This window comes from Thalassophryne amazonica, chromosome 15, assembly GCF_902500255.1.
Source record: "Thalassophryne amazonica chromosome 15, fThaAma1.1, whole genome shotgun sequence".
In the NCBI taxonomy this organism is placed as follows: Eukaryota; Metazoa; Chordata; class Actinopteri; order Batrachoidiformes; family Batrachoididae; genus Thalassophryne; species Thalassophryne amazonica.
This window is the reverse complement of record NC_047117.1, coordinates 96,604,413-96,829,782: the sequence shown is the minus strand read 5'-3', so window position 1 is coordinate 96,829,782 and position 225,370 is coordinate 96,604,413. Positions and strand designations below refer to the sequence as shown.

The window sequence follows — 225,370 nt, the reverse complement described above, 5'->3', positions numbered from 1 at the left end:
AACACTAATGATAAAACAGGGAAAACAAATAAGTCTTTAGACGTGACTTAAAAGTCTCCACAGTATCCGACTGCCGTATGTGTGCCGGGAGATCGTTCCACAGAGCTGGGGCACGGTAGGAGAAAGCTCTGTGACCGGCAGACTTTTTATTCACTCTGGGAACACACAGAAGTCCTGCACCCTGAGAACGCAGGGCCCGAGCCGGTACATAAGGGCTTACCAGGTCAGCCAGATAGGGAGGTGCAAGTCCATGAACAATTTTATAAACTAATAACAGTATTTTAAAATCCGATCTTGCAGGAACAGGAAGCCAGTGAAGAGACGCCAAAACGGGCGTAATATGGTCAAACTTTCTGCTTTGTGTCAAAAGTCTGGCAGCAGCATTTTGAACCAGTTGAAGAACCCTAATCCTGGACTGCGGTAAGCCAGAAAATAGAGCATTACAATAGTCCAATCTAGAGGAGACAAATGCATGAATCAAAGTCTCAGCATCAACCAAAGACAGGATGGGACGAATCTTTGCTATATTTCACAAATGGAAGAAAGCAGTCCTCATAATGTCTCTAATGTGGAGCTCAAAGGACAACATAGGATCAAAAATTACTCCAAGGTTCCTCACTTTATCCGTATGATGTATAACACACAGACCTAAGCTAAGCGCTAGCTGATCAAATTGATGCCGATACCTCGCTGGACCAAAAACCATCACTTCAGTCTTATCAGAATTTAAAAGTAGGAAGTTATTAGACATCCAACTTCTTACTGATGCAAGGCAATCTTCCAAAGATTTTATGTGAATGAGATTACGATTAGAATGAGATTAAGATTAGTCTTAAAACTTTCCTTTTTGAAAAAGCTTATAGTTAGGGCTGGATCAGGTGACCCTGAACCATCCCTTAGTTATGCTGCTATAGACTTAGACTGCTGGGGAGTTCCCATGATGCACTGAGTGTTTCTTTCTCTTTTTGCTCTGTATGCACCACTCTGCATTTAATCATTAGTGATTGATCTCTGCTCTCTTCCACAGCATGTCTTTTTCCTGATTCTCTCCCCTCAGCCCCAACCAGTCCCAGCAGAGGACTGCCCCTTCCTGAGCCTGGTTCTGCTGGAGGTTTCTTCCTGTTAAAAGGGAGTTTTTCCTTCCCACTGTCGCCAAGTGCTTGCTCACAGGGGGTCGTTTTGACCGTTTTCCTGTAATTATTGTATGGCTTTTGCCTTACAATATAAAGCGCCTTGGGGCGACTGTTTGTTGTGATTTGGCGCTATATAAATAAAATTGATTTGATTTTGATTTGATTACCAGCAGTTATCGGCATGTACAATTGGGTGTCATCAGCATAGCAATGAAGGGCAATCCCAAAACGTCACAGTATATTCCCAAGGGGTGCTACATAAAGAGAAAAAAGCAGAGGGCCTAAAACGGATCCCTGCGGAACCTCAAACGTCATATCCCTAAGATCAGAAGAAGTGCCATTGCGCAACACACAGTAAGAATGACTAGACAGGTATGACGTCAACCATGCAAGAGCAGTTCCCATAATCCCAAATTGATTCTCCAGTGTGTTGAGTAAAATATGATGATCCACAGTATCAAACGCAGCACTAAGATCCAGCAGCACCAAGACTGTAGTGGTATCCGAGTCGATTGCTGACAAAAGGTCATTCACAACTTTAGTAAGTGCTGTCTCTGTGGAGTGATATTTTCTAAAAGCAGACCGCAATGGCTCAAAAAGATTATTCTCAGTGAGGTAGTCCACGAACTGTCGCAAAACCACTTTTTCCAGGATTTTAGAACAAAATGATAGATGTGATATTGGTCTATAATTTTTCAATACACTAGGGTCGAGATTGGATTTCTTCAGGACTACAAGTCACATCAGGACTACAAGTCCCAGAAGCTGCAGCGGTCTGATGACGTGAGCGCCGATGTGCTCAGCTGACCAGATAACCGGCACAGACAACCCAGTCCAATGGAATCCAAACTTTCTCCAGGAGCCTCTGTGGACGCAACGAGATCGGCGGAGCAAACCAAGTTCTCTGATGGCGAGAATGTCCCGAGGGACATTATTGTTGTTCATGCTCCGTAGCTCAGCTGCAGAGTAGCTTAGCATCGCGCTAGCCGAGGGAGTGAAGTGCAGCGTCATGCAGTGCAAAAAAGGCACTAAACAATCAAAAATAGTTAAAAATGCACACTGAAGCACCAAGAACCACATCAAGTACATACCCAAAGAGAAAAAAAATTATACTCAAGCCACTAAAAAACAAGTTAAAAAGCAGAAAACAAGAAAACCAGAGGAGTGGCGAACACACAATGCCAGTCTCCTGCTCTGCTCTATATGTTTTATATTTATATGTTTAAATATCTTGAGGTCTTGTATACGATTGGGGGTAAATTGGAGCGTGAGATCAATAGATGGATTGGGGCCGCATCTGAAGGTCAGACTCTGAATTTACCAGTGGATTTACTCTCCTGTCCTCACTTATGGTCATGAGCTTTGGGTTATGACTGAAAGAACAAGATCACGGATACAAGGGACAGAAATGAGATTCCACCGCCGGGTAGCTGGGCTTACACTTCTGGACAAGGTGAGAAGCTCGACTATCCAGGAGGGACTCAGAATCAAGTCGCTGCTTCTCCGCACTGAAAGGAACCATTTGAGGAGATTCAGGCATCTGGTGAAGATGTCCGCTGGTCATGTCCCTAGGGAAGACATAGAACACACTGATTATATTCCCAGATGGCTTGGAAACACCTTGGGATCCCCTGGGATGAGTTACAGGACTTAGCTGAGGATAGGGCGGTATGAAATGAGGTGCTTGCTCTGCTGCCACCATGATTCGGCTAAGCGGCTGGAAATGAATGAATGAATGTCAGATAAAGATTGAAGTTCAATGGCTCTAAATGGTTGTCAAATGCCAAACATTAAGACAGACATGAATTTGGATAAAATTCTGCCAAAACATTTAATACAAATTCAGCTATTTTTGATTTTTTTTTTTTTTAAATCACAGCCATACAAGATTGTACAGCAGTAAAGTACATTAACTTTACACTCACAAAATACAGAAATTGCTCAATAAATGTACAGTGAGGCAAGTCAGTATTCGATCCACTGTAGATTTTTCAAGTTTTCCCAACTAGAAAGATTGGAAAGGTCTGTAATCGTAGGTACACTTCAACTGTGAGAGAAAGAATGAAAAAATTAGAAAAAAAAAATCTAAATGACAATGTCTGACTTCAAATCAAAATCAAATCAAATCAATTTTATTTATATAGCGCCAAATCACAACAAACAGTTGCCCCAAGGTGCTTCATATTGTAAGGCAAAGCCATACAGTAATTACAGAAAAACCACAACAGTCAAAACGACCCCCTGTGAGCAAGCACTTGGCGACAGTGGGAAGGAAAAACTCCCTTTTAACAGGAAGAAACCTCCAGCAGAACCAGGCTCAGGGAGGGGCAGTCTTCTGCTGGGACTGGTTGGGGCTGAGGGGAGAGAATCAGGAAAAAGACATGCTGTGGAAGAGAGCAGAGATCAATCACTAATGATTAAATGCAGAGTGGTGCATACAGAGCAAAAAGAGAAAGAAACACTCAGTGCATCATGGGAACCCCCCAGCAGTCTAAGTCTATAGCAGCATAACTAAGGGATGGTTCAGGGTCACCTGATCCAGCCCTAACTATAAGCTTTTGCAAAAAGGAAAGTTTTAAGCCTAATCTTAAAAGTAGAGAGGGTGTCTGTCTCCCTGATCCGAATTGGGAGCTGGTTCCAGCGGAGAGGAGCCTGAAAGCTGAAGGCTCTGCCTCCCATTCTACTCTTACAAACCCTCGGAACTACAAGTAAGCCTGCAGTCTGAGAGCGAAGCGCTCTATTGGGGTGATATGGTACTATGAGGTCCCTAAGATAAGATGGGACCTGATTATTCAAAACCTTATAAGTAAGAAGAACAATTTTAAATTCTATTCTGGAATTAACAGGGAGCCAATGAAGAGAAGCCAATATGGGTGAGATATGCTCTCTCCTTCTAGTCCCTGTTAGTACTCTAGCTGCAGCATTTTGAATTAACTGAAGGCTTTTCAGGGAACTTTTAGGACAACCTGATAATAATGAATTACAATAGTCCAGCCTAGAGAAAATAAATGCATGAATTAGTTTTTCAGCATCACTCTGAGACAAGACCTTTCTAATTTTAGAGATATTGCACAAATGTAAAAAAGCAGTCCTACATATTTGCTTAATATGCGCATTGAATGACATATCCTGATCAAAAATGACTGATCAAAAATTCACTCACTCACTCATCTTCAACCGCTTATCCGAGATCGGGACGTGGGGGCAGTAGCTCTAGCAGGGGACCCCAGACTTCCCTCTCTCGTGCCACATTGACCACTTCTGACTGGGGGATCCAGAGGCATTCCCAGGTGAGTGTGAAGATATAATCTCTCCACCTAGTCCTAGGTCTTCCCCGGGGTCTCCTCCCAGGTGGACGGGAACACATCCCTAGGAAGGCCTAGGAGGCATCCTTACCAGATGCCTGAACCACCTCAGCTGGCTCAGCTTTCAACGCAAAGGAGCATTGGCTCTACTCTGAGCTCCCCACAGATGACTGAACTTCTCATCCTATCTCTAAGGGAGACACGAGCCACCCTCCTAAGGAAACCCATTTTGGCCGCTTGTACCTGCGATCTAGTTCTTTCGGTCATGACCCAACCCTCATGACCATAGGTGAGAGTAGGAACAAAGACTGACCAGTAGATTGAGAGCTTCACCTTTTGGCTCAGCTCTCTTTTTGTCATAACAGTATGGTAGAGCGCAGTGGCGGTCCTAGAGTGATTTACTCCCCGGGCGAAACCCCCTGCGTGCGCCCCTCCCCCCCGCGCACACTAACGTGGCCACCACCACCGCCCCACCACCCATGAAAACGCTAACTTCGTCCAGAACACCCACAATCCCACAAATTAACTCACAACAGCTATTTTCAAGAACAAAACAAACAATGACTACTGCAATAACAAACACAAAGATAAACAATAATTACTTCAATAAAGTTTTTTGAACATAAAAAAACAAAAGACTCAGTGACTTCACATTACAACTATGTACAGTACAGGTATTTAAGAAAGCACAACAGCACAAAGCAACACCCTAATTAAACTGAATCCACCTTAATTACCAATCTGATATTTCATCTGCTGACTCCAATCTGTGCCAGATATTTCATGTCAGTTAACAAAAATGCGCATTTTTTTTGCATTTTTTAAACAGTCCATTGTTGATGGAGGAGACTGAAGCGGTGGCACAAAGCCAGACGCGCACATCCTTACCTTCCACAGCCAGCACCGCGGGCACAATGAGGATGCACACCCACCCACAGCAGGTAATCCATCGTCATAAAACAGGCTGCTTCTGCAACATGAAGGATGAAGGTTCGAGGAGCGCTCAGACGGAGCGTGCCACAGCCGCTCCTCTCCCAGTCGGCATCTCTTCATCGGTCATCCCACCGCATCCACGCTCCTCTTGATGGGTCCGTTCGTCCCTCCTCGTGCCACGGAGCATCACGCTGCACCCCTTTTCTCTCTTCCTTCTCTTTTATCTCACTTTACTGACACCAAACCTCTGCGCGGCACGCGTATTGCGCACCTCTGAGCTGCAAACAGGCGACAAAAAAGATAACAAAAGGTGTTTGTGCGCACTGTGAAAACCGCATAGTTCCTCTTTGTTCCTCTGAAAAGTGCTGTGACTCTTTAAAATAAACGTGCACTCGCTGCATGTCGGTGCGCTCATCAAACTCCATGATCGATCAGTCTGATCAAAGCTGAAAAGAGCTGTGACTCTAAAATAAATGCGCACTCACTGCATAAAAAAAAGAAAATAAATAATAATAATAATGTTAAATGACTCTGTTTTTGAGCCGCACCACACCATGCAGTAGAGAACAGAGCGCACTTCCACAGAGGCAGAAAATAGCACTCAAACTTGTGCAGCATGGCACACGCGACTGTGTGCACACATTAAAACGCGAACACACGCAGCTGCAAGTATGAACGAACACTGTTAAAGGCTGAGTACGCACGTATTTCGGCCGTATTTAAATGAAACACAACACTGCAATGAGCAGCTCTACGAATACGCCACTGTGAAAGCCCCATAACTCTGCGAAAGCTGTTGCTCCTCACACAGGCGCCAGATGCACGCCTCCCACCATGGGATTGGGGGGGGGGGGGGGAGAGAGATGGGGCGCCACTCTGCCGTAACGTAACCACGAATCCCCCCGTCAGGACAACCCCCCCACCCCATTTTTTTTTTTTCTGCACGGTCGTGCCCCCCACCCCCGCGCGATGCCGCCCCGGTCGGCTGCCCAGTCAGCCCGCCTCCAGGACCACCCCTGGTAGAACGAATGCAACACCGCCCCTGCTACGCCAATTCTCCGGCCAATCTCATGCTCCATTGTCCCTTCACTTGTGAACAAGACCCCAAGGAACTCCTTCACTTGGGGCAACACCGTATTCCCTACCCGGAGTAGGCAATCCATCGGTTTCCTGCTGAGAACCATGGCATCAGATTTAGAGGTGCTGATCCTTATCCCAGCCGCTTCACACTCGGCTGCGAACCGATCCAGTGAGTGTTGGAGGTCACTGGCCGGTGAAGCCAACGGGACCACAGCATCTGCAAAAAGCAGTGATGAGACCCTGAGCCCACCAAAGTGGAAACCCTCCTCCCCCCGAATATCACAAACAGGATTGGTGACAAGGCACAGCCCTAGCGGAGGCCAACCCCCACCAGAAATGAGTCCGACTTACTGCCGAGCACCCGAACACAGCTCTCGCTTTGTGAGTACAGAGATTGGATGGCCCTGAGAACGGACCCCCTCACTCCATACTCCCACAGAACCTCCCACAATATTCTCCGGGGTACCCGATCTTACACCTTCTCCAAGCCCACAAAACACATGTAGACTGGATGGGCATACTCCCAGGCACTCTCCAGGATCCTTATTTCACGGCCAGGATGGAACCCGCATTGTTCATCTTCAATCAGAGGTTAGACTATTGGTCGAACCCTCCTTTGCAGCACCCTGGAGTAGACTTTACCAAGGAGGCTAAGTAGTGTGATACCCCCTGTAGTTGGCACACACTCTTTCTTTTTAAATATGGGGATCGCCACCCCAGTTTGCTACTCCTTAGGCACTGTCCCAGACCTCAACGTAATGTTGAAGAGACGTCTCATCCAGGACAATCCCTCCACACCCAGAGCCTTCAGCATTTCTGTATGGATCTCATCAACCCCCGAAGTTGTTTGATGACCTCAGTGACTTCCACCAGGGAAACTGATTAAAATCCTCCATCAGCTTCCAGCTCTGCCCCTACTATAGAGTGCACTCCGGTCTGATGCAGTTACTTCCTCAAAGTGTTCCTTCCAGCGCCGGATTGCCTCCTCAGTTGAGGTCAACAGAGTCCCATTCTTACTGTAGACAGCTTGGATGGTTCCCCTTTTTCCCCTCCTGATGTGCCTCATGGTCTGCCAGAAGCACCTTGGTACCGACCGAAAGTTCTTTGACCGAAAGAACTCCTCCCACATCCGCTGCTTTCCGGAGGTGTGAGTTGAAGATCTGTTGGACAGTGGGCTCCTCCAGACGTTCCCAGCCCGCACTACCCGTTTGGGCTTACCAGATCTGTCCAAAGTCCTCCCCATCCTCTGATCCAACTCACCACCAGATGGTGATCAGTTGACAGCCCTGCCCCTCTCTTCACCCGAGTGTCCAGAACATGCAGCCTCAGATCAGATGATATGATCACAAAATTGATCATCGATCTTCGGCCTAGGGTGCTCTGGTACCATGTACACTTATGAGCATCCTTATGTTCAAACATGGTGTTCGTTATGGACAGTCCATGACTAGCATAGAAGTCCAATAACAAATGACCATTCGGGCTTTGTTCGGCGAGGCCGCTCCTCCCAATCACACTTCTCCAGGTGTCTCTATCATTGCCCATGTGTGCGTTGAAGTCCCCCAGCAGAATAATGGAGTCCCCCCTCCGGCGGGGGGGACTCCATTCAGGGACTCCAAGAAGGTCGAATACTCCAAACTGCTGTTCAGTGCATACACACAAACAACAGTCAGAGTTTTACCCCCGCCACCCAAAGGCACAGGGAGGTGACCCTCTCATCTACCGGTGTAAACTCCAACGTAGCGGCACTCAGTTGGGGATTTGTGAGTATCCCCACACCCACCCGGCGCCTCACACCCTGGGCAGCTCCAGAGAAGAATAAGGTCCAACCCCTATCAAGCAGAGTGGTTCCAGAGTCAAGGCTGTGCGTGGAGGTGAGGCCCACCAGATCTAACAGGTATTGGCTCTACCTCCCGCACAATCTCCGACTCCTTCCCCCACAGCGAGGTGACATTCCACACCCCCAAAGCTAGCCCCTGCCGCCCGGGTCTGGTCTGCCAAGGCCCTTGACTTTCACTGCCACCCATGGGACAGCGCACCCGACACCAGCAGTTCCTCTTGTAGGTGGTGAGCCTACAGGGATGGAAGGTCTACTTTGCCTTTTCGGGCTATGCCCGGCTGGGCTCCGTGGCAAGCCCAGCCACCAGGCGCTTGCTGACGGGCCCTACATCCAGGCCTGGCTCCAGATGGGGGCCCCGGGCTTCCCCCGGCCAGGTCACATTTCCTCTGCCTCGTTTTTTCATGGTGTCTTATGAACCATTCTTACTCTGGAATCTCACCTGAGACCAATTTGCCATTGGAGACCCTACCAGGCACACAATGGCTCCAGACAACACAGCTCTCAGGTCCATAGCGGCACACAAACCTCTCCACCACGATAAGGTGATGGTTCCTGGAGAGGATTGTATGACTTTTAAATCATTAATTTGCATTTACTGCATGACATAGGTATTTGATCACCTACCAACCAGCAATGATTCTGGCAATCACAGACCAGTTCATTTTTCTTTAAGAAGCCCTCCTATTCTGCACTCTTTACCTGTATTAATTTCACCTGTTTCAATTTGTTACCTGTATAAAAGACACCTGTCAATTACACTCCAACCTATCCACCATGGCCAAGACCAAAGAGCTGTCTAAGGACACCAGAGACAAAACAATAGACCTGCACAAGGCTGGGATGGACTACAGGACAATAGGCAAGCAGCTTGGTGCGAAGACAACAACTGTTGGAGTAATTATTAGAAAATGGAAGAAACACAAGATGACTGTCAATCTTCCATGATCTGCAAGATCTCACCTTATGGGGTAAAGATGATTCTGAGAAAGCCCAGTACTACACAGGAGGACCTGGTCAATAACCTGAAGAGACCTGGGACCACAGTTACAAAGATTACATTAGTAACACATGATGCTGTCATGGTTTAAAATCCTGCAGGGCAGCAAGGTCCCCCTGCTCAAGCCAGCACATGTCCAGGCCTGTTTGAAGTTTGCCAGTGACCATCTGGATGATCCAGAGGAGGTATGGGGGAAGGTCATGTGGTCAGATGAGACCATAATAGAGCTTTTTGGTATCAACTCCACTCGCCATGTTTGGAGGATGAGAACAACCCCAAGAACACCGTCCCAACCATGAAGCATGAGCGTGGAAACAATTTTTTGGGGTGCTTTTCTGCAAAGGGGACAGGACGACTGCATCGTATTGACGGGAGGATGAATGGGGTTATGTATCATGAGATTTTGGCAAACAACCTCCTTCCCTCAGTAAGAGCATTGAAGATGGGTCATGGCTGGGTCTTCAGCATGACAATGACCCCAAACACACAGCCAGGACAACTAAGGAGGGGCTCCATAAGAAGCATTTTAAGGTCCTGGAGTGGTCCAGCCAGTCTCCAGACCTGAACTCAATAGAAAATATTTGGAGGGAGCTGAAACTCCAAACCTGAAATATCTGGAGAGGATCTGTATGGAGGAGTGGACCAAAATCCCTGCTGCATTGTGCAAACTTGGTCAAGAACTACAGGAAACATCTCAAATTCAAGGATTCAAAAGAATTTTATTGTCATATGCACAAAGGAACATGTTCCCTGCACAATGAAATGTGTTTACTGCATTTAACCCATCCTAATTGCCAGTTAGGAGCAAAAGTCGCCTTTAGGCGCCCGGGGACCAGCTCCAGATGTATGTTCTGCCTTAGGTCAACAGCAGGGCTGAGCAAACCATGACCAGCCTCATGACGACAGACGACACACACAAACAACACACATAAGCCGGCCCGGTACATGAACACATATAAAAAGCACACACAAGGTAAAACTTGGGAAAGAAAAACCTTCATTGCTGCTGCATTGAATCATGCAGCAGCAATGCAGGAAAAAACCCATCAGCACAATGAACAATGATCACACACAACAACAGGACGAGAGACCACGACCGAGATTTGTAAGAGTCCAGTTATCTTCCTGTTAAAAGGGAGTTTTTCCTTCCCACTGTCACCAAGTGCTTGCTCACAGGGGGTCGTTTTGACCGTTGGGGTTTTTCCATAATTATTCTATGGCTTTGCCTTACAATATAAAGCGCCTTGGGGCAACTGTTTGTTGTGATTTGGCGCTATATAAATAAAATTGATTTGATTTATCAGACAGATCACCCTGAACATCTGATCTCTGGAACTGCAAACAAAGGATTCTGTACCAAATATTAAGGTCTGTTTTTATATTGGATCAAATACTTATTTTATGCAATAAAATGCAACTTAACCCTAACCCTAATTTGATTTTTTTTTAGTACTTATATATGGAATAAAAGGCAAATTTTCATTTTAGTGTTTTGTTTTCAACTATTTACTGGCAGTTTATCAGAGCTGCCGTTCTGCTCTGTGTAAGCCTGATCCCGTCAGATCACAGAAGCTAAGCAGTGTGGGATCTGGTTAGTACTTGGATGGGAGACCTCTTTGGAACACCAGCGGCTGTGTGTGTGTGTTTGCCCTGATAAAACTAGAATTGCGTCAGGAAGGGCATTTGACGTGAAACGTGCCAAATACTAATGCGGATCTGGCTGTGTCCGCTGTGGTGACACTGAACAAGAAAACAGGAGCAGCCAAATGGACAACAACTGGCAGTTCATCAGAGATTGTGAATTTAAGGGGTTAATAGGACCACCATTTTCCTGGCACTAACATGGATTACAAGGTGAGTTCCATCATTATGGCTAAAGTAGCTTCCCATAAGTTAACATATAGATGTCACTACTTCAGGGCCTACATGCAACTGTTTATTGAATGAAGCACTTCTCACTTGAACCCAGGAAGTTGAAAAATCCCTGACACAAGGTCCACAGAATGGGAAATCCATAGTGGAGAACTTTACCAAAGAAAGAATGGAGACCAAGACAATAAATTTCTGGGAGCCAATCAAGAAGACCCACCTTCTGACATTCTCAGTGAAAAATTGTCTCACCTCTGACAAGGACAGGAAATTGCTGATTGATACAGAAGCATTATTTCATGACACATGGGGGGAGGGGGCATGAGCGCTTAAAACAATCCTCTGTGCCGCAAAGCAGTTACCATATCACTGTGTGGTGGGGAATTGGCAAATTGGCACTGCCTGCAGCTGTAGGCAGTCACTCCTGCTTGCTGAAGTGCACAGAACAGAAGCAGTGAGAGTGAGAGGTTCAGCAGTTATCTCCAGCATTGCCCCAGAGGACAGGCACGCTCTGTTCCGCTTTGGCTCTGGATGGAGCATCCTGCTCCCCATTTCCCCACTGCTTAGTTCAGCGGGGTTCTGCCATCTGGCTCCACAATGCCTCCTCTCTGGCAGGGAAAAGTCCACTTAGGACACAGCAAAACCAGAACTTTGCAACACATTTCTCTGTGGATCATCTAGCTAGCATCAAAATGACAGGAAGAACAAGGCAGACAGCCAGTTTACAAAATAAAAGGTGTTTGAAAGCGGACAGATAGGGTATAAGAATGGGTTCCAATCTCACTGGAGAGGACAAACTGCCCACTTGTGGAAAAAAAGTTTGCAGAAAGGACAGCCTGCCTATTTGTAATGCATTCACATTACAAGATGAAGTGACTTGAATCTGACCTTTTTTTGTGTGCCTGCGTGTGATGCAGTGTACACATACAACAAATTACGACATATGTACTTAATGCAGAGGTGATGGCCAAGTGGTTAATGTGCTTGGTTTCAGTGTGGAAGGTTCCTGGTTCAAACCTAACTCCATTTAACATGAAATGAGAGTGTGTTATCCAATTTTTCCAATAATGTTCTAGCAGCTGGAAACTCTCTTTTGTTGTCATGTACACTGACAAAATAATAACAATAATGAAATTTAAAATGAGGCTTATCTTCATAATTAACTGGTTTATTTAAGAAAGAGAAGAGAGAAAAAGAATCACATTTTGTCAGGCCGGGTTGCTATCCGGCAGCTGTAGGAACTGGACCAGCAAAGCAGACTCCCAGACTTGGCGTAGGAGTAAGACAAAACATGGTCTTTATTTCAGGCTTAGGTTCGGTACACAGGTGGTCAAGCAGCAGAGCAGAGGTACAATTGGGGTCGGACAAAAATGCAGTCATGATCAAGCAGGGGTCAAGGCACGAGCAAACAGTAATCAAAGATGAGGCAAAAGGCGTGGTTGAGGTGAACAGAGCAAAAATCGGTACACATCTTGGCAAAAACAGGACTGAGAACAAAAGGCTGGGATGTGTGCAAGAAGTGACAACAAACTGGCGGTGAGCTGTGAGACTGTGATGGTTTAAATAAGGAACAAACAAATTAGGGTGATGTGAAGCAGGTGTTAATTTGGTGCACGTGGAGGAACAATCTAGAAAGGGGTGTGGCTAGTGAACGAAGATTAAACAGTGCAAGATAGGAAGGAAGAGAGTGCACAAAGTGAAGTGATGTAGGATAGAAAGATGCATGAGCAGGTGCCAAGAGTGTGAGTGAAAGAAAACACAGAGCGGACAGAATCAAAGTGTGAGACAAAGATAATAGCAGGTGCAGTGCTGTGGAGTGGGAACTAACTCAGACAGGTGTGAGGGAAACTGAGAACTATGAACAACAGTAAAATAAAAACTGAGGGCAGAAAAGCATAACCAAGAACTGGGCATAAACATGAGAACTGAAAACGGAACATAAATACTCAAGCAAAACTAAAGTAGGAAAACAAGGTGGTAAACAAGCTATACATGAAAACACAAAGCAAAACCTGACATAAAGCATAACTGATAACACAAATAAGAAAACCAAAATAAACAAGTAATAAACAATGATCAATAATGCAAACACAATTTGGCAGAACAAAGCTAAAATGGAACTGGACGATGGCTAAAGTATGGAAAGAAACAAAGTGACAAAGCAAAATGGAACAGAATAAACACATGAAAAACTAGACATTCATCACAAAATGCCCCATGCACAGTATTTTTTTACATGCAAAGTGCAGTAATATGTACTTGTATGGGGAGGGTATTTGGTTGAAGCCTTATGTGTTTGATGAAAACTGGGATATACAATGAAAAAACTGGAGATTGGCATAATATTTATTTAGAGGATGTGACAAACAGTGATCATAAAAGTCAGTCACTGTCACCAGCCTTCAAAACAAATGCAACCACTGGTGACCTTGAAACGGAGGTCAAGGTCACCGGCCTTCGAACCCATGCGAAGTACTCCTCCAAGGCATGTACCCACCAAATATGATGTTTTTGTGAGCAATAGGTGCCGAGCTACGTTGCAGTCGGACAGACGGATTGGAAGGATGGACGGAAGGACAGACGCACGGAGGCACGGACAACCCGGATGCTATATCCCCCACCTTATTATACCCCACCGTGTGGGGTATAATAAGTAATAAAACAAAGCTGGGGCAGATGGTAATAAAAAGAAAGGAGGAAAAACGCAATTAAAGTCCGATAAGGCCCAGACATGACACATTTGATTTCACTGGCATGAGAACATTTCAGTTGAGATTTTCTTTTGACCCACAGATGAAGACCAAAAATTAGGGAGAAAAAAGGCAAAAACTACATGATCAGATTTCTGTCAAACCTAAAACATTAGCAGCTTAATTATTTGCACATTTAGCCTAATATTTACAAACATCAAGCTTAATAAAGGAGCTAATTGTTCCTCCCTGATTAGACAGATTATTAAAGCGTCTAATGACAAACATTCAGCATGTGAGGGCGTATTTGTTCAAATCTGCAGGTCATGGATGATTTGTATCAGAGTTATATTGTAGCCTGTTGTGATTTGGCACTATATAAATGTAATAAATATAAACCTGTGGTCTTTTCAGTTTCAATTTCAGGGGCACTTCTAAAATATTAAAAATAATAATAAATAATAAAATGGCTGGTTGTGTGTGTGTGTGTGGGGGGGGGGGGGGTTGGAGGGTGGGGGAGCGCCCTCAGAGAGGCTCTCACCTGGGGAGTAATTCAGTGTAGAACCACCACTGACAATAGGGACCTAGCATCATGTCAATGGAGCGAGACCGCCGTGGAACCACTGGCGCTGGGCCAACCATACTTATCCAAGGGAACAGAAATGTACCAAATTATAAACACTTCCTCAAGTCAGCTGCAAACAAGGCAAGTCTATTCAATTCTGAATACATTTGCTCAAATGGTGGTGAGCTGTTGTCTGCAGAGAAATTCATCATGTTAGCAGGAGGCTTTAAAAACATAGAGTTAGTGAGAGTCCTGAATGGTGATGGTGTGTCAGCTGTTCACACGAAGAAGCAGATACCCGCCTTCTGTTACATGCAGTACGCCTGTCCGACTGTCATTCAAAAATCATCATTGGATACGATGATACTGATGCCATCGTATTTGCAACTGTACTATTGGATTGAAGACATACTGACTGAGGTATTCATACATTGTGGACATGCAGGACAAGATGTCACATGAGAATGCTACATTCCTGTCCATGAGATAGCAAGCAAGCTTGGTCCAGATGATGCAACATCCTACCAGCTGTGCATATGTTTTCTGGATGTGGCAGCACTAGTGCAATATACCGGATGGGAAAGCACACTGCCTATTCAGTTCTGACAAAACATGCCAAAGTATTGCAATGGTTGGGGATATTCCAGGACGCAGACACATTTTTGGAAGCTGCAAGAGAGATTATTCTAAAAAAAAAAAAATCCAAGAATCTGTCATCAATGAATGAGAATTAGATATAACTTTATTCATCCCTTGGGAAGACTCCCTCTGGGAAATGGAGGTTCCCTTGTATAGCAGCACACAGGTTAAGAAGCACACAGAACATAAAAAATGAAAAACAAAATTGCAAATATAAATGCCAGACATACTGACCATATTGCTTAATCGATAAAATGGAAAACAAATGACATGAAAGAGGAAAAAGGCACAGAAACCCATTATTTATTTTATTGTATTTTTTGGTGTGTGATTGTGCATCTGGTTATTTATTTTATTTTACTGTATTGTATTTTTGGGGAGTGGTGACTGTGTGTCTGGTTATTTATTTTACTCTGTTGTCTTTTTTGGGGAGTGACGGCTGTGCGTCTGGTGATTTATTTTACTCTTGTCATGTATCATGTCTTGTCATATTATTTTGCCATGTTTAGTCTGTCGTTTCATACTGTTCTGATTTTGTGCTATTTCGGGTTTGTGTTTTGGATTGATTGATCTCTCTGGCTGGGTGTTTCCTGCTTTGGTTTTCTTGCCCCCACTTCTCTTGTCTGTTCTTCTTGGAGCTTGGTGGTGGGCGTTACACTCTGTTTGGGCCATGCCCTGTTTCCACATGCATTTCCAATCTGCAGCTTATCATGGGGTGTGTTCAAACACTACTGTTTGCACTGGTTACTTGCCTGATTGTTGTGCCCTGTGCCATCGTTTCTGGCTCTGCTCGTTGTATTTCCTAAGTCCTGCTTCCGCGTTGTGTTTGACCACCTGCCTGTATTACTGACCACACCATTGCCTGATGTTTTTGATCTGTTTGCTTTTCTTGGACTGCCTCTCTGTATACCAGACCCGACTGATCACTTCAGTAAACGCCTCATTGAACCAGAGCTACTGTGTTGAGTCCTGCATTTGTCTCCAGCCATCTCTGTCTGACAGTTCTGATAACTCTATTGTCTTTTTTGGGGAGTGACAGCTGTATGTTTCATTATGTATTTTACTGAATTGTGTTTTTGGGGAGTGACGGCTGTGCATCTGGTTATTTATTTTACTCTGTTGTCTTTTTTGGGGAGTGACTTCTGTGCGTCTGGTGATTTATTTTACTGTATTGTCTTTTTTGGGGAGTGATTGCTGTGCATCTGGTGATTTATTTTACTGTATTGTCTTTTTTGGGGAGTGACGGCTGTGCATCTGGTGAATTATTTTACTGTATTGTCTTTTTTGGGGAGTGATTGCTGTGCGTCTGGTGATTTATTTTACTGTATTGTCTTTTTTGGGGAGTGATTGCTGTGCGTCTGGTGATTTATTTTACTGTATTGTCTTTTTGGGGGAGTGATTGCTCTGCGTCTGGTTATTTATTTCACTCTTGTCTTTTTTGGGAGTGACGGCTGTACATTTGGTTAGTTATTTTACTGAATTGTGTTTTTGGGGAGTGACGGCTGTGCATCTGGTTATTTATTTTACTCTGTTGTCTTTTTTGGGGAGTGACTGCTGTGCATCTGGTGATTTATTTTACTGTATTGTGTTTTTTGGGGAGTGATTGCTGTGCATCTGGTTATTTATTTTACTCTGTTGTCTTTTTTGGGGTGTGACGGCTGTACATTTGGTTAGTTATTTTACTGAATTGTGTTTTTGGGGAGTGATGGCTGTGCATCTGGTTATTTATTTTACTCTGTTGTCTTTTTTGGGGTGTGACGGCTGTGCGGCTGGTTATTTATTTTGCTCTGTTGTCTTTTTTGGGAGTGACGGCTGTACATTTGGTTAGTTATTTTACTGAATTGTGTTTTTGGGGAGTGATGGCTGTGCATCTGGTTATTTATTTTACTCTGTTGTCTTTTTTGGGGAGTGATTGCTGTGCGTCTGATGATTTATTTTACTGTATTGTGTTTTTTGGGGAGTGATGGCTGTGCATCTGGTTATTTATTTTACTCTGTTGTCTTTTTTGGGGTGTGACAGCTGTGCGTCTGGTTATTTATTTTGCTCTGTTGTCTTTTTTGGGGAGTGATTGCTGTGCATCTGGTTATTTATTTTACTCTGTTGTCTTTTTTGGGGAGTGTGTTGTGTGGGCCGCCAGAAGAGGATGTACTGCTGGCCCACCACCAAAGGGCGCCCTGCCTGAAGTGCGGGCTTCAGGCACGAGAGGGCGCTGCCGCCACGGACACAGCCGGGAGTGACAGCTGTCACTCATTAATTCCTGACAGCTGTCACACATTCTTCATCATCGCACTCCATAAAGACCAGACGTCATCTCCACCTCATCGCCGAGATATCATACTTCATTGGAGGTAATACTCTCAGCCTTTTTGTGAGATTTATAAATCTGTTATTGTGAGTGTTTGCAGGAGAACCGGTCGTTTTTGCGGAGGCTGTGCAAGATGGCGCTCCTTTTCATCTGAGATCGCTGCAACGTGTTGAGTGAGAGGTGGAGGTGGCATTCCCACCGTTATTGTTACTGGGTGTACACACACCCACACTTGACTGTCTTTGTTCTTCGCCAGCAGTACCAGATCCGACAGTCGGGGACGGTGATCACCTGGGAATTCGGGACTTGGCGGCTCCAGTATTCACCAGGTTCTGTGGGGGCGGAAATCGTGTGGTTCCGGCTCTTCTCAGGACAGACGTCTTCTATCCTCGAGCCTGCCCACACGTCACCTTTGTAATTTGACTGTAATTATATTCTGAGATTGTCTGTATGTTCGTTGTGCACATTTCACAACATTAAATTGTTACCTTTTGGCTCATCTATTGACCATTCATTTGCGCCCCCTGTTGTGGGTCCGTGTCACTACACTTTCACAACAGAGTGACGGCTGTGCGTCTGGTTATTTATTTTACTCTGTTGTCTTTTTTGGGGAGTGACGGCTGTGCGTCTGGTGATTTATTTTACTCTTGTCATGTATCATGTCTTGTCATATTATTTTGCCATGTTTAGTCTGTCGTTTCATACTGTTCTGATTTTGTGCTATTTCGGGTTTGTGTTTTGGATTCCATTCTGCAGCTTATCACGGGGTGTATTTAAACACTACTGGTTGCACTGGTTACTTGCCTGATTGTTGTGCCCTGTGCCATTGTTTCTGGCTCTGCTCATTGTATTTCCTAAGTCCTGCTTCCGCGTTGTGTTTGACCACCTGCCTGTATTACTGACCACACCATTGCCTGATGTTTTTGATCTGTTTGCTTTTCTTGGACTGCCTCTCTGTATACCGGACCTGACTGATCACTTCAGTAAATGCCTCATTGAACCAGAGCTTCTGTGTTGAGTCCTGCATTTGTCTCCAGCCATCTCTGTCTGACAGTTCTGATAACTCTATTGTCTTTTTTGGGGAGTGACAGCTGTATGTTTCATTATGTATTTTACTGAATTGTGTTTTTGGGGAGTGACGGCTGTGCATCTGGTGAATTATTTTACTGAATTGTCTTTTTTGGGGAGTGATTGCTGTGCATCTGGTGAATTATTTTACTGTATTGTCTTTTTGGGGGAGTGATTGCTGTGCGTCTGGTGATTTATTTTACTGTATTGTCTTTTTGGGGGAGTGATTGTTGTGCGTTTGGTTATTTATTTTACTCTGTTTTCTTTTTTGGGGAGTGACTGCTGTGCGTCTGGTGATTTATTTTACTGTATTGTGTTTTTTGGGGAGTGATTGCTGTGCATCTGGTTATTTATTTTACTCTGTTGTCTTTTTGGGGGTGTGACGGCTGTGCTTCTGGTTATTTTGCTCTGTTGTCTTTTTTCGGGAGTGACGGTTGTGCGTCTGGTTATTTATTTTACTCTGGTGTCTTTTTTGGGAGTGACGGCTGTACATTTGGTTATTTATTTTGCTCTGTTGTCTTTTTTGGGGAGTGATGGCTGTGCATCTGGTTATTTATTTTGCTCTGTTGTCTTTTTTGGGGAGTGACGGCTGTGCGTCTGGTGAATTATTTTACTGTTGTCTTTTTTGGGAGTGACGGCTGTACATTTGGTTAGTTATTTTACTGAATTGTGTTTTTGGGGAGTGACAGCTGTGCATCTGGTTATTTATTTTGCTCTGTTGTCTTTTTTGGGGAGTGATGGCTGTGCATCTGGTTATTTATTTTGCTCTGTTGTCTTTTTTGGGGAGTGACGGCTGTGCGTCTGGTGAATTATTTTACTGTATTGTCTTTTTGGGGGAGTGATTGCTGTGCGTCTGGTTATTTATTTTACTCTGTTGTCTTTTTTGGGGAGTGACGGCTGGTTATTTATTTTACTCTGTTGTCTTTTTTGGGGTGTGACGGCTGTGCGTCTGGTTATTTATTTTGCTCTGTTGTCTTTTTTAGGGAGTGATTGCTGTGCATCTGGTTATTTATTTTACTCTGTTGTCTTTTTTAGGGAGTGATGGCTGTGCATCTGGTTATTTTATTTCACTGTATTGTATTTTTGGCAAGTGGCAACTGTACATCTGGTTATTGATTTTATTTTGATGTATTGTCTTTTTTGGGGAGTGACGGCTGTGCGTCTGGTTATTTATTTTACTCTGTTGTCTTTTTTGGGAGTGACGGCTGTACATTTGGTTAGTTATTTTACTGAATTGTGTTTTTTGGGGAGTGATTGCTGTGCATCTGGTTATTCATTTTACTCTGTTGTCTTTTTTGGGGTGTGATGGCTGTGCGTCTGGTTATTTATTTTAATCTGTTGTCTTTTTTGGGGAGTGACAGCTGTATGTTTGGTTATTTATTTTACTGAATTGTGTTTTGGGGAATGACGGCTGTGCATCTGGTTATTTATTTTACTCTGTTGTGTTTTTTGGGGTGTGATGGCTGTGCGTCTGGTTATTTATTTTACTCTGTTGTGTTTTTTGGGGTGTGATTGCTGTGCGTCTGGTTATTTATTTTAATCTGTTGTCTTTTTTGGGGAGTGATGGCTGTATGTTTGGTTATTTATTTTACTGAATTGTGTTTTGGGGAATGACGGCTGTGCATCTGGTTATTTATTTTACTCTGTTGTGTTTTTTGGGGTGTGACGGCTGTGCGTCTGGTTATTTATTTTACTCTGTTGTGTTTTTTGGGGTGTGATGGCTGTGCGTCTGGTTATTTATTTTAATCTGTTGTCTTTTTTGGGGAGTGACGGCTGTATGTTTGGTTATTTATTTTACTGAATTGTGTTTTGGGGAATGACGGCTGTGCATCTGGTTATTTATTTTACTCTGTTGTGTTTTTTGGGGAGTGACGGCTGTGCATCTGGTTATTTTATTTCACTGTATTGTATTTTTGGCAAGTGGCAACTGTATGTCTGGTTATTGATTTTATTTTGCTGTATTGATTTTATTTTGCTGTAAATGCTATAGACTTAGACTGCTGGGGGGTTCCCATGATGCACCCAGTGTTTCTTTTTATTCACCTCTTTTTGCTCTGTATGCACCACTCTGATTTTAATCATTAGTGATTGATCTCTGCTCCCCTCCACAGCATGTCTTTTTTCTGGTTCTCTCCCTCAGCCCCAACCAGTCCCAGCAGAAGACTGCCCCTCCCTGAGCCTGGTTCTGCTGGAGGTTTCTTCCTGTTAAAAGGGAGTTTTTCCTTCCCACTGTCGCCAAGTGCTTGCTCATAGGGGGTTGTTTTGACCGTTGGGGTTTTTCTGTAATTATTGTATGGCTTTTGCCTTATAATATAAAGCTCCTTGGGGCGACTGTTTGTTGTGATTTGGTGCTATATAAATAAAATTGATTTGATTTATTGATTTTGGGGGATGATGGTTGTGCGTGTGGTTATTGAATTAATTTTGCTGGTTTGTATTTTTTGGGGGGAGTGATGGTTGTGCGTGTGGTTATTGAATTTATTTTTGCTGTATTATATTTTCTGGGGAGTGACAGTTGTGCGTGTGGTTAGTGATTTTATTTTGCTGTATTGTATTTTTTGGGGGGAGTGATGTTTGTGCATTTGGTTATTTATTTTACTCTGTTGTCTTTTTTGGGGAGTGACGGCTGTGCGTCTGGTTATTTATTTTACTCTTGTCTTTTTTGGGAGTGACAGCTGTACATTTGGTTAGTTATTTTACTGAATTGTGTTTTTGGGGAGTGACGGCTGTGCATCTGGTTATTTATTTTACTCTGTTTTCTTTTTTGGGGAGTGACTGCTGTGCGTCTGGTGATTTATTTTACTGTATTGTGTTTTTTGGGGAGTGATTGCTGTGCATCTGGTTATTTATTTTACTCTGTTGTCTTTTTGGGGGTATGACGGCTGTGCGTCTGGTTATTTATTTTGCTCTGTCATTTTTGGGGAGTGACGGCTGTGCTTCTGGTTATTTTGCTCTGTTGTCTTTTTTCGGGAGTGACGGTTGTGCGTCTGGTTATTTATTTTACTCTGGTGTCTTTTTTGGGAGTGACGGCTGTACATTTGGTTAGTTATTTTACTGAATTGTGTTTTTTGGGGTGTGACGGCTGTGCGTCTGGTTATTTATTTTACTCTGTTGTCTTTTTTGGGGAGTGACGGCTGTGCATCTGGTTATTTTATTTCACTGTATTGTATTTTTGGCAAGTGGCAACTGTATGTCTGGTTATTGATTTTATTTTGCTGTATTGATTTTATTTTGCTGTAAATGCTATAGACTTAGACTGCTGGGGGGTTCCCATGATGCACCCAGTGTTTCTTTTTATTCACCTCTTTTTGCTCTGTATGCACCACTCTGATTTTAATCATTAGTGATTGATCGCTGCTCCCCTCCACAGCATGTCTTTTTCCTGGTTCTCTCCCTCAGCCCCAACCAGTCCCAGCAGAAGACTGCCCCTCCCTGAGCCTGGTTCTGCTGGAGGTTTCTTCCTGTTAAAAGGGAGTTTTTCCTTCCCACTGTCGCCAAGTGCTTGCTCATAGGGGATTGTTTTGACCGTTGGGGTTTTTCTGTAATTATTGTATGGCTTTTGCCTTATAATATAAAGCTCCTTGGGGCGACTGTTTGTTGTGATTTGGTGCTATATAAATAAAATTGAATTGATTTATTGATTTTGGGGGATGATGGTTGTGCGTGTGGTTATTGAATTAATTTTGCTGGTTTGTATTTTTTGGGGGGAGTGATGGTTGTGCGTGTGGTTATTGAATTTATTTTTGCTGTATTATATTTTCTGGGGAGTGACAGTTGTGCGTGTGGTTAGTGATTTTATTTTGCTGTATTGTATTTTTTGGGGGGAGTGATGTTTGTGCGTTTGGTTATTTATTTTACTCTGTTGTCTTTTTTGGGGAGTGACGGCTGTGCGTCTGGTTATTTATTTTACTCTTGTCTTTTTTGGGAGTGACAGCTGTACATTTGGTTAGTTATTTTACTGAATTGTGTTTTTGGGGAGTGACGGCTGTGCATCTGGTTATTTATTTTACTCTGTTTTCTTTTTTGGGGAGTGACTGCTGTGCGTCTGGTGATTTATTTTACTGTATTGTGTTTTTTGGGGAGTGATTGCTGTGCATCTGGTTATTTATTTTACTCTGTTGTCTTTTTGGGGGTGTGACGGCTGTGCGTCTGGTTATTTATTTTGCTCTGTCATTTTTGGGGAGTGACGGCTGTGCTTCTGGTTATTTTGCTCTGTTGTCTTTTTTCGGGAGTGACGGTTGTGCGTCTGGTTATTTATTTTACTCTGGTGTCTTTTTTGGGAGTGACGGCTGTACATTTGGTTAGTTATTTTACTGAATTGTGTTTTTGGGGAGTGACAGCTGTGCATCTGGTTATTTATTTTGCTCTGTTGTCTTTTTTGGGGAGTGACGGCTGTGCATCTGGTTATTTATTTTGCTCTGTTGTCTTTTTTGGGGAGTGACGGCTGTGCGTCTGGTGAATTATTTTGCTGTATTGTCTTTTTGGGGGAGTGATTGCTGTGCGTCTGGTTATTTATTTTACTCTGTTGTCTTTTTTGGGGAGTGACAGCTGGTTATTTATTTTACTCTGTTGTCTTTTTTGGGGTGTGACGGCTGTGCGTCTGGTTATTTATTTTGCTCTGTTGTCTTTTTTAGGGAGTGATTGCTGTGCATCTGGTTATTTATTTTACTCTGTTGTCTTTTTTAGGGAGTGATGGCTGTGCATCTGGTTATTTTATTTCACTGTATTGTATTTTTGGCAAGTGGCAACTGTACATCTGGTTATTGATTTTATTTTGATGTATTGTCTTTTTTGGGGAGTGACGGCTGTGCGTCTGGTTATTTATTTTACTCTGTTGTCTTTTTTGGGAGTGACGGCTGTATATTTGGTTAGTTATTTTACTGAATTGTGTTTTTTGGGGAGTGATTGCTGTGCATCTGGTTATTTATTTTACTCTGTTGTCTTTTTTGGGGTGTGATGGCTGTGCGTCTGGTTATTTATTTTAATCTGTTGTCTTTTTGGGGGAGTGACGGCTGTATGTTTGGTTATTTATTTTACTGAATTGTGTTTTGGGGAATGACGGCTGTGCATCTGGTTATTTATTTTACTCTGTTGTGTTTTTTGGGGTGTGACGGCTGTGCGTCTGGTTATTTATTTTACTCTGTTGTCTTTTTTGGGGAGTGACGGCTGTGCATCTGGTTATTTTATTTCACTGTATTGTATTTTTGGCAAGTGGCAACTGTATGTCTGGTTATTGATTTTATTTTGCTGTATTGATTTTATTTTGCTGTAAATGCTATAGACTTAGACTGCTGGGGGGTTCCCATGATGCACCCAGTGTTTCTTTTTATTCACCTCTTTTTGCTCTGTATGCACCACTCTGATTTTAATCATTAGTGATTGATCTCTGCTCCCCTCCACAGCATGTCTTTTTCCTGGTTCTCTCCCTCAGCCCCAACCAGTCCCAGCAGAAGACTGCCCCTCCCTGAGCCTGGTTCTGCTGGAGGTTTCTTCCTGTTAAAAGGGAGTTTTTCCTTCCCACTGTCGCCAAGTGCTTGCTCATAGGGGGTTGTTTTGACCGTTGGGGTTTTTCTGTAATTATTGTATGGCTTTTGCCTTATAATATAAAGCTCCTTGGGGCGACTGTTTGTTGTGATTTGGCGCTATATAAATAAAATTGATTTGATTTATTGATTTTGGGGGATGATGGTTGTGCGTGTGGTTATTGAATTAATTTTGCTGGTTTGTATTTTTTGGGGGGAGTGATGGTTGTGCGTGTGGTTATTGAATTTATTTTTGCTGTATTATATTTTCTGGGGAGTGACAGTTGTGCGTGTGGTTAGTGATTTTATTTTGCTGTATTGTATTTTTTGGGGGGAGCGATGTTTGTGCGTGTGGTTATTGAATTAATTGTGCTGGTTTGTATTTTTGGGGGGAGTGATGGTTGTGCGTGTGGTTATTTAATTAATTTTGCTGGTTTGTATTTTTGGGGGGAGCGATGTTTGTGCATGTGGTTATTGAATTAATTTTGCTGGTTTGTATTTTTGGGGGGAGTGACGGATGTGCGTGTGGTTATTGAATTAATTTTGCTGGTTTGTATTTTTTGGGGGAGTGACGGTTGTGCGTGTGGTTATTTAATTAATTTTGCTTGTTTGTATTTTTGGGGGGAGTGATGTTTGTGCATGTGGTTATTGAATTAATTTTGCTGGTTTGTATTTTTGGGGGAGTGACGGATGTGCGTGTGGTTATTGAATTAATTTTGCTGGTTTGTATTTTTGGGGGGAGTGACAGTTGTGCGTGTGGTTATTGAAATAATTTTGCTGGTTTGTATTTTTTGGGGGGAGTGATGGTTGTGCGTGTGGTTATTGAATTTATTTTTGCTGTATTACATTTTCTGGGGAGTGACAGTTCTGCGTGTGGTTATTGAATTAATTTTGCTGGTTTGTATTTTTTGGGGGAGTGACAGTTGTGCGTGTGGTTATTGAATTAATTTTGCTGGTTTGTATTTTTTGGGGGAGTGACAGTTGTGCGTGTGGTTATTGAATTAATTTTGCTGGTTTGTATTTTTTGGGGGGAGTGATGGTTGTGTGTGTGGTTATTGAATTTATTTTTGCTGTATTACATTTTCTGGGGAGTGATGGTTGTGCGTGTGGTTATTGAATTAATTTTGCTGGTTTGTATTTTTTGGGGGAGTGACAGTTGTGCGTGTGGTTATTGAATTAATTTTGCTGGTTTGTATTTTTTGGGGGAGTGACAGTTGTGCGTGTGGTTATTGAATTAATTTTTGCTGGTTTGTATTTTTTGGGGGGAGTGACGGATGTGCGTGTGGTTATTGAATTAATTTTGCTGGTTTGTATTTTTGGGGGGAGTGATGTTTGTGCGTGTGGTTATTGAATTAATTTTGCTGGTTTGTATTTTTTGGGGGAGTGACGGTTGTGCGTGTGGTTATTGAATTAATTTTGCTGGTTCATATTTTTTGGGGAGAGTGACGGTTGTGCGTGTGGTTATTGAATTTATTTTTGCTGTATTATATTTTCTGGGGAGTGACAGTTGTGCGTGTGGTTATTGAATTAATTTTGCTGCTTTGTATTTTTTGGGGGAGTGACGGTTGTGCGTGTGGTTATTAATAAATTTTGCTGGTTTGTATTTTTTGGGGGAGTGACGGTTGTGCGTGTGGTTATTAAATTAATTTTGCTGGTTTGTATTTTTTGGGGGAGTGACGTTGTGCGTGTGGTTATTTAATTCATTTTGCTGGTTTGTATTTTTGGGGGGAGTGATGTTTGTGCATCTGGTTATTTAATTAATTTTGCTGGTTTGTATTTTTGGGGGGAGTGATGTTTGTGCGTCTGGTTATTGAATTAATTTTGCTGGTTTGTACTTTTTGGGGGAGTGACGGATGTGCGTTTGGTTATTGAATTAATATTGCTGGTTTGTATTTTTTGGGGGAGTGACGGATGTGCGTGTGGTTATTGAATTAATTTTGCTGGTTTGTATTTTCTGGGGAGTGACGGTTGTGCGTGTGGTTATTGAATGAATTTTGCTGGGTTTTTTTGGGGGGGGGAATGACAGTTGTGCGTGTGGTTATTGAATTAATTTTGCTGGTTTGTATTTTTTGGGGGGAGTGATGGTTGTGCGTGTGGTTATTGAATTTATTTTTGCTGTATTATATTTTCTGGGGAGTGACAGTTGTGTGTGTGGTTAGTGATTTTATTTTGCTGTATTGTATTTTTTGGGGGGGGGATGATGGTTGTGCATGTAGTTATTGAATTTATTTTTGCTGTATTATATTTTCTGGGGAGTGATGGTTGTGCGTGTGGTTATTGAATTAATTTTGCTGGTTTGTATTTTTTGGGGGGAGTGATGGTTGTGCATGTGGTTATTGAATTTATTTTTGCTGTATTATATTTTCTGGGGAGTGATGGTTGTGCATGTGGTTATTGAATTTATTTTTGCTGTATTATATTTTCTGGGGAGTGATGGTTGTGCGTGTGGTTACTGAATTTATTTTTGCTGGTTTGTATTTTTTGGGGGAGTGACGTTTGTGCATGTGGTTGTTGAATTAATTTTGCTGGTTTGTATTTTTGGGGGAAGTGACGGTTGTGCGTGTGGTTATTTAATTAATTTTGCTGGTTTGTATTTTTTGGGGAAGTGACGGTTGTGCGTGTGGTTATTTAATTAATTTTGCTGGTTTGTATTTTTGGGGGAAGTGACGGTTGTGCGTGTGGTTATTTAATTAATTTTGCTGGTTTGTATTTTTGGGTGGAGTGATGGTTGTGCGTGTGGTTATTTAATTAATTTTGCTGGTTTGTACTTTTGGGGGGAGTGACGGTTGTGCGTGTGGTTATTTAATTATTTTTGCTAGTTTGTCTTTTTTGGGGGAGTGATGGTTGTGCGTGTGGTTATTGAATTTATTTTTGCTGTATTATATTTTCTGGGGAGTGACGGTTGTGCATGTGGTTATTGAATTTATTTTTGCTGTATTATATTTTCTGGGGAGTGATGGTTGTGCGTGTGGTTATTGAATTTATTTTTGCTGGTTTGTATTTTTTGGGGGAGTGACGGTTGTGCGTGTGGTTATTTAATTAATTTTGCTGGTTTGTATTTTTTGGGGAAGTGACGGTTGTGCGTGTGGTTATTTAATTAATTTTGCTGGTTTGTATTTTTTGGGGAAGTGACGGTTGTGCGTGTGGTTGTTTAATTAATTTTGCTGGTTTGTATTTTTGGGCGGAGTGACGGTTGTGCATGTGGTTGTTTAATTAATTTTGCTGGTTTGTATTTTTTGGGGGAGTGACGGTTGTGCATGTAGTTGTTTAATTAATTTTGCTGGTTTGTATTTTTGGGCGGAGTGACGGTTGTGCATGTGGTTATTGAATTAATTTTGTTGGTTTGTATTTTTTGGGGGGAGTGATGGTTGTGCATGTGGTTATTGAATTTATTTTTGCTGTATTATATTTTCTGGGGAGTGATGGTTGTGCGTGTGGTTATTGAATTCATTTTGCTGGTTTGTATTTTTTGGGGGGAGTGATGGTTGTGCGTGTGGTTATTGAATTAATTTTGCTGGTTTGTATTTTTTGGGGAATGACGGTTGTGCGTGTGGTTATTGAATTAATTTTGCTGGTTTGTATTTTTGGGTGGAGTGACGGTTGTGCGTGTGGTTATTTAATTTATTTTTGCTGTATTATATTTTCTGGGGAGTGACGGTTGTGCGTGTGGTTATTGAATTTATTTTGCTGGTTTGTCTTTTTTGGGGGAGTGATGGTTGTGCGTGTGGTTATTGAATTTATTTTTGCTGTATTATATTTTCTGGGGAGTGATGGTTGTGCGTGTGGTTATTGAATTTATTTTTGCTGTATTATATTTTCTGGGGAGTGACGGTTGTGTGTGTGGTTATTGAATTAATTTTGCTGGTTTGTATTTTTGGGGCGAATGACAGTTGTGCATGTGGTTATTGAATTAATTTTGCTGGTTTGTATTTTTTGGGGGGAGTGATGGTTGTGCATGTGGTTATTGAATTTATTTTGCTGGTTTGTATTTTTGGGGCGAATGACAGTTGTGCATGTGGTTATTGAATTAATTTTGCTGGTTTGTATTTTTTGGGGGGAGTGATGGTTGTGCATGTGGTTATTGAATTTATTTTTGCTGTATTATATTTTCTGGGGAGTGACAGTTGTGCGTGTGGTTAGTGATTTTATTTTGCTGTATTGTATTTTTTTGGGGGGGGGATGATGGTTGTGCGTGTGGTTATTGAATTAATTTTGCTGGTTTGTATTTTTGGGGGGCGTGACGGTTGTGCGTGTGGTTATTTAATTAATTTTGCTGGTTTGTATTTTTGGGTGGAGTGACGGTTGTGCGTGTGGTTATTGAATTAATTTTGCTGGTTTGTATTTTTTGGGGGGAGTGACGGTTGTGCCTGTGGTTATTTAATTAATTTTGCTGGTTTGTACTTTTGGGGGGAGTGACGGTTGTGCGTGTGGTTATTTAATTTATTTTTGCTGGTTTGTATTTTTTGGGGAAGTGACGGTTGTGCGTGTGGTTATTTAATTAATTTTGCTGGTTTGTATTTTTTGGGGAAGTGACGGTTGTGCGTGTGGTTGTTTAATTAATTTTGCTGGTTTGTATTTTTGGGCGGAGTGACGGTTGTGCATGTGGTTGTTTAATTAATTTTGCTGGTTTGTATTTTTTGGGGGAGTGACGGTTGTGCATGTAGTTGTTTAATTAATTTTGCTGGTTTGTATTTTTGGGCGGAGTGACGGTTGTGCATGTGGTTATTGAATTAATTTTGTTGGTTTGTATTTTTTGGGGGGAGTGATGGTTGTGCATGTGGTTATTGAATTTATTTTTGCTGTATTATATTTTCTGGGGAGTGATGGTTGTGCGTGTGGTTATTGAATTCATTTTGCTGGTTTGTATTTTTTGGGGGGAGTGATGGTTGTGCGTGTGGTTATTGAATTAATTTTGCTGGTTTGTATTTTTTGGGGAATGACGGTTGTGCGTGTGGTTATTGAATTAATTTTGCTGGTTTGTATTTTTGGGTGGAGTGACGGTTGTGCGTGTGGTTATTTAATTTATTTTTGCTGTATTATATTTTCTGGGGAGTGACGGTTGTGCGTGTGGTTATTGAATTTATTTTGCTGGTTTGTCTTTTTTGGGGGAGTGATGGTTGTGCGTGTGGTTATTGAATTTATTTTTGCTGTATTATATTTTCTGGGGAGTGATGGTTGTGCGTGTGGTTATTGAATTTATTTTTGCTGTATTATATTTTCTGGGGAGTGACGGTTGTGTGTGTGGTTATTGAATTAATTTTGCTGGTTTGTATTTTTGGGGCGAATGACAGTTGTGCATGTGGTTATTGAATTAATTTTGCTGGTTTGTATTTTTTGGGGGGAGTGATGGTTGTGCATGTGGTTATTGAATTTATTTTGCTGGTTTGTATTTTTGGGGCGAATGACAGTTGTGCATGTGGTTATTGAATTAATTTTGCTGGTTTGTATTTTTTGGGGGGAGTGATGGTTGTGCATGTGGTTATTGAATTTATTTTTGCTGTATTATATTTTCTGGGGAGTGACAGTTGTGCGTGTGGTTAGTGATTTTATTTTGCTGTATTGTATTTTTTGGGGGGGGGGGGGATGATGGTTGTGCGTGTGGTTATTGAATTAATTTTGCTGGTTTGTATTTTTGGGGGGCGTGACGGTTGTGCGTGTGGTTATTTAATTAATTTTGCTGGTTTGTATTTTTGGGTGGAGTGACGGTTGTGCGTGTGGTTATTGAATTAATTTTGCTGGTTTGTATTTTTTGGGGGGAGTGACGGTTGTGCCTGTGGTTATTTAATTAATTTTGCTGGTTTGTACTTTTGGGGGGAGTGACGGTTGTGCGTGTGGTTATTTAATTTATTTTTGCTAGTTTGTCTTTTTTGGGGGAGTGATGGTTGTGCATGTGGTTATTGAATTTATTTTTGCTGTATTATATTTTCTGGGGAGTGACTGTTGTGCATGTGGTTATTGAATTTATTTTTGCTGTATTATATTTTCTGGGGAGTGACTGTTGTGCATGTGGTTATTGAATTTATTTTTGCTGGTTTGTATTTTTTGGGGGAGTGACGTTTGTGCATGTGGTTGTTGAATTAATTTTGCTGGTTTGTATTTTTGGGGGAAGTGACGGTTGTGCGTGTGGTTATTTAATTAATTTTGCTGGTTTGTATTTTTTGGGGAAGTGACGGTTGTGCGTGTGGTTGTTTAATTAATTTTGCTGGTTTGTATTTTTGGGGCGAATGACAGTTGTGCATGTGGTTATTGAATTAATTTTGCTGGTTTGTATTTTTTGGGGGGAGTGATGGTTGTGCATGTGGTTATTGAATTTATTTTGCTGGTTTGTATTTTTGGGGCGAATGACAGTTGTGCATGTGGTTATTGAATTAATTTTGCTGGTTTGTATTTTTTGGGGGGAGTGATGGTTGTGCATGTGGTTATTGAATTTATTTTTGCTGTATTATATTTTCTGGGGAGTGACAGTTGTGCGTGTGGTTAGTGATTTTATTTTGCTGTATTGTATTTTTTTGGGGGGGGGATAATGGTTGTGCGTGTGGTTATTGAATTAATTTTGCTGGTTTGTATTTTGGGGGGGCGTGACGGTTGTGCGTGTGGTTATTTAATTAATTTTGCTGGTTTGTATTTTTGGGTGGAGTGACGGTTGTGCGTGTGGTTATTGAATTAATTTTGCTGGTTTGTATTTTTTGGGGGGAGTGACGGTTGTGCGTGTGGTTATTTAATTAATTTTGCTGGTTTGTATTTTTTGGGGGGAGTGACGGTTGTGCGTGTGGTTATTTAATTTATTTTGCTAGTTTGTCTTTTTTGGGGGAGTGATGGTTGTGCGTGTGGTTATTGAATTTATTTTTGCTGTATTATATTTTCTGGGGAGTGATGGTTGTGCGTGTGGTTACTGAATTTATTTTTGCTGGTTTGTATTTTTTGGCGGAGTGACGTTTGTGCATGTGGTTGTTGAATTAATTTTGCTGGTTTGTATTTTTGGGGGAAGTGACGGTTGTGCGTGTGGTTATTTAATTAATTTTGCTGGTTTGTATTTTTTGGGGAAGTGACGGTTGTGCATGTGGTTGTTTAATTAATTTTGCTGGTTTGTATTTTTGGGCGGAGTGACGGTTGTGCATGTGGTTGTTTAATTAATTTTGCTGGTTTGTATTTTTTGGGGGAGTGACGGTTGTGCATGTAGTTGTTTAATTAATTTTGCTGGTTTGTATTTTTGGGCGGAGTGACGGTTGTGCATGTGGTTGTTTAATTAATTTTGCTGGTTTGTATTTTTGGGCGGAGTGACGGTTGTGCATGTGGTTGTTGATTTAATTTTGCTGGTTTGTATTTTTTGGGGGAGTGACGGTTGTGCGTGTGGTTATTGAATTTATTTTTGCTGTATTATATTTTCTGGGGAGTGAGGGTTAGCCTTTCAAAGCCTTTCATGAAATCTGCAACAAGATTGATCATCAGATCAACCTAAAGATACAGATCCTGTATGAACCTTCGCCCAACATGGTGAACCCAGTGCTTCCTGCTATGAGAATGCACGAACAAGTCCTGGAGAATGTGACCTGCTTTCCATAATTGGGCAGCCATATGTCATCAAATGCCGAACTTGGTTAGATCCAACACTAACTCAAGTGTGCAGGAACTGCCTTCGGCCGCCAGATGTATTCAACAACAGAAACCTTTGACACGAGATGAAAATTCTTGTCTATAAAGCTGTTGTCATACCAACCCTCATGTACAGATTGAAGACCTGGACCACCACCACCTAAAGGCCCTCAAGCAATTCCACCAACACTGACTGAGAAGTGAGGGACAGAGTCAGCTGCTGAGCTGGAAGTCTTTGAAAATAGCAGATGAACACCACAGAGGAGAAAGAGGAAGGAGAGCGAGCAAGATCCTGACCGGCAGAAGCTTCCTGCAGAAGCCATGTACAGCGATGGTCAGAAATGCTGGGTGTCAAAACTGAGCCTGTTCAGTCATCCCTGTGTCCACCATCCTGTCCTGGAATCGAGCAAGAGACAATTTTCCTCACCACCAAGGGATTGCCACAGGACTTGATACATATATTGCTACATTATGTGTTATACTGCATTATATTACTTAGTACATATTGTGGTAGATTATTATGTGTTCGTTGTCGTGGTCATTTGCCCCTGTCCACTGCCAGAAGAGTAGTGCACCAGACCCTTGACAGACTCCCTGTGTGTGGTGAGCCCACATGCTGATGACAACATGTTGTCCCACAGTTGTAGACTTGCTCCCCCACCCCCGAGGCCTGGTACCAAGAGGAGGCCTCAGTATCTGTAATCCAGGCGAGGTGACTCAATCCCAAATTGTGTCCATCATAAAGGGTCAGTTGGAACGCCTTTTGTCTGTCTCCTCACCTGGGACCAATTTGCAAAGAGTGGCCCTACCAGGAGTTAAATGCAACAAATAATACAGCTGCCAGGATCACACAAACCCCTCCACCACCATTAGGTGGTGATTCTAGGAGGATTGTACACCAATTAAGGGTCATTGGGGGGGTCCCAACAGTCATGGGGTGTGAGGCGGGACAGGACGCCAGTCTGTCACAGGGCCCTTAGTACATAATCTGGTACATTATTATGTTTTATACTGCATCATGTTACTTAGTACATAATCTGGTACATTATTATGTTTTATACTGCATCATCTTACTTAGTACATAATCTGGTACATTATTACACTCAACAAAAATATAAACGCAACACTTTTGGTTTTGCTCCCATTTTGTATGAGATGAACTCAAAGGTCTGGTGTGGTTACACGTGGTCTGCGGTTGTGAGGCTGGTTGGATGTACTGCCAAATTCTCTGAAACGCCTTTGGAGACGGCTTATGGTAGAGAAATGAACATTCAATACACGAGCAACAACTGGTTGACATTCCTGCTGTCAGCATGCCAATTGCACGCTCCCTCAAATCTTGCAACATCTGTGGCATTGTGCTGTGTGATAAAACTGCACCTTTCAGAGTGGCCTTTTATTGTGGGCAGTCTAAGGCACACCTGTGCACTAATCATGGTGTCTAATCAGCATCTTGGTATGGCACACCTGTGAGGTAGGATGGATTATCTCAGCAAAGGAGAAGTGCTCACTATCACAGATTTAGACTGGTTTGTGAACAATATTTGAGGGAAATGGTGATATTGTGTATGTGGAAAAAGTTTTAGATCTTTGAGTTCATCTCATACAAAATGGGAGCAAAACCAAAAGTGTTGCGTTTATATTTTTGTTGAGTGTATGTTTTATACTGCATCATCTTACTTAGTACATAATCTGTGTTTTTACAAAGGGCAGACAAACAGGCAGCAGACTGATGAATTTCTGTGCTGACTGACACGTCTGCTGTTTTCCCACATTTCTTTGATAAGTGGTGCAGAAAAAAACTGCTGCAGTGGGAGGGATGGACGGACGTGAGCGAGTGACAGAAAGAGGGAGGGAAAAGAGGAGAACAGTCTGAAGTCTCCTCTGTTCTCCAAAGACACTCGGCTCCGTTCAACAGGTGAGTCCAGCTTCTACACTTCTCTGCTTTTTTTTATTGTATTTATTTGTATTTTATTTGTTTGTGTGTTTTGCTCTCGACCCATTCAGCTCCATGTTCTGTGATACGGGTCGTGGGTTTTGTGAGCATGATAAACATTAAAGACAGCAGAAGCTGTTAATGAGGCACAAAGACTGAAATGTTTCTCACAGAAGCACACGACAACTTATTTGTGTGTCAGTGTTTTTATGATGATGTTTATTTGCCTGTGTGTCCGCTGGCTAAATTTGAGAAGTTTGGCTTCAGGGTTTGCGGACAGCCAAAGTTTCCATTGGCTGGATAGAGTGACTACTTTTAGCTGAGGGTATTACAGTCCAACCCAGACTGGTTCAGACTGAGGTCTGTAGTTTTCACAGTATTTCTCACTGTCCTTTCAAAGTCTCAGAACTGTTTTACATTTTCCATCAGCATTCAAAGATGATTTTATAATTATACGTTTGTCACAGGACAAAATGTGACTTTTTTTTACTTGACTTGACCTAAATTTACTTCACCTGTATTTATTTTCATCAGTGCCCATTATTCCCTGTTTACGCCTCTTTCCCCAGGATGCTGTGCCTGTCCAAGCTTCTGCTGCTCCTTTTGGCTTTTGTGCCTCCTCGAGCTATGCAGGAGGTGCCTGTTCGCCTGGCAGGAACCAGTCGGCGCGGTCCAAATGAGGGACGTTTGGAGGTGTTTTACAATGGTGCATGGGGCACCGTGTGTGACGATGAGGTGGATATTAATTTGGCCAATGTCGTGTGTCGACAGCTGGGTTTTCAGCGTAGCTTTACATGGGCACACAGCGCCAAATTTGGCGAAGGACAAGGTAATGACAAAGCATGTAAACAGACTTACAAAGTAAGCATGCCAACATATTGGTTCTACCGAGTTTGTGGCTCAAGTCCTTTCTTGGTCTTAGGTCTGATCTGGTTGGACAATGTACGCTGCCGAGGAACAGAGCTCTCCCTTGCTGATTGTGATGCCAATGGTTGGGGCATCAATGACTGCACCCATGCTGAGGACCTCGGGGTCATCTGCAGCCCAGAGAGGAGAGCTGGTTTCCTCCCTGCCTCCCCGGTTGAGTCATCTTCATCTGCCAGGCAACAACCAACTGAACCAAGACAGAGAAACTCTTCACCACAGACTGCATCACTCCCAACTACACCAGATGCTCCAGGCCACATCTTGTCTTCACATGGAAGAGGCCATGAAATTGCTCTCCTTCGCAGCCCATCAACTTCTCGGCGTAGCAGCTTATCAGCACAGGAAAACGGCCATGAAATCCAAATCTTACAACGCAGTCGAGGGAGCTCAAGAGCCGGCCAACAGAGCGGACAACCTTTACCACAAGGCCATCAGCTCCCCACCCACCTGGTTAATGGTGCAACCTACAGACAAAGGCAGGAGACAGGAAGGACCAGTCCAGAAGCATTGAGACAGGTGGACAACCAGTCTCAGCCTTGGCCAGGTTCCCAAACCCAGCACCAGCAACTTAGTGGGAACCATGTGGAACCAGAGTCTGGTTTTCCAGACTTAGGTCTGGATTCTGACGCACGTTACCCTCAGGTAAGGACTCGTCCATCTACACTGATACAAGCCAAAGCACTAATCCTTCAAAGCTTCAGTCAGACTCATCCATGAACGAACCAAATGTGTGAGAAGAAATAAGATCTTCATCACCTGCAGTTTACTCATGATGATGCATTAAAGACTCTTCCTTGCTGTTAAGGTATGAGGATGATTATAAATGGCAGTAATTTTAAAACATCTCTTATTAGTCCTTTTCCAGCTGATATTTCAGTAATGTTGAGCTTCTATTCAACACAAATTCTTCTGATGCATTTACACTGAAACCAAAGGCTTGTTGTGATTTGGCGCTATATAAACAAACAGATTTGAATGAAATTTTATAGTCCTTGGATTCAGCAGTCGTCTTCTGTACAGGTGTCAGAGAGGGTTCATCTTGAAGAGGTCCGTCTACGGTCGGTGCTGTCCAGCAGCCACGGAGGTCTGGTGACTGAGGGAGTGCTGGAAGTGAAGCATTCTGGGAGATGGCGTCACGTGTGTAACCACGGGTGGGACCTCAGCAGCAGCCGTGTTGTCTGTGGCATGCTTGGGTTCCCAGCTGCAGCAGCATTTGACAAAAGTGCCTACAGGTGAGTCTGTGTGTGGAAATATCTGGAAAGAAACAAGGAAGACTTCATGAGGATAAAAGGGATGAAATCTGGCTGGTCCGTCCCCACGTGGTAGAGGTTACCCGCAGTAGCTGTCATTAGCACAACCACATGAAGCCTGACTTGTCCACCGTGGAATTAGCCAACCTGACTGACCCGTCGACTCAACAGGCCTCAATTCAGGCTTTAAAATAGTCCTAAAGAGTATGTTATTAATGTCAGATCCAGACGGGCAGATCATCATCATCATGGGGCCCGTCTTTACACGAAGCCTCCACTACATGGTTTTTCTTCCCGTATGGTCTGTCCCAGATGGTGGCAGCAATTTTATTACACTTTAGCAACTCGTGAGAAAGTTATTTATTCAATCTTATGGGTGGATTTTGTAACCAGATTTTCAAACAGATTAGCAGGAATATTTCTGCAGCAATGTGTTGAGTTCATAGTTCTTAAACATCTCTGTACCAAAAAGCAGGGGTGTCGGACTGGGGGGTAAAGGGTACTATGTACCCAGGGCCCAGAGCATGGGAGGGGGCACCACAAAAAACTGGCATTAAATACATTTTTGAGTTGCATGTTATTAATGTCCATACAATTCATGTTGTAAAAGAATATAATTAGAATAAATGTATAAATGTTGTGAAACATAATTCTGCTCTAACAATAATATTGAAAGATCTCTGAGGGCCCTTCCACCAGTTGTACAATGGTTTAGTCCAGGGGCACTGATGGCATGCTGCCACACACACACACACACACACACACACACACACACACACACACACACACACACACACACACACACACACACACACACACACACACACACACACACACCAAACGGGACCTGACAGAAAGAGGAGGTGTTTAGTAGAGCTGAAATAACTAATCGATTATTAAAATAGTTGTCAACTAATTTAGTCATCAATTAGTTGTTAAATTACTTTGTTTTACTGCAGATGTTTCATTTCTTCCATATAAATCAACCATTTCTGTAGCGCAGCTTTGAACCTTGAAACAATCAAAGCAGTGATTCGCAGATCGAAGCAGTGCTTCGATCTGGTGCTTTGTTGATTCAGTGTTTTATTTCGCTTAATCTTAAATTTTCCCCACCAAAACCCCCAAGAGCATATGTCTGTGAGTAATATTTACCTTTTTATGTTAATCTGACCTGTTATGGTCTTCTGAAACAGTTGATAGATGTATTTTATAACTTAAAAACGGGACCGATGCTAACGTGTTAGCATGTCTATGGCGTTTTCAATGTTGCAAATTGTAATATTTTATTCATTTATTTTTATTTATATATTAATAATAATAATAATAATATATGGAAGCCCGTTTGTGCCACTTGAAAAAAAGGTTTTTTGATTAATCGCGAGATAGTATCTCGCAATTCTGACTTATTATCTGGCAATTCTGAGTTACTATCTCGCAATTCTGACTTATTATCTGGCAATTCTGAGTTACTATCTCGCAATTCTGACTTATTATCTGGCAATTCTGAGTTACTATCTCGCAATTCTCACTTATTATCTCACAATTCTGAGATACTATCTCGCAATTCTGAGTTACTATCTTGCAATTCTGAGATACTTTACATTACAAAATGCATTGCCCCCTACCCCACATGGTTATGGAAGCCCATTTGTGCCACTTGAAAAAAAAAGTTTTTTGATTAATTGTGAGATAGTATGTCGCAATTCTAAGGGTAGGGGGCAATGCATTTTAAGTCAGAATAGTAGTAAGTCAGAATTGTGAGATAGTAAGTCAGAATTGTGAGATAGTAAGTCAGAATTGCGAGATAGTAACTCAGAATTGCGAGATAGTAAGTCAGAATTGTGAGATAGTAAGTCAGAATTGCGAGATAGTAAGTCAGAATTGCGAGATAGTAACTCAGAATTGCGAGATAGTAACTCAGAATTGCGAGATAATAAGTCAGAATTGCGAGATAATAAGTCAGAATTGCGAGATAGTAAGTCAGAATTGCGAGATAATAAGTCAGAATTGTGAGATAATAAGTCAGAATTGCGAGATAGTAAGTCAGAATTGTGAGATACTATCTCGCAATTAATCAAAAAAACTTTTTTTCAAGTGGCACAAATGGGCTTCCATAATAATAATAGAAACAACAATAACAGTAATAATAACTAATAATGCCACAATACAGTTTTAGAGAAACGGACAAAAAGAATCTGATAAAACAAAACAGAAAAGATAAAACCAACTAACAATGAACATAAATAAATAAATATAGAAATAAATAAGTGTTTCCTGTGAACACCTAGTGACTCTTAAACCACCACTTCATCCCTGTTTTATTAAGTTTAATGACAATTTGTTTTGGTCAAACCACATCTAAGCTGTGTTTTTACACAAGAAAAAATAAAATGCAGTAAACTGCACATTTGTGTCTTTTTTCATGAGAATATTTTATTAAATATAACATATTACGCTTTTGTCAGGCCTTTAAAATACTTTTGTGGACTCTTGCTGTAATATGTTGTCAGTGGTTGAGATAGTTGCTGTAGGCATCTAAACCTGATGGAAATCTCTTTGTGGTGTGTCGGTGATGTATGTATGTGCAAAATAAAACAAAACACTACTCCAGGTATGTTTCTGACGAGAATATAACATCATAAGTTTATTACAAGGTCAAACGTTGATGTTGAATGATAAAGGCCTTTTAATAATAACTCACTTAAAGAAATAATGGCAAAATGTAAGTAAAAAAAAACCCAAAACAATTAATCGAAAAAATAATCGACCGATGAACTGATTAGTAAAATAATCGTTAGTTGCAGCCCAAATGTTTAGGCTGAAATAAAATATGTCTTTCCTAAAAAATCAAAGTCCGGATTTCAAAAAAGAAGAGAAAAAAGGACAGGGAAAGAAAACTAAATCAATTCAATATGGCTAGTACCTAGGGCCCAGAATTTGGTGCTACACCCCTGCCAAAAAGAATTCTTTAATCAACTGAGATTTGGGGGGTTCCTCTTCACATTTTAAAATAAATTGTCTCTAAAGTTTAATTGTCTAGAATTGTCCAGGAATATGGTTTAGAATTAACATAGTTTACTAACCCTGTAATATGGTTTTGATTTGATGTACCTCAATAAAGCTGTGATCTGGTTTAGGTTTAATGTAGATTACTCACCCTGTAATCTGGTTTAGGGTTAACGTACATTGCTAAGGCTGTAATATAATTTTAACGTAGATCACTCACCCTCTCATCTGCTATGGGTTTAATATACCTCGTTAAAGAGGTCATCTGGATTAGATTTAATGTACTGCACTAAAACTGTAATGTAGTGTAGGTTTAATGTAGATCACTCATCTGGTTTAGGATTCATTTAGATCACCATCACTGTAATCTGTTGTTGTTTTAATGTAGATCACTAACCCTGTAATCTGGTTGAGGATCAACATACCTCACTGTCAGAGTTAAAATCTGTAAAAAGCAACTCAGTTAACTAAACACAAAGAATGATCACGCCATAGACTGAATTTCATTTCCTGATCAGGGAGAGCCAGCGTGACCCCTCGTCACTGTCCGTCAGTCAGCGCTGAAGGGCCCGCCCACTTTGCTCCTGAATTTATTAACACACAGACATATTACAGAACAATATACAAGGCACAGCTGGGTTTTTCAGTCAATTCATTCTGTATCACTTCGCACCTGGAAGGCGCCCTGCAGTCTTGCTCAGACAGATAGTCATTGTTCTTCAAGTTGAAACATTACAGCGCCAATAGTGGTACATGAACTCTTACATATGCATATATATATATATATATATATATATATATATATATATATATATATATATATGGAAAACAGAGAACAGAATCAAAACAAGATGAAAGGCAGTTCAAAGTAAAGACAAAGACATTAATATTTGATAATAATATTGACAATATATAGAAAACTCTATCATTATTCCCCCCTGTTTATCGAATTTAATGTCTACATTCTCAACATCATCACTGTAGAAACGTCAATAAACTTACAAACAGTGTACCTAACCATCATTTTGCCCCGTTTGGATGGGGTGACATGATTCAGCATCCAATAGCAATAACACTATATTGTAACAGGCCAGTAATAAACCATTAACTGTGGTGGAAATCATCCGTTGAGCCATTGATCAAGCAAGAGGACAAATCACAATATTTAGTAAGCTAGTTACCCCAGAACATTCAATATTAAGAAGCACATTCATCATACAACACAATTCAACGTTTTCCATCAGATACACATCTGTCGAACACCATTTCTTTGTATAAATATTTAAACTGATTGATATTTGGACATTGTTGGAGTTTCTCAGGTAGCTTATTCCAATTTTTTGGCCACAAATAGAGACACAGAAGCATTTCCTGGTTATCCTTGCGCCCGAAATTTGTTTTTTTTTTTATGATATAAACCCCTTAAATTATATATTCCTTCTTGTTGCATAAAATATCCTTGAATTCTGAGAGTTACTTGCTTAATTTTCTGTGATGTGATAAACAGTGGATTGGTATGATCCTGATAACCTGCATTATGAATTATTCTTAATGCTCTTTTGTGAAGGTTGAATAATGGTTGTACTGTAGTTTTGTAGGTATTGCCCCATACTTGCACCAAGTCAAGTAAGGTGCAATCAATGTGCAATACAGAGTATGTAGTGATTTATCATCAAGAATGTGCTTTGCCCTGCTTAATATTGCCGTACTTTTTGATACTTTCTTTTGACTATGTTGAATATGTGCTTTCCAGTTGATCCTGCCATCGATGACCACACCTGACAACTTGTTCTCTTTGACAGGTTCCATATTTACCCCCTGTATGTTTAATTGTATTCGTCTATTTTGTATGGTTTCCAAATAACATTATCTTAGTTTTTAGACCAATTTAGTGACAGTTTGTTCATATCGACCCATCTCTTCAACTTTATCATTTCTGATCCCAGATCATCTAGTAATTGTTGCAAATTATCCCCTGAACAAAATAAGTTTGTAACATCTGCAAAGAGGACTGCTCTAAACAGATCCGAGACTTTACATAAATCATTGATATACGATATGAATAACTTCGGTGCCAACACAGAACGCTGAGGAACTCCACAAACGATGTCCAGATATGAAGAACAGCAGTCCCCAAGTTTAACAAACTGTTTCTGGTTTTGTAAATAGCTTTTAATCCAATTCAAAGCCACTTCTCTGATCGCATAAAGCTCCATCTTTTGAAATAATATGTTGTGATTGTGTCAAAAGCCCTTTTTTTATGTCAACAAATAATCCTATCACTATTTTCCTTTAGTCCACATGTTTATTAATCTCTTCTATTGCATCTAAACCCATACTGACTACCATTAAGCAAGTTATGTTGTTCAATAGATTTATCCAATCTGTTATTGTAAAGTTTTTTCCAATATCTTTGAAAATTGTGACACTAGAAAGACACAGGCCTATGGTTAGTAAAAAGATGCTTGTCACCAGATTTGAATAAAGGTATCACTTTCTTCTGGTCTGAATTGTAACATGGTTCATATATATATATATATATATATATATATATATATATATATATATATATATATATATATATATATATATATATATATATATATATATATATATATAATACCACCACACAGTAAATGCCACAATCACAGCAATAATTGTCATAATCATCATCAGGGTGCGAAGTCTGCATCCTGCTTTGGCAGCAAAGCTCTCCATAGCTAATACAGTGTTTTGAACAACCTGTTGATATTTCTCTCCCTCTGTCCCTGTGTTTTTTTTTTGTTTTGTTTTTGTTTTTTTAAGGGACAGAGAGAAACTACAGTTCTGATCTTAAAGATGTCTTCTTTCTTTGGTGACAGTTCAAAAGGTGCAGTTTGTGTGGGCTTAGGGGCTGAAGGTGACAGTTCACAGTCTCAGTTCAGCAAGGGACTGAGGGAATCTGGAACTCTTTTTATGTTAGTTCCCTTCAGCTGTAGTGCATAAATCTGTACTATCATCAATATGTGTAAGGCATGCTGCAAGTGGAATTAAAATAATGTGTCCTGTACTCTGTCCTGTGCCCTGTTCTTGACGTTACTTCAAACACAGGTGCACAGGAATAGAACAGGATTCTCTTGTCTCCCATTCTCAAAGATGCAGTTTTGTCTGCTTCTGTCTCCTGGTCTGGTCACGTCAGTGCTGTATTTCAAGCTTGTAGTACGTCTGCTTCTGATCCTGGTTCAAGTTGACAGGCCTCTCCTTGGTCACAGCTGGTTACTCGTCTGCTTCAGGACTCTGGTATCTGCTTCAACCTTTGGTCTTTGTTCACTCCTGGTCACTCTGTCTCTGTTATGACGCACTTCCAGCCGTTACTGGGCCTATAGGCCATCAGCCGACACCATTGCACGTCGCTCCCCTTATCTTGTTCGGGATCTTTCAGGTATCTTTGTCTTTTGAAGTGGGATAGATGCACCCAAGATGACCTCTCTGCAATTTTCACTGCAGTGGGGGTGGTTAACAGCACTTGGAATGGACCTTCCCACCTCGGAGATGACCAGTTCTTTCTCTTAATTGTCTTTATCAGCACCCAGTCACCAATCTGAATCTGATTCTCAGGGTCCTGCACAGAAATAGGAGAGTCTGGTATCTTGTTAGCGTGTATGACATTCTTATGGGATAACACACGTCTCATATAATCAACTAATCCCTCATCCTCACTATCAGGCCCAGCTATTTTCTATAAATCTGGTATTCTGTAGAGCCTGCCAAAACTACAGGAAACATTTGACCTCTGTAATTGCAAACAAAGGCTACTGTACCAAATATTAACATTGATTTTCACAGGTGTTCAAATACTTATTTGCAGCAGTAACATACAAATAAATTATTTTAAAAAATCATACATTGTGATTTCCGGATTTTTTAAATTTTTTTTTAGATTATGTCTCTCACAGTGGACATGCACCTAAGATGAAAATTTCAGACCCCTCCATTTCTAAGTGGGAGAACTTGTAAAATCGCAGGGTGTTCAAATACTTATTTTCCTCACTGTATAGGTCAGGGGTAGGCAACCTGTTCCAGAAAGAGCCATGAGGGTGCAGGTTTTCTTTGCAGCCACTGACTCCACCAGGTGATTTCACTGATAATCAGTGAAATCACCTGGTGGAGTCAGTGGCTGCAAAGAAAACCTGCATCCTCATGGCTCTTTCTGGAACAGGTTGCCTACCCCTGGTATAGGTTAAGCATAGTTCACTAATCCTGAAAGTGGGTTTTGATTTAATGTACCTCGCTAAAAAGCTATAATCTTGTTTAGGTTTAACGTACGTAGATCACTCACCTCATAATCTGGTTGATGTTTAAAGTATCTTGCTAAAGCTGCAATCCTGTTTAGGTTTAACATACATCATGAACCCTGTAATCATCTTTAGTTCTAATGTGCTTTGGTAAATCTGTAATTTTGTTTAGCCTTAATGTATCTTGTTAACATACCTTACAAACCCTGTAATTTGGTTTAGATTAAGCATAGCTCGCTAACCCTAAAATCCGCTCTGCCCAGGATAACATGTGAATTTCTACTCTGTGAGATCAATAACGTCTATCTATCTATCTATCTATCTATCTATCTATCTATCTATCTATCTATCTATCTATCTATCTATCTATCTATCTATCTATCTATCTATCTATCTATCTATCTATCTATCTATCTATCTATCTATCTATCTGTACTACGTATAGCCAAGGTCAGAAGGATGGGAGAGGGAAAAAAAAAGACCATGTTACTTTGTCACCGTATATAGGCCCCCGGGCCCATATTCTGAATTCTTAAATTAATTTGATGAGTTTCTAACTTGGCAACCCGTGCAGATAACATTCTAATTGTTGGCAACTTAAACATTCATATAAATAAGCCTTCTGATCCCCTACACAAATCATTTATGGACATTATGGATGTATTAAGAATCCAGCAATGCCTTCAGGATTCATCGCACATGAGTGGAAATACCCTGGATTTGATTCTCGCACATGGTATCGCTGCTACAAATACTGATATAATGCCTCTTGCGTCGGTGGTCTCCGATAACTCACTTATTAAGTTTACAGTCTCATTGCCATGTTTACTGGAAAAAGAATCTTATTTATCATTGCAGCGACATGTCAACTCTTCACCTGGAATCGGATCCAGACTGCCTGATATCTTAGCATCACTTTTGGAAAATGACCATTCAGTAGACAGTCTTGTGGACAGTTTAAACTCAGCGCCGAAATCTACACTCGACATGATTGCTCCACCTATATTAAAACCATGCCCGCCCAAAAACCAGTCACCTTGGTTCAATGATGACTTGTGTGACCTCAAGCATAAGGCTAGCGGTCTAGAACGGAAATGATGTAGTTCAAAATTAGAAGTATTCCAACCCCCCAAAGCATGGCATGATGCTACCTTAGACTATAAGCATGCATTACTGACTACAAAGCGGACCTATTACTCTGATTTGATTAACAAAAACAAGCATAACTCAATGTTAGGATTTAGGGTTAGTTTTGTTTGACACTGAGGGAACACTTAATCATGGACAACCACATGTAGTTTGCCCTCCTTTTACAGTCCAAGATTTATTTGATTACTTTGAGACGAAAATAGACAACATTAGGTTAAACATATCCCAGCATGCCTTAATCCAGCCACTACACCCTGCTATTGAGGTGGGCACCATTACTGAGGCATTACCTAGATTTACAGAATTTGATAGTATCTCACTGGGTGCGCTGACGAAACTTGTAACGTCTGCTAAAAGTATGACATGCTTATTCGACCTGATACCAACAACACTGTTTAAGGAGTCTTGGGCCGACTGTGCTTGAAATTATTACTCTGTCATTAACCTTGGAATCTGTTCCTAAATGTTTCAGATCTGCAGTGATTAAACCATTACTTAAGAAATCTAATCTTGACCCTAGTATATTGAAAAACTGAAAAAGATGATGGTTCTTGGTCCAGCGAGACATCGGCATCAGTTTGGTCAATTAACGCTTAACCTAGATACGTTGTCATACATCACACTGACAAAGTGAGGAACCTTGGGGTAATTTTTGATCCCACGTTGTCCTTTGACGTACACAGAGATATTACAAGGACTGCTTTTTTCCACCTGCGAAATAGAGCGAAGATTCGTCCCATCCTGTCTATGGCTGATGCTGAGACTGATTGTTTCTTCTAGATTGGACTACTGCAATGTTCTATTTTCTGGTGTACCACAGTCCAGCATTATGGCTCGCCAAGTGGTTCAAAATGCCGCTGCCAAACTTTTGACAGGAAGCAGAAAGTTTGACCACATGACAAACACTAACATCTTCACTGGCTTCCTGTCTCTGTGAGGGTTAGGGTTAGAATGTGTGAATTTGGCACTATATAAATAAAATAGGTTTAGGTTTAATGTACCTCGCTAAAGCTCTAATCTGGTTTAGGGTTAAGTTAGATCCCTCACCTTTTAATCTGGTTTAGGGTTAAGGTAGATCCCTCACCTTTTAATCTGGTTTAGGGTAGCCTACCTTGCTAAAGATGTAATCTGGTTTAGTAGTAGAGCTGTCTGCTTGTGGATTTATCCTGCCGACTCCCCGTCAGTCGCTCCTGAAGACAATTAGCCTCACCTGGCTGTGGTATCAGCTATAATCCCTGTAATTATCCTGAGTGTTGTCCCCTTCACTTTGGGTGCAGCTGTCTGCTGTTCTTCCTAATTCTTTGGTGCTTTTGGGTTTCAGTCATTGTCTCCAGTCACAGCTGCTGTTCTGTTCACACTCACCTGCTCAGGAGGAATAGGCTCCTCCCCTTAGCCAATCCCTGCTCAGGCAACATGTGCATTCCTGGACAAGAGACTTAATCTGCATCGTCTCAAATCACCCTGCTGTTACTGGTCTGTGTGTCTCTGGCTGGCTGTTATATGTGCAGTGGGGCAAATAAATTATTTGATCCACTGTTGGATTTGCAAATTTTCCCACCTACAAAGAATGGAGAGGTCTGTAATTTTTTTTGTGACCAAATTTGTATTCATTTAACTTTATAACAAACCACGAAGTATCAAACAAAATAAACATACCCAGGATAACATCAATGAAAGTGCCACATCCACACACTCACGAAACATAACTCTAATTTTTGCCGACACATCACCAAAGGAAGCCTCACATCAAAGAGGCTTCAAGCTCTACTCGAGTCCACAGAATGATGTTTCCTCCTCAGCATTATGTAAATGTGCGGTGGACAACTCTAAATATGCTACATGATCTATAACAGACAACAGCCACTGACTGTGAGACAAAATGCATGTTTACACCTTTTTGGCAGCAGTTAAACCAGCCAGGAGGACCTTTTCTTGTGCTTTGCATAACCCAAGTTGAAACATGTCATTCAGCAGCAAACCACCAGTGACGAAGGAATATTAACATGTAAACGTGTGAACAGTTTCTTACTACCACTCATAAATAACACACCTGGACACTCCCAAACCAGATGAAAAATGTACCCACAAAGTGGCACGGGGTGCAGTTGGGATCAGCTTTGAGCTTCATATTGTGGAGTATACAAGGCATCATGTATGTCCTCTGGATAAAGTTCAGGTGAATTTGCTGATGATCCGGGTTCTTGGACAAACAAACCACAGAGTCCCAAACTGCATCTCCATCAAAATCAGGAACGTCGGCTCTCCAGCAAGCATCCAGATGTAACAGGACATAGAACCCCAATTCCAGTGAAGTTGGGACGTTGTGCAAAATGTAAATAAAAACAGAATACAATGATTTTCAAATCCTCTTCAACCTATATTCAATTGAATACACCACAAATACAAGATATTTAATGTTCAAACTGATAAACTTTATTGTTTTTGTGCAAATATTTGTTCATTTTGAAATGGATGCCTGCAACACATTTCTAAAAAGCTGGGACAGTGGTATGTTTAACACTGTGTTACATCACCTTTCCTTCTAACAACACTCAATAAGCGTTTGGGAACTGAGGACACTAATTGTTGAAGCTTTGTAGGTGGAATTCTTTCCCATTCTTGCTTGATGTTCGACTTCAGTTGTTCAACAGTCCGGGGTCTCTGTTGTCGTATTTTGCGCTTCATAATGCACCACACATTTTCAATGGGCGACAGGTCTGGACTGCAGGCAGGCCAGTCTAGTACCCGCACTCTTTTACTACAAAGCCACGCTGTTGTAACACGTGCAGAATGTGGCTTGGCATTGTCTTGCTGAAATAAGCAGGGACGTCCCTGAAAAAGACGTTGCTTGGATGGCAGCATGTGTTGCTCCAAAACCTGGATGTACCTTTCAGCATTGATGGTGCCATCACAGATGTGTAAGTTGTCCATGCCATGGGCACTAACACACCCCCATACCATCACAGATGCTGGCTTTTAAACTTTGCTCTGGTAACAATCTGGATAGTCGTTTTCCTCTTTTGTCCAGAGGACACAACGTCCATGATTTCCAAAAACAATTTGAAATGTGGACTCATCAGACCACAGCACACTTTTCCACTTTGCGTCTGTCCATTTCAAATGAGCTCAGGCCCAGAGAAGGTGGCGGCATTTCTGGATGTTGTTGATGTTTGACTTTCACTTTGCATAGTAGAGTTTTAACTTGCACTTGTAGATGTAGCGACAAACTGTGTTAACTGACAATGGTTTTCTGAAGTGTTCCTGAGCCCACGCAGTAAGCTCCTTTACACAATGATGTCGGTTTTTAATGCAGTGCTACCTGAGGGATCGAAGGTCACGGCATTCAATGTTGTGAAAGTGTAGGTACACGGACCCACAACAGGGGGCGTAATGAACGGACAATGGAGAAAGGTGAATAACAAGTTTTACTGTTGTGAAACGAGCACAACGAATACAACAATTAACAATTTGGGGTCGAATCCGCTGGTGTCGTGTGGGCAGGCTCGAAGGTAGGAGACGTCCGTCTCAGTCGAACCGGAACCACCCAGATCTCCTCTGCCACCGAACCCTGGAAATACTGGAACCGCCAAGTCCCGAATTCCCAGGTGGCCACTGCCTCCGCTCGTCGGATCCGGTACTGCTGGCGGGAGAGAGCAACAACACACAGGTGTGGATGCGACAGCACCCAGTAACGGAGAGGGGAAGAGCCGCCTCCACCTCTTGTCAATATATAGCAGGAAGGTGAGTACTTATCCAAGCAATTTAGCTATCAGTAGTCAGCAGTCCTGAAAAGGTTTAACAAGTTTTAGCTGGTTATTCAGTATATGAATGCAGAGAACGTTACCTCAGTCTTAAGGCGATATCTCGGCACTGAGGTGGAGACGCCGTCCTGATGATATACCCCCGGGCTGAGTGGAGTCAGCTGTGTCCAGTAATGGGTGACAGCTGTCACCCTGACTGCTCTCGTACGGCGGCGGCGCCCTCTGGTGCCTGGAGCCCGCACTCCAGGCAGGGCGCCCTCTGGTGGTGGTGGGCCAGCAGTACCTCCTCTTCAGCGGCCCACACAACAATTCAATGTTGGTTTTTGGCCTTGCTGCTTACGTGTAGAAAGTTCTCCAGATTCTCTGAATCTTCTGATTCTGATTATGGACTGTAGATGATGGAATCCCTAAATTCCTTGCAATTGAACATTGAGAAACATTGTTGTTAAACTGTTGGACTATTTTTTTTCACGCAGTTGTTCACAAAGTGGTGATCCTCACCCCATCTTTGTTTGTGAACGGCTGAGACTTTTGGGGATGCTCCTTTTATACCCAATCATGACACTCACTATTAGTGTCCTCAGTTCCCAAAAGCTTATTGAGTGTGAGTGAGTCTTCTCTTTGTAATAATTAATAATAATAATTTATTAATTTATATAGCGCCAAATCATGAGTAATTGCCTCAAGGTGCTTCACAAACATTTAAAAGCAGAATAAAATTAAAATCAAATCAAATCGACTTCCGGTTATGGCGACCGCATAAGGAGACGTGTCTAAGACCGCTCCGCTCATCGTGATATAATTGTCGTCTTAATTCGAATTCTTTGCCACACAGGATTACTCAAGTGGACGCATGAATGCCTACAAAGGCTAAAACTAATCAAGAAGCCCTTGACAAGGCAAAACAACCAAAGTTAAATCGCAGAAGCTTCCTCAGCTAAACTTCTTGCTCTGGTGGTCTGACTTCTGTCTTGCCTCTTGTAGAGAAGAATAATCAAGAAGTCACAAAAGCTGGAGTTTTAAACCTAACAAGACCCCTCCTACCGAGAGGCAGACGTGGAATTGGGAGGGGGTTCTGTTCATTTTATATGTTTTGTTCACTTTTCTAAGTTTGTGTTGGGCCAGGTTAAGCTTCAAAAATGTTTTTTGTATTTTGATACAGTCTCAAGGAAAGTCGGTAAATTAATTGTGAAAGTTTAAAATGACACGTGGAAATGTTATTAAAATTGTTACCTGGAACTGTAGGGGGCTCCACTGTTTCAGAAAGGTAAAACAAGTCATGACTAAGCTGAAGGATATGGAATCTAAAATTATATTTCTACAAGAGACGCATCTAATAAACGAGGATGAAAAAAAGGATCATGAGAAGATGGCAGGGCAGAGTATTCACAGCAGCATTTACTTCATGGGCGAGAGCAGCCATGAATCAGTTCCATTTAATGTAAACAATGTTATTAAAGATAAGAGAGGTAGATTTGTGATAATCCAAGGATCAATGCTGAAAGAAAACTTGAATTTGGTAAACGTATATGGCCCAAATTCAGACGATGCGACATTCTATGAAGAACTATTTCTCTTGTTAGTAACATTACCGGGGCAATATGTAATAGTTGGGGATTTCAACTCTAGTACCGAGTTTTGACAGATCAGTCAATCAATTCAATCAATTTTATTTATATAGCGCCAAATCACAACAAACAGTTGCCCCAAGGCGCTTTATATTGTAAGGCAAAAGCCATACAATAATTACGTAAAACCCCAACGGTCAAAACGACCCCCTGTGAGCAAGCACTTGGCGACAGTGGGAAGGAAAAACTCCCTTTTAACAGGAAGAAACCTCCAGCAGAACCAGGCTCAGGGAGGGGCAGTCTTCTGCTGGGACTGGTTGGGGCTGAGTGAGAGAACCAGGAAAAAGACATGCTGTGGAGGGGAGCAGAGATCAATCACTAATGATTAAATGCAGAGTGGTGCATACAGAGCAAAAAGAGAAAGAAACACTCAGTGCATCATGGGAACCCCCCAGCAGTCTAAGTCTATAGCAGCATAACTAAGGGATGGTTCAGGGTCACCTGATCCAGCCCTAACTATAAGCTTTAGCAAAAAGGAAAGTTTTAAGCCTAATCTTAAAAGTAGAGAGGGTGTCTGTCTCCCTGATCCGAATTGGGAGCTGGTTCCACAGGAGAGGAGCCTGAAAGCTGAAGGCTCTGCCTCCCATTCTACTCTTACAAACCCTAGGAACTACAAGTAAGCCTGCAGTCTGAGAGCAGTATTACTAGAGGTCAGGGTAATGCCATCCAGAGTAAGGATCTGGTTAGACACCATGTTTCTAAGATTTGTGGGGCCAAGTACAATAACTTCAGTTTTATCTGAGTTTAAAAGCAGGAAAATAGAGGTCATCCATGTCTTTATGTCTGTAAGACAATCCTTCAGTTTAGCTAAATGGTGTGTGTCCTCTGGCTTCATGGATAGATAAAGCTGGGTATCATCTGTGTAACAATGAAAATTTAAGCAATGCCGTCTAATAATACTGCCTAAGGGAAGCATGTATAAAGTGAATAAAATTGGTCCTAGCACAGAACCTTTTGGAACTCCATAATTAACCTTAGTCTGTGAAGAAGATTCCCCATTTACATGAACAAATTGTAATCTATTGGATAAATATGATTCAAACCACCGCAGCACAGTGCCTTTAATACCTATGGCATGCTCTAATCTCTGTAATAAAATTTTATGGTCAACAGTATCAAAAGCAGCACTGAGGTCTAACAGAACAAGCACAGAGATGAGTCCACTGTCTGAGGCCATAAGAAGATCATTTGTAACCTTCACTAATGCTGTTTCTGTACTATGATGAATTCTAAAACCTGACTGAAACTCTTCAAATAGACCATTCCTCTGCAGATGATCAGTTAGCTGTTTTACAACTACCCTTTCAAGAATTTTTGAGAGAAAAGGAAGGTTGGAGATTGGCCTATAATTAGCTAAGATAGCTGGGTCAAGTGATGGCTTTTTAAGTAATGGTTTAATTACTGCCACCTTAAAAGCCTGTGGTACATAGCCAACTAAATGTAAATGTAAATGTTATTAAGAAATGATCAGACAGAAGGGAGTTTTCAGGGAATACTGTTAAGTCTTCAATTTCCATACCATAAGTCAGAACAAGATCTAAGGTATGATTAAAGTGGTGGGTGGACTCATTTACATTTTGAGCAAAGCCAATAGAGTCTAATAATAGATTAAATGCAGTGTTGAGGCTGTCATTCTCAGCATCTGTGTGGATGTTAAAATCACCCACTATAATTATCTTATCTGAGCTAAGCACTAAGTCAGACAAAAAGTCTGAAAATTCACAGAGAAACTCACAGTAACGACCAGGAGGACGATAGATAATAAATAAAACTGGTTTTTGGGACTTCCAATTTGGATGGACAAGACTAAGAGTCAAGCTTTCAAATGAATTAAAGCTCTGTCTGGGTCTTTGATTAATTAATAAGCTGGAATGGAAGATTGCTGCTAATCCTCCTCCTCGACCCGTGCTACGAGCATTCTGACAGTTAGTGTGACTTGGGGGTGTTGACTCATTTAAACTAACATATTCATCCTGCTGTAACCAGGTTTCTGTAAGGCAGAATGAATCAATATGTTGATCAATTATTATATCATTTACTAACATGGACTTAGAAGAGAGAGACCTAATGTTTAATAGACCACATTTAACAGGTACGGATCACTCTCATCAATCTTGCAGAATGACTATTAAAAGATTTATGTTAGATCTGAAACTACTAGATATGTGGAGAGAACTCAACCAACAAACAAAAGCTTACTCCTGTTACTCAGCAACATTCCAGACATACTCAAGAATTTCCTAATCTCATCTGATTTGCTATCAAAAATCAAAAAATGCTCATACAATAATATTGTAATATCAGACCATGCACCATGTTGTTTAGAATACTTGGATGAATCACACAGTGTTCATCCTAGATGGAAATTTCAACATAAGTGGCTTCAAGGTGAGGATTTTGTCAACTACGTAGGGAAGCAGATAGATGAGTTCTTTCAAATAAACACAAATGAAACATCAGCAGGTACAAGATGGGATGCTTTCAAAGCATTTCTTAGAGGACATATTATTAGTTACATAAGTTTTAAATCGAAAAAAACAAGGCAAGATATGTCTAATTTGGAAAATAAAATAAAAACACCCAGAAGAAAGTTTATGAAAACAATGATCCTGAAGCTGAAAGGGAGCTATTGCTTTTGAGAGCAGAATATGAGAAACTGTCAAGCTTCAAAGCAGCTGCCAGCCTTTTAAGGCTAAAACAGACATTCTATGAACAAGGTGACAAAGCAGGAAAATTATTAGCACGGCAAATTAAACAATTAGAAACTAAAATACCAATTACTTCAATTCTAGACAAAAATAAAACAATAGTGAACCCAAAAGATATCAATGAGACCTTCAGGGATTACTATCAGAAATTATATGAAACAGGAACAAAAAGTAGTTTGCAGGAAATAGATACTACACTTAATAAACTAGACATACCAACCATTCCAAATGAAGATAAAGCAGAAAGAGGCCCTTCCCCCTTCACTAAATCAAGCACTAATAATTCTGCTTCCAAAACCAGGTAAACTACCCAACAGGTGTAAGAATTTGAGGCCTATTAGTCTTCTCAATTCTGATCTTAAAATAATCTGCAAAGTACTAGCGAAACTGATGCAAAAAATTCTTCCCGATTTGATACATAAAGATCAAAATGGATTTATAAGTGGTAGACAAGGGTTCCACAATGTAAGAAGGGTTCTCAATGTTCTTTATTCTAAAAATGAGGAAAAAGACACAGCGCTCCTGACTTTAGACGCTGAAAAAGCCTTCGACAGGGTCGAATGGCCCTATCTTTTTCGGGTATTAAAGATATTTGGGATAGGAGACAACTTCATAAAATGGGTAAAGATACTATACAGTAACTCTACAGCAGAAATTTTAACAAATAGAGTCCTTTCCTCACCAACTGAAATCAGAAGAGGTTGTCGACAAGGTTGCCCCCTCTCTCCCCTTCTCTTCTCTTTAGCAATAGAGCCATTTGCAATAGCTATTCGTGAAAATATGCAGATAAGTGGAATCTCAATTGGCCCCACAGAACATAAGATTTCTTTATTTGCTGATGATGTGATTGTATTTTTATCAAAGCTTCACTCTTCAATTCCGGCAGTTCTGGAAGTAATTCAGCTATTTGGAAACATATCAGGTTACAAAGTGAACCACGCTAAGTCCTCCGTTTTACTACTAAACTCTCTGGAATGAACAAATCCTGCACCACAAATAAATTCTAATTTTAAAGTAGTTGATCAATTTGAATATTTAGGGATACAAATATTGCCAAATGTAGAAAAAATCATTCAAATTAATTATGAAGCAAAAAAACATGAAATTAATAATTTAATAGATAGATGGGTGGTTACCTATTTAGGGTGATAGGAAGAGTAAATGTTGGGAAGGTGTCGTAGCACGGACCCACAACAGGGGGCGCAAATGAACGGACAATGAGTAAGCCAAAAGGTAACAATTTAATGTTGTGATATTACACAACGAAACGTGTCTTAATGTTCACAGTCAATAAACACCAGGTGACGTGTGGGCAGGCTCGAAGATAGAAGACGCCCGACGAGAGAGAAGCCGCGTCCCACACGGCCTCCACCACCAACGGCCTGAAGAACACCGGAGCCGCCAAGTCCCGAGTCCCCAGGTGGCCTCTGTCTTCGGCTGTCGACCCTGGTACTGCTGGCAGAAAACAGAAAGATAATGTGTGAGTGTGAGTCCGCACACTCAGTAATTAACAGTCCAGACACCGTTAGGAGGGAGCACCTCCACCTCCAAATCACACACACTCGTGCAGCTCCTGATCAACCACTTGTCTGGGACGGGGTGCGAGGTGAAGCCGTCACTGTCACACCAAAACGCCAATCCTCCAGACAAGGAAACACTTCAGGAAAACGGCTGCAACAGAAGTTCAGTTGGTTACACAATGTGTCAGTCAGCAGAGAAATTACCTTAGTACTGGTAGTCGATTTCTCGGCGGGGAGGTGGAGTTGCAGTCCGGCTTATATGGTGGTGTAGATGAGTGACAGCTGGAGTAATGAGTGACAGCTGTCACCTCCTCTGGGTCTGGCGCCCTCTTGTGCTTGGAGCCCGCACTCCAAGCAGGGCGCCCTCTGGTGGTAGTGGGCCAGCAGTACCTCCTCTTCAGCGGCCCACACAACAAGTAAATGTCCTAAAAATGATTATGCTACCAAAGCTGCTGTATCTATTTCAAAATATTCCCTTGCCGCCTCCTCCAAATTTGTTTAAGTGGATAAAAAAAAACTACAGTAAGTTTTATTTGGAACAATGGTAAACCAAAAATCCGACTGTCTTTGCTTTACCTACCATTTGATCGCGGGGGGTTAAAAGCCCCAACTTCATATTGTACTACTGGGCCACACAGCTGCGCTCGCTGGCGTTTTACTTCTCAGAAAAGGAGAAACCACACTGGGTAGAGATGGAATCACAAAATCTAAAATTATCACTACCTCTGTTTCTATATTCTGATACAGCAAAAAATTTAATTTAAATGGCTCATGCGCATTTATACAACACTAGTGATATTGAATAGGTACAATAGAAATATACCAGATATATGTATAAAATGTGGTTCAAAAGGAACGTTGATACATTGTATGTGGGAATGCGGTCAAATAAAGGGTTTTTGGGTTGAAATAAAAAGAATAATTGAAATAACTGGAAAGCAGATTTTGTTGGATCCCAAAATGTTAATAATGGCTTTATACCCAAATAGCCATAAATTCAGTAAAGCAGAATGTACCTTTATTGATTTTAGTATGCTGATTGCCAAAAGGTATATTGCTTTGAATTGGAAAAATGTTAAAGGACCAGTCATCTCTCAGTGGTTAAAACAAATGTTATCCAGTTTACCTTTGGAAAGAATAACATATATTCGAAAATCAAAACAACACATATTTGAACAGATTTGGAGACCATTTATAGATTTTGTTAAGGACTTGAACTTTTCTGATGATGTGACCAATTGACAGACATTAAACAGTTTCAGTGTAAGTATTGTGTTGATTTAATTGCATACTTTCCATTCAGAAAGAAGCTTTGTTCATGGAAGGCCCGAGTTTATTTTTCTTTTATTTTTATTTTTCTTTCTTGCTTTCTTATTAAGTAATATTTGTAAAATGTGAAATACTTAAGTTTTGTAAAAGCTTTTTTTGTTGTTGTTGTTGTACTATATACTATTGCACAGGAAAAAAAATAATAAAATATGTTTGGGAAAAAAAAATCAAATCAAATCAATTTTATTTAGATAGCGCCAAATCACAACAACAGTTGCCCCAAGGCGCTTTATATTGTAAGGCAAAGCCATACAATAATTACGGGAAAAACCCCAACGGTCAAAACGACCCCCTGTGAGCAAGCACTTGGCGACAGTGGGAAGGAAAAACTCCCTTTTAACAGGAAGAAACCTCCAGGACAACCAGGCTCAGGGAGGGGCAGTCTTCTGCTGGGACTGGTTGGGGCTGAGGGAGAGAACCAGGAAAAAGACATGCTGTGGAGGGGAGCAGAGATCAATCACTAATGATTAAATGCAGTCCTGAAGCCCTAGGAACTACAAGTAAGCCTGCAGTCTGAGAGTGAAGCGCTCTATTGGGGTGATATGGTACTATGAGGTCCCTAAGATAAGATGGGACCTGATTATTCAAAACCTTATAAGTAAGAAGAAGAATTTTAAATTCTATTCTGGAATTAACAGGAAGCCAATGAAGAGAGGCCAAACACAATAGAAAACACAATAAAAAAAAATTAACCATGAAAAGGTAAAAGAAGTAAAATAAATAAAACGAATAAAAACAGACACACAATCATATAAAATACTAATGATAAAACAGGGAGAACAGATGTGTCTTCAACCTGGCTTTAAAAGTCTCCACAGAGTCCGACTGTTGTATTAGCGCAGGCAGATCATTCCACAGAGCTGGGGTGCAGTGATAAAAAGCTCTGTAACCCACTGACCTTTTCTTCACCTTCGGGACACACAATAGTTCTGCACCCTGTGAACGCAGAGCCCTTGCCGGCACATAGGACTCAACCAGGCCGGCCAGATAGGGGGGCGCCAGTCCGTGAACAATTTTATAGGCCAATAGTAACACCTTAAAATCCAATCTCAAGGAGACCGGAAGCCAGTGAAGGGATTCCAGAACCGGTGTAATATGATCAAACCTTCTGCTTCATGTCAGAAGTCTGGCAGCAGCATTTTGAACCAGTTGAAGACCCCTGATGCTGGACTGTGGTAAACCAGAAAACAAAGCATTACAATAGTCCAATCTAGAAGAGACAAACGCATGAATCAGAGTCTCAGCATCAGCCATAGACAGGATGGGACAAATCTTTGCTATATTTCTTAGATGAAAGAAAGCAGTCCTCGTAATGTTTCTAATGTGGAGGTCAAAGGACAACGTAGGATCAAAAATTACCCCAAGGTTCCTCACTTTCAGTATGATGTATAACACATGAACCTAGGCTAAGCGCTAGCTGATCAAATTGATGCCGATGTCTTGCTGGACCAAGAACCATCATTTCAGTTTTATCAGAGTTCAAAAGTAGAAAGTTGCTAGACATCCAACTTCTCACTGCTGCGAGACAGTCCTGTAAAGATTTTATGTAGAATTGAATATAGGTTGAAGAGGGTTTGCAAATGATTGTATTATGTTTTTATTTACATTTTACACAACATCCCAACTTCATTGGAATTGGGGTTGTGCATCTCTTCTAAAATGTGCACATATAGTCCAGAAATGAGACACTGAGACCACGAGTGCTGTTCATCAGTTTAGGAGTTGGTGGTCTTTAAGTCAATCAATCAGTCAATCAATTTTTTTTTTATATAGCGCCAAATCACAACAAACAGTTGCCCCAAGGCGCCTTATATTCTAAGGCAAGGCCATACAATAATTATGTAAAACCCCAACGGTCAAAACGACCCCCTGTGAGCAAGCACTTGGCTACAGTGGGAAGGAAAAACTCCCTTTTAACAGGAAGAAACCTCCAGCAGAACCAGGCTCAGGGAGGGGCAGTCTTCTGCTGGGACTGGTTGGGGCTGAGGGAGAGAACCAGGAAAAAGACATGCTGTGGAGGGGAGCAGAGATCGATCACTAATGATTAAATGCAGAGTGGTGCATACAGAGCAAAAAGAGAAAGAAACAGTGCATCATGGGAACCCCCCAGCAGTCTACGTCTATAGCAGCATAACTAAGGGATGGTTCAGGGTCACCTGATCCAGCCCTAACTATAAGCTTTAGCAAAAAGGAAAGTTTTAAGCCTAATCTTAAAAGTAGAGAGGGTGTCTGTCTCCCTGATCTGAATTGGGAGCTGGTTCCACAGGAGAGGAGCCTGAAAGCTGAAGGCTCTGCCTCCCATTCTACTCTTACAAACCCTAGGAACTACAAGTAAGCCTGCAGTCTGAGAGCGAAGCGCTCTATTGGGGTGATATGGTACTATGAGGTCCCTAAGATAAGATGGGACCTGATTATTCAAAACCTTATAAGTAAGAAGAAGAATTTTAAATTCTATTCTAGAATTAACAGGAAGCCAATGAAGAGAGGCCAATATGGGTGAGATATGCTCTCTCCTTCTAGTCCCCGTCAATACTCTAGCTGCAGCATTTTGAATTAACTGAAGGCTTTTTAGGGAACTTTTAGGACAACCTGATAATAATGAATTACAATAGTCCAGCCTAGAGGAAATAAATGCATGAATTAGTTTTTCAGCATCACTCTGAGACAAGACCTTTCTGATTTTAGAGATATTGCGTAAATGCAAAAAAGCAGTCCTACATATTTGTTTAATATGCGCTTTGAATGACATATCCTGATCAAAAATGACTCCAAGATTTCTCACAGTATTACTAGAGGTCATTTGTGGGGGCCAAGTACAATAACTTCAGTTTTATCTGAGTTTAAAAGCAGGAAATTAGAGGTCATCCATGTCTTTATGTCTGTAAGACAATCCTGCAGTTTAGCTAATTGGTGTGTGTCCTCTGGCTTCATGGATAGATAAAGCTGGGTATCATCTGCGTAACAATGAAAATTTAAGCAATACCGTCTAATAATACTGCCTAAGGGAAGCATGTATAAAGTGAATAAAATTGGTCCTAGCACAGAACCTTGTGGAACTCCATAATTAACTTTAGTCTGTGAAGAAGATTCCCCATTTACATGAACAAATTGTAATCTATTAGACAAATATGATTCAAACCACCGCAGCGCAGTGCCTTTAATACCTATGGCATGCTCTAATCTCTGTAATAAAATTTTATGGTCAACAGTATCAAAAGCAGCACTGAGGTCTAACAGAACAAGCACAGAGATGAGTCCACTGTCCGAGGCCATAAGAAGATCATTTGTAACCTTCACTAATGCTGTTTCTGTACTATGATGAATTCTAAAACCTGACTGAAACTCTTCAAATAGACCATTCCTCTGCAGATGATCAGTTAGCTGTTTTACAACTACCCTTTCAAGAATTTTTGAGAGAAAAGGAAGGTTGGAGATTGGCCTATAATTAGCTAAGATAGCTGGGTCAAGTGATGGCTTTTTAAGTAATGGTTTAATTACTGCCACCTTAAAAGCCTGTGGTACATAGCCAACTAACAAAGATAGATTGATCATATTTATGATCGAAGCATTAAATAATGGTAGGGCTTCCTTGAGCAGCCTGGTAGGAATGGGGTCTAATAAACATGTTGATGGTTTGGATGAAGTAACTAATGAAAATAACTCAGACAGAACAATCGGAGAGAAAGAGTCTAACCAAATACCGGCATCACTGAAAGCAGCCAAAGATAACGATACGTCTTTGGGATGGTTATGAGTAATTTTTTCTCTAATAGTTAAAATTTTGTTAGCAAAGAAAGTCATGAAGTCATTACTAGTTAAAGTTAATGGAATACTCAGCTCAATAGAGCTCTGACTCTTTGTCAGCCTGGCTACAGTGCTGAAAAGAAACCTGGGGTTGTTCTTATTTTCTTCAATTAGTGATGAGTAGAAAGATGTCCTAGCTTTATGGAGGGCTTTTTTATAGAGCAACATGCGGCTAAACATGTCACTCCCGGTCCGATTGGGGAGGGGCCCAGAGAAAACTACAGAGTCCGACATTGTTTTTGCAAAGTTACACACCGATTTAATGTTAATTTTAGTGACCTCCGATTGGCGTAACCGGGTGTCATTACTGCCGACGTGAATTACAATCTTACCAAATTTACGCTTAGCCTTAGCCAGCAGTTTCAAATTTCCTTCAATGTCGCCTGCTCTGGCCCCCGGAAGACAATTGACTATGGTTGCTGGTGTCGCTAACTTCACATTTCTCAAAACAGAGTCGCCAATAACCAGAGTTTGATCCTCGGCGGGTGTGTCGTCGAGTGGGGAAAAACGGTTAGAGATGTGAACGGGTTGGCGGTGTACACGGGGCTTCTGTTTAGGGCTACGCTTCCTCCTCACAGTCACCCAGTCGGCCTGCTTTCCCGGCTGCTCGGGATCTGCCAGGGGGTAACTAACGGCGGCTAAGCTACCTTGGTCCGCACCGACTACAGGGGCCTGGCTAGCTGTAGAATTTTCCACGGTGCGGAGCCGAGTCTCCAATTCGCCCAGCCTGGCCTCCAAAGCTACGAATAAGCTACACTTATTACAAGTACCATTACTGCTAAAGGAGGCCGAGGAATAACTAAACATTTCACACCCAGAGCAGAAAAATGCGGGAGAGACAGGAGAAGCCGCCATGCTAAATCGGCTAAGAGCTAGTAGCTACGCTAAGCTAGCGGATTCCTAAAAACACGCAAAGTGAATAATGTGTAAATAATTTAGAGGTGATTCAGCAGAAGGAGTGCTTTAGTTAGGGCACGTAAAGATTACACTGGGAAACAAATCGTAATCTAGATAACTAGATCAATCTAACTGCGCAGATTAAACAGCTAACAGATACAGAAAAACACCGCAGTGCTCCGGAACAGGAAGTGATACAATACCGCAGTGAGAGCCAACCACCAGAGGTTGGCATAGAGTGAAAGCCCAATGGTAAATGCTAAAGTTCGGGAGTAATAAACTGCCTGCCGACCTACGGCACTGAACCGTAGACAGTCTCAAGAGGGGACATTTTGCCTTCCACACAAATTTTATGATCACTCTCTGTGATCTATCCCAGTCACAAAATGAAGGCCAAAATGGGATCATAAAGCTCATGGAATTAATATGAGGGAGCATATTCATTTTAATAATAGAGCCATGCAAGGGAATTGGGCAAAGACCATCAGGACCATCTCTCCAAGTCAGCTACAATCTTGGATAAGGCACCCTCAAAATTATTTTTAACAATACAGTGCAGAGACCTCAATCCCAAGATATGTAAATTGTTAACAACAGGGATGACTGCACATAAAGTAATATATCTCACTGAATGATTTAATGGCAAAAAAGCAGACTTGCTTGATCTATAACTGAACCTCCTGAAAATAGCTAAAATATTAGCGATAGACTGGGCTGATCCCACATATAACAGAACATCATCCGCATACAAAGATATACTTTTAGTGTCATTCACCATTACCGGGGTAATGCTATCGGACAGAGAAATTATTTGAGCCAGAGGCTCCAGAGAGAGTGCAAATAGATGACTTAAAGGACAGCTCTGTCTGGAACCCCTGTCTATGTTGAAAGTGAAGGAACATGTTTGACCTGTGAGTACCAGAGCTGTTGGACTGCTGTAAAGTACTTTGACTGTTAGGTGTGTGTTCAACCACAGTCAAAATGTAGCCCCCAAAAATGCTGCCTGCATTTTTGGGGGCTACATTGACTTTTTGCACAGGAGGTAAGTGCAAAAACTCAAGATGATTTATTAACCATACAAGTCTCAAAGTGCTAAACAGTCCAAACAGTGACAAAAACAGGGCAGAGAGAACTGAGTCCAAACACAGAAAGAACTAGAGCAAAAACTATAAATGAACAGATAAACAGAGATCAAGGATGCAACTGAGGAAAAAAAATGCAACCCAGGAGAGCTGGAACCACGGGAACTGAAATGAGGACAAGTAAAGACTTAAATACAAACCCACTAATAAACAACAGGTGTGTCTAATCAGGGGAAGGAGGAGCAAGCGCATATAGAGGAAATTAGGTCAAAGGTTGAGTGACAACTAACAAATAAAAGGTGAACAGAAACTAAACAGACATCTGCAGGTGAGTGGAACATAATAAACATAATTCCCAACTACAACAGAGGAAGTAACAAAACCAACAGAAAACTCAGAGTAATTTAAGGTGCCAGAGTGAGAGAACGGACATAATGACAGCAGGAGGTGGTCAGAAGATAAAGACTATAAGAACTATTAAGGACTAAACCCAAAATCCAGAACTAAAGCAGAAAAGCATAGTGGGACTCAAACATGAGAAGAACAACAGGTGAGGATACAGGGGTGGAACACGGGGGCCCAGATCATAGACAGAGATCAGACAAGTATAAATGAACCTATAGAGAAAATAACACTAACAAATGAACATACACCGAAAATAATACTATTAACAGAACACACACACACTCATCTTCAAGTGTTTAGTCCAATTAAGGGTCATGGTGGGCTGGAGCCTATCCCAGCAGTCGTAGAGCGTGAGGCGGGGTACACCCTGGACAGGATGCCAGTCTGTCGCAGGGCCACATATAGAAAAAACAGTCACACCTGCACACACACCTACAGACAATTTAAAGTTTCCAGTTCACCTAACCTGCATGTCTATGGATGTGGGAGGAAGCCGGAGCACCCGGAGGGAACCCACGCAAATATGGAGAGAACATGCAAACTCCACACAGAAAATGCACAGACAAGCATACCCACAAGATTTGACCATGTTTATAAAATCAGATCCAGGGCCTAGTGAATGAAGCAGAGACCACAGATACTGCCACTGCAGGCGGTCAAAAGCCATCATGTCATCCAGAGAAAACTCGGCAGCAGGGAGAGGTGAAGTGGAAGTACAGTGTATTATATGGAACAGTCTCATCATATTATCTGAGGTCCATGATTAATGAAGCCTGTCTGGTCACAATGAACCAATTGGCTGAAGCCTGTGAGCCAGCAACTTAGCAAATATTTTAATGTCTGCATTCAAGAGGGGTAAGAGCCTGTAACTTGGACATTCCTGAGGGTTTTTGCTTTCTAAAAGAAGTGATATAATTGCTGTATTAACATCTCTAGAAAAAGAACCAGCATCCAACAAGGCCTGGATCATTTCAAACATTAAGGTCCCTAAATATTCCCAGAAAGTGCCGTAAAAACTCAGGAGGAATCCCATCCAGGCCCGTAAATTTACCACGGCACATACCTAAAGCTGCCTCCTTAAGCTCCTTAAGATGGACAGTTTATTTTCGACAAATCTTCTTCTGGCAGTCAAGACAGATGTGCATCATTAGGAAAATCTGCACGTCTGTTCATTATATGTTACTTCAGAAGTGTACAATATAAAGAGCAAAAAGAAGTTAACCTGTGCAGGCACCATCAAAATTAGGCCATCAGTGGATTTAACAGAAGAGATATCAGAAAAACGCTCCTCTGCCATCAGTCGACGTGCAAGCAAGTGGCTCCGTCTGGTCCCATTAAATTAATTAAGTTGTCATGTTTTATGTACTAAAATGTCTGCACGGTCTTTAAGAATGAAGAAGAACAAAACTGTTTAAGGACCTGTGGTCCACTCTTGGGCCGACTGTGCTGGAAATTATTAATCTTTCTTTAACTTCTGGATCTGTTCCTAAATGTTTCAAATCTGCAGTGATTAAACCATTACTTAAGAAACCTAATCTTGACCCTAGTGTATTGAAAAACTATCGGCCGATATCAAATCTATCATTTTGCTCTAAAATTCTGGAAAAAGTGGTGTCACAGCAGCTCGTAGACTATCTTACTGAGAATAATCTCTTTGAGCCACTGCAGTCTGCTTTTAGAAAATATCATTCCACAGAGACGGCTCTCACTAAAGTGGTGAATGATCTTCTCCTTACAATGGATTCATACACCACTACGGTTCTGGTGCTGTTAGATCTCAGTGCTGCATTTGATACCATGGATCATCATATTCTACTTGATAGGCTGGAAAATCATTTTGGGATTACTGGGAGTGATTTTGACATCATACCTGACCAGTGGTTCTCACTGTGTTTTAACAGTAACACTATCTCTAACCTTAGTGACATGAAATTTGGGGTTCCACAGGGTCTGTCTTAGGCCCCCTGCTTTTCTCCCTTTATATAGCAGCCCTTGGGCACATATTGCAGCATTTTGGGATTACCTTTCACTGCTATGCTAATGATACTCAGTTATACATGCCAATAACTGCTGGAATCTCATTCACATACAATCCTTCGAAGATTGCCTTGCATCAGTGAGACGTTGGTTGTCTGGAAACTTCCTACTTTTAAATTCTGATAAGATTGAAATGATGGTTCTTGGTCCAGTGAGACTTCCATTTAATCTTTAGGGGAGGTGATGGTCTAGTGGTTAAAGCATTGGGCTTGAGACCAGAAGATCCTCGGTTCAAATCCCCGCCTGACTGGAAAATCACTAAGGGCCCTTGGGCAAGGTCCTTAATCCCCTATTGGTCCAGGTGTGTCGTGAGAGGCGTAATTGTAAAGCACTTTGAGCGTCTGATGCAGATGGAAAAAGCGCTATATAATTGCAGTCCATTTATCATTTACCATTCCTGTCCCACTGAGCTTAGATTTTAAGGTTCTGCTACTAGTCTATAAAATTGTTCACAGACTGGCACCTCCCTACCCAGCTGACCTACTTAAACCTTACGTACCGGCCCGGGCTTTATGTTCTCAGGGTGCAGGACTACTTTGTGTCCCTAGGGTGAATAAGAAGTCTGTGGGTCACAGAGCTTTCTCTTATTGTGCTCCTGTTCTGTGGAATGATCTCCCTGCATCAATAAAACAGTCAGATTCTGTGGAGACACAGTGCCATCATTAACACCTAAACGGAAAAAACAAGGTTACAATGGGCTAAGGAAAAGCAATCGTGGACTGTGGATGACTGGATGAAAGTCATATTCAGTGATCAATCAATCAATCAACTTTTTTCTTATATAGCGCCAAATCACAACAAACAGTTGCCCCAAGGCGCTCCATATTGCAAGGCAAGGCCATACAATAACCATGAAAAACCCCAACGGTCAAAACGACCCCCTATGAGCAAGCACTTGGCCACAGTGGGAAGGAAAAACTCCCTTTTAACAGGAAGAAACCTCCAGCAGAACCAGGCTCAGGGAGGGGCAGTCTTCTGCTGAGACTGGTTGGGGCTGAGGGAAAGAACCAGGAAAAAGACATGCCGAGAAGGGGGGGCAGAGATCGATCACTAATGATTAAATGCAGAGTGATGAATCTCGAATCTGCATTGGGCAAGGTGATGATGCTGGAACTTTTGTTTGGTGCCATTCCAATGAGATTTATAAAGATGACTGCCTGAAGAGAACATGTAAATTTCCACAGTCATTGATGATATGGGGCTGCATGTCAGGTAAAGGCACTGGGGAGATGGCTGTCATTACATCATCAATAAATGCACAAGTTTACGTTGATATTTTGGACACTTTTCTTATCCCATCAATTGAAAGGATGTTTGGGGATGATGAAATCATTTTTCAAGATGATAATGCATCTTGCCATAGAGCAAAAACTGTGAAAACATTCCTTGCAAAAAGACACATAGGGTCAATGTCATGGCATAGGGTCAATGTCATGGCCTGCAAATAGTCCGGATCTTAATCCAATTGAAAATATTTGGTGGAAGTTGAAGAAAATGGTCCATGCCAAGGCTCCAACCTGCAAAGCTGATCTGGCAACAGCAATCAGAGAAAGTTGGAGCCAGATTGATGAAGAGTACTGTTTGTCACTCAAGCCAGAAAGTTGCCATTTGAAATGACTTTAGTTTTATGTCATGTCTGTGATCTGCTTTTTTTCTACAAAATTAAACAACTGAATGAACATCCTCCGAGGCCGGTGATTCCATCATTTTTGCCAGGGGTTGTAGTATACAGTATACAACCCCTGACTTTCTGGCTTTAAAAACACTATAAGAAATCAAGAAAAAAAAATTGTGGCAGTCAGTAACGGTTACTTTTTTAGACCAAGCAGAGGAAAAAATATGGACTCACTCAATTCTGAGGAATAAATTATGGAATCACCCTGTAAATTTTCATCCCCAAAACTAATACCTGCATCAAATCACATCTGCTTGTTAGTCTGCATCTAAAAAGGAGTGATCACACCTTGGAGAGCTGTTGCACCAAGTGGACTGACATGAATCATGGCTCCAACACGAGAGATGTCAATTGAAACAAAGGAGAGGATTATCAAACTCTTAAAAGAGAGTAAATCATCACGCAATGTTGCAAAAGATGTTGCTTGTTCACAGTCAGCTGTGTCTAAACTCTGGACCAAATACAAACAACAAGGGAAGGTTGTTAAAGGCAAACATACTAGTAGACCAAGGAAGACGTCAAAGCGTCAAGACAGAAAACTTAAAGCAATATGTCTCAAAAATCAAAAATGCACAACAAAACAAATGAGGAACGAATGGGAGGAAACTGGAGTCTGCATTGGGCAAGGTGATGATGCTGGAACTTTTGTTTGGTGCCGTTCCAATCTCTCAAAGATTCTTGAGAGGGTAGTTGTAAAACAGCTAACTGATCACCTGCAAAGGAATGGTCTATTTGAAGAGTTTCAGTCAGGTTTTAGAATTCATCATAGTACAGAAACAGCATTAGTGAAGGTTACAAATGATCTTCTTATGGCTTCGGACAGTGGACTTATCTCTGTGCTTGTTCTGTTGGACCTCAGTGCTGCTTTTGATACTGTTGACCATAAAATTTTATTACAGAGATTAGAGCATGCCATAGGTATTAAAGGCACTGCGCTGCGGTGGTTTGAATCATATTTGTCTAATAGATTACAGTTTGTTCATGTAAATGGGGAATCTTCTTCACAGACTAAAGTTAATTATGGAGTTCCACAAGGTTCTGTGCTAGGACCAATTTTATTCACTTTATACATGCTTCCCTTAGGCAGTATTATTAGACGGTATTGCTTAAATTTTCATTGTTACGCAGATGATACCCAGCTTTATCTATCCATGAAGCCAGAGGACACACACCAATTAGCTAAACTGCAGGATTGTCTTACGGACATAAAGACATGGATGACCTCTAATTTCCTGCTTTTAAACTCAGATAAAACTGAAGTTATTGTACTTGGCCCCACAAATCTTAGAAGCATGGTGTCTAACCCGATCTTTACTCTGGATGGCATTTCCCTGACCTCTAGTAATACTGTGAGAAATCTTGGAGTCATTTTTGATCAGGATATGTCATTCAAAGTGCATATTAAACAAATATGTAGGACTGCCTTTTTGCATTTACGCAATATCTCTAAAATCAGCAAGGTCTTGTCTCAGAGTGATGCTGAAAAACTAATTCATGCATTTATTTCCTCTAGGCTGGACTATTGTAATTCATTATTGTCAGGTTGTCCTAAAAGTTCCCTAAAAAGCCTTCAGTTAATTCAAAATGCTGCAGCTAGAGTACTGACGGGGACTAGAAGGAGAGAGCATATTTCACCCGTGTTGGCCTCTCTTCATTGGCTTCCTGTTAATTCTAGAATAGAATTTAAAATTCTTCTTCTTACTTATAAGGTTTTGAATAATCAGGTCCCATCTTATCTTAGGGACCTCGTAGTACCATATTACCCCATTAGAGCGCTTCGCTGTCAGACTGCAGGCTTGCTTGTAGTTCCTAGGGTTCGCTTTTTGCTCTGTATGCATCACTCTGCATTTAATCAATCAATCAACTTCAATCAACTTTTTTTTTATATAGCGCCAAATCACAACAAACAGTTGCCCCAAGGCGCTTTATATTGTAAGGCAAGGCCATGAAAAATCCCAACGGTCAAAACGACCCCCTGTGAGCAAGCACTTGGCTACAGTGGGAAGGAAAAACTCCCTTTTAACAGGAAGAAACCTCCAGCAGAACCAGGCTCAGGGAGGGGCAGTCTTCTGCTGAGACTGGTTGGGGCTGAGGGAAAGAACCAGGAAAAAGACATGCTGTGGAGGGGAGCAGAGATCGATCACTAATGATTAAAGGCAGAGTGATGCATACAGAGCAAAAGAGAAAGAAACAGTGCATCATGGGAACCCCCCCACAGTCTACGTCTAAAGCAGCATAACCAAGGGATGGTCCAGGGTCACCTGATCCAGCCCTAACTATAAGCCTTAGCGAAAAGGAAAGTTTTAAGCCTAATCTTAAAAGTAGAGAGGGTATCTGTCTCCCTGATCTGAATTGGGAGCTGGTTCCACAGGAGAGGAGCCTGAAAGCTGAAGGCTCTGCCTCCCATTCTACTCTTACAAACCCTAGGAACTACAAGTAAGCCTGCAGTCTGAGAGCGAAGCGCTCTAATGGGGTAATATGGTACTACGAGGTCCCTAAGATAAGATGGGACCTGATTATTCAAAACCTTATAAGTAAGAAGAAGAATTTTAAATTCTATTCTAGAATTAACAGGAAGCCAATGAAGAGAGGCCAACACGGGTGAAATATGCTCTCTCCTGCTAGTCCCCGTCAGTACTCTAGCTGCAGCATTTTGAATTAACTGAAGGCTTTTTAGGGAACTTTTAGGACAACCTGATAATAATGAATTACAATAGTCCAGCCTAGAGGAAATAAATGCATGAATTAGTTTTTCAGCATCACTCTGAGACAAGACCTTTCTGATTTTAGAGATATTGCGTAAATGCAAAAAGGCAGTCCTACATATTTGTTTAATATGCGCTTTGAATGACATATCCTGATCAAAAATGACTCCAAGATTTCTCACAGTATTACTAGAGGTCAGGGAAATGCCATCCAGAGTAAAGATCTGGTTAGACACCATGCTTCTAAGATTTGTGAGGCCAAGTACAATAACTTCAGTTTTATCTGAGTTTAAAAGCAGGAAATTAGAGGTCATCCATGTCTTTATGTCTGTAAGACAATCCTGCAGTTTAGCTAATTGGTGTGTGTCCTCTGGCTTCATGGATAGATAAAGCTGGGTATCATCTGCGTAACAATGAAAATTTAAGCAATACCGTCTAATAATACTGCCTAAGGGAAGCATGTATAAAGTGAATAAAATTGGTCCTAGCACAGAACCTTGTGGAACTCCATAATTAACTTTAGTCTGTGAAGAAGATTCCCCATTTACATGAACAAACTGTAATCTATTAGACAAATATGATTCAAACCACCGCAGCGCAGTGCCTTTAATACCTATGACATGCTCTAATCTCTGTAATAAAATTTTATGGTCAACAGTATCAAAAGCAGCACTGAGGTCCAACAGAACAAGCACAGAGATAAGTCCACTGTCCGAAGCCATAAGAAGATCATTTGTAACCTTCACTAATGCTGTTTCTGTACTATGATGAATTCTAAAACCTGACTGAAACTCTTCAAATAGACCATTCCTCTGCAGGTGATCAGTTAGCTGTTTTACAACTACCCTCTCAAGAATCTTTGAGAGAAAAGGAAGGTTGGAGATTGGCCTATAATTAGCTAAGATAGCTGGGTCAAGTGATGGCTTTTTAAGTAATGGTTTAATTACTGCCACCTTAAAGGCCTGTGGTACATAACCAACTAACAAAGGTAGATTGATCATATTTAAGATTGAAGCATTAAATAATGGTAGGACTTCCTTGAGCAGCCTGGCAGGAATGGGGTCTAATAAACATGTTGATGGTTTGGATGAAGTAACTAATGAAAATAACTCAGACAGAACAATCGGAGAGAAAGAGTCTAACCAAATACCGGCATCACTGAAAGCAGCCAAAGATAACGATACGTCTTTGGGATGGTTATGAGTAATTTTTTCTCTAATAGTTAAAATTTTGTTAGCAAAGAAAGTCATGAAGTCATTACTAGTTAAAGTTAATGGAATACTCAGCTCAATAGAGCTCTGACTCTTTGTCAGCCTGGCTACAGTGCTGAAAAGAAACCTGGGGTTGTTCTTATTTTCTTCAATTAGTGATGAGTAGAAAGATGTCCTAGCTTTACGGAGGGCTTTTTTATAGAGCAACAAACTCTTTTTCCAGGCTAAGTGAAGATCTTCTAAATTAGTGAGACGCCATTTCCTCTCCAACTTACGGGTTATCTGCTTTAAGCTACGAGTTTGTGAGTTATACCACGGAGTCAGACACTTCTGATTTAAAGCTCTCTTTTTCAGAGGAGCTACAGCATCCAAAGTTGTCTTCAATGAGGATGTAAAACTATTGACGAGATACTCTAACTCCCTTACAGAGTTTAGGTAGCTACTCTGCTCTGTGTTGGTATATGACATTAGAGAACATAAAGAAGGAATCATATCCTTAAACCTAGTTACAGCGCTTTCTGAAAGACTTCTAGTGTAATGAAACTTATTCCCCACTGCAGGGTAGTCCATCAGGGTAAATGTAAATGTTATTAAAAAATGATCAGACAGAAGGGAGTTTTCAGGGAATACTGTTAAGTCTTCTATTTCCATACCATAAGTCAGAACAAGATCTAAAATATGATTAAAGTGGTGGGTGGACTCATTTACTTTTTGAGCAAAGCCGATAGAGTCTAATAATAGATTAAATGCAGTGTTGAGGCTGTCATTCTCAGCATCTGTGTGGATGTTAAAATCGCCCACTATAAGGTCTGAAAATTCACAGAGAAACTGACAGTAACGACCAGGTGGACGATAGATAATAACAAATAAAACTGGTTTTTGGGACTTCCAATTTGGAATGACAAGACTAAGAGACAAGCTTTCAAATGAATTAAAGCTCTGTCTAGGTTTTTGATTAATTAATAAGCTGGAATGGAAGATTGCTGATAATCCTCCGCCCCGGCCCGTGCTACGAGCATTCTGACAGTTAGTGTGACTCGGGGGTGTTGACTCATTTAAACTAACATATTCATCCTGCTGTAACCAGGTTTCTGTTAGGCAGAATAAATCAATACGTTGATCAATTATTATATCATTTACCAACAGGGACTTAGAAGAGAGAGACCTAATGTTTAATAGACCACATTTAACTGTTTAGTCTGTGGTGCAGTTGAAGGTGCTATATTATTTTTTCTTTTTGAATTTTTATGCTTAAATAGATTTTTGCTGGTTATTGGTGGTCTGGGAGCAGGCACCGTCTCTACGGGGATGGGGTAATGAGGGGATGGCAGGGGGAGAGAAGCTGCAGAGAGGTGTATAAGACCACAGCTCTGCCTCCTGGTCCCAACGATAGACAGTCACAGTTTGGAGGATCCAAAAAAATTGGCCAGATTTCTAGAAATGAGAGCTGCTCCCTCTAAAGTGGGATGGATGCCGTCTCTCCTAACAAGACCAGGTTTTCCCCAGAAGCTTTGCCAATTATCAATGAAGCCCACCTCATTTTTTGGACACCACTCAGACAGCCAGCAATTCAAGGAGAACATGCGGCTAAACATGTCACTCCCGGTCTGATTGGGGAGGGGCCCAGAGAAAACAACAGAGTCCGACATTGTTTTTGCAAAGTTACACACCGATTTAATGTTAATTTTAGTGACCTCCGATTGGCGTAACCGAGTGTCATTACTGCCGACGTGAATTACAATCTTACCAAATTTACGCTTAGCCTTAGCCAGCAATTTCAAATGTCCTTTGTTTGCAATTACAGAGGTCAAACGTTTCCTGTAGTTCTTCACCAGGTTTGCACACACTGCAGCACGGATTTTGGTCCACTCCTCCATACAGATCTTCTCTAGATCTTTCAGGTTTGGAGTTTCAGCTCCCTCCAAAGATTTTCTATTGACTTCAGGTCTGGAGACTGGCCAGGCCACTCCAGGACCTTGAAATGCTTCTTACGGAGCCCCTCCTTAGTTGCCCTGGCTGTGTGTTTGGGCTCATTGTCATGCTGGAAGACCCAGCCATGACCCATCTTCAATGCTCTTACTGAGGGAAGGAGGTTGTTTGCCAAAATCTCACAATACATGACCCCATCCATCCTCCCTTCAATACGGTGCAGTCGTCCTGTCCCCTTTGCAGAAGAGCACCCCCAGAGTATGATGTTTCCACCCCCATGCTTCACGGTTGGGATGGTTTTCTTGGGGTTGTTCTCATCCTCTAAGTGGAGTTGGTTCCAAAAAGCTCTATTCAGGTCAGAGGACACACACCAATTAGCTAAACTGCAGGATTGTCTTACAGACATAAAGACATGGATGACCTCTAATTTCCTGCTTTTAAACTCAGAAAAAACTGAAGTTATTGTACTTGGCCCCACAAATCTTAGAAACATGGTGTCTAACCAGATCCTTTCTCTGGATGGCATTACCCTGACCTCTAGTAATACTGTGAGAAATCTTGGAGTCATTTTTGATCAGGATATGTCATTCAAAGCGCATATTAAACAAATATGTAGGACTGCTTTTTTGCATTTGCGCAATATCTCTAAAATCAGAAAGGTCTTGTCTCACAATGATGCTGAAAAACTAATTCATGCATTTATTTCTTCTAGGCTGGACTATTGTAATTCATTATTATCAGGTTGTCCTAAAAGTTCCCTGAAAAGCCTTCAGTTAATTCAAAATGCTGCAGCTAGAGTACTGACGGGGACTAGAAGGAGAGAGCATATCTCACCCATATTGGCCTCTCTTCATTGGCTTCCTGTTAATTCTAGAATAGAATTTAAAATTCTTCTTCTTACAAGGTTTTGAATAATCAGGTCCCATCTTATCTTAGGGACCTCATAGTACCATATCACCCCAATAGAGCGCTTTGCTCTCAGACTGCAGGCTTACTTGTAGTTCCTAGGGTTTGTAAGAGTAGAATGGGAGGCAGAGCCTTCAGCTTTCAGGCTCCTCTCCTGTGGAACCAGCTCCCAATTCAGATCAGGGAGACAGACACCCTCTCTACTTTTAAGATTAGGCTTAAAACTTTCCTTTTTGCTAAAGCTTATAGTTAGGGCTGGATCAGGTGACCCTGAACCATCCCTTAGTTATGCTGCTATAGACTTAGACTGCTGGGGGGTTCCCATGATGCACTGAGTGTTTCTTTCTCTTTTTGCTCTGTATGCACCACTCTGCATTTAATCATTAGTGATTGATCTCTGCTCCCCTCCACAGCATGTCTTTCCCTGGTTCTCTCCCTCAGCCCCAACCAGTCCCAGCAGAAGACTGCCCTTCCCTGAGCCTGGTTCTGCTGGAGGTTTCTTCCTGTTAAAAGGGAGTTTTTCCTTCCCACTGTCGCCAAGTGCTTGCTCACAGGGGGTCGTTTTGACCGTTGGGGTTTTTCTGTAATTATTGTATGGCTTTTGCCTTACAATAAGCGCCTTGGGGCATCTGTTTGTTGTGATTTGGCGCTATATAAATAAAATTGATTTGATTTGATTTGATTTTGTCTCATCTGACCACATGACCTTCTCCCATGCCTCCTCTGGATCATCCAGATGGTCACTGGTGAACTTCAGACGGGCCTGGACATGTGCTGGCTTGAGCAGGGGGACCTTGCTGCCCTGCAGGATTTTAAACCATGACAGCATCATGTGTTACTAATGTAATCTTTGTGACTGTGGTCCCAGCTCTCTTCAGGTCATTGATCAGGTCCTCCTGTGTAGTTCTGAGCTTTCTCAGAATCATCCTTAATCAATCAATCAATTTTTTTTTATATAGCGCCAAATCACAACAAACAGTTGCCCCAAGGCGCTTATATTGTAAGGCAAGGCCATACAATAATTATGTAAAACCCCAACGGTCAAAACGACCCCCTGTGAGCAAGCACTTGGCTACAGTGGGAAGGAAAAAACTCCCTTTTAACAGGAAGAAACCTCCAGCAGAACCAGGCTCAGGGAGGGGCAGTCTTCTGCTGGGACTGGTTGGGGCTGAGGGAGAGAACCAGGAAAAAGACATGCTGTGGAGGGGAGCAGAGATCGATCACTAATGATTAAATGCAGAGTGGTGCATACAGAGCAAAAAGAGAAAGAAACAGTGCATCATGGGAACCCCCCAGCAGTCTACGTCTATAGCAGCATAACTAAGGGATGGTTCAGGGTCACCTGATCCAGCCCTAACTATAAGCTTTAGCAAAAAGGAAAGTTTTAAGCCTAATCTTAAAAGTAGAGAGGGTGTCTGTCTCCCTGATCTGAATTGGGAGCTGGTTCCACAGGAGAGGAGCCTGAAAGCTGAAGGCTCTGCCTCCCATTCTACTCTTACAAACCCTAGGAACTACAAGTAAGCCTGCAGTCTGAGAGCGAAGCGCTCTATTGGGGTGATATGGTACTACGAGGTCCCTAAGATAAGATGGGACCTGATTATTCAAAACCTTATAAGTAAGAAGAAGAATTTTAAATTCTATTCTAGAATTAACAGGAAGCCAATGAAGAGAGGCCAATATGGGTGAGATATGCTCTCTCCTTCTAGTCCCCGTCAGTACTCTAGCTGCAGCATTTTGAATTAACTGAAGGCTTTTTAGGGAACTTTAGGACAACCTGATAATAATGAATTACAATAGTCCAGCCTAGAGGAAATAAATGCATGAATTAGTTTTTCAGCATCACTCTGAGACAAGACCTTTCTGATTTTAGAGATATTGCGTAAATGCAAAAAAGCAGTCCTACATATTTGTTTAATATGCACTTTGAATGACATATCCTGATCAAAAATGACTCCAAGATTTCTCACAGTATTACTAGAGGTCAGGGTAATGCCATCCAGAGTAAGGATCTGGTTAGACACCATGTTTCTAAGATTTGTGGGGCCAAGTACAATAACTTCAGTTTTATCTGAGTTTAAAAGCAGGAAATTAGAGGTCATCCATGTCTTTTTGTCTGTAAGACAATCCTGCAGTTTAGCTAATTGGTGTGTGTCCTCTGGCTTCATGAATAGATAAAGCTGGGTATCATCTGCGTAACAATGAAAATTTAAGCAATACCGTCTAATAATACTGCCTAAGGGAAGCATGTATAAAGTGAATAAAATTGGTCCTAGCACAGAACCTTGTGGAACTCCATAATTAACTTTAGTCTGTGAAGAAGATTCCCCATTTACATGAACAAATTGTAATCTATTAGACAAATATGATTCAAACCACCGCAGTGTAGTGCCTTTAATACCTATGGCATGCTCTAATCTCTGTAATAAAATTTTATGGTCAACAGTATCAAAAGCAGCACTGAGGTCTAACAGAACAAGCACAGAGATGAGTCCACTGTCCGAGGCCATAAGAAGATCATTTGTAACCTTCACTAATGCTGTTTCTGTACTATGATGAATTCTAAAACCTGACTGAAACTCTTCAAATAGACCATTCCTCTGCAGATGATCAGTTAGCTGTTTTACAACTACCCTTTCAGAATTTTTGAGAGAAAGGAAGGTTGGAGATTGGCCTATAATTAGCTAAGATAGCTGGGTCAAGTGATGGCTTTTTAAGTAATGGTTTAATTACTGCCACCTTAAAAGCCTGTGGTACATAGCCAACTAACAAAGATAGATTGATCATATTTAAGATTGAAGCATTAAATAATGTTAGGGCTTCCTTGAGCAGCCTGGTAGGAATGGGGTCTAATAAACATGTTGATGGTTTGGATGAAGTAACTAATGAAAATAACTCAGACAGAACAATCGGAGAGAAAGATTCTAACCAAATACCGGCATCACTGAAAGCAGCCAAAGATAACGATACGTCTTTGGGATGGTTATGAGTAATTTTTTCTCTAATAGTTAAAATTTTGTTAGCAAAGAAAGGTCATGAAGTCATTACTAGTTAAAGTTAATGGAATACTCAGCTCAATAGAGCTCTGACTCTTTGTCAGCCTGGCTACAGTGCTGAAAAGAAACCTGGGGTTGTTCTTATTTTCTTCAATTAGTGATGAGTAGAAAGATGTCCTAGCTTTACGGAGGGCTTTTTATAGAGCACAGACTCTTTTTCCAGGCTAAGTGAAGATCTTCTAAATTAGTGAGACGCCATTTCCTCTCCAACTTACGGGTTATCTGCTTTAAGCTACGAGTTGTGAGTTATACCACGGAGTCAGACACTTCTGATTTAAAGCTCTCTTTTTCAGAGGAGCTACAGCATCCAAAGTTGTCTTCAATGAGGATGTAAAACTATTGACGAGATACTCTATCTCCCTTACAGAGTTTAGGTAGCTACTCTGCACTGTGTTGGTATATGGCATTAGAGAACATAAAGAAGGAATCATATCCTTAAACCTAGTTACAGCGCTTTCTGAAAGACTTCTAGTGTAATGAAACTTATTCCCCACTGCTGGGTAGTCCATCAGAGTAAATGTAAATGTTATTAAGAAATGATCAGACAGAAGGGAGTTTTCAGGGAATACTGTTAAGTCTTCTATTTCCATACCATAAGTCAGAACAAGATCTAAGATATGATTAAAGTGGTGGGTGGACTCATTTACTTTTTGAGCAAAGCCAATAGAGTCTAATAATAGATTAATGCAGTGTTGAGGCTGTCATTCCTCAGCATCTGTGTGGATGTTAAAATCGCCCACTATAAGGTCTGAAAATTCACAGAGAAACTCACAGTAACGACCAGGTGGACGATAGATAATAACAAATAAAACTGGTTTTTGGGACTTCCAATTTGGATGGACAAGACTAAGAGACAAGCTTTCAAATGATTAAGCTCTGTCTGTGTTTTGATTAATTAATAAGCTGGAATGGAAGATTGCTGCTAATCCTCCGCCCCGCCCGTGCTACGAGCATTCTGACAGTTAGTGTGACTCAGGGGTGTTGACTCATTTAAACTAACATATTCATCCTGCTGTAACCAGGTTTCTGTAAGGCAGAATAAATCAATATGTTGATCAATTATTATATCATTTACCAACAGGGACTTAGAAGATAGAGACCTAATGTTTAATAGACCACATTTAACTGTTTTAGTCTGTGGTGCAGTTGAAAGGTGCTATATTATTTTTTCTTTTTGAATTTTTATGCTTAAATAGATTTTGCTGGTTATTGGTAGTCTGGGAGCAGGCACCGTCTCTACGGGGATGGGGTAATGAGGGGATGGCAGGGGGAGAGAAGCTGCAGAGAGGTGTGTAAGACTACAACTCTGCTTCCTGGTCCCACCCTGGATAGTCACGGTTTGGAGGATTTAAGAAATTGGCCAGATTTCTAGAAATGAGAGCTGCTCCATCCAAAGTGGGATGGATGCCGTCTCTCCTAAACAAGACCAGGTTTTCCCCAGAAGCTTTGCCATTATCTATGAAGCCCACCTCATTTTTTGGACACCACTCAGACAGCCAGCAATTCAAGGAGAACATGCGTCTAAACATGTCACTCCCCGGTCCGATTGGGGAGGGGCCCAGAGAAAACTACAGAGTCCGACATTGTTTTGCAAAGTTACACAACCGATTTAATGTTAATTTTAGTGACCTCCGATTGGCGTAACCGGGTGTCATTACTGCCGACGTGAATTACAATCTTACCAAATTACGCTTAGCCTTAGCCAGCAGTTTCAAATTTCCTTCAATGTCGCCTGCTCTGGCCCCCGGAAGACAATTAACTATGGTTGCTGGTGTCGCTAACTTCACATTTCTCAAAACAGAGTCGCCAATAACCAGAGTTTGATCCTCGGCGGGTGTGTCGTCGAGTGGGGAAAACGGTTAGTTAGAGATGTGAACGGGTTGGCGGTGTACACGGGGCTTCTGTTTAGGGCTACGCTTCCTCCTCACAGTCACCCAGTCAGCCTGCTTTCCCGGCTGCTCGGGATCTGCCAGGTGTGAACTAACAGCGGCTAAGCTTACCTTGGTCCGCACCGACTACAGGGGCCTGGCTAGCTGTAGAAGTTTCCACGGTGCGGAGCCGAGTCTCCAATTCGCCCAGCCTGGCCTCCAAAGCTACGAATAAGCTACACTTATTACAAGTACCGGTTACTACTGCTAAAGGAGGCCGAGGAATAACTAAACATTCACACCCAGAGCAGAAAAGTGCGGGAGAGACAGGAGAAGCCGGCCATGCTAAATCGGCTAAGAGCTAGTAGCTACGCTAAGCTAGCGGATTCCTAAAACACGCAAAGTGAATAATGTGAAATAATTTAGAGGTGATTCAGCAGAAGGAGTGCTTTAGTTAAGGCACGTGAAGATTACACTGCGAAACAAATCGTAATCTAGATAACTAGATCAATCTAACTGCGCAGATTAAACAGCTAACAGATACAGAAAAACACCGCTGTGCTCCGGAACAGGAAGTGATACAATACCGCAGTGAGAGCCAACCACCATAGAGGCAAGCAAGAAGGAATCCTTACCCCACAAAGTGAGATCTTGCATGGAATCCCAGACCGAGGGAGATTGACAGTCATCTTGTGTTTCTTCTACTTTCTAATAAATAATCATAACAGTTGTTGTCTTCTACCAAGCTGCTTGCCTGTTGTCCTGTAGTCCATCCCAGCCTTGTGCAGGTCTAAAGTTTTGTCCCTGGTGTCCTTAGACAGCTCTTTGGTCTTGGCTATGGTGGACAGGTTGGAGCGTGATTGGATTATGTGACAGGTGTCTTTTATACAGGTAACAAGTTCAGGTAACAGTATGCAAACCTTGGCCATGAACTACAGGAAATGTCTGACCTGTGGAACTGCAAACAAAGGTTTCTGTGCCAAATATTAAGGTCCTGTTTTTCTAGGGGATCAAATACTTATTTCATGCAATAAAAATGCAAAATTATTTAAATTATTAAATTATTTAAATTATTTAAAAATTATTCAATGTGATTTTCTGAATTTGTGGGGTTTTTTTAGATTCTGTCTCTTACAGATGAAGTGACCCTACAATAAAATTACAGACCTCTACATTCTTTGTATGGTGTGATAACTTTCAAAACAGACACTGGATCAAATATTTACTTTCCCACTGTATGTGCGTAGGCGTGTGTGTATCTTTACATTTGTCTGTGTGTCTGTGTTACCTCTGTCTGTCTGTATTACCTCTGTCTGTCTGTGTCTGTGTTACCTCTGTGTGTCTGTGTTACCTCTGTCTGTCTGTGTCTCTGTCTGTTTGTTTGTGTCTCTGTATCTCTGTCAGTCTGCCTGTCTGTCTGTGTTTCTGTCTGTCTGTGTGTTTGTCCCTGTCTGGCTGTGTGTTTGTCTGCGTCTTTGTCTGTGTCTCTGTCTGGCTGTGTGTTTATCTGTGTCTCTGTTTGTCTGTGCCTCTGTCTGTCTGTGTCTCTCTGTGTCTCTGTCTGTCTTTGTCTGTGCCTCTGTCTGTCTGTGTTTCTGTCTGTGTCTCTGTGTGTCTGTGTCTCTGTCTGTGTCTGTCTGTGTCTCTGTCTGGCTGTGTGTTTGTCCTGTGTCTCTGTCTGTTTGTTTGTTTCTCTTATCTCTGTCATCTGCCTGTCTGTGTCTCTGTCTGTTTGTTTGTGTCTCTGTATCTCTGTCAGTCTGCCTGTGTCTGTGCCTCTGTCTGTCTGTGTCTTGTCCCTGTCTGGCTGTGTGTTTGTCTGCGTCTTTGTCTGTGTCTCTGTCTGGCTGTGTGTTTGTCTGTGTCTCTGTTTGTCTGTGCCTCTGTCTGTGTCTCTCTGTGTCTCTGTCTGTCTTTGTCTGTGCCTCTGTCTGTCTGTGTTTCTGTCTGTGTCTCTGTGTGTCTGTGTCTCTGTCTGTGTTTCTGTCTGTGCCTCTTGTCAGTCTGCCTGTCTGTATTACCTCTGTCTGTCTGTGTCTTTGTCCCTGTCTGGCTGTGTGTTTGTCTGTGTCTTTGGTCCCTGTCTGGCTGTGTGTTTGTCTGCGTCTTTGTCTGTGTCTCTGTCTGGCTGCGTGTTTGTCTGTGTCTCTGTTTGTCTGTCTCTGTCTGTTTGTTTGTGTCTCTGTATCTCTGTCAGTCTGCCTGTTTATCTGTGTCTCTGTCTGTCTGTGTCTTTGTCTCTGTCTGGCTGTGTGTTTGTCTGCGTCTTTGTCTGTGTCTCTGTCAGTCTGCCTGTTTGTCTGTGTCTCTGTCTGCCTGTTTGTCTGTGTCTCTGTCTGTGTGTTTGTCTGTGTGTCTGTCTGGCTGCGTGTTTGTCTGTGTCTCTGTGTGTTTGTGCCTCTGTCTGTCTGTGTTTCTGTCTGTCTCTGTGTGTCCTGTGTCTGTTTGTCTGTCTGTGTCTCTATCTGTTTGTTTGTGTCCTCTATATCTCTGTGTCTCTGTCTGTCTGTGTCTTTGTCTCTGTCTGGCTGCGTGTTTGTCTGTGTCTCTGTTTGTCTGTCTGTGTCTCTGTCTGTTTGTTTGTGTCTCTGTATCTCTGTCAGTCTGCCTGTGTCTCCATCTGTCTGTCTTTGTCTGTGTCCTCTGTTTGTCTGTGGCCTCTGTCTGTCCTGTGTTTCTGTCTGTGCCTCTGTCAGTCTGCCTGTCTGTCTCTGTCTGTCTGTGTCTTTGTCCCTGTCTAGGCTGTGTGTTTGTCTGTGTCTTTGTCCCTGTCTGGCTGTGTGGTTTGTCTGCGTCTTTGTCTGGGTCTCTGTCTGGCTGCGTGTTTGTCTGTGTCTCTGTTTGTCTGTCTCGGTCTGTTTGTTGTGTCTCTGTATCTCTGTCAGTCTGCCTGTTTATCTGTGTCTCTTGTCTGTCTGTGTCTTTGTCTCTGCTGGCTTGTGTGTTGGTCTGCGTCTTTGTCTGTGTCCTTGTCAGTCTGCCTGTTTGTCTGTGTCTCTGGCTGCCTGTTTGTCTGTGTCTCTGTCTGTGTGTTGTCTGTGTGTCTGTCTGGCTGCGTGTTTGTCTGTGTCCTCTGTGTGTTTGTGGCCTCTGTCTGCGTGTTTCTGTCTGTCTCTGTGTGTCTGTTCTCTGTTTGTCTGTCTTGTCTCTATCTGTTTGTTTGTGTCCTCTATATCTCTGTGTCTCTGTCTGTCTGTGTCCTTTGTCGCTGTCTGGGCTGCGTGTTTGTCTGTGTCTCTGTTTGTCTGTCTGTGTCTCTGTCTGTTTGTTTGTGTCTCTGTATCTCTGTCAGTCTGCCTGTGTCTCCATCTGTCCTGTCTTTGTCTGTACTCTGTTTGTCTGTGGCCTCTGTCAGTCTGGCCTGTTTGTCTGTGTCCTGTGTCTCTGTCTGGCTGCGTGTTTGTCCTGTGTCTCTGTTTTGTCTGTCTGTGTCTCTGTCTGTTTGTTTGTGTCCTTTGTATCTTTGTCAGTATGCTGTCTGTCCGGGTCTCGGTCTGTCCTGTGTCTTTGTCTCTGTCTGACTGCGTCTTTGTCTGTGTCTCTGTCTGGCTGCGTCTTTGTCTGTGTCTCTGTCTGGCTGCGTGTTTGTCTGTGTCTCTGTTTGTCTGTCTGTGTCTCTGTCTGTTTGTTTGTGTCTCTGTATCTCTGTCAGTCTGCCTGTGTCTGTGCCTCTGTCTGTCTGTGTCTCTGTCTGGCTGCATGTTTGTCTGTGTCTCTGTTTGTCTGTCTGTGTTTCTGTCTGTTTGTGTCCTCTGTATCTCTGTCAGTCTGCCTGTGTCTCCCATCTGGTCTGTCTTTGTGTCCTCTGTTTGTCTGTGCCTCTGTCAGTCTGCCTGTGTCTCTGTCTGTGGTCTTTGTCTCTGTCTGGCTGCGTGTTTGTCTGTGTCTCTGTCTGTTGGTTTGTGTCTCTGTCTGGCTGTGTGTTTGTCTGCATGTTTGTCTGTGTCTCTGGCTGTCTTTGTCTGTGCCTCTGTCCTGTCTTTGTCTGTCCTCGGTGTGTCTGTGCCTCTGTGTGTCTGTGCCTGTCTGTGTCTCTGTGTGTCTGTGCCTCTGTGTGTCTGTGCCTGTCTGTGTCTCTGTCTGTGTCTCTCTGTGTGTCTGTGCCTCTGTGTGTCTGTCTTTGTCTGTGTCTCTGTGTGTCTGTGCCTCTGTGTGTCTGTGCCTGTCTGTGTCTCTGTCTGTGTCTCTGTGTGTCTGTGCCTCTGTGTGTCTGTGTTTTCTCTCTGTGTGTCTGGTGCCTCTGTATCTCTGTCAGTCCTGTCTGTGTCTGTCTGTGTCTGTGTTTCTGGTCTGTCTGTCGGTTTACATCTGTCGTCTCCATGTGGTCAGTAATTAAAACAGGCTGCAGTATTTTGGTCATTTGCCACGTTGCTTCTTCATTGTGAGAAAAGCTGAACTTCAGTGACATTCTGAGGACGTGTTGTTCTGACTTTGATGGAACCTACTTGAAAAACATTTAACACCACTTTTTGTTTAACGCTGGCGAGCAGCTTGCCATGGAGGCAGAGCTTTGAGTATTTTCAGGCCCGTGTTTGTCTTGGTGGTTGTGCTTTGATTGAAACTCTTTCGTATCTTACAAAGTTGGTAACAAATGTTGAGCGTGTCAGCAGTTCGTGGCCCGTCCTTTTCTGTGATCATAATTATGGTCCCACGCCGAGAAGATGATCCAGACTGAACCTGCTGCCCACCCTTTGCTCTGTCAGCAGTTTGTGTGTTCGGCGGCTCGGCGCACTTTAACAGAAGTTTAAATGCTCAGAAAAGCACTCAATCCATTTTCCAGCAGCCTGCTTTCATCACTCAGTTTGCCCCCTTCTCCTTCATTCTCACAGTCTCACTAAGGGCTTTTTAAGACCAGTTCTTCTGGTAATTATGCTCCAAGCTGCTCTTCATGGAAAGTCCATCATTATGGTTCCAGATCCAGATTAACGGCTGCTGTGGAGACAGCGAGTGACTCGACTGTTCCAGGCAGGCAGAGTCGTGTCACTACATAATAACAGGTTATCTTTAGCTGGAGCTTTGTTGTGCTTCAGGCCTGAAGTTTTCAAACGTGGAACCAGCACACAGCAGACATCCTGCATCAGGAAGGACGCCCTCTACAGTCTGACTTTGGTTTAACCTGAGAAAGAGCTGCTGAGTGTGAATGTAGCTATGGATACACGGCTTTTTATGTCCACTCTGACTCCAGGTCAGGCCTTAAAAAAAAACAACACTACTCTGTTGACCTCAGCATGTCATGTGACCAGATAAGTTTGAACAATCCAGTCATATCATGTGATCACAATATCAGATCATTTCCTCATCCAGAACAATCACATGTGGAGATGTTTCAGGGGTGGTTTTCTGTGTTTCAGGAAACTGTGGGACTCCAAACTTGCCGATCCATCATCCAGGTAAAGCTTTGTCTGCTCTTTGGGTTTTGTTGTGTCTTGAAACTGTGACAGTAATCACTTTGTTTGTCTGGAGGTTGAGGATGCAGATCACTAAGAAGACCTACTGGGTGGAGAAGGTGCAGTGTCAGGGGGCCGAGTCATCGCTGTCACAGTGCCGTGCCCAGCTGTCCCTCCCCAGGGGTAACGTCCCATGTCGTGGAGGCATGCACGCTGTAGTCCGCTGTGTCCCTGGACCCCAGTTCACACGTTTCGGCAGCGTTCCTGCACCACCTACTGTACCGGTCAGTTATAAAATGTTGAACTCTGGCAGCAGTGGCATTTAAAGGTGTTATAAGAATTGAGCAATTTATCCCAACCCACGACACGCAATGCCATCAAAGACCCTTTAGTAGCTTAAAGTGTTGGATGTGTAAATGGGAAAAACAGGCCCTTTGGTGGCTGTGTGCATGTTCTTGTTTGGAGGCCTTTACAGCCTCTGAACATGGTTTCTTGGGAGGGGGCTTTGAGAAAGTCACTGCTTTCCACCATCTTGAATGTACAGTACTAAAAAGTGAAATAAGCAAACAAATGGAGGAAGGCAAAGCAATCAAATGGTTTAAGAATGCTGATCCTGATCACTGGGTCTGAGCAAGGAGTTCCTGGTCCTGGTACTCAGAACTGATCAACATAGCCAGGCTTTCTCTATGCGAACAGGATAAACAAATTATAAAATCACAAACCAAGGGGAGGTGATGGTGTAGTGGTTAAGAGTTGGGCTTGAGAGGATCCTTGGTTCAAATCCCAGACTGACCAGAAAATCACTAAGGGCTTTTGGGCAAGGTCCTTAATCCCCTAGTTGCTCCCTACTTGTATGGCAGCACCCTGACATCAGGGTGAATATGAGGCCTTATTGTAAAGCGCTTTGAGCGTCTGATGCAGATGGAAAAGCGCTCTATAAATGCAGCCCATTTACCAATGGATTTGTTCATCCTGGCTTTAAACTCGGTGCCATGTTTATGTCTGAAAACTAAAGTGCAAATCAAAGTGAAATTCATTTTATTGATTTTATTGAACACAACATGTTGGGGGGGGGGGGGGTCTGCTCGCCCCCAGACCTGTCACTTTAAGCATTTTATTTATGTTGACCAATATAACTAGGAATCCGTGGTTCAGACCATGTTTTCAAATTCAAAACCAGCGCAAACATTTTTCTTCTTCTACTAAGGTGGAATAGACCTTTTTGTGGAACACAGTGCCACCTACTGCACAGGAGGGACCTAGCATTCAATATGTGTCACCAATTTCAAAATGGCTCTTTTCAGCCAGACAGATGGTGTCATGACATGTCAATCATTCAGGTGGCACCTGGTGTGTCCAATCAGATTTCAGGGAAGTCCAGTGCAACCCAGCTACACCCATACCAGGAAATGTTCAACATTTGACATTTCCTGTTTCAATGTGGACTCAAATTTTAGCACTTCCCGTATCAGTTTCAACCTTCCACTGAATTCCTGCAAGATCCCACGAGATCTCCTTTATTGTCTAACCAGGAGGTGTTCAACATTTGACTTTTAAAAATGATTTAATGAGACAAACAAAAGGTTACACAGAAACCTCACAGAGGATGAAATACAACAACAAAAACAACATACCAAAGAACAGATTAATAAAAATAAAAGATCAAAACCAGGGGGGAATTATTAAAACAACAACAACAAAAAATTTTTTTCCAAAGTTAAACACATATTTCCCGTTTCAATCTCAAATTGCCACTAAATTCCCACGAGATCCCATGAGATGACATTGACATATCCTGTTTCACCGTGGACTTGAAAATTGGCATTTCCTGTTTGGGACTCCCTGAGTCACTCACCATGAGTGAGCTTCGTGCCGCTGCACATCACTTCACTCATATTATCTGCAATAAAAACCAAGAGAAATAGTTTTTCTTCATCTATTTCATGAAGATCATATTTTTTAAAGGGATTTGCTATCAGATAAAAATCTTTGTTCTTTTCCACCAGGGCTCTACCTTTCTAAATTCAAATGATTTTAACTTCAGATTTTTTTTTTTTTTTTTTTTTGGTAATATATTGTTATTTACATGTTCTGATGGTCAAGTGATATTTTAGATTTTTTTTTATATACAAATCATCAGGTAGGGCTCATGGTCAAGTGGTTGGTTCACTTGTTTCTGGGTTCCTGCTTCCACCCCTGCCCATTCTCCATCTAATGTGAGGTTGCATCAGGTGTACAATATGTGCCAAATTAAGGTGCATATGTACCTCAGATCTGCTGTGGTGACTCCAGGTAAAACAAGGGAGAAGCTGAAGGTAATTATTACTTACTTATATTTCTATTTTCTAATTTCATAGCCTTAAGAGTGTGCATATCATGAATGCTTGGTCTTGTTGGATTTGTGAGAATCTACTGAATCTACTGGTACCTTGTTTCCCATGTAACAATAAGAAATATACTCAAAACCTGGATTAATCTTTTTAGTCACACAGCACTACTATTATTCTGAACACTACTGTATGCCTCACATTCACCCCGATGTCATGGTGCTGCCATACAAAGCACTCACTACACACTGGGAGCAATAGCAATGAAGGTCCCCCAGTGTGGGTAGAGGGCACCCAGTGACCTTCTCTGGAGCTCTTTCCTGTTTGGCCCCATGCAGCTGGTTCACCACATCCAGAGGCAGTATGTGAGGATGCTCTCCATGGTAGAGCGGGGAAAAAGACACCAGACATCTCTGGTTGATGTTATTTTTCCTGAGGATTCTCAGAAAGTGGAGTCTTTGCTGTGCCTTCTTTACCAAGTGTGTGGTTGTTCCTGTTCCAGGTCAGTTTCTCCTCTATGTGGACTCCCAGGAAACAGAAGTCCCTGACCCTTTCCACACAGGTCCCCCCAATGATAAACAGGCTGAATATCTGTTTGGTTTCTCCTGAAGTCTATGATTAGCTCCTTGGCTTTGGATGTGTTCAGGAGCAGGTTATTTTCTCTACACCACACCGTCACCTGGTCCACCTCCTCCCGGTAGGCAGACTCATCTCCTCCAGTGATACAACCGACCACTGTTGTGTCATCCACATACTTAATGAAGGTGTTGCTGGTGTGGGTAGGGGTGTAGTCAGAGGTGTAGAGGGTGAAGAGCAGCAGGCTCAGCGCACAGTCTTGAGGGGAACCTGTGCTGAGTGTGAGAGCTGTGGATACGTGGGGGCCAATCCTGACTCTCTGATTCTGACAGACTTGCCAGATCATGGGATCATGTCCCACCATGTCCTTGCTGTGTGGAGTTTACATGTTCTCTCTGTTTGCAGTGCTCTGGGTTTCTCCCACTTCCAAAGACATAAGACGGGCATGTTTGGTGAAGCGGAAACTTTAAACTGACTGTAGGCATGTTTGTTTACATGTGGCTCTATGATAGACTGGTGACCTGGCCAGGGTGAACCCTGTGACTGCTGGGATAGACTACAGCAGTCTTCCCCCAGTGACCCCTAATTGGAGTAAGCGGGCATATTAAATTAATGAAGATTTAAGATGAAACACTAAACCTGATGTAGTCTCATGTTGAAGTGTAAGAGGAAGCCAGATTAAGCAAAGTCTCAGACTGACCAGGCCGCACATTGTGATCCAGAACTCACAGCAAATTACAAAGTACTCACCAGGAACATCTACTTAGATCTGTTCTTGGAGACTTTGGCTTGTCCTTTTTTTTCTGCTACAGCAGATCCAAGAAGAATCTTCATGTTGATTGGAAGAGCCATTCCTGACGCAGTTCCACATTACGGGATCTATTAGAAAAGAAACTGACCTTTTTATTTTTTTCAAAAACTATATGGATTTGAATCACGTGTGATTACATCAGACAACCTTGAACCCTCGTGCGCATGCATGAGTTTTTTCACGCCTGCCGGTTGCGTCATTCGCCTGTGGGCAGGCTTTGAGTGAGCACCGGTCCACCCCTCCCATCGGAATTCCTTTGTCTGACTTCTTCCTGAGAGGACTGCCGCTTTGCTTGATCAAATTTTTTCAGAAACTGTAAGGCACATCAAAGTGGACACCATTCAAGAAATTCAGACGGTTTTTCGGTGAAAATTTTAACGGCTGATGAGAGATTAAGGAGTGTTACTATCGTTTTAAGGACAGCCCACTGCGCCAGATGGCGCGCCGCGCCCGAGCCACCGTCGTCAGCCTGTTTCGAGCTGAAAACTTCCAAATTTAAGCCTCTGTTGACCCAGGATGTCGTGAGAGAACGGAGAAGTTTCAGAAGAGGTCGGGATCAGAAGTTATCCGGACATTCCACTGTTAAAGGAGATTTTGTAATGAAAGACGTGCGGACGGATTTGCGCATCAGCACGCAGCCGCTCATCGCGCAGCGCCACAGAAAAACACCTCCGTGTTGATAACCATTCGTAAGATTCAGGCGATTTTCGATGGCTTTCAGTCAAGTGAGTATCCGAGAAATTGTTTAACAGCTGGCATGTTCAAACTTGTCCTGTGAGGACTTCCACAGAGGTGTTTTGCTGTGGCTCCGCACCATGAGCGGGTGGGTGCCGACGCGCGAATCCTTCCACACGTCTTTCATTACAAATCTCCTTTAACAGTGGAATGTCCGGATAAACTGCTGATCCCGAGCTCTTCTGAAACTTCTCTGCTCTCTCACGGACGTCCTGGGTCACAGAGGCTTAAATTTGGAAGTTTTCAGCTCAAACAGGCTGACGACGGCGGCTCGGGCACGGTGCGCTGTCCGGCTCCATGGGCTGTCCTTAAAACGATAGTAACACTCCTTAATCTCTCATCAGCCATTAAAACTTTCACAGAAAACCGTCTGAATTTCTCGAATGGTGTCCACTGGATGTGCCTTACAGTTTCTGAAAAAATTTTGATCAAGCAAGCGCCAGTCTCTCAGGAAGTTCTCAGACAAAGGAATTCCGACGGGAGGGGTGGACCAGTGCTCATTCAAAGCCTGCCCACAGGCGAATGACGCAACCGACAGGCGTGAAAAAACTCACGCATGCGCACGAGGGTTCAAGGTTGGCTGATGTAATCGCACGTGATTCAAATCCATATAGTTTTTGAAAAAATAAAAAGGTCAGATACTTTTCTAATAGACCTCGTATATGGAGAATGGGCGAGGGTGGCCTTGAAGCAGGAATATTCTGCTCTGGAAACAAACACACTAACCACTTGGCCATCACACTGCCTTATATTGGCCTTAAAGGAACTCCAGATGAATTCAGAACGGTAAATGTCATTTGAGCCAAACTATTTCCTTCCTTGAACCAGTCCTTTCCATTCCCAGCTGGCTGTGCGGCTGAAGGCAGGGCCCCGGCTCGGGGAGGGACGTGTGGAGGTGCTGGTGGAAGGGAAGTGGGGCACCGTGTGTGACCACCTGTGGGACGTCACTGCAGCCAGTGTTGTCTGCAGGGAGTTGGGCTTTGGAACGGCCAAAGAGGCACTGACCAAGGCTCAGCTGGGACAAGGTAAGACAGGATATCAGACCACTTCAACCTAATCAGACCCTGTCAGACTTAACAGGTCTCAGCACACAAATAAACCCTGATAAGATGTTTCGAGTCTTCTTCCCATGACTACTTCCAGGACTATAAAGTGGACTCGTTTGATCACAAATGTGCTGAATGTGAGGCTTTGAAATCAGAACATCGGTCAGTCAGCAACCTCACATAGACACTAAACTGCCCAACAATAACAGATTTATAGAGAACTTTACCTTAGCAGGAATCCTGCAGTCAGATCCTTTTCCTCTTTATGGTCCTGTGTGTGACTGGCGTTCCTGCTCCTTACTTTATCAAGTCACAAAAGGGAAAGTTTTTGTGCCTTATTCAGGATTCAGCTGCAGGATTCCTCAAACAAAGCTCAGTGAAACTAGAAATCAGGTGGACTGCAGGAGCAAAGTGAAGGATCATGGGTAATGCCTTTCTCTTGAAGCCAGGGTTGGTCACACCATCAGTTATTTAAAGACAAATTATAGACTTCATTGGACTTCAGCCTGGACCTCACACAGACCACTTCAAGGGTTCCCACCCTTTTCCAAATTATTTTGGTCTTTGATAATGTGCAGCACAGCAGAAGCGCATCATGGATCCACGTACCAGAGCTACAACAGAAATCCACGTCACAGTGTTCAAGTTGGATCTTTTCATCCATCAGTTTATATCCAGTGCCGACATACTGAGTCGTGACAGCGAGTGATTTGACGCTCGAGCCACTGGATGCTGTGTTTACTGTGTTTATGTATGAAAACACCGCCGTCATACCAGCTGTTCTGCCACCCGACACGGTCAGTTTAGATCAAGAAAACACAGCTGACATTTTTTGTGTACTTTGACTTTTAAGTTGTGCTACAGTTTGTTATAATTTATTATTCTGCATGTGAACATTAAAACTTGGATCCAAAACAACATGAACCAAATTTTTTACAGTTTCAGTGGTCTGAGGGCTGTTTAACTAACGAGTCTTTAAGCTTAACGAGCATTTGAGTAGAGAATGCTGCTGCTTCACACACACACACGCGCGCACACACACACACGCGCAATAACTCATACACACACACACACACACACACACACACACAAGAACTCACACACACGCGCAATAACACACGTGCACGCAATAACTCACACGTGCAATAACACACACGCACGCAATAACACACACACACACACACACACACGCAATAACACACTAACACACGCGCACGCAATAACACACGCACGCAATAAAACACACACACGCAATAACACACACACACACGCGCACGCAATAACACACACGCACGCAATAACTCACACGTGCAATAACACACACGCGCAATAACACACGCACGCAATAACACACACACACACACACGCAATAACACACACTAACACACGCGCACGCAATAACACACACGCACGCAATAACACACACACACACACGCAATAACACACACACACACACGCGCACAGACAATAACACACACGCACGCAATAACACACATACACACACACACGCAATAACACACACACGCGCACGCAATAACACACGCGCACGCAATAACTCACCGTGCAATAACACACACAGCGCAATAACACACACGCACGCAATAACACACACACACACACGCAATAACACACACTAACACACGCGCACGCAATAACACACGCACGCAATAACACACACACACACACGCAATAACACACACACACGCGCACGCAATAACACACGCGCACGCAATAACACACACTAACACACGCGCACGCAATAACACACACTAACACACACACACGCAATAACACACACACACACACACGCAATAACACACACACACGCGCACGCAATAACACACACTAACACACGCGCACGCAATAACACACGCACGCAATAACACACACACGCAATAACACGCGCACACAATAACACACACGCACGCAATAACTCACAACGTGCAATAACACACACGCGCAATAACACACAACGCACAGCAATAACACACACACACACACGCAATAACACACACTAACACACGCGCACGCAATAACACACACGCACGCAATAACACACACGCAATAACACACACTAACCCACCGCTCACGCAAACACACACGCACGCAATAACACACACACACACGCAATAACACACACACACAACGCAATAACTCACACACGCATAACTCACACGCAGTCGCACACACACAGTCACTCATACGCACACAAACACACATACACACAGAGGTAACTCATACACACAGAGGTAACTCATACACACACACACACACACACACAGTAACTCATACACACACACATTTTCCAAGATGGTGGCACCACGTGTGACAGGTATTGTAGCAGCTCTCTTCATGTATGCACTGCTCACAGGTATCTCTTACGATATCGACACTGGACAAATTTTAAAAGGACATTATCTAAACAGCAGTTTAAATCTATGCAGTGAAATATAAACTCAAAAAAAAAAACAAGTAAATAAACATCTTGGTTTTGGGAGATATGTTTTAGCCACCACCTTTATTCAATCACATCTTGGCAGTCATTCACAAAGGTGCGCTGGGACCCACGCCTAAGTCACAGGAGTGCAACGCATTTCTGGTCGTAATGTTCCTCCTACTATCTAGGACATACATCAGTGTCCTGGTCCATCCCATCGCACTGATGTAGCATCTGGCCTGATTGAGCATGAGACCTGGCATGGCATGGCTACCTGTGTGGCCTGTTGCAGTGGACCAACAGCTCCTGCAATCCGAACAAGTTTGATTAGGCTTTTCTAACCAGTGTCAACTCAGACTATCAGCGGACCGGCGGTTCCAGACGGGGTCGTACTGAAGGTTAACAGCTCAGGAGTCCATGGGCCGCCTCCTCCAGTGGTGCTTTTCGGGGAGCTAATGCCACCAATGGTGTTAGCAGGGGAGCTAACGCCACCAGTGGCCCATGGTGACATCACGCCTACGGCGAACAGCCCAGCAGCCGCGGGGTCTCCACCTTTTCCTGCGGTGTTAGCAGGAGAGCGAACGCCGCCAGCGGCCCGTGATGGGGTCACGCCTACAGCTAATGGCCCAGCAGACCGAGACCTCTATCTTTATCAATGTGTTAGCAGGAGAGCTAACGCCACCTGCGGCTCACGACGGGGTCGAGCCTATGGCTGATAGCCTAGCAGATGCAAGATCTCCATTTTTTCTGATGGGGTTAGCAGAGGAGCTAATGCCACCAGCGGAGGCGTCCGCCCTGGCAGAGGGATGACCTGTGGGCTCCAGTAGCGCCAGTCATCAATCACCACCTACGTGGCTAAAGCCCATCAGTCAGAGTCGCGCCATGGACCAAGTGGGTCCAGTGGTCAACTCATGTCCAAATCTCCAAATCAAGCAATTATTACACTGCATCCAGAAAAACTGTAAGATTGGGAATTCACCAACTGCTGGATTCTAACATTGCAATGCAGAAACAACAGATGTATAAAATATTTCAAACTGTGAATCATGCAAAGATATTGTAGGACCCAAGTCAAAACCTAAGGGGCTTCTGGGGGGGGCATCTTAACATCAGAAGTGCTGTCTGTAAATCAGAACAACTCCAGCTGCTCTTATCAGATGCCAATCCTGACTTTTTATGTCTGTCTGAAACTGCTAACTTCAACACCTTCTCCTGCTTGTTTACAGCACCGGGATATAAAATCTACAGAAATGAACAGACTAAGTGGCAGAGGAGGTGGCATCATGATCTATGTTAAGGAAAGCATTAATAGCACAGAAATTGCCTCACCAGTGATGGTCTGGAGTGTGTTGGGATGAACATAACATTATCTTCTGAAATGTCCTTCTTTGTAGTTGCTATATATAGACCGCCTACAGCTACAGATATTTTTTTTGAATCACTGGCAAATATTTTCAAATTGTACAGTGGTAAAGAGCTCATTCTAATAGGTGATTTCATTTTGGACTGGTCCAATAAAATGCGTTGGAGAAAACTTAAGGATATCACAAATAAATATCATATGATGCAATTAATGAACAACCAACAAGGATAACCAGTACCTCTCAAACTTTATTGGATTTAATTTTCACAACTAGGCCGGACCACATCACAAAAAACTTATAACCTCCTAAGAGGAAAGTCTGATCACAATCTCACGCTATTAGTACAAAAGCTATCAAAAATCTAGGCATAAGGTTACAAGATGCTCACAACAAAAAAGGACATCTTTTGTCCCCAAAGAACTAGGACACTTTTGGAAAACAAACTAAAGAACGTCCTGTGGAATAATATTGTTAGTTGGGAAAACACTGACCGATCATGTGCTGAATTTTTGTCTGAAATTAAACGAATAGTTCTTAAATACACTGTAATTCAACCATGTAAGACACATGTAAAAGCAAATATACCTTGGCTGAATGAAACATCTGGGCTCTTATGAGAAAAAGGGATTTAGCACATAAAATCTCTCTTAAAATGGGACATATTACAGATAGAATGAATTTTAAAAGCTTAAGGAATAAGGTTACAATGCAAATAAGGAAAGCAAAAACGGATTTTTACTTAGAAGTAATTAAGGCTGCGGAAAGAAATATTAAACAGTTGTGGAAAAGCACTGGGAACTATCAGGAAGAGGACAATCAAGGGACTGTAAATACTGAACTTGATGGCACAATTATATCTGATCATCTCACTATTGGAAATTATTTTAATCATTATTTTATTGAATCAGTTCAAATGATCAGTCAGAAGTTCCCACAAACAACATGTAAACATGCTTGCATGGACAACATGAATGAGTAAATTTTACTCCGACCAATGGCATAGAAGTGTACAAAGTCCTCACTTTCACTGTCTAGCTCACGGTGCCACGATATTCATGGACTTGATACCCTTTTCATAAAATACAAAGACAGTTTAACAGTGCCAATCACCAGACTTGTAAATCAATCTATAGCTGAAAACATATTTCCAAAGTTGTTAAAACAGCAATTGTCATTCCTATCCATAAAATAGGGGATAAACAAGACATTAACAACTACAGACCCATCAGTATTCTCCCAGTTGTGTCAAAGGCTCTTGAAAGGTTGTAGCTAAGCAACTCATTGAACCTCTCGAGGCTGAAGACCTGCTACATCCTATGCAGTTTGGGTTAAGGACAAACCACTCAACAGAAACAGCTTGCTGCCTCCTTGTCGAAAACATAAAAAACATCTGGATATGGAGGAGTAGTAGGCGGAAACCTTTTTAGATCTACGAAAAGCCTTTGACACAGTCAGTCATCCTTTTTTTTTTTTTCTAAAATTAGCTAATTTCAAATTCTGATACAAGGTTAGGGTTAGGAGCGGGTTAGGGTGATAGGACTTCAGTGGGCATATTGTGAAGGGAACAGAGGTGATGAGGAAGTAATGGGTAGATATGGTATCAAGGATAGGAATGGGGAGGGACAGATGGTAGTTGATTTTGCAAAAAGGATGTAAATGGCTGTGGTGAATACCTACTTTAAGAAAAGGGAGGAGCACAGGGTACATATAAGAGTGGAGGAAGGTGCACACAGGTAGACTACATTCTTTATAGGAGATGCAAGCTAAAATAAATCACAGACTGTAAGGTGGTGGCAGGAGAGAGTGTCATTAGACAGCATAGGATGGTTGTTTGTAGGATGACTTTAGAGGTAAAGAAGAAGAAGAGAGTGAGAGCTCACAAAGGATCAGATGGTGGAAGCTGAAGGAGGAAGACTGTTGTGTGAAATTTAGCGAGCAGGTGAGAGAAGCACTGGTTGGAGGGGAAGCAGTTTTGGACAACTGGAAAAGTACTGCAGATGTGGTGAGGGAGACAGCTAGGACAGTACTGGGTATGACATCTGGACAGTGGAAGGAAGACAAGGAGACTTGGTGGTGGAATGAAGAGGTCCAGGAAGCATAAGGAGAAAGAGGTTGGCGAAAACGTTTTGGACAGTCGGAGAGATGAAGAAAGTAGACAGGAGTACAAGGAGATGCAGCGTAAGGTGAAAAGAGAAGTGGCAAAAGCAAAGGAAAAGGCATATTGCGAGCTGTACAAGAAGTTGAATAGTAAGGAGGAGAAAAGGACTTGTACCAATTGGCCAGACAAAGGGACAGAGCTGGAAAGGATGTGCAGCAGGTTAGAGTGGTAAAAGATGCACATGGTAATGTGCTGACAAATGAGGAGTGTGTGCTGAGAAGGTGGAGGGAATATTTTGAAGAGTTGATGAATAAAGAAATGAGCGAGAGAAAAGGTTGGCTGATGTGGTGAGAGAAAATCAGGAAGTACAAGAGATTAGTAAGGAAGAAGTGAGGGCTGCTATGAAGAGGATGAAGATTGCAAAGGCAGTTGGTCCAGATGACATTCCAGTGGAGGCATGGAAATGTCTAGGAGAGATGGCAGTAGAGTTTCTAACCAGATTGTTTAATAAAATCTTGGAAAGTGAGAGGATGCCTGAGGAGTGGAGACGAAGTGTGCTGGTTCCTATTTTCAAGAACAAGGGTGATGTGCAGAGCTGCAGTAACTACAGAGGCATAAAGTTGATCATCCACAGCATGAAGTTGTGGGAAAGAGTAGTAGAAGCTAGGCTTAGAAAACAGGTGAGATCTGTGAGCAGCAATATGGTTTCATGCCGAGAAAGAGCACTACAGATGCAATGTTGCTCTGAGAATACTGTTGGAAAAGTACAGAGAAGGACAGAAAGAGTTACATTGTGGTTTGTGGACTTAGAAAAAGCTTATGATAGGGTGCCAAGAGAAGAGCTGTGGTATTGTATGAGGAAGTCTGGAGTGGCAGAGAAGTATGTTAGAGTAGTGCAGGACATGTACAAGAATAGTGTGACAGTGGTGAGATGTGCAGGAGGAATGACAGACTCATTCAAGGTGGAGATGGGATTACACCAAGGATCAGCTCTGAGTCCTTTCTTGTTGCAGTGGTGATGGACAGGTTGACAGATGAGATCAGACAGGAGTCCCCATGGGCTATGATGTTGCAGATGACATTGTGATCTGTAGTGAGAGTAGAGAGCAAGTTGAGTCTAGTCTGGAGAAGTGGAGATATGCTTTGGACAGAAGGGGAATGAAAGTCAGTAGAAGCAAGACTGAGTACATGTGTGTGAATGAGAGGGAGCCCAGTGGAATAGTGCAGGTTACAAAGAGTAGAAGTAGTGAAAGTAGATGAGTTTAAATATTTGGGGTCAACTGTTCAAAGTAATGGAGAGTGTGGTAGAGAGGTGAAGAAGAGAGTGCAGGCAGGGTGGAGTGGGTGGAGAAAGGTGGCAGGAGTGATTTGTGACCGAAGAATATCACAAGAGTGAAGGAGAAAGTTTACAAGACAGTAGTGAGACCAGCTATGTTGGACGATTAGAGACGGTGGCACTAACAAAAAGACAGGAGGCGGAGCTGAAGATGTTGAGATTCTCTTTGGGAGTGACAAGAATGGACAAGATTAGGAATGAACATATCAGAGGGACAGCTCAGGTGGGACAATTTGGAGACAAAGTCAGAGAGGCGAGATTGAGATGGTTTGGACATGTGCAGAGGAGGGACCCAGGGTATATAGGGAGAAGGATGCTGAGGATGGAGCCACCAGGCAGGAGGAGAAGAGGGAGACCAAAGAGGAGGTTCATGGATGTGCTGAGGGAGGACATGCAGGTGGTTGTGTGACAGAGGAAGATACGGAGGACAGGGTGAGATGGAAACGATTGATCTGCTGTGGCGCCCCCTAACGGGAACAGCTGAAAGACAAGAAGAAGCTGAATTTCAAATTCTCTGTGAATACACTAGCCTGGTTAAAATCCTATCTGTGAGATCGTTCTCAATGTGTTCGTAATGATACTACATCCTCTATCTTAGGCCGCTGATAGTGGGCTGCCACAAGGGTCCAATTTGGGCCCTCTACTCTTCTCCCTATATGTAAACGACTTGCCATCTGTGATGCATGAGGATATTTACATTCAAATGTACGCAGATGACACAGTCGTTTATACTTGGAGGAGAGAAGTTGAGCAGGTAGCTTCTAAACTGAATGAGGCCATGGGTAAAGTGGCAGCATGGCTACGAGAGTCAAATTAACTCTAAATATAAAGAAAACATCTACCATGTATTTTTACAAACAACCAAACAGTGTAACTTTCCAAATGTGTATGTAAATGGGGAACACATTGAAAATGTAAGAGAATACAAATACTTAGGCGTTATCCTGGACCCTTCGCTTACCTTTAAAAACATGTAAAACAAATGTGTCAGAGATTTAAATCTAGTGTAGCAACTTTTAAATGTATCAGGAACTCTCTAACTGTGGAAGCAGCAAAAATTTATTTAAATACAATGATCATGTCCAGATTCTATTATTGTATCACATGCTGGTCACAAGGAAATAAAACCACCTTGAAGTCGTTAGAATCCATTTACAAACAAGCCTTAAAATTCTTGGACCAGAGAACAAGGCAGCACCATCATGGCCACGTTCTGGAAAAAACACAGATTGTTGAATTTTGAAAACATTCAAAGAATGGCTAGAATCCGATTAGTACATTGAATTATACATAATTTGGCACCTGCTCCTCTTCAGAACTTTGTCCAGTTAACATCTCAAGTGACAATAGAAGTACACGTTCCATCACTAGGGGGCAGTGTGCTGTTCCAAGATGTAAAACAATTTTTGCACAGACAGCTTTTTCATATAGAGCGATTAAAGAATGGAACAATCTACCCACTGTACTAAAAAGAAAAAAAAATTATTTTATTTTCACCAGTGAATTAAAAAAAGTGGCTGCTGAATGATCAGATCTGCCAGCATTGACTGTTTTTTTGTAAGAATCTGTTTAGTATTAATTTCATGTTTTCTTAGATACCGTTTTTTCTTTCTTTTTCTGTGTGTGTAATTGTCTAATGTTAACCCCATGTTTTTTTAGACTTAAATGTGCAACAGTACAGTCTTTAGGGGGCATGGATTTATTGACTGTGACCGGCTGATAGACCTGATGACATGGGACCTGTGAGAGGGATTTATTGTGGGAGAGCAATTTGAGAACTTGAGTTTTAGAATATTGTGCTAATATACTGGAATTTATCAACACACACACACACACAGGCACGCACAGAGTCACTCATACACACACACACACAGGCACGCACAGAGTCACTCATACGCACACACCACATACGCACACACCACATACGCACACAGAGTCACTCATACACACACACACACAGTCACTCATACACACACACACACAGAGTCACTCATACACACACACACGCACAGTCACTCATACACACACACACACACAGAGTCACTCATACACACACACACACACAGAGTCACTCATACACACACACGCACAGTCACTCATACACACACACACGCACAGAGTCACTCATACACACACACACACACACAGAGTCACTCATACACACACACACACACAGTCACTCATACACACACACCACAGAGTCACTCATACACACACACACACAGTCACTCATACACACACACACACAGAGTCACATACACACACACACACACAGTCACTCATACACACACACACACAGAGTCACTCATACACACACACACACAGTCACTCATACACACACACACACAGAGTCACTCATACACACACACACACAGTCACTCATACACACACACACAGAGTCACTCATACACACACACACACAGAGTCACTCATACACACACACACACAGTCACTCATACACACACACACACAGAGTCACTCATACACACACACACACACAGTCACTCATACACACACACACACAGGCACGCACAGAGTCACTCATACACACACACACACACACAGGCACGCACAGAGTCACTCATACACCACACACACAGGCACGCACAGAGTCACTCATACACACCACACCACATACGCACACAGAGTCACTCATACGCACACACCACATACGCACACACCACATACGCACACAGAGTCACTCATACACACACACACACAGTCACTCATACACACACACACACAGAGTCACTCATACACACACACACGCACACACTCATACACACACACACACACACGCACAGAGTCACTCATACACACACACACACACACAGAGTCACTCATACACACACACACGCACAGTCACTCATACACACACACACACACCACGCACACACTCATACAACACACACACACACACACAGTACCTACATACATTCATACACACACACACACACAGTACCTACATACATTCATACACACACACACAACACACAGAGGTCACACACACACACACACACACGACGCACAGTCACTCATACACACACACACGCACAGTCACTCCATACACACACACACACACACACGCACAGAGTCACTCATACACACACACACGCACAGTCACTCATACACACACACACGCACAGAGTCACTCATACACACACACACGCACAGAGTCACTCATACACACACACACACACAGAGTCACTCATACACACACACACACACACACAGTCACTCATACACACACACACACAGGCACGCACAGAGTCACTCATACACACACACCACATACGCACACAGAGTCACTCATACGCACACACCACATACGCACACACCACAATACAACGCACACAGAGTCCTCATACACACACACACACAGGTCACTCATACACACCACACACACCGAGTCACTCATACACACCACACAACGCACAGTCACTCATACACACACACACACACACGCACAGAGTCACTCATACACACACACACAGAGTCACTCATACACACACACACACACAGTCACTATACACACACACACACAGTCACTCATACACACACCACACACAGTCACTCATACACACACACACACAGGCACGCACAGAGTCACTCATACCACACACACACACAGGCACGCACAGAGTCACTCATACACACACACACAGGCACGCACAGAGTCACTCATACACACACGCACAGAGTCACTCATACGCACACACCACATACGCACACACCACATACGCACACAGAGTCACTCATACACACACGCACAGAGTCACTCATACACACACGCACAGAGTCACTCATACGCACACACACAGAGTCACTCATACACACACGCACAGAGTCACTCATACGCACACACACACAGAGTCACTCATACACACACACACAGAGTCACTCATACACACACGCACAGAGTCACTCATACGCACACACACAGAGTCACTCATACACACACGCACAGAGTCACTCATACGCACCCACCACATACGCACCACAGAGTCACTCATACGCACACACCCCATACGCACACAGAGTCACTCATACGCACACAGAGTCACTCATACGCACACACACAGAGTCACTCATACACACACGCACAGAGTCACTCATACGCACACACCACATACGCACACAGAGTCACTCATACGCACACACCACATACGCACACAGAGTCACTCATACGCACACACCACATACGCACACACCACATACGCACACAGAGTCACTCATACGCACACAGAGTCACTCATACGCACACACACAGAGTCACTCATACACACACGCACAGAGTCACTCATACGCACACACCACACACGCACAGAGTCACTCATACGCACACGCACAGAGTCACTCATACGCACACACCACATACCCACACAGAGTCACCTCATACGCACACACCACATACGCACAGAGTCACTCATACGCACACACCACACACGCACAGAGTCACTCATACGCAACACGCACAGAGTCACTCATACACACACACCACATACGCACACAGAGTCACTCATACGCACACACCACATACGCACACACCACATACGCACACAGAGTCACTCCTACGCACCACCACCACATACGCACCACACCAATACGCACACAGAGTCACTCATACGCACACAGTCACTCATACGCACACACACAGAGTCACTCATACACACACGCACAGAGTCACTCATACGCACACACCACACACGCACAGAGTCACTCATACGCACACGCACAGAGTCACTCATACGCACACACCACATACGCACACAGAGTCACTCATACGCACACACCACATACGCACACACCACATACGCACACAGAGTCACCCATACGCACACACACAATTTAAATTCAATTTAATTACATTTGTTTTCATTTATATAGCACCAAATCACAACAAAGTTGCCTCAAGGTGCTTCACACAAGTAAGGTCTAACCTTACTAACCCCAAGAGCAAGAACACAGGTGACAGTGGTAAGAAAAAACTCCTGATGATTTGAGTAAGAAATCTTAAGCAGACCAGACTCAAAGAGGGGGCAGAAAGACGACAAAATAAGGTATAATTTGTCAGCATTAAGCAACAAGAAAAACAAGAAATACTAAGGTGATCGCCGACCACTAGCCCTAAGCTTCACTAAAAGACCCAGACTTTAGATAAAGTTGAGGCCGCGGCACACTCTGTTTACTAATAAAATTAATTTAAAAGAGTAGGAAGTATAGTAGGGCTGCCACGACTCATCGAGAAGTCACGACTACATAGACTATTGAAACCATTGACAACTAATTTAGTAGTCGATGAGTCATTTGCTTTGAACCTTGAACCAATGAAGCAGTGCTTCGATCCACTGCTTCGTTGGATCTTTGCTTCGCTCCTCTTTAGAAGTGGCAACTCCGCTTCTTAACCTCTCTCAAAGCCATTAAAATATGTCAATCGTGAGTAATTTTTGTGTGGATTAAAGTGACTAACTGGGACTCCTGTCTTGTGAGAAAGAAACAAGAATCATCCTCCCTTCCGTTGCTCCAAACACTGCACCGCTCTCTGCTCAGTCGAGTCCGCTCATAATTAACTTCAAAGCGAATCACTGTTTAAATCAAATGACACCTCTTTCCAAACATAATACCGACAATAAACCTGCAATCGATCAAACTGTTTTTCCTCCCAAAATGAGACATCCTGGCTGACGTGCAGCAGCTCAAGACTGCGTGGCTGCAGACTCCAACAGCCAGCTGAGGTCAGCTCAGACGTATGGAGTGACAATCACACCATTAATGTCTGAAAGGAAATGCTTTTTGACAAAAACTACAGATTTTTTTCTATCTATGTCCAGAGATCAAGGATCCACCATGTAGAGTTTATTTATGTCCAGAGATCAAGGATCCAGTGACCAATTTCATATTTATTTACTTTAAGACTCAATAAAATGTTGTTGACATAGAAAACCTGTAAAGCCTACTTGTAGCACACAGAAACTTCATAAGCACTTCAAGGAATCAATAAGGGAATCAATAAGGAATCGGATTCATAAGTGGAATCAATAATGGTATCAATAGATAAAATGCGATAAGCTGCAATTTACATATGATCCAACTCATGGACTAATCACAAAAATAATAGTTGACTAGTCGACTATCAAAACAGTCATTTGTGGCAGCTCTAAAGCATAGAAACATACAATGCCAGCTTGCTAGCCATACGAAAGGGAAAATAAGTGCGTCTTAAGTCTGGACTTGAACGTCTCTACAGAATCTGACTATTTTATTGGTGCATGGAGATCATTCCACAGAACAGGGGCATGATAAGAGAAAGCTCTGTGACCTGCAGGCTTCTTATTCACCCTAGGGACACAAAGAAGACCTACGCCATGAAAACACAGAGCCAGGTACATAGGGTTTAATTGGGTCAGCTAAATAGGGAGGTGCTAGTCCGTGAATAATTTTATGGTTTAATGGCAGTGTAATTTGGTCAAACTTTCTGCTTCCTGTTAAAAGCAAGGCAGCAGCATTTTGAACCAACTGGAGAGCCCTAATGCTGGACTGTGGTAAACCAGAAAATAGAACATGGCAGTAGTCCAATCTAGAAGAAACAAATGCATGAATCAAGGTCTCAGAATCAGCCATAGACAGGATGGGATGAATCTTCGCTATATTTCGCAGGTGGAAGAAAGCAGTCCTTGTAATATTTCTAATGTGGAGGCCAAAGGACAACGTAGGATCAAAAATTACCCCAAGGTTCCTCACTTTGTCAGTGTGATGTATGACACGCGAGCTTAGGCTAAGTGTTAACTGGTCAAATTGATGCCAATGTCTCACTGGACCAAGAACCATCATTCCAGTCTTATCAGAGTTTAAAAGTAGGAAGTTTCTAGACATCCAACGTCTCACTGCTGCAAGGCAATCTTCTAAGGATTTTATGTGAACGAGATTACCAGCAGTTATCAGCATGTATAACTGAATATCATCTGCATAGCAGTGAAAGGTAATCCCAAAACGCCGCAATTTGTGCCCAAGGGGTGCTATATAAAGGGAGAAAAGCAGGGGGCCTAAGACAGACCCCTGTGGAACCCCAAATTTCATGTCACTAAGGTTAGAGGTAGTGTTACTGTACAAAACAGTGAGAACGACTGGTCAAGTATGATGTCAGCCATGCAAGGGCACTCCCAGTAATCCCAAAATGATTTTCCAGCCTATCAAGTAGAATATGATGATCCACTGTATCAAATGCAGCACTGAGATCTAACAGCAACAGAACTGTGGTGGCGTCCGAATCCACTGTAAGCAGATCATTCACCACTTTAGTGAGTTCTGTGGAATGATATTTTCTAAAAGCAGACTGCAGTGGTTCAAAGAGATTATTCTCAGTAAGATAGTCTACGAGCTGACGTGACACCACTTTTTCCAGAATTTTAGAACAAAATGATAGATTTGATATCGGCCAGTAGTTTTTCAATACACTAGGGTCAAGATTAGGTTTCTTAAGTAATGGTTTAATCATTGCAGATTTGAAACATTTAGGAACAGATCCAGAAGTTAAAGAAATATTAATAATTTCCAGCACAGTCGGCCCAAGAGTGGACCACAGGTCCTTAAACAGTTTTGTTGGTATAGGATCAAATAAACAGGTTGTGCTTTTTGTAGACATTATGAGTTTTGTCAGCATGCCTAGTGAGATACTATCAAATTCTGTAAATCTAGGTAATACCTCAGTAGTGGCGCCCACCTCAATATCAGGGTGTAGTGGCTGGGTTAAGGCATGCTGGGATATGTTTACCTAAATGTCTTCTATTTTCTTCCCAAAGTAATGCAGGAAATCTTGTGCTGTAAAAGGAGAGCGAAACTACCGGTGGTTTGTCCATGAATAGTGTTGCCACCATGTCGAGCAAGAACTTATGCTTGTTTTGTGTAATCAATCAGAGTAATAGGTCCACTTTGTAGCCATAATGCATGCTTATAGTCTACAGATAGCATCATGCCATGCAAGGTGGATACTTCTAATTTTGAACGACGCCATTTCCGTTCTAGACCTCTTGCTTTATGCTTGAGGTCACGCAGGTAATCACTGAACCAAGGTGATTGTGATTTGGGGGAGCGCGGTTTTACTATCCACAAGTCTGTCTACTGACTGGGTATTTGTCAAATGTGAAGCTAAGGCATCAGGCAGTCTAGCTTCAAGTTCAGTCTTAGTTGAGGAGTTGATTCATCGTCGTAGTGATATATAAGGTTGTTGTTCCACTAAACACGGCAGCGAAACTGTAAACTTAATAAGTGAGTGATCAATCAATCAATCAATAAATCAATTTTTTTATATAGCGCCAAATCACAACAAACAGTTGCCCCAAGGCGCTTTATATTGTAAGGCAAGGCCATACAATAATTATGTAAAACCCCAACGGTCAAAACGACCCCCTGTGAGCAAGCACTTGGCTACAGTGGGAAGGAAAAACTCCCTTTTAACAGGAAGAAACATCTGTGATCAGAGACCACAGATGTAAGAGGCATGATGTCAATATTCGTGACAGCAATACCACATGGGAGAATCAGATCCAGGGTATTTCCACTAATGTACGTCGAATCCCGAATGCATTGCCGAAATCCTAATGCATCTACAATTTCCATAAATGATTTGCAGAGGGGATCAGAAGGCTTATTTATATGAACGTTAAAGTCACCAATGATCAGAATGTTATCTGTTATCTAAAGTTAGAGATGAACGCACCCAATTCATCTAAGAATTCAGAATGTGGGCTAGGAGGCCTATATACAGTGACAAAGTAATACGACTGATTTTTATTCTTCTGACCTTGGCAATGCGTAATATCGTGAGCAGAGCGGAGACTCAGATGCTCAAACGAGTTATATTTGTGACCCCCAACAGCTAATAAGCTAAACCTAGAGTTATAAATAAGAGCATCACCCCCGCCTTGCTTCGCATCACGAGGGATGTCACTAAATGTACAGTATATGCTGGTGGGCAGACCTCATTCAAGGGGAGGACAGCTGTAGGTTTAAGCCAGGTTTCACATAACCCAATCATATCTAAGTTATGATCAATAATTAGATCTTTGATCAACAATGATTTTGAGGAGAGTGATCTTATGTGAGACCCAGACTAAGGACCTCAGTGGGGTAAACAGTTGAACTGTTTGGGTTTGGGGTGGTTCCAGAGGAGCATATATAAGATGGCTAGAAGTAGGTTTAGGTTTCCACATTCCACGTGTGTTGTAGGTAGCAGACACGAAATCTTTGCTATTGCTGGAACAACCACTGGCCATCCTCAATTTCAACATCATCTAATATAGTATGGTATTAAGTTTGGAAAGCATATCCCTCTATGATTTAGACATCCAGCTTTTCACTGATGCAGGCAATCTTCTAAGGATTTTATCTGTATGAGATTATCAGCAGTTATCGGCATGTATAACTGGTATCATCAGCATAGCAATGAAAGGTAATCCCAAAACCCTGCAATATGTGCCCGTGGGGTGCTATATAAAGGGACAAAAGCAGGGGACCTAAGACAGTCCCCTGTGGGACCCCATATCTCACGTCACCAAGGTTAGATGTAGTGTTGTTTATACAAGACACAAACACAAGAATGACTGGTTAGGTATGATGTCAACATGCAAGGACATTCCCAATAATCCCAAAACTGATTCTCCAGCCTATCGAGTAGAATAGAGCTGTCTCTGTGGAATGATATGTTCTAAATGCAGACTGCAGTGGCTCAGAGATTATTTCCCAGTAAGGTGGTCCATGAGCTGCTGTGAAACCACTTTTTCTAGAATTTTAGAGCAAAATGATAGATTTTGATATCGGCCGATAGTTTTTCAATACACTAGGGTCCAGATTCGCTTTAAGTAATTCGATAAGTAATGGTTTAACCATTCCAGCTTAATTTATAAAGCACCTTAAGACACCAGCGCTGACACAAAGTGCTGTACACTAAAACAAAAGACATGTTAAAATACAACAAAATGAAGATAAGTACAACTAAAATGCAACTTAAAACATGATCAAACTAAGCCTCATTTGTGTCAAAAATGAACAGAGCGAGTGGTGACGTCAGCGGATCGCATCACAGCGCAGCTCGTTTGGAAGATTATAACAAGAAGTTAAATCTGTTATAAACATACTTTCACAGCTGCACACAAGAAGGAAAGTACACTTAACTGTTTTATCAAGCCATGACCAGGTAACATGACAAATAATTACCTTTTTAGATGGCTCAAAATGGTTTCAGTTAGGTGCACGCTTGAGCGGCTCCGGCTGCAGCCTCCTCTGGGATTCAGGATGTGATTAGAGCCGTTTCAACGGCCAGTTTGCAGAAAAAAAAGATTACTCCACCATTCTGTATATGCAGCATTCAGTGCAGAGCATGTGGCAGCCAGTGGAACAAAGAACGGTGTCCAGCTGTGAACACAGCTGGTGAAATGTCACGACGACATTCATGCTATTGTGTGAGTCACAGGCATGCCTGTATGAGTTGCACCTTTAGATATCAGGCGGCAGTCTAGCTCTGAGTTCAGTCGTTGAGGAGTTGATGTGTCGCCGCAATGCAGAGCATTTCAATGCATTTCTCCTGTCGTGACTGTACCCATAATGCACTGGGCAGCAGAGCATGTCCACACTAAAATCTTCAAACTTACTACAGTACTTTTGAATTACTGCAGCTGATATTTTCACATTATAAAACTTCAGCGGTGACGTTAATTTGAATAACATGTCCGAAATTAGCTTTGTTAAGATTTTAGCCATAAGTTACAACTGTATTCCTCTGGATTACTTGGGTGATATTGCCAGTGAATTAGTATGGTGTCAGGAGCAATGGTCTTGTGACCAGTTTGTCCCTGACTGAAGAGGATAGAGCGGTTTCTCCCTAAACCAGCTCTCCTCTGTTGACAGAGAACAGAGCTGTTCATCTGCTCCAAAACAGGTAAGTGCTAAAATCTTTGATATCAGATTTAACAAAGGTTTTTATCTGTTAAAGCTTTATTTACTTCACCTGCAAAAATATGTTAGCGATTTAAAAATTATCTGACCAAAATTTATCGGAAGATAATTGGTCCGATGATGGTTTTCAAAGTTATCTGAAAAGCTGATCTGATAATGAAAACATTATCTTCGATAATTCGTGGAACTGTGCCCACCACTGGGTCCAGGTGGCCTATATACAGTAACAAAGTAATACAATTCATTTTTGTTCTTGTGAACTTGGCTATACGTAGTATTGTGGGAAGAGCGTAGAATCAGATGTTCAAACGAACTATACTCAACAAAAATATAAACGCAACACTTTTGGTTTTGCTCCCATTTTGTATGAGATGAACTCAAAGATCTAAAACTTTTTCCACATACACAATATCACCATTTCCCTCAAATATTGTTCACAAACCAGTCTAAATCTGTGATAGTGAGCACTTCTCCTTTGCTGAGATAATCCATCCCACCTCATAGGTGTGCCATATCAAGATGCTGATTAGACACCATGATTAATGCACAGGTGTGCCTTAGACTGCCCACAATAAAAGGCCACTCTGAAAGGTGCAGTTTTGTTTTATTGGGGGGGATATCAGTCAGTATCTGGTGTGACCACCATTTGCCTCATGCAGTGCAACACATCTCCTTCGCATAGAGTTGATCAGGTTGTCAATTGCGGCCTGTGGAATGTTGGTCCACTCCTCTTCAATGGCTGTGCGAAGTTGCGACGACAAACTGGAGTCAGGTCGAGACCCTGATGAGGACGACGAGCATGCAGATGAGCTTCCCTGAGACGGTTCTGACAGTTTGTGCAGAAATTCTTTGGTTATGCAAACCGATTGTTTCAGCAGCTGTCCGAGTGGCTGGTCTCAGACGATCTTGGAGGTGAACATGCTGGATGTGGAGGTCCTGGGCTGGTGTGGTTACACGTGGTCTGCGGTTGTGAGGCTGGTTGGATGTACTGCCAAATTCTCTGAAACGTCTTTGGAGACGGCTTATGGTAGAGAAATGAACATTCAATACACGAGCACAGCTCTGGTTGACATTCCTGCTGTCAGCATGCCAATTGCACGCTCCCTCAAATCTTGCGACATCTGTGCATTGTGCTGTGTGATAAAACTGCACCTTTCAGAGTGGCCTTTTATTGTGGGCAGTCTAAGGCACACCTGTGCACTAATCATGGTGTCTAATCAGCATCTTGGTATGGCACACCTGTGAGGTGGGATGGATTATCTCAGCAAAGGAGAAGTGCTCACTATCACAGATTTAGACTGGTTTGTGAACAATATTTGAGGGAAATGGCGATATTGTGTATGTGGAAAAAGTTTTAGATCTTTGAGTTCATCTCATACAAAATGGGAGCAAAACCAAAAGTGTTGCGTTTATATTTTTGTTGAGTGTATATTTATGCCCCGTAACAGCTAATAAACTAAACTAGATTTATAAATAAGAGCAACACCCCCGCCTTGCTTTGCAACACGAGGACATGACTAAATGTGTACGCCGGTGGGCAGGCCTCATTTAAGCGGTAGACAGCAGTAAAGCCAGGTTTCACATAACACAATCATATCTAAGTGGTAATCCATAATTAGATCATTAATTACCAGTGATTTTGAGGACAGTGACCTTATGTTAGGGATGGGCGATATGATCTAAAATTCATATCATGGTGTAACTTGAATCCCTTCATGGTCATTGTATATCCTGCGATAAAAACTTAAGTGTAAAAGTTATAATGGAAGTGTTTCTGAATGAGATGAGCTACACTTTATTGATCTCACAGTGGAGAAATTATGTTTACACTCCAGTTACCTCAGACAGTATATAGTCCACAATTATTACTTGTTTACCATAATAATGGCACACATCAGAATTAAAGACAACACATACACATTGACATTGTTTATGTGCACTAAATTTGAAGAAGTCTGTTACCCAAATTGAGGCAAGTGGGTGAAGGTCACGCAGCAACCCTGAGCCGCGACACTGTCAGCTTGGGGGGGGGGGGGGGACCTGCTGCAGCTAAAACCATGCCGCCCCCACAGAAGGGAAGGGATGATGTGAGCAGAAGCCGGAGTGGGGGGGTAGGGAGAGGGAGTGGAGCATGCTTCAGTCCTGTGAAACAGTTTATTGTCTTTGTGAGTCGAGATAAGAAACAGCCATATGTTCACCAAGGCCGAAAATATTCCTCTGGAGGAAAACAGCAGGGCAATTTGTCCTGCAGGCTTGATAAGCCTGCCGTGTTGTGGTTTGAGCAGTGAAAACACTTTTTACAGCTTCACTTGAACAACCAAATCCCAATTATGAATTAAGAATATTCCATGGCCTCCGAAATCTTCACCTTCATCTGCAGGCGCACATCTGTTCCAAGATGTCATCTAATTTGCGTCTGAGTTCAAGAGTCATCGCAGTCTGAGAATGCATTGCCTTGCCCACCTCGTTAATCATTGCGGACAAGCGAGGGGCCATAGTTATTGATACCGCTGTCTTGCCAATTTTCCGGTAGATCAGGGCAGCACATAAGCCAGAAGTACCAGCCCTGCTACCATAAGACCAATATGAATAAATCCTCAATGTCCTCCACAGATGATGGCACAAAAGCATGCAACAACGCCACGACCCCCAGGAGTCGAGAACGTAGCCCGCAGGATACGTTCCATCTGGGCAGGTAGGATCCCCCGATCCTGACCTTCTTGTAGAAAAGATGGTGTCAATAGCATTCAGAGACGAGCTGATCAATTCCATGGTTAATTCAATAGTAGTCCAGTAGATCCAGAATCCAATATAATTCGAGGAATTCACAGTCTGGTGAAGTAGGGACTTGAAGGTTAAAGCAGAGAGCAGAGATAAGGGAGAGTGGAGGAGATGCAACCGCCCTCGTCGGAGTCCCAAGCTGTCATGGGTTATATAGTCCATTAAGCAAAGCTAAAATAATAATAAAAAAACACAAAAACAGATGCATTAATTGTGCAGATCTCAAACTACAGCTACAGTTTGCCAAAAGGTACATCTAAGATGCAGGGGATGGAAATGAGCTATTTAGCTATAATCTGGTGCAACTCATGTCTGTCTCATTAAGCTTAATGATGCTGTACATTGTCCCTAAATTATTTAATAATAAATAAACTAAGCCTAGATTTGATGTTTGGTGAATGAATTAAGTACATTTATTTATTGTTGGGTCAGTGGCTGACATTTCATCTCTTGAACACTAGATGGCACACACCGCTCTGAAAACATGAACCGTTTCAGTAGGGAGGCATTTCCCTCTTTCCAAAATGCAACAAAAAAATCCAAAATAAATAAATCAATAAAAATGCTTAATTACTCATATTTTAAGTCAGTCTGGGTAAATTGAAGTTCCGTGGCTGATTTTTGTCTTTCTGCACCCCGTTAAAAAAGTCATTGCCTTATTTATACCCCCAGAATCACGGAGAGTGGCATTGGCACACATCTTATTAATTGCACATATCCAAAAGGTGTTGGATGTCAGTTCCAAAATGTTCTGACAGCCATATGCGGAAGTCGACGCAGTTGGTCAAAATCGGCCGGCGGCCCCGAGTGTGATGCACATGTTCAAAACTCGCTAGGCACTGTCGAGATGAGACACCTATCTGACAGTGATTCCATGTATCCATGTAAAAGCGCCTTGGGGCACCTGTTGTTGTGATTTGGCGCTATATAAAAAAAATTGATTGATTGATTGATTGATAATCTGAGGACCATCTGATCCCAATTTACATATTGCAGTTTACATCCATGTTTGTCCACCAGACCAGGGAGGGTGAAGTAAATGTTATGGTAATAACATATATGTGGCACTGTGCGCGCGTCAGAGGCTCAGTGCAGTTCCGCACGCAGCTGAACGGGATGTCACAGCTGTAACACACATATTATTACAAATACACCTCATGAGTTCTGTAGCAGATATGATGTGGAAATGTTTGCCCAGCACATGACGACAAATAAACATGTAACTCACCTCCAGTACCTTGCGTTCCACAGCGCAGCGCAGACAGCTGCTGAAGTCCCTTTCACTTGCTGCACTGTATGCTGGCAAGTGTCGATCAGCTGACAAAAGCATAATCCACCTCTGGTTTAAATAAATGCCATGTGAAGTGCTATCCCACACCGATAACCCCATGTTAAGATGCATATCAAGTGAAATGGCCACAAAAAAAGAGAGAAAGTCCACTGCTGCATCTGAATGTTACACACGTGGGAAATTGGTGCACTGCCAGCACAGTTCAAAAGCAGTTTACGGAGTCCAGCCGGACAATATAAAATCTAGCAATGCAAGTATATACTAATGAAACACCTAAATGGATTTTCACTGGACTAACAGCAGGCGATCACTGACAGCTGTCAGCCTGTTTGTGCCACTGCTTGTGCACACGAGGATGGGGTGGCACAGCGTTTATGAACACATATACATGCAGCTGAGCAAACATTTCGGCCACACTGCTTTGTTCACCTGTTTCTAACACACGTACACATGCGCACTCGGTCATGTGAGACACACAGTGCTGAGAGGTCAGTTTAGCTCTGGGAATGTGAGGACAAGTGGAGATTTGATTGCGTGGGTGAGTGACAGCTCCGATGTCGGTGTCATTTGGGCTGCACCCTGCAGATGTGCACGAGGCAGTCCGGATGCATTGGACCACAGCTGGCCATGCCTTCTTTCTTCCCGAGTGCGTCGGATTATGGTAAATATTGCCATGTCTGAATGGTTCCTCCACATTCTTGCTACGTGTGACGGGGGCCTTAATGTTTGATTTAGATCATGATGGAGCATTGCATCCACCTGGAGCATCCTCTGAAATAACAACAATGGCTTTGCGGTGTTCAGCGGACATGTCTGCGACAGAGTTCCTGTTTAGCTGACTGCCAAGTGGTGGAAGAGACTGCTCAAAACACCCCTCTTCTCAGTGAGAGTCATGCTTCAGCTCAGAACACCCCCCCCCCCCTTTCCTTCATTCTGTCTGCAGCAAAGAACTACAGACGTGTCACAGAGTTCTCCTGGATCGTAAAAATCACCTTATGATTGGTTAGTTTGAGTCCAAATCTCTATAGTACACCAAATTTATATAATTTATATTGTGTACTGCCTATACCATGCAGTACTACTTTATGTTAATGAGACCCAGACTAAGGACCCTCAGCGGGTTGACAATTGGACTGTTTAGATTTAGGGGGTGGTTCCAGAGTAGCATACGAGGTCTGTTAGAAAAGTATCCGACCTTATTTTTTTTTTCCAAAACCTGATGGATTTGAATCACGTGTGCTTGCATGAGCCAACCTTGAACCTTCGTGCACATGCGTGATTTTTTTTCATGCCTGTCAGTTGCTTGTAAGCAGCCTTTGTGTGAGGATGGGTGTAGTCTCTCGTCGTTTTTTTCTTTGCAAGGAAATGGCGGAACGACTGGAGCAGCGCGACTGCATCAAATTTTGCCAGGAACTGGGCGAGAGCCAGGTGGAAACCATTCGGATTATTTAGGACGGCTTCAGTACGATCCTCTGGGCATCACACAGATTAAGGAGCGTACAACCAGTTTAAAGACGTCCGCACAACGGTGGAGAGCGTGCCACGCTCCGTGCGCCATCAACATGCTGAAATGACCAGATCATTTCCAAAGTGAACGTTGTGGTGAGGCGGGGACATCGTGTGACTATCCGAGAAATTGCAGAAGAGGTGGACATCAGCACTTTTTCAGCACATTCCACTGTGACAGAAGATTTGGTCATGAAAAGGAGTGGCAGCGAAATTCGTGCCGCTCCTGACCGAGCAAAAACGTCACCGTGTTGAATTCTCACAGGACATGCTGGACTCCGAAAAATGATGCCCACCTCTTCCACCATTCGGATGATTCAGATGGCTTTCTGTGGCTTTTCAGTTGTGTGACTATCCGAGAAATTGTGGAAGAGGTGGACATGCCACAACAATTGCCACATAAACTGCACTATCATCATAATGGATTTTCTGCACTAATTTCCCCGCTAAGATAATGGATTCCACTCCCACATTCGTCATAAGCCCTGAAGGGTCTCTAATCACCTGCTCCGTGGCCTGCTGTAAACTCTGAATGTTACCCTCCCTGTAGAGCTCTATCTGTGTTCACAGACAAGATGGCGGCAACTTCCTCGGTAGGGTTAAGGCCATGCATCATAAAACTATAGCCTTGCTGTCCACAAAATTGCACTAGCCACCTATTTAACGATGTCAGCCTGCTAAACACCTCGTCATTACCCCAGGAGGGGAAGAGACCAGAGATTATGAATTGATGCCGACACATATTTCTGGCAAGGTCACAAGTCCTCTCTATGTCCATGTTTGGGACCTCAGAGTGCTTCATTGTAATATCATTGGCGCCGACATTAATAACTACGTGGCTGTATCTAGTGTCATGTTCCTTTGTCTGTCTGCCCTTCTGCAATGTCAGCACCCTAAGATGACAGTCAATGTCGGGTGCTCTGGCCCCAGGAATACATTTAACATCAGCCAACGTCTGTAAAGTGACCTTGCGGGTGAGAGAGTACCGGCAAAAACGCTGGTACTCTATCACCCACGGGTGGAGCCCACGGATGGAAGGCACCTGTGGGCTCAAAGGGCTAACAACAGGCGTATCCAAGGCAGAAAACCACTTCACAGTTCGCATCGGTGAGTGTCATCCAGGTAACACAACCAGACACCAAGCCCCACGTGACTTTCTCCGCCTAACAGCTGTCTGAAAGCCGTCATTCACAGCTGGCATTGCAAAGCTAATGCTTACGGGCGCGCTGGCCGGCCCAACACTAACCATCTGCATTGCTTGTAAAAAAAAAAAAAAAAAAAAATCTGGAAATCACAATGTATGATTTTTAATAATTTATTTGTATGTTACTTATTTGCAGCAGTAACATACAAATAAATTATTAAAAATCATACATTGTGATTTCCGGATTTTTTTTTAGATTATGTCTCTCACTGTGGACATGCACCTAAGATGAAAATTTCAGACCCCTCCATGATTTCTAAGTGGGAGAACTTGCAAAATCGCAGGGTGTTCAAATACTCATTTTCCTCACTGTATATATATATATATATATATTATACACACACAATCATTCATATATACGTGTTAGATAAATTATACTGTAAAAACATGTTTTATCATTTATTATCAGCTACTACGTCTGCTCATTTCAAATTGTTCTTTCTGTATCTTAAAATCTGCAAACTGTTTCTCTCAGATATTCACAGCTGCAGCCTGTTTACAGTTTGACATTTAGCAAGCTTCAGCAAAATCGCACACTCTGTACTCTCTTTATCTAAGATTGGAATGATTCAGTTGTCACTCTGTACAAGATTGGAATGATTCAGTTGTTTGCAAACGTATCTGCACATGACTAACAAGCACATGTTGCAACACTTATCTTTTGTTTTCCTTATACAATAAAAGGGCCCCGCCAGGAGGTCACAGAAAGAGAAGGTGCATGAAGCTGCCAGCCTCTGCTGTTTCTCTCCTTTGCAATGCTCACTAAAGACATCTCAACTCTCTGTCTGGTTCTTTCTTGTATGTCTAGCCGAGGTCAAACCTGACAACATGCACACACACACACACACACACACACACACACACACACACACACACACACACACACACACACACACACACACACACACACACACACACACACTCTCACAGGGCATCTCAGTGAATTTCATGTCAGACGGACAAATCATCATGAGGCTGACGGCCCGCCCCTCTGCTCAAGCTGATTCAGTGCTTCCTGTGAAAAGTCCACTTCCCCACCAACCCTCCCGGACTGCCACTGGGCAAATGTGAAACTGCCATATGTCTATGCTCTACACCCTCAACCACAGGTTCCGGTCCAATCCACATGAACAGTGTCCAGTGTACCGGCAGGGAAACTTCCATCACAGAGTGTCACTACAGACGCGTGCCGCTTTACAGCTGTAAACACAGCCAAGATGTGGCCGTCCGCTGCAACGTCCCCAACACTGGTCTCCACGCTACAGTGAGAAATGCTTACGTCACCGTGCGGAAGACTTCGCTCGCTCATGTGCCAGTATGTAAACTTGTGGTAAACACTCACATGCTCTTTCTGCCTTCAGGTGCGTCTGGCAGGAGGCAGAGATCTGGTGGAGGGCCGGGTGGAGGTGCTGGTGGATGTTGGAGGGGTTAAACGTTGGGGCTCTGTCTGCAGTGAGAACTGGGGGATCAATGAGGCCATGGTGGTCTGTCGACAGTTGGGTCTGGGCTTTGCTTCCAGAGCTCACCAGGTAAAGAACAGAGGCTTTTTCTGTCTGCTGTGTGATTATAGAGGCTTGAGGTAATTACAGGCTTCTCAAACGTCCACTTCCAGCAGGCCAAAAGTAAAAGAGGGAAAGTGAGGTGAAAAGAAATTCATGGCGCAAACAAACTGAAAATAGAAGTCTTCATTGAAATTCTTGGGAGGGGGCTGTGGGGAACCTTTTCACAGTGCTGATAGCTGCTGTGAAAAGGAGCTTTTGTTGTTTCTGGCACTGCTCAGCTTCTGTGAATAAAGTTTCTTGACATTATTCCATAAGCTGATTGCTGCGGCACAAACAAGTTCTCAGCATTAAAATGATCTTGTGCAGGAGACCTGGTACTGGCCCGGATCTGCAGATGCTGGAGAGGTGGTTCTGAGTGGAACGCACTGTATCGGCACTGAAATGTCTGTTCAGCAGTGCCGCCGAAACACGCAAGTGTACTGCCCCAGAGGAGGAGAAGGAAAGGCGGCAGGAGTCACCTGTGTGGAAAGTGAGTGGTTGAAGAGACTGGAGAGGGTCCTCCAGGGTCAACCAAGGGGGGCAGGATAGAGGATTTCAGGAATAAATGTGATCTTTACTGAAACTGGACTTCTGACTCCTTATCCCTGCAGTGGCTCCTGACCTTGTACTGGATGCGCAGCTTGTCCAGGAGACGGCCTACCTTGAGGATCGACCACTCCACCTGCTCACCTGTGCCAATGAGGAGAACTGTCTGTCCTCCTCCGCTGCCAGGATGAACTGGCCTTATGGACATCGTCGCCTGCTGCGCTTCTCCTCCCGTATCATGAACCTGGGCTGTGCCGACTTCCGCCCCCGAGCCTCCAGAGAAAACTGGATATGGCACCAGTGTCACAGGTAAGACTGGGACAAAAATCAGGAGCAAAGGGGAAGACAAAAGTCCATGACGTGTTCCAAAACATGAGAGCATATCAGCAGACAAGGACGAAAACTGGGGGAAATTATTTTCAAATCACTATTTCCTGTTGAAAAATAACAAAGACGTGTGACGGCACAAGTTCAAATAAATACAGACAAACCATGAATGAAGCAGAAAAACCTTGACACAAGAATTTTGCAGTATTTCTGATCTGATCATTTTCAATCCATGTCTGGAGGGCGGCCAGTAAAATACAATCGAAAACAACCACAACAGGGTCAGAGCTGACTACTTCCTCGGGAGGCTCAGATCTTTCAATGTCTTCAGAAATATGTTGCAGATATTTTAATCACTGGTGGTCTCCGGCGTCATCTTCTACGCTGCAGTGTGCTGGGGCAGCAGGCTGAAGGCAACTGACACAAACAGACTCAGCTGGCTCTGTCTCAGGGGGTGGAGCTGGAGGCCACGGAGTTGCACCACAGAACGCCACAGGAGGTCTTTTCTACCTGTGGCCATCAGACTGTATAACTCCTCCTTCTGCAGGATGAACACATAATGAACAGAGTTACATGCAATATTGTTGAACATCTTGTGCAAATGTTATTGTAAAAAACAAACATTCATTTCTGTACTCTGGCAAAATAATTTCCTTCAGGCTAAATTAACTTGATCTTATCTGTTACAAATTATGAATGTTTATGAGTTCAATGGTATGAATATTTCATGAGGTTAAAGATGGAATGTAACATGCAATGAGTTGAATGGAACATTTGCCAAATTAAATATTCATTCCATTGAAAGAATGGAAAAACATTCATTATTTGTTTTATTAACGGCAAAAATACATCCTTGTCATTTAATATTTTATGAGTTTATATACAACAGAAGGGACTTACATTTTGGTGCTCATCACTGGTGCTTAACAGTCCAACACAAACTTTAAATAGGAGTCCAAAATTGTTCTCAGTATTCCGTGATGCCGTACACTGACTTCATGTACAGACTGCCGTCTCCTTTCCTCACTCCAGCGAGAGAAAAAAAAAAAAAAAAAATCGCATCAGAAATTTGTCCCGCTTTTCATCCTAACTTCATCCTCTTGATCCTAACAGCTCTTCATGCCTCCAGATGGCTCACGGCGTGGTGGATTTGTTTTTCTGTTAGAAGAATTAGCATCGGCTATTAGCTCCTTCAAGTCATCGTCCGCCAGTAAAACAGACTCCGCCATGTTTAGCTAAACAAGTAGTGTGAGCATGCGCGGTGGTCGGGCGTGCAATAGCACATTTCATATAACACCAAAATTACACGCTAAAAAGAACTATTGCACAGTCAGTGAAACACAATGGCATATGGTACGAATAATCCATGTCACGTGACATACAAGCCACCAATCACATGAGAAGGAGCCACTCAGCCGTTATATAATATCTGATAACATATGACAGCAACAATCCCTCATGACTCCATAGCTCTCAGACTCCCCTTAGGTTTATGCCACCCCTGGTGAGAAGATGGAATTTCAACCTCAATTTTATGATTCTTATATTTTTTAAATATCTTTAAATTGTGGTTGCTGGTGGCTGACACCAGTAGGGGGCAGTGTTACTTGTGTTTTTCAGACGTGGCTGCAGCACCAGGTCCTTCTTCTTCTGGTGATTGTGGTTCTGTCTAACAAGCTCGGTCATGCCAGTTTTTGTTTGAGCAGAGTCTGTTCTGGGAATGGTTCTGATCCTTCTGTCCTCCTTTGATGGACATGTTGTGACGTCACTGTCAGGCACTACCACAGCATTGAGGTCTTCACCCACTACAACCTGCTGACCCTCAATGGAACCAAAGTAGCTGAAGGTCACAAAGCCAGTTTCTGTCTGGAGGACACCCACTGTCCAGACGGTAAGGAAGCTTCCTTGTCCATGACCCTGAGCAGCAGCATGCAGATGCTAAACAGCTTCCTGTTGTGTGTCAGGTATCCATAAGCGCTACGCCTGCTATAACATGGGCCAGCAGGGGATCTCGGTGGGCTGCTGGGACACGTACCGCCATGACATTGACTGTCAGTGGGTGGACGTCACGGACGTGCGACCGGGAGAATACATCTTCCAGGTGAGCACGTGATTCTTCCATGTGATTTTGTGGAACATGAACAAATAACCAGCTGAGCTCCAGACCGTGTTTGAGGGCGTGTGCATACTTATATATTTTTTAATTAAACATTCATCTTCACAGTTCACTTGAAATATTTACTGTTTCCAGTTATTTTCCACAAACCCAACATTTTCCCATGCATGTGTGATCATCTCAAACTTCTTGTAACCCAGACATGGCTCATTGCCATGACAACGGGAGCACTTTGTGGTCGGGATTGTGGTGCGGCAGCAGATGAGACGCTCATAAATTTGTCTGAATGGAGATGTTGAGGGAATGTGTCTGCCTCAGCCTGATTGGTCGTGATTACTCAGTCCTTTAAACATCACATTTCACCGCACCTTCTGCTATCACGAGCTTTGAAAAAAACCTTGATGGCTGACAGTCAATCTCTCCAAATATACCATGTTAAAATCATCCCAAGTGTGATAGAAAAAAGAAAGAAAAACGATGATAATATGAATATTTAATTTATTGTTGGAGCCACAGACTGCACATAAAAGTGCTTTGTTGAATGTGTTACCAGTATCAGGAAAACACAATTATGTGCTTCTCTTCAACATGGCAGACAGACGGGGCGGAACGTGAGTGACCACAGCCGCAGCATAATGACAGGCTGCAGCTCCGCAACCAAAACTGTCATCTGCATTTTCCTCCTGCGTAGAGATAACAGTGGAAAGTGACATCATGCATTTATACATCATATAGAAAAAGAACAATAAACCTGCAGTTCCTGGCCGCCTTCCTTCGAGCTCTTTGTTCTCAGACTTTATCAATCAATCAATCAATTTCTTTATATAGCGCCAAATCACAACAAACAGTTGCCCCAAGGCGCTTTATATTGTAAGGCAAGGCCATACAATAATTATGTAAAACCCCAACGGTCAAAACGACCCCCTGTGAGCAAGCACTTGGCTACAGTGGGAAGGAAAAACTCCCTTTTAACAGGAAGAAACCTCCAGCAGAACCAGGCTCAGGGAGGGGCAGTCTTCTGCTGGGACTGGTTGGGGCTGAGGGAGAGAACCAGGAAAAAGACATGCTGTGGAGGGGAGCAGAGATCAATCACTAATGATTAAATGCAGAGTGGTGCATACAGAGCAAAAAGAGAAAGAAACAGTGCATCATGGGAACCCCCCAGCAGTCTACGTCTATAGCAGCATAACTAAGGGATGGTTCAGGGTCACCTGATCCAGCCCTAACTATAAGCTTTAGCAAAAAGGAAAGTTTTAAGCCTAATCTTAAAAGTAGAGAGGGTGTCTGTCTCCCTGATCTGAATTGGGAGCTGGTTCCACAGGAGAGGAGCCTGAAAGCTGAAGGCTCTGCCTCCCATTCTACTCTTACAAACCCTAGGAACTACAAGTAGCCTGCAGTCTGAGAGCGAAGCGCTCTATTGGGGTGATATGGTACTACGAGGTCCCTAAGATAAGATGGGACCTGATTATTCAAAACCTTATAAGTAAGAAGAAGAATTTTAAATTCTATTCTAGAATTAACAGGAAGCCAATGAAGAGAGGCCAATATGGGTGAGATATGCTCTCTCCTTCTAGTCCCCGTCAATACTCTAGCTGCAGCATTTTGAATTAACTGAAGGCTTTTTAGGGAACTTTTAGGACAACCTGATAATAATGAATTACAATAGTCCAGCCTAGAGGAAATAAATGCATGAATTAGTTTTTCAGCATCACTCTGAGACAAGACCTTTCTGATTTTAGAGATATTGCGTAAATGCAAAAAAGCAGTCCTACATATTTGTTTAATATGCGCTTTGAATGACATATCCTGATCAAAAATGACTCCAAGATTTCTCACAGTAATTACTAGAGGTCATTTGTGGGGCCAAGTACAATAACTTCAGTTTTATTCTGAGTTTAAAAGCATGAAATTAGAGGTCATGCCATGTCTTTATGTCTGTAAGAGCAATCCTGCAGTTTAGCTATTGGTGTGTGTCCTCTGGCTTCATGGATAGATAAAGCTGGGTATCATCTGCGTAACAATGAAATTTAAGCATACCGTCTAATAATACTGCCTAAGGGAAGCATGTATAAAGTGAATAAAATTGGTCCTAGCACAGAACCTTGTGGAACTCCATAATTAACTTTAGTCTGTGAAGAAGATTCCCCATTTACATGAACAAATTGTAATCTATTAGACAAATATGATTCAAACCACCGCAGCGCAGTGCCTTTAATACCTATGGCATGCTCTAATCTCTGTAATAAAATTTTATGGTCAACAGTATCAAAAGCAGCACTGAGGTCTAACAGAACAAGCACAGAGATGAGTCCACTGTCCGAGGCCATAAGAAGATCATTTGTAATCTTCACTAATGCTGTTTCTGTACTATGATGAATTCTAAAACCTGACTGAAACTCTTCAAATAGACCATTCCTCTGCAGATGATCAGTTAGCTGTTTTACAACTACCCTTTCAAGAATTTTTGAGAGAAAAGGAAGGTTGGAGATTGGCCTATAATTAGCTAAGATAGCTGGGTCAAGTGATGGCTTTTTAAGTAATGGTTTAATTACTGCCACCTTAAAAGCCTGTGGTACATAGCCAACTAACAAAGATAGATTGATCATATTTAAGATCGAAGCATTAAATAATGGTAGGGCTTCCTTGAGCAGCCTGGTAGGAATGGGGTCTAATAGACATGTTGATGGTTTGGATGAAGTAACTAATGACTTTATGACACACACTCCTCGTAGTCATCCACAAGTACAACTGTAAAGGTTTTTTTTCCACAGAAATACCTCCCAGTGTTTCCCCACATCAATGCCGCATAAATTCAATTAATTCCAAATGTCTGAATTGAAGTTATTAATATAAACTCATCAACTCTTGAAAAGGTGACATCACAAAGCCTCTCAGCCGCCCGAGCGCCATGACAACAAGGCCCCAACCAAGCTGGTGTCACGACAACACACAACATACCGCACCGTGACTCACAGTCACACACTCCACCCCACACCAAGCCTATGACATCTACACCACAACGTGATGGACAGACACACACACCACCACACACACAGCGTACAATTTCGAAACTGCACCATGACACAGATGCACACTCATTTCATTTATATAGCACCAAATCACAACAAAGTTGCCTCAAGGCGCTTAACACAAGTAAGGTCTAACCTTACTAACCCCAGAGCAACAGTGGTAAGGAAAAACTCCCTCTGAGGAAGAAACCTCAAGCAGACCAGACTCAAAGGGGCGACCCTCTGCTTGGGCCATGATACAGACACAGTTGACAAAACAAATATACAGGAAATTTTGGGAGTCCGTGCCTGTGCACAGGATGGTAGGGTTACAGAAACAGACACCACACCCATCTCTGGATGGAGCAGCACCTCAAACGGAGAGAAAAAAAACAGAATCAGGCATCAGAAAGACAACAAATACACTATAATAATAATAATAATAATACATTTTATTTGTATTGCACCTTACATTTCAAAGAAATCTCAAAGTGCTACAGCAAGGATTTAAAACAGAATTAAAACAGATTTCAAAAATCATTTCAAACGATAAGATATCTAAAAGGCCTTTTGAAATAACAATGTCTTTAGGCCTTTTTTAAAGGCCTCCACACTTTCTGGGAGGCCTTTAAAGGCCTTTTCCTACTTTTAAACTCTTATCAGAGTTTAAAAGTAGGAAATTGCTAGACATCCAGCTTTTCACTGATGTAAGGCAATCTTCTAAGGATTTTATGTGGATGAGATTACCAGCAGTTATCCACATGTATAACTGAGCATCATCAGCATAGCAATGAAAGGTAATCCCAAAACACCGCAATATGTGCCCAAGGGATGATATTCACCTTATTCAAGAAGTCAGGGTGGGTGGCTCCATATTGTCAAACAACTTCTGGTTTGCCACTGCATCTGATAATTAGCTATGTGGGAACACAGTATGCTAGTGTCATGAGCAGCATTAATTGTTCAGTTTGTGGGCGCCACAATAACTGGAAGAAGAGTAAACTGTCGCTTTCAGAACGATGTTTTGAACATGGAAAGCAGACATCTGAGTGCTATGGACCAGCATTTAACTTGTTCCATTCTCCATTGAAAGACGAGGATCTCCAGTGCTGGATAAAGGCGCTGAATTTGAAAAATCCACCCAAACATCCCTATGTCTGTTCTTTTAATTTTATGGAGGAAAAACCACATCATTGGATCTTTCCACAAAGAAATGGTTGGACTATAATGCTCCGTTGAAGAAGCCATGGCGGATGCTAGTGAGACAAACAGGTAAGGTGTGTTTGTAGCATTAGCTGCTATCTAATTTACTCAATGTCTGGAATTTGATACCACCAAGCACTGCATGAAATAACACCATATGTATATTAACGTTACGTAATCTTGGCATTATGGTGGTACAACTTGTCGGGTCGTATTTTAACTTCATTGTGCTTTTATACGAGCTTCAGCGGTGCGAAGATCGTAGTTCCTCATAGCCAAACTGTACACGCTGAGTGACAACACAAAGTCTTCTTGCCTTTCAGCTGTTCCCGTTAGGGGTCGCCACAGCAGATCAATCGTTTCCATCTCACCCTGTCCTCTGTATCTTCCTCTGTCACACCAACCACCTGCATGTCCTCTCTCAGCACATCCATAAACCTCTTCTTTGGCCTCCCTCTTCTCCTGCCTGGTGGCTCCATCCTCAGCATCCTTCTCCCTATATACCCTGGGTCCCTCCTCTGCACATGTCCAAACCATCTCAATCTCACCTCTCTGACTTTGTCTCCAAACTGTCCCACCTGAGCTGTCCCTCTGATATGTTCATTCCTAATCTTGTCCATTCTTGTCACTCCCAAAGAGAATCTCAACATCTTCAGCTCTGCCACCTCCAGCTCCGCCTCCTGTCTTTTTGTTAGTGCCACCGTCTCTAAGCCGTCCAACATAGCTGGTCTCACTACTGTCTTGTAAACTTTCCCCTTCACTCTTGCTGATATTCTTCGGCCACAAATCACTCCTGTCACCTTTCTCCACCCACTCCACCCTGCCTGCACTCTCTTCTTCACCTCTCTACCACACTCTCCATTACTTTGAACAGTTGACCCCAAATATTTAAACTCATCTACTTTCACCACTTCTACTCCTTGTAACTGCACTATTCCACTGGGCTCCCTCTCATTCACACACATGGACTCAGTCTTGCTTCTACTGACTTTCATTCCCCTTCTCTCCAAAGCATATCTCCACTTCTCCAGACTAGACGCAACTTGCTCTGTACTCTCACTACAGATCACAATGTCATCTGCAAACATCATAGTCCATGGGGACTCCTGTCTGATCTCATCTGTCAACCTGTCCATCACCACTGCAAACAAGAAAGGACTCAGAGCTGATCCTTGGTGTAATCTCACCTCCACCTTGAATGAGTCTGTCATTCCAACTGCGCATCTCACCGCTGTCACACTATTCTTGTACATGTCCTGCACTACCCTAACATACTTCTCTGCCACTCCAGACTTCCTCATACAATACCACAGCTCTTCTCTTGGCACCCTATCATAAGCTTTTTCTAAGTCCACAAACACACAATGTAACTCTTTCTGGCCTTCTCTGTACTTCTCCAACAGTATTCTCAGAGCAAACATCAGAATCAGAAGAAGTTTATTGCCAATGAACAGGATTCACAGACTAGGAATTTGCTTCGATATAATGGTGCAACATTAAACAGAGAGCAATATAAAATGCTAAGATAAAATATACAATATGTGCCAAAATAAGACAAAATATAAGATAAAAAAATGACATATGAAAGGCTGTGTGCAACAGAAAAACAGAAAGAAAGAGGAAAAGAAAAAAACAGTGCAGTGGGAGGAGTGCAATTAAAACCAATGTACACTGTCTAAAATGACCCGTGATAAAATGATAAAGTGACAGAGTTAAGCTTAAGGTGACTGAGTTATGAGGAGTTCATGAGTCTAACGGCAGAGGGGAAGAAACTGTTCTTATGGCGGGAGGTTCTGGTCCGGATGGACCGTAGCCTCCTGCCCGAGGGGAGTGGTTTGAATAGACCATGTGCAGGGTGAGAAGGGTCAGCTGTGATCCGACCTGCTCGGCCCAGAGTCCTGGAGACGTGCAGGTCATGGAGAGATGGAAGGCTACAGCCGATCACCTTCTCAGCAGAGGCCACAATGCACTGCAGTCTGTGTTTGTCCCTGGCTGTGGCCCCGGCGTACCACACCATGATGGAGGAGCAGAGGATGGACTCGATGATGGCCGTGTAGAACTGCACCATCAGCTGGACAGGTAGCTTGGCCTTCTTCAGCTGCTGCAGGAGGTACATCCTCTGCTGGGCCTTCTTGATGAGGGAGCTGATGGTTGACTCCCACTTGAGGTCCTGGGTGATGGTGGTGCCGAGGAAGCGGTGACAGACCACAGTGGTGATGGGGCTGTTGGTGAGGGCGAGGGAGGGCGGGGGGGCTGTGGCTTTCCTGAAGTCCACGATCATCTCCACTGTTTCTGGGCGTTGAGCTCCAAGTTGTTGCTGCTACACCAGGTCACCAGCCGGTCCACCTCCCTCCTGTAGGCAGAGTCATCCCCATCCAAAATGAGTCCGATGAGGGTGGTGTCGTCTGCAAACTTGATGAGCTTTAGAGAGTCGTGGCTGGAGGTGCAGCAGTTAGTGTACAGGGAGAAGAGCAGAAGGGAAAGGACACAGCCCTGTGGAGATCCTGTGCTGAGAGCCCGAGTGTTCGAGACGTTCTTTCCCAGCCTCACACGCTGACTTCGGTCTGTCAGGAAGTCTGTTATCCACCTGCAGGTGGAGTCGGGCACGTGGAGCAGAGAAAGCTTGTCCTGGAGCAAAGCCGGAAGGATGGTGTTGAATGCAGAGCTGAAGTCCACAAACAGGATCCTAGCGTAGGTTCCTGGGGAGTCCAGGTGCTGCAGGATGGAGTGCAGGGCCAGGTTTATGGCATCGTCTACAGAACTGTTGGCTCTGTAGGCAAACTGCAGGGGGTCCAGGAGGGGGTCGGTGATGGACTTCAGGTGGGATAAAACCAGGCGTTCGAAGGTCTTCATGACTACAGATGTGAGAGCCACAGGCCTGTAGTCATTAAGTCCATTGATGCATGGTTTCTTGGGGACTGGAACTATAATGGAGGACTTGAAGCAGACTGGAACATGGCATGACTCCAGGGAGGTGTTGAAGATCCCCGTGAAGACTGGGGCCAGCTCATCAGCACAGTGTCTCAGGGTGGCAGGAGAGACACAGTCTGGGCCTGGGGCCTTACGTGCACTACATTGCATCTGTAGTGCTCTTTCTTAGCATGAAACCATATTGCTGCTCATGAAACCATATTGCTGCTCACAGATTTTCACCTGTTTTCTAAGCCTAGCTTCTACTACTCTTTCCCACAACTTTATGCTGTGGCTGATCAACTTTATGCCTCTGTAGTTACTGCAGCTCTGCACATCACCCTTGTTCTTGAAAATAGGAACCAGCACACTTTCCAGCATCCTTTCACTTTCCAAGATTTTATTAAACAATCTGGTTAGAAACTCTACTGCCATCTCTCCTAGACATTTCCATGCCTCCACTGGAATGTCATCTGGACCAACTGCTTTTCCACTCTTCATCCTCTTCATAGCAACCCTCACTTCTTCCTGACTAATTTCTTGTACTCCCTGACTTACTCTGACATCATCCAGCCTTTTTATCTCGCTCATTTTCTTCATTCATCAGCTCTTCAAAATATTCCCTCCACCTTCTCAGCACACACTCCTCACTTGTCAGCACATTACCATGTGCATCTTTTACCACCCTAACCTGCTGCACATCCTTTCCAGCTCTGTCCCTTTGTCTGGCCAATCGGTACAAGTCCTTTTCTCCTTCCTTACTATTCAACTTCTTGTACAGCTCGCAATGTGCCTTTTCCTTTGCTTTTGCCACTTCTCTTTTCACCTTACGCCGCATCTGTGGTGGACGTTGTTAACCTGGGTCTCGACTGATCCAGTATGGAAATTTGATTTTTAGTCTGCATAGTTGGGTTGGCTTGTTTTACGCCGGATGCCCTTCCTGACGCAACCCTCATTTATCCAGGCTTGGGACCGGCACTCAGAATGTACTGGGTGCACACCCCATGTGGCTGAGTTGAGTGACAACACAAAGTAGTTAAAAATAATTGAGGGCCACTTTTTCATGTCATCTTCCCACACTGACCCCTGGGTTAGAGGCCGTGTTGTTGTACAAAACACAGTGAGAATGACTCGTCAGGTATGATAACCATGCAAGGGCACTCCCAGTAATCCCAAAATGATTCTCCAGCCTATCGAGTAGAATATGATGATCCACAGTATCAAACGCAGCACTGAGATCTAACAGCACCAGAACTGTAGCGTTGTCTGAATCCATTGCAAGCAGAAGATCATTCACCACTTTAGTGAGAGCCGTCTCTGTGCAATGATATTTTCTAAAAGCAGACTGCAGTGGCTCAAAAAGGTTATTCTCAGTAAGACAGTCCACGAGCTGTTGTGACACCACTTTTTCCAGAATTTTTGAGCAAAAAGATAGATTTGATATCGGCCTATAGTTTTTCAATACACTATGGTTAAAATTAGATTTCTTAAGTAATGGTTTAATCACTGCAGATTTGAAAGATTTAAGAACAGATCCACAACTTAATGAGAGATTAATAATTTCCAGCACAGTCGGGCCAACAGTGCGCCACAGGTCCTTAAACAGTTTTGTTGGTATCGGGTTGAATAAGCAAGTCATACTTTTAGCAGACGTTACAAGTTTCGTAAGCACACCCAGTGAGATACTATCAAATTCTGTAAATCTAGGTAATACTTCAGTAATGGCGCCCACCTCAATAGCAGGGGGTAGTGGCTGGGTTAAGGCATGCTGGGATATGTTTAACCTAATGTCTTCTATTTTCTTCTCAAAGTAATCCAGGAAATCTTGTTGAAAAAGGAGAGCGAACTACAGGTGGTTGTTCATGAATAAGTGTCGCCACCGTGTTGAACAAGAACTTTGAGTTATGCTTGTTTTTGTTGATCAAATAAGAGTAATAGGTCCGCTTTGTAGCCAGTAATACATGCTTATAGTCTAAGATAGCATCGCACCATGCGAGGTGGAATACTTCTAATTTGGAACTACGCCATTTCTATTCTAGACCTCTTGCTTTATGCTTGAGGTCACGCAAGTAGTCAGTGAACCAAGGTGACTGTGTTTGGGGGGGGCATGGTTTTAAAAGCGGTGGAGAAATCATGTCGAGTTTAGTTTTGAGCGCTGAGTTTCAACTATCCACAAGACTACTGATTGGTCATTTAACCATGTGAAGCTATCAGGCAGTCTAGATTCGAGTTCAGTTACAGTTGAGGAGTTGATATGTCACCGCAATGATAAGTAAGGTTGTTGTTCCACTAAACACGGCAGCGAAACTGTAAAAAAAGTCAGTGATCAGAGACCACTGATGCACACTCCACCGCACACCCAGCCTACGGCGTCTGCAACGCAGAGTGGCACACTGATGCTGACACTGACCCGACACTGCACACCCTGCCTGCGACATCTGCAATGCACCATGACGCAGATACACACCCAGCCTGCGTCGTCCCCACCACACCGTGACACAGTCACACACTCCACCGCACACCCAGGCTATGACATCCACACCGCACCATGATGCACAGACGCACACTCCACCATACACCCAGCCTGCAGTGTCTACCACCGCACTGTGATGCCCAAATGCACACTCTTTAGAAGAAAGGCCTTTACTGTCAGTGTATAGAGGACAAAATTTGTCCTCTGTATTTAACCATCCTAATTACAGTTAGATACAATTCAACCACTAGGGGCAATGTGCAGCCACAGTCCGGTGCCCGGTGACCAACTCCAGATGTAGAGACACTGCCTTAGTCTTTGGAAGAGAAAGGGGCACACCCTAAATAAGCATGTTTTTGATTGTTGGCGGAAACCCACACAGACACAAGGAGAACACTGGTTCTTCAGTTCAAAAGATTTTCTAATAGACATCAAGAATAATATCTAAGTTTGGGGTTCCCATTAAAAAACAATTTCTTCTACCTAGATTAGCTAACCATAACTTAACAAATAGGATAAACCTTAGATAAAACCTATAACATATTATATCCTCTACCTTTTAGCTTCCCCCGCCTTTCAGTTTTTTAGGGCCCGAGTAGGACAGCGTCCTACGAGGACCTATTGTAGTGTGCTGTTTATTATTATTTTTATTATTTATTATTATTATTAGGGCCTGAGTAGGCAACGTCCTACGAGGACCCTATTGTAATTGCGCGGTTTATTATTATTATTACTATTATTATTATTTATTATTAGGGCCCGAGTAGGAAAAGTCCTATGAGGACCCTATTGTAATTGTGCTGTTTATTATTATTATTATTATTAAGGCCCGAGTAGGCAACGTCCTACGAGAACCCTATTGTAATTGCGCTGTTTATTATTATTATTACTATTATTATTATTTATTATTAGGGCCCGAGTAGGCAACGTTTACTTTAAGAGGTCCCTGATGTCACATACTTAACCCAATCAACTTCATTCCACTTCTAAACATGCAGAACAAGTTGGTGAATGTAGGCGATGAACGCCGTGACGTTACGAGTAACGGCGTCCATGTGGCGGCGTGCAGAATATTGCCCATTCGTCATGAAATTACGCTTTAATTTTGTCATATCATCATGAAAATTGATACACAGGTCGAGCACGACAACCTCTTACAATTCATAGGGGCGTCGCCCATGGGCGGGGCAAAATGCCTCAATAGCGCCCCCTTGAAACTTTCAAAACCCTTCCCTAGGGGTTTTTTTGGAGGTAGGGAGATGAAAATTGGTACACATGTGTGACTTGCATAGATGTACAAAAAAGTCTCTTGCATCATGGATCTACTCCAAACAGGAAGTCAGCCATTTTGAATTTTCTTGTCATTTTGGCGTGATTTCCACATGTTGTATTTGAATGAACTACTCCTAGGGATTTTGTCCAATGCACTTCAAATTATTCCAGATCATTCAGAGATGATAATGATCAAAAGTTATCGAAAGCTTTTCTCTATGTTGAAGGGTGTGGCCGCTATGGCGCCGCCATTTTGACCTATCGCCATGGAACAACAAGTCATGATAACTCATGCTTTGCCTGAAACTTCACATGTGTGATCACGGTTGGCCCCTGAACACACCCAGCCCCTCTGTTTGTACACTGAGTGCCCCCTAGTGGATGAGCCATCAACATGTCATAACTCCTTGATGCATTGTGTGATTTGCTTAAAATTTTCACTGTGTGATGAGTGGTTGCCCCTGTATGCACATGCCCACATCTGGTCACAAGGGCACCCACTGGCCTGGGTCGGCGGGATCGTGCGGAACGAGGGCCGGTATATGACTGCTTGCAGTCCTAGTTTTTGTTATTTTTTTATTCATTTATTTTTTGCCTCAGCTTCTGGGGGAGGTCCGCCCACCCAGACCCCCCACCTTTTTAAGCATTGTTCTTTTTGTGCCTACAATATGGCAAAGTTATCATATTGCAATATTGTCATATCAATATAAGATATGACTACGATTTCACAAAAAGTGCAGCAACAGTGAAAATTAAACCTTCTTAAACAAAACAGTAATAATACCACACTCATGTTGCACTCATCATAAGCTTGGGATACTGTACCCTCCAAAGTATTGGAACACTTGGAAGTTCACACATATGTTAGAAAGATTAAAAAACAAAATAAGATTATAAAATACCCTTCACTGTGCCTTGTGACAGAATCACTACAATGACCGCTCCAAGATGGTGGCCGCATTCTTGCGCCTCAGCAACCAATGTGGCATCTTGTCTACTCCTCTTTGTAATATCTATGTTTGTCTACCATCGGTTTGTGGTTTTTTTTAATTTCTCCACTGGGGCTGAATTTCTTTGCCATTTCCAGTTTGTGCCTTTGTATTAAGGTAACCAGATGATTGCTCACACTCATCTTGCTGTCCAGTCACATTTATTGATAAAAAGAGACCTACTGGACTTTAATGCAAGTCAGGAGTTTTATTTTACTTCACAGAATTCTGACAGCATCCAGTTTTTTTTAAACATACTTTCTACAATTTGACCACTTCTGTCCAAAGGAATTGTTTTTAATTTAAAGCTCCAGGTGGATTTCAGGACCCGGTCTCCCAAAGCAAAAGGACAGTTTGTGTTCAGAAGCTGAGGGACATGAGGACTGAGACAGGTGGGACTTCTTCAGCAGGTGTGTCCAACCAATGAAAGAGTAATGCCACCTGCACCCTGGAGCCACAGGGAGTAGCTTTCAAAATAAAAGCACTTCCAGAGAGAAATTAAACCAGGAAAAAGTGTGTTAAGAAGTAGCATGCTGTCATGGAGCTGTATAAAAGAACTAGAGAGCACAGTCCCAATGCTGCACACTAAACAAAAATGTCCCTTCATGGACAGCGACATGACATCTCCTAACCGGGCAAAAGTATTGATTAGTTCCCGGATGTTAATGCATTTTCAATAGAGATCCACAACTGAAGACGCTCAGAAAAAATGCCATTTTGACCTGGATATGAGCCAGTAAAATGAAATGACATTAAATTATGTCAGGAAAGTATTAAACTTACTCTGACACACACACACATTCCCAAATATTAGTGTTGAAAGTTACTGTTCAACCTGCTGAGCTGCTGCTGTGGTCAATGCAGCGTGGCTCCTAAAACCATCACAATACATTTATATACATATGATATTTTTACACAATTATCCTTTATTGACCAAGTTTCATTCATGAAGTCAGTGGTGTGGGTACACGTCTCTGTGTGGGTGTGATTGTGAGCGGCACAGCGCGGGTCATTATAATCTCATTATTTTAAGGTGCAAATTCAAAAAAAAAAAATCCCCAGTCTTGTCGAACAATTTTAATCACTAACGACAAGTATTTTAACTAGACATTGGTCTAGCAGTGGAAAATATCAACTAGACATAAGTGAAGAGTTAATGGTCCGTGTCATCGGGCGACACAGGTACGGCAGGAGACATACAGCTGTTTATCATCCAAATATCACGGACAAAGTGACAACAATAACCAAAACCACTTACTTATGGAAGGAAATATTGTCTCCCTTGTTCCTCCGTTTGTGGCTTTGCCAACATGCGCAGCTTTCCAGCATATTCCACCTGTTTCCTGACGAGACTAAGTGTACTTCTGTGCATGCAAATCACTAACTTGCCCGGAATTAAAATGATGATCACGCCTCCTTGTTGGCACACAGCTCAGCGCTACTGCGCTCTCTAGTTCTTATCAGGATCAAGGAATCAAGGAAATTTTATTGTCATATGCACAGAACAGAAGAACATCTTCCCTGCACAATGAAATGTGGCTACTGCATTTAACCCCATCCTATTTGCCAGTAGAGCAGAGGTCGCCATTAGGTGCCTGGGGACCAGCTCCAGATGTACATCCCTGCCTTGGTCACAGCAGGGCTGAGCAAACCAACACTGACCCATAACAAACAACACACACAACACATAGGCCGGCCCCGGTACATAAAACATATATATAAAAGCAAAACACAAGGGAAAAGGAGAAGAAAAAAAAACCCTCATAGCTGCTGCATTACACAGCGGCAATGAGGAAAAAAAAAATCCCATCAGCACAAAAACAATAATCACAGAGACAAAACAAGGACACAGGATGACAACCGAGATTTGAAGGACCAGTTTATCAGAACACTCCGGAAGGCAGCCAGTTCGGCGCCGTCAACGGCCTTGTCTGACAGTCTGGAGGGGGAAGGGAACAGCCCTGCGCAGGCTGAGAAAGTCCTGGACAGTTCACAGTTCACGTCAGAGCTGGAGAAGCTGAGGGGAGGGGGAAGACCAGGGAGCGAGGCTTAAGTGTTGATCTTCTGAGGAGGTTCTTATCACAGGCGACCTTGAAGTGCAGCTGTATTTGGGGAGCCAAATGAATAGCCAGATTAACAGACGCTTGAAAGATTCCACAGTTCTGAGAACAGAGTGGCTCTCAATGCATCTGAAATGTAGAATGTGGTCTTCACAGACAGTCATAGCGGGTTTCTAGGGCTGCGATCTTCCTCGAGATGTCATCCAATGCGCGGTTAACCCCCGCAGCTGCGCAGCCCACTGCCTTCCCACTCGAATCAATCATATAGGGCAGCTTGAACGACCAATCAAAGCTGCTTCCACTTTCTTGATTTTCCGGTAAACCAGCAGAGTGCCCGCTCCACCACATCAGAAAGCCGGTCACCACCAAGCCGAATATGTACACATCTTCGACGTCCTCCACAGAAAGCATGTAAAGGCACATGACCTGCCATCTCCTCCACGAGTCCATCACGTAACCCATCACATGCGTCCCAGCAGGACAGGTCGGGTCCTCCGCTCCCGAAGGTCTTGTAGAAAATATATTATATATATATTATTACAGCTCCATGCATGGTGTCCAGTAATTAAAGGGGTTGTTGGCTCAATTCCCAACACCTGCTGCCTGTCAAAGAGTCGGTGTTGGTTTATCCATCTGTTGTGTTGCAGGTGGAGGTCAACCCCACGTTAGACATGGCCGAGTCAGACTTCCAGAACAACGTGATGCGCTGTCAGTGCAAGTATGATGGCGTGCGGGTTTTCATGTTGGATGCCACGCAGGTACAATCACAGCGCTTTCCAAATACATCAGAGTGTGCAGCTCCACCCAGATTTTCACACCACATTTTCTTCTTCATGTGTTTTAATCAGGTGACGCGTACAGCGCAGAAAGAGGAGGCGTTCATTTGACCACCGGCAACAAATCACCAACACTTCCTGTGAATTTGGGACAGAACAAATGTCCTGTTGTCACCTCAATAAGTGATGGCGAGGAGAGGGAAAGGCTTTAAGCAATCATCATGGTGACGGTTCTGTTCCAAAGTCAGCAGAGGAATTCTGCAAGTATCATGTGACCACAATCAAACAATCACAAAGTATTCTCCTCCCCCCCACCCAACAAAAAACATGCACACCACATAAACGTTTTTACCATACAGGAAATGATGTGCACATTCTGGACTACGTTCACATTACAGGCTGAAGGAGAAAAACCTGATTATTCCCATTTCAGAATAAACAAATGTTTCTTCTCATGTGACGAACAGCAGCATGTCTTGTCATGACCTCCGTGTACATGGTAATGGTCATCACATGCACATTATGTGACATGCTCACTAAACTCTATGTGGTGCTGAGGAGAATCAAAACATGAGAGCTATGTTGTGTAATGTGAACACAGCCTCAGAGTGGTGTTGCAGTTTGTTTGGTTGTGGGGTCATTTTTTCCACTGGTGCTATTTTCCTTATTTGAATAAATATTGTAATGTATTACAAATATTTTGTCATGTACAGTTTTATATGAAACTCCTTAGGGCAATAATTTAAGTTTACTGACGCTTGTCCCAGTGTTGCTGTTCTGTTAATTTTATTCTGCTTGTCTCTTTCGCTGATATCTACTGTTGTGGAGTGGTACTGCATCTTCTTTGACTCAGTCAAAGCATAAATATCAAATAGACAAAGGTTCTGGTTCTTTGCAGTTTGCTGAAGCTTGAGATCTAGACTTGCTATTTGAATTCTAAATTGATGCAACTTTCCTGAACAGGGTTCAAACTCTATGGTTTTTCCAGGAAATCTGTTTCCCCTGGGTTTTCCCGTGGTCCCCCTAACTGATTTGGGTTTTAGTATTATTTTGTCAATAACATGCAGCAAAAAGCTGAATGAACAATAAATGACAGAACATTCAATCAGAGACAGTCATTGATGCTGAAGGACCCTCATCCACCACTGCACAACACACCAGGTTACCACCACAATCAGTTCCACTCATTCTGGCATTTGCTCCATTCCATCCTTTCTTATCTGAGGTGGAAGTCTTAAGAGACAATTTTTTATAAGAGTCATACAGGCTGTGATAGTGACCACCTCATATTTTGCTCAAACTTTGGTAACTGGATGCACCCTCCACCCTGCCACAACTAGTCGACTAGTTACGACTACGTCGTACTATTGGGACCGTCGACAACTAATTTATTAGTCAACGAGTCGTTATATTTATTTAAGTCTTTGTTTTTCTCTCAATTCATAGTTTTAGGCGCGAGCCATCCTGCTGTCATTTGGATGTTCAAATTTGTGAATGACGGTGGCTGTATTGTTCAAAGCAATTTAAATGCGCAGTTTATTGACGGAGCTTGAAAAAGAAAACTTGAACCTTACCTTAAAGAATCTTAGAACCTTAAAACCTAAAGAAAACCTTAAAGAAAACCTGAACCTTGAGCTGTCGGTGTTGTGTGCGCGCGCACGGAGTCAACTGGCTGCAGACTGCGAGCGAGGGACCATCTGTGCGCTTGAGACAGCAAGCGCGGAGCAGAGAGAGGATTTTAACCCGAGAGAACATGTAACAAAAAAAACAACAACAAAAAAACACAACACACACACACACACGCACAACAAAACTAAACATGCAGCTGCCTTTACTTCTTTCCACTTTCTCTACCCGCACGGTTCTGATGGCACCGTCCTGTTCCACACCATGTGCGCGTCATATACTGAATTATGAGATCATGACATGAAATAAACGGTCAAATATCATTAAAACATCCTTAAAAATGAGATATAAATTACTGAGCAAAATTATGCATACACGGGTTAAAAATAAAACCCTGATGTGGAGAAGCTGATGTTCAGAGGCACAGATCACAAAAAGCAGGTGAGAACTCTGAACTTTAACAGCTGTTATTTTCCAAAGGTATTTATTTGTTCAATCTTGAGCTTAATGTCGTGTTTAAAAGCACAAAACGTGACTGATGAGGAGAAAAAAAATGACTTCATCCCACTAAAATGAACCTGGAGTCAGAATAAAAATACAAGCTGCTGATTTTTTTATTTTCCAAAGTTATTATAAGACTGCAGCTATATGTTTATTCATTTCAAAGTGAGTTACCTCTTATTTTATTCTGATTTATTTATACAAAAAATATGGGGAGTCAAATCAGACTGCATTGTTCTGTTCAGTTTATATCAAAGTTTGCCTGCACGTCTGTGTATTTTATCCTTCTTTCTAAGAGTTTGATGTTTGTTCTACAAGTTTAAAAACAAAATAAAATGTTCACCACTTTTCTTTAGAGCAGTTCTGTAATTTCAGAAATGCAGCAGAAACAACCACAAACCAGAAAAAGTTGGGACTATATGTAAAATGAAGATAAAAATAAAAATGTTGCACTATTCCCGGTTTCTCCACTCACAGAAGCCAAACGTTCTTCCAGAGTTGTGTCTTGGTGGCTTCCCTCACTTGTCTCCTTCCAGCAATGGACATTTAGTTTTGAGAACGCCCGACCTGACACAGATTTACTATAAAGTACCAACCTGTTTGTATTTCTCAATGATTGATGTAAATGAAGAGAAGAAATATTCACTGATTTGGAAATGTTCATGTTTTCATCCTCTGACGTGTCTCAGAAAAATGCTGCAGACTTAAATTAGGAAATTACATCTGATCCCACTAGTTCGACTACTCACCAAAATAATCGTTGACTATTCGCTATCAAAATAGGTCGTTTGTGCAGCTCTAACCCTCCACCAACAAAACATACACCAAAATTCTGGCCAAATTCCCTACGGTGACCTCGCCAGAGTCAAAGTTCACACCCCAGTATGGCCTAAAAATGGATTTGGTGAACAGGGAAGTTTTAGACAGCTCTTACTGAAAGCACTCAATCCCCCAAAGTACTTTGTGATCTAGTATTATAGGAGGACAGTTTCTTCACAATATCACTAATTTGGGTTGGGGGATTGAACACGTTGACTGTAGGGGGCGCTTCAATTTGGTGAATTTCCAGAAATACTCATATTTGTGAGGCTATTACTCAATACGCCATTTATAATCCCCCAGCAAGATTTTTATTGTATTAGAAAAGGCAAGACTTACCCTCTTTAAAAAAAAAAAAAAAAAAAAAAAAAAAAATCAAGTGGGGAATTGTACCCGTTGGCCACCAGGTGGTGCCAAAGTGGTCAAATTTGTTTTTTTCATACAACTTGGCGCCCTCTGGTGGCCAACGTCTTTAATGAATAATCATAAACTTTGCATTTTCTGAATATTTAGATGTATTGTGTTAATATCCATTGAAACATCTTTGGGGGGTATCTCAATAAGCTCACAATGTGCATCTACAATGTTGAGGTTTTGGTCACCTTGAAGCACAGATTACACACTAATTTACATGTGAAGTTTGAAACAATGATGATTACCCAGAACAATGTGCTTGATAAAACAATGCCAATGCTACACTACTAATGTAGGTATTTACTTGTGTATTCCACAAATACAGATTAGAAAGTTGAAAACATCAAATCAAATCAATTTTATTTATATAGCGCCAAATCACAACAAACAGTTGCCCCAAGACGCTTTATATTGTAAGGCAAAAGCCATACAATAATTACAGAAAAAACCCCAACAGTCAAAACGACCCCCTGTGAGCAAGCACTTGGCTACAGTGGGAAGGAAAAACTCCCTTTTAACAGGAAGAAACCTCCAGCAGAACCAGGCTCAGGGAGGGGCAGGTCTTCTGCTGGGACTGGTTGGGGCTGAGGGAGAGAACCAGGAAAAAGACATGCTGTGGAAGAGAGCAGAGATCAATCACTAATGATTAAATGCAGAGTGGTGCATACAGAGCAAAAAGAGAAAGAAACACTCAGTGCATCATGGGAACCCCCCAGCAGTCTAAGTCTATAGCAGCATAACTAAGGGATGGTTCAGGGTCACCTGATCCAGCCCTAACTATAAGCTTTAGCAAAAACGAAAGTTTTAAGCCTAATCTTAAAAGTAGAGAGGGTGTCTGTCTCCCTGATCTGAATTGGGAGCTGGTTCCACAGGAGAGGAGCCTGAAAGCTGAAGGCTCTGCCTCCCATTCTACTCTTACAAACCCTAGGAACTACAAGTAAGCCTGCAGTCTGAGAACGAAGCGCTCTATTGGGGTGATATGGTACTATGAGGTCCCTAAGATAAGATGAGACCTGATTATTCAAAACCTTATAAGTAAGAAGAAGCATTTTAAATTATATTCTAGAATTAACAGGAAGCCAATGAAGAGAGGCCAATATGGGTGAGATATGCTCTCTCCTTCTAGTCCCCGTCAGTACTCTAGCTGCAGCATTTTGAATTAACTGAAGGCTTTTCAGGGAACTTTTAGGGACAACCTGATAATAATGAATTACAATAGTCCAGCCTAGAGGAAATAAATGCATGAATTAGTTTTTTCAGCATCACTCTGAGACAAGACCTTTCTAATTTTAGAGATATTGCGCAAATGCAAAAAAGCAGTCCTACATATTTGTTTAATATGCGCATTGAAGGACATATCCTGATCAAAAATGACTCCACGATTTCTCACAGTATTACTAGAGGTCAGGGTAATGCCATCCAGAGTAAGGATCTGGTTAGACACCATGTTCTAAGATTTGTGGGGCCAAGTACAATAACTTCAGTTTTATCTGAGTTTAAATTAGAGGTCATCCATGTCTTTATGTCTGTAAGACAATCCTGCAGTTTAGCTAATTGGTGTGTGTCCTCTGGCTTCATGGATAGATAAAGCTGGGTATCATCTGCGTAACAATGAAAATTTAAGCAATACCGTCTAATAATACTGCCTAAGGGAAGCATGTATAAAGTGAATAAAATTGGTCCTAGCACAGAACCTTGTGGAACTCCATAATTAACCTTAGTCTGTGAAGAAGATTCCCCATTTACATGAACAAATTGTAATCTATTAGATAAATATGATTCAAACCACTGCAGCGCAGTGCCTTTAATACCTATGGCATGCTCTAATCTCTGTAATAAATTTTATGGTCAACAGTATCAAAAGCAGCACTGAGGTCTAACAGAACAAGCACAGAGATGAGTCCACTGTCTGAGGCCATAAGAAGATCATTTGTAACCTTCACTAATGCTGTTTCTGTACTATGATGAATTCTAAAACCTGACTGAAACTCTTCAAATAGACCATTCCTCTGCAGATGATCAGTTAGCTGTTTAACAACTACCCTTTCAAGAATTTTTGAGAGAAAAGGAAGGTTGGAGATTGGCCTATAATTAGCTAAGATAACTGGGTCAAGTGATGGCTTTTAAGTAATGGTTTAATTACTGCCACCTTAAAAGCCTGTGGTACATAGCCAACTAATAAAGATAGATTGATCATATTTAAGATCGAAGCATTAAATAATGGTAGGGCTTCCTTGAGCAGCCTGGTAGGAATGGGGTCTAATAGACATGTTGATGGGTTGGATGAAGTAACTAATGAAAATAACTCAGACAGAACAATCGGAGAGAAAGAGTCTAACCAAATACCGGCATCACTGAAAGCAGCCAAAGATAACGATACGTCTTTGGGATGGTTATGAGTAATTTTTTTCTCTAATAGTTAAAATTTTATTAGCAAAGAAAGTCATGAAGTCTTTACTAGTTAAAGTTAATGGAATACTCAGCTCAATAGAGCTCTGACTCTTTGTCAGCCTGGCTACAGTGCTGAAAAGAAAACCTGGGGTTTGTTCTTATTTTCTTCAATTAGTGATGAGTAGTAAGATGTCCTAGCTTTACGGAGGGCTTTTTTATAGAGCAACAGACTCTTTTTCCAGGCTAAGCGAAGATCTTCTAAATTAGTGAGACACCATTTCCTCTCCAACTTACGGGTTATCTGCTTTAAGCTGTGAGTTTGTGAGTTATACCACGGAGTCAGGCACTTCTGATTTAAAGCTCTCTTTTTTAGAGGAGCTACAGCATCCAAAGTTGTCTTCAATGAGGATGTAAAACTATTGACGAGATACTCTATCTCACTTACAGAGTTTAGGTAGCTACTCTGCACTGTGTTGGTATATGGCATTAGAGACATAAAGAAAGAATCATATCCTTAAACCTAGTTACAGCGCTTTCTGACAGACTTCTAGTGTAATGAAACTTATTCCCCACTGCTGGGTAGTCCATCAGAGTAAATGTAAATGTTATTAAGAAATGATCAGACAGAAGGGAGTTTCAGGGAATACTGTTAAGTCTTCAATTTCCATACCATAAGTCAGAACAAGATCTAAGATATGATTAAAGTGGTGGGTGGACTCATTTACATTTTGAGCAAAGCCAATTGAGTCTAATAATAGATTAAATGCAGTGTTGAGGCTGTCATTCTCAGCATCTGTGTGGATGTTAAAATCGCCCACTATAATTATCTTATCTGAGCTAAGCACTAAGTCAGACAAAAGGTCTGAAAATTCATAGAGAAACTCACAGTAACGACCAGGTGGACGATAGATAACAACAAATAAAACTGGTTTTTGGGACTTCCAATTTGGATGGACAAGACTAAGAGACAAGCTTTCAAATGAATTAAAGCTCTGTCTGGGTTTTTGATTAATTATAAGCTGGAATGGAAGATTGCTGCTAATCCTCCGCCTCGACCCGTGCTACGAGCATTCTGACAGTTAGTGTGACTCGGGGGTGTTGACTCATTTAAACTAACATATTCATCCTGCTGTAACCAGGTTTCTGTAAGGCAGAATAAATCAATATGTTGATCAATTATTATATCATTTACTAACAGGGACTTAGAAGAGAGAGACCTAATGTTTAATAGACCACATTTAACTGTTTTAGGTCTGTGGTGCAGTTGAAGGTGCTATATTATTTTTTCTTTTTGAATTTTTATGCTTAAATAGATTTTTGCTGGTTATTGGTAGTCTGGGAGCAGGCACCGTCTCTACGGGGATTGGGGTAATGAGGGGATGGCAGGGGGAGAGAAGCTGCAGAGAGGTGTGTAAGACTACAACTCTGCTTCTACATGAGATGTATGTTGCATAATGACCATTGGAAGCACAGCCGAGTGATAGCGACGTCTGTCCACTGCACGGCCGAGTGACGGTGACCTCTGTCCACTGCACAGCCGAGTGACGGGGACGTCTGTCCACTGCACAGCCGAGTGACGGTGACCTCTGTCCACTGCACAGCCGAGTGACGGTGATCTCTGTCCACTGCACAGCCGAGTGACGGGGACGTCTGTCCACTGCACAGCAGCTGTTTGCATCCAGCCACACCAGTAATGTCCAATCAGCACATTTTGGTATTTCACAGGTTGCAATTCTTCCAGTATATAGACCAATGATGACCACTATCTGGGCTATTTTGCTAGGCATAGGCACAAAAGAAAGCTTTCAAGTTTGCTACTCACCATTTTATCTTCTTCAGGTAGGGCCAATAATGTTTACGTCACCATGTGGAAAAACAGCCAATTCCCGTGCCAATAAAATGTTTTGTTTTTTTTGTTTTAAATCAAAAACTGGCAAGTCCCCCAAAGATTTACCAAATGATTTGTCTAAAAGAAGGAGTAGTCTCACAGAAATGCAGTTTGATAATTCATTAAACACGTTGGCCACCAGGGGGAGCCACAGTTGTATGAAAAACACTAATTTGACCACTTTGGCGTGGTCAATACAATACAATAAAATAATAATAATAATACAATAAAAAAAATTGCTGGGGATTAAAATTCATCAACTTGAAGCGCCCCCTATAGTCAATGCATTCAATCGGGAGGAGCCGCTGCTCCTCCACATCGAAAGGAGTCAGCGTCACTTGTGGCAGCGTCACTCCAACAGCGATAGACAGCTCAGAGGCGGTTCATCCAGGCCCGCGGCATCGGCGGAGGTGGTTCATCCAGGCCCACGGTGTTGGTGGGGGTGATACATCCAGGCCCGCAGTGTCGGCTACATCCGCGGCTAGCGGCAGCTACATCCAGGCCCGCGGCATTGGTGGAGGCGGTTCATCCAGGCCCGCGGCGTTGGTGGGGGTGATACATCCAGGCCCGCGGCGTCGGCTACATCCGAGGCTAACGGCGGCTACATCCGCGGCTAGCAGCAGCTACATCCAGGCCCGCGGCATCGGCGGAGGTGGTTCATCCAGGCCCGCGGCATCGGCTACATCCGAGGCTGGCGGCGGCATCGACATCTGAGGCTGGAGGCGATTACATCTGAGGTTGCCTACGGCTACATCCGTTGCTACCGGTAGCTACGACCGTGGCTGGGGGCAGCTGTGAACGAGGTTTAGCAACGGGGGAAGGTTGGTGTGCGGCGACCGGACCTGTGGTGGTGGAGGCTACGGGTGAGAATTGTTTTTGTAATCAATAGTGGCCATACTGAGCCACGATAGTTGGCATGGCACCACGCAGGAAAACAGATAAACTCGAGGAAGATATAGAGGAGATCAAGACCTCATTAAACCGTATATCAAAAGACATGTCTAATTTAGACAAGCTGATGGTGGAGATTAAAGAACTCCAAAATCTGGTTAAAGAGAAGGACAAGATCATTAAGAAACTTGAGCAACGTGTAGATGAACTTGAACAATTCACTAGAAAAGATGATGTTATAATATCTGGACTAGAAACAAGGCATCGGACATATGCAAGGGTGGTGGATTCTGGTGGAACCAGTGGGGAGGATGCACCACCTGAAGAACGACAATCATTGGAACAACAAGTTACAAACTTTTTATATCAAAATGGTGTTGACATCCATCAAGACACTATATTAGACTGTTATACCGTTCCAACTAAAGATAGAAAAAATAAACTGTCTAACATTGTTATATGATTTACAAGCAGAAATATAAAAATGAGTTATTAAGACAGGCAAAGAATCTTAAAGGAACGAGTGTCTATATAAATGAGCATCTAACGAAAAAAATGCAGATATTGCTAGGGAAGCAAGACTATTAAAAAACAGAAACACATTGTTGCTACATGGGTCTGGAATTGTAGGGTGTGGATTAGAGTGAAAGAAGGAACAAACGGTATACAAATCAAAAACATGGAGGACCTTACAAAATACAGACCTGAATAGACAATCAAATATAACGTCTGTTGGTAATTGGACCAACAAAAAATCAGATTAAACATGGAAACAGATGATAAAATATATGACAGACATTAATATTGATGAAAGTATATTTGACTTAAAAAAACGATTGGTTGTGAGTATTATACGGCAGAACAGCTAAATAGTGAAAAAATTACAGAAGATACCCTGTCACTCTTACATATAAACAGTCGAAGCTTGTATTGTAAAATGTTACAAATAAAAGATTATTTAAATCAGTTTAAAAATAAATTTATTATTGTTGCAATCACTGAATCTTGGCTTAAAGATGATCTCATGACTGATGTTCAAATAGAGGGATATGAGCTGTATTTTGTAAACAGAAGAGATAAAAAAGGCGGAGGTATTGCTCTGTACATAAAAACAGATCTGATATGTACAATTGTAGAAGAAATGACAATAATAGATGATGTCATAGAAATTGTAACAGTGGAAATTGTACATGAAACATCTAAAAATATTCTAATCAGTTGTGTAATTTATGTGTTGTGAAATTTACAGATAAAATAATAGAATTATTCCATCAAATTAAAAACAAAATGCTTTATATGTGTGGAGACTTTAACATTAACATAGAAAGCTCCAGTTGCCAAAGAGTAAGTGATTTTGTGAATTCAATGTATAGTTTGGGGTTATTCCACTTGATAACAAAACCAACCAGAATTACATCGCAAAGTGCAACGGTAATCGACAATATATTTACAAACAGAACAGATGAAATTATCAGGAATGGGATCTTGATGACAGATGTTAGTGATCATTTACCAGTTTTTTTCAATATTTAAATATAAAAATAGGTACAAAAAAAAAAACTGTTATAAACTTTAAAAGAGATAAGTCAGTAAAAGCTTCTGGGGAAAACCTGGTCTTGTTAGGAGAGACGGCATCCATCCCACCTTCGATGGAGCAGCTCTCATTTCTAGAAATCTGGCCAATTTTCTTAAATCCTCCAAACCGTGACTATCCAGGGTTGGGACCAGGAAGCAGAGTTGTAGTCTACACACCTCTCTGCAGCTTCTCTCCCCCTGCCATCCCCTCATTACCCCATCCCCGTAGAGACGGTGCCTGCTCCCAGACCACCAATAACCACCAAAAATCTATTTAAGCATAAAAATTCAAAAAGAAAAAATAATATAGCACCTTCAACTGCACCACAGACTAAAACAGTTAAATGTGGTCTATTAAACATTAGGTCTCTCTCTTCTAAGTCCCTGTTAGTAAATTATATAATAATTGATCAACATATTGATTTATTCTGCCTTACAGAAACCTGGTTACAGCAGGATGAATATGTTAGTTAAATGAGTCAACACCCCCGAGTCACACTAACTGCCAGAACGCTTGTAGCACGGGCCGAGGCGGAGGATTAGCAGCAATCTTCCATTCCAGCTTATTAATTAATCAAAAACCCAGACAGAGCTTTAATTCATTTGAAAGCTTGACTCTTAGTCTTGTCCATCCAAATTGGAAGTCCCAAAAACCAGTTTTATTTGTTATTATCTATCGTCCACCTGGCCATTACTGTGAGTTTCTCTGTGAATTTTCGGACCTTTTGTCTGACTTAGTGCTTAGCTCAGATAAGATAATTATAGTGGGCGATTTTAACATCCACACAGATGCTGAGAATGACAGCCTCAACACTGCATTTAATCTATTATTAGACTCTATTGGCTTTGCTCAAAATGTAAATGAGTCCACCCACCACTTTAATCATACCTTAGATCTTGTTCTGACTTATGGTATGGAAATTGAAGACTTAACAGCATTCCCTGAAAACCCCCTTCTGTCTGATCATTTCTTAATAACATTTACATTTACTCTGATGGACTACCCAGCAGTGGGAATAAGTTTCATTACAGTAGAAGTCTTTCAGAAAGCGCTGTAACTAGGTTTACGGATATGATTCCTTCTTTATGTTCTCTAATGCCATATACCAACACAGTGCAGAGTAGCTACCTAAACTCTGTGAGTGAGACAGATTATCTCGTCAATAGTTTTATATCCTCATTGAGGACAACTTTGGATGCTGTAGCTCCTCTGAAAAAGAGTGCCTTAAATCAGAAGTGCCCGACTCCGTGGTATAACTCACAAACTCGCAGCTTAAAGCAGATTGGAGAGGAAACGGCGTCTCACTAATTTAGAAGATCTTCACTTAGCCTGGAAAAAGAGTCTGTTGCTCTATAAAAAAAAAAGCCCTCCGTAAAGCTAGGACATCTTACTACTCATCACTAATTGAAGAAAATAAGAACAACCCCAGGTTTCTTTTCAGCACTGTAGCCAGGCTGACAAAAAGTCAGAGCTCTATTGAGCCGAGTATTCCTTTAACTTTAACTAGTAATGACTTCATGACTTTCTTTGCTAATAAAATTGTAACTATTAGAGAAAAAATTACTCATAACCATCCCAAAGACATATCGTTCTCTTTGGCTGCTTTCAGTGATGCTGGTATTTGGTTAGACTCTTTCTCTCCGATTGTTCTGTCTGAGTTATTTTCATTAGTTACTTCCTCCAAACCATCAACATGTCTATTAGACCCCATTCCTACCAGGCTGCTCAAGGAAGCCCTACCATTAATTAATGCTTCGATCTTAAATATGATCAATCTATCTGGCAGTAATTAAACCATTACTTAAGCCATCACTTGACCCAGCTATCTTAGCTAATTATAGGCCAATCTCCAACCTTCCTTTTCTCTCAAAAATTCTTGAAAGGGTAGTTGAAAGGAATGGTCTATTTGAAGAGTTTCAGTCAGGTTTTAGAATTCATCATAGTACAGCGCTGCGGTGCGGTGGTTTGAATCATATCTACCTAATAGATTACAATTTGTTCATGTAAATGGGGAATCTTCTTCACAGACTAAGGTTAATTATGGAGTTCCACAAGGTTCTGTGCTAGGACCAATTTTATTCACTTTATACATGTTTCCCTTAGGCAGTATTATTAGACAGCATTGCTTAAATTTTCATTGTTACGCAGATGATACCCAGCTTTATCTATCCATGAAGCCAGAGGACACACACCAATTAGCTAAACTGCAGGATTGTCTTACAGACATAAAGACATGGATGACCTCTAATTTCCTGCTTTTAAACTCAGATAAAACTGAAGTTATTGTACTTGGCCCCACAAATCTTAGAAACATGGTGTCTAACCAGATCCTTACTCTGGATGGCATTACCCTGACCTCTAGTAATACTGTGAGAAATCTTGGAGTCATTTTTGATCAGGATATGTCATTCAATGTGCATATTAAACAAATATGTAGGACTGCTTTTTTGCATTTGCGCAATATCTCTAAAATTAGAAAGGTCTTGTCTCAGAGTGATGCTGAAAAACTAATTCATGCATTTATTTCCTCTAGGCTGGACTATTGTAATTCATTATTATCAGGTTGTCCTAAAAGTTCCCTGAAAAGCCTTCAGTTAATTCAAAATGCTGCAGCTAGAGTACTGACGGGGACTAGAAGGAGAGAGCATATTTCACCCATATTGGCCTCTCTTCATTGGCTTCCTGTTAATTCTAGAATAGAATTTAAAATTCTTCTTCTTACTTATAAGGTTTTGAATAATCAGGTCCCATCTTATCTTTGGGACCTCATAGTACCATATCACCCCAATAGAGCGCTTCGCTCTCAGACTGCAGGCTTACTTGTAGTTCCTAGGGTTTGTAAGAGTAGAATGGGAGGCAGAGCCTTCAGCTTTCAGGCTCCTCTCCTGTGGAACCAGCTCCCAATTCAGATCAGGGAGACAGACACCCTCTCTACTTTTAAGATTAGGCTTAAAACTTTCCTTTTTGCTAAAGCTTATAGTTAGGGCTGGATCAGGTGACCCTGAACCATCCCTTAGTTATGCTGCTATAGACTTAGACTGCTGGGGGGTTCCCATGATGCACTGAGTGTTTCTTTCTCTTTTTGCTCTGTATGCATCACTCTGCATTTAATCATTAGTGATTGATCTCTGCTCCCCTCCACAGCATGTCTTTTTCCTGGTTCTCTCCCTCAGCCCCAACCAGTCCCAGCAGAAGACTGCCCCTCCCTGAGCCTGATTCTGCTGGAGGTTTCTTCCTGTTAAAAGGGAGTTTTTCCTTCCCACTGTAGCCAAGTGCTTGCTCACAGGGGGTCGTTTTGACCGTTGGGGTTTTTCTGTAATTATTGTATGGCTTTTGCCTTACAATATAAAGCGCCTTGGGGCAACTGTTTGTTGTGATTTGGCGCTACATAAATAAAATTGATTTGATTTAAAAGCCTTAGAGGCATTAAAATATGACCTTAAAAATCAAAATTGGGAAGAAGTTTATGTCAGTGATGTTAATGTAGCATATAACTCATTTATGAAATATTGATGAAATCATATAATAAAAACTGTAAATTAATAGAAATTAGTAAGAAAAGAGTAAATAAACCATGGCTGACAAAGGGAATAAAAAATGCTTGTGCAAAGAAAAACTATTTATACAGGTGCTTTTAAAAAATGCAAACAAAGGAAACAGAACATAAATACAAAAAATATAAAATAAACTATTGACAATAATTAGGAAACAAGAAAGATTATTACAGTGAACAATTAAATAAGAGTAAAGATAATATGAGGGCAACATGGGGAATTATAAAAAGTGTGACTGAAAGTGATGGAGCGAAAGCAACTTTTCCAAATTACTTTGTCAAGGAAAATAAAGAGATTAATGATATAAAAGAAGTTGCAAATGGGTTTAATGATTATTTTTCAGATGTAGGATCAAGTCTGGTGGGAAATAAACCAATAGTAGAAGATACATTACATACACTTGTAAATACGGTCAATAGTATTTTCCTGGACAATGTGGAAAAAGATGAAATAAGAAATATTGTAAAAAACTGTGTAAGCAAGAGATCAACTGACCATGAAGATTTAGACATGATGACTGTAAAAAGTATAACAGAAACAGTTATTGAACCATTTACTTATATTTGTAATCTGTCTCTGTCAGCAGGGATTTTTCCAGACGAAATGAAAATTGCCAAGGTAGTCCCATTATATAAAAATGGAGACAAACATCATTTTTCTAATTACAGGCCAGTGTCATTGCTTCCACAGTTTTCTAAAATTATGGAAAAAGTTTTTGTGACAAGATTGGATAAATTCATTGAGAAACATCATATTTTAAATAATGCTCAGTATAGATTCAGAACAAAACATTCGACAGCTATGGCAATTATGGAATTAATAGAATAGCAACAGAAAATAAGGATATTTTGTAAGTATTTTTATCAACCTGAAAAAAGCTTTTGATGTTATCGATCATTCAAGATTGCTTCACAAGTATCAAAAGTATCAACAGTATCAAAAGCAGCACTGAGGTCTAACAGAACAAGCACAGAGATGAGTCCACTGTCTGAGGCCATAAGAAGATCATTTGTAACCTTCACTAATGCTGTTTCTGTACTATGATGAATTCTAAAACCTGACTGAAACTCTCCAAATAGACCATTCCTCTGCAGATGATCAGTTAGCTGTTTTACAACTACCCTTTCAAGAATTTTTGAGAGAAAAGGAAGGTTGGAGATTGGCCTATAATTAGCTAAGATAGCTGGGTCAAGTGATGGCTTTTTAAGTAATGGTTTAATTACTGCCACCTTAAAAGCCTGTGGTACATAGCCAACTAACAAAGATAGATTGATCATATTTAAGATCGAAGCATTAAATAATGGTAGGGCTTCCTTGAGCAGCCTGGTAGGAATGGGGTCTAATAAACATGTTGATGGTTTGGAGGAAGAAACTAATGAAAATAACTCATTATTATATAAGAACGTGTGGGCAGAGTCGCATGTCGGGCTGGACCCGACCGCAGGGGGTCGCGACAGGAAAAACACCTCTGTTGGAAACCTTAACGGACAAGTTGGAACATGCCCAAGCTGTTAAACAATTTCTCAGTTACTCACTTGTTGAAAGCCATCAAAAGCCGCCTGAATTTTACAAATGGTTTTCAACACGGAGGTGTTTTTCCTGTCGCGGCGCACACAGATTTGTGGTGTCGTCACGGAACTGACTCGGTGAATTTTGCCGAATGGGTTGTCTGAGAAATGTTGGCAGTCTTACTATAAATGGTCTAAGTATTTCATTCTGGAGTGTGAGGTCTACATTTTCTTTTTTTATTTGAGTAGAAAACAAAGTAAGGATTACAACGTTATTGAGTGTATATATATTCAATTGAATTCATATTACAATTTACTTCAATATTCTGAAATGCAAAAAATTAAGGCAATGCACCCTATAGGTAGATCAGAATATATTACTTTTAAGCCCACTATAAATATTAAAATTACATACATTGAACCATGTGCCCTGCCTCATGGCTACATGCATAATGTTTTAACAACAAAAAAAGAAAATTGTGAAAATCTGTTTTGCATACAGCAAGTTATGATTGATTAAACGCACTGACACTTCATTGTGCCTGTCAAATAGATGACACTGAGCGGAGCGGGTGCCCCTTCCAAGATGGCGGCCCTACAGCTCGCCAGCGCCAGTAGGAAGCAGCGGTCAATGCGGGGTCTACTCATATATATATATATATATATATATATATATATATATATATATATGCCTCACGCAACTGCACATGGGGAGATGATGTAAGTTGCTCGACGTGCAACTGTGCATGCGCATTTTTTTTTTTTTGCTTTTGTTTTTTTTCCATCAAAGTTTTTTAATTTATTAATTGTATTCAGTGTATTTATAGCCTAATAACTAAAACATTTTCTGTATTTTACGTTAGGAGCATAAATGTATGTATATGTATATTTTGCCTGTCGAAATAAGCTAACTCCATGTTAAAAATACTTATCGTTTTATAGTGAGTAGATTTTATACATTACTATGTTCGGATGAACAATTTATACATTTACTTGTCCATCAAAATAAGCGAACTTCGTTAAGTAATTTTTTAGTGCACACATATGCAGTTACGCGAGGAACCTCATCTCGACAGACCACGGTTAACAGTCTAAAAATTACCGGACAAAAATTTATCATAAGATAATTAGTCCGATAATGGTTTTCAAAGTTATCTGAAAAGATAATCCAATAAGGAAAACTTTATCTTCGATAATTATCGTTTATTGGATTATCAGAACTGTGCCCACCACTGGATAGCATAGTGTCATGAACTAGGAAGCTTTGTAAAATGGTTTCTTAACTGTGACTACATCTGCTTTGTAATTTATGTCACAGAAAAATAAATATATTAATTATGTAATGATATACACATTATAATTATATACATACAAAGGATAAAGAAACTTAAAGAAATCAGTTAAAAAGTTCATAATGAAAGTTTATTGACAAAAATGGAACTTAGTTGGAAATTAAATGTATCTATCCTTATAATGGATTCACATTACACATCTATGGGCTCCTATATTGTTGCTACCTTGTAGAGCAATGTTGCTGTTATTACAATAATGTGTCATCAACTTCAAACTGATTAACTTCCAAATGATATGGGGTTTAGTAATCATGAAATTAAAAATGCTTCAAGGTGGTCAGTGACTCTGGTGGGCAAAATTCAAGACCAGTTGAATGAAGGCACTGGTAAACTCCTACAACCCCTGGCAAAAATTATGGAATCACCGGCCTCGGAGGATGTTCATTCAGTTGTTTAATTCTGTAGAAAAAAAGCAGATCACAGACATGACACAAAACTAAAGTCATTTCAAATGGCAACTTTCTGGCTTTAAGAAAACACTATAAGAAATCAAGAAAAATAATTGTGGCAGTCAGTAACGGTTACTTTTTAGAACCAAGCAGAGAGAAAAAAAATATGGAATCACTCAATTCTGAGGAATAAATTATGGAATCACCCTGTAAATTTTCATCCCCAAAACTAACACCTGCATCAAATCAGATCTGCTCGTTAGTCTGCATCTAAAAAGAGTGATCACACCTTGGAGAGCTGTTGCACCAAGTGGACTGACATGAATCATAGCTCCAACACGAGAGATGTCAGTTCAAACCAAGGAGAGGATTATCAAACTCTTAAAAGAGGGTAAATCATCACGCAATGTTGCAAAAGATGTTGGTTGTTCACAGTCAGCTGTGTCTAAAACTCTGGACCAAATACAAACAACATGGGAAGGGTTGTTAAAGGCAACATACTGGTAGACCAAGGAAGACATCAAGCGTCAAGACAGAAAACTTAAAGCAATATGTCTCAAAATCGAAAATGCACAACAAAACAAATGAGGAATGAATGGGAGGAAACTGGAGTCAACGTCTGTGACCGAATTGTAAGAAACCGCCTAAAGGGAAATGGATTTACATACAGAAAAGCCTAACGAAAGCCATCATTAACACCTAAACAGAAAAAAACAAGGTTACAATGGGCTAAGGAAAAGCAAATCGTGGACTGTGGATGACTGGATGAAAGTCATATTCAGTGATGAATCTCGAATCTGCATTGGGCAAGGTGATGATGCTGGAACTTTTGTTTGGTGCCGTTCCAATGAGATTTATAAAGATGACTGCCTGAAGAGAACATGTAAATTTCCACAGTCATTGATGATATGGGGCTGCATGTCAGGTAAAGGCACTGGGGAGATGGCTGTCATTACATCATCAATAAATGCACAAGTTTACGTTGATATTTTGGACACTTTTCTTATCCCATCATTGAAAGGATGTTTGGGGATGATGAAATCATTTTTCAAGATGATAATGGCATCTTGCCATAGAGCAAAAACTGTGAAAACATTCCTTGCAAAAAGACACATAGGGTCAATGTCATGGCCTGCAAATAGTCGGGATCTTAATCCAATTGAAAATCTTTGGTGGAAGTTGAAGAAAATGGTCCACGACAAGGCTCCAACCTGCAAAGCTGATCTGGCAACAGCAATCAGAGAAAGTTGGAGCCAGATTGATGAAGAGTACTGTTTGTCACTCATTAAGTCCATGCCTCAGAGACTGCAAGCTGTTAGAAAAGCCACAGGTGGTGCAACAAAATACTAGTGATGTGTTGGAGCGTTCTTTTGTTTTCATGATTCCATCATTTTTTTCCTCAGAATTGAGTGACTCCATATTTTTTCCCTCTGCTTGGTCTAAAAAAGTAACCGTTACTGACTGCCACAATTTTTTTCTTGATTTCTTATAGTGTTTCTTAAAGCCAGAAAGTTGCCATTTGAAATGACTTAGTTTTGTGTCATGTCTGTGATCTGCTTTTTTCTAACAAAATTAAACAACTGAATGAACATCCTCCGAGGCCGGTGATTCCATAATTTTTGCCAGGGGTTGTATAACCCTCTCCTTAGGTCATTATATATGCACAGAACAAATCAATGACTGGTTAAGTATTTTTTTTTTTTTTCCAGAACAGTCTCCATACTCCTTGATGGGTTTCTTGTCTTGCTTTTTTTTTTTTTTTTTACATCACCTAAACATAACGATTAAAATAAGACCATCATTGTAATGCCTTTTAAAAATATATATTCTCAATATAATAAACAGTGGAGTACCTAGTTTCTATATTCTTGTACTCTGACTGGAGCATTCAGATAATGTTGCATTATGACTATACTAATTCCTTTTCCAATACACCTAACCGGAGCACCCGGAATAAACCCACGCAAACACTCAAGAGAACATACAAACTCCACATAGGCAGGGGTGCACATAACTGGTACTCATCATGCTCATGTGTGCTAAAAATGATTGATGCACAGCAGACAGCACACAGAGGGAAACACCTTTCCTACAATCTGTCATTGGTTTCCTCCTGTGTAGTGCTTCCCTTGCGTTTTCTGCTGTGCATCATTTATTTTTCGCACACACAAGCACACGAGTACCAGTTATGTTCATGCCTGCACATAGGCATCAATTTGACCAATTAATGCTTAGCCTAGGCTTGTGTGTCACACAAAGTGAGGAACCTTGGGGTAATTTTTGATCCTTCGTTGTCCTTTGACCTCCACATTAGAGATATTACTAGGACTGCTTTCTTCTACCTGCAAAATATAGTGAAGATTCGTCCCATCCTGTCTATGGCTGATGCTGAGACCCTGATCCATGCGTTCATCTCTTCTAGATTGGACTACTGCAATGTTCTATTTTCTGGTTTACCACAGTCCAGCATTAGGGGTCTCCAATTGGTTCAAAATGCTGCAGTCAGACTTTTGACATGAAGCAGAAAGTTTGACCACATTACACCCATTTTGGCGTCTCTTCACTGGCTTCCTGTCCCAGTGAGATCAGATTTTAAGGTTCTGCTACTAACTTATAAAATTATTCATGGACTGGCACCTCCCTACCTAGCTGACCTAATTGAACCTTACGTACCGGCCCGGGCTTTACGTTCTCATGGTGCAGGACTACTTTGTGTCCCTAGGGTGAATAAGAAGTCTGTGGGTCACAGAGCTTTCTCTTATCGTGCCCCTGTTCTGTGGAATGATCTCCCTGCATCAATAAAACAGTCAGATTCTGTGGAGACTTTCAAGTCCAGACTTAAGATGCACTTATTTTCCCTTTCGTATGACTAGCATACAGGTATAGTGTGTTACTATGCTTTCTACTCTCTTAAATTAATTTTATTAGTAAACGGAGCGGGTCGTGGCCTCAACTTTATCTAAATTCTGGGTTTTTAGTGAAGCTTAGGGTTAGTGGCCGGCGATCACCTTAGTATTTCTTCGTTTTACTTATGCTTAATGCTGACAAATTATTTGGTCTTTTCCACCTGATTCTGTTTTTTCCTCTGTTTGAGGTGCAGCTCCATCCAGAGATGTGGGAGTGAGTGTCGTCTTCTGCAGGCTTCCCGTACTGTGCACCAGAGTGGACTCCTAAAATCTCCCAAAATTTCCTGTATAATCGTATTGTCAATTGTGTCTGTATCATGGCCCAAGCAGAGGGTTGCCCCTCTGAGTCTGGTCTGCTTGAGCTTTCTTCCTCAAATCGTCAGAGGGAGTTTTTTTCTTTACCACTGTCGCCTGTGTTCTGGCTCTGGCGGTTAGTAAGGTTAGACCTTAGTTGTGTGAAGCGCCTTTAGGCAACTTTGTTGTGATTTGGTGCTATATAGATGAAACAAATTGAAATTAAATTGAAATTCCACATAGAAAAGGCTACAGATGGTAATTGAAGCCATAATCTTCTTGCTATGAAGCAACAGTAGTAACCACTAAGCCACCGTGTTGCCCATGTGATGCAAACAACACTCTGATGCTGCGACCCCAAGACTAAATAGTCCAGCATAAAAGTGGGCTAAAATTAAAAAAATGGCAGGATTTTTGAGTTACACCTTTAGCCTGTGCTATATATCAACATTTCTTCCAAGTACAATGTTTACTTTTTAGTCCACTTGAAAGAGAATGAACCAAACAAAAAACCGCGGCCTATATCTCGCGCCCACAGATTGAGCTCGACGGACTACTTTCTCCACCCTGCTCAGAGTGTCGCTCTCGTTTGGAGCAATAACACACAGAATGTGTCTCTTTGTCCCACACTGATCTCTTTCAGTGCAGCTTCTTGTTCTAACACCAAGTTAACACCCAAGTCTTTTATCTTCAAACTGTAAATGGTCATCAAAACATTCCAGTCGTATCTTTCTGAACTCTTCTGCATCAAACTCCATCGTGTCAATGTTTACAATGTGTTTGAACAATAACAGGTGAAGTTGCTCATAACTTTAAGTTTCTTAAATATTTATTACGACCACTCTTAAAACTTCAGTTCTCTTTAGAATTTTATTACTGGTAAATTTTAGAATTAGACGAGATATAATCATTATCTCACAGGAATATATCACAATTATCTGGGAACTACTTTTTGCGCGAGGAATTCATCAAGCACATCCGCTGCGGGAGCGTACTGACACAGAATACCAGAAACTGGACAGTTCGGCCATAACGAGAGCGTCCACTTTTAGCTCGTCATAAGCTAAGCTAGTGGCGCTCGTGAGAGTGTGTGATATTAGTTCAGTCATCACAGGAAAGAGATCTTCAAGCATTTTTCTCTTTATACAGTAAATATTGGAGTTGGTAAAGAAAAATAGAGATATTGTTGAACAGCCGAATATTTCTTTGTCAATTTCTGTAAAGTAAAATGAATTTGATAATTTGTCTTCATGTTTTCATTTGCAATAGAATGTGGAGTGTTCACAACACATTTGTGTGTATGGAAATAAAAGCTATTATAAGGATTTTAAGCTTTACGTGCTTTTCTAAACACACTAATATTATTCTGAACACAACTCTACATGCACAATAAAGGTCCATCATTATTAATATATTGATAACAAAATACACTTCACGGAAAGCCCTTGAATTTCTGTCAACACTGACATCAATAATGAGGATTAAATTCACTCTCAATTCTGGAAAGCTGTGACGCTGAGGAGCCGCCGTCTGGACCAAAGCACCTGTTGCTGAATCTAGTCACATGACTCACATCATTTCCAGTTAATTAGTGACCGATGCCTCCATGAACAGGAAGCTTCTTATGCCTGCGAGTGGATCAAGAAACCGATAAACCATCAAAAGTTCACTTCTGCAGCTGATGTCTTGACCTTTGACCTTGTTTAGATGGTGCCACTCTTAAAACATTTCATTTTTTCAGTCAGCTGTTATCAAAGCACACAGAACCGATGAAAATGACAGCAGATTTTAAGCTTCCATCAGTTCAAAGGTGATCAGCGTCTTTGTCTTCATGGAGAAGATGATGCAGCTCCGGCACAGAACCAGAACCACAAAAAACCAGAACTGATTAGCTGCAAACCAACAGTGAGTGTTCAGCAGTGATTTTAAAACATAATAAAAACACTAAGTCTTTCAAAGTTCAGAAAGGTGGTGGTTCACTTCCCCTCCCAGGCATCTTCTCTCTGTTTGGCTGCCAGTCGCTTTTTGCTCTAAAAGATCAATCAGACATAAAGGTCATCAACAAATTAATCTACTTCAGAAATAATAAATCTAATCAACATTTACAGAGGTCTGCAGATTCCAACTAAAAGTTTGGCAATTCAGAGTCTGACTATTGTCTCAACATTATTCACACAATCATTATGAGTTAGAATCAAAAACAGACACGATTGATCAACTGGTTGAAAAACAATCCATCACACACACACGATGTCGTTTATGTATTATTTGTTTTTGTCAGCTCAGAAACAAAACACACTCGAGCACCAAACCTCTGCCAACACATTTCTAATTCGACATTTACCTTGGAAAAAACATTCAAGGTCAAAGTGACTTTTTCATAAACTAAATTAGATGTAATCAATGTCAGGAGGATGTATTTAGCGGACGCACTTCAAAGTTTTGTGTGTTTTTCTATGGTTTCTGAATTCTTTTTCCAGATCATTTTCACAGAACACTGGTTTTCTACGCTGTGCACAATCTGTTGTTGCTTTTTGGCACTTGGTTCCTGACTGATTGACTGGAAAACGGACATAAAACTGGAACCTCCATCCAGTTTTGGTGGTGTAGGTAAATCCAGAACATAAAATGAGAGTGATTGAGGCACTTTTGACTGAGATATAATGCAAATGATTCTGATCATTAATGACCCCACCCATCTGCTAAGACCATATTTGAGCTCCTTCCTTCAGGGAGACGCTATCGTTCCATTAAATGCACCACGTCTCACCATGTAAACAGCTTCTTTCCACAAGCTGTGATGGCTTTGAACTGTGCACACTGACTGACAAGCACTTTACCATTCTTTATTATCTCTTATTGCTTTTAGTGTTATTTATTCATTTATTATGTCTTTGTGTCCACGTCTTTAAAATGTATGTCTATGCACACTAAGCTCTTGCAACATTTTTTCCAATGTAGCTTTACTGCAAATGGCAAATGAACTGAAAATGTATATTAAATGGGTTTCAACATTAAATTTAAATGGCCACAAAATCTGTAATTTGGAAAAAATTTGCAAATCCTCTTCAACCTATATTCAATTGAATACACCACAAAGACAAGATATTTAATGTTCAAACTGATAAACTTTATTGTTTTTGTACAAATATTTGCTCATTTTGAAATGGATGCCTGCAACACATTTCAAAAAAACCTGGTACAGTGGTATGTTTCCCACTGTGTTACATCACCTTTCCTTCTAACAACACTCAATAACCGTTTGGGAACTGAGGACACTAATTGTTGAAGCTTTGTAGGTGGAATTCTTTTCCATTCTTGCTTGATGTACGACTTCAGTTCTTCAACAGTCCGGAGTCTCCGTTGTCGTATTTTGTGCTTCATAATGTGCCACACATTTTCAGTGGGTGATAGCTCCGGACTGCAGGCAGGCCAGTCTAGTACCCGCACTCTTTACTATGAAGCCACGCTGTTGGAACACATGCAGAATGTGACTTGGCATCGTCTTGCTGAAATAAGCAGGGACGTCCCTGAAAAAGACGTTGCTTGGATGGCAGCATGTGTTGCTCCAAAACCTGGATGTACCTTTCAGCATTGATGGTGCCATCACAGATGTGTAAGTTGTCCATGGCCATGGGCACTAACATACCCCCATACCATCACAGATGTGTAAGTTGTCCATGCCGTGGGCACTAACACACCCCCATACCATCACAGATGCTGGCTTCTGAACTTTGCGCTGTTAACAATCTGGAATTCTGGACGGCGGCGGTGTTTCTGGATGTTGTTGATGTTTGACTTTCACTTGCATGGTAGAGTTTTAACTTGCACTTGTAGATGTAGCGACGAACTGTGTTAACTGACAGTGGTTTTTCTGAAGTGTTCCTGAGCCCACGCAGTACGATCCTTTACACAATGATGTTGGTTTTTAATGCAGTGCTGCTGAGGGATCAAAGGTCACGGGCATTCAATGTTGGTTTTCAGCCTTGTTTCTTACATGTAGAAAGTTCTCCAGATTCTCTGAATCTTCTGCTTATATTATGGACTGTAGATAATGGAATCCTGAAATTCCTTGCAACTGAACATTGAGAAACATTGTTCTTAAACTGTTGGACTATTTTTCTGACGCAGTGTTCACAAAGTGGTGATCCTCACCCATCTTATTTGTGAACGGCTGAGCCTTTTGGGGATGCTCCTTTTATACTCAATTATGACACTCACCTGTTCCCAATTAGGTGTTGTTTGAGCATTCATCACTTACCCAGTCTTGTTGCCCCAGCCCAACTTTTTTGAAACGTGTTGCAGGCATCCATTTCAAAATGAGCAAATATTTGCACAAAAACAAAGTTTATCAGTTTGAACATTAAATATCTTGTCTTTGTGGTGTATTCAATTGAATATAGGTTGAAGAGGATTTGCAAATCATTGTATTCTGTTTTTATTTACATTTTACACAACATCCCAACTTCAATGGAATTGGGGTTGTACATAACGCTCTCACCCATATGAAAGAAATTGGGGCAGTGCAGTCTTGTTTGGGGACGATTGCTTAAAGGGGTACAATATAATGCATATGACGTAATATATATACACTGGGGAAAATAAGTATTTGACCCCTTGTCAGTTTTGCAGGTTTTCCCACCAACAAAGAATGTAGGTCTGTAATTTTCATCATCGGTACACTTCAACTGTGAGAGACAGAAAATCACATTGTATGATTTTTTAAATAATTAATTAGTATTTATTGCATAAAATAAGTATGTGACCCCCTACCAACCAGCAAGAACTCAAAATGCTTGAATTCAATGGCGTCTAGGCCCACTGGAGGAGACATCCAGGACCGTGGCTGTGTAAGTGTATCATGTTAAATGGAGCACCAGAAGCAGCTAAAGTTATAGTGATAAGAGAACTTTCAGATCTGGAAAGGTTTAAATGATGGGTATTTGGTTTAATAGTGATTATGTCTGTGTTGTTAAAGGAACATGGGTAGGATTAATTGGGGCAATGAATTCCTGGTATGCTTACGTTATGTTTACACTATGCTGGAGTCTGATTGTTAATTGTGTTTGTATTCTATGATGACAGCTGATCCTTTTGAATTTACGTTGGTACAAGAATTACAACCTTTTCGGTATACGGAACATCATATTCAAGATTGGGAATATGAGATAGACCCGGATAATCATTTTTATTCCTCTGTAAATAATAATTGCCAGTACTATAGTGAGGAACAGTACAATAAGTGCACTATATGGGAAGGGAAGTTCTCTATAATTCACTTTAACAGTAGGAGATTGTACAAGAATTTTGGGAACATTAAAGACTATTTAAAACAATTCTGCCAACCTTTTAGTATAATTGTTATAACGGAAACTTGGCTTGCTGATGATGATGTTTCAAATTATGAATTGGAGGGTTATGAATTTAATCATCTGAATAGAGATAACACAGGTAGCGGAGTAGCATTGTATGTTGATAAAAGGCTTAATTACAAAATCAATGATCAAGTGACAATGGCCATATATAATCTTTTGGAATGTATCACAATTGAAATATGTTTGGGAATAAGTAAAAATATAATTATTAGTAGTATTTATAGAGCTCCTGGGTCAAAAATGGAAGAATTTCAAAATTGGGTTGATAAATATTTTTCACAGATGGGTAATAAGCGAATATTTGTCTGTGGAGATATAAATATTGATGTTTTAAATCCGCATCAAAATAAATGGACAGATGATTTCATTAATACTTTGCACACCTTAAATCTATATCCAAAAATTACTAGGCCTTCAAGAATAACTTCTCAGTCAGCTACCCTTATTGATAATATTTTTACAAACAATATTAATACAAAAACAATAAGTGGTTTATTGATCAATGATATCAGTGACCACTTACCAATTTTTATAGTAACAGAGTTAAATACTACTAAATGGAAGGAGAAAATACAATATCGAAAGCGGTTGCAATCTGAAGAAGCTATTATCGCCCTAAATGATTTACGTCTGCAGGATTGGAATTCCATTTATACGGAGAATGATGCTAATTTAGCATATGTTAAATTTGAAAAGTTATTTCTTGATGTATATAACAAAAATTGTCCAGTTCTACATTGCAGTTTAAATAGCAAGTATAATGACCATTCATGGATAACAAAGGGACTGCAAAGGGCATGTAAGAAGAAAATATGTTATATAGAGAGTTCATCAGAAGTAAATCAAGAGAGGCTGAGATTAAAATATAAGTGCTGTAAAAATAAACAAACAACCATTATGCGGAATTGTAAAAAATCATACTATGGCAAAATTCTAAATGATAATCAAAATAATAAAGGAAACATGGAAAATACTGAATAGTATTTTAAGAAATAAACCCAAATCAAAGAATTACTCATCTTACTTGTAATAATAAAGATGAATATGACATGAACCAAGTAGTGAACAGTTTTAATAAATTTTTTGTTAATGTTGGGACAGATTTAGCAGCTGACATTCTGCATACTACATGGGAAAACCAGCAATTAATTGAGAGAAATCAATATACTATGTTTCTTGGCCCGGTTGATGAGAAGGAAATTATTATGATAGTCAGCACATGTAAAAGTAAAAAAGTCAACTGATCATAATGATGTACATATGGCTTTAGTAAAGCAGATAATTCCAGAAATTGTTAAACCATTAGCATATACATTTAATAAATCATTTCAAACGGGAATTGTTCCAAATGGTATGAAAGTGGCAAAGGTGATACCTCTATTTAAATCTGGTGACAAACATCTTTTTAATAACTACAGGCCTGTGTCTATATTGTCGCAATTTTCTAAGATACTGGAAAAAACAGACAGAAAACAGAAAATAACAGACTGGATAGATTTATTGAACTTCACAACTTGCTTGATGACAGTCAATATGGTTTCAGAGCGAAAAGGTCCACTGCTTTGGCTTTGTGCAATGCAATCGAAGAGATTAATAAACATGTGGACCAAAGGGAATTAGTAATAGGTCTATTTTTTGACTAAAAAGGGCTTTTGATACAATCAATCATAACATATTTAAAAAGTTGGAACTTTATGGGAATAGAGGAGTGGCTCTGAACTGGATTAAAAGTTATTTGCAAAACCGGAAGCAGTTTATTAAAATCGGGGACTGCAGTTCTACATATCCGGACATTGTTTGTGGGGTTCCCCAGGGCTCTGTGCTGAGACCAAAATTATTATTTTATATATTAATGATGTAAAGTTTCCAATGTGTTGAAAGCAGTTCTCTTTGCTGATGACACAAACCTGTTTTGTTCTGGAGAGAATTTGCAGCGATTATTGTTTGATTTGAGAGTCGAAATGATAAAGCTGAAGAGTTGGTTTGACATGAACAAATTGTCATTAAATTGGTCAAAAACCAAAGTGATGTTATTTGGAAACTACAAATTGGATGTACAAATACACTTAAATATACTTGGGGTAAATCTAGATTGTGTCAAGGAAAATAAGTTTTTAGGTGTGATTATTGATGATAAAATTAACCGGAAAGCTCATATTCATCATATTCAAAAGAAAGTTTCTAAAAGTATTGCAATATTGAATAAGGCAAAGTACATTTTAGACAGTAAATCACTACATACTTTGTATTGTACATTGACTGCGCCTTATTTGACATACTGTGTGGAAGTTTGGGGTAATAACTATAAAACTACTTTACAATCATTATACATCCTTCAAAAAAAAAGAGCATTAAGAATAATTCATAATTCAGGGTTTCGGGATCATACCAATCTGTTATTTATTAAATCAAAGATATTAAAACTTTATGATATGATTACATTTAAGACTGTTCAGCTGATGCATAAAGCAAGAAATAAACAATTACCTCTCAGAATTCAAGAATATTTTACGTTGAGAGAAGGAATGTATAATTTAAGGGGTATGTTTTATTTTAAAATTGAGGGCGCTAGGACGACTAGGAGGTGCTTTTGTGTTTCCATTTGTGGCCCAAAAAAATTGAATAATTTACCAGAGAAACTTAAGCAATGTCCAGATATTAATCAGTTCAAACATTTAAACAAATGGTATTTGGTAGATATGTATTAGATTAATAGGGTTGAGTTGTGTTATATGTAGAGGCTGTTGTACTGGAACCTTCATTTTTTTTTTCTTTTCTTTTTTTGTGAGTTGTCTGGAGAAATATTTGACTTCTTTTATCTGTAACTAGGTGCTGCTGTGTTCAGATTGTGTTGGATATAAATGTCTGAACAGGCAAATATGCCTGATGATTTTATAAAGGAGGGTAGGCATGGATAAGCCTTGCTTCTGCCTACACCTTTAGGCACCATGTATTTGATTTATTTTCTTATCTTTTTGTTTTTGACTTTTCTCTTATGAGTTTGGTCATATGAGTGAATTTCTGTTATGCTTGGGTGTCTAATAAATTATATGAAATTATTTGAAATATTATATTTGAAAATTCTGGCTCACACAGACCTGTTAATTTTTCTTTAAGAAGCCCTCTTATTCTGCACTTTACCTGTATTAATTGCACCTGTTTGAACTTGTTACCTGTTCACACACTCAATCAATCACACTCCAACCTGTCCACCATAGCCAAGAGCAAAGAGCTGTCTAAGGACACCAGGGACAAAACTGTACACCTGCACAAGGCTGGGATGGACTACAGGACAACAGGCAAGCAGCTTGGTAGAAGACAACAACTGTTATGATTATTTATTAGAAAGTGGAAGAAACACAAGATGACTGTAAATCTCCCTCGGTCTGGGATTCCATGCAAGATCTCACTTTGTGGGGTAAGGATGATTCTGAGAAAGCTCAGAACTACATAGGAGGACCTGGTCAATGACCTGAAGAGAGCTGGGACCACAGTCACAAAGATTACATTAGTAACACATGATGCTGTCATGGTTTAAAATCCTGCAGGGCAGCAAGGTCACCCTGCTCAAGCCAGCACATGTCCAGGCCCGTTTGAAGTTCACCAGTGACCATCTGGATGATCCAGAGGAGGCATGGGAGAAGGTCATGTGGTCAGAAGAGACCAAAATAGAGCTTTCTGGAATCAAATCCAGTTACCATGTTTAGAGGATGAGAACAACCCCAAGAAAACCATCCCAACCGTGAAGCATGGGGGTGGAAACATCATACTCTGGGGGTGCTCTTCTGCAAAGGGGACAGGACGACTGCACCGTATTGAAGGGAAGATGGATGGGGTCATGTATTGTGAGATTTTGGCAAACAACCTCCTTCCCTCAGTAAGAACATTGAAGATGGGTCATGGCTGGGTCTTCCAGCATGACAATGACCCCAAACACACAGCCAGGGCAACTAAGGAGGGGCTCCGTAAGAAGGATTTCAAGGTCCTGCAGTGGCCTGGCCAGTCTCCAGACCTGAACTCAATAGAAAATCTTTGGAGGGAGCTGAAACTCCAAACCTGAAAGATCTAGAGAAGATCTGTATAGAGGAGTGGACCAAAATCCCTGCTGCAGTGTGTGAAAACCTGGTGAAAAACTACAGGAAACGTTTGACCTCTGTAATGGCAGACAAATGTTTCAGTACCAATTGTTAAGCTCTGTTTTTCTAGGGGGTCAAATATTTATTTCACGCAATAAATTGCAAATTAATTATTTAAAAATCATACAATGTGATTTACTGGATTTTTTTTAAGATTCTGTCTCTCACAGTTGAAGTGTATCTATGATAAAAATTACAGACCTCTCCATTCTTTGTAGGTGGGAAAACCTCCAAAACTGACAGGGGGTCAAATATTTATTTTCCCCACTGTAAACCACGGCATTTTCAATGGGGTTCTGGGCAAATTACATGTAAACAACGTGAAAATGCAAAGAAAAAGTGACGACGCGGTGGAAAGTGGACATATGTTGCGGTCTGTTTATGATCCGTAGCAGAAACGTGTCAAGGCAGGTTTGCAGGAGAGAGAACGAAGCTACTCTGCAAAGAAAAAGTGACGACGCGGTGGAAAGTGGACATATGTTGCGGTCTGTTCATGATCCGTAGCAGAAACGTGTCAAGGCAGGTTTGCAGGAGAGAGAACGAAGCTACTCTGGTTAGGCTAACACTTACTGACACGACATTTCCCTCTCCCTTTGCCTTTTCTTCTCCACTGGGAAACAACAACAACAAAAAAAATAAATAAAAAAGAAGAAGAAAAACTAGGACTGCAAGCAGTCATATATGGGCCCTCGTTCCGCGCGACCGACCACCCAGGCCGTCCCCTTGAGACCAGATGTGGGCATGTGCGTAGAGGGGCAACCACTCATCACACAGTTAAAATTTCAAGCAAATCACACAATGCATGAAGGAGTTATGACATGTTGATGGTTCATCCACTAGGGAGTGCTCAGTGTACAAACAGTGTTCAGGTGTGTTCAGGGGCTGACCCTCATTACACATGTAAAGTTTCAATTCAATGAGGCAAAGCATGAACAAGTTATGGCATGTTGATGGGTCATCCAGTAGGGGGTGCTCAGAGCACAAAAAGAGAGGTCAGATGTGTACGGGGCAGACAATCACACAGTTCAAGTTTCAAGCAAATGAGTCAATGTACAAAGGAGTTATGAGACATTGATGGTTCATCCACAAGGGGGCAGTCAGTGCACAAACAGAGGGAACGTGTGTTGAGGGGCCAACTGTCATCACACATGTGAAGTTTCAAGTCAATCAGGCAAAGCATGAAGGAGTTATGACTTGATGTTCCATGGCGAAGGGTCAAAATGGCGGCGCCATCACGGCCACACCCTTCGACAGAGAAAAGGTTTCCATAACTTTTGATCAGTATCATCTCGAAATGCTCTGAAAGAATTTTGAAGTGCATTGGACAAAATCCCTAGGAGGAGTTCGTTCAAATTCAACGTGTAGAAATCACGCCAAAATGACAAGAAAATTCAAGATGGCCGACTTCCTGTTTGGAGTAGACCAATGGTGCAAGAGACTTTTTTGTACATCTATGCAAGTCACACGTGTACCAATTTTCATCTCCCTACTCCAAAAAAAAACAAACCCCAATAGAGAGGGGTTTTTGAAAGTTCCAAGGGGGTGCTACTGAGGCACTTTGCCCCGCAAATGGGCGACTCCCCTATGAATTGTAAGAGGTTGTCGTGCTTGACCTATGTATCAATTTTCATGATGATATGACAAAATTAAAGCTGGCAAAACAAAAAACGTAATTTCATGGCAAAGGGTCGATATTCAGCACGCCGCCACACAGATGCCGTTACTCGTAACTTCACAGTGCTCATCGCCTACATTCACCAACTTGTTCTGCATGTTTTAGAAGTGGAATGAAGTTGATTGGGTTAACCTTCCATCCATCCATTTTCTTCCGCTTTATCTGGAGTCAGGTCGCGGGGACAGCAGCTCAAGCAAAGCCGCCCAGACATCCCGAACCACACACACAACTCCCCCAGCTCCTCCGGGGGAACCCCAAGGCATTCCCAAGCCAGCCGAGAGATGTAGTCCCTCCGGCGTGTCCTGGGTCTTCCCCGGGGCCTCCTCCCAATGGGACGTGCCCGGAGCACCTCTCCAGCGTGGCGACCAGGGGGCATCCGGAAAAGAATCTCCAGAATCTCTTCGAGGCCGACCGATAGTCCTCCTCCATGGCCTCCCCGAACTCCTCCCAGACCCGAGTTTTTGCCTCTCTCTCACCGCACGGGCTGCGGCACGCTTGGCCTGCGGTACCTGTCAGCTGCCTCCGGGGTCCCACCTACCAACAAAGATACGTAGGACTCCATCTTAATGGCATCCCTTACTTCCGGCATCCACCACCGGGTTCGGGGATTGCCGACGCGACAGGCACCAGAGACCTTGTGACCACAGCTACGAGAAACCGCATCGACAATGGAGGTGGAGAACATGGTCCACTCGGACTCCATGTCTCCAGCCTCCCCCGGGATCTGGGAGAAGCTCTCCCGGAGGTGGGAGTTGAAGACCTCGCTGACAGAGGGTTCCGCCAGTCGTTCCCAGCAGACCCTCACGATACGTTTGGGCCTGCGAGGCCTGACCGGCTTCCTCCCCTCCCAGCGGATCGAACTCACCACCAGGTGGTGATCAGTCGACAGCTCTGCCTCTCTCTTCACTCGAGTCTCCGAGACACATGGCCGAAGGTCAGATGATACAACGACAACTACGATGTATGAGTCGTAGTCGTACATCAGGACCTGTTAAAGTAAAAATAGGACATTTCCTGTTACCACCGGGGGGCGCTATGGTGGAGGTGGGAAGTTAATATATGCAGACATTCAGGGCAGAGCCCTCATCATGTCCAGCAAGGTTGAAGGATCTACAATTAAGTATGTGGGCGTGACAGCCGTTCGAAGTGAAACGGCGTGCTCCAAAAGCTCGCCAAAGTTTGACGACCCCTAGCAGCCACGCTTTTTGACCTAATTACATTCTTTTGATAACTTTTGATCATCACTGGGTCATGATGATGTTGACCATTACTCGTAACATCACAGCTGTTATTGCCTACGTTCACCAACTTGTTCTGCATGTTTTAGAAATGTTATGAAGTGGATTGGGTTAACTGTGACATCAGGACCTGTTAAAGTAAAAATAGGACATTTCCTGTTACCAACGGGGGGGTGATATGGCACAGGTGGGAACTTAAGATATGTAGACGTTCAGGGCAGAGACCTCATCATGTCCAGCAAGTTTGAAGGATCTACAATGAAGTATGTGGGCGTGACAGCCGTTTGAAGTGAAATGGCGTGCTCCGAAAAGCTCACCAAAGTTTGACAAACCCTAGCAGCCACGCCTTTTGACTTAATTACATTCTTTTGAAAACTTAATCATCATGGTGTCATGATGATGTTGACCAAATTTGAAGACGATTGGATGAAATCCCTAGGACAGGTTCGTTCAAATACGTGTGGAAATGACCCCAAAATGACAAGAAAATTCAAAATGGCCGACTTCCTGTTTGGAGTAGACCCATGGTGCAAGAGACTTTTTTGTACGTCTATGCAAGTCACACGTGTACCAATTTTCATCTCCCTACTCCAAAAAAACCCTATGGGGAGGGGTTTTTGAAAGTTTCAAGGGGGCGCTATTGAGGCATTTTGCCCCGCCCATGCTCGACCTGTGTATCAATTTTCATGATGATATGACAAAATTAAAGCAGTCAAAAGGAAGAACGTAATTTCATGGCGAAGGGGCGATATTCGGCATGCCGCTATACAGAAGCCGTTACTCGTAAGTTCACGGCGATCATCGCCTACATTCACCAACTTGTTCTGCATGTTTTAGAAGTGGAAGGAAGTTGATGGTGTTAAGTATGTGAAATAAGTACCTGTTTAAGTATAATGTTCCATGGTGAAGGGTCAAAATAGCGGCGCCATAGCGGCCACACCATTCGACAAAGAAAAGCTTTCGATAACTTTTGATCAGTATCGTCTCTGGATGATCTGGAAGAAATGTGAAGTGCACTGGACAAAATCCCTAGGAGGAGTTCGTTCAAATACAACATGTGGAAATCACGCCTAAATGACAAGAAAATTCAAAATGGCCGACATCCTGTTTGGAGTAGACCCATGGTGCAAGAGACTTTTTTTTGTACAACTATGCAAGTCACATGTGTACCAATTTTCATCTCCCTACTCCAAAAAATCCCCTATGGGGAGAGTTTTTTGAAAGTTTCAAGGGGGCGCTATTGAGGCATTTTGCCCCGCCCATGGGCAACGCCCCTATGAATTGTAAGAGGTTGTCATGCTCGACCTGTGTATCAATTTTCATGATGATATGACAAAATTAAACCCGTCAAAAGGAAGACCACATCTGAGGAACACATCAAAGGAACACATCTGACTACGAGGCCAAGATCAACAACTTGCTCAGTGACTCCAATACATACGAACGTCTGAAGAGAAACCCCACGAGCGGCTATAAGAAAAAAAAATCATTAGCTACCTCAAAAACATGGAGAAAGAGGGACTCAGACAGGCAGACATACTACAGACTGTACCCTGGGGACGCCACTCCGTGCATCTATGGACTGCCCAAAATCCACAAACAGGACGTGCCACTCAAGCCTATTGTATGTAGCACAGATTCCATCACGTACAATGTGGCCAAGCACCTCAAGTGGATTTTGGCTCCTCTAGTGGGTGACTCAGAACACCATGTGGAGAACACACAAGATTTTGTTAACAAGATTAAGGACCTGCAGCTGGAGGCAGATGAAACAATTGTGTCTTTTGATGTGACTTCGTTGTTCACCTGCATCCCCACCGCTGAGGCCGTCACAGCTGTGAGGCAGAGACTCCTGAAGGATGTGTTTCTACTTGAAAGGACCAAACTCACACCAGACCACATCTGCCAGCTCTTGGAGATCTGTCTTAACACCACGTATTTCCTGTTTAGGGGGAATTACTACAGGCAGATTCATGGCTGTGCAATGGGGTCTCCGGTATCCCCCATTGTGGCCAATCTGTACATGGAGCGAGTCGAGAAGACAGCCTTGACGTCTTTCACGGGCATCTCTCCCAGTCGCTGGTTCAGATATGTTGATGACACATGGGTTAAAATCAAGCAACAGGAAGTTGAGGACTTCATCAACTTGGTGGACCCCAATATCAAGTTCACACGTGAGGATGCCAGAAACAACCATTTAGCCTTCTTGGACTGTGATGTTACGATTGGAGAGAACAGGCAGCTCCAGACAGGGGTTTACAGAAAACCAACACACTGACCAATATCTGCCCTTTGGCTCAAACCACCCCCTTGAACACAAGCTCGGGGTGATCACGACGCTTCAACACAGAGCCCTACAGGTGCCCACAACTGCAGAGGGAAGGGCTAAAGAACAACTTGTCCGGAAAGCCCTCACAGTATGTGGGTACCCACGATGGTCCCTGGACAAAGTGCAGAAGTCCCAGAGAACAAAGAGACCAGATAGACAGGAGACAGAGACAAGAAGAAGAGGAGTGTCTCTCCCTTATTTAGCAGGAGTAGGGGAAAAACTACAGAGGATCTTCAGACAGCACAAAATCCCAGTTTACTTTAAACTGGTTAACACCTTGAGACAGAAATTAGTTCACCCTAAGGACAGGATCCCTAGTTACAAACAGAGCAATGTAGTGTATTCTATCAGATGTCAGGAAAAGTGTAACAAACACTACATAGGTGAGACTAAGTAACCTTTACACAAAAGGCTATACCAGCACCGCAGATAGGGCGCCAGTGGACCTCAGTCTGCAGTTCATCTCCACCTTAAAGACACTAACCACACATTTGAGGACAAGGAAGTTAAAATATTAGCCAGAGAGAAGAAATGGTTTGAGAGAGGGGTCAAGGAGGCATTCTTTGCGAAACGTTTGAAACCTAGCCTTAACCGGGGAGGGGGTCTGAGACACGCTTTATCCCATTTACAATGGGGTACTCAGGTCAAAGCAGTTTCAGTCTTTTGTTCATGGTAATGAGTCATTCACGTCATCAGCAGAGTCATCAAGGAGCCATCAGGAGAGGGACAGCTGTCCTGTCATTAGGAGGGTGTTAACTAGAGCACAATAGGTGCTAATTAGAGCTATTGTTTAGTCACCAGCCTATAGCAGTCTGCCTCTCGGTAGGAGGGGTATGGTTAGGTTTAAAACTCCAGCTTTTGTGACTTCTTGATTATTCTTCTCTACAAGAGTCAAGACAGAAGTCAGACCACCAGAGCAAGAATTTTAGCTGAGGAAGCTTCTGCGATTTGAAGCGAAACGTCCTCGCGTAAAGCAACCCAGTCCAGTCGAAGATTCAAGCTTCTCTACAAAAGGATGACCGTAATTTCATGGTGAATGGGCAATATTCGGCACGCCGCCACACGGATGCCGTTACTCATAACTTCACGGCGTTCATCGCCTACGTTCACCAACTTGTTCTGCATGTTTTAGAAGTGGAATGAAGTTGATTGGGTTAAGTATGTGACATCAGGACCTCTTAAAGTAAAAATAGGATATTTCCCGCCACCACCGGGGGGCGCTATGGCGCAGGTGGGAACTTAATATATGTACAACCCCTGGCAAAAATTATGGAATGACCGGCCTCGGAGGATGTTCATTCAGTTGTTTAATTTTGTAGAAAAAAAGCAGATCACAGACATGACACAAAACTAAAGTCATTTCAAATGTCAACTTTCTGGCTTTAAGAAACACTATAAGAAATCAAGAAAAAAAAACTGCAAAAATTTGCTCAAAATCGAAACTTAAAATCAAAATGGCTGACTTCCTGTCGATATTTCTCCATGACAGTAAGAGACTTTTTCGTGTGTCCTAGCATGGTAAATATGTGTACCGAATTTCGTGAGGCTACAACGAAAAAAGCCCAATGCGGAGGGGTTTTTGAAAATTTCTAGGGGGCGCTATTTCACGATTTTTCTGCCACCATGTGCGACGCCCCCAAAATATCAAATTTCGGATCCGGCCGGACGACTTTGGAAAGTTTGGTGATTTTTTGAGCATTCGAAGAGGCCGAAATTTAGATTTCAAAAGTGGCAAGAATAATAATAACTAGGTCTGCAAGCAGTCATATATGGGCCCTCGTTCCGCGCGACCGCCTACCCAGGGCAGTGTGTTCTCTTGTGACCAGATGTGGGCATGTGCATGCAGGGGCAACCACTCATCCCACAGTTCAAATTTCAAGCAAATCACACAATGCATGAAGGAGTTATGACATGTTGATGGTTCATCCACTAGGGGGCGCTCAGTGTAGAAACAGAGGGGCCAGATGTGTTGAGGGGCCAACCGTCATCATACATGTGAAGTTTCAAGTCAATCTAGCAAAGCATGAAGGAGTTATCATGACTTGATGTTCCATGGCGAAGGGTCAAAATGGCGGCACCATAGCGGCCACACCCTTCAACAGAGAAAAGCTGTCGATAACTTTTGGTCACTATCGTCTGTGGGTGATGTAAAAGAAATTTGAAGTGCATGGGACAAAATCCCTAGGAGGAGTTAGTTCAAATACAACATGTGGAAATCACGCCAAAATGAGAAGAAAATTCAAAATGGCCGACTTCCTGTTTAGAGTAGACCCATGGTGCAAGAGACTTTTTGTGCGTCTATGCAAGTCACGCAAGTGTACCAATTTTCATCTCCCTATTCCAAAAAAACCCCTAGGGGGAGGGGTTGTTGAAAGTTTCAAGGGGGCGCTATTGAGGCATTTTGCCCCGCCCATGGGCAACGCCCCTATGAATTGTAAGAGGTTGTCGTGCTCGACCTGTGTATCAATTTTTCATGATGATGTGACAAAATTAAAGCCGTCAAAAGGAAGAACGTAATTTCATGGCGAATGGGCAATATTCGGCACGCCACCACACGGACGCCATTACTCGTAACTTCACGGCGTTCATCGCCTACGTTCACCAATTTGTTCTGCATATTTTAGAAGTGGAATGAAGTTGACTGGGTTAAGTATGTGATATCAGGAACTGTTAAAGTAAAAATAGGACCTTTCCCGCCACCACCGGGGGGTGCTATGGCGCAGGTGGGAACTTAAGATATGTAGACGTTCAGGGCGGAGCCCTCATCATGTCCAGCAAGTTTGAATGATCTACGATTAAGTATGTGGGCGTGACAGCCGTTCGAAGTGAAATGGCGTGCTCCGAAAAGCTCGCCAAAGTTTGACGACCCCTAGCAGCCACGCCTTTGGACTTAATTAGAATATTTTGATAACGTTTGATCACCATTGTGTTGTGATGATTTTGACCAAATTTGAAGACGATCGGATGAAATCCCTAGGACGAGTTCGTTCAAATGTAAGTAGTGGAAATGGCCAAAAATGGCAAAAATTTGCTCAAAATTGAAACGTAAAATCAAAATGGCCGACTTCCTGTCAATATTTCACCATGACAGTAAGAGACTTTTTCGTGCGTCCTGGCATGGTAAATATGTTTACCGAATTTCGTGAGGCTACGACGAAAAAAGCCCAACGCAGAGGGGTTTTTGAAAATTTCTAGGGGGCGCTATTTCGCGACTTTTCTGCAACCATGTGCGACGCCCCCAAAATATTGAATTTCGGATCCGGCCGGACGACTTTGGAAAGTTTGGTGAGTTTTTGAGCATGGGAAGAGGCCGAAATTTCGATTTCAAAAGTGAGAATAATAATAATAATAATAATAATAATAATAATAATAATAAACAGCACAATTACAATAGGGTCCTCGTAGGACGTTGCCTACTCGGGCCCTAATAATAATAATTAGGACTGCAAGCAGTCATATACCGGCCCTCGTTCCGCGAGACCACCTACCCAAGCCAGTGGGTGCCCTTGTGACCACATGTGGGCATGTGCATACAGGGGCAACCACTCATCACACAGTTAAAATTTTAAACAAATCACACAATGCATCAAGGAGTTATGACATGTTGATGATTCATCCACGAGGGGGCGCTCAGTGTACAAACAGAGGGGCTGGGTGTGTTCAGGAGCCAACCGTCATCATACATGTGAAGTTTCAAGTCAATCAGGCAAAGCATGAAGGAGTTATCATGACTTGATGTTCCATGGCAAAGGGTCAAAAGGGCGGCACCATAGCGGCCACACCCTTCAACATATAGAAAAGCTTTCGATAACTTTTGGTCAGTGTCATCTCTGGATGCTGTTAAAGAAATTTGAAGTGCATTGGATAAAATCCCCAGGAGGAGTTCGTTCAAATACAACATGTGGAAATCAAGGCAAAATGACAAGAAAATAAAAAATGGCCGACTTCCTGTTTGGTGTAGACCAATGGTGCAAGAGACTTTTTTGTACGTCTATGCAAGTCACACGTGTACCAATTTTCATCTCCCTACTTCAAAAAAACCCTTATGTGGAGGGGTTTTTGAAAGTTTCAAGGGGGCGCTATTGAGGCATTTTGCCCCGCCCATGGGCGACGCCCCTATGAATTGTAAGAGGTTGTCATGCTCGACCTGTGTATCAATTTTCATGATGATATGACAAAATTAAAGCCGTCAAAAGGAAGAATGTAATTTCATGGCGAAGGGGCAATATTCGGCATGCCACCACACGGGCACCATTTGTGGTAACTTCACGGCGTTCATCACCTACACACACCAACTTGTTGTGCATGTTTTAGAAGTGGAATGAAGTTGATTTGGTTAACTATGTAACATCAGGACCTGGTCAAGTAAAAATAGGACATTTCCAGTTACCACCTGGGGATGCTATGGCGCAGGTGGGAACTTAATATATGCAGACGTTCAGGGCGGAGCCCTCATGTCCAGCAAGTTTGAATGATCTACAATGAAGTATGTGGGCGTGACAGCCGTTCGAAGTGAAACAGCGTGCTCCGAAAAGCTCGCCAAAGTTTGACGACCCCTAGCAGCCACACCTTTTGACTTAATTAGAATCTTTTGATAACTTTTGATCACCATTGTGTTGTGATGATTTTGACCAAATTTGAAGACGATTGGATGAAATCCCTAGGACGAGTTCATTCAAATGTAAGTAGTGGAAATGGCCAAAAACGGCAAAAATTACCTCAAAATATGGGAGGCAGAGCCTTCAGCTTTCAGGCTCCTCTCCTGTGGAACCAGCTCCCAATTCAGATCAGGGAGACAGACACCCTCTCTACTTTTAAGATTAGGCTTAAAACTTTCCTTTTTGTTAAGGCTTATAGTTAGGGCTGGATCAGGTGACCCTGGACCATCCCTTGGTTATGCTGCTTTAGATGTAGACTGTGGGGGGGTTCCCATGATGCACTGTTTCTTTCTCTTTTTGCTTTGTATGCATCACTCTGCATTTAATCATTAGTGATCGATCTCTGCCCCCCTCCACAGCATGTCTTTTTCCTGGTTCTCTCCCTCAGCGCCAACCAGTCTCAGCAGAAGACTGCCCCTCCCTGAGCCTGGTTCTGCTGGAGGTTTCTTCCTGTTAAAGGGGAGTTTTTCCTTCCCACTGTAGCCAAGTGCTTGCTCACAGGGGGTCGTTTTGACCGTTGGGGTTTTTCATAATTATTGTATGGCCTTGCCTTACAATATAGAGCGCCTTGGGGCAACTGTCTGTTGTGATCTGGCGCTATATAAAAAAAAAGTTGAAGTTGAGTTGAAAAATGAAACTTAAAATAAAAATGGCCGACTTCCTGTCGACATTTCACCATGACGGTAAGAGACTTTTGTGCATCCTAGCATGGTAAATATGTGTACCGAATTTCGTGAGACTACGACGAAAAAAACCCCGATGCAGAGGGGTTTTTGAAAATTTCTAGGGGGCGCTATTTCGCTGCGACCACGTGCGCGACCCCCAAAATATCAAATTTCCGGTTCCGGCCGGATGACTTTGCAAAGTTTGTTGAGTTTTTGAGCATGGGAAGAGGCTGAAATTTTGATTTCAAAAGTGAGAAGAATAAATAATAATAATCAGCGCAATTACAATAGGGTCCTCGTAGGACTTTTTCCTACTCGGGCCCTAATAAACAGCGCAATTACAGTAGGGTCCTCGTAGGACGTTGTCCTACTTGGGCCCTAATAATAATAAACAGCGCAATTACAATAGGATCCTCGTAGGACTTTTTCCTACTCGGGCCCTAATAAATAATAATAATAAACAGCGCAATTACAATAGGGTTCTCATAGGACTTTTTCCTACTCTGGCCCTAATAATAATAATAAACAGCGCAATTACAATTGGGTCCTCGTAGGACCTTTTCCTACTCGGGCCCTAATAAATAATAATAATAATAAACAGCGCAATTACAATAGGGTTCTCATAGGACTTTTTCCTACTCGGGCCCTAATAAATAATAATAATAATAAACAGCGCAATTACAATAGGGTTCTCATAGGACTTTTTCCTACTCGGGCCCTAATAAATAATAATAATAAACAGCGCAATTACAATAGGGTTCTCATAGGACTTTTTCCTACTCGGGCCCTAATAAATAATAATAATAAACAGCGCAATTACAATAGGGTTCTCATAGGACTTTTTCCTACTCTGGCCCTAATAATAATAATAAACAGCGCAATTACAATTGGGTCCTCGTAGGACTTTTTCCTACTCGGGCCCTAATAAGTGTGTATATGATAACAAGAACCTAAACAATTTCTAAATACATTAAGACAGTAAATTAACATTAAAAAAATTACATATTTACTTACTACTACTACTACTTGCCAATCAGTCTATTACAGACTCGGACAATACTGCGCAAAACTGTTGAGGTCTAAGGTTCCAAAAACATTCTGGACTCACACACCATTCAAACTCATTATAGAAACTTTGCTTAATTTATTACCACCCTTGAAAATGTCAGCTACCTATTTTATAAACCCAACCCAATCTAGAGCCCATGGATCCCCAAAGACGACACGCTAACAATGCTATAATGCCACAAAAATGACAAAATAAAAACTGAGCAGAGTATTTTGTGAATTATCAATGATGTTATTTTAACTTTATAATTATGATTACTGGCTCCGGTCCAAAACTGTAATTGGTGCTTCAGCTGTTTCCATGATAAATGCTAAATGGACTGCATTTATATTGCACTTTTCCCTCTGCATCAGATGCTCAAAGCGCTTTACACATCAGTGCCTCACATTCACCCCGATGTCAGGGTGCAGCCATACAAGGTGCCCTCTACACATCGGGAGCAACTTGGGAATTAAGGACCTTGCCCAAGGGCCCTTAGTGATTTTCCGGTCAGGCTGGGATTTGAACCGAGGATCCTCTGGTCTCAAGCCCAACGCTTTAACCATTAGACCATCACCCCCCACCCCCCCACTAAAAAATGATAAAACTGGTTTGGTTCATTTTCTGCCATCATATGCAAATGCAGTATAAGTGCTGTGTTTGTTTCTGAGACAACACTTTGGCCTATAGACAAGTGGAATGTTGGAGCCAATAGAGACGTGATGGACACGTCACGCACCTCTGGCCTCGTGGAGTTTCCTCCTCTCCGCTTCACGCTGCTCCTTCGTCTGGTTGCTCTTGATGCCGAGGGCTCCGACCACAAGCTTCCGAGCAAGCACCGCACTGGTCTGAGGTCTGTCCTTAGTGGGCAGGAGGTAGTCTGTTTAGGAAACAGTAAGCAAAAGCAGCGTAAGAGTTTCTCAAAGACAACCACAGCAATCTTTCACTCTAAATGATTCCACATCATTTGACTGACCAGCTGGAAGAACCTCCAGGGCGTGGTTTCAAGTGGGGGACGTAAAATGTTTTGGGCCAAGTCATCGTTCCAAACTCACTCGACCGGTGGTTAAAAAGAGTATCCATGCTAGGAGTCATTTGAAGGTTCCAGACGAACCCTAACTGAATTCCAGTCAGATGAATGGCTCAATAAGAGAATGACTGCCCTGGGTAACAGGAAATAAGTGCGTGCCAGGGATAACCTCTTCCTCTTTACTGGGTGCAGAAGTTCCATGTTTCCCTTAAAGTGTAGGTGACACTAAAAAATGTGCACAAATCACTAAAAATGATGAAATTTAAAAAAGGATAAACAGCAGCTGTCTGAAGCCTGCGCTCTATTTCAGCCCTCAGCCGCGGCCATGTTGTTGCTACGTCATCACCAGAACAGGACCTGCTGATTCAAGCCCAAATCAATTGTAAACACAGCAGAGGTCGAACTGTTTAGGGACGATTTTGTTGTCCAAGTGTGGCACTTTTTTAAGTCCAATCTGAAGGTGTCTCATGATGAAGCTGTGGGGATGCAGCCTGGTGGTTTTGAGCCTTAGACCACGACGACAGAGACTAAATCTTGCAGAAAAGCCTTCAGTCTGACAACAGTGACGATATTTATTGGCAGAGTTCAGAACACAGAATGGTGACTGTAAAATAAATAAACAATGCAGGCAATTTCAGCATATGGCAGATGATAAACTTTTTTCCAGCTCTGTGGTCATAATCGACTGATTAAAAAAAAAAAAAAAAAAAAGATGAGGAAGTGTGGATTTTTTTATTTTGTTTTTTTTTCCTCCATATTTTTTTTACATACATTTTTAGGTCCATACATTACAAATCTGAAAAAATGACGAGGGACTGAAAATATCAGTTATTTTTAAAATAAATATTTTCTTTTTCAATACAATTAGTGTACTGTACGTTAGTAGCTAACAGGTTTTTATTAAATATTAAAACCATTCACAGAAAGAGTAAATAATATAGTCCTACCTGTCTGTTTCAGTGAGATCATCTTTAAATTTACCCACCTTTACAAAAGACATCTGAAAATAATTTAATTCCTTCTTGGCTGAAGAAAAGTGAATTTGTCACTCGGGAGTTTGGTGCCAGGTTATTGTGGCTGATGGATCGAGACTTTGCTGTTAACAAGCAGCTTTGTGCTGCAAGTTAAAAGACTCCCAGAGTCCCTCATCTGCTCATAACGTCTCATGCGACAAAATTATGCCATGATCCACAAAACAATAAAATAATCTGAAAATACTGTTTGGTCTGCTTGCCGAGTGAAGAAGCAGTGGACACTATGCAAGTGTGCGCTTGTCAATATAAGTGTTTCCACCTGCCAATCAATTCTGCCGGCAAGAATTAACCGTTCTCACACCAAAAACACAGTGCAGCTCCGACCTGAACCACCTGGTGGAAACAGGGCTGTCAGTAGCCTGTAAAAATCCATCAATTAATGGGGCTATTAAGATAATGGTTCTTGTAGTGCAGCAGATAACTGCAACAATCCTTCACATGGCGATACAAGCATCAGATTTGGCATGAAGGTTCTTCATAAAATCAGTGTTTGAGAAAAAAGTGCTGGCAATTTAAATTTTTTTCAATTTATTTCCTTTATATAGCGCCAAATCACAAGAGTTGCCTCAAGGCGCTTCACACAGGTAAGGTCTAACCTCACCAACCCCCAGACCAACAGTGATAAGGAAAAACTCCCTCTGAGGAAGAAACCTCAAGCAGACCAGACTCAAAGGGGTGACCCTCTGCTTGGGCCATGATACAAGCATAAATTACAGAAATAATTCACAGAACAATTCACGGATGAATATACAAGAAATGCTGTTGGTGCACAGGACAGGAGGATCACCAACACGAACACAACTCCCATCTCTGGATGGAGCTGCACCTTAAACAGAGAGAAAAAACAGAATCAGGCATCAGAAAGACAAAAAATACTGTATAATTTGCCAGCATTAATCAACACGTGAAAATCCAATATGACGGCCTTGTAGGGGTCAATGAAGCATGACACAGGGGTCAAAATCTAAAAAATGCTCCAATTATATTGAAAGCTATACCAAATTATATGTCTGATCACAAAGATTCCAAAAAGGTATAGTTTGGACTATCTATGACTGAATGTTATGGAGTTATGAGGTAAAAACAACAAGAATGGTGACAAAGGTCAGTTTCAGTTTGTACAGGAGTCAAAAGTTAAAGTTGCTCCAATTTTGGTAGAAAGTGGTGCAAAATATTGGTTGAACTAATAGGATTAATAAATGGAATCGTTTTGACTGTGTTGAATTCTTGGTTGCAGAGTAAATGTCAAACAGTGTCGACTGGTGTTCATTGGATTCTATGACATGTGACATATTTATTTATTTATTTATTTATATAGCGCCAAATCACAACAAACAGTTGCCCCAAGGCGCTTTATATTGTAAGGCAAAAGCCATACAATAATTACAGAAAAACCCCAATGGTCAAAACGACCCCCTGTGAGCAAGCACTTGGTGACAGTGGGAAGGAAAAACTCCCTTTTAACAGGAAGAAACCTCCAGCAGAACCAGGCTCAGGGAGGGGCAGTCTTCTGCTGGGACTGGTTGGGGCTGAGGGAGAGAACCAGGAAAAAGACATGCTGTGGAAGAGAGCAGAGATCAATCACTAATGATTAAATGCAGAGTGGTGCATACAGAGCAAAAAGAGAAAGAAACAGTGCATCATGGGAACCCCCCAGCAGTCTAAGTCTATAGCAGCATAACTAAGGGATGGTTCAGGGTCACCTGATCCAGCCCTAACTATAAGCTTTAGCAAAAAGGAAAGTTTTAAGCCTAATCTTAAAAGTAGAGAGGGTGTCTGTCTCCCTGATCTGAATTGGGAGCTGGTTCCACAGGAGAGGAGCCTGAAAGCTGAAGGCTCTGCCTCCCATTCTACTCTTACAAACCCTAGGAACTACAAGTAAGCCTGCAGTCTGAGAGCGAAGCACTCTATTGGGGTGATATGGTACTATGAGGTCCCTAAGATAAGATGGGACCTGATTATTCAAAACCTTATAAGTAAGAAAAAGAATTTTAAATTCTATTCTAGAATTAACAGGGTTATTCTGAGCAGCTTTAACTTTTGACCCCTGTACAAACTGAAATGGACTTTTGTCACCATTTTTTGCTGTTTTTACCTCATAACTCCATAACATTCAGTCATAGATAGTCCAAACTATACCTTTTTGGAATCGTTATGATCAGACAAATAATGTGTTATACTTTTCAATATGACTGGAGCATTTTAAAATTTTGACCCCTGTGTAATTCTTCAATGACCCCTACCTGGCCACCATATTGGATTTTCATGTGGCCAGCACTTTTTTCTCAAACACTGATTTATGAAGAACATTCATGCCAACTCTGATGCTTGTATGACCAAGTGAACAATTCTGGCCAAAAGTCATACTTATCTGCTCCACTATTGTTCTAATGTCACTTCCTCCAATGTTGGGACTTACCAGGAAGTTCCTGTATTTTATTTTTTTTTTTTAGTGGCATGCAGTTCAAAATCCAAATATTTATCTCTGCAGTAACTGTGCACCAGGAAAGGATAAATATCAAAGTGTTGTTTAATTTTAGTCTTAAATAAACAAAAAAGCATTACATATCATCTCACCTACACTTTAAGGAAGACCAGAGCAGGTTGAAGAAACTGTCCCATTGACCGAACGCTCCCCCCTAAAAATCAGTCCAGTTCTGTTGGTGTGATCTAAGTGCTTCAGTGACCGAGGGTGGGGCTGAGCAGGAGGGAGACATGGCCATGTTTGTGCTTTCAAATGTAACCATTGTGAAAGAGTCTGAAAACAACTTTTCTCTGATTTGCTGCTGTGGTGATGCAAACGCTGCGTTCATGGATGCTGCAGAGTGCATCTCCCAGACTTGACTGTTGTGTCTTAAGAAGATGACAAACTGCATACCAGTAATTTTTTTACCCCCATAGTTGCCTCACAATTCTGCAGCATGAAGCAGATGAGACTCTACAACTCCCCCTGGAGGGGACACCAGTCCATCACAGGCCAGAAATGGGTGGACTGAGACGATGGAGACCGTGTCTGATCTGAGGACACACATGGGTAGCATGAAATGGAAAATGTCTAAATATGAAGTTGAGAAATTATATTAGAAGAATTTCTGATTATTATATACTCAACAAAAATATAAACGCAACACTTTTGGTTTTGCTCCCATTTTGTATGAGATGAACTCAAAGATCTAAAACTTTTTCCACATACACAATATCACCATTTCCCTCAAATATTGTTCACAAACCAGTCGAAATCTGTGATAGTGAGCACTTCTCCTTTGCTGAGATAATCCATCCCACCTCACAGGTGTGCCATACCAAGATGCTGATTAGACACCATGATTTGTGCACAGGTGTGCCTTAGACTGCCCACAATAAAAGGCCACTCTGAAAGGTGCAGTTTTGTTTTATTGGGGGGGATACCAGTCAGTATCTGGTGTGACCACCATTTGCCTCATGCAGTGCAACACATCTCCTTCGCATCATCCGTGAAGAGAACACCTCTCCAACGTGTCAAACGCCAGCGAATATGAGCATTTGCCCACTCAAGTCGGTTACGACGAGGAACTGGAGTCAGGTCGAGACCCTGATGAGGATGACGAGCATGCAGATGAGCTTCCCTGAGATGGTTTCTGACAGTTTGTGCAGAAATTCTTTGGTTATGCAAACTGACTGTTTCAGCAGCTGTCCGAGTGGCTGGTCTCAGACGATCTTGGAGGTGAACATGCTGGATGTGGAGGTCCTGGGCTGGTGTGGTTACACGTGGTCTGCGGTTGTGAGGCTGGTTGGATGTACTGCCAAATTCTCTGAAACGACTTTGGAGACGGCTTATGGTAGAGACATGAACATTCAATACACGAGCAACAGCTCTGGTTGACATTCCTGCTGTCAGCATGCCAACTGCACGCTCCCTCAAATCTTGTGACATCTGTGGCATTGTGCTGTGTGATAAAACTGCACCTTTCAGAGTGGCCTTTTATTGTGGGCAGTCTAAGGCACACCTGTGCACTAATCATGGTGTCTAATCAGCATCTTGGTATGGCACACCTGTGAGGTGGGATGGATTATCTCAGCAAAGGAGAAGTGCTCACTATCACAGATTTAGACTGGTTTGTGAACAATATTTGAGAGAAATGGTGATATTGTGTATGTGGAAAAAGATTTAGATCTTTGAGTTCATCTCATACAAAATGGGAGCAAAACCAAAAGTGTTGCGTTTATATTTTTGTTGAGTGTATATTGGAAAGTTGCCCAAATGATTTATCAACCAATGAAAATAATCAATAGATTAATCAATTACAGTAGTTGTTAACTGAATTGGAAATAAAATGTGTCAGTAGTAAATAAAATGCCAAATGAGCTGACTATTCTAAACAAATAAAATAAATGATGGAAACAGTGATGTATTTTTTTTAATATTTGGTTCCATGTGTGTTAGAGAAATTGTAAATATTTGTTATCATTTAAAATGTCATTATTATAAGGACTTTCTTGTACATTGGTTGAGGGTTTTCATTTCCCAAATGAAATCCTGATCATGGTTGTGTGAAATGACCTCTTGCTGCTGCCTTTGAGGAATGTCAGAGCGTAAATCTTGTGAGCCGAGTATTGTATTTTTAATTAGCTGACCGTCCTTGAACGGGAACGTTGAGCCCTGTGAAAGCCAGCTGTAACCAGTTCTGTTTTGACTATCATGAAACCCATAATAATGTCTTATCTGGATGGAGACAGTGGCTGAGTTGTTTTTGTGCTTGTTTTTTTTTTTTTTACCTCTTATGTTTGGGTCTGAATAAAAGGAGGAAAGCAGGGACGGGCCCTTCAGAGTCAGATGAGGAGAGGGAGGGGTCCCATCATCTGCTCTCCTTGCATGCAAGAAAGAATCAGTGTCTTGTGTGGTCATTTTCTGTATTCAGATGTTCGGGTTGTCTTAACAGGTTTAACTCTGACAATGTGTTCTGAGAAATGACGTCATGAAACATGAAGCTGTGATGAAGGTGGACTTTGATGACATCACACAGGGCCTTGCCCCCTCCAGGCCCTCTACTCTAACGAATGGGGGAAAAACTGAATTTTCCCATGTTTTTGGTGGACTTTGACAGTGAAAACATCAAAATGGTTAAAATGTGTGTTTTAGGAGGCAGGGCTGTGAAATGAAAATTGTGAAATCTGAGGAAAATTCGCAGGCACCCCCCCCCCGAGGAGCCGAGGTCTAGAGCCTTGTGGGGCCCCAGAAACCAGATTAAGTTTTCATCTGCTGATAAATTTTCAACATCTCCTGGAAGAACAAATCTCAAAATTAGTGCATATTTAAATGATCCTCGATTCAACCTTTCATTTGAACCGTCAATGATGATGGTGAAATAACAGAATAAGACAAGGAAGTAGGACGTGGAATGATTTTCCTTTTAATTGTAAACCAAATTATGCATTAACTCAGAACAGTTAAACTACATGAAATTCATGATGACTGAAAAAACTGTTAAACCATGTCAAAAACCACAGCTAAAGATTGTAGAATATTTTAAAAAATCACGGTAAAATATCAACATATCTTATAGTAAAAAGCCACACATTCTTGTGTAAATTCCTGTAAATTCATTCAAAGCCACAGTGTCTTTTTTCCCATGAAAAAAGTCTAGATTAATAAAAACTAATTTACATTGAGTAAATTCATGTAGCCTAAATTCATTCAAAGCCAAAGTGTCTTCTTCTCAATGAAAGAAAGTCTAGATTAATAAAAACTAATTTACATTGTTGTGTAAATTCATGTAGCCTAAATTCATTCAAAGCCACAATGTCTTCTTCTCAATGAAAGAAAGTCTAGATTAATAAAAACTAATTTACATTGTTGTGTAAATTCATGTAGCCTAAATTCATTCAAAGCCAAAGTGTCTTCTTCTCAATGAAAGAAAGTCTAGATTAATAAAAACTAATTTACATTGTTGTGTAAATTCATGTAGCCTAAATTCATTAAAAGCCACAGTGTCTTTTTCCCATGAAAGAAAGTCTAGATTAATAAAAACTAATTTACATTGTTGTGTAAATTCATGTAGCCTAAATTCATTCAAAGCCAAAGTGTCTTTTTTCAATGAAAGAAAGTCTAGATTAATAAAAACTAATTTACATTGTTGTGTAAATTAATGTAGCCTAAATTCATTCAAAGCCACAGTGTCTTTTTCCCATGAAAGAAAGTCTAGATTAATAAAAACTAATTTACATTGTTGTGTAAATTCATGTAGCCTAAATCCATTCAAAGCCACAGTGACTTTTTTCAATGAAAGAAAGTCTAGATTAATAAAAACTAATTTACATTGTTGTGTAAATTCATGTAGCCTAAATTCATTCAAAGCCAAAGTGTCTTTTTCAATGAAAGTCTAGATTAATAAAAACTAATTTACATTGTTGTGTAAATTCATGTAGCCTAAATTCATTCAAAGCCACAGTGTCTTTTTTCAATGAAAGAAAGTCTAGATTAATAAAAACTAATTTACATTGTTGTGTAAATTCATGTAGCCTAAATTCATTCAAAGCCACAATGTCTTTTTTCAATGAAAGAAAGTCTAGATTAATAAAAACTAATTTACATTGTGTAAATTCCTGTAAATCCACTCAAAGCCACAATGTCTTTTTTCAATGAAAGAAAGTGTAGATGAATAAAAACTAATTTCCATTGTGTAAATTCCTGTAAATCCACTCAAAGCCACAACGTCTTTTTTCAATGAAAGAAAGTCTAGATTAATAAAAACTAATTTACATTGTTGTGTAAATTCATATAGCCTAAATCCACTCAAAGCCACAATGTCTTTTTTCAATGAAAGAAAGTCTAGATTAATAAAAACTAATTTACATTGTTGTGTAAATTCATGTAGCCTAAATTCATTCAAAGCCACAATGTCTTTTTCCAATGAAAGAAAGTCTAGATTAATAAAAACAAATGTACATTGTTGTGTAAATTCATGTAGCCTAAATTCATTCAAAGCCACAGTGTCTTTTTTCAATGAAAGAAAGTCTAGATTAATAAAAACTAATTTACATTGTTGTGTAAATTCATGTAGCCTAAATTCATTCAAAGCCACAATGTCTTTTTCCAATGAAAGAAAGTCTAGATTAATAAAAACAAATTTACATTGTTGTGTAAATTCATGTAGCCTAAATCCACTCAAAGCCACGGTGTCTTTTTTCAATGAAAGAAAGTCTAGATTAATAAAAACTAATTTACATTGTTGTGTAAATTCATGTAGCCTAAATTCATTCAAAGCCACAGTGTCTTTTTTTCAATGAAAGAAAGTCTAGATTAATAAAAACTAATTTACATTGTTGTGTAAATTCCTGTAAATCCACTCAAAGCCACAATGTCTTTTTTCAATGAAAGAAAGTCTAGATTAATAAAAACTAATTTACATTGTTGTGTAAATTCATGTAGCCTAAATCCACTCAAAGCCACAGTGTCTTTTTTTCAATGAAAGAAAGTCTAGATTAATAAAAACTAATTTACATTGTTGTGTAAATTCATGTAGCCTAAATTCATTCAAAGCCACAATATCTTTTTCCAATGAAAGAAAGTCTACATTAATAAAAACTAATTTACATTGTTGTGTAAATTCATGTAGCCTAAATTCATTCAAAGCCACAATGTATTTTTTCAATAAAAGAACGTCTAGATTAATAAAAACTAATTTACATTGTTGTGTAAATTCATGTAGCCTAAATTCATTCAAAGCCACAATGTCTTTTTTTCAATGAAAGAAAGTCTACATTAATAAAAACTAATTTACATTGTTGTGTAAATTCATGTAGCCTAAATTCATTCAAAGCCACAATGTATTTTTTCAATGAAAGAAAGTCTAGATTAATAAAAACTAATTTACATTATTGTGGAAATTCATGTAGCCTAAATTCATTCAAAGCCACAATGTCTTTTTTTCAATGAAAGAAAGTCTAGATTAATAAAAACTAATTTACATTGTTGTGTAAATTCATGTAGCCTAAATTCATTCAAAGCCACAATGTCTTTTTTTTCAATGAAAGAAAGTCTAGATTAATAAAAACTAATTTACATTGTTGTGTAAATTCATATAGCCTAAATTCATTCAAAGCCACAATGTATTTTTTCAATGAAAGAAAGTCTAGATTAATAAAAACTAATTTACATTATTGTGGAAATTCATGTAGCCTAAATTCATTCAAAGCCACAATGTCTTTTTTTCAATGAAAGAAAGTCTAGATTAATAAAAACTAATTTACATTGTTGTGTAAATTCATGTAGCCTAAATTCATTCAAAGCCACAATGTCTTTTTTTCAATGAAAGAAAGTCTAGATTAATAAAAACTACTTTACATTGTTGTGTAAATTCATGTAGCCTAAATTCATTCAAAGCCACAATGTATTTTTTCAATGAAAGAACGACTAGATTAATAAAAACTAATTTACATTGTTGTGTAAATTCATGTAGCCTAAATTCATTCAAAGCCACAATGTATTTTTTCAATGAAAGAACGTCTAGATTAATAAAAACTAATTTACATTGTTGTGTAAATTCATGTAGCCTAAATTCATTCAAAGCCACAATGTCTTTTTTCAATGAAAGAAAGTCTAGATTAATAAAAACTAATTTACACTGTTGTGTAAATTCATGTAGCCTAAATTCATTCAAAGCCACAATGTCTTTTTCCAATGAAAGAAAGTCTAGATTAATAAAAACAAATTTACATTGTTGTGTAAATTCATGTAGCCTAAATCCACTCAAAGCCACAATGTCTTTTTCCAATGAAAGAAAGTCTACAATAATAAAAACTAATTTACATTGTTGTGTAAATTCATGTAGCCTAAATTCATTCAAAGCCACAATGTCTTTTTCCAATGAAAGAAAGTCTAGATTAATAAAAACAAATTTACATTGTTGTGTAAATTCATGTAGCCTAAATCCACTCAAAGCCACGGTGTCTTTTTTCAATGAAAGAAAGTCTAGATTAATAAAAACTAATTTACATTGTTGTGTAAATTCATGTAGCCTAAATTCATTCAAAGCCACAGTGTCTTTTTTTCAATGAAAGAAAGTCTAGATTAATAAAAACTAATTTACATTGTTGTGTAAATTCCTGTAAATCCACTCAAAGCCACAATGTCTTTTTTCAATGAAAAAGTCTAGATTAATAAAAACTAATTTACATTGTTGTGTAAATTCATGTAGCCTAAATTCATTCAAAGCCACAGTGTCTTTTTTCAATGAAAGAATGTCTAGATTAATAAAAACTAATTTACATTGTTGTGTAAATTCATGTAGCCTAAATTCACTCAAAGCCACAGTGTCTTTTTTTCAATGAAAGAAAGTCTAGATTAATAAAAACTAATTTACATTGTTGTGTAAATTCCTGTAAATCCACTCAAAGCCACAATGTCTTTTTCCAATGAAAGAAAGTCTAGATTAATAAAAACAAATTTACATTGTTGTGTAAATTCATGTAGCCTAAATCCACTCAAAGCCACGGTGTCTTTTTTCAATGAAAGAAAGTCTAGATTAATAAAAACTAATTTACATTGTTGTGTAAATTCATGTAGCCTAAATTCATTCAAAGCCACAGTGTCTTTTTTTCAATGAAAGAAAGTCTAGATTAATAAAAACTAATTTACATTGTTGTGTAAATTCCTGTAAATCCACTCAAAGCCACAATGTCTTTTTTCAATGAAAGAAAGTCTAGATTAATAAAAACTAATTTACATTGTTGTGTAAATTCATGTAGCCTAAATTCATTCAAAGCCACAGTGTCTTTTTTCAATGAAAGAATGTCTAGATTAATAAAAACTAATTTACATTGTTGTGTAAATTCATGTAGCCTAAATTCATTCAAAGCCACAGTGTCTTTTTTTCAATGAAAGAAAGTCTAGATTAATAAAAACTAATTTACATTGTTGTGTAAATTCCTGTAAATCCACTCAAAGCCACAATGTCTTTTTTCAATGAAAGAAAGTCTAGATTAATAAAAACTAATTTACATTATTGTGTAAATTCATGTAGCCTAAATTCATTCAAAGCCACAGTCTTTTTTCAATGAAAGAATGTCTAGATTAATAAAAACTAATTTACATTGTTGTGTAAATTCATGTAGCCTAAATTCATTCAAAGCCACAGTGTCTTTTTTCAATGAAAGAATGTCTAGATTAATAAAAACTAATTTACATTGTTGTGTAAATTCATGTAGCCTAAATTCATTCAAAGCCACAATGTCTTTTTCCAATGAAAGAAAGTCTGGATTAATAAAAACAAATTTACATTGTTGTGTAAATTCATGTAGCCTAAATTAATTCAAAGCCACAGTGTCTTTTTTTCAATGAAAGAAAGTCTAGATTAATAAAAACTAATTTACATTGTTGTGTAAATTCATGTAGCCTAAATTCATTCAAAGCCACAATATCTTTTTCCAATGAAAGAACGTCTAGATTAATAAAAACTAATTTACATTGTTGTGTAAATTCATGTAGCCTAAATCCATTCAAAGCCACAATGTCTTTTTCCAATGAAAGAAAGTCTGGATTAATAAAAACTAATTTACATTGTTGTGTAAATTCATGTATCCTAAATTCATTCAAAGCCACAGTGTCTTTTTTCAATGAAAGAAAGTCTAGATTAATAAAAACTAATTTACATTGTTGTGTAAATTCATGTAGCCTAAATTCATTCAAAGCCACAGTGTCTTTTTTCAATGAAAGAAAGTCTAGATTAATAAAAACTAATTTACATTGTTGTGTAAATTCATGTAGCCTAAATTCATTCAAAGCCACAATATCTTTTTCCAATGAAAGAAAGTCTACATTAATAAAAACTAATTTACATTGTTGTGTAAATTCATGTAGCCTAAATTCATTCAAAGCCACAATGTATTTTTTCAATGAAAGAACGTCTAGATTAATAAAAACTAATTTACATTGTTGTGTAAATTCATGTAGCCTAAATTCATTCAAAGCCACAATATCTTTTTTTCAATGAAAGAACGTCTACATTAATAAAAACTAATTTACATTGTTGTGTAAATTCATGTAGCCTAAATTCATTCAAAGCCACAATGTATTTTTTCAATGAAAGAACGTCTAGATTAATAAAAACTAATTTACATTATTGTGGAAATTCATGTAGCCTAAATTCATTCAAAGCCACAATGTCTTTTTTTCAATGAAAGAAAGTCTAGATTAATAAAAACTAATTTACATTGTTGTGTAAATTCATGTAGCCTAAATTCATTCAAAGCCACAGTGTCTTTTTTTCAATGAAAAAGTCTAGATTAATAAAAACTAATTTACATTGTTGTGTAAATTCATGTAGCCTAAATTCATTCAAAGCCACAATGTATTTTTTCAATGAAAGAACGTCTAGATTAATAAAAACTCATTTACATTATTGTGGAAATTCATGTAGCCTAAATTCATTCAAAGCCACAATGTCTTTTTTTCAATGAAAGAAAGTCTAGATTAATAAAAACTAATTTACATTGTTGTGTAAAATCATGTAGCCTAAATCCATTCAAAGCCACAATGTCTTTTTCCAATGAAAGAAAGTCTAGATTAATAAAAACTAATTTACATTGTTGTGTAAATTCATGTAGCCTAAATTCATTCAAAGCCACAATATCTTTTTCCAATGAAAGAACGTCTACATTAATAAAAAACTAATTTACATTGTTGTGTAAATTCATGTAGCCTAAATTCATTCAAAGCCACAATGTATTTTTTCAATGAAAGAACGTCTAGATTAATAAAAACTAATTTACATTGTTGTGTAAATTCATGTAGCCTAAATTCATTCAAAGCCACAATGTCTTTTTTTCAATGAAAGAAAGTCTAGATTAATAAAAACTAATTTACATTGTTGTGTAAATTCATGTAGCATAAATTCATTCAAAGCCACAATGTCTTTTTTTCAATGAAAGAAAGTGTAGATTAATAAAAACTAATTTACATTGTTGTGTAAATTCATGTAGCCTAAATTCATTCAAAGCCACAATGTCTTTTTTTCAATGAAAGAAAGTGTAGATTAATAAAAACTAATTTACATTGTTGTGTAAATTCATGTAGCCTAAATTCATTCAAAGCCACAATGTCTTTTTTTCAATGAAAGAAAGTCTAGATTAATAAAAACTAATTTACATTGTTGTGTAAATTCATGTAGCCTAAATTCATTCAAAGCCACAATGTCTTTTTTTCAATGAAAGAAAGTCTACATTAATAAAAACTAATTTACATTGTTGTGTAAATTCATGTAGCCTAAATTCATTCAAAGCCACAATGTATTTTTTCAATGAAAGAACGTCTAGATTAATAAAAACTAATTTACATTATTGTGGAAATTCATGTAGCCTAAATTCAAAGCCACAATGTCTTTTTTTCAATGAAAGAAAGTCTAGATTAATAAAAACTAATTTACATTGTTGTGTAAATTCATGTAGCCTAAATTCATTCAAAGCCACAATGTCTTTTTTTTCAATGAAAGAAAGTCTAGATTAATAAAAACTAATTTACATTGTTGTGTAAATTCATGTAGCCTAAATCCACTCAAAGCCAGTGTCTTTTTTTCAATGAAAGAAAGTCTAGATTAATAAAAACTAATTTACATTGTTGTGTAAATTCATGTAGCCTAAATTCATTCAAAGCCACAATGTCTTTTTTCAATGAAAGAACGTCTAGATTAATAAAAACTAATTTACATTGTTGTGTAAATTCATGTAGCCTAAATTCATTCAAAGCCACAATGTCTTTTTTTCAATGAAAGAAAGTCTAGATTAATAAAAACTAATTTACATTGTTGTGTAAATTCATGTAGCCTAAATTCATTCAAAGCCACAATGTCTTTTTTTCAATGAAAGAAAGTCTAGATTAATAAAAACTAATTTACATTGTTGTGTAAATTCATGTAGCCTAAATTCATTCAAAGCCACAGTGTCTTTTTTTCAATGAAAGAACGTCTAGATTAATAAAAACTAATTTACATTATTGTGGAAATTCATGTAGCCTAAATTCATTCAAAGCCACAATGTCTTTTTTTCAATGAAAGAAAGTCTAGATTAATAAAAACTAATTTACATTGTTGTGTAAATTCATGTAGCCTAAATCCACTCAAAGCCACAGTGTCTTTTTTTCAATGAAAGAAAGTCTAGATTAATAAAAACTAATTTACATTGTTGTGTAAATTCATGTAGCCTAAATTCATTCAAAGCCACAATGTCTTTTTTTCAATGAAAGAAAGTCTAGATTAATAAAAACTAATTTACATTATTGTGGAAATTCATGTAGCCTAAATTCATTCAAAGCCACAATGTCTTTTTTTCAATGAAAGAAAGTCTAGATTAATAAAAACTAATTGACATTGTTGTGTAAATTCATGTAGCCTAAATTCATTCAAAGCCACAATGTCTTTTTTTTCAATGAAAGAAAGTCTAGATTAATGAAAGAAAAAAGGCTCAATCTTTTCTGAAATCCTGTTTGAACAGCACAATGTTTATTTTCCACAGAGAAAAAAATTCTTACCAGTTCACTTTTCCCGTTTATCTTTCAGGTGTGTTGATGAAACCAGCAACAATTCCACAGATTCTTGTCCTTATCAGACTTTTTCAAACCGTCTTTCTTGCCATCTTCTCTCTGTCTGATGTCGCTCTGTGACACAGACATGCTGCAAAATTCTTCTTTTAAAAATTTGAAAGTTCTAAAAGTGTGCAATGTCCACATGCTACGTTTATCTTAAGCGTCGCACAGGAGCCACACAGTGTCGCCGCAGCAACCAACCAGTCCCGCTTTATGACAACTGTCGTGACAGCTACGCTTTGAGTGGCATTTATTCTCCTCAAAACTCCGCAGATCAGAGGAAACTGATTTGTATCTCTAACACACAGATCAGTGTCCGCGGACTTATAAAACATGCATGATGTCGTAAAGAAAGAACGCTTTGCGATAATATAGTATAATGTGATAATTTCAATGCCGCTCCCTCTTGGCGGTGCACTGGAAAACCTGTTGTGGATCTCAGTGTACTTCGTCCTCTCAAAAAGCAGGATCCTGGATCAGACATCACGTCCACCATCATAGTTGAACAGTTAAATATACAGTCACTGTCAAATAAAGCTGGACTAATTCATGACCACATCACGGATAAAGGGCTGACGGAGACATGGCAGCAGCCAGAAATATAGGAGGTCTATTAGAAAAGTATCCGACCTTATTTTTTTCAAAAACCATATGGATTTGAATCACGTGTGATTGCGTCAGACAAGCTTGAACTCTCGTGCGCATGCGTGAGTTTTTCCACGCCTGTCGATTGCGTCACTCGCCTGTGAGCAGGCTTTGAGTGATGAGTGGATAATGTGCCGAAAAAGTGCTAATGTCCACATCTTTTCACAGTTCCTGTGCTGGTCAGATGACGTCCCGGATAAAACACAGCGTCCAGTTTGGAAATGAACGGCACATAACACTGTTACAGGAGTTTTTTTTCATAGAAAGAGGAGCGGAGGCTTCGCGCGGTGCCGCATGGCGCAAAGCAACGCTGTGATGAAGCCTCACGGGACATGTTCTGGCATGTCAGGCACATCCACAATTTCTCGGATAATCACTCGATGGAAAAACCACCGACAGCTGTCTGAACGCCATCTCAAAGCCGTCCTGTGAGACCAAAACGGAGGTGGTTTTGTCTCGCTCCAGTAGCGAATCCATCGTGATGCGCGCAGCCTCCGCTCGGCTTTCCATGACAAAATCTCTTGTTAAAAGTGAAATCTGCCGGAAAATGGTTGATGTCCAGCTCTTGTGATAATCAGAGAAATGGGACACAATGGTCACGGATCCAGACAGCTTTCCGTTTAGAAATGAAAGGGTCGTTCAGCCTGTCGATGGCAGATTCGGAGCGCGGCACACCCCACAGCCGCTGGGGGCCATCCTTAAAGCAACAGTAACACTCCTTATTCTCTACCAAGCCCGTAACATTTTCACCGAAAGCCAGATAAATTTTTCTAATGGTTTCCAGCTGCCAGTCTCTAACAGTTTCTGAAAAACTTCTGATGGAAAAAAAGCCCAAATCATTCCGCCATTTCTGACAATGAAAATCCGCCGAGGGGGTGGACCACTCCTCACTCAAAGCCTGCTCACAGGCGAATGACGCAACCGACAGGCATGGAAAAACTCACACATGCGCACGAGGGTTCAAGCTTGTCTGACGCAATCACACATGATTCAAATCCATATGGTTTTTGAAAAAAATAATAAGGTCGGATATTTTTCTACTAGACCTCGTATTTATCCCTGAATGAAGCGTGCCCCCAGGGTACCGCTATCAATCAATCAATCAATTTTTTTTATATAGCGCCAAATCACAACAAACAGTTGCCCCAAGGCGCTTTATATTGTAAGGCAAGGCCATACAATAATTATGTAAAACCCCAACGGTCAAAACGACCCCCTGTGAGCAAGCACTTGGCTACAGTGGGAAGGAAAAACTCCCTTTTAACAGGAAGAAACCTCCAGCAGAACCAGGCTCAGGGAGGGGCAGTCTTCTGCTGGGACTGGTTGGGGCTGAGGGAGAGAACCAGGAAAAACACATGCTGTGGAGGGGAGCAGAGATCGATCACTAATGATTAAATGCAGAGTGGTGCATACAGAGCAAAAAGAGAAAGAAACAGTGCATCATGGGAACCCCCCAGCAGTCTACGTCTATAGCAGCATAACTAAGGGATGGTTCAGGGTCACCTGATCCAGCCCTAACTATAAGCTTTAGCAAAAAGGAAAGTTTTAAGCCTAATCTTAAAAGTAGAGAGGGTGTCTGTCTCCCTGATCTGAATTGGGAGCTGGTTCCACAGGAGAGGAGCCTGAAAGCTGAAGGCTCTGCCTCCCATTCTACTCTTACAAACCCTAGGAACTACAAGTAAGCCTGCAGTCTGAGAGCGAAGCGCTCTATTAGGGTGATATGGTACTACGAGGTCCCTAAGATAAGATGGGACCTGATTATTCAAAACCTTATAAGTAAGAAGAAGAATTTTAAATTCTATTCTAGAATTAACAGGAAGCCAATGAAGAGAGGCCAATATGGGTGAGATATGCTCTCTCCTTCTAGTCCCCGTCAGTACTCTAGCTGCAGCATTTTGAATTAACTGAAGGCTTTTTAGGGAACTTTTAGGACAACCTGATAATAATGAATTACAATAGTCCAGCCTAGAGGAAATAAATGCATGAATTAGTTTTTCAGCATCACTCTGAGACAAGACCTTTCTGATTTTAGAGATATTACGTAAATGCAAAAAAGCAGTCCTACATATTTGTTTAATATGCGCTTTGAATGACATATCCTGATCAAAAATGACTCCAAGATTTCTCACAGTATTACTAGAGGTCAGGGTAATGCCATCCAGAGTAAGGATCTGGTTAGACACCATGTTTCTAAGATTTGTGGGGCCAAGTACAATAACTTCAGTTTTATCTGAGTTTAAAAGCAGGAAATTAGAGGTCATCCATGTCTTTATGTCTGTAAGACAATCCTGCAGTTTAGCTAATTGGTGTGTGTCCTCTGGCTTCATGGATAGATAAAGCTGGGTATCATCTGCGTAACAATGAAAATTTAAGCGATACCGTCTAATAATACTGCCTAAGGGAAGCATGTATAAAGTGAATAAAATTGGTCCTAGCACAGAACCTTGTGGAACTCCATAATTAACTTTAGTCTGTGAAGAAGATTCCCCATTTACATGAACAAATTGTAATCTATTAGACAAATATGATTCAAACCACCGCAGCGCAGTGCCTTTAATACCTATGGCATGCTCTAATCTCTGTAATAAAATTTTATGGTCAACAGTATCAAAAGCAGCACTGAGGTCTAACAGAACAAGCACAGAGATGAGTCCACTGTCCGAGGCCATAAGAAGATCATTTGTAACCTTCACTAATGCTGTTTCTGTACTATGATGAATTCTAAAACCTGACTGAAACTCTTCAAATAGACCATTCCTCTGCAGATGATCAGTTAGCTGTTTTACAACTACCCTTTCAAGAATTTTTGAGAGAAAAGGAAGGTTGGAGATTGGCCTATAATTAGCTAAGATAGCTGGGTCAAGTGATGGCTTTTTAAGTAATGGTTTAATTACTGCCACCTTAAAAGCCTGTGGTACATAGCCAACTAACAAAGATAGATTGATCATATTTAAGATCGAAGCATTAAATAATGGTAGGGCTTCCTTGAGCAGCCTGGTAGGAATGGGGTCTAATAAACATGTTGATGGTTTGGATGAAGTAACTAATGAAAATAACTCAGACAGAACAATCGGAGAGAAAGAGTCTAACCAAATACCGGCATCACTGAAAGCAGCCAAAGATAACGATACGTCTTTGGGATGGTTATGAGTAATTTTTTCTCTAATAGTTAAAATTTTGTTAGCAAAGAAAGTCATGAAGTCATTACTAGTTAAAGTTAATGGAATACTCAGCTCAATAGAGCTCTGACTCTTTGTCAGCCTGGCTACAGTGCTGAAAAGAAACCTGGGGTTGTTCTTATTTTCTTCAATTAGTGATGAGTAGAAAGATGTCCTAGCTTTACGGAGGGCTTTTTTATAGAGCAACAGACTCTTTTTCCAGGCTAAGTGAAGATCTTCTAAATTAGTGAGACGCCATTTCCTCTCCAACTTACGGGTTATCTGCTTTAAGCTACGAGTTTGTGAGTTATACCACGGAGTCAGACACTTCTGATTTAAAGCTCTCTTTTTCAGAGGAGCTACAGCATCCAAAGTTGTCTTCAATGAGGATGTAAAACTATTGACGAGATACTCTATCTCCCTTACAGAGTTTAGGTAGCTACTCTGCACTGTGTTGGTATATGGCATTAGAGAACATAAAGAAGGAATCATATCCTTAAACCTAGTTACAGCGCTTTCTGAAAGACTTCTAGTGTAATGAAACTTATTCCCCCACTGCTGGGTAGTCCATCAGAGTAAATGTAAATGTTATTAAGAAATGATCAGACAGAAGGGAGTTTTCAGGGAATACTGTTAAGTCTTCTATTTCCATACCATAAGTCAGAACAAGATCTAAGATATGATTAAAGTGGTGGGTGGACTCATTTACTTTTTGAGCAAAGCCAATAGAGTCTAATAATAGATTAAATGCAGTGTTGAGGCTGTCATTCTCAGCATCTGTGTGGATGTTAAAATTGCCCACTATAATTATCTTATCTGAGCTAAGCACTAAGTCAGACAAAAGGTCTGAAAATTCACAGAGAAACTCACAGTAACGACCAAATGGACGATAGATAATAACAAATAAAACTGGTTTTTGGGACTTCCAATTTGGATGGACAAGACTAAGAGACAAGCTTTCAAATGAATTAAAGCTCTGTCTGGGTTTTTGATTAATTAATAAGCTGGAATGGAAGATTGCTGCTAATCCTCCGCCCCGGCCCGTGCTACGAGCATTCTGACAGTTAGTGTGACTCGGGGGTGTTGACTCATTTAAACTAACATATTCATCCTGCTGTAACCAGGTTTCTGTAAGGCAGAATAAATCAATATGTTGATCAATTATTATATCATTTACCAACAGGGACTTAGAAGAGAGAGACCTAATGTTTAATAGACCACATTTAACTGTTTTAGTCTGTGTTGCAGTTGAAGGTGCTATATTATTTTTTCTTTTTGAATTTTTATGCTTAAATAGATTTTTGCTGGTTATTGGCAGTCTGGGAGCAGGCACCGTCTCTACGGGGATGGGGTAATGAGGGGATGGCAGGGGGAGAGAAGCTGCAGAGGTGTGTAAGACTACAACTCTGCTTCCTGGTCCCAACCCTGGATAGTCACGGTTTGGAGGATTTAAGAAAATTGGCCAGATTTCTAGAAATGAGAGCTGCTCCATCCAAAGTGGGATGGATGCCGTCTCTCCTAACAAGACCAGGTTTTCCCCAGAAGCTTTGCCAATTATCTGTGAAGCCCACCTCATTTTTTGGACACCACTCAGACAGCCAGCAATTCAAGGAGAACATGCGGCTAAACATGTCACTCCCGGTCCGATTGGGGAGGGGCCCAGAGAAAACTACAGAGTCCGACATTGTTTTTGCAAAGTACCGCTATATGGAGAGAGCCCGTACAACTGGCAGAGGTGGGGGCTTAGCCGCCTTCTACAGCAGTAATCTTGAACTATCCCCCGTCATCGCTCCCCGTTTTGCTTCCTCTGAATCCCTGATTTTTAACTGTAAAAAACCATTTCCACTGACAATAGTCCTTATATATCGTCCCCCCAAACCACACCCAAATTTTATATCAGACATGCACAATCTACTTACCTCACTCTGCACACCCCATAAAAACATTCTGGTTACTGGTGACTTCAATATCCACATGGATTCTAATAACCGTCAATTAGCCACCAATTTTAAAGAAACCCTGGACTGTTTAAATCTAGACCAGCATGTTACTTGCCCCACACACTAGACCTTGTAATAACCGACTCCCTCCATGTCACTAGATTACAAGTGTATGATGTCGGTGTCTCTGACCACCTGGCAGTCACATTTACCATCTCTGTGCCCTGTCCCACCACCAAACCGGCCCAACAAATTACCTTCAGGAACATTAAAAACATGGACTCCACTTCCTTCTGCCAACAGCTCCAGCTTCTTTCCCCCCATCCTCATGAATCAACTGACAACTTAATAGACTTCTACAACGCTAACCTTGCCTCCATCCTGGACTCTCTTGCTCCATTAAGAACCCGGACTGTAAATTTCACCCGTTGTGCCCCGTGGTTCACAGAGGGCGGCTTTGCTTGAGCTGCTGCCCCCGTGACCCGACTCCGGATAAAGCAGAAGAAAATGGATGGATGGATGGACAGGTAACTCCAAAAAACTATTCTCCACAATAAATCATATCCTCAATGCTCACATCCCCTTATTCTACAGCAATACAGAAATAAACTGCAACCTTTTCATGCAATTTTTCCACATCAAAAATAGATAACATCCGTACCTCATTTTCACCACTCGAAAGTACTACACTCGACCTACCCATAACACCAGTCACAAACATACTTACCCAATTCACTGTCGCGGCGCAGCAGGAGGTCGAGAAGATCATCCATAGATCCAAACCATCCACTTGCCTACTCGATCCCCTCCCATCACCTCCGCTCAAAACTCATTGCTCCTCCATCAGCCCCCTTATCACAAAAATAATCAATACCTCCCTAGAAACAGGCCATGTCCCCAACACCCTCAAAATTGCTATTATCAAACCCCTCCTCAAGAAACCCACCCTGGACCCCAAACCTCTGTCAAACTACAGACCAATATCTAACCTCCCATTTCTTGCAAAAATTCTAGAAAAAGTTGTCTCCTCCCAGCTCCATCATCACTTGAAATCCAATAATCTTTATTAAAAATTCCAATCTGGTTTCCGCCCTTCCCACAGTACAGAAACAGCCCTCAGAGTCACCAATGACCTGATGAGGGCTTCTGACTCCGGTTCCACATCCCTCCTCATTCTTCTCAACCTCTCTGCTGCGTTTGACACTGTAGACCATCACGTCCTCCTACACCGTCTCCAGCACTATACAGGTCTCTCTGGCACTGCCCTTCACTGGTTTCACTCCTACCTCTCTGACAGAACCGAGTGCGTAGCTCTGGGGGAAGCAAGATCCACACCCCACACTGTTACCTGTGGGGTCCCCCAGGGCTCCATACTCGGCCCAACCCTCTTCACCATTTACATGTTTCCCCTCAGTCATGTCATCAGCAAGCATGGAATTAATTTTCACTGTTATGCTGATGACACACAACTACCTCACCATCTCTCCTTGTCCCTCCTCGGTCACAGTCTCCCACCTCAGCTCCTGCCTGGAGGAGATAGAGGCGTGGATGAGTCAAAACTTCCTGCAGCTAAATGGCTCCAAAACACAAGCCATCCAAACTGGTACCCCCCCATCAACTCCGCTCCTCCCCAATCACCTGTTTCATTTTTTGGACACAACATTCCCCTCTCTCCCTCTGTGATAAACCTGGGGGTCAAATTGACCCCCATCTCTGCTTTGACAATCATGTCACCTCCATCTGTAAAACTGCCTTCTTTCACCTCCATAATATCTCCAAACTTCGCTCTTCTCTTTCCCTCCCTGCTGCAGAGAAGCTCGTCCATGTCTGTCTCCTCCAGGCTGAACTACTGTAATGGGATCCTCATTGGGATCTCTGGCAGGAGCATTCAAAAGCTCCAGTATGTCCAAAACAGCGCTGCCAGGGTCCTGATGAGGGTGCACAGGCACGAGTACATCACCCCCATTCTTCACTCCCTCCACTGGCTCCCCATTCACTGCTGTATTCAATACAAAGTCCTCCTGCACACTCACTGTCTCCACAGTGTGGCCCCCACTTACCTCACTGAACTACTCACACCACACACTTCCACTAGGACACGCTCAGGCCAACAGCACTGTCTAGCCGTGCCCAGGACACGGCTCAAGACCATGGGTGACAGGGCCAGACAGTGGCTGCTCCCTGTCTATGGAACGCCCTCCCAGACCACCTCAAGGCTCCACAGACCGTGGATGCTTTTAAAAAAGGACTCAAAGCCTACCTTTTTACTCTGGCCTTTAGCTAAATAACTGCTGCTGTTTAATCATTTTTATTTTATTGTTACTGTTTTATTGCTTTTACATTGATTTATAGTATTCTGTGTTCTTCTGTTCTATACTGTAGCACTTTGGGATTTGGTGTCAAATGTAAAGTGCATTACAAATAAAATTTATTATTATTATTATTATAAGCATTTTAATCCCTGTGTGGTGTTCTGGTCTGTGGGACCCGTTTTCATTTTTTATTAAAAGAAAAATAATACAATTAATTATTTTTTCAAACTCAGACTCACTGGCCTTGGCTCATTTTCTGTGAAGAGCATATATCAGAATACAATTTTAATGACCACACACCGTACACCCCCCCTACACATTTCTATTACATATAAGATGTTCGGGTCCACTGGACCCAGAGCTAATAGAAGTGTGGAAATCAATGTTCTGTGTACCTACACTCTGTCCTCCTCCTGTCTGGACCTGCTGTTAGTGTGTGTGTGTGTGTGTGTGTGTGAGTGAGAGAGAGAGTGTGACTGTAAATGTGTTTTGTGTTTCTGCACCTGCAGTTCCCACACATTGTTGCAACATTCAAGCATCAACACTGTCTGCTCTCATTTTCCTGTACATTTGACCCTTTGACTTGACCCTCTGTCTTGCGGGAATCTTTATTTTCTCACACTATCTGCTATAAGGGGGCGGTACACTATAAATATAGGTTGCCAGTGTGTACTAGAGAAGCTTGAATCTTCGACTGGACTGGGTTGCTTGACGTGAGGATGTTTCGCTTCAAATCGCAGAAGCTTCCTCAGCTAAAATTCTTGCTCTGGTAGTCTGACTTCTGTCTGACTCTTGTAGAGATGAATGAATTGCCAGTGTGGTTTCCTATCACAACCGATCAACATGGCCAAAAGGTACTCTGTGCAGAGGGCCCTGGAATTGATTTTTGCTGATGATGTAGAAGGAGAGGATTTAGAAGAAGAGGTTTCAGAATTTGAAGATCAGATTTCTGAAAATTCTGAGTCTGACAGTGACTCTGAAGAAGTTGGGATCAAGCATCAAGTTCCAAAACGAAGACGAGCCACAGGACCAGGCCGTCAGCAGCCAGCCACAAGACCAGAACAAGACAGTCAGCATGGAGCAAGTGAGGAAATATGGATGTCGAAAAATTTTGAAATTGAATGGTCTACTCGCCCAAGAAAAGAGCCACCCTACAAGGCTGCCAATATAATTAGGATGCAACCAGGGCCAACACAGATGGCAGTTACTCACACACAGGACATCAAGTCTTCTTTTGAGCTTTTCATCCCAGATTCCATCCAGAAAATTATTCTTGACTGCACTAATTTAGAAGGAAGACGTGTTTTTGGAGAGAGGTGGAAGGAAATTGGCCAAACCCATTTACATGCCTACTTCGGGGTTCTTATCCTTGCGGGAGTTTTCAGGTCCAAAGGGGAATCCGCAGAATCCCTGTGGGATACAGAAACTGGCAGAGAAATTTTCCGTGCAACAATGTCTCTGGAAAACTTTCACATAATTTCCAGGATTATCCGCTTTGACAACCGAGATGACAGACCAGCTCGACGGCAAAGAGACAAACTAGCTGCCGTCAGGACAGTGTGGGACAAGTGGGTGGGTCGCCTCCCCCTGCTGTACAACCCTGGGCCAAATGTCACCACTGATGAACATTTGATGCCATTTAAGGGCCGGTGTCCCTTTCGGCAGTATATACCATCTAAACCCGCAAAGTATGGTATAAAGATCTGGGCTGCTTGTGATGTCACTTCCTCATATGCTTGGAACTTACAAGTCTACACAGAGAAACCTGATGGACGAGCCCCTGAGAAAAACCATGGAATGAGAGTCGTTCTGGACGTGTCAGGGACTCAGTGGACACAACATCACGTGACAATTTTTTCACCTCATACAAGCTGGGAGAGGAGCTCCTAAAGAGGAAGCGACCATGGTCGGAACAATACGGAAAAACAAGTCAGAGCTCCCACCTCAACTGCTGACTTCAAAAAACAGGCCTGTCATGTCTTCCAAGTTTGCATACATGGCTGACACATCCCTGGTATCCTATGTGCCAAAGAAAGGCAAAAATGTGGTACTCATGAGTACAATGCACGGGGGATGGAATAATCATCATCATGGATTATAATGCCACAAAAGGAGGGGTAGACAACATGGATAAGCTGGTGACGGCCTACAGCTGCAAACGGAGGACTCTACGCTGGCCACTGGTGATATTCTTTGACATGATGAACATCTCAGCATACAACGCCTTTGTCATTTGGATTGCGCTGAACCCAGAGTGGAAGAGAGGGAAGCTCCAAAAGAGATACCTCTTTCTCGAGGATCTGGGAAAGGCATTGGTGAGACCACAAATCGAGGAAAGACATGTCCCCAGAACCCCAGCCTCTGCAGTCATCATGAGGATGATTCAGGAGGAGAATGCTGGTGCCCTATCCACCCAAGCTACAGAACTACAATCTGCAGAGCCTGAACTAAGTGTGTGATGCTATTGCAGTACGTCTGGCACTCATGTCTTGTGAGAGAGAGAGGTGTTTGTAAAATTCCTGATCTTTTCATTATTCTAGGTTGTGAACACCAGCAACAAGAAGAAGCGGTGCGAAGTGTGTGGACCCAAGATGGACAGAAAAACACAATATACGTGCATCAAGTGCAAAAAGTATATCTGCAACACACACACACACACACACAGTAAAACTCTGCCCCTCATGTGTTGTACAGGTTAGTGGCTAAAGGCCATGTGTCCAATGGAGCTGATGTGTTGTCTTGACTAATATGTTTATATGTTATGTGTTCATGTGTTGTGCACCTGAATGGGTTAAATTTCTGAGTTCAAAGAAATAAAAGTAATTTTGAAAAACCTTGCTTCACTTGTAAATTTGTTTCCACTTATATCTTGATTTTAACTGATTTTCTTTATTACATTTTAAATAAGTTATAAATGTGATCTAACAAAGGTAAAAGGTAAATATTAACCATATATACTGTTTATACTGCTTGTATTTGGGATGAAGTAAACATCTGTTGAGTATTTTAACATTAAAGTGTTTGACTGTGAGGCATTAAAAACCACAAAATGCAACGGGTCCACCAGACCCTGAAACACTGGCTGGGTAACAACAATATAAACACCACATGAGGGTTAAAAACTCAGTAACGATCATGATTAAAGAGTACAAAAGTGGTTAAGCCCACCGCTTAACCACTAGACCACCACCTCTCCACACCAGTCTGGTATATCATTTTTTTTAAAAGATAGTGTTGATTGGACTGAGATATGACCTTTAAGGATGAACTGTTTGCTAGCAGAATGGCTCATGCAGTACCTGCTCAAGTAAGCCGTGTGTCTGCACCTGAAGACTGACAGAAGGTGGTCAGCTTCAGTTGGCAGGAAGGCGACGGGTCCTTGATTCAAGCCCCATAAGAGGTCCTTAATCCCAAAGTTACTATGAGTGTGTGTGTGTTTGTGAGAGTGAGAGACCACCTCCACGTGTCAATCACATGACCATAAAAGACAGCAGCAGCAGAGAGACCACGGCGAGAGTCGAACAGTGAACTCATTTGTACCAGTGCAACTTCGAGCCTTGGTCCTGGTGGCTGAAGGGGATTTGGAGAGAGGCCGCACCTTCAGTAGTGGATGTTTGGATCTCAGCACTTCACGAGCTGGAGGGGGAAAAAAAAAAAAAAAACTAAATTAACCTCTGGAAGACTGAGGAATAGTGAGAGGAAGGTGACTGGGATGCGCCGGCTCACTAACCTGCCATCGGGCTAGAGAACAGACCCAGAACGTGAGTGTCGTCAATCCACTTAATGTCAAATCCCCTCCGTCTAAACAAGGACACACAAACTACCGTCTTCACACACCACCAACTGACAATTTCTTCCTCTACGCTTCTGCTTCACTTTAATTTAACTTGTGTGTAAGAAAACATGCAGAAACTTAAAACTGTTCATGAAGCATTTCTCATGTTCAGTGTGCAAAAAAAAAAAAACATTTAAAAACCAAGACAAATATTTCTGATTACATGTGACTTTAGGATTATGGGTCAGTGAAGAGGATCACATTCATGCACATTTCGTTTCATACCATTCCAGTTATTCAGAAAAAAACAAAAAAAATTCATTGTCAATAGCGGATAGCTTCTGTCCATTTGAAAAAAATATCAGACTCATCTGCATTTTTCCTGAAAATAAGATAAAAAATGATGCTAAACTAGCCGAGGTTAAGCAGTGTTATTATTATTATTATTATTATTATTATATGGCTACAACAGTACGTGCGCACTGATTGGCTGATGTCCGGCCTGATATTTTCCCCATATCAGACCGTTACCATGACAATCGGTCTGGATCACATGTCAGATTTGCGACTTTGTTTACAATTATCACAGCGCGAAGTAAAACAAAACAAAAAGTGAACAAAGAATTTATGAGCGACAAAAAGGAGCGTTCTCCGGGCGAATTGATGACACTGACGAGTTTGAATTCTGGGAATTAACAGTAAGCGAGCTGGAAGTGGACAAACAAGATGAAAACACAGCTCAGAATAATAATAAACTAATTATTATTAATCCTTTAATACGTACTGGTAGGACTGAAACAACTTGAGGAGATCTTCAGTCTTAAACTCAGAAGGAAAGTCATAGATCTCGATAATGTGAGACAATTCATCCTCTCTGAGGTTCAGGTCGTCATCTTCACCTGGGTCCATGGTGTAGTAATCAAACCTGGGCTCCTGGATCGACTCTTTCTGTTGCCCATCTTTCAGGGCCAGCTGGACCGCAGCAACGAGGACCATTTGGACAGAAAAAGACAAAAATCAGAGTGAGTGCCAAGAGTTGCAAAGCCAAAGCGAACAGAAAGATGACAGAAAAGAAAATATTTCACTGAACAGACTTGAGATTTTTGGAACACGTTCTTCATTCCTGACGTTTGATTGTCTGTCTCTGAAAACATCCCACAGGATGAACACTTTGCTCACCTCTTCCAGCAGGTGTGGATCCAGACATTCACCATCATCGTTGAACAATGTGTCCCAGCTTTCGTCTTCACGAGACGATGCCAAATCCTGCTGCTGCACCACCGTTGAGACCGTCTCTGGCGTGATCACCTCCACACTACTTGAGTTTTGCTGACCGTTAGCGGCAACATCATGAATCTGGTCCTGCGTGGTTCTGAGCATTCGCGCAGTACTCTGCCACTCACCTCCACTCTGTCTTCTAACAGCCACTGACTCGTGTACGCCTTCAGACTCGTGCGCACCTTCAGACTTGTCCCTCTTGTTCTTGGCATTCTTCCATGTTTTGTCTCTATAGCGAGTTCTGGTTTGTTGCTTAAGTTCCTCCAAATTCTGAACTCTGTCTTTGGGCCTGTCCAGGACTTGATCAGGTCTCCTTGGCTGAAATGACGATGATGCCGAGCACTCCATCTGTGCACGTTCCTCCCTCAGCTCCATCTTTACATTATGTGATTAGAACATCACATAAAAGTGAGAGAGAACAAGAAAATCATGTTAGAATTAGCTTTCAGTTGGTCATACGTTTTGGGACAGCGACCGTGGAGTTTACTGTACCCATGCATCAGAAAGTTTGTCTGAAAAGAGGGTGTACAAGTGCGCAGCTCATATTACGTTTGTCAGAACGCCCCAGCCTCTGTATATTTCAATAAAATGTCTGATTTCATTGTAAATAACTCACCCGTTTAACGTCAGATCCATTACGCCTTGTGCCCAACTCCTGTACATTAACTCTCAGACATTGTTATGTCATTGATAAAAACAACAAAAAACATTGTGTGTATGTGTAAAATAATTAAAAATTCCTGTGTAAAACAAAAGTTATTTCCGATCACTTGGTACATCTACAGACTTCGAGTACCAGCATACAGTGATGACGGTCACAGGTAAGACATGGCAGCGACGAGAAAAACCCTGTGAAACCTTATTGTTTGGTTTTTTAAGATGTGTTGGAGATCACGAAATTAATTTAGGGTGTTAGGGAAGTTTAATCAACTTTCATTCAAAATGGGGTTGGGAGGCTGACTGGGGAAGGGTAACAAAACAATCCAAATGCTGCCGACTTTCATTTTAAATTCAAGAATTTCCCCATTAACCATCCAGGAATTAGAGACATTTTTAGAGACCAGACGTAACTGGACAAACTAAGAATCAGGACTATTCTAAATAAAATAATCACATTTCCAGACAGTTTTCTTGAGACTGATTATTTTTTCATTTTAATTCCACTTTGGTGTTGTCCCAATGCAAAATTACAGAAATTGCGGTACTGTCCCAATACTTAAGGACCTGACTGCATATCATTAACGAAGACTAGTTTCTTTATCCTCCTTTCTCACCATGGACTTTCTCAACATAAGTGTGGTCCCGAACCTCCTTTTCCTTCCTTCTATCCGTCACTTTTTCAATTTGTGTTCCTGGACTTTCTTAAATGTTTTTGCTACTTTAGTTGTTCCTCCATTTCTCTCATTTCTTATTCTGTCCAGCTTTGTAACTCAACAAATCCATCTCGGTGTTTCTCAATGACCCTCCTGCACTGCCCGTGTCTCAGGCCCATACGTCTCTGCTGGCCTTAAGAACCTGACCTTTAACCTTTGAATCAATTCTTAGGTCATATTTCCTCCACAAGTTGTTCCATCCACAGAACATCAATTCATTATTTTAACCTCCGTCCAAAAGGATTTTACATCCAAGTTGAAAAGCTTTTTGGCCACTGACTCTTTCTGCATAGTGTTCTCATTATTTTTATAAAACATAGGGCGTACTTAGAGCTCACTTTGGCTTTTTTGTGGAGGTCAAAGGTTAGGCCAGGGGTGGACAAGGAGCAGGGTTGGGTAGGATTACTTTGAAATGTAATCCAAAAGTAAATCAGATTACAAGTAATCCAAATGTATGTACATACATACATACATGTAATCCACATGTATTCTTTCAAAGTAATCCTACCCAACCATGGCGACGAGGGCTGAGACCCTGCAGGTTTTCCTTGCAACCAATCACCTCAGCAGGTGGGTTGCTGATTAGCTTCTCCCCTGAGCATAAACACCTGATCATTAATGAAATCACCTGCTGAGGTGACTGGTAGTAAGGAAAACCTGCATGGTCTTGGCCCTTCATGGCACACGACTGCCCACCCATGGGTTAGGCACTGTTTCAGTTTGCCTGCACCGAACCATGCTTCTCTCATTTCACGTGAGGCTTTATATAAGTTGGCTACATGTTCCTTCCATCCTGGCATATTAAACCTACTCTGGTTCCCGACATTATTGAAGGCCCTGACTCCCAGCATTTTCAAGGCACTTGATAATGTCATCATATAATAATTTGACTCCATCTGCTACAGTTTGTATCTCTGAAATACACACAGTCCTATACAGGAGTATCTATGACACTCTGCTTCAGACGGGATTTCCCAGTTCAGTCTCAGGATGCAGCCGTTGGCAGTGTTGTATAAAGTACCAGAAAACTCACACTGAAGTAAAAGTACAGATACCCATTTTAAAAAATGACTTTGGTAGAAGTTCAAGTCACTGACTGAAATGCTACTCAAGTAAAAGTCTTAAAGTATCTAGTATTTATTGTACTTAAGTATGACAAGTAATGTACAACTAAATGTACTCAAGTATTGAAAGTAAAAGTACAAGTAAATGTTAATAATCAAAAACGGACTGATTTTTTTAATATAAAAGTTTATCTCGGCTTGTAAATGACTGGTAGTATTAGTTAAAATACTGAAAATTATGCACATCACAAAAACACTTCAGAAACAAGGTTTCAAAACCTAAATGAGAGAAGGCTACTCACTAGGTGTTCACAGGAACTTTGTTGTGTTTTGTCTCATTAGGTTCTTTTTGTCTCTTTCTCTAAAATTGTATTGTAACATTATTAATCTATTATTATTGACTATTATTATCTATTATGTAGACTATTATTCTTGTTGCTATAATATATGAATAAAAATAAATTTAAGAAATTTCAATTTGACTGTTACGACAACGAACACAAACGTGCTGATGCAAACAGCTTAATGCTAACTTTAACGTTGAAAACGCCATAGACATGCTAACGCGTTAACATCGGTCCCGTTTTTAAGTTATAAAATACATCTATTAACTGTTTCAGAAGACCATAACAGGTCGGTTTAACATAAAAATATTAAATATTACTCAGACATATGCTCTTCAGGGTTTTAGCGTGAAAAAAAAATTAGGATAAAGCAAAATAAAATCCACGAATCATAGATCAAAGCACTGCCTTGACCTGCAAATCACTGCTTCGATTGGTTTAAGGTTCAAAGCAAAGCCGCGCTGCAGAAAAGGTGATTACAGACCCGCTGCAGGTCTGTAATCAATGTAGAGAAATGATCATTTTCCTGACAAACACCCCCCGAGTGCGCAAATGACATGACAAATCGGCCTGACTTCGTTGCAGTCACTAGTAATCAGTGGTGTCTCTGGCTGAAAACACAACTTTTTTGTGTGTGAGTTTTTTTTGTAATGGGTAATGGCATGGTGCATAGAAAATGTATCAGAGTAGAAGTATGTAATTAAAGTCAGAAATGTAGTGAAGTAAAAGTGAAAGTAAGCTGAATTATAAAAAAACTCAAGTAAAGTACAAAGTCTCTCAAAACATACTTAAGTACAGTAGTGAAGTATTTTTACTTTGTTACTATACAACACTGGCTGTCTGTGATATTTGTCAGACCTGGTATCTGTTTAACCGCCAGAGACAAAACAACCGAAATATGATCATCTGTCAACTTCTAACATACATTCATATCACTGATTGCACTGTCAAAGGCTTCTGTAGACACAATGTGGTCTAATCAGGAGTCAGAACTTCAAGAATCACAGGTGGAACTGTCATTGGGCAACGCAGGACAACAAGAAATTATGAGGTTGTTATCACAGAAGTTCAGCATATGCTTGGCAAAAAAGGAATTGTCTGGATCCTTCAAGCTGGCATTCCAGTCACTGACCAATACCACAGCAGTAGAGGCAAATTCCTCAATTAAAGCACTCAGAACACCCAAATCCTCCAAGTACTTACGTTCATTTTCCCTGCACTGATGAGGAAGATAATGATTTTTTTTAGCACTGATTTCAACTTGTATAGCAGCGCACCAGTTTAAGTGGAGATCCAGAGGCTTAATGTATCTGACCAGTTGCTGACACCAAAGAATGGCAACCCCCCTTGTGGGGAGTGACCATACAAAGCTCCACCCCTGAGGTGAGGCCAGTTGATGAGGCTCCGGCACCATGGAAAAGCCGGTGTACATTATTTAGGTTATGCAGGTCCTCCTTACTGTACCATGTTTCCTGGATACAAATGATGTCATTGCTGTCCAACGCATGCACCAGATCTTGTCAGAGATCAATGTCTCTTGCATCCTTGAGGAGACCTCTGCTGTTTTTTGTGTTAAATTGATTGGTCTTTACATTGCTTAAGTGCATGGTCTAGTTTTCTTCTGTTTGTTTTTTACTGGGGACATTACAGCACCACACACAGGCCTGGGATATGTACTACAACATTAAACAAAGCTTCAAGGCACAGAATTTGCCTCAAACATTTTTTGTAATCAAATTATTTGAGTTACTCGACTAATCACTTCAGCCCTAGTACGTTTGCATGTTTTCTGAATGCTAGCAAAGCCTTCGATGGGGTAAATCACTCAGCACTGTCATCAGGAGAGGAGGTCCTGATGATACTGTCAGATTACTGGTGGTTTGGTATGTTAACCAGAAAATGTGTATCAGGTGGGGGAACGACCTCTCAGAGTTCTCTGGAGTATCTAATGGTGTTAGACAAGGTGACATTTTGTCCCCTCATTTATTTAATATCTACATGGATGACCGGAGCCACGGGCTAAATACATGTCACGCTGGCTGCTATGATAGCGGCATATTAATTAACTAATTAACCACATTATGGATGTAGATGACCTAATGCTACTGGGACCCTCAAACTTAGAAGTATGTGAGCTGTATGATGATAACCACTGTGTACGACACAACCCCAAGATGAGTGCTGTAACGTCCTTCAGGCCAGATATCTGAAAGGGGCGGAGCTGCCTGTGTTTAAACTAAACAGTGACGTACTGAACGAAGGTGACTCGTGTAGATACCTCGGACACGTAACCAATAATGACCTAAGTGATGTCCTTGATACAAACAGACAATGCAGGCAGCTCAAGGGGATATGATCCTATGCAGATCCCTTATGTGTAATCTTGATGTTAAATTAACCTTGTTTCATTCATCCTGCTCTCCTACATACACAGCTCAACTTTGGTGGATCTTTGGTGGAAACTAGTCTTTGGTGGAGAAATCATCTATAAAGAAACTGTATGTGTCCGATCACAACATCTTTAAATGATTCAAATATGAGTGCGCAGGTCCACTGTGCACAGTCTGTGACACACAGTGATGTCAGGCTGCGATCAGGAATCTGGTCTATGGCTTCATGCAGCATTTAGACGAGTCTGAATCCCACCATATGTGCTGTTCTTCACACCAGCTTCAAATACAGGTCCAGGATCAGGACCCGCTGGTTACCGATGTTACATAAACTTCACTGTACAAGTCTGTAGCGCTGCCGCAATTAGTCGACATAATAGACGTTGAAAATGCGTCCATTTATTTTTTTCGTCGATGGCTATTTTTGGTCATTTATTTTTGGTTTTCAGACGGAAACAGTACATCTGAGTTCAGGTAATTCCACTTCGCACCAGTAGTTTTGCTGTGTAAGCTACACCCTGCTGGTCAAATTGGGTCTCTTCCCCCCTCCTGTTACTATCCGCTTTGAGCACACCTCGCACCTCACTGGTCTATCGCTTGACACAAACATGGCAGCGGCAGGTGAAGAAGAGTTGGAACCAAGGACGACAACAACAACAACTATTAAAAGACCAAAAGCATCAAAAAAGTATGGGAATACTTTAGGGCTGCTGGTGCTAGAGTGGTTTGTTCACTCTGTTTGGCTTATCACAAGAGCATAACCACGATGCATGAGCACCTCAAAAGAAAATGCACAGGAGCAGCTGAAGATACTTCAGAAAAGGAAAGGCAACGCAAGTATAATTGGTGTTTAAATGCCTAGCTAGGTTTTGCTTTTTGTAAATCTTGTGAAGTATGATGACTGATTCAACTGTCTTTGAATGTTTTGCACCCTACCTCGACTCTCTGGTATTTAATAGTAGGCTAAATGTGATGTTACTTCTCTCAAGGCAGCATCTGACTCAAGACTAGGGTTGCATATTGAGAACCAGTTCTTTTCATAGAAATTATTCGATCCACCAACATCAAGTCTTTTTGCTTAACAATTCCCTTGTCGGTCCTTCAGAGCGGACGTTTTTTTTTTTTAAGGGCGTTTGTCGGGAAAATGATCATTTCTCCACGTTGATTGCAGACCCTGCAGCGGGTCTGTAATCAACCACTTCTCCAGCGCGACTTCACTTTGATGCCTGAACCAATGAAGCAGTGCTTTGATCCGCTGGTTCATTGGTTCTTTGATTCGCTGCTCTTCAGAAGCACCAAGTCCACTTCTTAACCCCTCTCAAAGCCATTAAAATATGCCAATCGTGAGTCACTTTTGTGTGGATTAAAATCAGTAACTGGGATGCTTGTCTTGTTGCCATCAAGAAACGAAAATAACTACTATAATCTCCTTCCCCAAGTGTCAGAGTATTTTATTATGCAGCGCAGCAGCCTGGTGTTGCACTGTGACTAAAATAACTTTGTACAACATTTCCAAGTTTACTGCAGTTTTATTTTTTTATTTTTTTCCATATATTTTTATTGGTGTACATGGAACAAAAGTCATTTCAATGTGCATAGATACCTTTCCACATTTCCACACCTTTTTACATTTTTATAGAAAAAAGCTGGAAAACAGTGCAAAGTAAAGTTAACAACAGCAATATTTAAAAGTATGCTCAAAAAAAAAAAAAAAAGTCTTAATATAAAAAACAAAGCTCACACACAAACAAACCCCCGTTCCCACCCCCCACCCAAAAAATTAAATAAATAAATACAAACTAAAATAAATAAATAAATAAAATTAGGTACATAAATAAAAAGAAGGGGAAATAAAAGGAGATGTAGGAACTAATTTGAGTCAAAAAACAAAATGAATGGTCGCCACTCAAAGCCACAGTGTTTTTTTTCCCATTAAAAAAGTCTACATTAATAAAAACTCATTTATATTCTTGTGTAAATTTCTGTAAATCCATTCAAAGCCACAGTGCTTTTTTTCCCATGAAAAAAGTCTACATTAATAAAAACCCATTTATAGTCTTGTGTAAATTTCTGTAAATCCATTCAAAGCCACAGTGTTTTTTTCCCATGAAAAAAGTCTACATTAATAAAAACTCATTTATATTCTTGTGTAAATTTCTGTAAATCCATTCAAAGCCACAGTGTTTTTTTCCCATGAAAAAAGTCTACATTAATACAAACTCATTTACATTCTTGTGTAAATTTCATGTAAAACCATTCAAAGCCACAGTGTTTTTTTCCCATGAAAAAAGTCTACATTAATAAAAACTCATTTATATTCTTGTGTAAATTTCTGTAAATCCATTCAAAGCCACAGTGTTTTTTTCCCATGAAAAAAGTCTACATTAATAAAAACTCATTTACATTCTTGTGTAAATTTCATGTAAAACCATTCAAAGCCACAGTGTTTTTTTTCCCATGAAAAAAGTCTACATTAATAAAAACTCATTTATATTCTTGTGTAAATTTCTGTAAATCCATTCAAAGCCACAGTGTTTTTTTCCCATGAAAAAAGTCTACATTAATAAAAACTCATTTACATTCTTGTGTAAATTTCATGTAAATCCATTCAAAGCCAGTGTTTTTTTTTTCCCATGAAAAAAGTCTACATTAATAAAAACTCATTTATATTCTTGTGTAAATTTCTGTAAATCCATTCCAAGCCACAGTGTTTTTTTTCCCATGAAAAAAGTCTACATTAATAAAAACCCATTTATATTCTTGTGTAAATTTCTGTAAATCCATTCAAAGCCACAGTGTTTTTTTTCCCCATGAAAAAAGTCTACATTAATAAAAACTCATTTACATTCTTGTGTAAATTTCATGTAAAACCATTCAAAGCCACAGTGTTTTTTTCCCATGAAAAAAGTCTACATTAATAAAAACTCATTTACATTCTTGTGTAAATTTCATGTAAATCCATTCAAAGCCAGTGTTTTTTTTCCCATGAAAAAAGTCTACATTAATAAAAACTCATTTATATTCTTGTGTAAATTTCATGTAAATCCATTCAAAGCCACAGTTTTTTTTCCCATGAAAAAAGTCTACATTAATAAAAAACCATTTATATTCTTGTGTAAATTTCATGTAAAACCATTCAAAGCCACAGTTTTTTTTCCCATGAAAAAAGTCTACATTAATAAAAACTCATTTATATTCTTGTGTAAATTTCATGTAAAACCATTCAAAGCCACAGTGTTTTTTCCCATGAAAAAAGTCTACATTAATAAAAACTCATTTACATTCTTGTGTAAATTTCATGTAAATCCATTCAAAGCCAGTGTTTTTTTTCCCATGAAAAAAGTCTACATTAATAAAAACTCATTTATATTCTTGTGTAAATTTCATGTAAATCCATTCAAAGCCACAGTTTTTTTTCCCATGAAAAAAGTCTACATTAATAAAAAACCATTTATATTCTTGTGTAAATTTCATGTAAATCCATTCAAAGCCACAGTTTTTTTTCCCATGAAAAAAGTCTACATTAATAAAAACCCATTTATATTCTTGTGTAAATTTCATGTAAATCCATTCAAAGCCACAGTGTTTTTTCCCCAAGAAAAAAGTCTACATTAATAAAAACTCATTTATATTCTTGTGTAAATCCATTCAAAGCCACAGTGTTTTTTCCCCAAGAAAAAAGTCTACATTAATAAAAACTCATTTATATTCTTGTGAAAATTTCTGTAAATCCATTCAAAGCCAGTGTTTTTCCCAAGAAAAACGTCTACATTAATAAAAACTCATTTATATTCTTGTGTAAGTTTCTGTAAATCCATTCAAAGCCACAGTCTTTTTCCAATGAAAGAAAGTCTAGATTAATGAAAAAAGTCACAATCTTTTCTAAAATCCTGTTTGAACAGCACAATGTTTATTTTCCAGAGAGAAAAATTCTTACCGTGTTTCCTGAGGGCACAGTTCACTTTTCCTGTTTCATCTGTGTTCATGAAGCCAATGACAATTCCACAGTTTCTTGTCCTTATCAGACTTTTTCCAAACTGTCCTTCTCGCCATCTTCTCTCTGTCCGATATCAATCCATTACAGACATGCTGCACAATTCTTCTTTTAAAAACTTGAGAGCTCTAAAGGTTTGCGATGCCCACATACTATGTTTTGCTTAAGCATCGCCGTAGCAACCAACTAGTCCCGCTTTATGACAACTGTCGCAACAGCCAGGCTTTTTTTTCTCCTTGAAACTCTGCCGATCAGAGGACACTGATTTATATCTGTAACACATAGATCAGTTTCCGCAGACTTATAAAACTTGCATGATGTCGTAAAAAAAATAACACTTTCCGATAGACATTTAAAAACTCGGTGACGATCACAATCACAGAGTTAAACACTAACACCCCACCCCCAAGATGAAATCTGCAGAATTTTGCGGATCCGCGGAGTTTTCGCAGCCCTGGATCAGGGTGATCACACCTGATTAATGCGCTGTTTAAACATTTAAAGTGCAGTGTCTGCCGGTGATCACCACGCCGACAGATCACACAGCACTTCATTCAGGTCACATCTGAGCGCGGTCGACTGACACTTTGAAAGTTGAAATCATCACAGCATTTCATTATTGAGATCTGTGATGACCTGATCAGGTCCGCTGATCAGGAGGCAGCCAGCACTTTAAACATTTAAAGCGTCACAGCACTCCATTCATTCACAGCGGTGTTTCCCACAGCCAGTCCACTCATCAGCATTCTGTACACAATAAAAATGGTCCACCCAGATAAAAAATGAAAATAAACGCACACTACATGGTGCAGTACCGACCAGAACCACTGGGTTGCAATGGGGCTGTTGGCAAACGGTGGATAGTCGTCAAGGTGTGACAGCTGCATTCGATTATTACACGTACGACAGCATGTGCCAGCGTTTTTAATACGGTCAGCATATGCAGGCTAAATCGTCAAGGTGTGACACAGCCTTTAATCTGGGTGTAGGAATACACAAATTGATATTCAATTTATGCTGTAGGTGGTATGAGTACGCATCACTTCCGGCGAAGTGGCAAATCCGAAGACGAGAATTCGTACTTCCGCGACTGGCCCCCCGATGCAAACAAGCTCTGGCTGTATTGATTTTCTATTTTGGTTTCGTCTCTAACAGCCAGCTGATGGCTCTCGCTGCCTGGAACCATGAGATTCATGCACCAAGCTGACCTGAAATGAACCTTTGTCCATTAAATTGACTTTATTGACGAGTCTGAACCCTTTGAAAAGTCATCAAATTGAGCTCGGCGATGTTTTCAGAAATGGCCACTAGAGGGCGCTCGGGTAAAGTCCGCGCCAACCCATAAATCCATCTTCATAATGCCAAATAAAATTAAATGATAGCACCAAAGGAGCAGTAAACGGTCACATTAGCACGCCGTTAGCAGCAACCGATGTGGTTCTTTAAGGTGGATGTTCGCTCTGAGTTACTGCGGTTATTTAGCGGTTTTGGTTTATATCTGCTGGGTTTGGCAGGTTAAGACCGGAATAGTTTGCACTTAACCAGCTCGGTAACCTCGTCACCTGTTCTCCCGGTAGGACGGTATCAGTGGACATGTTCGAGAGGCTGAACCTTAAACCAACATGTTCTTCTGCTAACATGACACATGTATGTGGGCTCGAGGCCCTCAGCGTCGCTTCACATGACTTATTAAAGTCAACATTCTGCTGAGCGGTCACTCATTAAGAATACAATGCAATTAAAAACTCATTCTGACCACTTTTACTCACCGCGTTTCCTGCGTTTGGTTTCAGTATCGAAGCTTTGAAACGTGCATCGATTCACCACGCACGGAGAACGCGCATGCGCACAGCCTTAACTAAAGACAGGCAGGATGGGCGGGGCTATCCGGGTTTTAAGCGCTGACGTAACGCATCACGTGATAAATCTGTTTCCGGGTCTGAGTGTGAGTGGGAGGGGTTGGTTGTCTTTGGTTAATTGTTACTGTTCCTGTAAACCTTTGATTTTAGCAGAAGCTGAGGATATTTTTTAGCAGAACTGGTTCATCTGTGGTTTGGGTGGGGGATTTTAATGTAATGTTAATTTTAATGCCCACAACCCATTGTGGGGAAGTCAGGAAAAGGACTCAAACGGGGCTGTAATTGAAGATTTTCTCAAGGTTGCAAACTTGGTAATTATGAACACGAGTGCACCAACTCAATTAGACATTCATTCAGGAAAAGGATCATGTCTGGATCTTGCGTTTACTTCCCCAAAGCTGGCACAGGTAGGGAGCTGGGAAATGTTGGAGGACTCACTGGGAAGTGACCACTTTCCTGTCCTCAGCCGCTTCAGTAGGTCAGTGGATCTTGGGGAAAGAAGTGCCAGGCTTAATTTGTCTCTGGCTAACTGGGCTGGATTCAGTGAGGGCACAGCAGCGGGTGTAGAAGGCACTGATAGTGATGGTTCAGTGGATGAGTTATGTGATTCCTTGTGCTGTCTCTGCGGAGTGATATTTTCTAAAAGCAGACTGCAGTGGCTCAAAGAGATTATTCTCAGTGAGGTAGTCCACAAGCTGTCACAAAACCACTTTTTCCAGGATTTTAGAACAAAATGATAGATTAGATATCGGTCTATAATTCTTCAATACACTAGGGTCGAGATTGGATTTCTTAAGTAATGGTTTGATCACTGCAGACTTGAAACATTTAGGAACAGATCCAGAAGTTAATGAGAGATTTATAATTTCCAGCACAGTCGGTCCAAGAGTGGGCCACAGGTCCTTAAATAGTTTTGTTGGTATAGGATCAAGTTGTAGACGTCATGAGCTTTGTCAGCACGCCAAGCGAGATACCATCAAAATCTGTAAATCTGGGTAACACCTCAGTGGGCGCATCCACCTCCATAGCAGTATGCAGTGGTTGGACCAAAGCCTGCTGAGATATGCTCAACCTAATATCCTCAATTTTCTTCTCAAAATAGTCCAAGAAATCCTGTGCTGAAAAGGGAGAGTGAATAACAGGTGGCTGTCCATGAATGAGAAATGCCACAGTTTCAAACAAAACCTTTGAGTTATGCTTGTTTTTATTAATCAAATCCAAATAATAGGCACACTTTGTAGCCAGTAGTGCCTGCTTATAATCTAAGACAGCATCACGCCATGCAAAGTGGAACACCTCTCGTTTGGAACTACGCCATTTCCGTTCCAACCCTCTAGCCTTCTGCCTAAGGTCACGCAAATAACTGTTGAACCAAGGTGTCTGTGCCTTGGGAAGGCGTGACCTTAATAGAGGAGGCGCAGTCTTATCGAGTGTGGTTTTTAGCACTAAATTCAGGCTATCCGCAAGACTGTCTACCGACTGAAAATTCATCAAGCTTGAAGTTAAGATTTCTGGTAGTCTCACTTTGAGTTCAGTCAAAGTTGAAGGTTTAATACATCGCCGCAATGATAGGCAAGGTTGTTGCTCCACTAGCAGCGTAATTGTAAACCTAATAAGCGAGTGGTCAGAGACCACCGATGCAAGAGGCAGGATGTCGATATCTGTGACAGCAAGGCCACGTGCAAGAACCCAATCCAGAGTATTACCACTGATATGCTTTGAACCATGAATGAACTGCCGGAATCCTAGTGCATCCATGATTTCCATAAATGATTTACCAAGGGGATCAGAGGGCTTATTGATATGAATGTTAAAGTCACCAATAATCAAAATGTTGTCTGCACTAGTTGAAAGACTAGAGATGAACGCGCCAAATTCATCTAAAAAATCAGAATATGGGCCAGGAGGCCTATAGACAGTGACAATATAACAAAGCTGATTTCTAGTTTTATGACCTTGACAGTACTTAGCATCATGGGCATAACGGAGAATCAGATATTCAAATGAATTATATTTATGACCCCCAACAGTTAATAAAGTAAACCTGGATTTATAAATAAAAGCAACACCCCCGCCTTTCCTCACATCACGTGAAATGTGACTAAAAGTGTACTCCGGTGGGCAGGCCTCATTCAGAGGAAGGACAGCTGTGGATCCAAGCCAGGTCTCACATAATCCAAGCATATCCAGACGATGATCCACAATTAAGTCATTAACCAGCAATGACTTCAGAGACAATGACCTGATGTTAATGAGACCCAAACTAAGGATCTCGGTGGGATCAACAGATTTTAATGAAGTCATGCGTAAGTTCTGCTCCTCAGCAGCCAGTGACGCAGCGTGTTTCAGCGGCCGGAGGAGCTCAGGTGAAACACCGCGTCTGCAAGCCCACAGCCAACAGCACCAGTGTAAAAACTCCGCAGCCCGGCAAAAGGCAGCAGCAGGAAGCTGCAGCACAAACGGGCACAGCTTTAGCGGAGCTGGTCCGGTCATCGGAGAGGACAGTCCAGGAACAACAGGATGAATCCAGCAGCCTCTCGTGCGCAGTGCGCGCTCCCACGTCCAAAAATATCATCCATCCCAGAGGAGGCGAGGATCAGACCCTCTAGTGAAGGCTGCCAGGTAAAACTTAAATTTCACTGATGCACCGCTCCGCTTTCCGCACCTTCTAAAGCGCCTCCTCCGGAGAGGAGCGCAAGGAAAACGGAGCAGGTGGAGCGGGACCTCCGCGAGCACGGGTGGCAGAGCAGGGCAGGGCCCTCCCAGGCCAGACCAGACCCAGACGACAGCAGCGGCTCATAAAGAGCATTAATGTCCAAGAGAGACTGACGATTATACACAAGCAAGGCAGAGATGTCCCGGCAGAACACACAGAGCAAAAACACAGCAACAAATAACAAAAAACTCAATGAGCGGTAAAGACAGAGCTGACGGCACGCCAAACACACAGGCGCCATCTTGCCTCAGGAAGTTTCCCATTTGAAATGACTTTAGTTTTGTGTCATGTCTGTGATCTGCTTTTTTTCTACAAAATTAAACAACTGAATGAACATCCTCCGAGGCCGGTGATTCCATCATTTTTGCCAGGGGTTGTAGTTCAGTGGATGGCCACTGGAGTGCCTTGATTGAGGAGAGGAACCACTTGGCATTGTGGGATAGGTTGCCGGACTACTTTCGGCTGACCCAGCGCAGCACACTCTCACGAGTGCCACTAGTGGACGCTCTCGTTATGGCCGAACAACTGTCCAGTTTCTGGGTATTCTGTGTTAGTACAGGCCTGCGGCAGATGTGCTTGATGAATTCCTGCGTAAAAAGTAGTTCCCAGATAATTGTCATATATTCCTGTGAGATAATGAATATATCTCATCTAAATCAATTCTAAAATTTACCAGTAATAAAATTATAAAGAGAACTAGAGTTTTAAAAGTGGCTGTAATAAATATTTAAGAGACTTAAAGTTTATGAGCAACTTCACCTGTTATTGTTCAAGCACATTGTAAACATTGACACGATGGAGTTTGATGCAGAAGAGTTCAGAAAGATACGATTGGAATGTTTTGATGACCATTTACAGTTGAAGATAAAAGACTTGGGTGTTAACTTGGTGTTAAAGTCAGAACAAGAAGCTGCACTGAAAGAGATCAGTCTGGGACAAAGAGACACATTCTGTCACATTGTCGCAGGCGGAGCAGGATGGTCAACTGAACACGGTGCCATTTTGCTTCCAACTGTGCTACACTACTGAGTGAATGTTTTATGTTTTCAGCATTTTAAAAATTATTTAACCACATACAGCAACACATCCAGGTACAGGTGCTATTAAAATAAATATAAAAATAGTTAAGCTGTCAAATTTACATAAATGTACAATTTATGATTTGTTGAATTAATTTAAAGCCTGATTTGCACTTCTGCAGCTCTGTAACGCTGTGTCATGCAATGACGTGCGTGACAGTTTTAAAGTTTTCCGTCGCTGGATTATGATGGATTATCTGGATTAATTTGACCCTCAGCAAGATTTTCTTTCTACAGTAATCACCTCCAAATCAAAGGTAAGATGAACAATTTCCTCTTTGTCCGACTCTGTGTTGTAAAGTTTTGGGCTTTTCTGCCAAATGTACATAATCCCGAAAGGTAATCAGCGTGCGCGCTGCAAAAACCAAATATGATGGGAGACATAAAGAGTGAAAGTAGAAAAGTGTCAAACCACAGCCTTTGAGGGAGGTCTGAAAACCATCACAGGCCATAAAAGAAAGACCAGAGACACAGAGGGGACAACGGAGAGGGTGAACAAACTTAACAACTTCAAATGGTTCAGCCAGTCCATGCCCCCCACCCTCTCCCTCACTGCAGACATCTCTCCTTCTTCCCTCAGCACACCTACCCCCAGACATCATAGCAGCAGCTCTCCCACCTCAACACAACCTCCTCCATACATCACTGTGGTCCAGGTCAGAGGAAAGCTGAGGAAGCTTCATCCCAGGAAAGCTGCAGGCCCAGACAAGGTGTGTCCCTGACTACCGAAGACCTGCTCAACTGAACTCCATGGGAGAAGTGCTACAACGTATCTTCAAACTTAGCCTGCACCTGGGGAAAGTGCCCGAACTCTAGAACATTTCATGCATCGTTCCAGCTCCTTCACACTTGATGAAGATAACGGAGCAGCTCTTCTTCGACCTCCTCAAACCCAGGGTGCAAACGCCCAGGACTGTCTGCAGTTTGCATATAGGGTATGTGTTGGTGTGGAGGATGCCATCTTTTACCTGCTCCACCGAGTCCACTCGCACCTACATAAGGGAAGCGGCACAGTGAGGATTCGCTTCCTGGACTTCTCGAGTGCCTTCAAAACTATACAACTTCTTGTGCTCCAGGACAAACTGAACAGGATATGAGTGGACCCGTGCCTGGTCACTTGATCTCCAGCTACCTCACCCACAGGCCACAGTATGCCAGGCTGAGGGACACCACATCTGACACTGTGATCAATAACACCGGAGCATCCCAGGGCACAGTGCTGGCCCCTCTTTTCTTCACCCTGTACACCTCTGACTTCTGCTACAACTCTGAGCTGTGTCACATCCAGAAGTTTGCAGATGACACAACCATTACTGGATGCATCAGGGATGACAGAGAGGAGGAGTACAGGGGCCTAGTGAAGGACTTTGCTGTCTGGTGCCACACAAACCATCGACAGCTCAACACCTCAAAGACAAAGGAGCTGGTCATTGACTTGGTCCAGACCAAGACTGTGACCAGTTCTGATCCAAGGAGTTGAGGTGGAGGCTGTGCGTTCTTACAAGTACCCCGAGCTTTGGCTGGACAGCAAACTGGACTGGACAACCCACACCAACGACCTGTACAGGAAGGGACAGAGCAGTCTGTACTTCCCGAGGAGGCTACGGTCATTTAACATCTGCAGGAAACTCCTGAGGATGTTCTACCAGTCCATGGTAGCCAGTGTCCTCTTTTCCACTGTGGTATGCTGAGGGGCAACATATCCAAGAAGGACACATCCAGGCTGGACAAACTGTTCAGGTGGGCTGAATCTGTGGTTGGCATGAAGTTGGACTCTCTGGTGATGGCGGCAGAGAAGAAAACACAGGACAAACTGCTGGACATTATGGACAATGCCAGTCACCCTCTGCACACAGTCATCAGCAACCAGAGGAGCCTCTTCAGCCACAGACTGCTCCTTCCTAAGTGCAGGACCAACAGACTGATAAACTCCTTTGTCCCTCAGGCCATCAGACTGGACAGCTCCTCACTCGGGAGGAGGAGTAACAGGAAGACAGGGGACAGGAAGGAGAGGAACAGTAGGAGCCACTAAACCAGTATTGTTCAGTATGTCTGGTATTTATACAGTTGTATGCAAAAGTTTGGGCACCCCTGATAATTTTCCCGATTTTCCGTTATACAACCTCAATCAATCAATCAAATCACTTTATTTATCCCCGAGGGGCAATTTTAAAAAGGCACGACAGTAGTTTGGAAGACTTTAAAAAATAAATAACATACACACAATACACAACCATCAACAATATACACAGACCATGCAACCACATTCAACAGCTAAAAAGGTTATAATTCAATTTTACACAACCTCCCAATTCCAATGAAGTTGGGACATTGTGTAAAATGTAAATTAAAACAGAATACAATGATTTTCAAATCCTCTTCAACCTATATTCAATTGAATACACCACAAAGACAAGATATTTAATGTTCAAACTGATAAACTTTATTGTTTTTGTGCAAATATTTGCTCATTTTGAAATGGATGCCTGTAACACGTTTAAAAAAAAAAAAGCTGGGACAGTGGTATGTTTACCACTGTGTTACATCACCTTTCCTTCTAACAACACTCAATAAGCATTTGGGAACTGAGGACACTCATGACTGGGTATAAAAGGAACATCCCCAAAAGCCTCAGCCACTGACAAGCAAAGATGGGGTGAGGATCACCACTTTGTGAACAACTGCATGAAAAAATAGTCCAATAGTTTAAGAACAATGTTTCTCAATGTTCAATTGCAAGGAATTTAGGGATTCCATCAGCTACAGTTCGTAATATAATCAGAAGATTCAGAGAATCTGGAGAACTTTCTACATGTAAGCGGCAAGGCCGAAAACCAACATTGAATGCCCGTGACCTTCAATCCCTCAGGCAGCACTGCATTAAAAAACGAAATCATTGTGTAAAGGATCTTACCGCGTGGGCTCAGGAACACTTCGGAAAACCAGTTAACACAGTTTGTCGCTACATCTACAAGTGCGAGTTAAAACTCTACCATGCAAAGTGAAAGTCATACATCAACAACATCCAGAAACACCGCCGCCTTCTCTGGTCCTGAGCTCATTTGAAATGGACAGACACAAAGTGGAAAAGTGTGCTGTGGTCTGATGAGTCCACATTTCAAATTGTTTATGGAAATCATGGACATCATGTCCTCTGCACAAAAGAGGAAAAAGACCATCCAGATTGTTACCAGCTCAAAGTTCAAAAGCCAGCATCTGTGATGGTATGGGGGTGTGTTCATGCCCATGGTATGGACAACTTACACATCTGTGATGGCACCATCAATGCTGAACGGTACATCGAGGTTTTGGAGCAACACATGCTGCCATCCAAGCAACGTCTTTTTCAGGGACGTCCCTGCTTATTTCAGCAAGACAATACCAAGCCACATTCTGCACGTGTTACAACAGCGTGGCTTCGTAGTAAAAGAGTGCGGGTACTAGACTGGCCTGCCTGCAGTCCAGACCTGTCGCCCATTGAAAATGTGTGGCACATTATGAAGCGCAAAATACGACAACGGAGACCCCGGACTGTTGAACAACTGAAGTCATACATCAAGCAAGAATGGGAAAGAATTCCACCTACAAAGCTTCAACAATTAGTGTCCTCAGTTCCCAAACGCTTATTGAGTGTTGTTAGAAGGAAAGGTGATGTAACACAGTGGGAAACATACCACTGTACCAGCTTTTTTGAAACGTGTTGCAGGCATCCATTTCAAAATGAGCAAATATTTGCACAAAAACAATAAAGTTTGTCAGTTTGAACATTAAATATCTTGTCTTTGTGATGTATTCAATTGAATATAGGTTGAAGAGGATTTGAAAATCTTTGCATGAGAGTCTGGATTCTGGTTAAGGGTATTTTGGACCATTCTTCTTTACTAAACATCTCAGGTTTGTTGGTTTGCGAGCATGGACAGCCCACTTAAAATCACACCACAGATTTTCAATAATATTCAGGTCTGGGGACTGAGATGGCCAATTCCAGAACATTGTACTTGTTCCTCTGCATGAATGCCTTAGTAGATTTTGAGCAGTGTTTAGGGTCGTTGTCTTGTTGAAAGATCCAGTCCTGGCGCAACTTCAACTTTGTCACTGATTCATGAACATTGTTCTCAAGAATCTGCTGATATTGACTTTAATCCATGTGACCCTCAACTGTAACAAGATTCCCAGTACCTGCACTGGCCACACAGCCCCACGGGATGATGGAACCACCTCCAAATTTTACTGTAGGTAGCAATTGTTTTTCTTGGAATGCTGTGTTCTTTTTCAGCCATGCATACTGCCCCTTATTATGTCCAAATAACTCAATTTTAGTTTAATCAGTCCATACCACCTTATTCCAAAATGAAGCAGTCTTGTCCAAATGTGCTTTAGCATACCTCAAGTGACTGTTTGTGATGTGTATGCAGAAAAGGCTTCCTCTGCATTACAGCATCATACAGCATCTCTTTGTACAAAGTGTGCTGTATAGTTGAACGATGCACAGAGATGCTATCTGCAGCAAGATCATGTTGTAGGTCTTTGGAGCAGGTCTGTGGGTTGACTATGACTGTTCTCACCATCCTTCGCTTCAGCTTATCTGAGATTTTTCTTGGCCTGCCACTTCGGGCCTTAACTAGTACTGTGCCTGTGGTCTTCCATTTCCTCATTATGTTCCTCACAGTGGAAACTGACAGCTGAAATCTCTGAGATAGCTTTTTGCAGAGGTGGGACAAAGTCACTGTCAAGTCGTTAATGAGCAAGTCTCAAGTCAGCTTGCAAACAGTTGGTGGTCATTATGACTTGAGACTTGACTTGGGACTTGACTTGAGACTTGTGACTTGCCGATTCATGATTTGAGAGTGACTTGCTGGTGACTTCGTCCCACCTCTGGCTTTTTGTATCCTTCCCCTAAGCCGTGATGTTGAACAGTCCTTGTTTTGGGGAAACATTTGCAAATGACCACCTTAAACACCCTTTCTCATGATTGGATTCACCTGTGTAAGGAGGTCAAGGGTCAGTGAGCTTATCAAACCAATTTTGTGTTCCAATAATTAGTGCTAAATGTATTCAAATCAATAAAATGACACGGGTGTCCAAATTTATGCACCTGGCTAATTTTGCTTAAATAATTACTGCACACTTTCTGGAAATACTAGAAACTTCATTTCATTTCTCAAATATCAGTGTGTTTGTCTGCTATATGATATATTTAACTTAAATTTCTTATCCAGACAATCAATGATTTATAAAGGAAAATTAAAAAAAAACTACCAAAATACAACATAACACAATGCTAAAATACCCTCGGCTATATAAGCATCAATATAGGAAACAGAATGTGATCTTTTGACCTCTTAAAATAGGTCAAGGTTAGCCATCTGTGAACTTGTTCAAGGTCTGTGTCCCAGGAATGTTCTCTGTGAATTTAAAGACCCTGGTAGTAACAGGACTGGACTTAATCTGAGCGCTGACAGACAGACAGACAGACAGACAGACAGGACACAAAGCCTTCGTAGTGTCCGATGGCCATATTTTGGCCTTGGGTAAAAACCTCTAAAAACCAGTAATGTAATTAATTTTCTGCCATTATGTTACGTGGATTTAGTGTTTCTTCCTGGTGTCATACTCTGACATTATCCAGCACCAGTGGTGGGCACAGATAACCAAAAAATTAACTTCGATAACAGATAATCAGATAACTGAAAAGTTATCTTTGACAAAGATAAACCACCCAAAAATGTATGTAACCGATAAATTCCAGTATGGTTTGAGAGAGGGGTCAAGGAGGCATTCTTTGTGAAACGTTTGGAACCCAGCCTTAACTGGGGAGGGGGTCTAATACACACTTTATCCCCTGTTTACAATGGGGTACTCAGGTCAAAGGAGTTTCAGTCTTTTGTTCATGGTAATGAGTCATTCACGTCATCAAGGGAGCCATCAGAAAGGCATCCATCCCATCATTAGAGGGACAGCTGTCCTGCCATTAGGTGTGCTAACTACAGCACAATAGTTGCTAATTAGAGCTACTGTTTAGTCACTAGCCTATAGCAGTCGGCCTCTCAGTAGAAGGGGTCTGGTTAGGTTTATAACTCCAGCTTTTGTTGGTTTCTGTTTTATTCTTCTCTACAAGAGTCAGACAGAAGTCAGACTTCCAGAGCAAGAATTTTAGCTGAGGAAGCTTCTGCGATTTGAAGCGAAACGTCCTCGCGTCAAGCAACCCAGTCCAGTCGAAGATTCAAGCTTCTCTACTATCTCCCTGCATCAATAAAACAGTCAGATTCTGTGGTGACTTATTTTCGCTTTCATATGGCTAGCATACTGGTACAGTTTTGTTTTTTGCTTTTTAGCCTTTTAATTAATTTATTAGTAATTGGAGCGGGCCGCAGCCTCAACTTTACCTAAATTCTGGGTCTTTTAGTGAAGTTTAGGGCTAGTGGCCGGCGATCACTTTAGTATTTCTCTGTTTTTCTTGTTGTTTAATGCTGGCAAATTCTACAGTATTTTTTGTCTTTCTGATGCCTGATTGTTTTTTCTCTCTGTTTAAGGTGCAGCTCCATCCAGAGATGGGAGTTGTATTCGTGTTGGCAATCCTCCTGTCCTGTGCACCAACAGAATTTCTTGTATATTTGTCCATGAATTGTTGTGTAATTTCTGTTTTGTATCATGGCCCAAGCAGAGGGTCACCCCTTTGAGTCTGGTCTGCTTGAGGTTTCTTCCTCAGAGGGAGTTTTTCCTTACCACTGTTGTTCTGGGGGTTGGTAAGGTTAGACCTTACCTGTGTGAAGTGCTTTGAGGCAACTCTGTTGTGATTTGGTGCTATATAAATAAAAATAAATTGAAATTGAGTTTTATTATTTTTATTATTTTATGATGTGCGCACATTTTATGATGTTGTAAAACATGCACTCAATATTGTTTTGATACATAAATGTTGGCTTTACACTGTGCGGGTTTTTGCCCTTTTTCAGATGATTTTTCATTTGTGCGAGAATTTTTTTTGGACCGAGTTTCAGGTTAATCGCGCGTCCTGCATCGTGTAGTGTACATAGAGTAACAAGCTGCGTTTAACATCTCACAACCACCTCCTGATTGCCGATCATATGGTCGAATGAAAATCAAACCTGTTTATTTGTTCGGCCGTCATGAGGGTATCCTGCTGCTGAAGAGCTACAAGTGTCCAACCGCTCACACTGTGCCTGTGCAAACACTGCAGAGCTGTCTTGTAATGTTTTTGTTGATGTTAATGTTTTGTTTTTAAACTTAATTTGTAAAAAAAAAAAAAAAGCCATTTGCAAAGCCAAAAAGTTGATCTGACAACCATCTGATATAACCGGGGTCAAAATAAATAGAACACTGCCATCTACTGGTGCCCAGATGCTTAGTACTACTGTGAATACTGCCATGAACACTACTGGCCAGTAGATGGCAGTAGATGCGTTGAAAACTTGCCAGAACAAAATTCCAGATAATCCGTGTCTGCTACATTTAAGATGCGTGGAATTTAACAAACGCAAATACAATAACAACGTCTATAAACCCAGAGAATATATTCACGAGAGTTTTAGGCACTAGAGTTTAATGCTGCTGTCCGTGGAGCCTGAAAAGAGTGTCTGAAATGCATTTGTCATGTCGTGAACGTACTGAGATTACCCTATCCTACCCATAATGCTCTGCTGGGCACAGCATGTGCTCACAAAAACCTTAAAAATTAGTGCATTACTTTAAAACTAAAACATATATCTGATATTTTCCCTTTATAAAACTTCAGACATGACAGTAATTTTAAATAACTTGTCCAAAATTTGTTTGGTTAAAATTTGAACCATAAGTTAAAAATGTATGCCTCTGGATGACTTGGGTGATATTGCCCGCGTATTAGTATGGTGTTAAAGAAAGTGTTTTTTTGTTTTTTTTTGTGACCAGTTCTCCATTGTCTGCCGAGGATAGAGTGGTTTCTCCTGAAAGCAGCTCTTTTGTTTGCAGAGAGTAGAACTACACGTTAGGAAATGTTTAACAGGTAGGTGTTCAACTGATTTTGAATTTTAAAAATGTTTATCGGAAGTGTGACCACCACTGTCCAGCACACAGGTGAAGACCCCAGTGGCTGGAGACCAAGGACATGCCCACATTTCTCCTGGCTGCAGCAGATTGAGAGGTTGGAGTGAACCAGTTGCCTGCCTCAGTGGTTGCTATCCAGGAAACGGGGTGCTTCAGTGGTGTGGTGCTGCTCCCAAAACACACCTGAACATGTTTGTGTCAAAGTGACGGCACAATAAGAACAAAAGGCTTCATGTGATGAAACAACTGGTTTTGCTTTATGACACGTGTATCAAACAAGTATGAAAGGATGTTCTTTTCTGCACCAACACTGAATATGACAAAAATATAAGATTCATGTTGGTATGACTATTTTGGCAGTTACTGTTCTTTGGAGGTTTGTTAAGAAAAAATTCAGGAAGACTTTTTAATCCATGTATGTCTGCATAATGTCAGTTTAGGAAGACTTTTGTTCAAACAAAAGCAGAATATTGACTTCATCTGCTACATGAACAGTAGTGCAGCGGATAACTGAAACAATCCTGGAAATGGTGATAGAAGCAACAAGTTCAGGACAAATACTCCTTAGACATTAACTCTTTTGGAAAAAAAAAACGATTGGCCATTTGAGTTTTCCATAGACGCCCAGGTAGGGGTCAGTTGAAGAATTAAACAGGGGTCAAAATTAAAAGATGCTCCAATCATATTGAAAAGGACACCACATAATTTGTTGCATCATAAAGATTCCAAAAAGGTATAGTTTGGACTAACTGTGAATGAATGTTCTGGAGTTATGGGGTAAAAACTGCAAGAATGGTGACAAAGGTCAATTTCAGTTTGTACAGAAGTCAAATTTTGGTAAAATGTAGTGCAAATTATTGGTTGAGCTAATAGGAT

General features: G+C 41.4%; 2 protein-coding genes across 2 annotated transcripts; one reads left to right on the top strand and one right to left on the bottom strand.

The window, feature by feature from the left end:
* The first annotated feature begins 33,402 nt into the window (after positions 1 to 33,402).
* On the top strand, positions 33,403 to 132,214 carry LOC117526428 (lysyl oxidase homolog 4-like). Its single transcript, XM_034188502.1, has 15 exons — positions 33,403 to 33,457; positions 34,045 to 34,304; positions 34,398 to 35,044; positions 35,423 to 35,634; positions 81,951 to 81,989; positions 82,063 to 82,270; positions 87,280 to 87,460; positions 113,558 to 113,712; positions 113,810 to 113,977; positions 114,317 to 114,479; positions 114,601 to 114,844; positions 116,638 to 116,753; positions 116,827 to 116,963; positions 131,541 to 131,651; positions 131,742 to 132,214. Exons 2-15 carry the CDS (start codon positions 34,046 to 34,048, stop codon positions 131,778 to 131,780), a joined length of 2,679 nt encoding a protein of 892 aa, XP_034044393.1. The 5' UTR covers positions 33,403 to 33,457; position 34,045; the 3' UTR covers positions 131,781 to 132,214.
* A 20,489-nt stretch (positions 132,215 to 152,703) lies between these two features.
* Positions 152,704 to 212,648, bottom strand: r3hcc1l (R3H domain and coiled-coil containing 1-like). Its single transcript, XM_034188915.1, has 7 exons — positions 212,564 to 212,648; positions 201,531 to 202,004; positions 201,136 to 201,323; positions 200,307 to 200,377; positions 200,117 to 200,212; positions 173,642 to 173,782; positions 152,704 to 153,808 (listed from the first exon to the last, which is right to left on the bottom strand). Exons 2-7 carry the CDS (start codon positions 202,002 to 202,004, stop codon positions 153,732 to 153,734), a joined length of 1,047 nt encoding a protein of 348 aa, XP_034044806.1. The 5' UTR covers positions 212,564 to 212,648; the 3' UTR covers positions 152,704 to 153,731.
* Positions 212,649 to 225,370: the final 12,722 nt, after the last annotated feature.

Bases quoted from the DNA above. Each gene is read 5' to 3' on its own strand.
- LOC117526428 (XM_034188502.1), top strand. From the start codon at position 34,046: ATGCTGTGCCTGTCCAAGCTTCTGCTGCTCCTTTTGGCTTTTGTGCCT. The intron at 35,045-35,422 runs GTAAGGACTCGT...TCTTCTGTACAG, and splicing joins CTGACGCACGTTACCCTCAG to GTGTCAGAGAGGGTTCATCT. The intron at 114,845-116,637 runs GTAAGACTGGGA...CGTCACTGTCAG, and splicing joins ATATGGCACCAGTGTCACAG to GCACTACCACAGCATTGAGG.
- r3hcc1l (XM_034188915.1), bottom strand. From the start codon at position 202,004: ATGGAGCTGAGGGAGGAACGTGCACAGATGGAGTGCTCGGCATCATCG. The intron at 201,324-201,530 runs GTGAGCAAAGTG...GCTGCGGTCCAG, and splicing joins ATCCACACCTGCTGGAAGAG to CTGGCCCTGAAAGATGGGCA. The intron at 200,213-200,306 runs GTTAGTGAGCCG...TTCCCCCTCCAG, and splicing joins GTTCTCTAGCCCGATGGCAG to CTCGTGAAGTGCTGAGATCC.